The sequence below is a fragment of the Triturus cristatus genome, chromosome 1_1, assembly GCF_964204655.1.
Source record: "Triturus cristatus chromosome 1_1, aTriCri1.1, whole genome shotgun sequence".
Taxonomy (NCBI): domain Eukaryota; kingdom Metazoa; phylum Chordata; class Amphibia; order Caudata; family Salamandridae; genus Triturus; species Triturus cristatus.
The window spans coordinates 248,283,936-248,572,293 of NC_140579.1; the positions used below are offsets into that span (position 1 = coordinate 248,283,936).

At 46.1% G+C, this 288,358-nt stretch overlaps 2 long non-coding RNA genes across 2 annotated transcripts; one reads left to right on the top strand and one right to left on the bottom strand.

The window, feature by feature from the left end:
- Positions 1 to 5,323: 5,323 nt before the first annotated feature.
- Positions 5,324 to 184,649, bottom strand: LOC146870085 (uncharacterized). The gene is made up of 3 exons (XR_014969086.1): positions 184,433 to 184,649; positions 11,904 to 12,260; positions 5,324 to 6,263 (listed from the first exon to the last, which is right to left on the bottom strand). It is a non-coding gene; the product is annotated as an uncharacterized LOC146870085 (long non-coding RNA).
- Positions 184,650 to 189,929: 5,280 nt separating this feature from the next.
- Positions 189,930 to 213,279, top strand: LOC146870086 (uncharacterized). Its single transcript, XR_014958961.1, has 4 exons — positions 189,930 to 190,257; positions 201,169 to 201,746; positions 205,731 to 205,871; positions 212,898 to 213,279. It is a non-coding gene; the product is annotated as an uncharacterized LOC146870086 (long non-coding RNA).
- The last annotated feature ends 75,079 nt before the right edge of the window (positions 213,280 to 288,358 follow it).

A 288,358-nucleotide genomic window follows, 5' to 3' on the forward strand; every position in this document is an offset into this window, starting at 1 on the left:
AAAATCTCGTTTAAGAACAGATTGCCTTTGTGTAGTAAAAGAACCCTGTATAAGGGCCAGAGAGCCCTAATCTGGAGGCAGATTCTGTTGTAAAGACCAAGGGCACAAAGTCAGATTGTAAAAAAAGTCAGATATCTCTAACATGTAGCTGATCCTAATATGAATGACAGAAAACCCCAATCTGTGGAGAAGATTAGGGTTTCCTGGAAACAGCTAACCTTAGGTCAGACACTCATGCCAGACGCATAGTCCTCACATGGGAGCAGAGTGTATGTAATAAAAATGGCACTGAGAGCTGTAACCTGAGAAATAACCTAGAATAATAGGTAGAGGACCAGAACCAGGGACTGCAGCTGCTACAGGGAGATTAGAATAGATCACGATATGTGGGTCAGAAAACCCTAACCTGGAAGCTGATCTTAATATATAGGCCACCAAACCTGAAGGCGGAACCTATAATAATAGAAAGAAACTGCTAACACACAGTGAGATCCTGACGTGACATGAAGAGGGGCTTAATCTGGGAAGAGATCTCTTAACAGGGAACCTATAGCGGCAAATTTAATATGAAAGGCAGAATTTACCTTTTTTCAGGGTAGGGAACGTAGGTGCTGGTTTCTGATGTAAGGGCCAGGAAACCCTAGAAAAAGATAGTGCCTGATATAAGGGGCAGAAGTCGTTTACCATTGAATATATCCCTTACTGTGTGCAGAGAGTTGTAGGCTCGGGACAGACACTTTTTTAAGAATTAGAGATCCTTCCCTGAGGAGAATGTGCACCCTTATCAACCTTTTCCTAATGGAGAGGGGGGCTGGCCTATGAGGCAGATATGATGACCAAGGAGAGAGTTAAGGATTACAAAATATTATTTCTGATGAATACTTCTAACTGTAGATTCCTCCCTTTTGGAAGCACCAGACTGGATCCAGTAATGTTTTCAGCAGTTTTCAGCAGTTCTCCTGCAGGTTGCTATGTGGAACCGTGTGGCTCCGTGCTGACTTTGCCCTGCCCTAGGAAGTAAGGGAGCAGTGCCGCATATAAGTGCCACCCCTTGCTCCATACACCAACACATGCCCACGTCATTCACCCGTTCATTTGCTTTTCACTGCAAGCTCACTGTTCACTTGTCTGCTCTCATTTCTTATTCCTTGCTCGTCCACTCGTGTATTGACATACTCGCAAGTTTCTCTGCTTACTAACATAATCTCACACAGATTTACTAACTCCATTTCTTAATCTTCAATAAGTACTCACTCACTCATTGCTCCCTACTTACTCCTTTAACATACACACATTGCACCAGAGTTGTCAATTAGCTCCACATCACCATTCATTACTGGCAAGCCCTGCCTTTTTAGCTAACAGGAGTTTGGATTCTACCACCTTTGCTGTTGCTTTTCCAAATTATGATATATAGAACAAGAACTGAAATTCAAAATGGTACTGTATAAAACAACTCAAGTGTCTTTAGGTAACTGATCACCAAACTGTGAGAGGCAACGTTTCACCCCACCCCAGCCGCACAGCAAGATTTTGTAATTCCTCCGATATTCAGAAACATTTAATCCGTTTTTCTTCTTGTGCTAAAGTCTTTCCATTACTTTAACCTTTTTATCTGTTTTTCATCCACATGTAAGGAATCATGCTTTCTCCCAAATTATATGCTCACGATGTGCCCATCCAGGCCTCTGTCACGAACACAATGGACACGCATGATTGTTCATAGCAGTAATCCTTTATTGAAAACCCAATGCATTTTGAGCTATGCAAGCTCTTCTTCAGAAGTAACTGCAAATATTAAAAAACTCCATTACTGTATTGGTCTACATTAACCGTATATAACAATTCATGTTATTCATTCTATGTCAGTTAATCACAGATCTCATAGTCCCTCTATTATCAACTACATCCCCAAATACCCTAGTGATTTCATTCAACCCTTCTCACTCCCTTTGAAATTTCCCAAAATAAACCTCCCAATGTGTGCCCCCCCAAGATCCTACATACTTTTGAAAAAAAACTTTTCCTGCCCATACTGCGAATCAGTAATCCCCAAAATAATACCCCCCATTCCCACTACGTTCTCTCATTCTCCAGGTGAAGCATACTTTAAACTGACAACTTTCAAATCGCGCTCCCATTTCCTACTGTAGAGGTGGACCTCAGCAAGGCCTACCAGTGCTAGGGGTTCGCCCTTCTCTGCACAAAAGTCCTCAGACCAGAAAATAGAAGTTGGCACAGAAGCTGAAATAGTAAAAAGATATTTTATTAACCTCATGAGGTGGAACTACATTCACACAACACACTTCGGTAGTGTATGAAGTAGCACAAGGAGTAGAAGAACCATGGGTCTTTTATACCCACACAGGAGCTCAAAAGAAGGCGGTACAAGCACACATAAGAGAGTTACATGCATAAATGGTCATACAAAGAATGCACAGTCAACAGTAAAGGAGGAGCCAGCAGTTGCTGACTTTGGTCAAAATAACCTGACAGTTACAGACTAGAGCAGGTGCATGGGCAGCTACAGACTCTTCTGCACATGTGCAGAGTAGCAGAGGCTAAGTATAGCCAGTTCTTTGAGCAAAGCACAAGGGCAAGCAACAGTGAAGAAGGAAAAAGCACATGATTGACAAAATGGCTGCCGGAAACAAGATGGGTTCAGCTAAATGCTAACAGCGATCTCTGCCAAATTTCCACAGATGACCCTTTTAGCGTTAGCTGAAGACATCTAGAAGAGTCTAAGTATACATCATGTATGTTGATTCTCATTATTTCATCAATCTCTTTATCTAGTACACGCTGGGCATTCATTTGCTTAACATCACGTCTGGTAGGTGTACAAGCAGTGATACAGATGGAGCAAAGCATTGGACCACATTGTATACATAGGCAGCATGTTAGTAGAATTGCAAGTAATATGCACAGCACTGTTAATCAGCCCCAGGTAGAGACCAATGTCCAAAACCAACTGGCCAAAGTCCATGTGCCAGTATCAGGGTGAATCTCAGCAGCTATTCTGTGTAGCTTGGATATTGCATCAAAAACTGAAGGGTCGTGATCTGGAATGTACACGCAACAACTACTTCCGATGATGCGACATGCACCACCTCGATCAGCCAGAACCACGTCCAGGACCATACGGTTTTGGAGCACCACAATCCTCGCAATCTGTAGTTCATCTGTGATGTTTCCAAGTGCCATAGCTTTCTGGTTGGTCACAGCTTCCACGACACAAGTTAATCGTCTGATTTTCCTGCTGTTCAAGGCAACACCAACAAAAAAGAACAGCCCCAAATTAAAGTCAACATATTGCTGCAGTGCGGTGCCAGTCTGATCCACCTCATCATTACTTATTGTTCTTTTGTATCTGTTCTTAGAAATGTCATTAAACAGTCGATAGTCCTTGTGATATGATGCAGGTGCCAGAAACACAGGAGGTAGCAAAAAGGATACGTGACAGACTCCAGACCATCCAACAGGTAGATGGTAGTATCCCTTGTTTCCGCATATAAAGTATGTATTATGTGACGACGTAAAACTGCTGTTATTGGTACCATCAGTAGTCAAAACCTGAGTACATTCGCTTCTTCCCACTGGAAATTTCCTCACACTACTCACACAAAATCTGCTCGGGCTCTAGTGACAGCTATAACAAATGGTCCATTACCCTTAGCAGTTCGAGTATTTGGGTAAACATAATGTGCAGAAGCATTTCCTTGTCGGTACTCCTCCATCTCCCATTTAGTCCCTTTAGCTTGCGGATCACCTTCTTCATCAGGATAACATGCTTTATTAAGGTAGTAGTTTAATCTCCCTACACCCATATCAGTAATATTAGCCACTTGAGAAGCCAATAGAAGTGCAAACCAGGCTTGACAAGAGCCGTTGTGGGAAAAGGGAAGAGGAATGAAAGGTGCTCCTCCCTTTTTCTGATGAGCTGGCATCATTCCACATACCCAACAGTCAGTAATGTTCGTAGCATTGTGTGTGTGGTGCAACATCTGAATGAACGTGTTGTTCAGATAAGACTGTCTATGTTTTTGTAAATCTCACACAACAGAGAAAGACTTCACAGTACAAATAGAAATCCTATACAGTAGAGACAGGAAAATCAAAAAAATTCTTAATACTGCCCTCACACACTTGGTAGTGTCATGCTTCATCATTGGGCCGCATCATACACCCAGTTGCAGACCAACACACTGGGTGGAGCGCGATTTTTTTCAAAGAAAGAAGATGAAGAGCAGTGGTGAAGGTAGAGTGTAATAAAGAAAGACAAAAAGTGTCACTCAAATTATAAAGGGAAATAAGTTTTCTCCTAAAAAGAAAGGGGACCAAGAGAGGTGCAGATATACTTCTAAAACTACCTAGGGGTTAACCCGTACCTATTTATTCTGTGTCAACCTCTGGCAGAGTTAAAATTATCAATATGGGGTAATCGGGGAAGGTAACGGCCCTTCTATCCCCACTGCAATTACCAACATGTTTCTGCCAGCTTTTTATGCGCCAAACAAGGTCGCTCTGGCATTCGTCAGGGTGTTGGTCCCTATTTTTGCGGTCTGAACCCCTATTCGGGTATTTTTTACCTTATTACTCTGTAAACGTGGGCTTTTTCCCCAACGTCTATTTTCTCTGGAAAATACCAAGAGGAATCTCTATTAAGAGTTTACGGATTTATATTCTAAACCCGGGACGGTAGGGGAGGTGCTCTTGTCGTCACACTTACTCCGACGGAGGACGCGTGAGGGGCTACCAGAGGCAGTGCTTCTTTGGAGTAAGTGTGACGACAAGAGCACCTCCCCTACCGTCCCGGGTTTAGAATATAAATCCGTAAACTCTTAATAGAGATTCCTCTTGGTATTTTCCTGAGAAAATAGACGTTGGGAGAAAGCCCACGTTTACAGAGTAATAAGGTAAAAAATACCCGAATAGGGGTTCAGACCGCAAAAATAGGGACCAACACCCTGACGAATGCCAGAGCGACCTTGTTTGGCGCATAAAAAGCTGGCAGAAAAATGTTGGTAATTGCAGTGGGGATAGAAGGGTCGTTACCTTCCCCGATTACCCCATATTGATAATTTTAACTCTGCCAGAGGTTGACACAGAATAAATAGGTACGGGTTAACCCCTAGGTAGTTTTAGAAGTATATCTGCACCTCTCTTGGTCCCCTTTCTTTTTAGGAGAAAACTTATTTCCCTTTATAATTTGAGTGACACTTTTTGTGTTTTTGTCTTTCTTTATTACACTCTACCTTCACCACTGCTCTTCATCTTCTTTCTTTGAAAAAAATCGCGCTCCACCCAGTGTGTTTGTCTGCACCTGGGTGTATGATGCGGCCCAATGATGAAGCATGACACTACCAAGTGTGTGAGGGCAGTATTAAGAATTTTTTTGATTTTCCCGTCTCTACTGTATAGGATTTCTATTTGTACTGTGAAGTCTTTCTCTGTTGTGTGAGATTTACATATTGCTAAGGGAGTCAGAGAAGACTCAATCCCTTATCTCTTCTTTGTTGTGATATTTTTTGTCTATGTTTTTGCTCATGATAAGGGAGAGTAAAATAGTGGTGTTCAATGGGTGCTGGAGTAGTGACAGTCAGTATTTGTCGAGCAGGAGCCACTTCCTCTACAACCCAAGTTATCACTGCCATAGTGATCATAGTGACAGTGAACCCAACAACACATATAATCCTCTTGCCGCAAATCCTCGCAGCAGTTGATGCTTTCTCCATAGGCACATTCATCTTGTTGTTGAAGTAACAAAACCGTTGGAGCTCTAAAGTCCTGGGCGGCCATTGGTTTCTTATCTGAGTTTGAGACGGGTGTCACTAATAGATCCCCTCCCTTTGCAGCTCAGTTTTTCACTAACCCAGGGCGGTTGCTCAACCAGTCTCTTTCAGCAATGCAGTTTCTCGTAGCTGATATCGAGATGTACCAGGGATCGTGTGGTCCGGGAAGACTTCCTCAGATTCCTCAGGTGATATGGCTTGGCCTCTCTCTGTGTCCAGGATGTCTCGATGGTCGGCAAGTGCAGCAGGTTCCACCAAGGCAGATGGCACCTTTTTGCAGTGCGTGGAGTGCACCCAATTCTTCCGATTGGTCACTCGCACTGCAGTTCTCGTAGCGAGGAGGACTTGCTCCAGGCCGCGCCACCTAGGCTCCAAGCTGCTCGATCTCTGTAAGACCTTGACCATCACATGGTCACCGGGCTGCAGCTCGTGGCCTTCACCTTTCGACCTGTCAGGAAGAGCTTCTCGAACCTGTTGATGAATAGAAAGCAGACTATCAGTCAACTGCGATAGATAATCTTTCATCATAACACAAGGTACATCATGTATGGGGTGTGGCTTAGGAATCCCCCAAATATTCATAGGCCTACCGAATACCACCTCATACGGTGTGAGGTCAGATCGTGTATGCGGTACCTATCTAATGGACAGAAATGCCAAGGGTAGTGCATCAGGCCACTTCAGAGATGTGGAAGCCTGGATTTTAGCTAGTTTAAGCTTAAGAGTAGCATTATATCGTTCCACTAGTCCTGCTGATTGTGGGTGGAAGGCAGCATGAAACTTCTGCTTAATCCCCAATCCTTTCAAGACATACTCAACAACTTGCCCAATAAAATGGGGTCCGTTATCACTCCACAAAAGTTTGCAAACACCAAATCTAGGGAAGAATTCCTTTAGAAGCACCTTCGCTGTAGTAAGAGCTGTATTATCTTTCGTAGGGTATGCTTCCATCCACTTACTAAAAGCACATACCACTACTAGAACATACTTTAAATTATTACAGCGTTCAAGCTGGATGTAATCCATCTGCAAAACCTCAAATGGCGCAGTTGGTGTAGCAAACCCTCCTGCTGGAGTTTGTGTCCCTTTTCCAGGATTGTACTGGAAACAAATCAAGCAGGACTGCACTATCTTTTTAGCTGTGCCAGCAATTTCTGGATGATCCCAAACTTGCGTAAGCAACTTCGTTATTGAGGATGCTCCAACATGTGCTGGCCCATGTGCCATATGAATCATAGGATGTAAATAGGCTGTGGGCAGTCTCCATTTAGTCATGTCTTTATTCCTCCAACAGCACTCTTCATCCAATGTTCCCTCCTTAGACCATTGCTCAAGTTCTTCTGTAGAGGCAGATCGCTGCATATCAAGCACTTCCTACCTGGTATCATGCCAACGTTCAGCCTGTGACTTCACTACGTACACTGATGTAGTGCTTGACTGCATTGCAGTTTCGCGGGATGTGCGGTCTGCAAAGGCATTAACTTGCCCTATTTAATCTGTTACTTTCTTATGTGCATTACACTTAACAATCGCTATCTTCTTCGGATATGTCAAGGCAGTCAGGAAATTATGCACTAATTCTCCATGCACTATTTGCGTTCCATGTGATGTAAGGAAGCCTCTTTCCTTCCAGAGTAGCCCAAAGCCATGAGCCACTCCAAAAGCATAGCGGCTATCTGTATAGATATTAACAGACAAATCAGTACTAAGTTCACACGTTCTTGTTAGTGCTATCAGCTCAGCTGCCTGGGCTGACTTCTGTAGAATACGAGCTGTCTCAACTACTGTGTGAAGCGTTGTAATTGCATATGCAGCTGAGGTCGTACCATCTGGTAATCATAAACAGGACCCATCGACCCATAATTCACCATCAACCTTTGAAAGGGGCATGTCTTGTAGGTCTACGTGACCCTTTGTCTGTTCCTCAGTAAGGAATATACAATCATGAAACTCTTGTGGCTGGGATTGAGTAGCCGGATATGGCAACAGAGTAGCCGGGTTAAGGGTTGAACATCTTTTCAGAGTGATATGAGGGGCCAAAAGTGTCAGTTCATATCCTGTCAAACGAGCACTGGTTAAATGCTGCGTTTTAGTTTGGTTCAAAAGGGCATCAACTGCATGGGGTACTAGCACAAGCAATCTATGTGACAGGACTATCCCTTCACTCTGACATATGGACACAGCTGCCGCTGCAACAGAGTGAAAACACCCAGGCAACGCACGAGCGGCTGTTCAAGAACAGCTGAAAAATATGCACAAGGACGCTGCTTATCACCATGTGTCTGTACTAGAACTGAGAGTGCACAACCGTCCCTCTCGTGTACATAGAGTGTAAAAGCCTTAGTGTAGTCTGGAGTGCCTAATACTGGTGCAGAACATAAAGATTGACGCAACTGCTGAAAAGCATTCTGACATTCAGTAGTCCATGGGAGGGGCATTGGAGTGTCTTTAGTCAAGAGGGCCAACAAAGGTTTTACAATGTGTGAAAAGCCCAAAATCCATTGCCTACAAAATGAAGTAAGACCAATAAATGCACGAACATCTTTCTGGGTACGAGGCACAGGCGTGTCTAAAATAACTTGAATGCAATGCGGTCTGGTGTGAGTGCACGTCCCTCCTTAGACAGGAGGTGACCTAAATAGGTAACCTGCTGTCTACAATATTGCAATTTCTTTCGAGAAATCTTGTGATGGTGTGATGCAAGAAATGAAAGCAATAACAGTGTTCCTTCTTCACACTGTTCAGAGGTATCAGCTGCCAACAAGATCTCACCGACATATTGTATGAGAGCCACCCCTGTTGGTACAGGGAAAGAATCAAACTGTCGTTTTAAAGCTTGGCTGTAAATACTAGGACTCTCTGTATACCCCTGGGGAGCTCTACAGAATCTGAAGGATCAATTATTCAAAGTGAAACCGAACAAATATCGGCTATCAGGATGAATAGGAATCGAGAAGAAAGCATTCTTCAGATCAATCACAGAAAATGTAGTTGCAGTTGTAGGAACCATGGTAAGGAGTGTCGTGATGTCAGAGACTACCGGGGTTGGGGCACTACAATCTTATTAACCTCTTGCAAATCAATGATAAACCTGTAAAATTTAGTATCAGTATCTTTCTTCAAAATGGGAAGGATAGGACTATTGCAAATATTGTAAGGGACTTCTTCCACAACTCCTATTGCAATCAGATCTTGAACAATACGTATTAATGCTTCTTCGCCTTCTCGAGAAATTTTGTATTGAGGCAATCGAGGCAATGAAGCACCTTCCCTCACTTGAATATGGACTGTTGGGATAACCATGTGTCCCACATTGGTATCTGATGTCGCCCATAAAGTACTAGGGAGTGATGCCAAGGCAATATCTTCTCTAATGAGATAGGACTTCTCAACCATGGGATAGTTATCATTCAAAATAACACGCACGCCTTCTGGGGAACAACGTATCATAGCCCGGAAATGCTTGAGCATATCAAGACCCACAATATTGTCCGGCGTGTTAGGGGACAGCAAAAATGGACATGGAGCAGAAAATGTATCAACATGAAATGCAAGTGGTTGTGAGAGTGGGCTAAGGGAAGGAGTCCCATCGAAACCTATCGATGTGATTGTTAAGCCAGACAGGGGAGCCCTTGGAACCAATTGTTTAGACAGAGCGCTACGAGTAGCTCCTGTGTCAACCAAAAACCGATCAGTGGAACCTAAAATGTATGCAGTAAGATAAGGACCCTCCTGATCTACTGGGACTTCAACTGATTCCTTACCCCATCCTAGGCATTCCTATGCATAAGCAGAATCTTTCAAATCAGCAGTTGGATAAGCAGACATTTTATATTGATTACGCCTATCAAAAGTATTAGAAGAATTCTGAGTATGCTCCACAGCTTCAAACCTAGTGCGACTATCCATACCTCCCCTATATCCTGAATTCCCTGGACGGCCTCGCATTTGCCCTCGACCACGCTGATACTGCTGAGTACGCAATTGTGGACAGTCAGCAACCCAATGTCCAATCTCCTTACAATAAGCGCACTGATCAGAAGACAAAGTAACTCGGGGAAAAGAGGGTGCGCCAGGGTGGTACATCGCACGTCCGCCTCTGCCACCACCTCTATAGGATGGACCATAAACCTGAGCTAACATAACCTTCGTTTTTAAATCTTTAGTCTTTTTATCCTCGTTGCCCTTAGCTTCCAATTCCTGATGTTCATAATACTGAGCCATAGTCAAAAGAGAGACTGGAGAATATGTAGTCCATGAACTCTCGCTGGCCTTTAGGCGACTAGCTATTCCTGGAAGCATGTTTGCAACAAATTTATTGACAAACAGATGCCTGCCCGTGTCATCTGTCAATGACTGGCCACTAAAGTCGTGGAATGTCTCCTCAAAAAGTGTCAAAAAGACAGAGACCGATTCATCTGTCTTTTGTTTGCAGGATGCTAACATAGTCCAATCTATCTTTTTAGGAGGAATGAGAGTTTTCAATTTAACAATTATAGCTCTTGGAAGGTCTAAAATCACTTGTTGCGGTTTCTGTGCTGGTTCCCGTTCTCTATCTGTCCTCTCTAATTCCCTCCAAACATCTCCAAAAGCTGCCTGATCATCTACTTTACGAATAGATCTCCACATATCAGGGGGTAGGATAAGCCCAAAAAACATATCAATATCAGGCAAAGTCATAATACAAGAACCAATAGCTCCTTCAACTTCTTCGTAAAAAGCAGCCGGATTTTTCCGCGGGTCTGGCAAAGCAGTCTTAAGAGCCATAACATCTGCTCTACTCCAAGGAGTATAGACCCAATTATAAATAAAATATTCCTTTGCATCATCGGAAGTTTTATCGTCATCCTCTCACGTACCCTTAAGAGGGACATACAAAGGCGCAGCTTCACGCATTGGTTTCCCATGAACTACAATAGCCTTATCTGTCCCTGGGTTGCCATCCTGCGACACGGAGGGCTGATTTGTTTGTTCAGCTGCAGCGGCTGCCTTTTTCTCCTCCCGTAAACGGAATGCCTCAGCTCGCAGTTTAGCCAAGCGTCTAATTGTCAGCCACCTGAGAAGGGAGAAAAAGACCGCCACGCAATTGTTTACAATCGTTTGCTATATCAACAGGCTCTAACTCTGTGGAATGCTTTCTAAACCGTGCAATCACTTCTGTGGTAAATGTTTCTACAAAATATAACTGTTCCCTATCCTGCTATTGTTGTACATCAGCTACAAGATCTGAAGGAGAAATGTCATCACGAGCTTCTTTGCGAGCAGCTGATCTAAGAGCGGCTGCACGATCAGCTGGTAGAATTGAGCAAGTCTGATGCTGAGCATCGGATCCTAACTGATCCTGATCTGTAGGAGAAATATCATCATCAGAATCAATATTAGGGGCAGAGGGAAAAGTGTATGGAGGCAGGGAGCGATCTAACAAAATGGAATCGTCCTGTGGTTTATTAAGTAGAGGGTAAATGGGGCGCCGGACAGGGTATTGGCCATTTACCTGTAAACGACGCTCCCTATCCTCTCTCTCTTTTATCTCCTTCATTTCTTTATTTTTCAATTCCAGTGCTTTTGGATGGATATTTTTGCGTTGTTCTTTTTCTACCAAAGCTTGCTCTCTTCTCACACGTTCACGCGCTTCCTTCTCCCACATTTGTACACAATCAAACATATCCTGTCTACTTTTACGTTTAAACATACATTGCTCCACATACTGAATCTTTTTAGGATCAAATGACCCATTTATAGGCCATCCCAACTCAGGATCCTTACTAGTATATTTATTCCCTAATGTGCTGTACATTATAGAAGAAATACCATTTTTAATACACATATCCCTATTTGGTGTCCCCTCTGGGGGAGCCAGCTGATTCCGTTCAAGATCCATATTGGTACCTCCAAGAAAGCAACACATTCCGCGAAGTGTGCTTGAAACAGGCATGCCAAGAATATTGTAGTATATACAATATTATACGCAAAGTAGCACTTAACTCAAAGTGTGCCGTTCAAGTTTTTCAAAATTTTCTCATTACCTGCCTATATAAATTGCAATATATATATTTCTAAACAAGTCAAGTTTTTGGCCAAATATTAACAAACAAATGTTGACGACCTTACCTAGCACAAACCATCAGCTTTCAACTGCCAAGTTCTGAATCAACCAAATGGTCTCTGCGCGGCGAACACCAGAAGGAATCTCAGTCGAGGACCGGCACTGCCTGGTGGGTCAATATCAGGAGAAGTATAAGAAGTGCCGCGGCTGCGAAGACACGGGTCTCCTCACACAGTGATCACCCGTAGCGAGATTCCAATCCTCCGCCAAGACCGCTCCTTCGGGTATCCGAGTCGCCGATGAGCCCCACGTGACGGGCACCAATTTGTAGAGGTGGATCTCAGCAAGGCCTACCAGTGCTAGGGGTTCGCCCTTCTCTGCACAAAAGTCCTCAGACCAGAAAATAGAAGTTGGCACAGAAGCTGAAATAGTAAAAAGATTTTATTAACCTCATGAGTTGGAACCACATTCACACAACACCCTTCGGTAGTGTATGAAGTAGCACAAGGAGTAGAAGAACCATGGGTCTTTTATACCCACACAGAAGCTCAAAAGAAGGCGGTACAAGCACACATAGGAGAGTTACATACATAAATGATCATACAAAGAATGCACAGTCAACAGTAATGGGGGAGCCAGCAGTTGCTGACTTTGGTAAAAACAACCTGACAGTTACAGACTAGAGCAGGTGCATGGGCAGCTACAGACTCTTCTGCACATGTGCAGAGTAGCAGAGGCTAAGTATAGCCAGTTCTTTGAGCAAAGCACAAGGGCAAGCAACAGTGAAGAAGGAAAAAGCACATAATTGACAAAATGGCTGCCGGAAACAAGATGGCTTCAGCTAAATGCTAGCAGCAATCTCTCCCAAATTTCCACACTACGCTCCTAATCCTTTCCCCAACGGACCTTCTTGCTTCGACTATCCACACACTTTTTAAACTAACCTTTCAAATCTCGCTCTCCTTCCTTGCACTTCTAGTCCCTTCCCCCGCAGGCCTGTCTGCTTCAACTTTCCACACTCCTTCACTCTGAAATCACTCAACCATTAACACGTGTTTGGCGCATTACAGCCGTATCAGTCTTCACCCTTCGCTTTCCACACTCTTTCACTCTGAAATCACTAAACCATTAACACGTTCTTCGCGCAGTGCAACAGAGTCAGATTTCACGCTTCGCGTACCTGCTAAAACTGATTCACTGCCTTCCCGACATCCATTGTTTGGACGGGCTCCCTTTCCCCACTTAACCCTGCTTCTTTTAAAACAAAACCCCTCCCAGTGCATTCTCTCATTGGTGCTCATTAATTGAACTACCATCGACGCCATCAATAACTTCATTACCCATAAGCCACTTTCGTAACATTTCTAAACTCAGTGACTAAATTCCAACAACAAAAACCATTTCCTATGACTAACTTCATAAAGATGTTACCATATGTAAACCAAAACTATTGCAGGCACTTGACAAAAAATGCTTAGATTAGTTCTCAGTCTCATGTTGAACAACTGCTCAATGAAACAATGGTATCGCCGTGCATGTGGATTTGGCCAATTTCCAGTTAATCCTTTTTCTTCCGTTGGGTGAAAACCGTCTGAAGGGCAATAATACATTCAACATATCAGATAATGACGGGATGCACTCCCTTTTGCGCTGTTCATCTCCTTTTTTCAAAATCATCAAAAGTTGCGTGCATGCTAGGCATGTGCCTTGCCCCAATGGCACATAGACAAAATCACCAAACTGTGTGAGGCAACGTTTCACCCCACCCCAGTCGCTCAGCAAGTTTTTGGAATTCCTCCAAGGAGAGAACGTAGTGGGAATGGGGGTATTATTTTGGGAATTAGATTACCGATTCGCAGTTTGGGCAAGAAAAGGTTTTTTTCAAAAGTATGTAGAATCATGGGGGGGGCACACATTGGGAGGTTTATTTTGGGAAATTTCATAGGGAGTGAGAAGGGTTGAATGAAATCACTTGGGTATTTGGGGATATAGTTGATGATGGGGGGACTATGAGATCTGAGATTAACTGACATAGAATGAATAACATGAATTGTTATATACGGTTAATGTAGACCAATACAGTAATGGAGTTTTTTAATATTTGCAGTTACCCCTGACGAAGAGCTTGCAAAGCTCGAAATGCATTGGGTTTGTAATAAAGGATTACTGCTATGAACAATCATGCATGTCCATTGTGTTCGTGATAGAGGCCTGGATGGGCACATCGCGAGCATATAAGTTGGGAGAAAGCATGATTCCTTACATGTGGATGAAAAACAGATAAGAAGGTTAATGTAATGGAAAAAAGTTTGCATAAGAAGAAAAAATGATTAAATGTTTCTGAATATTGGAGGAATTCCAAAAACTTGCTGTGCGGCTAGGGTGGGGTGAAACTTTGCCTCACACAGTTTGGTGATTTTGTCTATGTGCCATTGGGGCAAAGCATATGCCCAGCATGCACGCACCTTTCGATGATTTTGAAAAAAGGAGAAGAACAGGGTAAAAGGGAGTGCATCCCGTCATTATCTGATGTGTTTTAGGTAACTGATGACATTGTGCTTATTGGTAATTCTGCTCCTCACATATCCATTAGCTCACTCCACAGTGACAATCTATTCTTATCCCTACTTAATACTCACAGCCTCATAAATCAGTCCTTAGTCAATCAAAATTTACACATGATGTACTTGCTCTTCACACATACAGCACACACCTCTGTCTCGCTTATTTCTTCCACATAATATCCTCTTTTGCTAACTTCTTACTCATTCATAGCTTCTCCCACTCATACATGTAGGAAAGTAGGACCTGCTTTTATGGTGACCCCCACTTTTTGCCTGATGTTATGCTGTTTCTGACTAGTCTGACTGGGATCCTGCTAATCAAGACCCCAGTCTCTGTGCTTTCTCCCCTAAATTGGAGATGGTGAGGATTTGGGTACATCCCAGATTGGCTACTGGTGTACACTTGTAAGTCCCTAATATATGGCACTGAGGTACCCAGGGCATAGGCACACTGGGGGTCTCCCATGGGCTGAAGCATGTATTATGCCACTCATGAGAGAAAACTCAAATTGTGACTGTATTTCCGCCTGTTTTGTGCCCTTGTATTTTGTATTCCCGCCCATCCTGCTCTCCCCTTCCCGCTGCTGCGTCTCCTGTGCCCCACCCCCGCTCGACCATTCGTCCCGCCTCCCAGCTGCTCCTCCCTCCCTCCCCCTCTCCTTAAGGGCGCCGCTGGTGCGCCAAAGGCAAGCCTGTCTGCGCCAGTCCGCGCATGGACCACACCCAGTGCCAGACCCACTGGCCCCCGCAAACACCACGACAACCGACACCACTACGACGCCAGCACCCTACACGCACTCAACGCTGGCCGATCGCACACCTGCTTCCTGGCCACCCCGAAGCGCACCCAAGGAACCTTTTCCTGCCGGAGCTGCAGCTTCACCAGCCTCCTAGCCACCAAATCGCCCACCGAGACAAGACGCAACCACCACAGATGCATACTTCTCAACACACGCCCTGCCCGCAAGCACGCCATTGAACTCTGGGACCCACTCGACGACTCCTCCCCGGATGTCGCCTTCCTGATGGAGACCTGAATGAACCTCTCCTCAGCACCCGACATCACCATAGCCATCCCGGACGGCTACAAGATCACCTGCAGGGACCGCACCAATGGAGCAGGAGGAGGAATCACCATCGTCCACAGAAATGCCCTCAGAATCTCGACCAGCACCGACAACACCCTCAGCGCTGCCGAACACCTGCACTTCCAGATCCACATCAACCCCAACACCACCCTCAGAGGAACCCTCATCTACAGACCCCACGGCCCCCGGCCACAGTTCAGCGACTCCATCGCCGACTTCGTCAGCACACACGCCCTTGCATCCACGGACTACATCCTCCTCGGAGACCTGAACTTCCACCTCGAGAACACCAGCGACAGCAACTCCACCACCCTGCTTGACAACCTCGCCAACCTCGGACTCAAACAGCTCGTCACGTCTCCCACCCACTCCACCGAACACACGCTCGACCCCATCTTCTACGCCAGCAACCACGTCACCTTCAGCCACACCACCGAACTCCACTGGACCGACCACCGCTGCATCCACTTCACCTTTGAGAAGCCCACCACACACAAAGGGCTCCCCGCCGCAACTGGAGCAAAGTCACCAAAGACCAGCTAATCACCACCCTCACCCAAAACCCACCAACTGACACCTTCACCCGCAACCTCAGGCAATGGATCAACGACTGCGCCCACACTCTCGCCCCGATCAAGAAACCCTCTAACAGATGCACCGACAGAAAAGCCACCTGGTTCACCGCCAACCTCCAGGCATCCAAGCAAGCCTGCCGTAGGCTCGAGAAGAAGTGGCACCACGAACACACACCGGACAGCAATGCAGCCTACAAGACCGCCATCCGCAGATACCACCAACTCATCCGCACCGCCAAAAGGATCTCCTTCAAAGAACGCATCGACAACAACGCACACAACAGCAAAGAGCTCTTCAACATCCCGAAGGAACTCTCCAATGAGATCCTGCCATCGTAAGACCTCTGCGACTTCCAAGCCACCTTCTTCCACCACAAGATCGCAGACCTCCACAACAGCTTCAACAACCAGGCCCCCCCAACAGCCACCGACACCTCAGACACACCGCCCCCCAGCCACACAGCTCCCCTGCTTTCCTGGACCCACGTCAACAACAACGACACCATCAAAATCATGAACACCATCCACTCCGGCTCACCATCAGACCCCTGCTCGCACCACATCTTCAACAAAGCAAGCTCCACCATCGCGCCCCATCTCCGCAAGATCATCAACAACTCCTTCGAAACCGCCACCTTCCCAGAGAGCTGGAAGCATGCCGAGATCAACGCCTTACTCAAGAAATCCAAGGCGGACCCCTAGGACCTCAAGATCTTCCGGCCCATCTCCGTACTCCCGTTCCCGGCTAAAGTAATCGAGAAGATTGTCAACAGGCAACTGACCTCCTTCCTCGAAGAGAACAACATCCTGGACCCGTCCCAATCTGGATTCCGCAGCAACCACAGCACCAAAACAGCCCTCATCGCCACAACCAACGACATCAGGGCCCTGCTGGACAATGGAGAAACTGCGGCCCTCATACTCCTGGACCTTTCGGCCGCCTTCGACACCGTCTGCCACCACACCCTACGCACATGCCTCCACAATGCAGGGATCCGCGGCAAAGCCCTGGATTGGATCACCTTCTCCCTCACCGGCAGAACTCAGAGTGTCCGTCTACCTCCATTCCGATCTAAACACACCAAAATCATCTGCGGCGTACCCCAAGGATTGTCCCTCAGTCCGACACACTTCAACATCTACATGGCACCGCTCGCCAACATCGTCCGATCGCACGACCTCAACATCATTTCATATGCCGATGACACCCAGCTGATCCTCTCCCTCACCAAGGCCCCTACCATCGCCAAAACCAACCTCCACGAAGGAATGAAGGCCTTCGCTGAATGGATGAAGAACAGCTGCCTGAAACTGAACTCGGAGAAGACGGAGGTCCTCATCATCGGATCCACCCTCTCTGCCTGGGACGACTCATGGTGGCCGGCCGCGCTGGGCGCTGCACCGACACCCACTGACCACGCACGCAACCTGGGGGTCATCCTGGACTCATCGCTGTCTATGACCCAGCAAGTCAACGCCGTCTCCTCCTCCTGCTTCAACACCCTCCGCATGCTCTGCAAGATCTACAGATGGATCCCCACTGGAACCAGAAGGACGGTCACCCAGGCCCTCCTCAGCAGCAGGCTGGACTACGGCAACACCCTCTACACGGGAACCTCAGCCAAACTCCAGAAACGACTACAACGCATACAGAACACCTCTGCACGCCTCATCCTCGTCATCCCCCGCCACAGCCACATCACAGCCCACCTGAAAGACCTGCACTGGCTCCCCGTTAACAAGAGGATCACCTTCAAGCTCCTCACCCACACTCACAAAGCACTCCACAACACCGGACCAGCATACCTCAACGAACGACTCACCTTCTACATCCCGAACCGCCAGCTTCGCTCCGCTGACCTCACCCTCGCCACCGTCCCCCGCATCCAACGAGCGACCGCTGGCCACAGATCATTTTCCCACCTCGACACCAAAACTTGGAACACCCTCCCCATCCACCTGCGACAGACCCAGGATCTGCTGACCTTCAGGAGACTTCTCAAGACCTGGCTGTTTGAGCAGTAGCAGCACCCCCACCTACTCCCCCCAGCGCCTTGAGACCCTCACGGGTGAGTAGTGTGCTCTACAAATCGATTGATTTGATTGACTGACTCTAGGCCTGCCAGTGCAGCCTGTGCTTCTCTATATCTGAGGTCACTGCACTTGAAACCGATAAGTCACTCCTAAGGCAGCCCTTTCAATCCCGAAGGCAGTGTGCTCGGTTCTAAGTATGAGGGTACCCCTGCATGAACAGGACACCCCTACAACCTTTGGAGTCCATTCTCTCGGGTTGTAAGTGCATCAGACATTACGATATATAGAGTGGCCATGCGTCATTATGCGATGACCATCTCTAAACTGGCCGGAACAAACCCTGCCGTGTTTGGTATCAAACATGTTAGAATCATACCCCCACACTGTTGGTGTGGGAGGTATGACTCCATGCACTGTGAAACTCCGCCGGTAGGCCCTCAGTGCTCCCGGTACTAGCGAAGCTCGAGCAGGGGAAGGCAGAACAATAGATATCCTATCACAGGGAGGTGTGACCACCTCCCAGACAGGGTGTAGTGTATTGGGGCAGGGTGGGGGCGCTTGCCAGTGCCACTAAGACTGTTTGAAGGGCACACTTGGTGCCCTCTTTGCATAGTCCAGTTCAAACCAGTTCAGGGAGCCGTTGGCCCCCACTCTGGCGTGAAACTACACAAAGGATATGGGAGTATCCTCCCCTTTGTCCAGCCCCTCCTCTGGGATGGACCCCTGAATCATCCCAACCCTTTCCTTAGGGTACTTAAGGGCTTACCCATGGGTGGATCCCTAGATTCGTCGTGGGACAAGATTCAGATCAGACACCACTTCATCTTTGACCGTCTGGGCACTCTGTACTTCGCTGGACGTTTGCTCTGGACATCGAGACTGCAACTGGGAAGACTCCTGCTGCTCCTGGTCTCGTTGTCCTGCTCATCCGCTGTAACGTCTGTGCCTGTGCTCCATACAGGAACCTTCCAAGGCCTGTGGACATCCAAGACACCTGAAGGAATATCCCTTGAAGTGAGAGTCACTTTCCTGCATCTGCAGTCACCGCAAACAATCTAACCGGTCTGCTGCTTCTGGGCTCCCATGGACTCCAGAAGGCTCAGCAACACAGGTGGTGGTTCTACAACTCCCTTGCCCTGTCTTCTCCACAAGTTTGAGGCCAGTATCCCTCGTCTGAAATGCAGGAACCAAACCCCTGTGCACCGCGTCGAATTGTCATTGCAAAGGCTTGTTACCTCATTTCCTCAGAGATCTTCGGACTCCAAGTAGCCTCAACCTCAAGTATCTCCTGTGACCGAGATCTTTGTTCTCACCGCATCTCTTGCACCGTGGGCCTGCATCTTTGGTAAGCTGCTCGAGGTCCTCTTGCGACTCCAGTGCCTCCAGCTGACTCCAGGAATCCTACAATAGGAGTCTCACACTGGTGCAATGACTTCTTCAATATAATAGGCTGACTGCAATCCTCAGTAAGTTTTTTTTTTTTATCATGTCACAGCAGAAATTAAACAACTCAGCATATAGGCCATGGTTATTTGGCAAACCAGATACCATAAGCAATCTTGCAGGCAGTAAAGCATCATCATATCATGCCAGTGCAAACTTGCCCTAGGGTTTTGAATCCATGCACACTTGAGGTAACATTACTGATTCAGTCATTATAGGCAGGATCCCCTACTCTCTCACTAGTGATAGTTGCCCAAAAATGTTGTACACCTTCTCTGGGGTGTATAACAAGATACGGTAAGGAAGCAATATGTACCAATTGTGCTGTTCCTATTGAGGTAGGGTCAAGATTGATTTGCATTTGGCTTGGTCCAAACTGAGGTAGCATGGTGGGCAAAATACCAATGGGTTGGAAAGCTACCCAGAACAATTGCCAGTGGTTAGATATATTGCAAGCATCCTCTCATCACCTTTTGTGAGTTTGTTGAAATGGTCTAAATGGCTATATGTATGCTCAGTCATTGGTCCTCTCTCATGGTGCACTGGAGTCAAGCTAAATCTGACTGAAGAGCCCCAAACAGGGTGAAACCAGTCTTGGGTTGCAAATGGCTGGGTCCAAACTGGGATGGCATTGTGGGCAAAAGTGGTTAGACAAAACATTATTTTCATCACCTTTTGTGCATTTCTGACCTCGGATGTTCATGTCCTCTTTGTTCTGGTTCCCCTGGTCATCTGGTCCTCTTTGCCTTGGTGTGAGACTTCCTCAGCCTGCTCCTCCTGGGCTTCGGAGTGCTAATCCTGGTCTCCTTTGTCCTGGTCCTCCTAATACTGGTCCTGTTCAAATGCCTATGCATGTAGGAATTAGAATCAAATTTGCGATTCCTTAACATTGACTAATGCGATTCAGAAGTTGCGAATAGCTATTAGCTAATGTGACTCCATTCATTTCTATGGGTCTGGAGGCCCATAGGAATGAATGGTAATGCATTCGCAAACTGCGATTACCAAATTGGTAATTGAAAATTGCAAATGCAAATCCAGGGGTGCCTGGGGGTCTAAGGCCCCCCTTGAAGGACCTCCCCAAAAAAGGTAAGTGTGCGCATGTGAAGCACAGTGCGCTACATGGCATGCTTTGAAAAATGCATTTTTGTGCATTTTTCAAAGCATGCACAAATTACTATCAACTTGAAGTTGATGGTAATTAGTGTTTCCTAATTGCACAGTTCGCATTTAGGAAAGGCTACATGCTTTGGCATTAGGGAATCACAGATTGCGATTGCCTAAATACATTCGCAATTTAGGTAAATGCAATCGCAATTTAGGAAATCGCAAAAAAATCCGATGACCTAAATTGCGAATGACAAAAGTTACATGCATCGGAAAAGGCCTTTTTCCATTCGCAAACGGGCCAATTCTATGAATCGACCAGTTTGCGAATGGAAAAAGGCACGATGCATGTCCCCCTAAGGGAATAAATTAAATGCAACTTTTAAATCTAGTACCATGTGCGTTAATTGAATTGCTTTCTGATAAGCATGACGTGAAAACTTCACTCCCTTCTTTTCAGTTGACCCGATTTGGGGCATGTGCTAAATTTACTAAAATCCTCTGTGACATGGGGTGGAAATCGTGACTCTCCTGGCAAATCCGGGACATCCTACTTATAAAGTACTGGGAAAATAAATACTAGACTTAAGCAAGCACATATGCAGTTTCCATCTTGCGAGTATATTACTGATGTAGCTGCCTTTTATTTATGTTAAAGTTGTTGAGAATAATGAGAAAATCAACAAAACAGATATTTTCCCCAATTCACTTTACATATCAAAAAACAAATACATGAAGAAAACTCTTCAAAATAATTTTAGAGCAATCTATTCCTAAATTATTACCAGCACACTCTGTGTTGCTAAGCTAACAAATTAACAGAAAATCATATTTAATTATCAGCTCCATGCCATACTAGAATCCGGCAACATGAATAAGAGAGCAATATTTTTCTTCTGGGACCTTATGATATTACTGATCAAAAATAGTGAAAACATGCAAAGCAGGTGTAGATGAATGCCACATTTAAAATAGTTTAGCTTAGCCACTTGCAAGGGAGGTACCTCACTGCTTTTTGGCTACATAAAACTCTTCCAGTCTAAGCAGATACACACTTTTAGGCCATTTTGTGTGTAGGTGTGCTCTAAAAAACAAAGATGCATTATGCTTTTGCCCCTTTTTAAGAGAAGCAATACATTAGCTGTAAACAAAGCTATAAACTTGTAGCCTTACATGTGTTATGTTAAAACACTTTACAGTTTACAGATTGGGACTGAAAATTCAAAAGATTTTTTTATTTTTTGTCACATTAGGTTTTTGGAAGCATCTAGTGCTGGATTTCAAGATAGCCGCCCCTTTTGTCCAGCAATGGTAGCCCTTTGGTAGTCCTTTCTCTATTTACTGACTAGTTGTGGAATTTTCCAGAAGCAGAAGACATTGAGTTGTTGTACTGACTTGTGAGAGATTCTACAGTTGTTACAGCTCCATTGTACAGTGAGTGCATGTTTCATTTTTATTTATGTGTCCTCAAAGATGGAAATCTTTATATATATTTGAAGAATACCTAGCTGAGTTTTTGATGCAGAGTGCAGGATTGTGATTTTTTGCAGTGGGTTCAGATTTGAGTACAGGTTTCAGTAGTGATTCTAGCCTGTGCTTTACGTTTTGAGGAAGCAGTTGAATTGATTTGTATTGCAAGTGCTGGAATTTAGAGACTGCAGCACAGCTGTTGAGGCACAACCTGGATTTAAGTTCATAGCATGATTTCAAGGTGCAAGTTGATAGTTGCAGTTTATGGTTGCAGAGACTCGTTGCAGAACTCAAGTGTAATTAATTTTCAAAGTAGTAAAATGTTTTGGAATTTACAATTCAGCCATGGGTGCAGAGGTCTCACACTAAGGTGACATGCAGTATTTATTCTCAATGGTACTACAAAGCAGTGCTATTTTGATTCAAACATATGATAGGCAAATTGTATTGGAATCTCTGGTTGCTTCTTTTGTACAGGTTACTTTACAAAAGACCTCCATATTATGCCATGCAAACCCGACACGCCTCACCCTTTTTAAAATAAATTAATACAATAAAATAATTTAAGGAATCATCCCAGATTCTCTGGACTGCCAAGTTTTTGACCTGCTTTTACAAAACATTTTTATGGCGCTAGTGGGCTTATCTTTTTATTCATGGGAAAATACGCTTGTAAACTCACACTCAAAGCTCATAAGTAAATGTCTACCATAAAATAGATCTGTCATCATTCGTCTGCAGTGCGTTTTATTTAAAATGTGTATTTCTGTGGGTTGTTGAGAGGACACCGCAACTGTTGTGAGTGGGGGGGCAGGGTGGGGGTTCAGTTCTAATTGAGGATTGTGTTTTTTTTGTTTGGGTAAAAAACTGTTCCCTCGCAAGGGGGGTACGTCTAAAGGAAATGGCATACAGGAGTAAAAACGATGGAGATATTTGGTGCCACAACGTCTGAATTCAGTGATGCCCAGCCTCCGGGATGTGGGATAAACTGAGAGGATGTGTTACTATTTGCAACTTGGCAGTGATCCTCAGCCAATCACAGCAGATGGAACATTCTGTGTTGATGCTCATGTGGTAGTACTGTTTAGCTGTCACTGACATAACCCATTCCTTAGCCCACAGTCAAATGATATATCGAACCTAAGCCTCCATTTTCAGAGAGATAATTTGGATGTCATTATTTAAACTTTGAGGTAAATCTATAATGAAAGGAATAATCAAGAACATTAAACTACAAAGTGCTTAATATGAGTAATCTGTCAACCTCTGTTACGTTTTTCATGAGGGCACTGAAATTCTGTGGCAGGGAGGGGCAAAATTATCTGGCATGGTTGGCTAAATTATGTGGCAAGAAAATACAAATTATGTGGATAGTATGGCACATTGTAAGGCAGTTTTATTTTGGCGTTTGTCATTTTTATAAATTTTAACAGTCTCTTACCGAAGTTTTCTCCTCAGAACTACCAATTTAATACTCAGAATCAGCAGTTAGCAACTGAATGGTGACCAGTCATTGCAACTTGCCTTCCAATGCGCAGAAGCATGTGTTTCCACACTTCGATTTTTTGTTAAAATCTGCAAACATGCAGCAGATAATGGATTATGTACAAATGCTACAAATCTATAACTATGCAGAAGATGCTGGAGCTTCAGACTCACATAATTCAAATGGCCTTGGTTTGAATAGGGCTGTTCACTTTTCATCTCATAAATGAGATTACATGTGTGTGCATTAGATTACAGATATTAGTATCCAATTCCCATCACATCCTTCAGTATTTCATATCTTATTCTGCAGCAATAGAGGTTGAGGGTACCACTATAACATTAATCATAAGGTTATTTATGTACAAGTTTCTAGAAAGGCATACCCTGAGGGCAAAATCTCGTTTAAGAACAGATTGCCTTGTGTAGTAAAATAATCCTGTATAAGGGCCAGAGAGCCCTAATCTGGAGGCAGATTCTGATGTAAAGACAAAGGGCACAAAACCAGATTCTAAAAAAAAGTCAGATATCTCTAACATGTAGCTGGTCCTAATATGAAGGACAGAAAAACCCAATCTGTGGAGAAGATTGGGGTTTCCTGGAAACACCTAACCTTAGGTAAGACACTCATGCCAGATGCATAGAGTCCTCACCTGGGAGCAGAGTGTATGTAACAAAAATGGCACTGAGAGCTGTAACCTGAGAAATAACCTGGAATAATAGGTAGAGGACCAGAACCAGGGACTGCAGCTGCTACAGGGAGATTAGAATAGATCACGATATGTGGGTCAGAAAACCCTAACCTGGAAGCTGATCTTAATATATAGGCCACCAAACCTGAAGGCGGAACCTAGAATAATGGAAAGAAACCGCTAACACACAGTGAGATCCTGACGTGGCATCAAGAGGGGCTTAACCTGGGAAGAGATCTTTTAACAGGGAACCTATAGGGACAGATCTTAAAATGAAAGGCAGAGATAACTTATTTGCAGGGTAGAGAATGTAGGTGCTAGATCCTGTTGTAGGGGGCAGGAAACCCTAGACAGAGGTAATGCCTGATATAAGGGGCAGAAGTCTTTTACCATTGAGTATATCCTTTGCTGTGTGCAGAGAGTTCTAACCTGGGGACAGACACTTTTTTTTAAGAACTAGAGATCCTTCCCTTAGGAGAATGTGCACCCTTATCAAACTTTTCCTAATGGATAGAGGAGCTGGCCTATGAGGCAGATATGATGACCAAGGAGAGAGTTAAGAAGTACAAAATAAAATATATATATATTTCTGATGGATACTTGTAACTGTCGATACCTCACTTTTGGAAGCACCAGTCTGGAGCCGGAAATGTTTTCAGGCTACTATGTGGAACATTGTGGCTCCGTGATGGATTTGCCCTGCCCCGGAAGTGAAGGAGTAGTGCCACACATCAGTGCTAGCCCTTGCCCCATACACCAACACATACCCACGTCATTCACTCACTCATTTTCTTTTCACTATAAGCTCACTATTCACTTGTCAGCTCTCAGGTCTTATTCCTTGTTCGTCCGCTCGAGTATTGACACACTCGCAAGTTTCTCTGCTCACTCACATAATCTCACACAGGTTTACTAACTCCATCTCTTAATCTTTAATAAGTACTTACTGATTCATTGCTTCCAACTCACTCTAGAACTTTCCATTTGTTGGACTGACTTGGTCAACACCTGATTGCATGACAGAACTCCTTAATTGTCTTTAGAATTCAGATTTTGTTGAATTGCCAATTCTTTTTCAAAATTACTAAAAGTCTTGTTAGGGCTTTGGTTAAGTTCCTTTAGAATGTTTTAGAAAAATAAAACTCACCTTATTTAGGGGTAAGAGGGTTTAGTTTTTTTCAGAATGTCTCTTAACAAGAACCTAATTGTTAGTGAAAACCTACCAAATGGCATAGAGAACATGGTTGAGGAGCTCGACCTCACCCTTTATCTCCACTTAGGCTTTAGGGAGTTATGATCTATATAAAAACTTAAAAACATTGTCACTGGGTCCCACCCCTCCAAACAAAACCTCAAGGAGCTGTTGGCAGTGTATGCTAAGGACCACCCCTCTGAGCAAGGTGAGGACCTCTCGGATGGGAAAGAAGATGTAGGGGATGAAGATAACTTCCAAACCCCTCACTTCCTAGGGAGGAGAGGGCCCCTGTGTCCCTCACTCCAAGAATACAACTCACTGCACCTAGATCCCACACAGGTGGGTCCGGTACTTCTGAGTCCATTTAGGACAGCCTCAATGAGGAGACCAACCTCTTAGTGAGGTTGGCCAAAATATTAGACCTAGAGACCAGACTCCTGGTTCTAGAAAATGAAGGAGCAGAGATGGCCCTAGCTCCCATCAATGATGGCAGGAACTTAATAAATAGGGTCAGAGAGCAAACTTAGGATCACAAAATCCTCAAAGGGATTGTCCCTAAATTTGAGGATGGTTATGATATCACCAAGTGGTTCACAGCCTTTGAGAGGGCTTGTTAAGCCAGAAAAGTGAAGAAAACTTACTGGGGAGTACTCCTTTGGGAATTGTTCTCTCGTTAGTGCAGAGACAGACCTTGGCCTTAAGTGAGGCAGAAGCAAAGTCCTATGAACTCATGAAGGTCACCTTGATTGAGGGATTGGACTTACTACTGAGAAGTATAGAATTGTATTCAACGGGGCTCAGAAAACCCAGAGTCAGCCCTGGGTGTAATTTGTAGACTACTCAATGAAAACACGAGGTGGCTGGTTAACTGGAAATAAAGTGCAACATTATGATGGTCTTTATAATTTGTTTATGAAAGAACACATTTTAAGTAATTGCATTGAGGAAATGTTGCATCAGTATCTGGTAGACCTAGGTCCAATTTCTCCCCAAGAATTGGGAAAGAAGGTGGATTACTGGGTCAAGACAAGTGTGACGAGGACGTCTACTGGGGTGACCAAAAGAAAGGAGTTTCAACACCTCCCCAGAGGAAAGATCCTAAAGTTAAAAGTAAGGAGTCCCAGGTAGCCCCCCAAAAACCTGCCCAGGAGGGTGGGCCCAAAGACACCTCACAACTTAAAACTGGTACCAAGGTAAGAGTTAGGATCTCAACAAGGTATGGTGTCAGAACTGTCAAAAGACAGGACACCACACCAAGGACCCTAGCTGTCCTACAAACAGAGCCCCTAGGGTAGCTCCACGGGGTTGCCGGTTTAGCCTTTGAGAGTGGTTCCTCAGATGAGGAAGTCCTCCTAGCCTTCAACTTTAAAAATGGGCCCAAAAGGTGAGTTGGAGATTCCAGAGGGGAGTAGACACTTCCACCACCTACTGGTGAATGGAATCCCAGCCACTGCCCTGAGAGATCCATGTGCCACCAGTCACACTGTGGTGCATGGCAGGTTGGTACTCTCAAACCAGTATGTCCCAGGGTAAACAAAAAGAGTAAGGGCTATTCCAAGGGGTGTCACTGTTAGGCCTGTGACTGTAGTGCCCCTAGAAATAGCTGGGTCCCTTAGTTGGAGGAAGGTGGTAGTCAATAATTGTCTCCTTGGGAATGACCACCCAGAGGTTGGTCTGAGTCAAAGAGAGGTTCTGGTCCAGTGCCAGACCTCATCCAAGGAACCTGGGGGAGGGGGGCTGAACCTGCAGAGAGTGCAGACAAGCCCCAGAAGAAAAAGAAGACATTATAGGGAAGGTGGACAACTGTTAGCCACAGTTCCTGTGGGCCAGGGAGATTCTTTCCCAGTAAGGGAGACCTCCAAATTCGGCACTGGTGAAGACCTCCCTATCCCACAAAAAGACCTGCCTAGTCAGGCAACTGTTCAGCCTGAGTTGGTGGCTCCTCAGCTGGAAGAACAGAGGTGGAAGAAGAGTGTTCATTACAAAGTGTAGTGGCCCCCTACCCTAAAACAGAAGACAGGCAACCAGAACTCAAAGAAGCCTGTAAGTTGGCCTCTGCTGGGTGTTAGCCTTCATGGCAGCACTGTCCTTGGCATGGTGGTCCAGTCCTCTGCCAAATAGCAAGTTACCCCCCTGGCCCTGTTGGTCATCGTGGGGTTACTCAAGCTGTGGGCAACCTCTGTGGGTACGCTGGGACTTGCCCTAGCTAAGTTAGAATTTGCAGAGGTAGGCACTTCTAAACCCAAACTAAAGAGATGAGATAAAGACACTAAAGAGCTAGGAAAAGAAAATTGCGATTTAGGCCTGGAAACTGTTGAGGTAGGCCAGCTCCACAAAGGGACTGACCTGGACAGAAGGATGTAAGGCAGAGTAGGCCCTGCAACTTTCAAACCACTTACTCTACTCTGCCTCACCTGAAAGACTAGGAAGACTCTCCCAGGTTTGGCTGAGTCTCCTGGGCTTTGGGCTGGGTGGGACTTGTGCAGGAAAGTGGGTTTCTGTTGCGGTAACCCTCCCCCTCACACTTTTTGCCAGACTTCTGATGCACTTTGACTTGATGTGCTTTGGGTCCCTACCAATTAGGTTCCCCGGCCTGTGTTCTTTACCAAACCTGTACCTTTGTACCCCCAATTGGCACATCTCTGGCCACAGGTAAGTCCCTTGTAAAAGGTACCATGGGTAGCAAGGGCACTGTGACCAGGTAAGGCGTCTAAGGGCTGCAGCACATATTGTGCCACCCTTAGAGGCCCTGTACCTTAACACACACACACTGCCATTGCAGGCTGCATGTTTTGCTGCAGAGAAAGGTGAAGAGTAGATATGGCACACATACTTGTGTGCCATGCCGGGCACCCACTGTCTATGGTGTATGTAAGACACCCCTCTAGCTGGGTGCACTATACCACTAGTGAGGGTACAGTTGCACGAGCACTGTAGCCCTACTGTGTCTAAGTCCATTCTTAGACAATGTAAGTGCAGTAAAGGCATAACAATTGTATAGTCAGGGAGTTTGTCATTACGAACTCCACAGCACCATAATGGCTTTACTGAATTCTGGGAAGTTTGTTAGCAAACCTCTCAGCATAATAAACCCAAACTGATGCCTTTGTGGGATTTATCATACCATGCACTGAGAGAGTATCTTAGAGATGCCCCCTGAAAATTAATCAGCCTCTGGTGGGTTCCTTGACTGGTATACACCAGCTTGCCGCCACGTGACTTGTTTCTGGCCCCCTGGGCCCAGAAACAAAGCCTTTCCTGGGCGGAGGTGGTCACACCTCCCAAGGCCAGGAAGAGCCATCTTTGGCAGGGGAGCTTCAAAGGCCTTGCCGTCTTTGTAACATGACTCCCAGCCTCTCCTCCTATCAGAAGCATGCCCCCTTCCTGTCTCACCCCGTTTTTGGTGGAAGGACAGGCGGAAAAAAATTAGAACAACCCAGAAGGTGTGCCCACGTATGCCAATCCCACCACTCAGGTGGGGAGGCGAGGTGAAGCCCACTCTTCAGTGCCCGCCATCTTACAATGGCAGGTGCTCTGAAATCAGTGTTAGGAATTGTGCCCACTTCTCCTCGTGTTCAGCACACCAAGGGTGTAGTCATCCTAAGGTCAGAATTGTATTGGTTACTGACCCTGAGACCCCTAAATCGCCCCCTAAACACAGTATTTAGGGGGCAGCCCTGAACCCAGAAGGCAGAATCCCGCAACCTATGATGAAGGATGAAAGAAGACGCCCAGCAGAGGAGACTGCAGAGAAGAACTGGATTGGCCCCAGCCCTACCAGCTTTTCTGCAGTTTCCTGAGATCCTGTGCCAAAAATGGCCTTGTCCTGAAGCCAGCGACCTCCAGAACCCCTGGGAGGACTGACTCCCTGCAACAAAGACTGAATCTCCTGTGAACAGCAGCTCTGTTCAAAAGAATCACCAAAGAAAGAATCCTAGCCTGGTGAGGACAAAGAAACCCGGCATCTGGAATCACCACTGCACCCGACGCCTGTCCCAGCGAGGTTCCCCAGAGCTCCAGAGTCAGAGTCCACCATGGTTTGTCCCTTCCAGGACTCCCCAACGTCGCCTTCAGCCTCTGCACAGATACCTCCCCTAACCATGAGTGAACCGGTAAGGGGAAATCCGGCCTCAAAAGGGCCCCCTGCGTCCGGCCACCCAGCACCCTGGAGAAGAGGCCCTGAGGTGCACCTACCTCCCTGAGCCCTCCAACTTACCTGCTTAGCTATTGGTTCTTCCCAGAAGACTTCCTGGACCGAGCCTGCAGTCAAAACCCCAAACCAGCAACACCCATTGAAAACAGGCACCTGACCCCAAACCAGCACCCTGCACCCGACCGCACCTGTTCCCCTGTGGGTGCACCTAGTGCGCTAAATCAAATCCCCCTTTGCCCTCAGCTAAACCCTAGGAGCTTTTATCTCACATCCAAGTGGCGTGCCCATGAGCAGCCACCAACCAGAGGCCCCTATCCCCCTTTGGATAACATTGAGCCTCAGCACTCTGCACCAACGCCCGCCCGAGTGCCGCTGAGGGTGTTCTTGAGTACATCCTTGACCCTGGGGGAACCCTGGTTCTAACCCCAGAACCCAACTACCACAACCAAGTACTTTCCTTTATTCAGTTTCTCCCATAGGATTGCAATGACTGCTGCTCTGCGAAAAGATTTTCAAGTGTGGAGTTGGAAATTGTATGAGAACCTAAGAAACTGTGTATTTACAAAAACCTAATTACTTACCTTTGATTTAGGAAATGTCAAATGTGTGATATCTAGGTATATCACACTGAGTAGAGAAAGTTATCTGAAAAGTAATTTCAACAGTTTCTGAACATCTGTATCTACGTTCAACTGCATTCGAAAGTACTATTTTTACTTACCTGCACCAAATCTGGCTTGGTTCTAAAAATATAATACAACAAAGAAATATTTTTATTCAAAATAATTGGTCAGAATTTAGTCTTTGAGTGGGTGAAATCATTGCTTGCCTGAGTGTGTACAATAAATGCTTAACACCACCCTCTGATAAAGCCTTACTGCTCGCCCACACTACCACAAATAGAGAGTTATCTACTTTTACCTCTGTAAGCCTTTGGGGATCCACTGGACTCTGTGCACACTATACCTTTTTTTTTTCCCCCAGAGTTTTATATAGCGCGAACTTGACCCGAATCCAATCAGGTATCAGAGGGCTTTACATGGCACCAGTTACATTACATGAGGACACACATTAATTTTTTTGTTAGGCACGGGGATATTAAGAGATTTGCCCAGAATCACAGGATGTTTTAGCGTCATTACCGAGACTCGAACCCAGTTCCCCAAGGTCCGAGGTCGAGCGCCCTAACTGTTAGGCCAACTCCTCTCCCCTTACTTAGTTTGGTATAGTATATACAGAGCCAGCTTCCTACATTGGTGGATAAGTGGTGGGGTCTAGAACTTTGCATTCGTTGGACTGTCTTTGTCAACAACTGATCACACAACAGAACTCCTTAATTGTCTTTAGAATTCTGATTTTTATGAATTGGCAATTGTTTTTGTAAATGGGGATAATTTCCGCCCCGTCCATGTATCTGGGATTGGAGCCCCTGCAGCTACTGCATTGCTCAGGCAGTTAACATATGGGGCCCAGACTAACAAATCATGACGCAGTAACTTGCCTGGGATTTTGTCTGCTCCTGGGGGCCTTGACCAGTTTAATTGCGGTGATAGCTATCATTGTTTCTTCCGGTGTGAAGAGAAGGTCTAAAGGACTGAAGTTTGGGAGTGGTGAGAGGCAAGCTGGTGCGATGAGGTTGTTTGCGGCTTGATCATATAACTTAGGGAAGTGGTCTACCTAAGCCCCAGGATTCAGGTGACAGTGTATTTGTAAGTTGAAACTCCTGCTCCCATGGGCAACTATTTTCCCAATTGGTGCTAGACCTTGTAGCCATTACAAGATCGCTCCAGCTGGCACCCTCCCACTTGGCCCTTTATCTTACTGTCTTCCTGTATAAGTCCCTGGCTAAGCGGACCTCAGGGAGATTGTTTTTTTTTTAGAGCATTCACCAGTACTTTTTTTGCCAATCGACAATCCTTTGCATTCCAAAGATGACTATCTTCATTACGCGCCCTTGCAGGGGTGTTCTTTTTTGGTGGTTGTGTCAAGATCAGTATTAAAGATGCTGCCAGCTTTGTGTGGATCAGTGATAAAATCTCAGGATTGTCAGGGCTATTTAACAGAGACCCCCAATTGAAAGCCACTTGAGGGCCTACGGTTGTTTCCCATTATTGGCATTATTTGTGGTGCTGCAGGGGCAGGGGCAGGTAGTTGTTGGAACTACAACCCACGAGGTTTAAGGTGTAAGGGGTAGTGGTCACTCTCCACTCTTTCATCCACTTCAGAGTTCTCCAGTCTTTCCCACCCGACAACCCGAGTCATGATGCAATCAATTTTTGATCTTTTAGAACCTTTCTTAAATGTCAGTGCCCCAGCTTGTCAGATACAGATCTGCCATTACATTAACTCAGCCTTTTAGAGTCATGAAGCGGACAACTTGCATGGCAGCCTCTGAGCACCAGATATAGGATCAAGAGCTGAGGGAAGGTATACCCTAGCTCTTGTCTTCTTCCTCCGCCACTAAATCATAGCTGTATATAAGTTTGAAGTCTATATTAAAATCTCCACTCATAATAACCATATCCTAGGAGTTGATCTGTCAAACAGAATGTTGCAAGATGTTTACACTAGACAATTCCACACTTCTGGGTCTACAGTAGACAGTAAACAAATACATACAAGTCTTCTCTGGGGAATACGTTATTAGCCCCAAAATATCTGACGAGTCAATGTTTTGATTCATAGATTTAAATCACTTTTGACCCAAGTCAAAAGGCCCCCTGATGCCACATCCTGCCTCGAACAGATGGCAGTGCTTTGACATAATATGTGGTGTAGCCAGATTTAAACCGAGGTTCAATTGTCCATGTCTCTTGGAGCTTACATACGTCAAATTGGTCTCTATATTCTGTCCAGTCTGGTGCGGCTCTTGGACTTAATACTGCAATTGTTCCATGAGAGAATTCGGATTGTCCCTGCTGAGTTGGAGCTTTGGCAAGGGTGAGGAGAATCGGAGATCAGAGATCCATGGGATGCACTTATTGGAGAGGACAGAGGTGCAAAACAGTTGTGTGTCCCCTTTGTTGGTGTCAAAATGGCAGTAGCTGTTATGGCATTATCAATGTAAGAATCAGGAACACTCTGCTGGCATCCTGTTTTTGGCGGTGCTCCAGATGCATCTAAAGCGCAATTTATGAAGGAAGGGGAATCCATTGCGTGCCAATGAGCCCCCTTTGGCGCTACTAGATTTAATGTACTGGCGAATCCAGAGTTATCCTGGTAGTTCCCCCCTCTAGGGGATGTGCTGATGCTCCAGAGTGACATTTTCACACATCGTCAATTTTGGGCATTCAAAAGTGAAAGGGGTTCAAAAGTGTTTTTTGTGGCTATATTGAAAATTATTTCGCCATGGTTACTGAAGGGTGTATCCCAATTAAAGGTGAGCGCAGCAACTGGTCTATAGAAATACTAAAGTGGAAGCACTTTAATAAGGAGAAGTCGTTGAACTTAATTGCCGTAGAAACAAATCTACCAATAATGGAGGCTTGAAGGTAACTAATACTCTGTCCCCAGAACAGTCATTGGGATGTTTGCCTAACCAAGGGGACCTAATTACACGTTTGACCTCTTGGGCTAATTCCTGGGACCATCTCACATTTGTTTTTATACAGTGAGCAGTTTTGTTTTTCAGGGGCAGGGAATCTTCGATTGCACCAGGGGGTATCTCGCAGACATTCTGGAGGACAGGTAGGGCGTGCACTCTGGGGGATATTTGGGGGGCAAACATTCACCCCCAGTCACAGATCTGGGTTTAATCCATAGTTTTTTTGCTCACGAAGCCACATCAGTTTGGACCCAGCCATATGCAAATCAGTCTTGACCCTGCCCCCCATGGAACAGTCCAGCCCAAATTTTCAGGTCACGTTCTGCCTGGACCGGAAACAAGCATCCTGGGACCAGTTTTGTGGTATCACCTCATATAAGCCAGGCTAGCTAGAATCCAGTGGGACAGTGAGCATGGGACCCACTCCTGGGCATACCCTTCCCACTTAGGGTGACGAAAGCAAAACAGCACATGGCGTTACAATGCGGTCGTTACAGCGACTGCGTTGTTAGTCCGCATACTGTTACAACGCAAGTCGGAACAACGACTTACGTTGTAAGGGGTGATGGATGTTGGAATAGTATAATTTACTATTCCAACTCCAGTCTGTGCGGATACTAGTGAAGGTGTTTTTAAATCCAACACCTTCTGCCCCGTATAACGCAAGTCGTTATTCCGACTAGCGTTGTAACGGTATGTGAACTAACAACGTGGACGTTGTAATGATAGCGCTGTAACGCCATGCGTTGTTTTGTATGTGTTGTTAACGCTGTTTACCGGGGTGACGTCGTGGTAAAAAAAACAATGGATTCAACCCAGACCTGTGACTGGGGGTAAATGTTTGCATTGTTCAGCCTTTCTCCCATCATCTGTTCCTTTGACTCTTCTTAAATGGCCATTTGTGCTGAACATGCCTTTTCTTTCCATCCACTGCGTCCTTATATGAGCCTGGGCTCGTCCCTCCGAATTACCCACTAAGCCTGCTGCACCCTGTCAAGTTGTAGATTCAAGCAGACGGGCCGTTTGCAAGAGTTGGGCCTTACATTCTCAGCTCCATGTAACAGCGCAATAGTGGGGGGAGATTTAATTCTTACCGCTGGGGGAGGAGGACTCCTAAGGGCCTCTATTTTGATGTCCAGAGCATCGAGGCGAACTACTAGGGGAACAAGCTCTGCCCTTAGAATATTCTCTTAATCTGTTTGTACAGTTTACTATTAGCATGGACATGTACTGGGATGGGGGGTCTTGAGGACCCTCGTTTTTCGCGGTCGAGTGACTGTGGGTGCAGGTCGCACTGCAAAGCTTTATCTGGTAAGCAACTTAATTGGTTAGAGGAAGCAGGGTTCGTGGCCTTAGTTCCATTGCTTGTTTGTTTTGGACCCTTTTGAATTTGGGGGGCAGGGGAGTGGTATGGGCAGGGGAATGGTTGTCATTCTCCACACTGGTGGCTCCTACCAGGGCCTGGAATTTGTGTTTTAATGTGAGACTCGGAAATAGGCCCTGGAATGGGGTGGCAGCTAGCTCAAGATCTGTATGAGCCTCTGTTGAGACACTGGAAGGGGGAGGAGAGCCTAGATTTAACGACATTCCCCTTTCTGAGAGGGTGATCTCGGTGCTCACTACCCCTATCACCCTTTTAAGCATGCAATCTGTAGAATTAAATTTCAGGGTAGTGGTAAGGGTGTGAGACAGGGCACCCTCTGCTGGGTTTTTCCTCCCAAGATATATACTACTAAGGTTGAATTAGGTTGGATTCCTCTGTAAAGATGGAGCCAAGGAAGGTACGCCCTGAGCTCTTCCTGGGTTGGTTGATAGGGGACGTAGTCCCACCCCAGCCTAAGCAAAGTTTAACTATACAATATAAATGACTTGACCATCATTGTCAAGGTTGGTAGGCTTCTCTGAGGTGACTAGGTGAGAGAGAGGGAGAGAGAATGTGAATGAAAGAGAATGTGAGTGAGTGAGAGAAAGAGAGAGATTAGGAGGGAATATGAGATATATTTACAGATATAAAGATATATACTGTTAGAGAGAGAAAAAATGGTAGGAGAGAGAGATATCCTGAACGGTTCAGCTAAGATGAAAACCAGGTGAAAACTCATCTTCGGCAAAACACATGCTATTTCTTAAGGAGCCATTTGAGTTGCATGTTTCTGAGTTTTTGATGAGTTTCCATCTCTACCTTCTCAAATTTGCTAGAGTTTTGGATTCTCTGATTTGTCAGTAACGTTTTCCAATGTGATCTGAATATTCCAAAAGCATTTTTCTAATGAGATTATCTCACAGTTTGATGAATACCACTCAGACTTTGTTCCTTAGAATTTATTTCCAGTATTGATTTTATTTTGAGTGCAAAATCTCTGCTAAAGAAAGCAAGTCAGCCCTTTGGATTGAATATAAACATAGAGTTCCAGCGTTTGCATGTTTATTTCTTTACCAAAGCATAACTTTTCTATTCAAAGTACAGCTGTGTTTTCCCTTGTCCTGTAGCTTGAGTGCCTCTGGTTGATGACCATCACCTTCATTGTGTTTTCCGGGGAGTAGGGCTACACCTAACCTCCTGCCTGCAGGCGTTGGTGACATGAAAACACTATTCTTGGTGCTTCCCAGCCCTTTTGCTTGAATTGAAACAGACTTTAGGGCACTCTGCATGATAGACTGCTCAAGCCACAATTGTTTTTAGTTATCTATAGTATCAATGATTTGTGGTAATAGCTCGCGTTAAAGTACTGTTTCAGTTAAGTCAAATCAACATCTTTGCCTATTTGTTGGTGTTTTGATTGTAAATCATAAGATGTGTAAGTTTGGTTTACCTCCTGTTGCAACCCATTCTCCACCTTCTCAGCACCAGTGTCCTTACCAACTGTGCTACACTCCTCACATATTACTTTAGTACATCTCATGTGGTAGTTATGACTATTATTTCACATCTTATCCCTGCTCTCAAAGTTATGATACAGTGCATCCTATTCTGTTGTGTAGGTGAGCTAGTTAAGACTCTGTTATTGTAACATCAAGACCACATTCGGCTTTAGGCTTCCCTCGTTGTTTCTGGGACCCTCCATGGGAACAGCCTCACCCTCATCGTGGTGGCACGGGCTGTTGTGCGTTTCTGTGATCCTCCATTCAGCTCATAATCTCCAGATTAGGACAAGGCCTTCCAGATGTGCACTTCTGTCCTAGGCGAAAGTTGTTTCTGGCTAAGCTGCAACCCACTCTGGCTGGGTCCATCCAATTGACAATCCCCAATAAAAACCCAGGCTGTTTTCTGGCCAGGAACTATCCATACTGGCAGCTTCAGGCATTTTCTCCTTAATGAATCAATTGGTGACTTCTGCTGCCCAAGTCGTTTGTAAGCAGCATTACATATTATCCCCACCCACCCCGTGGATCTGCTGAGGATTTCCCCTTCTGAGCTAGGGGCCCTGCTTCAGACGTCTTCCTTCAAGCTCCACAATTGGGTTGAGTTGGCTCTCTTCCTACTCATGATACTGCTACACTCAAGCTTGTGATTCCTCGGTTAGGTCCGCCCCTGAGCATCATGCTCAGGCTTACAACAGCATGGTCCAAAATAACAGTGACTCATGAGACAGAGCTACTGAGGTACTTTTCATCACCCTACATAACCAGATACCCAAGAACTCAGTTTGCCGCTGACTATGTGTGAAGTAGACACAACTGGCTAGCCTCTACAAGCTGGCCTCAGTCTAGTTCTCCTCTAATCATTGTTGCTGCAGAAGTAGATGTAAAAGCAATACATTGAAGCCTGTATCGTAGACCAAGCAAAGCATCCTGTTACAGGTCATAGAAGAGGGTCTAACTAGACCACTGTTATCCACTGTTCGGGAATGATCATCAATACATAGAGAATAGGCAAATATTGAGTGCTGTCTTTATCACACAGATACGCTCTACATTTTGGTAAAATGAACTCCAAGTGTCCCTGTGGATTCCCACCTTTGTGCGAGACAGCTCATGTCTATTCAGCATAAGCTTCAGGCACAAGCAGGCACTCCATCAGCACCAACTTAACCACTCAGAATGACAAATGTAAAATACCAGTCGACTGGTGTGCGAGTGCCCCTTGCACGCTTACAACCTCAAAAGGTTTTTCCCTGGATATTGTAATAAGTAGTTTGATTAAGGGAATGTTGTGGCTGCAGGTCAGTGTAGATGCAAGACAGGCTAAGGCCATTGCCTTACAGCAGCTTTCCAAAACAAAGTTGTCAGTGATACACCATTGTTGCTAAACAATATGTTGTATACCAGATCCATAATCCTTTTTACAGTTGTGGCCATTGGTGTCTGTTCTCATGCTAATTTTGTTGAGTTGTGAATGCCACTGTCACATGTGTTCCCCTTCTTAGAAGTGTTTTCCTTGTGAAACGGTGGTAGTTAAAAGCAAAGTTGGTGTCTTAACCCCTAAAAGTCTGGTCTCTTCAGTGTTCCCTGGCATTAAGACTTACAGAAACTTTGCATTTTGTTGTTGTTCTTGTTTCAGGTTTAGACAGGACATTCCCCATGTGTGAGAAGTTGGCCTGGTATATGATGCTCACTAGTTAAAGTGATCACCTTGTACCATGCCAAGCAACCCTTATGGTGTTGTTGTAAGTCAACCTTTTCGGACTAGCTGCCCTAGTGGTAGCGTAGGCTAAGCAGTCTTTGAGGCTAAACTCGTGAAGCGTGTTAAGCCAGCTGTTTTACCAAATGTAACCCCCTTTTATACCAATGAAAGGACACCACACAGATATATATTCAAAATATATATGTATTTATTTCTCAAAGTAACCCCATGTCTCTTTATGAGCACAGGAGCACAAATCGTCAAACAAGATTACAGTAGAATACACAGAAGTTGCACTTTATATGGATAGGCCCTGGTGGCCACTCAAACCATATACTAAAATAGTGGTATAAGTACCACGAACAGAAAAGGGAAAAGGCCTAGGGCCCCTAGAATCGCTGGGCCTACAAGGAGCTAACTTCAGTTAGTGACCAGGAGGTCCACGGGTGGCGTGTGCAGAGCAAATAGTCACACGCGTGCTCCCATAGGTTTCAATGGGTGCGTAAAAAGTACAAAGTTACTGCAAAGAGGATCTTCCGGATGGACTAGGAACTCAAGATTTGGAACACAGGCACTAGAGATGTAATACTACACTTGGGCACAGGTGTGCCAGCTTTACCTCACCCACAGGAAGCGGGTGCATAGGCCTCGAAGTGCGTCGGGTTTCTTCTATCTGTTCCGTGGAGCCTGAAGACAAAGATGCTGCAGGCGGTCGGTCCGGGAGAGATGCGGTGGATCCAAGAGTGGATCGGAGATGTTGAAGACCTGTAAGCAGAGGGGACAGTGTTCACAGTCACTAGCCAGTGACCAGCGTGGCACCAGGTGGGTACCAGGCAATGTCGGGTGCAAACAGGAAGAAAGGTGTAGCTTGTCTCTGCAGCCACGTGGTCCCTGGAGGTCGACGACGTCCAGGAGTCGGTTCACGAGCTGTCCCACGCAGGCTCTCGCTGTCGGCGGTGTCGGCGACTTGATCGAAGCAAACAAGCCTTGGCAAAAGCAATTGTTGTAGGAGATGAAATAAGCTGATGGTTCTGACCAGCAAGGTCAGAAGGTCTGCTCCTTTGGAGGGGAGCAAGGGCCAGTCTGGAGCAACCAGACCAGCAGTGTATTTCGTAGAGTTCGTCGCCAAGATGGCTACTAGCCAGCGGGCCAGCAACCGGTTAGGCGCGTCGAGTGGCAAAATGCAGAAGGGCCCCACGCAGATCGTGGAGATGCTGGAGGGCTCACCTTTGGTGCAGATGCTGCTCGGGGGTTGGGCTTCTCAGATCCCAAAGCACAACTTGGAGGGAGCCTCGGTTGTTGCACTTGTCAGCTTGTCGTGGTCGTTTCAAGATGGCTGGCTCCACGTGTCTCGGTGCCTCCACGGGTCTCTTCTTTTCAGGGACTGTGGATCGGGCGGTGAGAGGTCTGGAGGTCCAGGTCTTGTCAGTCTCTGGGCTCGGGCTCCGGCGGGAGGCGGCGGCAAAGCAGACGTTGATTCGCTGGATGGTGCTTGCGTTAGCAAGGTGGTCACTCCCTGACCACAGGGGAGATTGGCTTCAGTCCTCTGTGCAGCAGAGCGTCGAAGTTCCCGTCTTCTTCTTAGTGTTAAGTTGATTCCAGGATGTCTGAAGTCTTAGGACACAGCTCCTACCTTTAAGCGGATTCTAGGGGCCGGACTACCTGCTAGGTCCCTCCCTATGGGTGGGACCAGGAAGGGGGGTGGTTACACCCCCAATCCTTTGTCCAGCTCGCCCCAGGCCCGGGACTGGTGTGCCCCAGGACCGGTTTGAACTGGCATATGCACCGAGGCTCCTTGTGAGCCACAGGCATGTCTGGTTTCTTTCAAGCCCTACCTGACCAATACACAAAATCCTGTCTGGGGTGGTGCACGCACCTCCCCTGGCAGGAAACCCTTTGTCCACACCTCCCAAGCTGGAAGGACTCCCAGCAGCAGGAGGGCAGACTTGTGTCTGTGGTGGCAGCATCCATTTTGTGGAGCTGAGGCTATGTCTGATTTTACCCGGGTTTCAGGTACTGTACATGTCGTGTCCCTCTAGAAGGGTGGAATGCTAACCCCGTCGCCAGAATTGGCGAGGGGTTAGTATTCCAATTCGTATGACACCTTACTCGACATGTTTTGATAAAGCCAAACCAAAGATAGCATTTTACCGCGAGGTTCATAATGCACTTAAGAGTATATGGTATGACGGTATCTGGAAACAGTAGAAGGAAGTTGTTCCGACCACTGCAGACAGGCTCAGCTCATGCCAGAGCACCATCTCACATGGAACCAAGCACTCTGCCTTCAGGATTGTTAAGGCCTGCCATAGGAGTGACTTATAGGTTACCATGTGTCCCATTTAAGGTTAGGTATAGGTATACTACACCTAAGTAAGAGGTGATTACACCAACTTACCCCAGCTGAGTGATCAGCCAGTCGTGTCAAATTGTTAGGCCAAGCCTGGGGTGGCATAATACATGCTTCAGCCCTTGGCAGGCCTTGGGTACACCAATGCCCTGGGTACCTAGTGTACACTGGTACAGGGGCTGACAGGGTGATCCACTTCCAATTGGTTATGCACCTAGGGTGCATAGTTTTAATTTAGTAGAGAGAACAGCAGGCTGGGGGTCTGATTGGCAGGCCCACAGCCTCAATATGTCAAAAACCAGTGAAGCAAAAAGCAAAAATTTGGGGTGACCATAGGATAGCAGACCCTACTCTCCTACACCATGGTAATCTCTTCACTTTGTGCCAATTTTGTATGTTTTCCATTGTACCATTTACTCATTGTCTGGCAATGCACACACTTTATTGTTTTGTTCATGCCCTTTCTTTGTCTCAGTTGTAGTCATTTACCCGTTATGGTCTGCACTGCACATAGTGGTGCAATGTTCTTCATATGCAGTACATTTAAAAGTGTTGTGTCAGGCACTGCTACTATCCCATGGCCTTTTTTGCTCAGTTTTGTGTCTGGAAATATTTCTCTTAATTGCCAAGTTTCTTATTGCATCACACTGACGCAGATGTTGCCCATTTGCTTACACATTTACCAATTCTCTCACCCTCTTCTCTTGATAATCTCACCTGTTTACTGCCCATCCTTCTATTAAGCCTTATGTTGTTCCTTTTCTATTCATTCCTAAGTGGTTTACTATCCACACCCCCTTGTTGCATTCATTTGCCTTGCGCATTTATTTGCTATGCTGGTTCTCTGTGAGAGAAAGAGAGTGGCCTCAGTGAGATTTACCTCAGCACTGCGGCCATCTTGGACTGCCTCTGACTGCATTAAGTCTCAGTTCACGCAAAATGGAGGCAGTTATTTAGTGCACCCATATACAAATTTACAAACAGATGTGAGCTTCAATTCTTCTATTTTAGGCTAAAGAATAGTAAACAAAGGTTAGTGTTTTCAGTAAAAACACACTTTTATCTTTCACAAATGATAGCACAGCTGCTTCACATTTCCCTCACTAAACATTTGCTTTTTTTTAACAATATTTTTGTTGCCATCAAATACATAACATGATTTTCATAAAAACATTAATTTTAATTCATATTCTTTTAGGTATTGCTGTGACATCACACCTTTTATCCTCAGCATAGCGGGCAGTTTTTGTGGTTCTCACACAGGCGAAAACCAAAATGTATAGTTGTAAACATGCTTTTCATTTACAAATCCAGTCAGAAAAAACATGTGTTCCTTTGATTATATTAGATACAATTTATTAGACTGTGGTTTTCTCACTGTACTGCACTGTTGCACTGATCACCTGGCCAGCTTTGTATTACTTGGCCTTTCCTATTTAAGAAATGACTTCATACCAGATACAGCTATTGTTTGCCTACCCTGTATTGAGATAATGGGAGTCCACTTTTGTCTTTATTATGGTTCTGGGGAGTAGGGTTAAAGGCTTATGTTCTGATAAGTGCCCACCTATAAATGTGAACACTTAAAATCTCTTCAATGAGCATACATGCCAACATATCTGATTCAAGCTCGAGACTACCAATGTTTAAGCCAACATGGCTTTATCTGTTTCTGACCTGAAATTGCTTCTTCTTTAATGTATATCAATTGGCAAAATACATTCCCCCTAATTTGTTTTCAAAATATCCACTTTTAACATGTTGACATGTCTGAATGAGGCTGAACCGAATATATGACGTTAGAACGCAAACAATTACAATGCATGCCTTTACAACGCGGTTTTTACATCGCAGCATCCATTACAACGCACGATTTTACAACGCATGCCATCACAACGCATTTTTAGAAACTACCATTACAACGCATACCATTACAACGCATACCATTACAACGCATACTACTTTTAGGGCAAGAGTAGTGTAAGTGTTGGATAGTGTAGGAGTAAAAAATACTATTCCCACTCCAGTGAGTGCAACAGTAGGGAAAGTGTTGTATAGTGTAGGGGTAAAAATTACTATTCTCACTCCAGTGAGTGCAACAGTAGGGTACGTGTTGGATAGTGTAGGGGTAAAAATACTATACACATGTACCCCAAAACCCATACCCACCCTAAAACTAAAAAATCCCCATTACTTACCTTATAATGCGTTGTAATGGCATGTGTTGTAATGGTATTCGTTGTATTGGCATGTGTTGTAGTGACATGCGTTGTAGTGACATGCGTTGTAATGGCATGGGTTGTTAATGGCATGCGATGTAAGGGCAGCTGCGTTGTAATGACTGTGTTATGAAGGTAGTGCGTTGTGATGACTGCGTTGTAAAGGTTGTTTCCCGGCTGAACCAGTTGAAGACTGTAGAATTATTTTGCTTGTTAGGAGGGCCCCGTTATTGCCAAAACTTAATATGCAGTTTATCCAGCAGTCTGGCTGAAAGAGGGCACACACTTTCAGTGGTATCTCTATCAGCTGAGTTGAACTTTTCTGCCACCAAAACACAGGCTGACATGGGCATTCTGAGCGAACAATGCTCTGTGTCAGTATTCTGTTGCCAACATTCTAAAGCTTCCCTGCCCAGCCCCCACTTCAAGCATCCTTCCCAGAAAGGAACATGAAAAGTGACAGAAGCTTTAGATACAGAGATCGGTTCTGGCTCTGTCACTCTTGCTTTGGCCAAATGATTGAACCTTACAACAACCTCACCCAGCACTCTCCAGGTTATCCCTGTCCCTCACTTCACTCACTTCATATTCATTACATACACCAGGTATTGTTCATGCCTTTCTGAGAAAAACATACTGGGTATCTGTTCACTTTCAACATTCTGCAAAGGCCAGGACATGTTTCTTAAGTAGAAATGAAAATGAAAATATTTGTATTCTTTTTTTAACATTGCCTTTCTGTGTTTGTTTACTGTAGTTACCTGTCAGGGGTCATTAGGGCAGCTATAGAACACATATAAAGTGTTTTCTTCCTACATTTACTCTTTCAAGTATGTAGCGAGAGGGGGAATAAATACAGTCTTTAGGTGATTATTCTAATTTCTGTACCTGTCATGCTGCTATAAAAGTGGCCAGGTGGCACCAAAAGATACCTAGTATTTAATTTGCTCACTTGCTTTTCACTACGAATTCCCTGTTCTCTCATCTGTCCTCACTTCTTATTCATTGCTCGCTCCCTCACGTATTGACACACTCACAAGCATTGTTTCCTGTGCTAGTTTTCCTCTGTATGTGGACTGCAATGTTTGTGTGCACCTTTTTATCACTGTGTACACAGCAGTTTGTTGAGGTAAGCCTAGATGAGTATGATTATGAACACTCTTTTGTAGGAAAGTGGGTTTATGTTGCAGTAAAACCGCACCCCCCCGACCTTTTGCTAGACTTCTGATGCACTTTGACTTGATCTGCCCTGGGGCCCTGCCAATCAGGTTCCCAGGGCCTGTATTCTCTCCCAAAACTGTACCTTTGTACCCCCAATTGGCACCTCTCTGGCCACATGCAAGTCCCTTGTAAAAGGTACCATGAGTACCAAAGGCACTGTGACCAGGGAAGGCCTCTAAGGGCTGCCGCACATATTGTGCCACCCTTAGAGGTCCTGTACCTTTAACAGATACACACTGCCATTGCAGGCTGCATGTTTTGGTGCAGAGAAAAGTAAAAAGTCAACATGGCACATATACCTGTGCGCCATGCCTTCAACCCATTGCCTATTGTATAGATAAAACAACCCTCTAGCTGGGTGCACTATACCACTGGTGAGGGTACAGTTGCATGAGCTCTGTAGCCCTATAGTGTCTAAGTCCATTCTTAGACATTGTAAGAGCAGTAAAGCCATAAAGAGTATATGGTCTGGGAGTTTGTCATTACGTACTCCACAGCACCATAATGGCTTTACTGAATTCTGGGACGTTTAGTAGAAAAGAAGATGCCCAGCAGAGGAGACTGCAGAGAAGAACTGACTTCGCCCCAGCCCTACCGGCCCGTCCGTAGTTTCTGGAAATCCTGCACCAGAAATGGCCTTGTCCTGCAGCCAGCTACCTCCAGAACCCCTGGGTGGACTGACTGCCTTCAAGAAAGACCGGATCTCCTGTGAACAGCAGCTCTGTTCAAAAGAAACTCAAATGACAGACTCTGAGCCTGCTGAGGAGAAAGAAACTCCATGCCTGGAACCACCACTGCACCCAACGCCTACGGCCCGAGTCCAAGTTACCCACCGGTCCCAGCGAGGTCCACCAGTGCTCCAGAGTCCGAGTCCACCGTGGGTTGACCCCTCCAAGACTCATCGACGTCTCCTGCAGCCTCTGCATGGAGACCCCCCCAACCGTGAGTGACCTGGTAAGGTGGAATCTGACCTCAAAAGGGCCCCCTCCATCCGGCCGCCCTGCGTCCTGTAGAAGAGGACCTGAGGTGCACCTATGTCCCCGAGCCCTCCAACTTACTTGCTTAGCTGTTGGTTCCTCCCGGAAGACTTCCTGGACTGAGCATGCAGTCAAAGCCCAAAACCGGCAACATTCATTGAAAACAACGGGGCAGCCGACGCCAAACCAGCACCCTGCACCCGGCCGCCCCTGTGCTGCTTTGTGCACAATTCCTGATCCCACTTTGCCTTGAGTTGAACTCTAGGAGCCTGGCTTCCACAACCTTGTGGCCTGCCCGTGAGCAAACACCAACCGAAGGCCCCCAATCCCCAATGGATAACATTGGGCCTCAACACTCTGTACCCGGCCGCTCTAGTGCCGCTGAGGGTGTTCTGTGAGTGCATCCTTGATCTTGGGGGAACCCTGGTTCTAACTGAGAAACCCAACTCTCACAACCAAGTACTTACATTTATTTATTTCCTCCTATAGGATTGCATTGACTGCTTTTCTGTGAAAAAAGTTCTGTGGAGTTGGAAATGAAAGTTTCCTAGTTTACACGAAGGAAAGTTTCAATTCTATTAAGAACACGGAGGCGAGGATTATGCATTTCTTTCTTCACTCTTTATTGACAGCAACTTCAAAGAAACGTAAAAACAACACATCAAAACTACAACTCCCATGAACACCGGGAGTAACCATGGTCACCAAGTCCAAAAAATACATAGTCCGACAGTCCATATATTATAATCAGCTCCGTAGTCCTTCCTCTTTCTGCGCTGAAAGAAGTTAAGCCCGTTTGTAATCAATCCACTTTGGAGTCCGATCCTAGGACGAAAGTGTAAAATGTTACTACTTTTCCCCACACAAAACTCAGCGAAAGCCAAACGTTCAATATCAAAGGAATTGCATATGCACCTAATCATAGGCTATAAGGAATAATGAAAATATCAGCATATTGAAGTCCATATCAAGAACAAGAAACTACAGGAAACAGAAGACAACATCAGTATCCATACACTATCATGCAAAGCACAGAAGTACATGTGTGGCATGAATACAAATGCATTACTCCCTGATAAGCAGAAAATCTGGACCCGCCCTCCATAGTTAAGTAACAGTCAGAGTCCAAAACCCCGAGGGCGGGAGGCAACCGAAGAGTATGCCCGGGGGGGGGGGTGGGGGGGGGGGGGGGGGCGGGGGGGGGATAATCCTCGCCTCTGCGTCCTTAATAGAATTTAAACTTTCCTTTGTGTAAACTAGGACATTTTTCATTCTATGGCAGGACCGGAGGCGAGGATTATGCATTTTTAAAGCTTACTTACCACCAGAGCAGCGGCACCATGGATTGGCTTGAAATACAACTTTTTAAAAGTGGAATCAGAAGACCAATCCGCCGCATTCATTATATCTTCCAATCTGCCCCCTACCTGGATGGCCTTGGAGGCCATAGCCCCTCTGGCAGAGTGAGCCCCAATCTCGCTAGTACCGATGCCGGCCTCGGTCATAATCTATCTAACCCACCTAGCAATGGTCGGGGATGATACCGCCTTGAATGGCTTCTTAAGGGCAATCAGGAGTTGCTGTTCTCCCGGAGCCCGAACCTCCAAAGTCATGTCCTCATAGGCCTTTAGGCATCTGACCACACTCAATTTGAGACACTCAGGGAAAGCTGGATATGATACCGACCTGATACTAGTTTTTGACCTCCGTGAGATGTTGAATGTAAACCCTTCCGGGGTAAAGACCCTAGCCGAGATATCCAAGGCCCTCACGTCCGACGACCTCTTACATCAGATGAGGTAGAGAAGCATGGCAAGCTTTGCTGAAATCTCCTTCCTGGACAAATACTGGTTGTCTTGCCATGATAACAACAGATGTAGGACCAGATTGACATCCAACAGGCCAGCGTAGCGGGGCTCCGGGGGGCGAGAAATCCTGATGCCCTTGAGTAACTTACACACCCAGGGGTGCTCCCCCACAGGACTGTTATCCACCGGTGCATGGCCCGCCAAAATAGCTGATCTGAAGGAATTGATGGTACAATAGGACAACCCTTCTTGAAAAAGTTCCGCCAGGAAGTTCACTACATCTGTAACGCCGGCACCCATGGGATCCAGGTGTCACCCCACACAACAACCCATCTCCTCCAGGCCGATCTATATCTCTTAATGGTCCCTGGGGCCTAGGCTTGCTGGGTAAGGAATTCAGCCTCCTGCAAAAGACTGATGACCTGCCAACGTCGCCTGAAATCCTCCATGTCATGAGATGAAGATGGCCCTGGAGAACCAAAGGATGAAGTTGGCTTATAGGGTCCACCAGGATGGAAGGCGAAGCGGAGCATCCCAAGCTAGCTCTAGGAGCGAGGGGAACCACGGTTGAGACCGCCATATTGGCGTGACCAAGATGATCGAAGCTTTTTGGCGCGTAGCCTGCGCCGCCACCCTCTGTATGAAGAGGAAGGGAGGAAAGGCATACGCCAGAATCGTCAACCAGTCCTGAAGGAAGGCGTCCACGGTTTCCGCCCCCGGATCCGGTCTCCAACTGAAATAACGGGGCAACTGGGCGTTCCATCTGGATGCAAACAAATCCACTTGACACGAACCCCAAAGCGTCGTCAGTGCTTGGAAAACTGCCTGGTCGAGTCTCCAGTCGCTGGCATTCCTGAAGTTCCAGTCCGCTACCGAGTTCTGCGACCCGGGTAGATACTCCAGACGGTTGATGTATTGTACCGCCGTCGTGTTGTCCATCCGAAGGAGCACACAGCAAGAAACCCTGTCCTTCGTCAGGGACCGAATGGCAAAGGAGCCCGCCAGCAGCTCCAGACAGTTGATATGGAGAGACAGCTTCTCCTCTGTCCACCTGCCTTCCATAGTGATCGGCCCACACCTGGCACCCCAGCCCAGACGGCTGGCATCGGATTCGATCACTAGGCCCGGCTGAGACCCAAAGATCGCCCGAACGTTCCATGCCTCCATGTGATCGATCCACCACTGAAGCTCTGTCCTGGCTTCTAATGTCAGAGTCACTAGTTCTGAGTAAGTGAGAGCTCTCCGAAGATGGGAGGCTTTCAACCTCTGCAGTGCTCTGTAGTGCAATGGACCTGGAAAGATGGCTTGAATCGAAGATGACAACAAACCAACAATCCTGGCCAACTGCCGCAGAGATATTTTGTCCCGTCTGAGAACCTTCTGTAGCTCCTTCTTGATTTTGGAGATCTTCTGATCTGGAAGATTCAAGGTCACCGCGTTCGTGTCGATCCTGAAGCCCAGGAAGATCATGTTCTGCTGCGGAACCAACTCCGACTTCTCCTGGTTGATGGTGAACCCCAAACTCTGGAGCAGGGATATGGTGGTATCCAGGTGGGAGATCAAGCGTTCGAGACTGATCCATCAGCAAGATGTCGACTAAGTAAATAATCAATCTGATGCCCAAGGTGCGCAGGTGTTCCACTACCGGCTTGAGGAGCTTGGTAAGGCACCAGGGTGCTGACGAAAGGCCGAACGACAGAGTCCGGAATTCGAAGATCTGCCCCCTCCACTCGAATTGTAGGTATCTGTTGTGAGGGGGAAAGATGGGGACTGAAAGGTAAGCGTCTTTGAGATCTAGACGTGCCAACCAGTCGTTCTGCAGAAGGAGGTCTCGCAGGAGGTGAATCCCCTCCATCTTAAAGTGGCGATAAACTAGCCACTCGTTGAAAGACTTGAGGTTGATAACCAGCCTGAAGCCCTTTTCCTTTTTCTCCACCAAAAACAGATTGCTTACAAACCCCCTGGGGTGCAGCTCTGAGAGGGAAACTGCCCCCTAGTCTAGAAGGTCCTGGACCTCCTGATCTATAAGGGATTCGTCCTGAGCAGAGAAAACCAGAAGACGAGGTCTGACTCATTGTACCAGGGTTCCGTAAAATTCTATGTGAAACCCCCTTACCATCTCCAAAACCCAAGGGTCTGAGGAAATCTCTGCCCATCTGTGAAAAACATGCTAAATCTCCCTCCCAATTGACGAGGGGATAACAGACTGGTACTTACCACCAAATCCACCAGAGTTGTTGTGTGCGCCTCCGCGGCCCCGGTTGCTCTTGCCTCTGCCACCACGGGAGGGGTAGAATGTCCCTTGCCAGCCATCCTGCCAGCCGTTATTTCTTCTTGCTTGGGCTCTGTTAGGGCCTTAGTGGGACATGCGGCCGGAAGAGCGACCCCTGCCTCTTCCGGCCCCTCCAAAACCTTTCCAGGGAAAATAGCCCTCATCGACGCCTGCACCTTGTCAAGGGCTGAGAAAGTCGAAACAAACCTCCCCAGCTCCTTAACGAAGGGATCGCCGAAAAGTGTCCCTTGGGCCACCGAACCAGCCTCTGAAGAAGAGAGCTCCCCTAACTTAGGATCTATCTTCAGAAGAAGCGAGCGGCGACACTCAGCAGAGAGGGCGCAGTTAGCGTTGCCCAAAAGACACATCGCCCTCTGCGCCCATCCAGCCATGTCATCCGTGGGAAGGGGCTGACCTGACTCTCTGGACCGCTCCGCCAGCTCTATAATCTTAGTCAGCGGACCGACCACATCGAGGAGCTTATCTTGACAGGCCCTTCATGACCTATCTATCCCTTTCTTGGGATCCCTTACATATTTACTGAAAAAGGTGCACAACTTCGGGTCTATCTCTGGCGAAGCTGTGACCTTGTCGGGTAGAGAAGGATGGGGGCATTCGAATCTGAGGCGGGCCCTCACCTCCTGAGAAAGGGGTTGTCTGATCTTGTTAGCAACATAGTCGGCCACCTTCTTATCCGGGACCCATTCTGTCGAGCGTGGTCTGAAAATCCCCGTAGGGTCAAACATGTCAGAAGGGGCACCCTCTGCGTCCCCTGCCTCGGAGTAGGAGGACTGTGGGCGCCAAAACCGGCCAGAATCCTGAGCCTCCTCAGAGGAGCCCTCATCATCAAACTCGCCCTCCCCCATGTCGGGGAACCCCTCATCGAGGTCAAAAACCGTGGCGACCTAGTCGCTGGCAATTCCGGGTATCTCCTCCTCCCGGTAGGGTGCTTCCTTAAGCATTCGCGCACTCTTGAGAAAGACTTCAGTCAGTCGACTGAAGCCCTCAAGGTGCCCGCGTCGCGCTTAGGAGCCTTACGTGGGCGAGATGGAGTCACCCCAATAGGCCCAGCCCCCCGTCTCCCAGGATCCCCGTGCCCTTGAAGACAAGGGCAGACAACCTGTCAACGCTGTCCTGCAGGGGGGCCAAAGCCTGCGCAATAGCCTGAGAAAGCAGGTTGTCCACCCCTGCAGGAAGGCGCTGATGGGGGGCCTTATCTTGGTCCAAAGAGTGTGAGGGCGCATAATCATGGTCCTTCTGGGACTGCATGTCACTAGAGGGCGGGAGCACTGATTATAACAAAAACACGCCCGTAGATATCAAGGGCAGCCCCCTCGCCGGTGCTTCTATATCAGGCTCTGCACTGAGGACCACAGAAACAAGAAGGCACTTACACTGGCCAAATAGATAAAAATGTGACTGGCCAACCGATAAAACATGCAGGCCTGACTGACAGTGCTGGATCTAGGAATCAATATGGGCTATGCCAGTAGAACGTACCGCCACACGGTGTCAGGCGAGTTTTGGGGGAGAGGGGCATGAGCAGAAAACGCTCTCTCTCCTCAAGGGCACCGAAGCGCGAGAAGAATGAAAAGCGTGAAACAGCGCCACCTAGCGCACCCGCGCAGAATAAAGAAACTGACGCGCTCGGGCCAAAGCCTACCGCGCGTTGCACAAACACCGTTCCCTTGAAGAAACCTCCACGAAACAATGCGCAAATAAGCACCTCAGGCAAACACAGGCAACCTAAGTCAGAAAAGCCCAAAGTCTAACCTCCCAAGTTGAGAAAGAAGGCATGAAGTGACTTAACTGACGAGGCAGCAGTGAAGAAAGAGGAAGGACTGCATAATCCTCGCCTCCGGTCCTGCCATAGAATTGTATGAGAACCTAAGAAACTGTGTATTTACAAACATTGACTTACTTACCTTTGATTTAGGAAATGTCCCAGTGTGATATCTAGGCATATCACACTGAGTAGAAAAGGTAATCTGAAAACTAATCTAAAAAGTAATTGCAAAGTAACTGAAAAGTAATTTCAATTGTTTCTGAACATTTGGCCTACCTGTATCTACATTCAACTGCATTATTAGAAAGGTAATATTTTTACTTACCTGCACCAAGTCTGGCTGGGTCCTAAAAATAAAATACAACAAAGAAATATTTTTATACAAAACAATTGGTCGGAGTTCAGTCTTTGAGTGTATGAAATCATTTCTTGCCTGAGTGTGTACAATAAATCCTTAAAACTACCCTCTAATAAAGCCTTACTGGTCGCCCACACTACCACAAATAGAGAGTAAGTTGTTATCTACTTTTACCTCTGTAAGCCTTTGCTGGATCCACTGGACTCTGGACTCTGTGCACACTATACCTTCCTTTGGTATAGTACATACAGAGCCAGAACTTTGCATTTGTTGAACTGACTTGGTAAACACCTGATCACACAACAGAATTCCTAAATTGACTTTAGAATTCAGATTTTTTTTTAATTGGCAATTGTTTTTCCAAATTACTAAAAGTCTTGTTAGGGCCTTGGTTAACTCCCTTTAGAATGTTTTAGAAAAATAAAAACTCACCATATTTATGGGTAAGAGGGTTTAGGTTTTTTTCAGAATGTCTCTTAACAATAACTCAACTGTTAGTGAAAACCTACCAAGTCATATATAGAACATGGTTGAGGAGCTGGAGCTCAGCCCTTACCTCCATCTAGTATTTAGGCAGTTAAGGTCTCTATGCAAACTTAAAAACATTGTCACAGGATCCCAACCCTCCAAACAAAAGCTGCAGGAGCTGTTGGCAAGGTAAAGACCTCTCAAATAGGGAAGAAGATGTAGGGGACGAGGATGACTTCGAACCCCCTTTACTTCCTATGGAGGAGAGGGCCCCTGTGCCCCTGACTCCAAGAATACAACTCACAGCACCTACATCCCACACAGGTGGGTCAGGTGCTTCTGAGTCCATTGAGGACAGCCTCAATGAGGAGACCAACCTCTTAGTGAGGTTGGCCAAAAGATTAGACCTAGAGACCAGACTCCTGGCTCTAGAAAAGGAAAAAGCAGAGATGGGTCTAGCTCCCATCAATGGTGGCAGCAATTTAATAACTAGGGTCAGGGAGCAATCTTCGGATCCCAAAATCCACAAATCCCTAAATTTGAGGATGATGATGATATTGCCAGGTTGTTCACAGCCTATGAGAGGGCTTGTGTAGCCAGAAAAGTGAAGAAACCTCACTGGGGAGCACGCCTTTGGAAACTGTTCTCTGGTAAGTGCCCTTAGTGGGGCAGAAGCAGAGTCCTATGAGCTCATGAAGGTCACCCTGATTGAGGGATTTGGCCTCCCTACTGAGGAGTATAGAATTAGATTCAGGTGGTCTCAGAAAACCCAGAGTCAGCCATGCGTGGAATTTGTAGACTACTCAATGAAGACACTAGGTGACTGGTTGACTGGAAGTAAAGTGCAATATTATGATGGTCTTTATAATTTGTTTATGAAACAACACATATTAAGTAATTGCATTGATGAAAAGTTGCATCAGTATCTGGTAGGCATAGGTCCAATTTCTCCCTAGGAATTGGGAAAGAATGCAGACCACTGGGTCAGACAAGGGTGACCAGGACGTCCACTGGGGGTGACCAAACGAAAGTGGTTAAAAAAACCTCCCCAGAGGAAAGACATTGAGCCTCCTAAAGATAAAAGTAAGGCGTCCCAGGTAGCCCCCCAAAAACCTGTCCAGGAGGGTGGGCCCATAGATACCTCACAACCTACAACTGGATACCAAGGTAAGAGTCGGGATTCCAACAGGTATGGTGTCACAACTGTCAAAAGACAGGACACCACACCAAGGACCCTAGCTGTCCTAAAAGCAGAGCCCCTAGTGTAGCTCCAGGGGTTGCCATTGTAGTCTCTCAGGGTGGTTTCTCAGATGAGGAAGTCCTTCTAGCCTTCAACTGGAAAATGGGCACAAAAGGTGAGTTGGAGATTCCAGAGGGGAGTAGACACTTCCACTACCTACTGGTGAATGGAATCCCAGCCACTATCCAGAGAGATAATTGTGACAGTCACACAGTGGTGCATGACAGGTTGGTGCTCTCCAACCAGTATTTCCCAGGGAAAACAAAAAAGAGTAAGGGCTACCTCGGGGGAGGTCACTGTTAGGCCTGTGGCTGTAGTGCCCCAATAAATCGATGGGTCCTTTATTTAGAGAAAGGTGGTAGTCAACAAAGACCTCCCCCTTGATTGTCTCCTTGGGAATGACCACTCAGAGGTTGGTCGTAGCCACAGTGAGATACTGGTCCAGTGCCAGACCTCATCCAATGAACTCCGGGGGGGTGGGGGGGGGGGCTGAACCTGTAGTTAATGCAGATAAGCCCCAAAAGAAAAAGAAGACAGTGTAGGGAAGGTGGACAACTGTTAGTCACACTTCCAGTGGGCCAGGGAGATTCTATCCCAGTAAAGGAGACCTCCAAATTTGGCACTGGTGTAGTCCTCCCTAGCCCACAAAAAGACCTGACTAGTCAGGCAACTGTCCAGCCTGAGTTGGTGCTCCTCAGATAGAAGAACAGAGGGTGGAAGAAGGGTGTTCACTTCAAAGTGTAGTGGCCCCCTACCATAAAACAGCAGACCGGCCATCAGAACCCAAAGAAGCCTGTAAATTAGCCCCTTCACCTACCAGGGAAGAGCTAAAGGTGTGGTTCTGGGTACTGTCAGCTGTCAGTGGCCTCTGCTGTGTGTTAACCTTCATGGTAGCATTGTCCTTGGCATGGTGGTCTAACCCCCTGCCAAATAGCAAGTTAGGCACCCTGACCCTGTTGGTCATGGTGGGGTTACTCAAGCTGTAGGTAACCTCTGTGGGTAAGCTGGGACTTGCCCTAGCTAAGTTAGACTTTTGCAGAGGTAGGCACCTGTGAACCCAAACTAAAAAGATGGGGTAAAGAAACTAAAGAGCTAGGAAAAGAGCATTGGGAAGTAGGTCCCGACACTGTTGAGCTAGGCCAGCTCCCCAAAGGTACTGGTTTGGGAAGAAGGATGCACGGCAGAGTAGGCCCTGTAACTTTCAATCCACTTCCACTACACTTCCTCGCCTGAAAGACTAGGAAGACTCTCCCAGGTTTGGCCGAGTCTCCTGGCCTTTTGAGCTTTGGAAGGAAGGGGGGGTTATTGTGTAGGAAAGGGGGTTTCTGTTGCAGTACCCCCCCACACACAAACATTTTGCCAGACTTCTTGATGTGCCCTAGGTGCCGGCCAATCAGGTTCCCAGGGCCTGTGTTCTTTCCCCAAACTACCTTTGTACCCCCAATTGGACCTCTCTGGCAACATGTAAGTCCCTTGTAAAAGGTACCATGGGTACCAAGGGCACTGTTTATGATTATGTTTTATGGATTTGTAAAGCGCATAGCTGCCCGACGGTTTCCCAGCGCTGAGAGAGTTGGCAGAGGTCGCATAGAGGATTAAGGGAAGATCCAAGTTTTTAGCTTTTTTCTGAATGCCATTTCATCAGTTAGAATGCGTGTTTCCCTAGGCAGGGAATTCCCTAGTCCCGGAGCCAGCTGCGAGAAGGATCTACCTCCCCATCTGGCTCTCTTTATCCTATTCTGTTTCATGAGTAGATCTTTGGAGGATCTAAGGTGTCTACCTGGGATGTATGCTGTGACAAGTTTTTTAATTGTAGCCGGGCCTTTATCATTCATGGCTCTATGAGCGATGCAGAGTGATTTGAACTCTATTCTGGCCATTATTTGGAGCCAGTGTAGTGTCTTCAGTGCTGCCTTAGCTGACTGCTGTCTAGGGATGCGGAGTAGAATCCTAGCTTCTTCGTTTTGAGCCACTTGTAGTCTGTTTATGACGTATTTGGGTGCGCCAAGATACAGGGAGTTGCCATAATCCAGCCGTGACAGTACTAGGGCCTGTACAACGGTTCTCCGAGTGTTTTCAGGAATGAGCGGTAGGATCTTCCGAAGCATTCGCAGTGCTCCGAAGCATGAGCCTGATATTTTTCTGGCTTGAGTCTCCATGGACAGATTCTTGTCCAACCAAATTCCAAGATTCTTTACCTCTGTCTTTGGGACCGGGGGATCTCCTAGTTCAGGAGGCCAGCTAATCGTGTTTCTTGGGACCTCCTTGTTACCCAGGAACATGAGCTCTATTTTGCCTCCATTCAATTTTAAGCACCCCTTGTTCATCCAATCTGCAACTTGCATCATGCATGGTGCCAGGTTGTGGTGCCTCGATTGGGGACCCTCCGTCACAGATAAAATCAGCTGGGTGTCATCCGCTTATGACACTATTGACACTCCAAATTTCTGCACTATCTCTGCTAGTGGTAGCATATATAGGTTGAAAGGTGCCGGTCTTAGTGCGGAGCCCTGTGACCAGGGAAGGCCTCTAAGGGCTGCAGCACATATCTGCCACTCTTACAGGTCCTCTACCTTTAACAGACACACACTGCCATTGCAGGCTGCGTGTTTTGGTGCAGAGAAAAGTGAAGAGTCGACATCGCACACATTCCTGTGTGCCATGCGTGCAACACGCTGCCTATGGTATAGGCAAGACACCCCCTCTACCTGGGTGCACTATACCACTGGTGAGGGTACAGTTACAGGAGCACTGTAGCCCTACAGTGTCTAAGTCTATTTGTATACATTGTAACTGCAGTAAAGCCATATAGATTATATGGTCTGGGAGTGTGTCATTACAAAGTTCACAGCACCATAATGGCTTTACTGAATTCTGGGAAGTTTGATAGCAAACTTCTCAGCATAATAAACCCACACTGATGCCAATGTGAGATTTGCTATACCATGCCTCTTGTGCGTTCCCTGACTGGTAAACACCAGCCTGCCACCACGCAAGATGTTTCTGGCCACGTGGGGCGGGAGCATTCGCTCTCTGGTCCCAGAAACAAAGCCTTTCCTGGGTGGAGGTGGTCACACCTCCCCAGGTCAGGAAGAGGCATCTGTGGTAGTAAAGCTTCAAAGGCCTTGCTGCCTTTGTAACGCAGCCCCCAGCCTCTCCTGCTATCAAGTGCAGGCCCCCTTCCTGTCGCACCCCCTATTCGGCGGGAGGACAGTTGGGAAAAATCAGAACAGCCCAGAAGGTGTGCCCACCTCTGCCAACACCACCCCTCAGGTGGGGAGGGGGCGAGATGAAGCCCACTCTTCAGTGTCCGCCATCTTGCTCTGAAGGATCTCTTCTGATAAACTTTTTTATGGCGCAGAAAAAGCTTTGTAAGGCACCCAGCTTAGAGGTAACAAAGCTCATCAGTCTCTCTTCTCACTTGAATAACGTAATAATGTAGACTCACTAATGCCATCTCTTAAACTTCACTCACCCCTCACTCATTCATTGCTCCCTACTCACTCTTTTAGCATACACTCATGTTCCCAAAATTGTGCAGACATTCCATTTCATCTGAGTCACTTCGAGCAAGTCCTGGCTTTTCCGCTAGCAAGAATTTTGATTTTGATGCCTTTGCTGTTGCTTTTTCGAACATTAGTGTATATCACAACAACTATCATTCAAAATGGAATTGTTCAAAAATACTGGAATGTCTTTAGCAAACTGATGCATGGCACCAGTTGGTAATTCTGCTCCTCACGTGTCTATTCGCTCCCTTCACCGTGACAATCTATACTTATCCTTACTTGATACTCACTCACTCTTAAATCAGTCCCAGATAATTTACTTGCTCTCCACTTTCTTTTCACACATATAGCACACACTGCTGTCTTGCTTACTCCTTCTGGACAAACTTGTCTCTTGCTAACTCCTTCCTCATTCACAACTATTCTTCCTCCTATTGCATTCCCAGCTCATTCATTCACTTGCGTGTAGATTCTGTTTCATATTTTATTGTAGTCGAAGCTCTCTCTCACTCATTTATTACTTGCTCCTCAGTCACTCCTCATTCACTCGCTCCTTTACTAACTCCCTTACCCGGCATTCTTTGTTCATATGAGGTCATCAGGTTCAATACTCACTCTTCATTCATCTGTTACTCAGTACATAATGCAAAATAATCAATTACTTTTTAAGGCAGCCAGATTTGGCACCCTCCCAGGGTCTTCTGACACATCCCATCAATGTGTTATCAATCTTCCAAGACCCTATGCAAACAAAAGGGGGTGGAAGCACAGGGACGAGAATGACAACATGATGCAGATGTGCTGTTGACCCCGAAGGTTCAGTCTCTGAGCTGGTATCAGACTTACTTTGATTTTGTTACAAGAGCAAAGGGCATGTGCCCGGGGTAAAAGAGGTCACTCACTAAACATGGTTAGCTACTACACTCAAAGGCAGACAGCAGTTTAGAAGATAGCTGCTTATCCATCCAATCCGGGCAGCATCCTAACGTTTGAGGCAAATGACAATAATATAGACACATTACTTGATATAGAGGGCTGAGAGATGTATTGAGGGGAGGAGAATTCTGATGTGCAACCTAGAGGTCATAATCTGAGGGGAAGACTGATGAAGGATGAGAGTGTTCTAGTATGGTGGACATCGTGCAGTAAGAGGCAGAGGGCCATAGACTAGGGAAGAGCTTGATGTAGCAGCTTAGAGGTCTTTAAACCTGGGGATTTCTGATGCTCCTGGCAGAGGTCCCTATTTGGGGGGGGTTACTGGATGTAAGTGGCTGAGGGCTCTAAAACCGTGGGCAGAGACTAATAAGGAGAGCAGAGGTCCCCGAATTAATAGAGACCAATGTGTGGTCCACAGGACACCTTTCACAGGGCAAGTGGTCCTTATGGGCCAGAGGGACCAATTCTGGCAAGAGAAACCAATAAAAGGAGAATAAGGCCCTACCATGGGAAACCTTATGATGTGGAGGCTGATGACCCAGAAATGGAGGACCAGTGCTATGAGCAGAAGACCCAAATCTAGGAACTGTGAGATGTAAAGTCAGATGTCAATCCTATGTACAGTCTGGTGTAGTGAAAACAGAACTGTGATCAGCCATCGGGGCTGGGAACAGATTGATATACCAGTTAGAGTCTCCTAACTCAAAGACTGAATTCATGCTAAGCTGAGGACTTAGGGGCTGATTTAGAGCTCGCTGGACAGAGTACTCCATCGCAGTGGCAACTTAGAAGACTGTCTCCCAAACTTGTGCTTCACCCGCTCAATTTAGGGATGAGCAGACATCAGGTTTTCGTCTACAGCGTAAAATTTCCTCGATCAACAGAAACCTTCTTTCAGTGGAGAGGGCTGTGAGTGGAAAGCAATCCCAATGTCTGCCCTGCTTAGAGTGGATAGTGGAAAGAGGATTTTTTCTGCTGTCCCTCACTGCCATGAATATCCTTGCATTTCGTGGCTGAGAAGGACAGCAAAAAAGCAATGAAGCTCACACTGAGAGGGAAATGTCCCTTGGTGTCAAGGTCATTATTTTTTGCTTTTTAGAAACAAACTCCTGGAAATTAAACGGGCAACAAGAGGTCTTTTTCCGTGCCTTCTGAAAGTGTGGATATTGTTTTATGTGCCCGCAGTCATGTCACTAAGACGGTGTAGTGTTTCCGATGCAATAAATTTGTCAATTGGTGTGCAGACAGCTTTGTAAACTCTCTTCAGGCCCATCTGTCTAACATCTTACGGTTCACGCTCTTGTGTGCCCAGAAGCGTTGTGCAGTGGGCACTACTAAAAATACTTTTTTTTGCCTTTTCTTTGTTTACCTGGACATCACCATTAGTTATGAAGTTCTAAAAGGGACTAGCAAAGACGTTTCCACCAATCTTTTCAGGATGCCTCCATGGGAACCTCAACTTGGTTCTAACGATTCGTAAGTGTTCCCTTTTTGAGATATTACATAGCTGTCCTTTACGTTTACTCATGTTTAAGCCAGTCCCCCTGATTGCTAACACATCAGCTAGATGTGTTAGCAAGTTTCAATCTTTGTGTCAAACCTCTGTTCACCTCTTTTAGTCCTAACAAGTTGGTGTTAAGAGCCAGGGCTACTATCCTCCCAACGGTGGTTCCTCCCTGCTAGACCTGGCATTTCTTGGCGTGATTACCCCAGACTTTTTGCCTCTGCCTCCTCTATTTTTGATGCTGTGATGGATTTCGTTTTACTGGCTTAGATGCTTTGGGCACTTTGCCACTGCTGATCAGTGTCAAAGTGCAAGTGCTCACTGTATAAAGTGTAATGGTAATTGGTTGTCCATGATTGGTATGTTTGCCTTACTAGTAAAGTCCCTAGTAAAGTGCACTATGTGTGCCAGGGCTAGTAATGCAAATGCTACTAGTGGTCCTGCAGCACTAATTGTGCCACCCACACAAGTAACCCTAAAGAGAGAACTCAGGCCTGCCACTGCAGTGCCTGCGCGCAGTTGTTCAATCTGACCTGTTGACAAGTGCACCCATTTGCCAGGCCTTACTCTTCCCTTTTTATACACATCAGACACCCCTATGGTAGGCCCAATGTACCCCCTGGGCAGGGTGCAGTGTATGTACTGAGGTGTGTACCATGTGCTGACAGTGAAATACTCCCAATTTTGATTTTCACTGTTGAAAGGCCATCTTGCCCATAGGACAGAATGGGGAGGCTGTGTAATATGTTTCCAGCCTATCTTCCAATAGACTTGTATTTGTATTTTATTTTTGTATAGCGCATATACACCAACAGGTCTCTTAGCGCTTGACAGAGGAGAGGCAGCGTCCGGGCAGGGGGTCTCGAAGAGGTGTAGTTTAGTGTGCCTGAACTCACAATTTAATAACACATCTTTTTGTGAAGGTGGTTTTTGCATTGTGTATTTAGAAACTACTCTTTTAGAAGTCGCTGGGTTTTTGTGTTCTAACATTTCTGTGTGTCTCTGCCTGGTTGTGGATTGACTGTCTGGATTTGAATGCGATAGGCTCTAGGGAATGTCTTGACCCAGGGGAGGAGGTGAGACAGCAGCAGGCTGACCTGCATCTGGAGTGTAGGTAGGAGGAGGAGTAGCCTCTGGAGGTGAAGAGGCCTGGGCTGCTGCCATAAAACAATGGCTCCATCTACTGCTGAGTGATTGAGGAACCAGACCCCCCCTATCAAAGGAAGAAGGTGTCACTGGCAAGGAGACACCCAGAACTGGTTTGGACAGGGGTCAGTGCCCCCCTGAACATAAAGACTTCAAAGACATTTAGGGGTATACCTATGAGAGCTGAAACCCCTGAACGTTGGAATGGAACTGTTCAAGACTGTAAAGGATTAAAACTATTTATTGGTCAAGAGGAACCTCTGCCAAGGAAGAAACAGCTGAAGAGACTGAAGGAAAGGACTGACCCTTGCTGTGTGTTCTGGGGCTGACCTGCAGTTTGCTTATTTAACCAAGAAGAGGCTAAAGGGACTTTGCTGGGTGCTGTGTCCCCCTGCTTGAAAGGACTTTGCTGTGTCCTGTCTCCTAAAGTAACTTAACCCCAAGGGCCCGAGGAGACCTGGCTCCCTGTTGTGGAAACTTAGGAACACAAAAGTTTCCAGGTGTGTCTCAGCGACGCTGTGTGCATATGCTTTTTGCAGCCTGAGACCCTCGTAAGAATTACCCTGTGATAGTGGGCACCTGGTATCCAAGTGATTCTCAGCGACGCTCTGTGAGTGTACTTTGTGCAGCCTGAGACCTTCGCGAAGATTGTCCTGTAATTGTGTGCACCTGGAGTCCAAGTGAGTCTCAGCGACGCTCTGTGCGTGTGCTTTGTGCAGCCTTAGACCTTCGTGAGGACTGTCCTGTGATTGTGTGCACCCGGAATCCAAATGAGTCTCAGCGACGCTGTGCGCGTGTGCTTTGTGCAGCCTGAGACCTTCATGAGGATTGCCCTGTGACCGTGCACACCCAGAGCTCAAGTGAGTCTCAGCGACGCTGTGTGCATGTGCTTCGTGCAGCCTGAGACTTTCTTGAGGCTTGCCCTGTGACCGTGCACCCCCAGAGCTCAAGTGAGTCTCAGCAACGCTGTGTGCGTGTGCCCTGTTGCAGCCTGAGACCTTCGTCATTGCCATCGGACCAGACCGGCAACCGCAGAGGAGCTGTGCCGCCGGCCCGAACCTGCCGTTGCCAAGGAGGGACCTCGAACCATCCCCGTCGGGTCAGAGTTCCACTGCCCAAAATTACCGAAGTAGCATCGGAGGCCCAAGTCCAGCGGAGAGGAGAGTGAGGTCGCACCCCCCAGGTAATGCTCAGCGAGTGTGCGTGTGTCGCCGCCAGGGGCGTGGTGCGGGCTCCGAGAGAAACGCTCTTGGCCATCCCCATTCTCGCAGCGCGAGCCTCCGCTCAAGCTCGTATCGCGGCCCGTAGTTGCCGAGGAGTGGCAGTTCCGGGGCCGGAGTGTGCAGCTGCACTTTGTTTTCCACTATCCCCGGGTTGGAGGCAATTTTTGGTAGTAGCTGACCGCGGGTCAGTACGAGTGGCATAGAGACCGTCCAAAGCACCGTGATGGGTGCCGGAGTACATTATTGTTGGGATTAGGAACTGACTGATTGTTGCATTACGCATTGCATTATTTTAGCATTACAAAGTGCCTGATTGTTGCATTACGAACTGCATTATTTTGGCATTACGAACTGCCTGATTGTTGCATAACGAACTGCATTATTTTTACATTACGAAGTGCCGGATTCTTGCATTACGAACTGCATAGCATTGCATTAGGACTGCAGTGGATCATCTAGAATTGCTCATTAATACTGCAAGAACCTACAAGGGCTTGCTGGCCTAATAACCGGCCAGGTGAAATATTACAAATATGCATATGTTGAATTCTTATTGTGTGGTCTCATCGTATATCTTTTTTATAAACATATAATTGTTTTTTTATGAAACTCGTGTGTAGTCTATTTGTGGTGTCATCATTGGGTTTCTGAGAACGTGGTTGCAAATACTTTACACATTTGCCTTGGAGATAGTCATGGCTGCTCGTGCCAAGCTACCAGGAGGACGAGCAGGGGCTATCTGAGAAGGTGTCCTTCCTTTGCCTGACGTAGAAGCAAGGGTCTCTATTTGGACTAAGGTACCTACCTCAGTCAACTAGAGACCCCCAGTTCTAACACTCGCTTCCACCTAGGCCAATCCATCATACTCCCAACTTCCTTCCCACTTTCACACACAAACAAGAAAGAAGAGAGACTTCATCTTCTTGACCCTAATAGAGCAGTCAGCTTCTATGTGTACAGAACACGCGAGTTAAGACCAGCGATCAGCTCTTTGTGGGCTATGTGGGGAATGTGAAAGGCAAGGCAGTGCATGACAGGACATCATCAAAATAATCCTGTCCATCAAAATGTGATGTGGTCTGACGCACAAAGAACTACCAGAAGATGCTCAAGTTCATTCCACTATTTCTGCGCTGGCGAGAGGAGTTCTGGTAGCAGGCATCTATAAAGAGGTGACCCGCGCATCCCTCTATACTTTTGCGAATCATTACTGTTTAGACTCAGAAGTGAGGAGGGAATGTCACTTTGCAAGCTATGTCCTTCAGCATTTTTTTTAGTACAACTAGCCATGCACCCACACCCAAGCAGGGGCCTACTCAGGGAATCTATTAAAAAGGTGAGCAATCTACAGGTAGGAGTATCCATCAGAAGAAAAAGTTATTTACCTTCATTAACACTCTTTCTGGTGGATAATCTATCTAACTGTAAATTCCGTACCAACCTTTCCTCGTACCCATTGCATGGCTGATTGCACCATGGGCCCGGCTCATCACAAAACGGTGCACGTCTTCTTGGTGTTAATTTCAACCATCTTCACCAAAGTTGCATAGCAAATAGATGGAAACTAACATCAGCATGCCAATGGGGTTGCTATGGCTCCAGTGACATCACGGATTCGCTGCATACGGTGCTGAAGTGGGTCTTACACCCCCTACGGAGTGGTAGAGCAATTGAATAGTTTCCAGATCCTGACTGGCCCCTGGAATATTTAATAGGTAAGGAATATGCAGGTAGATATTCCCAGAAATAGCATCACCGAAGGTAAGTAATGTTCTCATTTATTTACTAATCACCGCTTTCTAAATTTCTACTCGTTCATTCTTCATGCACATCCTATGTGATCTCTCACTTTTCCCTAGTACACTTTCACTATACAAGTAAGTAAATGTTTATTTCGGAAAAGTCTCATTCCATTACACATACTCATAATAAACCATTTCATTTCATAAAATAGTCCAACTTGTGGATGGTACACTTGAGCTCTAAATCCAAACAGAGAGTGCAATGTGCATAATAACAGTTACAGCATTTCATGTCCATTCTACACTTATCTTTCAATGGATGGAAATAATAAGTTACATTGCATAGACCTTAAAAAATCAAATAAAACATAGGATAAAAGCGGATATAAACTATTTATTACCATAATGCTATACAGCTGCTATAAAACAAGCCTACAGGGTGGTTGTAGATGATTACGAAAGACTGGAAACAAAAACCCAATAAATATTGGGAAATGGAGAAAGTGCATCAGTCCCTAGCACGTTTTCTGAATAACTTTATTTTTCATCCTTTTCTTAATTGACCAATCAATTGGAGAGGGGAATGGATATGCTTGATATAGCCCAGCATGCTTTACCAATCAGCCTGCTCAACAGGCCTAAAATATTTGGCATTTTTTGTTCCTTATCAACCCTAATAAAAATAGGTATTTACTTAGGGTAGCCACTGTGCAAATAGATGTGTCACCCTTTAGCACCCTAAAGGGCTCAATGTGCCTCCTAATGGCTAGATGGCTACAAAGTGGGCGAATCCATGTTTCTCGGCTTTTTGTTTGTAGAGCAGAAAAACAAGACATGACTTGCACTTTCTTTTGCGGTCGAGGGGCACATTCTAGAGAGGTCATTAAGGTCAGTGCTCCTGCCAGCATTCCACGTGAATGTAAAGGACCCTATCTCAACTCTGCCATAGTGGAACTTCAAATATAAAGTTTTTGCGAGCTGCTGTTGGGGAATATCTAAGAATTCTTTAAGAAGGAGAATCTGATTTAACAATCTCCCTTGGCTGGAGGGAAGGAAGAGATTAGCTTGGATATTGGCCAATAGCAGCCTTTTGGCTGTTCCTTTGAGGCAGGAGTCATTGATGTAGGGTCCGACCAAAAAGATCCAAGGCTCAGTTTTTCATATCAGGATTGAACATGCCTAAACCATGGGAAAGTTAGACCTGTATCGACTGACAACTGTTCCTTTAATGTGTTACGTTATAGCTTAAGCTCCTCTGTAGTCCAGATCCTTACCCAGTACATAAGGGGCCTTAGCTGGAAATATCTCCCACATGTTTGGGAGCCACGTCACGAAACATAGGTATTAAGGGGTGATAATGAAGCATTCACAGGAATTTATTTTCGCTAAGAGTGAGAGAGTCTGTATTCAAGTGGCCCCAAAGTTTGACGCCATATAAGGCAGCTGAATAGACTTTTAGTCTGTGTAACTCCATTGCCGGTAGTAGTGCCCTTGAGAATGTCCCAGGATGTTTTATTTTTAAGATAATTGATGCCTGACGTTGGAGCACCGCCCTTCTGTTCTGGGTGTGAGGGGACCATGAAACCCTACTATCTAGCATAATGCTCAAATATTTGAATCTAAACACCTGTTCCAGTTTCTCATTACCTAAGGATATGGTGTTTTTAAATGATCTGTTGGGTCTGACTACCATAAATTTGTTTTTTGAAATGTTAATCTCAAGACCCCTAGTCACACAGGAAAAATTACAATTGTCCAAAAATTGCTGTAATCCCATAGGTGTGTGTGAGATTAGGAGAGTGTTGTCGGCCAATAGTAAAGCAAGCATGCTATCCCCTTCAAATTTGGGGGTGTCTATATTTCCTTTTTGGAGGACCTCAATATCCTCATTAATGAATAAGGAAAAAAGGGTGGAGGACAGCACACATCCTTGTCTAACCCATCTGTGTATTGGGATCCGGTCTGTTAGTTAACCCTGAGGACCCCATCGCACTTGGGCATAATTATCTTGATGAAGTTTTACTAGTTGGCCAAGCAGGGCATCCAGATACCTCTAGGATTTTTAGTGACGCCCATAGGAGCTCCCGGGGGACTTAGTCAAAGGCTGCTTTGAGGTCAACAAAGGCTATGTACAAATGACCTTCCTTGAGACTTGTATACTTCCAAATTATAAGGAGCAGAATCAGTACTTGGTCTGTAGTGCTGACTTTAGGTTTGAATCCAGCTTGTTAGGGGGTTAGGATATCTTCACCCTCAATCCAGACATTTAATTTGTTTAGGAAGTGCCTCGCATAAAACTTTTGGAGAATGTCGAAAAGGCTTATTGGCCTATAATTAGCAGGACTACCCGATCACCCTATTTGTAAATAGGGATAATCTTCGCCCCCTTCCATGTATCTGGGATTGGAGCCCCTGCAGCTATTGCAGGCAGTTAAAATATGGGGCCCAGACTAACATGGGATTTTGTCTGCTCCTGGTGTCTTGCCCAATTTAATTGCAGTGATAGCTATCATGGTTTCTTCTCGTGTGAAGTGAAGGTCTAATGGACTGAAGTTTGGGGAGCGGCGGGAGGCAAGTTGGTGCAAAAAGGTCGATTGCGGCGTGATCGTATAACTTAGTGAAATGGTCTACCTAAGCCTCAGGATTCAGGCGACAGTCTACTTGTAAGTTGGAACTCCTGCTCCCATGGGCAACTATTTTCCAAAATGACAATTGACGCTAGACCTTGCAGCCATTACCAGATCGCTCCAGCTGGCATCCTCCACTTGGCCCTTGCACTTCTTAGTGTCTTCTTGTATAAGTCCGTGGCTATGCGAACCTCAGGTAGATTTTTATTTCTTAGAGCATTCCCCAGTACTTGTTTTGCCAACCTATGGTCCTTTGAGTACCATAGATCACTATCTACATAACGTGCCCTGGTAGGGGGCTTCTTTTTTGGTGGTTGTGTCAAGATCAGTATTAAAGATGCTACCAGCTTTGTGTGGATCAGTGATAAAAATCTCTGGATTTTGCAGGCTATTTAGCCAAGACTGGACCCTCGCAAAAACGTTATACATCTCTGTCATGGTCTCTGCATTCCTCACAATTGAGAACAACTTGGTGGACCTATGGTTGTTTCCCCATTATTGGCATTATTTGTGGTGCTGCAGGGGCGGGTAGTTGGAGCTATAACCCAGGACGTTAAGGTGTAAGGGGTAGTGGTAACTCTCCTCTCTTTTATCCCCTTCAGAGTCCACCAATCTTTCCCACATGACAACCCTGGTCATGATGTAATCAATTTTTGATCTTATAGAACCTTTCTTAAATGTGCCCCAGCTTGTCAGATACAGATCTCCATTACATGCCCTTAGCCCATTTAGTGTTGTGAAGCGGACAACATGCATGGCAACCACTGAGCTCGAGATATAGGATCTTGAGCTGAGGTAAGGGAAGGGATACCCCAGCTCTCGTCCTCTTCCTCCGCCACTAAATCATAGCCGTATATGGTTTCAAAGTCTATATTAAAATCTCCACCTATAATGACCATATCCTTGGAGTTGATCTGCCCAACAGAATGTTGCAAGATGTTTACAGTAGACAGTTTCACACTTCTGGGTCTACAGTAGAAAATTTAAAAAAATACATCAAGTCTTCTCTGGAGAATATATTTTTAGCCCCAATATATCTGACGAGTCAATGTTTTGATTCGTAGGTTTAAATCCATTTTACCCAAGTGAAAAGGCCCCCTAATGCCCTGCCTCGAACAGATGGCAGTGCTTTGACATAATATGTGGTGTAGCCAGATTTAAACCGAGGTTCAATTGCCCATGTCTCTTTGAGCTTACATACGTCAAATTGCTCTCTATATTCTGTCCAGTCTGGTGCGGCTCTTTGGAGTTAATTCCAGCAACGTTCCACAAGAGAATTCTGATTGTCCCTACTGAGTTGGAGCTTTGGCTAGGGTGAGGAGAATCAGAGATGCCTGTCTATGGGATGCACTTATTGGAGAGGACAGAGGTACAAAATCCTTGTGTGTCCCCTTTCTTGGTGTCAAATTGGCAGTAGCTGTTATGTCATTAACAGGGTCAGAATCATAATCAGGAACACTCAGCTGGCGTCCTGTTTTTGATGGTGCTCTAGATGCATCTATAGCGCAATTCATGGAGGAAGGGGAATCCACTGCGTGGCAATGAGCCCCCATTTGACACTACTAGATTTAATGTACTGGCGAATCCAAAGTTATCCTGGTAGTTCCCCCCTGTAGGGGATGTGCTGATGCCCCTAAGTAACATTTTCACACATCGTCAATCTTGGGCATTCAAAAGTGAAAGGGGTTTAAAAGTGTTTATTGTGACCATATTGCCAATTATGTGCCCATGGTTACTGATGGGTGTATCCCAATTAGAGGTGAGTGCAGCAGCTGGTCTTTAGAAATACCCTAGTGGAAGCACTTTAATTTGGCCTTGAGGAGAAGTCATTGAGCTTTAATCGCCGTAGAAGCAATTCTACCAATAATGGAGGCTTGAAGGTAGCTAATACTCTGTCCCCACAACAGTCATTGGGATGTTTGTCTAACCAAGTGGCTCTTGTTACACATTTGACCTCTTGGGCTAATTCCTGGGACCATCTCGCATTTGTTTTATCCAGTGTGCAGCTTTGTTTTTCAGGGGCAGGGAATCTTCGCTTGCACCAGGGGGTATCTCAGAAACATTCTGTAGGACAATCAGGTAGGGCGTGCACTCTGGGGACAATTGGGGGGGTTCAAACATTCGCCCCCGGTCACAGATCAGGGTTCAATCCATAGTTTTTTATGCTCATCATGCCACAACATTTGGTACCCAGCCATATGCAAATCAGTCTTAATCCTGCCTCCCATGGAATAGTCCAACCCAAATTGTCAGGCCACGCCCTCTCTGGACTAGAAACGAGCATCCTGGGACCAGTTCCGTGGTATCACCCCACATCAGCCAGGCTAGATTGAATCCAGTGGCACAGTGAGCCCGGGACCCACTCCTGGGCATACCCTTCCCACTTAGGGTGACTATAGCAACACAGAAAGATGACGGACGGAATGTGAACATTGTCAAACATTCACCATGGTTGGATACAGACTGGGGTGGCATGGTGAGCAAAAAAACAATGGATTGAACCCAGACCTGTGACTGGGAGTGAGTGTTTGCATTGTTCAGCATTCCGCACATCATCTGTTCTTTTTACTCTTCCTAAATGGCCATTTGTGTTGGACATGCCTTTTCTTTCCATCCACTGCATCTTTGTTAGCCTGGGCTCATCCCTCTGGATTACCCACTAAGCCTGCTGCGCCCTGTCAAGTTGTAGATTCAAGCAGACAGGGCGTTTGCAATAGAGGGAACGGGTTGGGCCTTCCCTGCTCAGCTTGATGTAACAGCACAATAGTGGGGGGAGATTTAATTCCTACCGCTGGGGGAGGAGGACTCCTGGAGGCCTCTATTTTGATGTCCAGAGCATCTAGGCGAGCTACTAGGGGAACAAGCTCTGCCCTTTGAATAATCTCTTAATCTTTTTGTACAGCTTACTATTAGCATGGACATGTACTGGAATGTGGGTTCTTGAGGACCCTTGTTTTTCGCGGTCAGGAGTGACTGAGGGTACAAGTCGCACTGCAAAGCTTTATCTGGTAAGCAACTGGATTTGTTAGAGGAAGCAGGGTTTGTGGCCTTAGCTCCCTTGCTTGTTTGTTTTGGGCTTGTCATCCTTTTGGATTTGGCAGGGGCAAGGAAGTGGTATGGTCAGGGGAATGGTTGTCATTCTCCACACTGGTGGCTCCTACCAGGGCCAGGGATTGTGGTTTCAATGTGAGACTGAGAAATAGGACCTGGGATGGGGTGGCAGGTAGGTCAAGACCTGTATGAGCCTCTGTTGGAGAGCCTAGATTTAACAACATCCTCCTTTCTGAGAGTGTGATCTCGATGCTCACTTTTCCTATCGCCCTTTCGAGCATACGATCGATAGAATGAAATTTCAGGGAAGTGGTAAGGGTGGGAGACAGGGCCCCCTTCTACTGGCTTTTACTCCCCATTCTATATACTACTCAGGTCTCTAGCAGGAATTTGGTTGAGTTAGGTTGGGTTCCTCTGTAAAGGTGGAGCCAAGGAAGGTGGCCGAGCACATCTTCTTTCAGACTATGACGAAGTAAGACGGGCCCAGTCTCTTCTGGGTTGCCGTGAGCTTAAGAATGTACGATCCTGAGCTCTTCCTGGGTTGGTTGCTAAGGGACGTAGTCCCACCCCAGCCTAAGCTAAGTTTCATTATACAATATAAATGACCTGACCATCATTGTCAAGGTTGTTAGGCTGCCCTGAGGTGACTAGGTGACAGAAAGGCAGAGAGAATGGGAATGAGAGTGATAGAGAATAAGGAGAGAGAGAAAGAGAGCGAGGGATTACCAGGGAACATGATATATATATAGGTGTTTATATATAAAGATAAATACTATTAGAGAGAGAAAAAAAAGGTAGGAGAGATAGATATCCTCACCAGTTCAGGTGAGATGGAAATCAGGTGGAATTTCACCTTAGGCATCTGAGTTGCATGTTTTGGAAATTTTGATGAGTTTCCATCGCTAATTTCTCAGATTTGCTAGAGTTTTGGGTTCTCTTATTTGTCAGTAACATTTTCCAATGTGTTTTGAATATGCCAAGAGTATTTTTCTAATGAGATTATCTCGCAGTGTGATGAATACAACTCAGACTTTGTTCCTTAGAACTACTTTCCAGTCTTGATTTTATTTGGAGTGCAAAAACTCTGCTAAATAAAGCAAGTCAGCTCTTTGGATTTATTATAAACATAGAGTTCCAGCGTTTGCATGTTTATTTCTTTACCAAAGCATATTTTTTCTAATCAAAGTGCAGCTGTGTTTTCCCTCGTCCTGTAGCTTGAATGTCTCTGGTTGATGACCATTACCGTCACTAAGTTTTCTGGAGAGTAGCGCTACACCTAACCTCTTGCCTGCAGGCGTTGGTGGCATGAAAGCACTATTCTTGGTGCTTCCCAGCCCTTTTGCTTGAAACAGACTTTAGGGCACGCTAAACGATAGACTGCTAAAGCCACATTTGTTTTAGTTATCTATAGTGTCAATGATTTGTGGCAATAGCTCGCATTAAAGTACTGTTTTAATTAAGTCAAATCAACAACTTTGCCTATTTGTTGGCGTTTTGATGGTAAATCATAAGGTGTGTCCTTGCCAACTGAGCTACCCTCCTCACACATTACTTTAGTATATCTCATGTCTTAGTTTTGACTATTATTTCACATCTTATCCCTGCTCCCAAAGTTATGATACAGTGTATCCTATTCTGTTGTGTAGGTTTGTTAGTTGAGCCTCCTTTACTGTAACATTAACAGGCTGACTGTCAAGACCACATTCGCCTTTAGGCTTCCCTCAAAGTTTGTGGGACCCTCCATGGGAACTTCCTCATCCTCATCGTGGTGGCTCGAGCTGTTGTGCATTTCTGTGATCCTCCCTTCAGCACACAATCTCCAGATTAGGACAAGGCCTGCCAGGTTTGCACTTCTGTCCTAGGGAAAAGTGGTTTCTGGCTAAGCTGCCACCCACTCTGGCTGGGTCAATCCAATGGACAATCCCCAATAAAAACACAGGCTGTTTTCTGGCTAAGACCGAGCAGAACTAGCAGCTTCAGTCATTTGTTCCTTAATGAATCAATTGGTGACTTCTGCTGCCCATGTTTTTTGTAAGCAGCATTACACATTATCCCCTCCCATCCCGTGGATCTGTGAGGATTTCCCCTTCTGAGCTACGGGCTCTGCCTCAGACATCCTCCTTCAAGCTTCGCAATCGGGTTGAGATGGTTCTCGTCCACCTTGTGATACTGCTACACTCATGCTTGTGATTCCTCGGCTTGATCCGACCCATGGACATCATGCTCACACTTACAATGGGCTGGTCTCAAATCACAGTGACTCAGGAGAGAGACAGAGCTACTGAGGCCCTTTGTATAACCATACAGAGCCAGACACCTAAATACAACTTTAGAACTCAGTTTACCGCTGACTATAGGTGAAGTAGGCACAACTGGTTGGCCTCTACAAACTGGCCTCAGGCTAGTTGTCCTTCAATCATAGTTGCTGCAGAAGTAGATGTAAAAGCAGTACATTGAAGTAAATTTTGTGACCTAACAAAGCATTCTGTTACAGGTCATACAAGAGGGTCTAACTAGGCCCCTGTTATGCACTGTTCTGTAATGATTATCAATACATAGACAATAGGCAAATATTGATTACTGTCTCTATCACACAGATAAGCCCTACTTTTTGGTAAATGAACTCCAAGTGTTCCTGAACATTCCCAACTTTGTGCAAGACAGCTCATGTCTATTCAGCATAACCTTCAGGCACAAGCAGGCGTACCATCAGCAACAACTTAACCACTCATAATGAGAAATGTAAAATACCAGTCGATTTGTGTGCGAGTGCCCCTTGCACGCTTACAACCCCAAAAGGTTTTTCCCTGGATATTGTAATAAGTAGTTTGATAAAGGGAATGTTGTGGCTGCAGGTCAGAGTAGATGCAAGACAGGCTAAGGCCATTGCGTTAGAGCAGCTTTCCAAAACAAAGTTGTCAGTGATACACCATTGTTGCTAAATAATATGTTGTTTACCAGATCCATAATCCTTTTTACGGTTGTGGCCATTGGTGTCTGTGCTCGTTCTAATTTTGTTGAGTTCGGAATGCCACTGTCACATCTGTTCCCCTTATTAGAAGTGTTTTCCTTGTGTAACGGTGGTAGTTAAAAGCAAAGTTGGTGTCTTAACCCGTAAAAGTCTGGTCTCTTCAGTGTTCCCTGGCATTAAGACTTACAGAAACTATGCATTTTGTTGTCGTTCTTGTTTCAGGTTTAGACGGGACTTCCCCATGGTAATCTCTTCACTTTGTGCCAATTTTGACTGTTTTCCGTTTTACTATTTTGCACACATTTTATTGTTTTGTTCATGCCCTTTCTTTGTCTCAGTTGTAGTCATTTACCCGTTAAGATCTGCACTGCACATAGTGGTGCAATGCTCTTCATATGCAGTACATTTAAAAGTGTTGTGTCAGGCACTGCTACTATCCCATGGCCTTTTTTGCTCAGTTTGGTGTCTGGAAATGTTTCTCTTAATTGCCTAGTTCCTTATTGCATCACACTGACTCAGTTTTTGCCCATTTGCTTACATATTTACCAATTCTCTCATCCTCTCCTTTTGATAATATCTCCTGTTTACTGCCCATCCTTCTATTAAGCCTTATTTTGTTCCCTTTTCTATTCATTCCTAAATGGTTTACTATCCACACCCCCTTGTTGCATTCATTTGCCTTGCACATTTATTTGCTTTGCTGGTTCTTTGCGAGAGAAAGAGAGTGGCCTCAGTGAGATTTCCCTCAGCACTGCGGCCATCTTGGACTGCCTCTGACTGCATTAAGTCTCAGTTTACACAAAATGGAGGTAGTTATTCAGTGCACGCGTATACAAATTTACAAACAGATGTGAGCTTCAATTCTTCAATTTTAGGCTAAAGAATAGTAAACAAAGGTTAGTGTTTTCAGTGAAAACACACTTTTATCTTTCACAAATGATAGCACAGCTGATTCACATTTCCCTCACTAAACATTTGCTTTTTTTAACAAAATTGTTGTTGCCATCAAATCCATAACATGATTTTCATAAAAACATTAATTTTAATTCATATTCTTTTAGGTATTGCTGTGACATCACACCTTTTATCCTCAGCATAGCAGGCAGTTTTTGTGGTTCTCACACAGGCGAAAACCAAAATGTATAGTTGTAAACATGTTTTTCATTTACAAATTCAGTCAGAAAAAACATGTGTTCCTTTGGTTATATTAGATACAAATTATTGGACTGCGGTTTTCTCACTGTACTGCACTGTTGAACTGATCACCTGGCCAGCTTTGTATTACTTGGCCTTTCTGTTGGAAAGAAGCAGCAGACTCATGTGAGAAGAGAAGCTGTTTAATGAACCAGATCGTCAGGCACCAGCTGACAACTGACGCTCACCAACATTCTAAGGTGAGCTTCACTCTCAACATTCTAAAGAGGGGACATACCAAGGTAGAGGGAAAGGAGGGGTGGAAGGGACGGGAGATACCATCTATATAACAGGTAGAACAACATGTAAAATACAGGCATAAATTACAACACACCTCCCTTTGAATAGGGAAGCGAACAATGCATTATAAAAGCTTGTAAAGATGAACCCTCAATAAACAGAAGAGGGAGAAGTATCACATTTCATAGTCCTCTTGCCATTGTGGGGGTTGACGTGTCCTGACTTCCTTGGGCTGTTGCATGTTGGAGAATGAGTCATCCTGACATTCTTCCCTATTAGGCCTTGGAATACACACTTTGGGGCAGTGAGCTATATTGTCCATGCTCCAACTGCTACCAACTTCCAAAACTACCGAATTGTTGTTTACACGTTGGATTCTTAGAGGTTTGGAGAATGCAGATACTTTGGAATGGCCTACCTGGGGTCTTTTGACAATAACCCATTGGCCAACATCCCAATCCTTCCTGATGGTTCCCCACTTGGTGTCATATTTGGCTTTGTAATTATCTTGATGCTGGCCCACTTTCTCCATGACAGCTTCCCGATCTACCCAGACGGGGCTTCTGCCATTTAGCCAATTTGGAGTGAGTTTAGAACCTGGATTCCTCCCTTTAAGAGACACAAAAGGTGAAACCCCTGAAATGGCATTGGGAGTTGAATGATATGACCATAGCATCTGTCTCAGGGCTTCGTCTATGGGTTCATGCGATGTGAGCACCAACTGAACAGTGTTCTTTATCATTCTATTGGCCCTTTCCACCAGCCCATTAGCCTTTCGACAATACAAAGGAGTTTTCACATGTGAGATGGCTAAATTGGATAAGAATAGTCTAATTTCGTCTGACTTGAATTGAACACCATCGTCGGTGACCAGGGTACTGGGTATTCCTTCTTTAGAGAATATGTCTTTCAAAAATTCAATTAGGTATGATGTGGTGATGGAGGAAACCATTTTTGTAGCGATCCAATGTGAATGATAATCAATGAGTACAAACATGAATCTTTAAGAAACATTTAGTAGGATTACAGGACCGATAAGGTCTAAACCCAGTTTGTCCCAAGGTTTGGAAGGGACAGACACAGGAATGAGGGAGCTTTCCGAGTGACTTTTGATTTGTCACACAATCCACAGTCTAGGCAATCGTTTACTTTTCTTTCCACCATGCAGTCCATGTTGGGGAACCAATAACTTAGTCTAATTTTACTTTGGGTCATACTCCTTCCTGGATGTCCCTCATGTGCTACTTCAATGATGCGTTCTAGCATGTTGGTCGGTGGAACAATCCTGTTGCCCCTGTAGATCTGATCCCCAATTATAGATACTTCATCTCTCACCAACCAGTAGGACTTGAGATTCTCAGGAAGATCTTTAATGGTACTGGGCCAACCTTTGCAGATAATGTTTTTCAAATCTTTTATAACTTCCTGGATGACCCAGTCCAGAGCTGAATAGACCCTGGCTGCATATAGAGTGGTGTGAGGAGATTTACCCTGCACCTGAATGGGGCCTGTCTCTCTTGCACAATGCTGTCTCCACCTCCTGTGGTCAAGTTGCACCAGTGAAGGCAGAACTGATTTGGACTGGGCTCAGAGCCCCTTGCACAAAGGGATCAAAGATATTTTGGGGTACAAGTATTAGACCTAAAGCCCCTCAACTTTAGACTACTTCTGGAATCAAGAGGAACCTTTGCTGAGGAGAAGAGCTGAAGAAACTGAGGAGAAGTACTGCCCTTGCTGTGTGTCTGGGGTTGGCCGACAGTTGCTGTTTCTGCCAAAAAGGAAGAAGGACTTTGCTGTGTGCTGTGTCCCCTGCTTGAGGAACGTCTCCAAGGGCTCAAAGAAGAGCTTGCCTCCTGTTGTTGAAGTCTCAAGGACAAAAATACTTCTCCCCCCAGCTCCCCTGAACTTCCTTGCTGGGAGTTCTGACCTGCCAGGGGGTGCCTGTAAGGTTGTTTCTGCTGTTGGAAGCTGGAAGAAATCCAAGAGAAGTAAGAATATCTGCTTCCAACGCCGTCAACACCATGGCTGTGACGCCGTGACCTGCACCGAGGCCCGGGGAGCCGCTCGTGAAGTGAACGACGCAATGCCCGGCCTGCTTCGCAGCTCCGATGCCGTACAACGCCCGCCAACGCCGGCAGTGATCACCCGTGCCAGAGGCCAGGGCTTGCATCGACTCCGTCTTTGCCAGTGCCTACATCTTGTTATCGCGGCGCCGATAAACACCGAGAGTGACTCGAGAAACTTGCCGACGTTGCATCATCACCCGAGCCGACATTGGCCATCTTCGATGCCGGGAATCGTCACCGACATTGTTTTCAAGGTACTGTTTGTTTGGGGGTCTGTGTGACTCCGCGCCCAATGCTGCGATCCTCGCGGGTGGCACCATACCGTTGGATTTTGTACTGTCCAGGCATCGTGATAGCCCCAGTTGGTGCTATTTTATTTCTACAAGCTTATTTTTGCAATATCCTTTTTAAAACACTTTTCTATATGTTGGCTTTTTGTTGTTTTGGTCTTGTTTAGTTTAGATAAAGATACTTTATTTTTCTAAACTGGTGTGGCGTCCATTTGTGGTGTTTTCACTGTGTTACTGTGAGTGTTGGTACCAATACTTTACACATTGCCTTTGGGATAAGCCGGTCTGCTTGTGCCAATCTACCAAGGAGGTGAGCAGGGGTTATCTAGAGTGTGTTTCCCCCTTACCCTGACTAGAAGCAAGGTTCCCTATTTGGACAAAGGTACCTACCTCTGCCAACTAAAGACCCCCATTTCTAACAGATGGTATGCCAGCACATCACAAATTCTCTGTAATGAATTACAAATGAAGAGATACACCATCATGCAGTTTTAGTGCACTGTATGATATTGCCCTCCTGGTGATGGTTAAAGTATGAAATTCCTTGAACAACACTGTATGAAATTGTCCTAGGTGATAAATAGATACTGTCTCATATTAAGAACAGACAGCAGGATGAGCTCCTTGTGTAAGTGTAACACAATCGTAGTGATCACTGCACTTAATAAAACCAAATTAATTTGTAACATACAATGTAATATAAATAGAAAATGAAAAATGGGGGTGCACGAATAAGATAGTCCAATGAGTAAAAAAATTCTTTTAACTAAATGTCCTCTTTAATTTTCATTTAAATTTTGTAGGTAAAAAGATTGGTCAGCCAACGCGTTTCATTCCCTCAAGGGGAACTTCATCAGGGCTGTAACATGATAAAACAACATAAATATTACAAATAAATCATAAAACACAGGACTTACAACATGAACAGATGACCATATAGTATGTAAATCATACAGACAAAACAAATTTTCAACAACATTTAAAAGTGCCCATGAAATTACACAAATCGACATCCGAGACATTTACATCACGATAAAAACATATGTACAAACAAATGTTTGGGGAACGACAATTTTTTGTCGTTTTTTTCTTAGTCTTTTAGAGAATTGTCAACCTGTTAGGTATTTGTAAACACCTATTAAATGAACCTCAACAGGTATTTTGAACACCAAAAAGAAGTCCGAAAATATTTGTAAATAATAATAGAAAATAAGAAAGAAAAAGAAAAGAAAAGAGAAAAAAGAAGAGAAGGAAGAAAGAAAAAAGAGAGAAAAAAGATATGTGCAAAGTAACGTGAATATTTAAAAAAGAGGAAGTGCAGTCCAATCCAAAAGGTAAACATACCTTGAATCAGTATGCAATGTCATGTGAAAAGACAAGTCTTATAATTTCCACGAAGTCAAGTACTTCAAGTTTCTGTGAAGAAGCATAATGACCCAATTCTTGATAAATGGTAATCCATGCCAGAGTAATATTACTAATATAACTATAAATTATCTACATACAATCTCTCTAAATTATCTACATACAATCTCTCTAAATGCGTTCACTATTTAGCGGCAATGTAGCAACATAAAAGTATGTCAAACAATGGCTCCAAAGCGTATAAACCGGTGGAAAACGAGAACTGTAACGTGCGCACAACAGCGCTAAAAACAATCCAAACCGGTAGGCACTGGAGTAGGCAGGGCGCGCACCAACCAACCAGTTGCACACACGAGAAACAAGTGAAGCGCCCTCATTGATAATCATCATCAATACTAAGTCTAAATCAAATCTTGCCATGTCGCACACAAAGTGCCCATACCCACACAAAGTAACACCAAACACATATACATAAAAACATATCCCAAAGGTGAGCTATAGAATCGGCATCCTGGTGGCAATTGCTACAAAACCGAAACTATAAAGGCAGTACATGCGATAACCAACAGCTACGAGCATAAGCTACAGTACGTTCCCACGGGCATAAGCACATTCCTACAAATGAATCCAAATCTAAGTCAGTGTCCATTAATAAGTAGTTAGAAAAGTACCAACATAATTATGTTAACGGTATTTAGTCTGAAAAGAATATCCAAGGAACATATTAAATTTGAAAATTGTTGTCTTCCGAAATTTTAGAAGTCTGTGGATAGTTGTGAAAACGTACGGTATTAGCGGTACGTCACTCCCTTTAATGGACACTGACTTAGATTTGGATTCAATGGACCATTACCCTGGGTCAACATTCACACCGATTGGCTGTTCTCAGCTGAGGGGGCGGAGTCACGTATATTTATCTATCATGGCGGGCTGTTTACTCTGCAACGAGGAACACGCCGTCGCATCTATAACTCTGTCCAGGCTATTGCCGGTAAATTTACACGTGTAGGAATGTGCTTATGCCCGTGGGAACGTACTGTAGCTTATGCTCGTAGCTGTTGGTTATCGCATGTACTGCCTTTATAGTTTCGGTTTTGTAGCAATTGCCACCAGGATGCCGATTCTATAGCTCACCTTTGGGATATGTCAAAAGTATGTCAAACAATGGCTCCAAAGCGTATAAACCGGTGGAAAACAAGAACTGTAACGTGCGCACAACAGCGCTAAAAACAATCCAAACCGGTAGGCACTGGATTAGGCAGGGCGCGCACCAACCAACCAGTTGCACACACGAGAAACAAGTGAAGCGCCCTCATTGATAATCATCATCAATACTAAGTCTAAATCAAATCTTGCCATGTCGCACACAAAGTGCCCATACCCACACAAAGTAACACCAAACACATATACATAAAAACATATCCCAAAGGTGAGCTATAGAATCGGCATCCTGGTGGCAATTGCTACAAAACCAAAACTATAAAGGCAGTACATGCGATAACCAACAGCTACGAGCATAAGCTACAGTACGTTCCCACGGGCATAAGCACATTCCTACACGTGTAAATTTACCGGCAATAGCCTGGACAGAGTTATAGATGCGACGGCGTGTTCCTCGTTGCAGAGTAAACAGCCCGCCATGATAGATAAATATACGTGACTCCGCCCCCTCAGCTGAGAACAGCCAATCGGTGTGAATGTTGACCCAGGGTAATGGTCCATTGAATCCAAATCTAAGTCAGTGTCCATTAAAGGGAGTGACGTACCGCTAATACCGTACGTTTTCACAACTATCCACAGACTTCTAAAATTTCGGAAGACAACAATTTTCAAATTTAATATGTTCCTTGGATATTCTTTTCAGACTAAATACCGTTAACATAATTATGTTGGTACTTTTCTAACTACTTATTAATGGACACTGACTTAGATTTGGATTCATTTGTAGGAATGTGCTTATGCCCGTGGGAACGTACTGTAGCTTATGCTCGTAGCTGTTGGTTATCGCATGTACTGCCTTTATAGTTGCGGTTTTGTAGCAATTGCCACCAGGATGCCGATTCTATAGCTCACCTTTGGGATATGTTTTTATGTATATGTGTTTGGTGTTACTTTGTGTGGGTATGGGCACTTTGTGTGCGACATGGCAAGATTTGATTTAGACTTAGTATTGATGATGATTATCAATGAGGGCGCTTCACTTGTTTCTCGTGTGTGCAACTGGTTGGTTGGTGCGCGCTCTGCCTACTCCAGTGCCTACCGGTTTGGATTGTTTTTAGCGCTGTTGTGCGCACGTTACAGTTCTCGTTTTCCACCGGTTTATACGCTTTGGAGCCATTGTTTGACATACTTTCATGTTGCTACATTGCCGCTAAATAGTGAACACATTTAGAGAGATTGTATGTAGATAATTTAGAGAGATTGTATGTAGATAATTTATAGTTATATTAGTAATATTACTCTGGCATGGATTACCATTTATCAAGAATTGGGTCATTATGCTTCTTCACAGAAACTTGAAGTACTTGACTTCGTGGAAATTATAAGACTTGTCTTTTCACATGAAATTACATACTGATTCAAGGTATGTTTACCTTTTGAATTGGACTGCACTTCCTCTTTTTTAAATATTCACGTTACTTTGCACATATCTTTTTTCTCTCTTTTTTCTTTCTTCCTTCTCTTCTTTTTTCTCTTTTCTTTTCTTTTTCTTTCCTATTTTCTATTATTATTTACAAATATTTTCGGACTTCTTTTTGGTGTTCAAAATACCTGTTGAGGTTCATTTAATAGGTGTTTACAAATACCTAACAGGTTGACAATTCTCTAAAAGACTAAGAAAAAAACGACAAAAAATTGTCGTTACCCAAACATTTGTTTGTACATATGTTTTTATCGTGATGTAAATGTCTCAGATGTCGATTTGTGTAATTTCATGGGCACTTTTAAATGTTGTTGAAAATTTGTTTTGTCTGTATGATTTACATACTATATGGTCATCTGTTCATGTTGTAAGTCCTGTGTTTTATGATTTAGTTGTAATATTTATGTTGTTTTATCATGTTACAGCCCTGATGAAGTTCCCCTTGAGGGAATGAAACGCGTTGGCTGACCAATCTTTTTACCTACAAAATTTAAATGAAAATTAAAGAGGACATTTAGTTAAAAGAATTTTTTGACTCATTGGACTATCTTATTCGTGCACCCCCATTTTTCATTTTCTATTGACGTTTGATCTGGAGCACAGTAGCGCCATTCAGCGGTTGGCGTTTGGGGTGGATTGCACGACAATCATCACATTTATCTCAAGAACTGGTGTGAGGTGCGGCAAGAAGGGCCCGCCGTTGTTGCAGTTGAAATACAATGTAATATAATCCTATATGTGATGGAAAGAAGTTAATTCTTGGTAACAGTAGTTTCGGTAATAGGAAAACTTTGCAACAGACCTAGTGGTGGGTTCATCACAGTGTTAGCAAAAAGCTCAGATGTCTAACACACAATATCATACGGTCCTCGTTGTGATGGATAAAAACAAATAATTACAATGCACACCATGACTTGATTCAAAGTATAATAGTAGCTCACATATATAAGACACCAAAACTACTGTAACGTTCAAAGCTATGTTCATTGTGCAGGGTATGAGCAAACCACTAGAAACATTGTGATTGTGACCCTGCTGTGACTCATATAGACGAACACCTTTATACCCCCTTCATCCTTGGCTCAATTCACAACACCAAGTGCTTCATTTATTAGCATGATTTTGGATTACAGAGCAAGTTGCTTTTTAATTCACATAGGTTGTCTTGAGGACTGTTAGATTACGCCGACAGAGGATGTATTTTAAGGAGTAGTCTTCATTTTAATTTGAGAATTCCATTTTCCCTTGAACAAGTTTACATGCTTACATTTTTGGAAATATTACAAACCAAGTAGAAGTAATAACATTTGAAAAACATTTTCCCCTGTTGAGTAATCCCTTCATCTACGCCATCTCCAGTTTTTAGTCTGATTCCTTACACTTCCAATCCAAGAAACAGATTTAATCCGGCACTTGTTAGAAGTGAATCTCAGATTGTTCCCTGGGTGGGAATGGGCTGAAGAAATGTTTGTGGACAGTTACAAAGTAACACAGTTGCAGGCACACAAATACTTTGCAGAGCAACAAAGCCCTGTGAAGATCACCATCAATACACACGAAAATATTTACTCACATACAATAGTCATCTTTTTCAAAATGTACATGTATACTTGTGCACATTAGCCCTTGCTATTCAGTACTGGAGATAAATGCTTTTCTATGGACCAGGCCTATATATAGCCGTCATTGTGATGGATAAGTGTCCACATTTCCAAGATACAATACAATGTACTTTTAATTAGTTCCACAGGATCATTCACAATGCTAATATACAGCATAATGTTATAGGAGGTTTCTGTTAAAAGAATAAGTGATAATACTAAATCACATTAATGTGGTACTTTTAATGATGCCTTAATTAACTTGAACTTGTTCAGTACATCATGATTTTACTCTGTGATAGAAGAAGCCCACATGTCTAAAGTGCCCCAAACTGTGGTCCTCATTGCGTTGGATAATAACACACAATTGTGACACACATCTTGATATGGTCCTTGTTGGACCTGGCCCTGCTTGCAGGGTCATCCCGAACTTTTTCGCCTTCCCCCTAGCCTTTTTGCTGTTGTGGAATGAGTGGTTGTAGGACGTTGGACACTTTGGCGCTGGTTAGCAGTGCCAAGTGTGTGTGCTTTCTGCCTTACATAGGCTTATATTAGGACCCCCCCCTTTAGGGGACATCTCCCCCATGGTAGGAAATGTATATGCCATGTGTGGTGTGAGAGGGAAATAATAAATGTGGTGCAATGGTGTACGCCCCTTTATTTTCACCCTTGCAGAAACTTCACTTCTAAAATGGACGCCAATACTGTGTGGTTGTGCCGCCTGCCTGAGGTGGGTTGCTAGTCTAGTTGTCTATCTCCCAGCCCCCAGCTCTTGGCGGGAAGTCTGGCAGACAGAGTGCTGTCCACCTCCCCAAAGACCAGTTGGGACCGGTTTCCTCAAGGAACCTTCTGGAAGCTTCTAGCCCTTTCTGGTAGGTGGGGTGAGGGGGGTATATATAGGGGGGGCTGTGCCTCCATGTGGTCAGACTTAACCGAGTGGGGACACTCTGCCAGGAGGTACCGCCTCAAGGGCCTGCATGCTGGCCCCTGTGCCCATTTGTACCCCTCTACTGTCCACAGGGCTAGTGAGAGACTCTGCTGGAGTGGAGACTGCTGCGCTAGCAGGATTGCCATCGTAATGGAGGATGACTGTTATTAGGAACTGCTGCTTCAGGTCTGGTGAGCTGCCCTACTGCCTGCTGATCTCGCCCTGCATTAACTGTCTCCTGGCCCCTAGCGCCCCGTGAGCACTAGATCTCCAGTGACTATACTTGCCTGCCTCCCTAGCACCTTGTGAGGGTGGCAGCTTTATTTGGTGGGATACAGCACCTGGGAAGCGCTACAACTTTATTCCAGCAGTGACTGTGCCCTTCCTGCTGTCTAGCGCCTCGTGAGCACTGCCTCCAGCACCTGCGCAGGAGAAGGTGCGTGGGTCCTGCAGCGCATGCTGCCAGGGAGAGCTGGTCATTTTAAAGGCACAGCGGGAGCCTACCCCGCATTTGTGGTCTGTCGCGGGTGCCCACCCCGCGTTTATGCCGCACTTGCCGCTTTGGAAATAGCGGGAGCCCACCCCGCATCATTGCCGCATTTTTGCATATTTCAATAGCGGGTGCCCACCCCGCGTTACTGCCGCCGCTTGATAAAGATTATAGTAGCGGGTGCCCACCCCGCGTGGTATTTCTACTTAGGAGGGAGCCTACCCCTCATTGCAGCGCAGAGAAACCGCCAAAATCACCGCTGTGACCCGGAAGCCCAAGCCTGGTTGGGGGCAGGGCCAGAGGGAGCGCGAAGTCTGGAGCCTCGCGGGCTCCGCAGCGAAGGCCCTGGTGAAGCCAAGTGAGCTGCAACCGCACAAGGAGGGCAGGAGCCTACCCCACCTCCACGGGCTGCAGGACAGGTCTGGCGGGGCTCCCATGCTCAAGGGAGAGCCCAGCGACATCGGACGAGGTGCCCGGTGCAGCGAGAGAAGAAGAGTCCGGTGAGAGGTTGTCGACACTGGAGCGAGACATAGGGGTACTTGAGGCCCGTCAGTTGGAGGGAGCTGGCGAGGACGTTGACAGCGAACTGAAGGACTTATTACAGGACTATCAGGAAACAGCAGATAGGGAGGTGAAGCATATGGGTAAGTACGCCACAGCGCGTATTTATGGTGAGGGAGAACGGCCAGGATCGGTCCTGGCGCGCATGTTAAAAGCTAAACGTAGTAAAGCACGGATTTCTGCAAGCCGATCAGAAGGGGGCGACTTACTTACAGAGGAAGAGGACATTGCAAATATATTTAAACAATACTACTCGGACCTGTATACTACCCGCTCGTCTGATATGGAAGACGAAATTACTGACTACTTAGAACACATTAAACTTCAATTTTTATCTAACGCGCGCAGGGAATTCCTAATGTTACCCATCGAAAAGGATGAAATAATGGAGGCATTGATGGGGATGCGGTCAGCTAGTGCTCTGGGTACGGACGGTCTCACGGTCAAATTTTCTAAGTCCTTTATTGATATATTGCTCCCGCACATTTCCACGTTATTCGATGATGTGTGTGACGGGCGCGATGCCACAGTCCATGAGGGAAGCAATGTTATTCGCCATTCCCAAACCCGGTAAACCCCTTGAGGAATGCGGCTCGTACCGGCCGCTCTCCCTCCTAAATGTGGACGCCAAGCTTTAAGCCAAAGTCTTTGCCAACCGCCTGACTCTGCTGGCTCCAGAGCTGGTGGCCACTGAGCAGGCGGGGTTCATACTGGATAGGAACCTCACTTATAACTTACGTACAGTATTTGGAGCTATGCAACATGTTAGACAGGACACGAAAACTATGGCGGTGTTTTTAGATATGGAAAAGGCGTTTGACTCGGTAGAGTGGCCCTATATGAGACATGTGCTTACGAGAAGGGGGCTTGGCCTGGTCTTTTTGCAATTGATTGGAGTGCTGTACAAAGCCCCATCAGCTCGTATACGGCTGGGGAATCTAGTTACAGACGCCATAGCTATTTCCAGAGGAACCCGACAGGGATGCTCCTTGTCACCGACACTATACGCCCTTATTGCTGAACCCTTGGCGTGTGCCCTTCGAGAATATCATAATCACAGAGGCGTGCAATTCCCTGCTTATAGTATCGTGATCTCAACGTATGCGGACGACACTCTACTCTATGTTAGAGACCCAGAAAACAACCTTTCGCCGGTCCTCAGAGAAGTGGTGCGCTTTGGGGCATTGTCTGGACTGCAAGTCAACTGGTCGAAATCCATTGCCTTCCCACTCACGCCGGCCACCAAGAACTTTGAGATGGAATACCCCCTGCAATGGACTGATGACTCGGTCAGATACCTTGGCATTAAGTTGCATACAGACTCGGAAATAGTGTTTCATGAAAACTATGGTACGGCTGTCACCAGACTAGAGGAAGACATTGGAACATGGATTAGACTACCACTGTCTCTACTGGGTAGAATTTCCATAATGAAAATGGTGGTGTTGCCTAGGTTTCTATTCCTATTTGTAAATATTCCAATAGTGCTACCTCGCACCTTTTTTACTAGATTGACAACGTTATTAATAAAATTGGCTTGGGCTGGTAAGCAGGCCCGAGTACAGTGGAGAGTGCTTACACTGCCATATCAATTGGGGGGCTTGGGTGCTCCGGACCTTGAGTTCTACTATAGAGTGGCACAGGGAGCGCAGGAGCACTGTTGGATACACGGCGAAGAAGATATACCGTTCCTTAAGCTTGAAAAGTTATTTGCCGAGCCCGTCCCGCTTCCAGCAGTTATCATTGAGCCGGTAGATCGCAGGACAGGAATATTAGATTCCCTCAACTCGCCACGGCATGCCTGGCACTGCTTACTACAGCAGCAAGCGGGGGCACGGTTATATTCTCCAGAAATGCCAATTGATTGGTTGGTCTGGCTGGCTCCTTGTAGAGATGGTGGGGTGCTGCAAGCATTGCAAGCGCTCGCCCTGAACAAAGCAGGAGATTTGTTCTCGGGAGGGGTAGCTAAGAAGTGGGAGGAGGTCACGGTTACTGCAGAATCCCCCATGGTATTGCAGAGATTCCAGTTCCACAGACTGCGTAGGGCACTACACCAACAACTGGGGAGGATATGATCGAGCCCCCGGAAATAAAGGAATTGACATATATAATCAAAACCAAGTCCCCCCGGAAAATCGTCTCCAATATATATCGGATGGCTATGTCCCACAGGGCCAACCAGTACACGAAGGCCAGGCTTGCCTGGCAACGCGACCTGGACATGCTGATAGATGATGCCATGTGGTATTATTGTCGCAATAACACAAAACGGATATCCTTACATGGTAAACACAGACTTATACACTTCAAATACATCAATAGAGTGTATTACACGCCGGAGAGGCTACCCAGATATGGGCTTAGAGAAGAGGCATTATGTGATAGATGTCATCACCCGAGTGCGGATTTCATGCATCTGGCGTGGCACTGTTCGGGCGTAGCCCGGTACTGGGGAAAGATATTCCTGGAATTAAGTAATATAGTAGAACTGGAGATTCCTCCTGACCCAGCCTTGGCATTGCTGGGCCATTCCAAACCATTACCGAAAGCTATCCGCCGACTAGTGGACATGGGTTTATTAATGGCTAAACGCAGAGTAACAATGTGCTGGATGAGGGGCCCCCTGCCCACAGTGTCACAGTGGTCGCATGATGTACTTTACTGTTATACACAATCGGAGAACTTTAGCGAGTGGCTCCCCCCTAGAAGTAGACCGAAGAACTTCTGGGGGATTATACACTACATACATAAATAATAAAGGTAAGGACTCGACAGCGTCCGCACCGATAGTACCTGAAGTGGCTCCTGACTCTCCGGCCCAGTAGTGGGGAAGGATCGGCTCTGCCCTGGGAAGTGGGTGGCCTAGGGGGTAGGGAAAGGTGACTGGATGGATAGAAGGTACTGACGGTCGGGATGGATGGTTAGATGTCCCCTGGGATGATAAGTTGGTTAAAAAATGGCACTGCTCAGTAGCGGGAGGGATGTCTTACGTTCTAAGCCTTGTGATATGACCATAATTCTTCCATAGGCGGGGTTCCCGATAGTGTAGTGTGGTGCTGACATCTCGTTGTTTGTTGTAGGGTAAGAAGTAGATTGTTTAAACGCAGTTGCGCAGCATACGCGTAGTGCAGGATGTGGACAGTTATAAATACTTATGATGACGCTGCTCAGCCTCCGGGATGTGGGCTATAAAGCTGTGTAGTACACAGAATAAGACTGAGCTGCCTGCCCCAGGGTTGTAGGCGTATAGCTGTGTATCCCAGTGATGGTTTTCTACTAAGATTTTAAAAAGAAAGAAAGAAAGAAAAAAAAGAAGAGTCCAGTGAGTCCGCTGGGTGCAGCGGGAGCGCGACGCATGCAGGGCTCCGTGTGGTGAGAGAGCCCTTCAGCCACCGAAGGAGCGGGAGCAGCGCATGCTCCAGTCCAGCCACCCCATCGCATACCCGGAGGGCGCGAATGCCACAAGAGGAGCCCGGTGAGTGGGGCTCAGTCATCCCGTGGTTGGGGGGGGTGTGTCGGGGCACATTGCCAGTGCCCGCCCCCAGGGCCAGTATTCTTCTGTGGGCCCTATCATTCTTGTTGATTTCCAGAGTCCAGAAGAGGGACTCCAACGACCCAGTGTTCTTTTGGGGGCAGTTTTGAAGTTAGTAGCCACGGAGTGGGGCTCCCAGGACACGGTGGGCCAATTCTCCTGGTACACAACACAGCTGCGCCGCAGAAGAGAGGGCGGCTGCACAACAGAGGGCATCTTTAATCTTAGGGTCCCGGAAGAGGGGTTCCATTTCCCCCAGGCGCGGTGGCGCCAAAGGCTAACCTGCAAGGCTGATGGCACTTATAATGGTGTGCCACTTTCCCTCAATGACTGCATTGCTGTTAATGTTTTATGTCCCCTCCTAATGTGACTTATGCTGATGTGGTATGCCTAATGTCACGCTTGTAGGCGAATGTTGATGCTTATTGATAATGCCTCATGCATTAAGCCCCATTGTAATATGACTATGCCTGATGCCTTACACTGATGGTTTTTGTGCATAATATGCCTCTGTGCCCACCTGGTTATGTGTCAGGTTCTTGCTTCGCAGAATCCAGATGCAGCAAGCAATGGTCCACCTCCTGATATCACCAACACCCCAAGATATACATATAGGTACAGGGTGTTCGAGGGATCAGGCGAGGGAAGGGTAAAAGGGAAGGAACAGCGTGGGATTTGAAAGGACCTGCAACAACAAAGAACACAGATATAAATAATGCATACAATTATCTACTCTCATTAAGTCTCGCTAGGTGGCTCTATACCTTTCTTGGCTATGAGAACTCCTCAAGCATTCCCAGGCCTTCTGTAGTTCATGGCAGCCATCTAGAACACAGAACTCGTTAATGTACTGCTCACCCTATGATGCAAGTCATACACATAAGCACTCACCCCCGCGTCATACATACCAAGGGTTCCAGCAACCACAAGCTTTGACTGGTTTGAACAAGGTGATAACCAAAAGACCACCAGTAGAGCTCCTCCCTAATACCCTAAAACAAAGGATGACCAAGTCTGTGACAAAAATGAAGGCTGAAACAGGTTCCAGCAGTAAGTAGGATAGCAGGATGTTAGATCTCACATCCACTTTCCTTTGCCTATCTTTCATTCACTGTAGTTATTTCCCCAGCAAGTGTTTAGCCAAGTGCGGCGACGCGTGGTTTTCATCACCACTGCGCTCCGCCAGTAGAAAAGAATAATTTCTAGCCATACACGGCAACGCGTGGTTATGGTCACCACTGCGCTCCGCTATGGACTGTCCTCCCGTAGTTCAGTACCTGGCAACGCGTGGTTCGAGCACCACCGCGCTCCGCGATGTAAAACCTAAAGTCCGAAGCTTGTTACTAACACGAGTAGCGAACTCAACGCCCTACTCCTGAAACGGTAATGCGCGGCTCCAACACTTACACCGCTGCATTCTGCTCAGGGATTCTAGAAAACCTACTTCGCTCTTGGTCCGCGTTCATTACCTTACTGCCACCGAGTCCAGCCAGCAGAATCCAGCACTAAGGAAGAGGAACGCTCGTCGGCCGTAATCCAGGGCGGGGAAAACAAAAACGGCTCCAGGCTCGCCGCGGGAAACCCTCTCACTCAGCCGAGCGAACAGGATTACGCACACTGATGACCGCGCTATGGCGTCTGAAGTACTTCCTCCCACCGGCGGCCTTCTGGGAATTGTAGTTCAGGGGCAATGTAGGCGCCGTTGTGCTGGAATCCTGACATTATGCAGTTAAGAAGCGGATGGTCAGGCCTGCTGTTCGGCCAGGCTGTTTAAGGTTTATGCCTGCCCTACTGTGCTCTTATGCCTGAGCCGACGCCTTTGTGCTGTTAATGTTTTCAGGCTAAGGAGGTTCGCCCTTCTGATTTGAGGCCTAATGCATTTCTACGCGCACTGTAATACTGCCATGATGTTCATGCTTTTAGGCTAATGAGAAATGCCCTAATGATGCCTAATGCCATGATGTATGCCTAACGTGTCTTTACACTGATGATATTGCATTTATGCCTCATCTGTTCTACTGCATAAGGTGGCTGCAGGCTAATGCTATGTTTAATGTGTTTCAAAACCTATGGAGATGCCCCATGCAAGTATGGCTCATGTCATGGGATTCATGCGTCCTTCTAATGTGATGACATTTATGTTTAGGCCTAATGCTTTCATGCCTAATGGGTTCATGCTAACCAGGTGCCACATGCTAATGTGTTATATGCTTAATACTAATGTGGTGATGCTTTATGTTCACGCCTAATGCGTATTGCAATGTTACTACGTGCATGGTCTACCAGTAGTTACTGGCTGATATACATTTATTATTGCTGGTCTTGCATTTACCCTAATTGTACTGGTGATGGTTCTGGCAGCGGCCCAATTGGCCCTGCCCTGTAAATAAGTCCACTGGATACTGCTACCCGGTGCCAGTTGACACAGTGTTACAACTGTGATTGCCTTATGACATGTTCTGCATAATACATATGCTGTTTTTTTCACCTAACCTGGTGTGGTCTCTTTTTGTAGTGCGCTTAGTGTGTTGCCTGCAAGTGTGCTGCGCAGATGCTTTACACAAAGCCTCCGAGTTTGGCCTACCCGCTCCGCACCACGCTACCCCGTTTCTAACAGTCCTCATTATGATGGATAAAAACACCAACCTCAGTAATACGCAGCATATTTCCTCTGGCAGATAAAGGCACACAAACCTGTCTTACACAATTTAATATGGTCCTCAGTTTAACCTATAAAGTGCACATAGGAGCATAAGTCACATTTATATAGGAGCAATTGTAAAGCATAAATGAGCTCAATGTTGTGACACACAATATAAAGTTGTTTACAGTGTCCTGAACAGACATACATATATAAAGTTGTGGCAACGTCGATTATATGTTAAAATCTCACCACAATTCTGTAACGTGCGCCATGATGTGCCCTTTTTTTGCAATACATAAAAGCTCACATGCTATACTCATGGTCACAGGAATTGCCTACCACGATGTAGTCCTCATTCTGATCGATAAAAACATTCCAGTGATTTTTCTTTCAGAGTGCATTGTAACAGCACACAGAGTTAAAACATGCAGTGTGATGCTGTAATGAGTTTGATGGAATAAAATGTATAAACAATTCATATTGACTGACACCAGAGGGGACCAGTCTCTCACTGGAATGCAGTCTTAATGAGGAACAGGTCTGTTTGTATAAGTATCCTAAGGCAGCCTTATGTTGGTATGCCTGCACATCACTAATTCTCTGCAATGAATTGCAAATGAAGAGATAAACCATCATGCAGTTTTAGTGCACTGCATAATATTGCCCTCTTGGTAATGGTTAAAGCATGCATATCTGTGTAAAACAGTGCAGTAGATTGTCCTCGGTTATATATAATCCTATATGTGATGGAAAGAAGTTCATTCTTGGTAACAGTAGTTTAGATAATAGCACAACACTGCAACAGGCCTAGTGGTGTTGTCCAAACAGTGCTAGGAAAAAGCTCAGATGTGTAACACACAACATCATACGGTCCTCGTTGTGATGGATAAAAACAAACAATTGTGATGCACACCAAGACTTGATTCAAAGTATAATAGTAGCTTACTTGTATAACACCCCAAAACACCTGTAACCCTCTAAGCTATGGTCCTTGTGCAGGGTATGAGCACACCACTGGAAAGATTGGGATTGTGACCCTGCTGTGATTTATGTAGGCAAACACCTTTATACCCCTTCATCACTGGCTGAATTCACAACACCAAGTGCTTTGTTTATTATCATCATTTTGGATAACAGATCAAGCTGCTTTTTAATTCACAAAGGTTGTCTTGTGGACTGTTAGCTTATAGCTACAGAGGATGTATTTCAAGGAGTAGTCTTCAATTTCTTATGAGAATTCCATTTTCCCTTGAACAAGTTTAAATGCTTAGATTTTTGGAAATATTCTAAAACAAGTAGAAGTAATAACATGTGAGAAACATTTTCCCCTGTTGAGTAATCCCTTCATCTATGCCGTCTCCAATTTTTAGTCTGATTCCTTCCACTTCTCACTCTGGAAAACGATTTAATCCAGTACTTGTTAGATTGTTCCCTGGGTGGGAATGGGCTGAAGAAATGTTTGTGGACAGTTACAACGTAACACATTTGCAAGCACACAAATACTTTGCAGAGCAACAAAGCTCTGTGAAGGTCACTATCCACACACACAAATATTTACTCATGTTCAATAGTCATCTTTTTCCAAGTGTACATATATACTTGTTCACATTAGCCTCTGTGCTTGTTTGTGATGGATGATTGGATGGATGATGCATGTCCTATGGACCAGGCCTGTATAGAGCCGTCATTGTGATGGATGAGTGCACACATTTCCAAGATACAATACAATATAGTTTTTTTTAGTTACTTAAGATCATAAACATTACTAATACACAGCATAATGTCATAGGAGCTTTCTGTTAAAGGAATATGTGATAACACTAATTTACATTAATGTCGTACTTTTAATGATGGCTAAATTAACATGAACTTGTTCAATTCAACATGATGTGACTGTGTGATAAACGAAGCACACTTGTCTAAAATGCACCAAAATGTGTCATCATTGTGTTGGATAAAAACACTTTACTAATACACAACGTAATGTTAAAGAAGCTTACTGTTAATGGGGCTTGCTGTTAAAGGAATATGCAATAACACTAAATCACATTAATATAGTACTTTTAATGAAGCTACATTAACATAAACATGTTCAATGCAACATGATGTGACTGATAGCAGAAGCACACGTCTAAAATGCACCAAAGTGTGGTCCTCATTGTGTTGGATAAAAACACACAATTGTGACACACGTCTTGATATAGTCTTCATTGTAATAGATAAAAACACCAACCTCTGTAATAGGCACCATAATATTTCTTGTGGCAGATAAAGGCACACAAACCTGTCTCACACAATTTAACATGGGCCTCAGTTTTAACTATACAGTCCACAAAGGAGCATAAGCCACATTTATATAGGAGCAATTGTAAAGCATAAAAGAGCACATTCTTGTGACACACAATATGAAGTGGTTTTCAGTGTCCAGAAGAAAGGTTCATATGCTTGATACACATGTAAAGTTGTGGCAGTGTCTATTACATGTTAGAAACACAAAAGAAAAATGTAACATGTGCTTTGCTATGCCCCTTTTTGCAATGTATAAAAGCTCACAAGCTATACACATGGTCATCTGAATTGCATACCACAATGTAGTCCTCATTTTGATGGATAAAAACATTCCTGTGGTATTTGTAAGAGTGCAGTGTAATAGCACACAGAGTTAAAACATGCAGTGTGATGTTGTAATGAGTTTGATGGACTAAAATTCTTAAACAATTCATATTTATTGACACCAGAGGGGACCAATCTCACATGAATACAGTCGTAATAAGGAATTGGCCTATCTCTATTAAGAAGCTTACAGTAGCCTTATTATTGTATGCCAGCACTTCACAAAGTCTCTGCAATGAATTACAAATGAAGAGATAAACCAACATGCAGAGGTAGTGCACTGCATGATATTGCCCCCCTGGTGATATTTAAAACATGCAAATCCATGTAAAACACTATATGAAATTGCCTTCGATGATAAATAGACAATCTCTCATGTTATAACAGATAGCATGATGTGCTCCTTAATGTGATGTATCAAAGCAAGCGATCTTGAAAGACGGCATGGCATCTAGTGTTCATTGCACTTGATAAACCCAAATTAATTTGTTACATACAATGTGATATAATCCTATTTGTTATGGAAAGAAGTTAATTCTTGGTTACAGTACTTTAGGTAATGGCACAACTTTGCAACAGACCTAGTGGTGTGGTCATCACAGTGATAGTAAAAAGCTCAGATGTGTAACACACAACATCATGCGGTAATCATTGTGATGGATAAAATCAAACTGCTGTGATGCACACCATGACTTGATCCAAAGTATGATAATAGTAGCTCACATATATAACATACCAAAACTAACCCTAGGCGGACAACTACGCTACGCTCGCATAGTTTGCGTAGTTTGAGCTACTTCGCAGTACGCAGATTGCACGTAGCACAGTGCAAAAACGCGTAGCGTAGTTGGCATTTTTTGCTCGCTCACAGTCCTCAACGTCAAGTTGGTGACCGCGAGCGAGCAAAATAACATCCCGGCGAGACATTTTTCTCGTTCGCGATCAGCAACATCAAGTTGCCGATTGCGAGCATGGAAAATAAACTTGCGTCCGCTCGCGATAGGAAACTACCAGTCCGCATTAAGAATTGCGTAAAAATCTACTCGAGCGGCAGAAAAAGACAGCTCGCACTGTGCAAGATGCCGTTTTCAATGATTGCACAGTGCGGACAAGCCGCACTGTGCAATCATCGCGAACAGCGCACTACGCAGTTCGCCTGTAACACTGAAAGCTATGGTCATTTTACAGAGCAGGAGCAAACCACTGGCAAGATTGTGACCCTGTTATTATTATTTTTTTTTAAGGCTTCCAATGAACGTTTTATTCGGCTGACGCGTTTCGACCAAACTGGTCTTTCTCAAAGCCAATACATAAGTGGTGATCGTGCCCTATCACCTATAAACACCAAGCTCACACATGAGTAAACATAGTGAAAAGACTTTGTTAGACCTTGTACGATGCCCAGAACCTTGGAAGAAAGACTGGCATTAATAGGTCTAGGCAACGTAAATAAATTAACACAAGGGCATGATTTACCTTATGCGTTCACATGTTCACAAAATATATATGGTCATCAAAAAATATATAAAAATATTTATCTTAATAACAGATAAACATTTAAGTTCTACTAAGTTTCTAAACTTGCATAATTAATGAAAAGCACACACTCGACACGGGTACATCGAGAAACGCCACCCGAAAATAACAAATCCAATGCCTGTCATCCCAGCACACCATGCGCATTCATGATTCTTTTTCAATAAAGGATTTAATAGCGCACAAAGTTGCAATATGAAATGTGATATAATCATTTTAATGGTCTAAACTATCAAAAACAACTCCTGCTTATCAGCACCTAAGGGGAACAATCTCTGTCAGGAGTGCACTCAGAATGGGGTACAGTTCTGCCTCCATCAAGCATCTTAAGGCAGCCTTATGGCCTTTTTGTGCAGTGTAATGCCGGCGGTGGGGAACGAGAGTCTTTCAATGAAGGGCTCAGCTCCTTGAATTATGGAGCAGTACCCGATCGCGTTCCTCCTCTGCTGCCTCGTCTTTCCCTGGTATGCCAACAATGCGGAAGTCATTGAAAGACTCGCGTTCCCCACCGCCGGCATTACACTGCACAAAAATGTCAATACATCACACGTTCTGCCAGAAATCATGCGCTTCACATGGGATGTACATCGTACATGAGAAGAACCATGTGAGGGCCCCACGAGAACCATTCAAAAAGCTACGGCTTGAAAGCCATTTACAAGTCCCCCTGTCATCACCTAATTATTTTGAAGCGTGAATATCATATTGAAGCACCAGCAACCACCGCAGGCTTTTCTGGACACAACAAGAGAAAAAGGACCATACCCCTTGAGTTCATAAGACATCACCCCTGAGAACTCCCTCACCTCAAATGTGAATGACCAAGTCCTGGTCCTGAGGAGAACCCTGAAATCAAATAAGGTTCTGAAACGCGTCGACCCCACCCAGCCAGCAGTAATTACCACCAATCAACCGACCAATACTGAGTACAAACAGGACATTTAAGCTTGGTGTACCACATAACTGAATTGTACCGCCATTGTTCTTTATGTTAAAATAAGGACTGGTCTATTGTTTTGTCATGTTTGGTAATTTACTAAGTATTTGTTATATGTCCAAAGTACTGTTACCATTGTGTTGTTGATATATGTTTGTACTATTTGTTCTTCTTTAAGACATGAAATAAATGTCCATCTTGTTTGTTCCACAAATAAATGAAAAAATAGCAAGTGTAATGAAAACACTATAACTACTTGAGAATCTAAGGTGGTTATTTATGAATGTATTTATTCAAAAACGTACGTCCAGACCTTTTTCTTGTTTCCAACTTTCTAAAAGTGGCAATTTTAAAATTGAGGCTTGAAATATGAATTTACCATTCAAGAGAGTTTTAAATTCCTCTGATACCATTCATGACCTTCCTACCTGCTCCCAATCAAAAATTAACACTTATTAAATGTAATAAGGTACCCAATGGTATGCTATGAAAGAGGCAGGACTTGCAATAGTGACTACCAGGACATGTTACATTGAAAACTATATGTCCAACTTTTTTAAATAAACTGCACCCTGCCCGATGTGCTTTTGAGGGCCTACCCTAGAGGTGACTTATATGTACTCAAAAGAATGGTTTAGGCTTGGTAAAAGGTTTATTGTGACAGGTGGAAATGGCAGTTTACAACTGCACCCACAAGCTACAATGGCAGACCAGGGACAGGTTCAAAAAAGGCTACTTAAGTGGATGGCTCAATAAGTGCTGCAGGGACACCAATAGCATTTAATTTACAGGCCCTGGGTACATGCAGTATCACTTTACTAGGTACTTGCAAATAAATCAAATGTGACAATTGAATGTGTAGCCCAATTTAATCATGTTTTAGGGAATGTGAAGAAAAACTTTTGCACTGGTTAGCAGTCCTAAGGCCAACAAAAGCACATTCAGAAATATAGTGGGGGTGAAGGCAAAAAGCTTGGGGGACGACCACCCTAAGGCTGACTGATCTAACAAGCATTGACTTGTAACACACTCTGTGATATTTTTCTCCTGGTGATGTTTAAAGCATGCACAACCCTGCAACACACAGTATGAAAATGTCCTCTGTGATGAATAGGCCCTCGCTCATATTACTAACAAACACCATAATGTGGCCCTCAATGTGATGTATCAAAGAACAAAATCTTGTAACATGCCATATTACCTGTTTCTCAGTGTGAATGGTAAAACCACATGCAATTGTAATATACTAGGTGATATAGTCCTTATTGAATAGAAAAAAATGTCATGCTTGATAACAGTAGCATTGATAACAGCACAAATTTGCATCAGACCTAATGGTGAGGTCATTGGTATGATAGGAGAAAAGGTCAGATGTTTAACACACACTATCATATGGTCCTCGTTGTGATGGATAACAGATCACACTTTTTTGACACACACTAAGATATGATCCATAGGATGGTAATAGAAGCACAGACATATCGGGCACCTAAACATGTGTAAAACTCATAGATCCAGAAAGACAAACACCTATGTATCCCCATTTTAAAGGTCAAAATAGGTTCAGCTCTACTCTTGCCTGCCAGGTCTTATCTGAGCGACCTCAAGTTCTTATTTTGAATTTGACGTTTAACCAGCTTTTCACAATTTATTAACAGAATTTACTTACAAATTGTCAAATGCCATAATTAGATTTGGATGAATGGGATACTCAATCACAAACGAGATGGAGAGCCCGTCTGCAGTTTTACAAGTGCTACAATGCCTAATCCGGGCCCTAAATTTTTACCACCTTAAGAATAAACTGAATAGCAGCTCTTCACTTCGTAAATGTCCAAAATACCAACTGAATTGAGGATGCAGAACTACACAAATTCAAAGGGAAACACAGTGAAAAGATGGATATTTTAGCAGTTAGGAACAATTTTTTTAAGGTATTGCCTAAAAAATACACTATTTTAAATCCAGTATGGTCAGTTAAATATACGCTGGATGAAATAAGTGTTTGCTAAATTCATATGTATTCTGTAATAAATTGTCAGTCACATACGAAAGGGATCCAAAGGCTGTTTTTTTTACAAAAATATACTGTACCAAATAGGAAGACACTATATGCAAAATATAATCTGGTCCTCATAAACAGACATGTATAAAAAAACACACCGGTCCTCGTAAAGACGTTTGCTGTCTTTATGTAGTGTGTAAAAATGGTCTTCATAACTCTTGGATACTGGAAATATGCGGTCCTCATAAGCGGGTTTTGTCAGTAAGTCTCAAAACTATTCCCATAATGTTTATTGAAAATCTGATATAACTTTCATACTGTCATTAAAGTATAAACATAAAATCTATGATCATTTTGATTCTCTGATGATCAGAAAGGGTGGCCCTCATAATGTAGGTTTTTTTTCCACTGGTCTTCATAGAGTGATATAAACGTGTGTGTGTGATATTATATATATATATATATATATATATATATATATATAACAACCTGATCGTCTTTCCACAAACAGGCACCAACACCGTGAAATATTTTGGCACAGAAGGCGATTTATTTCAAACCCAGGTCAGACGCGTTTCGGCAGTAAAACCGCCTTGCTCACTGCATGAAATGTTCTGTCAGTGTCAGCCATACAAATACCTCCACCATTTACCTTTGGTTGCCATGGCAACCAACAATGTCATAGACATAGAAGTTTTCACCGTGACTTTGCAAAATACAATTGTATGTGAAAAAATGCGAAAACATACATCGATAGCTAAACAATAATAGCTATCAACATAAGGCGAATACATTCCTAAAATGAAAATTGAGTTAGAAAGTCAATCTAAAAATAGGAAACATAAGTAATTAGGAATACCGCTGGGATAGAGATGGGACATCCAGACTCAGTGTATCCCAAGTAATGTGCTCTATGCCAAGGTGAATGTATTAACGTACAGAGGGGGGTGTGGTATGCAATCATCAAATAGCAATATTTGTAAACTCCACCGGCCTAATAATAAGCATCGTAAAAAATCTCCGCTAGTGTGTACAATCTCATATTACAAGAGAGGAATGGAAATCATAGTGCAAAGTAAAGAAACTGGAGACTGCCACTCTAAGTATTTCCTTGCACCCAAATGATGGGACCAGCATAGATGGCAAGTGCCTCTATCTGTAGAATTAAAAAGGAAAAAGTAGGTTGTGTGTCACCATACTGAGCCCCTAATGCTAAGCAATAGTGCCTAATTAAAGAGGGGAAATATAAACACAAACATAAGCAGATCTCCCGCCCAAGTGGGCAAAAGAAAACTTATACGATCTGTAATGGCTGGCTGGAAAAAGAAAATGTATTGCATTGTACCCTCCTACTGTACCTGAACAAAGAATAACTTGGAATATAAACACATGTAAAGTGGGGCGGTATTCCAGGTAAATGTGCAGTGGGATAACATAATGTCAGAGTTGGAACACACATGCTACGAGGAAAGATTTCAGACGGAGTGGCCAATCTCCTCAAATAAAGAGTCAGAGATGGACATTAAGCGCTTCATCGGCATTCATCCCATGTGGGATTTTGGAATTAAGGAGAATGATATATCTTGATTCCAATCTCCGTAATGCCAGTTGCCTGTTACCTCCCCTAGGATTTTTAGGGACACTGTCGATCACAAAATAGGAGAGGTCCTGGGTCTTGCTTCCGTGGCACAAGTTGATATGACGTGCCACTGGGTATGTTTGGTCATCATTCGCAATTGCTCTCAGGTGTTGCAAAATGCGAACGTGAACCTGGTGGATCGTGCTGCCAACATACATTTTCGGGCAAGTGCATTGTAACACGTACACGGCGAAGTCCGTTTTGCAATTAAAGCTGCCACGGATAAGGTATGGTGAATGTCTGAAAGGCATGGTAACAGACTTGGTATTGGTGCCGTGTCTACAGGCTTTGCATCTACTACACCTAATGAAGCCTTTGGGTGATTGTAGCCAAGTTTGACTTTTCGCTACAGAAGGTGAATTGCGTACCAATTCCTGGCGCATAGATTTAGCTTTTCTGAAGCTAATGGCCGGGGTTTTAGGGCATTTAAGCCCCAAAACCGGGTCACTGCGGACTGTCTGCCAATGTTTGTGCAGGATTTTTCTAAGTGTAGTGTGGTATGCATTAAATCCTGTGATCAATCTCGGGATGCCAGCCTCTTTACTTGCACTATGTTCTTGTTTCTTGAACAAAAGATCTTCCCTTGTTCGCAGCTCACTTCTGTTTCTGGCTTTATCTGGGGTTTCTAATTTGTATCCTCTGCTCTGTAGTCTACTAAACAGTTCGTTAGTAGATTTCTTGAGACCCTCTTCCGTACTGCAGTTGCGTCTCATTCTGAGACATTCTGCATAAGGGATACCTTCCTTAACGCTGTTATGATGAAAACTATCTGCGTGAAGGATGGCATTCCCTGCGGTGTCTTTCCTATATGTTCTGGTCTGTAGGCAGTTGTTTTCAATATATACTTCAATGTCAAGAAACTGAATGCAGTTTTTGCTGGTGTGACTAGTAAATGATAAGTTAAGACTGTTGTTGTTCAATTCATTTGCAAAGACTTTGGCACTTTCCTCAGTTCCCTGCCACAGTATGAATATATCATCGATGTAACGTACATAGATGTTCACATTTTCAGTCATGGCAGTTTTGTGTCCCTTCATGAGTACTTGCTCCTCCCACCAGCCCATATGCAAATTAGCATAGCTGGGGGCGAAGCAAGTACCCATGGCAGTGACCTGTAGTTGTTTATAAAACAATTTATCAAAAATAAACACATTGTTTTCCAGGCACCATTCTGCCATACATAGCAGCATAAGGGAATGTTCTTGCATGTGTATTGGTCTAGTGTTTAAATAGTGCTTCAAAGCATTAAGGCCATCCTTATGTCTGATGCTCGTATGTAACGAGTTAACATCAAGTGTCATCAAAACATAGTCCTCCTTCCAATTGCCATCGAATATCTTGCTTAGGAAATCGCCAGTGTCTTTAATGTGAGATGGTAATTCACAGACCAGTGGTTGTAAAAAGAAGTCGATAAACCGAGAAGTGTTTTCAAATAAACTCCCAATTGCTGCAATGATTGGCCTGCCAGGTGGGTTGATTCCGTTTTTGTGAATCTTGGGAATTAGATACAGTTACTACTGGATAGTATATATATATCAAAATTATTTTCTAAACTCCATTACGAAAATAAAAAATGGCACTCGAGCTTAAGGAAAGCAAGCCTGTTTATTGGGTTAAGCTACCCTAGATGCAGGAACATAGAGACACGTTTCGGCAGTACAACTGCCTTTTTCAATCTGCAAATCCACCATCTTGATGCTCCATTTAAAGATGGTAAAAAAAATAATAAACAGACAAAATAGTATACACTTTGATAGCAATTGTAAAAGGGCTTGTATAGCAATGTGCGATATTTAAATGAATGCAGCACGTTTCTTTTGCTTCTCAAAATTATTTCACTTTAAGCTCATTAGTGAGTCATTTTAAAAAGGAAGTAATTTCAATACCTAATTCGTATAATGGAGAGCAATTCCCGTGGCAAGTATCAATATACAATCACACACTGAAGTGTTAAATTCAAAACCCGGACTGGAGTTATTATGAAGTCCTTTGCTACTGTTGAAATCGAGCATCCAAAACATATGCTTTTAAACCTGCATGCTGCGTTATATTCTTAAGAAACTGATGAATAGTCATTCATAACCCCAATAGGAATAATGCCCCTCTTCACCGGATAAAATTCAAGCATTAACCTTAAAAGTCTTGTTGCACAAATGTCCAGCTGGAATACTCACCGCAGAGGCAGCATGGTGACATAAACTCATGCATCCAGTTTAACAGAAATCCTTCAATCAGTGTTTGGATCCCAGAGATCTCTGTGTTTCTGCATCTGGCTTGCTTCCCTTGAGCACGAGTGCCAGTTTTCATTTTTGTTATGGAGTTTGGAAAATAATTTTGATATATTCGCGCAGGCGGCAGTGCTGTTTCTGAGCACCACCGGTGATTAGGCAGCACGCCAGCATTGCTGCACCTTTTGGTTTCTGGAATATTTATATATATATCCAGTCGAAGGCGTCAGCCAAAACGCGCCACTCACTTTATTTTTAATTATTCAGTGCTTTTGTGAATATCTTGGCGTTTGCGCATGAAAAATAAATAAAGAGAAACTTATAACAATACCTCTCAGATGCCGGTATTTCATGCTGTGCTGCTGTTTATGGTGCTGTGAAGGAGTATATATATATATGTATATATATGTGTGTGTGTATATATATGTGTGTGTGTATATAAAAGTGTGTGTATATATAAATATATATATATATATATATCTCTATCGAGAGAGAGAGATGATTGGTAGAAGTAGTTGAATTATTCAAGAAATATATGGCTTTAAAATTGTTATACCTGTTGGGCTTTATTCTCAAGCCCTCTTTGATCCACAGTGAGCAGAAAGTATACCCTTGGGTGGAACCTCCACCCTTCCCTAAAGTATTAGCAACCTTGTCAAGAAAGTGTCCTGGCATTTCAGGACACTGTTCCCCCTTTGCCAGATTTTTCATGGCATCTTGGTTTCATCTACTATAATCTAGTTTTTGTTTTTTTCACAGTTTTTATATAGCGCAAACTTGACCCGAAGGTATCGGGTATCAGAGCGCTTTACAACATTCTATTTGGAATAACTTTGGCGCCGGTTGACGAATCCTTGCGAAATTTTCAAAATAGGTGGGGCGCTCCGCTCCGCTCCTACCCTGAAAGTCTCGCGGGGATTCGTCAAGCGGGGGCTGAGAAAAAAGGGAGGTCCCAAAACGCATTTTCCCCATGCAATTTTCCATAGGGACCTTTAGTCCAAGGTACAGCCCGAACGGCTGAACAGAATTACTTGAAATTTGGCAGAGAGGTAGTCCTCAGCTCAGGGAAGTGCCTTTTGTAGGTCTGGTGTCAATCTGTTCAGTAGTTCCTGAGAAAATCAAAAGTAAAATCTTATATATGTGGGCGGAGCCTAACCACACATCTCATCCTGAGATCTGATTGGCTGTCAGCACTTCATCCAAGAAGTGTTGGCAGCCATCTTGGGACCAATATACATGATAGCACCTCATTAAAAAGCATTGCAGTTAACAGAAGGTTTTAAGACTTTAGTTACATTATAAATCATTTGTTGATGGTATAATACTCATTTTAGGAATTGTGGTATGTTCTAAGGTGATTTCACCATGTGAAAAAGCCTTCTGCTGGGATATCATGATTGAGAGAAAAATATTTTCTCATGCTTTTCCCATAGAGGTTTGGAAGGTGATCTATAAGCTAAACTGAGAGCTTATTTTCTCTAAATTCACATTATCTTTCTCAGTCATGTGAGAATGAAGTCTGACATTCTCAGTAAAACATGTACATCCAACAAGGGCAGAGACTGTCAGTTGATTCCTTTGTGTTCTACTGCAGCTTCCCAGAGTGTTCCAAAGAACAACTAGAGCGCTAACAGTCCTACTTATGATAAACGTATGGCACACCTGAAGCCATCTTGCTTGGATTAAAGTGGTAACTCTAAAAACATTTAATTTAAAAAGGAACAAAATGAGGGGGTTCATTTTTCCATAACAAGTATGATTAGTGCTGCAGAAAGAAAAACTAGGGCACATTTTGACTTCTGAAATCCTCTTTTATTTCATTAAAAAATTCTGACATGCAGACTGAAACATGCACTTTCAATACCAGCAGCAGTTTTCCCTGGTGAGCAGTAGCTTTACTACAGTGATCTAATGAGCAAAAAGAGTGCTAACATTCTGAATTTATGGCAAATGTGTGACACATCTGAATGCCTTCTTGATGGAATCAAAGTAAAAAACTGAAAGTATTTCCTACTGAGGAGACTGCAGTAAATGAGGAAATTAGGAAACTTCATAACAAATAAGTCTCCCAAGATGGCCACCAGAGACAAAAGAGCCCAAATGAAGCCCAAATATCACCCAGATGTAGCCCAAGTATAGCCCAATGACAGAATGTCCCAGAGTGTTCTTAAAAACAACTAGAGCGCTTACTGTCTTCATTATGACAAAAGTATGGCACACCTGAAGCCATCTTGATTGGAATAAACTGGTAACACTTAAAACATTTAATTTAAAAAGGAACACAATGAGGGGGTTCATTTTGCCATAGAAATTATGATTAATGCTGAAGAAAGAAAATGAGGGCACATTTTGAGTGACTTCTCAAATCCTCTTCTATTTCATTAAAACATTCTGACATGCAGACTGAAACATGCACTTTTAATACCAGGAGCAGACTTCCATGGTGAACAGTAGTTTTACTACAGTGATCTAATGAGCAACTAGAGTGCTAACTTTCAGAATTTATGGCAAATGTGTGACATATCTGAATACCTTCATGATGGAATCAAAGTAAAAAACTGAAAGCATTTCCTACTGAGGAGACTGCAGTACATGAGGAAATTAGGAAACTTCATAACAAATAAATCTCCCAAGATGGCCACCGGAGACAAAAGAGCCCAAATGTAGCCCAAAATCACCCAGATGTAGCCCAAATATAGCCCAATGACAGAAGTGTGCAAAACACTTATTATTTTGTGTTTTTGCAGGGTTATATAGTGCCGACTTGTCAGGTATTGGAGTGCTTTACATGAGCATTGGTTACATCACACAAAAACAAATTCATTTTGGTTGTAGACATGGGGAGACTAAGTGATTTGACCAGAATCACAGAATGTCGAGCTGAAACAGAAACTCCAACCTGGTTCCCCAGTTGCAAAGTCTGCAGTTCTGGAAGTAACACCACATCCTCTCCCCTACGTGCAACATTTAATCAAGTGGTCAACTGGATAAAAAAACATAAAGATAACAAATAATTTAAAAGTGCTTTGTCGCTATTTAAAAACTCAGAAAATATGTCCTTATTTTAGTCTTTTAGAGCACTAACCATAATTTTGATGCCAATAAGACCCTCTCATATATGTAATTTCTAAAGGAAATGCTCTAGGTATTACAGTTTTGATTACATCAAGATGACGTCAGGCGTTCCACACTTTTGTAATAAATATAGAATGTTAGCAATCTAGTTGTTCATTAGGATACTGTTGAGAGGCAGAGGCCAGGGGCACGGACTCTGTAAATTGAAGGCAGGTAGGAGGGTGCAAAGGCAACAATTTAACCACACTGAGCAGGCAGGAAGGGCCGTGGCAGCACAACAGACTATGGAGGGCAGTGGAAAGGGGGGCAGGGGCAACAAACCAACAATACAGGACTTGCAAGAGAGGCTGTGGCAATGTAATAGACCATTGTGGGCAGAAGGAAGAGGCAATGGTAGTACAACCATACATGCCAACAGACCCGATTCAGCCAGGAAACGTCCAATGTTTTTAAGCTCAAATGGGCTTTATTTGATCTGTCTCCTGTCTACAATCTCCTCTTTTTCAATGTAACTCAAAGGGGAAAATCAAGACCCCAGTTTTTTTTCAAAATCTCCCTCTTACCAAGTTCAAAATGTTCACAAGTATGGTACATTGGATCATGGAAGGAAATGGGGTAGGGACATGGACTTGGATAACAGAGGACAGGAGGGAAATGGAGAGGTGCACCAAACTGACCCTGCAGGGCAGGCATCAGGGTTTGCAGCAGCACAATACACCACACAGGGCATGCGGGACGGGAGTGCAGCACAACAATCCATAGAAAGCAAGAGGGAGGGGACAGGACCATGCATATGGACGACAGAGAACAGAGGGGCAAGAGGCAATGGTAGCTAGCTGACCATAATGGACAGACAGGAGAGAAAGCTGCAGCATAACAGACCATAAAGGGCAGGAGGGACGGATCAGGGGCATTACAATGGAACAGACAAGCCAGGAGGGAGGGAGTAGGGGTCTGCACATGTAAACAGAGGGCTGGGGGCAAGGGGGCAGGGCAGGAGCAGCAAGATAGCCATGGAGGTCAGGCAGGATGGGCACTAGAAGCAAGACACACCATGAAGAGCAACAGTGAGACTGTGATGGCATACACACAGACCATGGAGGGAAGGTGGGAGGGGGTCAGGGGCAGCTAACTGACCACACAGGGAAGGTGGGAGGGGCCATGGCAGCACAGAAGACCATGCATGGCAAGTGGGAGGGTTAGTGGTAGCACAATGGCTATGATGGGCAAGAAGGAGGGTGCAGGGGCGTGCACAAAGGACGATGGAGGATAGAAGGGAGTGTCAGGACCTGTGCACAGACAAGAAAGTTCAGGGGAAGGGGCCTCACAACAGACCGCACGGGGCAGGCAGGAGGAGCAGTTGCAGCACAACAGACCAGGGAGGGCAGAAGGGTGTGGCAGTACAATGGACCATGTAGGACAGGAGGAAGAGGATAGGGGCATGGCATGTGGACAGGCAGGGTGGAGGTGGCAGGGACAGGTTACAGTCATCTGACAATGCTAGGCAGGTGGGAGGGGAGTGGCAGCTCAACAGAACACTCAGAGTAGATAGGAGTGGCAGGTCCATGAAACATGGTGGGCAAAAAGGATGGAGCAGGGTCATGCACAAAGACATCGGAGGGCAGGGGGAAGGAGAATAGGAGCAGCAAGCTAAGCACAGAGTTTAAGCAGGAGGTCAATGATGGGGCATAGAATTGGGCAATGGAGGGCAGGAGGAGGGGGCTGGTACATCATACTAAATTGAGGGCAGTGGCAGCACATCAGACCATGCATGGCAGGAGGGAGGAGGCTAGTCCATGGATTCACACAACAGAGGATAGGGAGGAGGGGGATGGGGCAGCAAGCTAACTGTTCAGAGAAGGCGGGTATTAGGAACTTTATTGTTTTTAAAACGTGTGTCTGTGCGAACTACTTAAAATATGAACAAGTATGCAGCATAATCTCACTTTTATTCAGGAAGAAGAGGACGTTTGTGACTGTGACTCTGGGCTCACTTGGCAGAAACACCCCCTGACCCTCCACCCCCTATCGCAAAATGTAATGCCCGTGAAAAGGGTAGGTGAACACAGTGTTATATAGAACATAGTACTGAGAGCACGATTGAAAATGAAAACTAGATATAGTGTATGGTATAAACTATGCACCAAAAAGTGTGATATAAGATGAACCGGGCGTGAAATATAATATGCAATACATTGTGCGCAATGACAGATTCATTGGAGAGCGCGAGATAGCACAGGCACTAGCGCGTGCTATGCGATGTGCGCCTTGGAGTGTAATATGCACAGGGCAGTGTTGTGTAACCTAACTAGTCTCTAAAGTTGTAATATAAAATATGTGCTGGGGAGTGTAACGTTGCATATGCACTGTGACAAAGATATGGATCCCAGATTGTAATATGTATGGCATAGCACTGTGCGTTATAACATAGGCATCGAGGAAGGCACGTTAGATGGGGCAATATAACCCGTGCGAAGACAAGTGTGGCATGACATATTCACGGGGTGGTGTTACAGTGCACATGGGCTAGAGCGTGTCATAGCATATGCACTAGCTGGTGGAATACAACACAGAGGTGTGTGGCACTCGGCAGGCAATGGTGAGTGTAACACAGCATTAGGCTCTGCCAGGAGCGCGCTGTGACTCTCAAGTGATGTTCGTCCCCTTTCCAGAGAGTAAAATAAAAAGTATTACACATCCGGCAGTGGATGTGTGTTTTATTAACCGTGAGGGGGGTTTCTTACATAGTTTTGGTCGAATTTTTGTCGCATCCCCTTTGAATGGCTTGGTGTGCATGTGTATTAAATATGCCCGTCAATAGCTACCCATGCTTGTATAAATAAACGACAAGGGTGTCTACCGGGATTAGGCACGGTAGGGCATCAGACATGTCAGAGCTTCACTAGTGGTGTAAATACATTCCACTTGGATTCATTGTATGCATAGTCACCTTTTAATGAATATCACTCAAATCGTCATGGTGATAGGTACGTACGGTTTATCCAGCATGTCCTAGGTGTGTCTATAAATATATATTTTTTTAAAATAATAAAAAACAGTGGCCGGCCCTGGGGTCAAAAAAATATAATTAGGAGACAGGCCCTGGGGGATGGGGTCATCAGGGCCAATAAATTAGAATAAGAAGGGGAACCACACAGCCACCCTTCTTAAATATTTAAAATAAATAAAAGACTGGCATCGTGCCGGAGGCCACGCCCCCACCTTGCAGCAGTCTGCAAACGCGCCCCCTGGCGAGTTGTAAGTTGAGGAATTAATTCCTCTTCAATACTGAGGGTCCCTGAGGGCCAACTAGCCCAACAGGCATCTCCAGTATGCGCCAGGGAGCTGCGCTGCAGACAGGTGTTCTGAGGCAAAGCCCCTTTTTACACCTCTCTGCAACGCAGCTCTGTGGCGCTTACTGGAGGTACCTAGTGGTCTAGTTTGACCCTAGGGACCCTTAGGATTCAAGGGGACTTAATCTCTCAACTTAGAACAGCCACAGGGCGCGTTTACCCAGTGGTGAAGGGAGGGGACGGGGCCTGAGGTGACGTGTGCAAACACGCACTATGGCACGTTTTAAATTGGGGATATAATTTCCCTTCAATACTGAGGGCCCCTGGGGGCTAACTAGCCCACCAAGTGCTTCCAGTAAGCGCCACTGAGCTGCATTGCAGAGAGGTGGTCCAGGCTGTGCCACTTTTTACACCTCTCTGCAACGCAGCTCTGTGGCACTTACTGGAGGTACCTAGTGGGCTAGTTGGACCCTAGGGACCCTCAGGATTTAAATGAACTTAATCTCCCAACTAAAAACGGACACAGGGCGTGTTTACACAGTGGTGAAGGGAGGGGACGGGGCCTGAGTTAAAGTGTGCAAAAACGCCCTGTTGCCTGTTTTAAGAGGTAGTTTTAATGCCCCTGCCCTATTATATACTAGGGGCTTACAGAGGAGGTCATGCTAATCACAGGGGGACCCCAACGCATAATGTTCCCTAGTGTATGTAGGTGTTTTCACTGTATTCTAAGTGTCTTTTAACATAGCACTGGCTCTAGGACTGGTTAGTCAGACTCAGTTACCACCAGTATCCGTCTGAAAAAGTTGAGGGTACAGGATGATTTTGAAACAAGGATTCTTTCTGCTCTTCTTTTTGTTCTTTCTGCATGTTATCCTTCTTCCTGCACTTTTCTTCGTCTTTGAGGACTTCTGTTGCTTCTTTCTGCACTTCTTTTTTTTCTTTCTGTGCATTTTTTCTTCTTTCTTCAAATGTCCTGTCTCTGTAGGCATAGTTAGAAATTAGCATTTAAAAAACCTTTGAAATTCACTGAAAAAACCATAGGTTTCAGGGGTGGTATAGTTAGCTGGACTTTTCACTTGTACAAAACCATTGAAATTCCCCCGTTATAGTTAGTTCAGCTAACTATAACTCGCGCGCCCGCAATGCACTGCTGATGACGTCACATATTACATCACTCATGACATGGTCAGTGACATCACTCATGACATCACTGATGACATCACTGATGACATCTCAAATGACATCACTGATGACATCATCCTTGTGATAGAGTGGCAGACCTACTCTCACCCTAATATAACCTTTGATACACACATTCAAAAATAGAGACTAAAATTTTCAAAACAATGGACATACCAATACCAGTTACAACAACCTCTTCAGTAATTCTAAGATCCACATACACATCCACTCATTCACCAACAGTCCTATACAGTCACTCATACATGTACTCACTCATCATATGTACTCATACACCTATACATCCTGTTACACAATGCCACTCATCCATGGAGTTACTCACACACATAGTCACTCATGCTAATAAAGAATCAAACATACATTTACTTGCATATACAGTTATACACACACCACCACACTTACTTCTACGGAAACTTACACATACTTTGTCTTTTAAACAAACACTTATAGAAACACATACTTATTCATACAGGAACTCTTTCAATCTCTCACTCTCACATATACTCACTTATATACACCAATAGTCACATATACTAGTTTAAAACATATGTAGTTACTCATAAAAACACTATTGAGACAGTCATTCACTCACTAACACACCCATACACACACTCATCCACCCATACAGTCCTGCACACATGCTATCTTCAACACATACAAACAGTGAGTCACTCATTCATGCACCTATGCACTACGTAATACCCCCCACCGAACCATGCAGACACTCAGACCGATACTCAAAAAACCAACTAATAACCTATATAGACACTCATGTAGCTACTCACCAACCCATGCAGCCACTTATACACAAAGTGAGAGACTGATACAGATATTTACATATTTAAACATTACTCACTAAGCCATGTATTCACTATGATACACTTAATCAGTCAGTTACACAATCAATTTTTCAAAAACAAATCATCCATTTAGACACTTATATACCCATTTATTCTTCCATCGACCTTGAGATATACATATATAAAACATATTTAATTTTCAGAAAAACACACATTCACTGGATGATGTCATCAGTGATGTCATTTGAGATGTCATCAGTGATATCATGAGTGATGTCATCAGTGATATCATGAGTGATGTCACTGACCATGTCATGAGTGATGTAATATGTGACATCATCAGCAGTGCATTGCGGGCGCGCGAGTTATAGTTAGCTGAACTAACTATAACGGGGGAATTTCAATGGTTTTGTACAAGTGAAAAGTCCAGCTAACTATAACACCCCTGAAACTTATTGTTTTTTCAGTGAATTTCTGGAGGTTTTTTAAATGCTAATTCCTAACTATAACGTGCCTGAAACCTATGGTTTTTTCTGTGAATATATATATATATATATATATATATACATACATATATTCACTGAAAAAACCATAGGTTTCAGGCACGTTATAGTTAGGAATCAGCATTTAAAAAACCTTAGAAATTCACTGAAGAAACCATAGGTTTCAGGGGCGTTATAGTTAGCTGGACTTTTCACTTGTACAAAACCATTGAAATTCCCCCGTTATAGTTAGTTCAGCTAACTATAACTCGCGCGCCCGCAATGCACTGCTGATGACGTCACATATTACATCCCTCATGACATGGTCAGTGACATCACTCATGACATCACAGATGACATCTCAAATGACATCGCTGATGACGCTGATGACATCACTGATGACATCATCCAGTGAATGTGTGTTTTTCTGAAAATTACATATGTTTTATATATGTATATCTCAAGGCCGATGGAAGAATAAATGGGTATATAAGTGTCTAAATGGATGATTTGTTTTTGAAAAATTGATTGTATAACTGACTGATTAAGTGTATCTTAGTGAATACATGGCTTAGTGAGTAATGTTTAAATATGTAAATATCTGTATCAGTCTCTCACTTTGTGTATAAGTGGCTGCATAGGTTGGTGAGTAGCTACATGATTGTCTACATAGGTTATTAGTTGGTTTTTTGAGTATCAGTATGAGTGTCTGAGGGTCTGTATGGTCCGGTGGGGGGTATTATATAGTGTATAGTTACATGAATGAGTGACTCACTGTTTGTATGTGTTGAAGACAGCATGTGTGCAGGACTGTATGGGTGGATAAGTGTGTGCATGGGTGTGTTAGTGAGTGAATGACTGTCTCAATAGTGTCTTTATGAGTAACTACATATGTTTTAAACTAGTATATGTGACTATTGGTGTATATAAGTGAGTATATGTGAGAGTGAGACATTGAAAGAGTTCCTGTATGAATAAGTATGTGTTTCTATAAGTGATTGTTTAAAAGACTAAGTATGTGTAAGTTTCCGTAGAAGTAAGTGTGGTGGTGTGTGTATAACTGTATATGCACGTAAATGGATGTTTGATTCTTTATTAGCATGAGTGACTATGTGTGTGAGTAACTCTATGGATGAGTGGCGTTGTGTAACAGGATGTATAGGTGTATGAGTACATATGATGAGTGAGTACATGTATGAGTGACTGTATAGGACTGTTGGTGAATGAGTGGATGTGTATGTGGATCTTAGAATTACTGAATAGGTTCTTGTAACTGATATTGGTATGTCCATTGTTTTGAAAATTTTAGTTTCAATTTTTGAATGTGTGTATCAAAGGTTATATTAGGGGGAGAGGAGGTCTGCCACTCTATCACAAGGATGATGTCATCAGTGATGTCATTTGAGATGTCACTGACCATGTAATGAGTGATGTAATATGTGACGTCATCAGCAGTGCATTGCGGGCGCGCAAGTTATTGTTAGCTGAACTAACTATAACGGGGAAATTTCAATGGTTTTATACGAGTGAAAAGTCGAGCTAACTATAACGCCCCTGAAACCTATGGTTTCTTCAGTGAATTTCAAAGGTTTTTTAAATGCTAATTTCTAACTATGCCTACAGAGATAGGACATGTGAAGAAAGAAAAAAAAACGCACTGAAAGAAAAAAAAGAAATGCAGAAAGAAGCAACAGAAGTCCTCAAAGACGAAGTAGGATAACGTGCAGAAAGAACAAACAGAAGAGCAGAAAGAAGCCTTGTTGCAAAATCATCCTGTACCCTCAACTTTTTCAGACGGATACTGGTGGTAACTGAGTCTGACTAACCAGTCCTAGAGCCAGTGCTATGTTAAAAGACACTCAGAATACAGTGAAAACACCTACATACACTAGGGAACACTATGGGTTGGGGTCCCCCTGTGATCAGCATGACCTCCTCTGTAAACCCCTAGTATATAATAGGGCAGGGGATTAAAACTACCTCTTAAAACGTGCCACAGGGCGTGTTTGCACACGTCACCTCAGGCCCCGTCCCCTCACTTCCCCACTGTGTAAACACGCCCTGTGGCCGTTTTAAGTTGGGAGATTAAGTCCCCTTGAATCCTGAGGATCCCTAGGGTCCAACTAGCCCACTAGGTACCTCCAGTAAGCGCCACAGAGCTGCGTTGCAGAGAGGTGTAAAAAGTGGCACGGCCTGGATCACCTCTCTGCAATGCAGCTCAGTGGCGCTTACTGGAAGCAGCTGGTGGGCTAGTTAGCCCCCAGGGGCCCTCAGGATTGAAGGGGAATTATTTCCCCAACTTAAAACGCACCATAGGGCGTGTTTGCACATGTCACCTCAGGTCCCGTACCCTCCCTTCCCCAGTGTGTAAACACGCCCTGTGGCCGTTTTTTAAGTTGGGAGATTAAGTCCCCTTGAATCCTGAGGATCCCTAGGGGCAAAATAGCCCACTAGGTACGTCCAGTAAGCGCCATTGCAGAGAGGAGTAAAAAGGGGCACGGCCTGCACCACCTCTCTGCAACACAGAGCAGTGGCGCTTACTGGAAGCACCTGGTGGGCTAGTTGGCCCCCAGGGTCCCTCAGGATTGAAAGGGAATTATTTCCCCAACTTAAAACGCGCCACAGGGCATGTTTGCACACATCACCTCAGGCCCCGTCCCCTCCCTTCACCACTGTGTAAACGCGCCCTGTGGCCGTTCTAAGTTGAGAGATTAAGTCCCCTTCAATCCTAAGGGTCCCTAGGGTCAAACTAGCCCATAGGTACCTCCAGTAAGCGCCACAGAGCTGCGTTGCATAGAGGTGTAAAAAGGGGCATGGCCTAAGAACACCTGTCTGCAACGCAGCACCCTGGCGCATACTGGAGATACCTGTTGGGCTAGTTGGCCCTCAGGGACCCTCAGTATTGAAGGGGAATAAATTCCCCAACTTACAACTGGCCAGGGGGCGTGTTTGCAGAGTGCTGCAAGGAGGGGGCGTGGCCTCCGGCCCCCCTTCTTTTTATAATTTACTGGCCCTGGGGACCCCATCCCCCGGGGCCTGCACCCTAATTTTTTTAATGAAAAAAATAAATTTGGCCCTCCCAAGGCCTTAATCGGCCCCGGGGACCCCAATCCCCGGGTCATGGCCTTTTTTTATTCTTTAGGAGGGGGCATGCGTTGCCCTCCTCCTCAGGCCACTTATGGCCCCGGGGACCCCATCCCCCGGGGCCGGCCTCTGCTTTTTGTTATTTAAAAAATATATATATTTATAGAAACACCTAAGACATGCTGGACAAACTGTATGTACCTATCACCATGACGATTTGCGTGATATTCATTAAAAGGCGACTATGCATAGAATGAATCCACATGGAATGTATTTACACCGCTAGTGAAGCTCTGACGTGTCTGACGCCCTACCGTGCCTAATCCCGGCGCCCCCGCCGGTGGGTACTCTCCAAGTAGACACCCTTGTCGTTTATTTATACAAACAGGGGTAGCTATTGACGAGCACATTTAATATACACGCACACCAAGCCATTCAAAGGGGATTCGACAAAAATTCGACCAAACTATGCAAGAAACCCCCCTCACGGTTAATAAAATACACATCCACCGCCGGATGTGTAATACTTTTTATTTTACTCTCTGGAAAGGAGACGAACCTCACTTGAGAGTCACAGCGTGCTCCGGGCTGAGCCCAATGCTGTGTTACACCCACCAGTGCCCGCCGAGTGCCTCACACCTCTGTGTTGTATTCCACCAGCTAGTGCATATGCTATGACACTCTCTAGCCCATGTGCACTGTAACACCACCCCGTAAATATGTCATGCTACACTTGCCTTCGCACGGGTTATATTGCCCCATCTAACGTGCCTTCCTCGATGCCTATGTTATAACGCACAGCGCTATGCCATACATATTACAATCTGGGATCCATATCTTTGTCACAGTGCATATGCAACGTTACACTCCCCAGCACATATTTTATATTACAACTTTAGAGACTAGTTAGGTTACACAACACTGCCCTGTGCATATTACACTCCAAGGCGCATATCGCATAGCACGCGCTAGTGCCTGTGCTATCTCGCGCTCTCCAATGAATCTGTCATTGCGCACAATGTATTGCATATTATATTTCATCACCCGGTTCATCTTATATCACACTTTTTGGAGCATAGTTTATACCATATACTATATCTAGTTTTCTTTTTCAATCGTGCTCTCAGGACTATGTTCTATATAACACTGCGTCCACCTACCCTTTTCACGGGCATTACATTTTGCGATGGGTGTGGAGGGTCAGGGGGTGTTTCTGCCAAGTGAGCCCTGAGTCGCAGTCACAAACGTCCTCTTCTAAAAGTGAGATTATGCTGCATACTTGTTCATATTTTAAGTAGTTCGCACAGACACACATTTTAAAAACAATAAAGTTCCTAATACCCACCTTCTCTGAACAGTTAGCTTGCTGCCCCATCCACCTCCTCCCTATCCTCTGTTGTCTGAATCCATGGACTAGCCTCCTCCCTCCTGCCATGCATGGTCTGATGTGTTGCCACTGCCCTCCATTTAGCATGATGTACAAGTCCACTCCTCCTGCCCTCCATTGCCCAATTCTATGGTCCATCATTGACCTCCTGCTTAGCCTCTGTGCTTAGCTTGCTGCCCCTATTCTCCTTCCCCCTGCCCTCCGATGTCTTTGTGCATGCCCCTGCTCCATCCTTTTTGCCCACCATGTTCCATGGACCTGCCACTCCTATCTACTCTGAGTGTTCTGTTGAGCTGCCACTCCCCTCCCACCTGCCTAGCATTGTCAGATGACTGTAACCTGTCCCTGCCACCTCCAGCCTGCCTGTCCACATGCCATGCCCCTATCCCCTTCCTCCTGTCCTCCATGGTCCATTTTACTGCCACACCCTTCTGCCCTCCCTGGTCTGTGGTGCTGCAACTTCTCCTTTTGCCTGCCCCGCGCGGTCTGTTGTGAGGCCCCAGCTGCCCGCTACCATCTTCCCTCCATGGTCTGTGTGTATGCCATCATAGTCTCATTGTTGCTCTCCATGGTGTGTCTTGTTTCTAGTGCCCATCCTGCCTGACCTCCATGGTCATCTTGATGCTCCTGCCCTGCCCCCTTGCCCCCAGCCCTCTGTTTCCATGTGCAGACCGCTATTCCCTCCCTCCTGGCTTGTTTGTTCCATTGTAATGCCCCTGATCCGTCCCTCCTGCCCTTTATGGTCTGTTATGCTGCAGCTTTCTCTCCTGTCTGTCCATTATGGTCAGCTAGCTACCATTGCCTCTTTCCCCTCTGTTCTCTGTTGTACATGTGCATGATCCTGTCCCCTCCCTATTGCTTTCTATGGATTGTTGTGCTGCACTCCCGTCCCGCATGCGCTGTGTGGTGTATTGTGCTGCTGAAAACCCTGATGCCTGCCCTCTAGGGTCAGTTTGGTGCACCTCTCCATGTCCCTCCTGTCCTCTGTTATCCGAGTCCATGTCCCTACCCCAATTCCTCCTGCCTACCATGATCCAATGTACCATACTTGCGAACATTTTGAACTTGGTAAGAGGGAGATTTTGAAAACAAACTGGGGTATTGATTTTCCCCTTTGAGTTACATTGAAAAAGAGGAGATTGTAGACAGGAGACAGATCAAATAAAGCCCATTTGAGCTTAAAAACATTGGACGTTTCCTGGCTGAAACGGGTCTGTTGGCATGTATGGTTGTACTACCACTGCCTCTTCCTTCTGCCCACAATGGTCTGTTATATTGCCACAGCCTCTCTTGCCAGTCCTGTATTGTTGGTTTGTTGCCCCTGACCCCCTTTCCACTGCCCTCCATAGTCTGTTGTGCTGCCACTGCCCTTCCTGCCTGCCCAGTGTGGTAAAGTTGTTGCCTCTGCACTCTCCTACCTGCCTTCAATTTTCAGAGTCCGTGCCCCTGGCCTCTGCCTCTCAACAGTATCCCAATGAACAACTAGATTGCTAACATTCTATATTTATTACAAAAGTGTGGAACGTCTGACGTCATCTTGATGTAATCAAAACTGTAATACCTAGAGTATTTGCTTTAGAAATTACATATATGAGAGGGTCTTATTTGCATCAAAATTATGGTTAGTGCTCTAAAAAACTAAAATGAGGACATATTTTCTGAGTTTTCAAATAGCGACAAAGAACTTCTAAATTATTTGTGATCTTTATGTTTTTTTATCCAGTTGACAACTTGATTAAATGTTGCACCTAGGGGAGAGGATGTGGTGTTACTTCCAGAGCTGCAGACTTTGCAACTGGGGAACCAGGTTGGAGTTTCTGCTTCAGCTCAACATTCTGTGATTCTGGTCAAATCACTTAATCTCCCCATGTCTACAACCAAAATGAATTTGATCTTGTGTGATGTGACCAATGCTCATGTAAAGCACTCCAATACCTGACAAGTCTGCACTATATAAAACTGCAAATACACAAAAAATTAGTGTTTTGCACACTTCTGTCATTGGGCTACATGTGGGCTACATCTGGGTGATATTTGTGCTGCATTTGGGCTCTTTTGTCTCTGGTGGCCATCTTGGGAGATTTATTTGTTATGAAGTTTCCTAATTTCCTCATGTACTGCAGTCTCCTCAGTAGGAAATGCTTTCAGTTTTTTACTTTGATTCCATCAAGAAGGTATTCAGATATGTCACACATTTGCCATAAATTCTGAATGTTAGCACTCTAGTTGCTCATTAGATCACTGTAGTAAAGCTACTGCTCACCACGGAAGTCTGCTGCTGGTATTAAAAGTGCATGTTTTAGTCTGCATATCAGAATTTTTTAATGAAATAGAAGAGGATTTGAGAAGTCACTCAAAATGTGCCCTCATTTTTCTTTCTTCAGCACTAATCATAATTTCTATGGCAAAATGAATCCCCCCAAATTGTGTTCCTTTTTAAATTAAATGTTTTAAGTGTTACCAGTTTATTCCAATCAAGATGGCTTCAGGTGTGCCATACTTTTGTCATAAGTCAGACAGTAAGTGCTCTAGTTGTTCTTAAGAACACTCTGGTACATTCTGTCATTGGGCTATACTTGGGCTACATCTGGGTTTTATTTGGGCTACATTTGGGCTCTTTTGTCTCTGGTGGCCATCTTGGGAGATTTGTTATGAAGTTTCCTAATTTCCTCATTTACTGCAGTCTCCTCAGTGGGAATACTTTCAGTTTTTAATTTGGGTTCCATCAAGAAGGCATTCAGATGTGTCACACATTTGCCATAAATTCTGAAAGTTAGCACTCTAGTTGCTCATTAGATCACTGATGTAAAACTACTGCTCACCAGGGAAGTCTGCTGCTGGTATTCAAAGTGCATGTTTCAGTCTGCATGTCAGAATTTTTTTATGAAATAGAAGAGGATTTGAGAAGTCACTCAAAATGTGCCCTAATTTTTCTTTCTGCAGCACTAATCATACTTTCTATGGCAAAATGAACCCCCTCATTTTGTTCCTTTTTAAATTAAATGTTTTAAGAGTTACCACTTTATTCCAACCAAGATGGCTTCAGGGGTGCCATACGTTTGTCATAAGTAGGACTGTTAGCGCTCTAGTTGATCTTTAGAACACTCTGGGAAGCTGCAGTAGAACACAAAGGAATCAACTGACAGTCTCTGCCCTTGTTGGATGTACATGTTTTACTGAGAATGTCAGACTTCATTCTCACATGACTGGGAAAGATAATGTGAATTTACATAAAATATGCTCTCAGTTTAGCTTATAGATCACCTTCCAAACCTCTGTGGGAAAAGCATGAGAAAATAGTTTTCTCTCAAACAGGATTCATGATATCACAGCAGAAGGCTTTTTCACATGGTAAAATCACCTTAGTACACACCACAATTCCTAAAATGAGTATGATACCATCAACAAATGATTTATAATGTAACTAAAGTCTTAAAACCTTCTATTAACTGCAATGACTTTTAATGAGGTGCTATCATGTATATTGGTCCCAAGATGGCTGCCAACACTTCTTGGATGAAGTGCTGACAGCCAATCAGATCTCACGATGAGATGTGTGGTTAGGCTCCGCCCAGATATATATGTGATTTTACTTTTGATTTTCTCAGGAACTACTGAACAGATTTACACCATTTAAGCAAAAGGCACCAGTCTGAACTGAGGACTACCTCTTTGCCAAATTTCAAGTAATTCTGTTCAGCTGTTCGGGCTGTACCTTCGACTAAAGGTCCTATGGGAAAATGCATGTGGAAAACGCGTTTTGGGACCCCCTTTTTTCTCAGCCTCCGCTTGACGAATCACCCCGAGACTTTCAGGGTAGGAGCTGAGCGGAGCGCCCCATTAGTTTTGAAAAATTCACGAAGATAAGTCAACCGGCGCCAAAGTTATTCAAAATAGAATTTTCAGATTTCCTATGGGAACTCGGTCCTAACTATAACTATCTACTGGTGACCGCCAGTAGATAATATCTCCAAGTAAGAAAGATCCCTTGCACTCAAAGGAGAGGTGACCTTAAATCTTTATTGTATGCCGTATATATGTATATAGTTATTTAACTTAAATAACAAATTATCTTCTATTTCAGTATTGCACACCTCTGTGTACCTGTCTTTTACTAGCTCGACTGCGAGGCACGTTGGAGGCTTTTGTCAACTCGGTTTATGCATAGCATCCACTACCATACTTGTGGCACTTTATATACTTAAAAAACAAAAGTGACTTTTCTTTAGTTCTAATGAATACTTCTCGCCACAGATTCCTCACCTTGTGAATTTTTCACAGGCATCAATCACACTGGATCTGAAATACTCGACGGCATCTTGTCAACACCATTCCAATCTAGAAATAACGAAAAGAGCCACATCATGCCTCCTGTGCCCTGACGTCAATTAATTTTTTTCCCACTCCTTTCCTTTTTTCCCCCACTCCTTGCTTCAAACATTTTGAGTATTAAAGGGATATCACCACCTAAAGTGACAAGATTCAAACTTTTTAGAGCCTGTTGCAAACAAAGTTCTGAGTCAGATCCCATGAGCTCTCTCGTGTTTAGGTTCTTCATACTACTCCAATGATTGCAAATGTTGTGCTCAGATGAACCCTAAGGCCATGTGTGAGCATGTGGCAAAGCTCTGTCTGGCAAAACACCAGAAGGCTTTGCACCAGCCCTGCCAAAACCTGAAGTCTAAGGTGAAGACCTGAGCCTGAATTAGTTCCTGAAGCAGATCTTCCTTACGATCAAAGCCGTTGTGACAGTCAAAAAAGAAACCCAACATGTGCAAGCGGGACTCTGCCCCTTCCCACCACTCTCCGTCACAGAGGAGCAGATTCCAATTCTGGTCCCGATGCACCCAGAGTTCCCAAGTCCATCGGAGACGTTGCAGCCCGTAAGGTCCATTAATGAGACGATGCTGTGCACCTTTAGCACGCTTCTGATCCTTAAGGCACCAAGGATCTGTGTAGACTCCCAGTCTGGTTAGTGCTGGTGAGTTCGCTCTCGGATTTTGGATGCTGTGCCAGTGCTCAAATCTTTTACATCTCCTCAAGCGTAGACCCAGACGCCACTGGCGCTGGAGGAAGACCCGCAAACCATGTGGTGTCTGATTCCCAACCACTGTTGTCTTGACCTCGACAACATTCAGATTTTGACGTGCTGTCTGCTGAGCCCATCTTTGATGCAATTCTCCAGCTATGCAGTGGTGCGCAGACATTGCACTAGCCCATCACCAGTGGGCTGTATACCTCACCCAATACTGGTCGGGAGGGAATGGTTGTGGGTGGGGGAGAATGTGTTCTCCCCAGTTGTGGAAAGCATTACATTTGCTACAGTAATAAAGAGGGCTACTGAAGTCTTTTCCTTTTACCTCTCTACTGTGGAGGTAAAATCGTGTTGACAGAGGTCCTACAGCCACGCCAGGCCCCAACCGAACTTATGTTGTTCTTTAATTAAGCGCTCACTGATATACTGTTGGACACTTTGGCTAACCCATGTCTGGCGCACTATCTCCTCCCCCTTCACCCTCAAGGTCATCCGCCACCATAGGCCTTCTCCAGGAGACCCGAGCGATCGCAGACAACACCAAACATCTGAAAGTCTGGTGGTCCCCGACAGTCAAAACTAGTGGACACAGTCTGAAAATGTTGATGTTCTTTTCAGCCAGCCTATCCTTGAGGTTGGTCAACGCAAGCGGTGTATTAGGCTGCAGCTCCCACACAGTGAGATTTGGCCATTGAGATCTTGATCGCAGCCCTCCTTACTTGCTACTTTAACCGAAACTATTCAGGATGTGGCCCAATCTGTCATTCGCTTGAACCTGGACACCATGGACTGTCTAGGTAGTCATATGAGAAGCTGCATGGAGCCTCGACACCACATCTGGATGAGGTCCATAGGCATCTCTGGAGACATCTGGGTATCCAAGATGGACATGCCTTTTGAAAGTTCATGCCCGTTGAATGCGAGGGACCTGGCGTATTGGCAATGTCACGCACCTCAGGCTGCAAAACAGACCTCCCATCCCTTATGAGCTCGGGCCATGGGCCAAAGAGACAATGACGTGGCCGCATTCTTCCCAATTTTCTGCCTCTCCGGTCACAACCTCGAAGTACATTTTACCATTTAGGATCACCCACCTCATTCAGGGATGGCAACAAATCACATTCAACAAATAGGTCTTGCAGATTGTCAAACAGGGGTATGTGTTCCCATTCCTTTTAGGCTGACCACACCTGCTGCTTACTTCTCAAAGGACCTCATGTCCGTTTTATACTAGGATGTGTAGGATGTTTTTTCCAAAGTGGACCATCGAGAAAATGGTGGTATCAAACCTGCTGGACCATTATTTTAACTTCCCTGGCCAGCAGGCCCACAGACGCTACCTGTGGCATACAGTGGGCCACAGGCACTATCAGTTTGCCATGCTCCTTTTTGGCTTCACCAGTGTCCTTTGGGTGTACACACATGTGATGGCAGTAGTCAGTGTCAGTCTTCGGTGGTGGAGGGTACCAACTTCCATTTACCATGCCGTCTGTTTTTGAAGGCGGGCTTGCCAAAGTCGGTCGCAGATGACTGCCAACCTCCTTACATCTTTGGGGTTCTCAGTTAACCTGTCAAAGTCACACCAGACTCCTTCACATAAACTCTCTGTCTTTGGGTGCCTTCCTGGATATGATGAACTTTTGAGCCTTTCCTACAGACCAACAGGTCGAGAACTTACAGGCTATGATCCCGATGTTTCAACCTCTGCCCTGGGTCTCAGTGAGGCTATCTCTGAGACTTCTTGGTATGCTTGCCAATTATGCCTGGTGTCATATGCAAGCTCTGCAGTGGGAGCTGAAGTCACAGGGGGCCCAGCACCAGGAGAATCTGCCAGATTTCCTCCAGGTGTCAGAAGAGACTGCAAGAGTTCTATGGCAGCTCTACTGCAACTGGACCAGCTGCTGACCCCTCTCCATACCCCACCCAGAATTGTCAGTGGTGACGATTGCATCACTACTGGGTTGGGGAGGCAGACTTCAGAACTCAGGCCTACTCCGATAAATCTGTTGCAGGAGCGGGTGATTCCCGTGCTATTGAAGGCCTTTCTACTGACCATCAAAGGCAGGCTGGTTTAGGTTCTTATGTATGACACCACTGCCATGCGATGCTATCACACGCAGGATGTCTAGAGTCCTGTGCCAGGAGGCTCTGTGCCTTAAGAGCTGGCTGAATCATTAAAGGATCTCTCTGGTGGTACACTACCTGGAAGATCTTTAAACAGCAGGCCAGACAAACTCAGCTGGTGACGCCGAGCGGATCATGAATGTCAGTTACACCTGGAGGTGACACAGTGCATCTTCCATCAGTGGGGAAAAGCCTGGCTCGATCCCTTTGCCACTGCTGAGGACATGCATTTTCAGCCCTTTCGAAGATCAGGAACGACCAGGCACAAGTAATTCTTGTGGCTCCAGATTGGGCCAGGAGCGTGTAGTACCTGGAACTTCTGGGCTTAAGGCTAACACTTTGGGATGACTTCATATCGCAACAGGACAGGATCCTGCACCCAAGTCTGCACAACCTGCACCTCCAAGTGTGGAGATCAGCGGTGATAGAAGATCCTCCTTTGACCCTTTCACCAATGTAGTTATCTTTGCAGCCAGGCATCCTTGGAAGAAATTTGTATTCTGGATGCTGTGACACATTTGTGGCTTAATGATGTGCCCGTCAATGGGACTTGTAACAAGCAAAACTGTTAGATGTGTTTGCTTTATTTTTAGTCCGGCATAGACTTGACCTAGGAACTAAGGTGATTTAAGGGCAAGTAAAGGCAAAACTAACCATCTCTCGGTGGATTGTCCTCAGCCTTAAGATCTGCTACTATCACTACATTGGCATGCGGAGTGCCTGTCGTGGGTATTTTGTCAGGCAGCTACGTAGGCATTCGTGCATACTGTCACAAAGTGTTACTGCTTCATCAGTCAGGTCTTTCTGCATTTTACCTGCTCTGTCATGCACAGCTGTTTAGTTTGAATCATTCAACAGTCGAACAACCTTGGGAGGAACTGCTTTTCTATCTACTCTCACTATGAGGATCCAGTAGTTAGAAGTATCCTTCAGAAGAACAAGTTATTAACCTTTGGTAATGTTTGTTCGAGGCATGTGTGGCTGTAGTTATATGTGCTGTGCTGTGCATACTTATGCATTCTAGTTTTGGGCCTGGATGTGTGCATGTTCTTCTTCAAAGAAGTCTTCTCAAGTCACGAGGTAAAGTGACTCCAGCCTCTGCTTGTAATGCGCATGAGCATTGGCTCCTTTGTGTGATTTGTTCCTCTCTGCTGTCAGGTTTGTACGTGTTCTTGAGCTCGATCAACTCAGTTGCGGTGATCTCTTCAGCCCTTCTTTGGACCTCTTCCTTTCATCGGTGTTGTTATCAATCATGGTATCCTTTCTAGAATTGACTTGACGCATGTTGTCTTGACGGGAATTAGGACAACTTTGATGGAGCATTAAGAGCCTTGCTCTTCAGGTTCTCCCCCATTGTTACTCCACGACGAGCATGTTGCACCTGTGGTGGAACAAACACTGTATTGTCCTTGGTGTCTTGCCAAATACCCCTGTGCCAATCACCACCAGGTCTGCAACCTCTGCTCCTCTCTCGAGCATGAGGCTTCCTGCAACGCCTGCCACTACTTCCTCTTGAAGAAAACTCTTCAATACCGTCTGGCTCAAAGTCTCAATGTTGTGGAGAAGTGATGAGAACCCGGACACATTCAGCACCCATGACCTCAAGGGCGGCCCCACCTGGAACACCAAGGAAGAGGCCTTCTTGCCAGAACACAGCTCAGTTTCCAGCTTGGAAATTGAGGACTCCCAGCAGGCCATGAGTACAACCCCCCCCCCCTCCCCCACCACTCCAAGCAGCCCACTTCAAAGGGCCACGTGCCCAGCCTCAAGGCCCACTAGCAGACTTCTGGTTCGCCACTGGCTCTCAACCATGGTTGACACTGAGCACACACTTCATACACCACCACGCCCAGCCTCTGCACCGAATAAGATCCTAAAGCCAACCCAGTCAGTGCCGACTACACCTTCCAGACCAACCGCTGCTTGCAGCTAAAATCAGCAACGTCTAAGCTTCACTCTGTGTCGACGAAACACATGCCGGCACCTAAGTCCTCATTGTCGAGATCTTCTTCCGCTTGTTCAGTTGAACCTGTTCTCCAGCGGCTGCAGGGCGAACTCTGCCTATCAGTCCTATCTTCATTCATCCTCTCTGATCGCATCCTCGCCCAGCCACTGACCAAGGATGGCTCCAAGCTCAGCTTTGAGAAAGCACTCAACTTGCCACTACTATCCAATAGTAGGAAGAGACATGACAAGACAACTAGACCTGCGCCATTGCCCTGCCCACCTGCCCTCCGTCTCTCCTCCCCCTCTCCACCCCCTCTTCTTTCTACCACACCCACCCTCACCCCTGCCCCCATGTCTGCTGACCCCTTTCCTTCACTCATCAGGCACTAGACTCGGTCTTTGGGGGCCATAGTCCAGGGGATCCTTATGACCTGCATCCACAGGAAGATTCCTGATCTTTACACCGCCCGTCCCTCCACGCCAGATGGCACCACCTCTTACCATGAGGTCCTCTGCAGGGTGGGCTCTTTCCATAAAGTGGATTTGCACAAGAATGCCATTAAGGAGCATTTCCTATTGGAAACCCTTACTTCCTCCCAGCGTTCCATGCAGTACTTTCCAATGTTGAACGGGATGCTGAAACCAGCTTCTGATATTTTTTCAACGAGCTATTTAAAGCCCGGGTGGAAACCCCTAGGGTGGACAAAAAAAGTTTCCCTTCAGAACCAGTCTACATTAGAGATCAACTCCCCACAACTCATTGGTGGTCCCCACTGCCTGCAAAAAGGCCAGCGCGCAGGGCACCGGCGATGCACCGCCACTGGACAAAGAAAGTAAAAAGATTGATGCGGCTGCCAAATGTGTTGCTGTGCAATCCGCCAACCTGATTTCATAGGTTTAATTTCCCGGTATGACAGGGCTCGCTGGAATGAAATGGAGGAGCTCTTCCAGAATCTCCCAAATCAGTATCGCAAATGGAGCCAATGGTTAGTCTCTGAAGGCACACTCCTCTTGATTACCACCATAAGATATGTCCTTGATGCTTCCGAAACTGCAGATTGTAGCATCCATTCCAGCACACCCATCTGCAGGCACGCCTGGCTCCGTGTCTCTTGTTTAAAGCCAGAAGTTAAACAGCCCTTCATCAGGGATCACCTCTTTGGGCCACAGGTTGATGAGATGCTGGAGAAGATCAAGAAAGAAACAAGGACCGCCAAGGCCATAAGCGCCCTTCAAAATCCCTCCTCTCTGGATCCTTTCAGCGTTCTGCCTATAGGGGTGCCTCTAAGGTTACTTCTCAGACGACTCCACCTCTTATTAACGTCAGCAGCCTCAACAACCCCCTACAAAGGGTTATTTTGGCAGTTCCTACTGAGGCAACAATTCCAAATGAAGAGTAAAGTGAGGGATCTGCCCCCGCTAAGCAGTGGCTTGCCCCTCCTTCCCCCATAATCACACAATATCTGTTTGGCCTCAACTCCAAGGGTTCTTCCCCACATGGCAGCATATCACCTACAACCAGTGGGTGCTAGACATCACACACCATGGTTACTGTTTGGAACTCTCTTCCACCCCTCCCAACATCCCACCCGAAGACCCATCCTCTCCCCTAAACACCAATGCCTGCTTCGGTAAGAGGTAAACGCCCCCCTGCTCAAGAGTCAGAGCCACCACAACTACAAGGTACAAGGGTGTATTCCCTGTCATTTCTCATTCCCAAGAATGACGGGTCCCTCAGGCCTATCCTAGACCCCATGTCCCTGAATGAGTACATCGGTCAGAACATTTCCACATGGTCACTCTGCAGGGTGTCAATCCTCTTCTACAACAAGGCGTTTTCATGACTGCCCTCGACCTCAGAGACACCTATTTCCACATCCTAATTCATCCAGCTCAACGGCTCTACCTCCAGTTTGTGGTAAGTAGCAAACATTACGTGTTCAAGGTGTTGCAGTTCAGGTAACTACTGCCCCTAGATTTTTAGCAGTGGTAGCGGCACTTCTGCGGCGCTAGGGCATCAACTTGCTCCCTTACCTGTACGACTGGCTGATCAAGAGTGTAACTTACCAGCAATGCCTCACACATACAGGCCACCATATACCTCTTACACAACCTAGGGTTCCCTATCAATGGCACAAAGACCAACCTTCAGCGCCTCCAAATTCATCCCATCTAGTGACAGTCCTCAACTCTGTCATGGGAAGGCCAATCTGAGGCCGGCTAGGGTGCAGGCCTTCCAGGTGTTTCTACCTATTTTTCAGTCAGATGACCAGGTTGCAATCAGAACAGTGATGTGCCTTCTGGGACTGATTGCCTCCTGAATTGCCATAGTCCTCCTTCCAGGTTAAACACATGCCTGTGGCAAGAGTGCTTAGCGCAACAGTGGTCTCAAGTGGAGGGTCAGAGGGAAGATCTACTGTTGATTGGGAGCCGCACTTACCGATCTCTGCAGTGGCGGAACACCAACAACCTGTTGCTGGGGCAGCCCTTTTTCAACCCTATCCAGCAGATCACAGCCACAACAGACGCTTCCCTTATACATTTACAGGACATCACTGTCCACGGCCAGTAGACACCCTACCATCAGAGTCTCTACATAAGTTACCTCGAGCTGTTGGCTTTTCAGCTAGCCCATTGTCACATTGTGAACAAGGTGGTCCTCATTTGTACAGTCAGCATGACCACCATGTACTTGCTGCAGAAGAAAGACTGCACTCTGTCTCTCCACCTGTGGGTATTAGCCCAGAGCATTTGGCGTTGGGTGCTCCACCACAAAGTCCATCTGCTGGCAGGGTACCTGCTGGGTGTGCACACTAAAGATGCATACCACCTCAACAACAAGTCCACGAGTGGGAAATCAACCTGCAGGTCCTCCTTCAGGACTTTCGCAAGTTGAGGTGCCACAACATCGACCTCTTTGCGATGCCGGAAACGCAAAATGCCCAAACTTTGCCTCCAAGTACCCACAGTCCAAGGGCAACTCACTATTAATGAACTGGCCAGGGATATTTGCCTATGCTTTTCTGCCTCTCCATCTTCTTCCGTTTGTGGTTCAGAGGCTTCGGCAGAAATCTCACTCCAATCCTGGTAGCTCCCACTTAAGCCAGGCAGTCTTGGTTTGTCACACTCCTTGCACTTGTGATGGTGCCGCACGAGAGGCTCCCCAACAGACTGGACTTTCTCACGCAGAGCCATGGAGAAACCAGGCACACTGAACCCAAGTTGCTAAACATTGTGATTTGGACCTTGAGGTCTTGTAGTTTGGTTATCTAAACCTTTCATCAAGAATGCTTGGACATTCTTAAGGAAGCACGCAGGCCCACTACCTGCACCTGCTATGCGGCGAAGTGGAAACGATTTACCCACTAGTGCTTATCACAACACATTGACCCTTTGGCAGCAACTGTTCAGGACATTGTCTGCTACCTTCTCGGCTTACAGACCTGCCGCCTGGCCAATTCGGTTCCACTTAGCTGCAGTGGCTGTCTACCTGCAGAATATGGAACACCTAGCTATTTTCGGGATCCCTATTATCACCGCTTTAGTGAAAGGTCCGAAAAGAGCCATTCCTCCATGTGTCCCCTCTGCCCTTGTATGTAACGTTGTTCTTACTAGACTCATGAGTTCACTCTTCAAACCTCTACATTCTTGCCCTCTTCAGTTCCTCTCCTGGAAAGTGGCCTTCCTGATCACAGTCACCTGACAGATGTGTCAGTGAGCTCCAGGCATTAACACTAAAAGATTCCTTCTTTCAGGTTCACAGAGATAAGGTTGTCCACCGTACTTACCCTAAGTTCCTTCCTAAGGGGGTTTCTCCTTTATGGATAGTTGAATGCATTCAACATGCTATGCAAAACCAAGAGACCTTTGCCTTACCCTCCCAGAGCCCATTCTACCTGTAAAGAAAGGGACCTCTATGGCATTTATCAGGAAGATTCCTATAGCTGATATCTGCAAAGCAGCTACCTGGTCCATACCACACGCTTTCATTAAACACTGTTGTGTAGACATATTGACATGCCAACAAGCTGAAATTGGTATGCTTTTTCAATCCTCTGCAATATCTTCAGGCTAGCCACCATTTAGATGAGGACTGCTTTAAAGTCTATGCGCAGCATATGTATCTACAGCCACACATGCCTAGAACACACAATGTTAATTACCCTGTAATCATCTGTATGTGGCATGTAGTGCTGTATATTCACCTGTATGTGACCTTTCCTATGTATGGTCATCTTTCTGTGTATCTATGCTCCATCTATGTCCTCACTCTGCATGTGGAAAAAAAGAATCGAACAATGGAGCCAATGTCGATGCGCATTACCAGCTGTAGGTGGTGTTCCTCATGACTCGAGAAGACTTCTTTGAAGAAAAACAACTTGCACACACCCGGGCCCAATACTAGATGACAGGAGTATTCACAGCAGATGAATCTATAGCACTACATGTTGGGAATAGATGCTTACAGGTTAAGTAACATTTTCCTTCTAGTTGATGCTCTACATAACCACAGGTACCTCACCACCCGCCCACCTTCCTGTTCTATAGTATGGGCTCTTCTATCTAAAAAGATCCAAATCTAAGGAATCTGCACACTGGTTTGTTGCAGCAGCTGAAGGGCTTCGTGTCAAAGGGTGCAGAAGAATTCATGAACGAACTGATATCAGTGCACTTGGGTGAATATTATATGCGTCTGTTTGTGATTCCCGAAACAGAATGGCGTTGATGCGGAGTTTCACAGCGGCACCTTCTGGTGCATGGGAGCATTCCATTAGAGTTGTTTTAGTCTGGTGCCTGTGGGAAATTCATTAGCTGAGTGTCCACCAGAAAGTGTGCTACCGAAGGGAAATAACTTTTTCTATTTTGTCCTTGCATAATTACATTTCTAACTGTTGTATTTGCATATCTGCTGAAGTGGCACAGTGCAAAACAACGAAGCAACTTCTCTCAAATATTTTGCTTCCACTGCAGTTTAACTAGCGTCAGCGAAGCAGAGGATTGCATTTGTTCTTGTTGGTTGTATTTTGTTAAGGGCCAACTTGTGAGAAGTTGGCCTGGTATATGCTGGTCACTAGTTAAAGTGGCCACCTTGCACCAGTACAATTCGACTCTTATGGTAGATAGGTTTAAGACAACCTTTTAAAGAAAGCTATCCTAGTGGTAGCTGTGGAGAGCAGCCTTCAGGCTAAGTCTCAGAGGAATGTAAAGCAGCTTGTTTTACCTTATAATCTCTTGAATCACTAAATGAAAGGACACCACACAGGTGTATATATATAAAATATATATGTATTTATTACTAGACACACTCTACTAATCTCTTTATGAGATTAGAAGTCAAGGACATATGCACAAATCAACATTTCATAACAAATTAAGCACTTATATGGCTGGGGCCCTAGGGGCGTACCAGACCATATACTAAAAAAGAGGTATAAGAAGAACCACTTGAGAAGGGAGAAGGCCTATGGTCTTCAGAAGTGCTGGGGCCTCACTAATCCACCCAAGGCAGGTAAGTAAAGGACCCGCGGGAGACGCATTGTTAGAAATGGGGGTCTCTAGTTGGCAATGGCTGGCCACTGTCCAAGAATATAAAAATAACCTTCACTAAAAGATGTATTTTAATATTCTGAGCTCAGGCATACTAAATTAGTTTTTCTACCATGTTCTGTGGGTCAGTTAGGACTATAGAATGTAATAGCCCAGACCTCCCATTCTGGTCTATGGAGAACAGGTAGCCTTGCAGTAGTGAAAAACGAAATTGGGTGTAATTCACTACTAGGACATGCTACATACAACAGGGCATGTCCTACCTTACACATACAATGCGCCCTATCATAAGGGGGGCTTACAGGATGCCAAGGGAAGGTTTAGGGGCTGGGAAGTGGGTGCACTTCACAGCCAAGATGGCAGTTCTGGACTGCACGCAGACACTGCAGTGGCAGGTCTGAGACGCACTTTCCAAGCTGCTTCTGTGGGTGGCACAAACCAGTGCTGCAGGCCCACCAGCAGCATTCGGTTTACCAGCCCTGGGCACACACAGGCCACGCTACTAGGGACTAACAGGTAAACCAAATAAGCCAATCATGGATGTACCAATTCATGTGTCATCTTTACAAAGGGAGCATTCGCGCTGTGGCACTGAATGGCAGTGGCACAGCGCCCAGAGCATCTATAACCAGCAAAAACAGAGGAGACAGCAAAAAAAGGAAGGGAGACTCACGCCAATGGTGCCAGGTCTAACACACGTCCCCTCCAGCTGAAATGTGGGGAGAACTACCCATCCCCTGGGAGGTTCTCATCACTAAGGCGGAAAAATCTGGTCAGACCATCAGCATTGGCGTGTTCTGTACCAGGGCGATGTTCCACCGTAAAGTCCATACCCTGTAGGGAAATGGACCACCTTAACAACTTGGGATTCTCACCCCTCATCTGCATCAACCACCTGAGGGGCCTGTGGTCGGTCTGAACCCGGAAGTGAGTCCCAAACAGGTATGGTCTCAGCTTCTTCAGTGCCCAGACCACAGCAAATGCCTCTCGCTCAATCGCACTCCACCTCTGTTCCTCCTACTGATGAAGGCTACAGGTTGGTCTAGTCCCTCCTCATTCATCTGTGACAGAACAGCCCCCACCCCATGCTCTGAAGCGTCTGTCTGGACAATAAATTCCTTAGCAAAGTTGGGCGCCTGGAGTACGGGTGCTGTACACATGGCAGTCTTGAAGGCATCAAAAGCTTGCTGACAGGTGTCAGTCCAGTTCACAATCTTTGGCTGCTTCTTGGAAGTCAGCTCCGTCAAGGGGGCAACGATGCTGCCATATCCCTTGACAAACCTCCTGTAATAACCCGTGAGTCCTAAGAAGGCCCTCACCTGGGTCTGGGTCCTTGGGGGCTCCCAAGCCAGGATGGTTGCAATCTTGGGTTGTAGAGGTGCCACCTTGCCACTCCCTACCTGGTGTCCTAAGTACACCACAGAACCCTGCCCAATCTGGCACTTACTGGCCTTGATTGTGAGGCCTGCTCTGCGCAGCGCCATCAACACTTCCCAGAGGTGGTGTAAGTGGTCCTCCCACGAGGAACTAAATACGGCAATGTCGTCCAGGTAGGCGGCACTGAAATCCTCCAGCCCAGCCAACACCTGGTTGACCAACCTCTGAAAGGTGGCAGGGGCATTCTTCATTCCAAAGCGCATCACACGGAACTGGTAGTGCCCATCGGGGGTGGAGAATGATGACCTCTCCTTTGCCCCATCAGTTAAGGCGATCTGCCAGTACCCAGACGTTAGATCAAACGTACTGAGGTACCGGGCAGCCCCTAAACGATCTATGAGCTCATCAGCTCTGGGGATGGGGTGCGCGTCGGTCCTCGTGACCGAATTGAGACCTCGGTAGTCCACACAGAACCTAAGTTCTGGGGTGTCACCAGGCGCGGCAGCCTTTGGTACCAAGACCACGGGGCTGGACCAAGGGCTGCTAGAGGACTCAATTACCCCCAGGGCAAACATTTTGGAGACCTCCTCCTTAATGCAGGCCCTTACCCGGTCAGTCACTCTGTAAGCCTTGTGCTTGACAGGAGGACTGTCCCCGGTGTCTACCTCATGGACGCACCAGTCAGTGACACCAGGTACCAGGGAAAATAAATCTGGAAATTGCCCCAACAGCTAGTGGCAATCTCTCTGCTGTTCTGGGGTCAGTGTGGTGGAGAGGACCACACCCTCCACTGGCCCATCCTTCTCTCCTGCACACAGGAGGTCAGGAAGAGGCTCACTCTCCTCCTCCATCCCTGCATCTGTGGCAAGAAGCATGCCCACTTCAGACCTCTCAAAGTGGGGCTTTAGGCGATTCACATGCAGGACCCGCAGGGGGTTCCAGGGAGATTTAAAGTCCACCAAATAGGTAACTTGACTTTTTCGCTCCACCACCTCAAATGGACCGGTCCACTTATCTTGGAGCGCACAGGGCTCCACTGGGGCCAGTACCCAAACCTTTTGACCAGGTTGAAACTCGACCAGAGTGGCATTCTGGTCGTGCCAACGTTTCATCTCCTCCTGGCTGGCTTCCAGATTTGCCTCAGCAATGTTTCTGAAACGCCGAGTTTGGTTCCTGAAGGCCAGGATGTAGCTAAACACATCCTAGGGAGGTTTCCTGGGAGATTGCTCCCAGCCTTCCTTGACCAAACTCAGAGGCCCTCTTACCGGATGGCCATAGAGCAGTTCAAAGGGACTGAACCCTAAGGACTTCTGTGGCACTTCACGGTATGCAAACAACAGGCATGGCAAGAGAACGTCTCACTTACGCCTCAGGGGCTCTACTAGGCCCATGATCATGCCCTTCAAGGTCCGGTTGAATCTCTCAACCAGACCGTTACCCTGGGGGTGGTAAGGAGTGGTGAACTTGTAAGTCACCCCACACTCCTTCCACAGAGACTTCATATACTGGGAGATGAAGTTGGTCCCCCTGTCGCTCACCACCTCTCTGGGGAACCCCACACAGGAGAAGATCCCCATCAGTGCACGTCCCACCACGGGGGCCGTCACTGTCCTGAGCGGGATGGCTTCAGGGTACCGGGTGGCATGGTCCACCAAGACCAGGATGTACCTGTTGCCCATGGCTGTCTTGGGGTCCAGAGGCCCCACAATGTCAATGCCCACTCACTCGAATGGGGTGCTAACAACTGGGAAGGGTTGGAGTGGGGCTTTGATCTTCCCCCCCACTCTTCCCACTTGCCTGGCAAGTCTCACAGGTCCTACAATACGTATCTGAACTCTTGCGCATCTGGGGCCAATAAAAGTGGGTGACCAGCCTTTCAAAGGTCTTGGTCTGCCCCAGATGTCCTGCCAATGGAATGTCATGAGCCAACCCCAGTAGGAAGGTTCTGAAGCACTCGGGTACCACCAGCACACGGGCTGACCCCGGCTCAGCAACCTTAGGCTCGCTATACAGGAGACTGTTCTCCCAATAAATCAGATGTGAACCGGACATATCACCTGCTGCCTGGGCTGCAGCCTGTTGCCGCATACCCTCAAGAGAGGGGCAAGTTCTCTGCTGTTAACAAAACTCCTCCCTGGTGGGCCCCCCTTCCTGCTGCCACTGGGTCAGCTCAGGTAGGTCCCCCAGGTCGGTACTCTGCTCCCCGGTAGGCTCCAGGGCATCCCCCTCATGGTCTGCTCCCTCCTGGGCCGTGGGAACCAAGGGGGACGGTTTCCCGCGCCCCCCTGCCCCCTCCCTCTAAGGCAGGGACCTGGGCCATATTCTCAGGCTCCAGGTCTTTTTCAACACTCTCTTTGGCTGCCATGGACCGAGTGGTAGCACATGCCCACTCAGGCAGTCCCAACATTTGCAAGTGAGCTCTCCTCTCCACTGTAGCCCACGGTGAGTTCTCTAAATCATTGCCCAACAGACAGTCCACAGGCATGGCGGGCCTCACAGCCACCTGAAGAGTTCCTGAGACCCCCCCCCCCACTCAAAGGGAACCTGAGCCACCTCACATTGGCTCTCTGTGTTGTCTGCAGATACTACTGGGTAGAATGCATAGGGCACAACCTGCTCTTTGGACACCAAGCGGGAGCTGACAGCAGTTACACTGGCTCCTGTGTCCCTCAGAGCCTCCACTCTATGGCCATTGATGGTTACCCACTGCCTGTATTTTTTAGTGTTATCAGGCAGTGCAGGCTTAGGAACCATTTCAAAGTCTCCTAGTGAGACAAGGGTCAATTCTACGGGATCCCACCCACCTTGGGCAACCATCTCCTCTTCCCCCAGGGCTACACTAGCAAGTGGCGGGGTGGTGCACGGGGTGGTGCAGGAGTATCCCTTTGGGGACACTGGGGATCAAAGTACCTGTGGCCCACCTGGCCACACTTAAAACAAGTAGGGGGCCTACCTGTTGGGGGCATTGGCTTCTTATCTTGGGGAGGCTGGGACACCACTGCCTGGTTCCCTTGGGAATTATCTTGGGGCCCTCGGTGGAACTCCCTTGGTTTACCCCTGTCCCCCCCACCTCTCTGCTGGGGACCCTGCCCACCTTTGGCAAAGTCTCCCACTGGACCCTTGCGAACCCGGGTGCTCACCCAGCGGTCCGCCTCCACAGCAAGCTTCCTAGGGTTAGTCAGCTTGCAATCTATCAGATGCTGGCGTAGCTCAGGAAAACAGTTACTAGAAAAATGCTCCCATGCAATCAAGTCATACAGTTGCTCAAAAGTTTCTACTTTGCTGCCTTTTACCCAGCGCACCATTGCTCTGCCAAAAAAAGACACATATTCAACCCACGTGGTACCCTCTATCTTCTTGCAGGTTCTAAATCTCTGCCTGTACATTTCAGGGGCCAAACCATAGCGGGTAATCAAAGCTTCCTTCATGTGGGCATAAATCATCCTACTTTCTGGGGGTAGGTCCAACAAGGTATCCCTCCCCTCACTCACAAAGCGTCCCCACAACACCGCTCCCCAATCCTTCTCAGGGACCCGGTGGAACACCATGGCTAATTCATAAGCGGCAAACCATTGCCCAATATCCTCACTTTTATGAAAATCCTTAATAACCTCTTTAGGTATATACACTCTACTCTCAGTATGCACTACTGGTATGCTGCCACCAGAGGGGGAGATCAATACTCTTGGCCTTAATCTCCAACTCCCTCAAAATTCTCTCATGTTCAAATTTCATCTTCATTATCTCAACTTCCAACTTCTTATTCTCTAGGTCTCTCTGACCATCCAATTTAAGCTTAGCCATCTCCATATTATGCCGCCTATCTCTCTCCCTGTCCTCCATCTCTTCTGGAGTCAGGCCCCTTGAGGACACACTAGTGCCCGGGCTGGAAACTGCTTTATCCCCTACCAAATCTACAATTTCGTCCTGCTGCTCTCCCGCATTCTCTCCCCCCTCCACAGGCCCTTCCTCATTCCTAGGGGCATCCCTGGCTTCTAACCAGGCCTTCAGCGCCTTGTAATACTCTTCCCTTCTAGTGAGACCTGTGATAGGGACTGTGAAGCGTTTGCAAAAAAATGCTTGCCCATTGTAGCAATAACTGGCAATAACGATCAAAAATAGAATCAAAAAATCTCAAAAACGTACGTGGTTATGTTATGGTCTGCACTCACTAGTAGTGTACACTATAATTACTGTATGCAATCATAAATGCAAGTCCAGATCCTCACCGCTGACCACCAATGTTAGAAATGGGGGTCTCTAGTTGGCAATGGCTGGCCACTGTCCAAGTGGGGACCCTTCTTCCTAAGTCAGAGTAAGCAGCCTACACCCTTTGACAACCCCTGCTCAACCCTGTGGTAACGTAGCACGAGCAGCTAGGCTTATCTCAGAGGCAGTGTGTGAAGCATTTATGACCATACACAGTAATATAATGAGGAACACTACAAATGGACACCACTCAAGTAGTTATGAAAAATAGGTATTTTTATATAGACTTAATCACAAGACCAATAACCGTAAAAAATCCACAATACTATAAAAATATAATTACTTTAGAAATGCTGCAAGGAAAAATAGTTCAGGATGCACAAAATGATGTCTAGTTCAAGGCAGGGGTCTCTGCGACCCTTTTACTCACAAAGTATCTGATTCCTGGAGCAAAGCAACAAAAATGTCGCTAAGGAGTTGTAGCGATAAATGTCCTCACGCTAACCAGCGATGCGTTGAATCCTTACCGCAAGGGAGGATGATGCGCTGGGTTGCGGGCAGGACAAAGCGACAAACTTCCTCACGCTAAGCCGGTGATGCGTTGAAATCCTTGCCGCGAAGGGAGGATGATGCACCGAGCCTGTTGCGTGTGCGATTCTGCTGCGTTGAATAAAATGGCGCTACGCGAGGGAGCGACGATCTGGATACGATGCGGGGAAAATGGCGAACGCTCGGCGTCCGCGCTGCGATGAGCTTGATGCGATGATTTGGGGTTAGCGAGCGCTTTGGGGCCCGCTAACAAACAATGCGACAATCCTCGGATAGCGGGCGTTTTCAGGCCCGCAGACAGGTGCTGCAACGTTCTTCGGATAGCGGGCGTTTTCAGGCCCGCAGACAGGTGTTGCGACGATCTTCGGGGTTAGCGAGCACTCGGCGACAGCGGAGCGGCGATTTTCCTCACGCTCACCAGCTGCAGCGGCTCACTAACGGGGGTTAGCGTCGATTTTCAGCGCTCTCTTCTCAACAGTAAACTAGAGGCCCTGGAACTCACAGGAGCCTCACCTGCCGATAGAAATCCTCGCTGGGAGGAAACAGGAGGCTGATGGTGGAGTCTGATGTGCCTGAGACTCCAGCAGGAGGCTAGCTCTCTTTTAGCCCTTGGGTAGTTGCTGTAGCGAAAATAAAAGTTCAATCCAAGTTTCTTTCCTCTTCTCTTGAGCCCAGTAGTAACAACTGCAGGCCAGTCCCAGAAACAGCACACAAGCACAAGGACAGTCCTTCTCCTGCAGATTCCTGTAGTCACACGGACAGAGGTTCTTCTTGTAGTCCAGGAGCAATACAAGTTGTAGGGGTTTGTGCACAAATATTTATACCCCCAAAGTCTTTGTTCTTAGGGGTCCCAAGTCTCTGAACCCAGCAGAACCAGTTCTGCCCAGCCCTGGAGCACTTTGTTGATCAGGCTGCATCCTTCCTTTCAGAAAGAGGGGGTCTGCCTCAGACGCACAGTGGGAGGTGGAGCCAGCATTCACCTTGCCAGGCACAGCCCTATTCAAGTGCAGGAGCTACACCTCCCCTCACACCAAGGCAGGTCGCTCAATTCAACCCAGGTCTGACTCAGCCTGCCCTGTCCCTCCAAAAGCAGACAGCCAATACACATAATAGCAGAGCAAATTGGAAGGCTTAGGCAAGAAAGTACCTATACTCTAAAAGTGGTAGTTTCAAACACAGAATATAAAAATAACCTTCACTAAAAGATGTATTTTAATATTCTGAGCTCAGGCATACTAAATTCGTTTTTCTACCATGTTCTGTGGGTCAGTTAGGACTATAGAATGTAATAGCCCAGACCTCCCATTCTGGCCTATGGAGAACAGGTAGCCTTGCAGTAGTGAAAAACGAAATTGGGTGTAATTCACTACTAGGACATGCTACATACAACAGGGCATGTCCTACCTTACACATACAATGCGCCCCATCATAAGGGGGGCTTACAGGATGCCAAGGGAAGGTTTAGGGGCTGGGAAGTGGGTGCACTTCACAGCCAAGATGGCAGTTCTGGACTGCACGCAGACACTGCAGTGGCAGGTCTGAGACGCACTTTACAAGCTGCTTCTGTGGGTGGCACAAACCAGTGCTGCAGGCCCACCAGCAGCATTCGGTTTACCAGCCCTGGGCACACACAGGCCACGCTACTAGGGACTAACAGGTAAACCAAATAAGCCAATCATAGATGTACCAATTCATGTGTCATCTTTACAAAGGGAGCATTCGCGCTGTGGCACTGAATGGCAGTGGCACAGCGCCCAGAGCATCTATAACCAGCAAAAACAGAGGAGACACAGCGAAAAAAGGAAGGGAGACTCACGCCCATGGTGCCAGGTCTAACACGCATGCAGTGTGAGAACACAGCCGAAGATCCCAATAGACTTCAATGGAGCAAGTCGCGGTTGGAATTTTAAAGTTTTAGGATACTTCGGGAGAGTCTACAAGCAAGTCACTTACAGGGAAGTAGTTCTAGAGCCAACACACGCAGGAGCACCGGAGTACTCGAGTTACCTCACCCAGGGAAGCCGGGTGAATAGGTGTCTTTTGGTGTCGGGTTGCGGCGGCGTTTTCAATGGGAGCCAAAGAAGACTTACTGCTTGTGAAGACAGGAGAAGTGTCCGGTGGAATCCAAGGCTGGATTCGGAAGAAAGAAGACCTGAAAGCAGAGGAGTCAGTCTTCAAAGTCACTTGCCAGTGACCCGGGCCAGGAAGCTGGATGCCCACAGATGTCAGGTGATTTCAGGTGAGCACGGGTGTCTTGACTCTTCAGCCACGAGGTCCAGGAGGCATCGACGACGACCAGGAGCTGGATTCGGAGTGTCCCACGAAGTCTGCAGCTCACTGAGGTGTCGGCAACCGGATTGGAGCCAACAAGCCTTGGCAACAGCAAGTCTCGTGGAAAGTGAAGAAAGTCAGCGGTGCAGACCAGCAAGGTCTGAGGGACTCACCCAGCGAGGGTAAGTCAGGGCAGGCCTGGAGCAACCAGGGGAGCCCTTTGGTTCTGTAGAAAAGTCTTCCGGGGACCCACAAGCCAACCGGCAAGGGATCGCAAAGACGCCTCGTGAGGATTCACTTCACAGGAGCCCACTGTCACTTGGAAAGAGGTAGGCCTCTGATTTGAGGGAAATCCTGCTGGAGGCTTGGACCACATGTGGTCCAACGCACAAGTTCGTAGAAGGGGTTGCACTCGACAATAGTGCACGGTACCCAGGTATTGCTGTTCCTCGTCACTCGTGGGGTCCACTCGCCTCATCTTTGCTGGGGACTCACAATGGCCGTCGAGAAGTCAGGAAATCCACTTCCGGGGCTGATGGGACTTCGGACTCCGGCGGGAGCGGGAAAGTTTGCTACCATTGATGCACATTTTTTGGTGCCTGCCAAGCGGGGGGAGTCACTCCTTGACTCCAAGGGAGATTCTTCAGTCTTCCAAAGATAGTGGAACGTCAAAGGTCCAGGATTCTTCTTCAGAGCGTCATCCAGGGATATCTAGTTGGCAATGGCAAGGGTTCCCTAACTTATACTATAAGGAAGGGAGGGACTAGCTCTATGACCCCACCTTTGGGAGAGTCAGGGGAGTGGGTGGCTAATCACTAGTGCACCTAATATACTCCAAGTTGTTTAGAGAGAACAGAGAGGCTGGGGCCCTGATTAGCAAGGACCCAGCCAGACTATAGCCAGAAACCAGTGTACACATCAGGAAAAAAGTGGGGACAACAAAAGTACAGATTCTACTCTCCTACACAACTGGACTGAGCTGGTGCGTTTCTTTTAATGTGTATTGTGCATGGTTACGGAATGAGAAGCAACTTTTTAAGGAAAGTGAAGCAGTCATGGGGCAGAGAGGAAGACTGTTTTCTAGTATGTTACCGGAGTTCTCGTTTAATTGTATCCTGTTTAAATAATGCCACCCACCTGAAGAGCCCAGAATTTTTCTGTCACTCTCCAGTGAAGCCCACTGTTGATTAGCCAAGGGGAAATTGTCTCATATGGGAAGGAGAAGCCGATCAAGATTAAGTGCAAGAAGTTATAGGACAATGAATGTTGAATGGATTACCTTTGTTTCTTATAATACCTTTTCCTGTTTCTAGGAGCACGCCCTGAGCGGCTGCCCGTGTTTGACGAGGAATGCTGGCAGCTCATGGAAGCCTGCTGGAACGGGGAACCTTCCAAACGGCCCATCCTTGGCATCGTAGAACCAATGCTTCAGGTCATCATGACCCGGCTCTGCTGTCCAAACTCTGAGAGCTTGAGCAGGACCCTTGAGGATTCCACATGAACCAGAAGCGTTGCAGCATCTCCTTTCTATCTTGCTCAACTCTGCGCTCGAACTATTTGTTGACTGTTTCAATCTCGTGGGGAATGTTGCAACATTCACACTAATGGCTTTTCGGGCATGAGTTCCCTGTGAGTGTTCATTTGCATGTCGTCTGCTGAATTTTTCCAGCCAAACAGAATTCCAACTGGCTACAATGAGTTTTTAGAAATGACACTCCATGTGGAGGTCTTCAATGGTGGGGTGCGTTCTGAATTTCGTGGGGTCTACAGCAATGCCTCTAGCCGTTGCAATATTCCCACTGACGAAGGCATGTATTTATTATGGACCTCGATTTCTTCTGTCATAATTGCCTTCCGAAAGAGCACTCCTAGCCAGGGCCATCTGGACTGGAAGTCCATAGTCCAGCTTCTTTCCTACTCCATTGATGTGCAATACTTCTTTCCTTGGCCACCGTGGAGGTGTTCATGGAGCTATGCAGAGGCTAGCGCTATGAGAACATAAGCTATTGAGTATTTGTATTACTGGATATACGTACATATTTTAACTGCAAACCAAACCAACCCTGATATGCATAGGACACCCATAGTTCAGATGATAGTCCCTCATGACTTCATATCCACTTAGACAATCACGTTTTGGTTCAGATGAAACTTGGAGCTTCACTTGTTCAAGGACTGTGAATGCAGTCAGTGGTGACATATTAGACCATGAGCTGTGCCCTTGTATGGTGGATGAAAATGAAACTTCTCTCCTCTGTGTTTTTTACCAAAACCCTAACTTTGAAATGTACTGGTTTTAAACTCTGCTTATACAGATTGGTTTTAAAATAAGTTCCATCAGTATCTTTTTCTTTTCTTTTAATAATTGGCAGAGGGTTACGTCCAATGCATCCAAGTCATTGGCTAGTCTGCATATATACCATGGGTTTGGAGTATCTGACCTCCGTTTTGCCCATTCCTTCAGTCACTTAGCAAAGCATCTTCACATCAGTGCTTCCTCTCTGAAACATTGTGGTTTTTAGTTTTGCCATACTTCCATATTCTGTCCCTCTCTCCTCGATTTCAATTTAGGAGTATTCTTGGTCTGGTAGGGGCATCAAGCGATACTGCAGAAAAAATCTTGGGTCATTCCAAGAGCATCTGTCTATTTTTTTTTTAAATTATGTTCTGATAGTGTTTTGTTTTCACTTGGAGAATGGGTGGATGGTTGGCTTTCATTGGTATGGCTGAGACATTCCTGGCCAAAATCACCTATATGCTGTAACTTTTTGCTTAATATTTTTTTGGGGTTTATAGTCCTGATGCAATAATTTTCCACGTTTTTGCAAGGTTGTTTCCCACTTGTTTTGAAATGGACTTTAAGTTTGGTGCGCAGAAGCTGTGTTTGAATGTTTTATCACATTTGCAACATTTCCTTTTAGTAGCTCTGAATGCCTGCATCTACATGTAAATTATATGTGAGGGGTGTCCTGTCGTGGACTAACTAAAGGCTGCTCATATGGCCCGTCTGGGTCAGTATATGCCTTGCTATGAGATGTCTTGTTTGCTTTCTAGGGCGTATGCTTTGTTAATTCTTTATGTATTTTTCAGAATGTGGGCCTTGTTTAACCGTGCAGCTCAGAACAATCCATACGAACTGCACTGAAACGATTATCAGCTTTCTCTGTATGTACTCCCAATACAGTGCAGTGTTGCTGTGTGTAAGGATTGAGGTCCAGAGCAGTAGAATGCATTGTCATCCTTTGAGTATTAGGACGATGACAGCAGAGGCGATAGGGAGATGGAGCAGGGTGTGTCAGTGCACCGCTGTATTGGTCCTCTTCCTGCTTCCGATGCCGGGTGAGCATTATGTCTCTAGGACCATCAGCATCATTGCTCCTGCTACCTGTAGCCATTTACCCTAACCTCCTTTCGAGGGGAGACAAATCGTATATCCGCAGTGAGGTCGTCTTTGATACAATTGTTTTTGAATTTTACTTTCTCATTAGTGAGTCTTGTGTTTCCCCTTAACCCTCTTTACCTTCAGCGTAGGGTAAGCGATGCTGGACTTCCCCTTTTAATGTATGTTCACAGTGTAGGTGGTCTGTGCCTTTGTTTTTCTCTTCCTTTTTATTAGCTCAATGTCGTTGTCCTCTGTTCTCCCTACTTTAAGAGCAAGGCGTGTGCATCTAGGTCTGTATACTTTAATTTCGAGTTTGTGCTCCGAGTTATCACTCGTCTTTCTTTAGTCGATAGTCTGTATTGCGATGCCCTCCTCATTTAGTAATTGTTCACATCCCATGTAATCCCCTAATGGCCCTACAATTGCTTCTTTTTAGGTCGTGCCTACTAGTCACTTCAAGCTGTGTGCGAAAAGATCTATTGTCCTCTTACCGTGAGCTTAGAGCTCGCCATTGCTTACCCACGGTTTGCTTTTTTGGCCTCACTCTCATTTGTTTACTTTGAATTCATTAGCTTGTGTTGACTTGCCTTCTGTTCTTCGCCCAACCCTGGATCATGTCCTCATTTCTCGTGTCCTTTCACTGTTAAATTTTCAGGCACTAATTTTTTCTTTCTGTACAAGTCTTCAATGACAGTGCAAGTGTTTTCCAGCTGTCTCCCTCATGTTCTTCTCTAGCTCTCTGTGCTCCGTAATGCTCTCACTCGGCTCTTGTATGTGTACTTTTCTCCCACCCCCTATGTATTGCACTCACCCTCATGTGTTAATGCCCCTTCTTTGTTTTGTCGCCCTGCTCTTTAGCCTGTGTGGTACTTTTCTCTTCATGCTGCCCATGTTGTATACTTTTTCCCGCTCTCCGTGTTGCTTCCGCTCTTGCCCCCTGTGTTGCTTCCGCTCTTGCCTCTTGTGTTGCTATCTGTGTACCTCATCCTCCATGTTGCTATTCATGTTCCCCACCCTCCATGCTGCTTCCGCTCTACCTACCTTCGGTGTTGCTTCCGCCCTACCTACCTTCGGTGTTGCATCATTCAACCCGGCATTCTAGGTTGCTTTCCGTGCCATATTTTTTGCTTCCCACCGCCTTTCCGTATTGCTGTCCGCAACCTTTCTGTGTTGCTTCACCTTGCCTGGCCCAGAAAGAAACAAGCATTTGCAATGCAATAGGTCTCGCATTACTGAAAGTTTGAGCTAGTGGCGTTGCTTTATTACTTGCAACACCAATAGCTCAAACTTCAAGTAATGCGAGACCTATTGCATTGCAAATGCTTGTTACAAGTGAGCACCCCGTAACAGGGTGATACCTTGTGGTGTTGTGTAGCCTTGCTGTATCGAAGCGGAGGCCAGTATTTCAAAATTATACAAAGAAATACACTTTATGTACAAATATATGTATATTCACTTATAGTAAACTGAAGCTTTCTATTGTGAATTCTCACTTTGTATGTTTGTTCTTGCATTTCTTCTTTGGGTGTTTATGATGTTTGTTTCTTAATCTCGTTTCTCGAAATACTAATATCTCTTTCCCACTTCAGACAGTGTGTTGGTTGAGTCCGCAAAAAGAATTCATGCAAGTGATCTGTCTTGTACTCCATTCACCACATGTTGAGATTAAAAAAAAAAAAAAAAAAAAATGGAAGAACCTCACCGAAGGATACTTAAGATGTTCTATCCTGTAAGACAAACGGTCAAATGGGTTCCAATGATCTAGTAACTAATTTTCTCATCATTGAAGATTCCTTATAGACTTTCTCACAAGTTGCCTGCTAATTGAGGACATGGCCCTTGTTGTTTTTTGTTGAATGCAATGTGCTATTTTCTCAGCATGTGGCCATTGAGTGCTATCATTGCAATTTAGAGTTTCAACTAGAAAAATTATCAGGCACTTTGGTGGCGCACAGTTCGAGCCAAAGCATACCTAGAACGAAAACGGACGTGAGGGTAAATTGGCTTTGTTGTGTAGTCCAAGAAAGTAACATACATCTTGCCTTTCTAAAGTAAAATTCAACTTGTGTTTTTTGTTGAAGCTTCGCACATAAAATGGTAACCTGCTCTCCGACAGACTTTGCATGAAGTGTCACACTTGCACAACTTTGAGTGATCAATTGGCGTAAAAAAATTAATGATGCTAGCTGCAGGGAAACATACCACTAGTAAGTACAGTACTGCCAGTTTAGAACGTTCCTCCCCAATAAGGTAGTGAAGAGGTCTCCTCGGTGTGGGAGAGTAGGTGCCCTCATTAGGTAGCCATGAGACACGATTTGCAAAAAACACAGCTAGAGATAAGTTCTCGTCCTAGCGAATCTGTAAAGCCTGTGAGCATTGGGATAACATGTTGGAAATAAATTAGCAGAACATTTTGATTAAAGAGTGGGATTTAAAACCATTAATGGACTTATTTCTTGTAGCAAAGACTGCAAGGATATTTGCTCTGACTATTCCTTCACCCCCCTTTCCAAATGTCCTGAGGTGCACTTTTAATGTCTCTTCTTAATATGTAGCCATGTGGAATACTTGATACAGCAGCAATATACAAGAGTTATTGCAGTTCAGTAACTTCTCAGAGCGCCCCCAAATAACTCTGATAGCTATGCTTCAAGTCACATGCAACTTTAGAGGAAGAGTTATGTACCTGGAGGCTGAAGTAACAATGAAAAGGGACATGGGTAAACATTTATGTTAGTATGAGTTCACAGAGCAAAGTACAGGCATGTTTTGCAATAAATACAGTTACCTTGATAATGTTAATCCCTATCATAATCATGGTGTAAAACCTGCAGGAGTTTGTGCATAAGACTTTGTTTTCCTTTGTACACCAGGAAAAATCTGCCCATATAAAACTGTGTAAGAAGTACCAGAAAGCTTTAACTGCCCTGCATCTTTTTTTTTCTACATTTGTGTATCTAGGTTGCCTGTAGTCTTTGCTTATTAAGCAGAGAAGGCTGTGCAGTGCTTTGGGAGCACTTTGACTCTGGTTTGCTAACACTTAGTAAGAGGAGCACTTTCTAACTCATAATGCTTCATTGTAATGAGAACGTTTTTTGAACATTTGTATTTTTAAAATGTCTGAGTGCACCAAATGTTTTGAGTAAAATAAAGATCTCTGCAACCTGATTATACTGTTTACTTATGGATCTCTGTCAAAGATTTTTGCAGCGTGAATCTTTTCTGGATTCACATGCTGTGCATTATTCTGCGATCTAGTGGTTGGGTCCGGAATTCTTTTTGTTCTTCTACTATGTTTTTTTTTTTTTGGTGGGTGGCAACCAACCTCTATTTGGTGTTCCCATGTGATGGCGTCATTCTTCCTCCAGAAGCTCCCACCTTTGAACACCTTCTTCAGTTTCTGTTTTTTCCACCATTGAGTCTAGATTTATGCTGAAGGAGCTCTAACACTTTTGAGAAAAAATTCTCCCCCAAAAAATCAAAAGTAAACTGGAAAGAAGGAAGCATCAGAAAGTACTCGGAAGTTCTAGTGGAGAAGTGAGTACCTCTAAGACTACTACAGAGAATGAAGTGCAGGAGCCTCCCTGTACATGGTGATTGACAATACACCATTCAAGTTCTGCAGAAATTGGCATAACAAGTTCACCTAGAAGGACCAATATTCGGGTTGCAACCTCTGCCTGCCGGTAGACCACTGAAGTGAAGACTGCAACACGTGCTCGGTGTTCACCCCGAAGATTGAGGGAGAGAGGCAATGAAAAGCCAACTACAACATGCACTGCCATCCTACACCACAGTCCCTACAAGATCTGGGCCTCTCAAGTGACAAGGAGAAGAACGTCTCAGAAGGACTAGAAGGAGAGACTGAGACCTACATCCAGGTAGTGGAAGTCGAAACACAGGTGGGCAAGAAAACTTCGAGAGGTAAGAGAACTATTGTCCTCTAAAAAATTAAATGAGTCTGGAAAGACAGACTTTAAGCCTTGCAAGGGAACCGCGGCATCAAAAAACACTCGACGTCCACAAACTCTCCCAAGACAAAAATACCCTCAAATCCTTAAAAAGGACTCAGCAGCAGGAAAGACCCCGGAAAAATCCAAGACGTTCAAGGACGGTCGAGGAAAAGACGTAGCGTCAAAACCAGAGCGATCGAAATCTGAAAGACACGGTTTGCCGTCGACACAGTCTACAAAAGATCCTTCGACATCCAAGAGAAAATCTGAAACTCTTGACGTCGAAACTCAAGCATCAGAGAAGAAGGCTCGAGCCCGAAATGGCTAGTATTTTACAAAGAAAAAATGGACTTGGATGAAAGTCAAAAGCAATTTCAAATCCCTACTAAGAGCTCGATGATAATGGAGCAAGGCGAAAAAAGCACTAAAGACATAGAGCCACCCTTAACTCCTGAACCTCAGGAGGAACAGGAAGAGGAAATCTTCTACAAAGCGGTAAAATAACTAATGTACAATGGTTCTGAGGCTTCAGCATATCGAGAAACACAAGTCAGGATCTCAAAACAGGTTCCCCCAGAAGAGGCTGTCCACACCTATCCTCCGAGGCTGTCACCACCAAATGACATTGGGGTGTATAATCCGGTCATTAATGAGGCAGCAGATAGATATGAAGTTAAACTTGAGGAGGAAAAACCCTAATTATGCTTTTTTTTTTATGAGAGACTTTCCTGCCTACACAATCTAGAAACCAATTTCTCCCTATGTTACCAAGTGTGTTATATCAAGATAAAGAAGCTTTTAAGGTACCTGCCACATGCCGGCAGTTGCATCTTGTGCAGAGAAAAAGTACAAATACTCTTCAAAGGACCCAAAAGACATCAAGGGGCTAGCCTTAGCAGATTCTATTATAACGTCCACCTCTAGGAAAAGATCAAATGTACCAAGCACAACAGGCCCTAACCCAGATAAGGAGAGTAAGAGGATGGACCTTATGGGCCGAGAGGTCGATAGAAGTGTGGCGAACCAGTGGCGCATTTCACATTTGAATGCTTTGCTCAACCGCCACACATCAACTATTGGGAAGAGATGAGAGAGTTAAATACCTGCAATGCACAGTATTAGAACAGAGCAGTACATCTGGTAAAATATTAGAAAAATATTGCTAACACGTACCTAAAATCGGCCCTAAATGCTGTGTAGATATCAAGCAGACAAATTATTGGCATCACAGAAAGAAGACATGCATGGCTATGCATTTCAGGGTTCAAACCAGAAGTGCAAAACATCTTAAATGCACCATTCAAAGGGTGAACAACTCTTTTGAAGGGCAGTAGATGACACCCTAAATCAATTAAAAAAGGTCATTAGATTGCAAGACCAATAGGGGCTTTGCAATTCAGAGGTAGCATGCACAGAGAAACCACCCCTTTAAGAAGATCTTCCGGAAGGGACAATTTACATCCAGCAACCTCCCAGCAAACATTTTTTTTTAAAATTCTTTTTATTGAAGTTTTAAAGTCAAGTACACAGAGAGAACAAATTTCAGTGCAGATTGTGTTTTAGAGGCCATACACTGAGTAGTTAGTACAATAAACTTTATTACATAGCTAGTTGCCTCACAGCACAAATGAGTTCAACAGAAGCCATTATACGGTGCATCAATCAGCAAAAACTCAGATGTAATTACCGAGTGAAAATCGGGATGGTGGGGTAAGTTCCACATGGAGAGCAGAACAATTTTTTTTTCCACCTATCATTTAATCAGCGGACATTCCAAGTTATATATGTCAATGGCACCATGGCAGAGTTGCGAGAACACGCTACTGTATTGACCAAGGCCGTCATAAGGCTCTAGAGCCCAGCAACTGAGCCGTATGCCATGTAAGACAGGAAGGGAATTGGGAGGGTGGGGGAAAAGCGACATTGTAAACTATTAAAAGGAGCTACCCCAAAAGGTTACCCACACCACTCTCACTACACTCCACCAATCTGGATGAATATAGCTAATGCATCCCAACCTTTGCCTCAAGTGTCCAACAACAAACAAGTAGGGGATCATTTCACAAGGGGCATGCCAGCGTCCCAGCTCTCTCCCAGGAAGAGGGAAGCTGAGTGCCTAGAGGGGGACAGCTGTTTGGTGGCCAGCGCTCGCCGAGTGGATAGAGACCCAGAGTAACATCTGCGTGTCCATTTGAAGTAAGAGGCCCGGGTAGCAGGGTATTCAGTCGCAATCCCATGGTCAGGGAAGTTCACGGCCTGTAGGCAGCCGCCCGCTGTCATCCATGTAGCAGGTGTCTGCGTGTCTAATCATTGTAACTGATATTGCAAGAGTCGGTGGTCTTGGGATCAGCCCGCAACCCAGCTGTTGACAACGGGAAACCCTTGTCGAATCTAGTAGCCTCCTTGGGGTAAGTAAAGTATATAGTCGTTCCTGCATGAATCATTCGCAACCTGGCTGGGTACAGGAGTATTTTGCGTCTGTTTTGAGGCGGGAGCGCTTTACGGACAGAAAGTCTCTTCTGACAGCCTGGACTGCTAACGTAAAGTCAGTAAAAAATTATATGATGGTTCCTGGATAGTTGTGCATATGCCAATCTCTGCCAGGCTGTAATACCATATCTTTGTCCCTATAATTCAAGAGACTGGCTATTCTGGGGCCAGCCAGTGTCCCTGGCGGAGGTCTTGGGCCCAATGATCATTGTGTACGTTTTACAATACACACAGTGGACAGCGCTTCACAGAAGCGGGACTGCAGCATCTTTTCCACATAGTCCTCCATGCAGTTCATGGAGGTATACTTCTGCACCCCAAGTATACTCAGATTATTCCGTCTGGATCTACCCTCCAAATCTTTGTTTATATTGCCACTTACTTCCAGTTCCTTTTCCATTTGTAGTAGCTTTTCACTTGCTGTTATGCTGTTGTCCTCTGTCGTGTAGTTCCTAGAAATCTATATATGATCTGCACTTTTAGAGAACGTAAACTATGGGATTGGTGTCCATACTGATTCCAGACATCCCCAAAGGATCTGTTTGCCAGTAGATCAGCTAGCTCACAGTGCCACCATAAGCCCCCTAACCTTACCAAGGGGCAAATAGTTTCTGACAACTATTGAACATGACAATCCTTGATCCTTCAGGGATCGTGGAAACAGTACAGTATTTTTCGCTCAGTCACTTGTGCTCACTTGGTCTCAGAGAGTTACACAGAATAAACGACTGGGACGTTTTCAATAAGCATTTATTGAACCAGCGTCATTCTTGTATAAAACATGTTTGCTGAGACAATCATTAGATTGAAAGATGTACAAGATTACAAGCACCAACAGAGTAAATAAAAGGTAGAATTCTACCATGGTGCTAAATCAGTGAATATATGGAGGCATATAGGCACATACCAGTGATCAAGCGGTCCCTATCGAAGTGTACCTAGCATGTATGTGGGTGTAAAGCCAAGAATCCCCTAGGAAAGAGCCAACCCCATTACCTGATGGGAGAGAACGGAGGACCCAGCCTTGATCTCTAGTTTGACACCCCGCAAGGGATGTCAGACCACTGCATGCTGGAGTTTCTGCATGCAGGAATCTCAGCGTCTGGTGTCAGCATGGAAGCTTCTTCTCTAACCATCTAATATTCGGTATGGGTCTTTTATACCTTATAGATAGCTTCGGGTTCCTTACACAATCGATATGATGTTTCAACGATTATGAAACTGAGCCTAGAACAATACCTGCAATTATGCAAAGCAGTTCTTTCACCCTAGGATGAAGATGGCCATGACCTTTTCGGACAGTATGTTCATGCTGTGTTGTACATCATGTGCAGGGGACTTTACTAAGAATCAGCATGCCTAATAAATGAGGCAACTTTCCAAGAAACTGATCGACATTTATTCACCGCATAACTGGGTAAAAAGACAGAGCTAGAACTGTTATGCAGAGCAAGGTAGGACAAATTAATGCAAAAGATTGTGCAGCTACCTAGGCCTAGATTGGGGTTCATAACACCCACTCCTTATCCGAAGGTCGACAATGACTACTAATGCTAAAATATGCCTGTTAAAAGCATAAAAACATTGTCTTAAAAACCAGCGTCTAAAAAACATGGCGTATGTAAAAAATGAGGCAAAAAACTAAAAAAGCTCTACAAGTCCGCTAAATAGTCAACAGTTATAGCAGTAGTAAATATCTTTATTTAATTTATACAAAAAACCATAAAAACTCGTCACAATCCCAATCCTATATAATAAATTACTATTGTTCATTCATTCGTAACAACATGTAAAAGCCTATACTTTAAGAATGTTATAAAATAATGAGCCTGTAGAATATACAATCTTAATCGATAAAACCCAAAAGATGGACTAAAAAAAAGTTATCTAATTCGTATCCACAACAGTTGGTAGCTAACCTCATAGGTGCTTATATTTATCTTAATGAACTGACACATACCAAATATCCTGGCATAAGATATGAGATTACGTTGGTGTACATAGTATAAACCACCACCTGCCGGTACAGTGTATGGTCATTGTTTTTTGAGGGATTTCATCTTCCCGGCCCATAGTCTCCATGCATACAACAGGTATCTGGACAGGGTAAAAACGAACCATTTAGTGCGATCCGTTCTAAGAATTCGAATGGTATCTTTTAAACGATTTGTCGATAAAATGCGACAAATGGGAAATAGCCAAGTTGTCTGATCACAGTATATTCAGGACAAACTAACAAGAAGTGTACTTCATTCTCTTGGGCTGCCAAGCAGACAGGAGAAATCGGCAAGATATTAGCTTCAGTCCAGTAGCTGCAAAATTTATTGACTGGCAAAATCTATCTAAATTTTAAAAACAATGATTTCGCTAGCAGAGGTTCTTTGGTATTTAAAAACTCCTCTTGGCACATATAATTTTTAAAATCCCGCAACCTCCTTGTTAGATCCCCAATTATCCATAAATTATTCATATGATCCCAATATTTCTTTTTTAAATTCGTCAGATCTTTTCTCAATGCTCTCCGGGTTGGTCCAGAGGTCGCTCAAACCCAGTTTAAGCATCCAGCTCTTAATATACTGTAGCCACGGGATATTCCCTTTTGTGTCTAATGCCAACACATCAAGCAGTGACTCTCGCAGGGCAGTGGGGAATTGTTTGACCAAACTCTGATCCAAAAGGCTAATGGCCTAAAGCCTATCACCTGGACTACATTTTTGAGTCCCAGATCGAGACGCATGGAAATCAGAGGGGCATGCCGTGGAAGTTCCACAGCTGATCTCATAAAAACATTCTCAGTTTTTTCGATCACCCTGCATTATTGTGACCCCCATAGCTCCGTACCATATGCCGCAGCTCATACGCCCTTACCTTGATAAACTTTAATAACTGAGGCAGCAGGCCTGTAGGCTGACATTTTCATTTTTTTTATTAGTGCAGAACCCACATGTTGCAGTATTAAATGGCTTTTTGCAACTTGCAGGCCCATATTAATGAGTACATTAACCTGACCACCAGATAGTCAAATTGCACCACCCACTCTAGTGGAGTTTCCCCCATTTTAACCATCCCCCTAAATGACTTTTGAGGATTGAAGGCCATATATTTGGTTTTTGTTAACGTTAATTTCCAAGCCAAATTTCCCACACGCTTCTAAGAAACGATCCAGTAAATTTTGAGCCCCATTGACGTCCTAGAAATAAGTAGGGTATCATCAGCAAAAAGCAGAGATGGCACTGCTTGGCCAGCTATTTTAGGAGGATCCCCTCTGCAGTCCGACATCGTTTCAATTAATCCATTAATATGTAGGGTGTACAGAATGGGTGCCAATACACATCCTTGTCGCACTTCACTGTTCACCCTTATCTTGTTGGTCAGTTCACCATTCTTCCCCCATATCACTTTGGTGTAATTATCCCTGTGTAGTCTAATGGTAATCTCTAGTAAATAACGCGAGACTCCTGTTTTATGTAAGACTTCCCACAGTTTTTCCCAGGGGATTAGATCAAAAGCAGCTTTCAAGTCCACGAACATAACATATACTTGTACCTTCTTAATGGTCCCATATTTCCACAGAATCAAAAACCTAAACAGTTGATCTACAGTGCACGTGTTTTCTCTAAAACGAATAGTTTCTTACCTGGCGGTGTATTTTTGCAGCTTGAAGACTTTCTGGATTCACTATGCTGTGCATTATTCCGCGGTCTAGTGTTTGGGTCTGGAATCGTAGTCTCTTTTCTTTTTTTTTTTTCGTGTAGCCCAGGTGGGCGTCGACGCCCCACCATTAGGTGTCCTCCCGTGACGTTGGCGCGCTTCCTCCGGAAGCTCCCACCTTTGGACGCCATCTTTGGATTCTTTTTTTTGGTTTGTGCTTGTGTTGTTAATCCCTTTACCCTTTTGAAGGTGTTTTCCATTTGTTAGTCCCATCTTCCTCCTGTCTCATCTTCCTGGCGGAGGCGGGTGGGTTCACTAGTGAATCCAGAAAGTCTTCAAGCTGCAAAACTACACCGACAGGTAAGAAACTATTCGTTTTACAGCGTGTATCTGGATTTACTATGCTGTGCATAGACTTTGTAGCGGTATGCTATGTTTGTGGCGGCTGGGTGGAAGATGAACGTTGGTTGTTGAAAATATGTTGAAGCACTATTTGACCAACTTGTGCTTCCTTGTATATCCACGCAGTAGTGCTTAGTGAACGTGTGCACTGAAGCCCATGTTGCCGCCAGGCAAATGTCTTGGATAGGCGCGTTTGCTAGGAAGGCGATTGTTGCTCCCTTTTTCCTGGTCGAGTGTGCCTGAGCTGCTCCCTGTAGATCTTGCCCTGCCTGTTTGTGGCAGTATTGAATTGTTTGTGCGATCCATCGTGCAATGGTATTCTTAGTCACTGGTCTGCCCAGGAAACTGCTTGCGAAGGACACAAAGAACTGCTTTGTCTTTCTACAATCCTTAGTCCTTTCGATGTAATGCATTACTGCTCTTCTGGCGTCCAGTGTGCAGTGCCCTTTCCGCGCTGGTGGATGGTTTCTGAAAGAAACTGTGAATTTGTATTGTTTGGTTTATATGGAACCTGGACACCACCTTTGGCATGAAGTGTGGGTCCGTCCTCATTACCACCCTGTCATTGTGAATCTGAATGTAGGGTTCTTGTAGTGTGAGTGCCTGCAACTCACTCACCCTACATAGCGAGGTAATCGCTACCAGAAAGGCAGTCTTTATTGTGAGCATATGTAGCGATGCCTTGTGAATGGGTTCGAACGGTGCTTTCATAAGCTGTGTTAGAACTACATTGAGGTTCCATGCCGGCGGTGGCATCCTCTTTGGTGGTGCTATTCTTTTGGCTCCTTCCAGGAATCTTTTTACTACTTGAGATGTAAAGAAGCTTTTCCCCGTTTCTCCTCTTGTATAGGCTACTATTGCTGCCAGGTGCACTCTTAGCGAAGTGCAGCCTAGGTAACTCTTTAGTAAGTGTGTTAAGTATTTTAGCACAGTTGATTCTCTAGTGATTCTCCTGTGGAGTTTTTTGTTGATGCCCCATTCAGTGAATCTCTTCTATTTTGCTGCATAGCATTTCTGTGTGGTGCGCCTTCTCGCCTCTCGCAGTACTGCCAGCGTGCTTTGTGGAAGCTTAAGGTGAGCGAACTCTAATTCTTCAGGAGCCACGCTGCCAGGCTGAGGCTCTCTGGTTCTGGATGGAGTAAATGTAAATGTAAATGTAAATGTATGTGTCTTGTAAAGCGCACTGCTGCCCTGAGGCGTCCTGGCGCTGTAGACCGCTGGGGAACCCGTCCTGGCTATCCCTGTGAGATGGTACCTCCAGGGTATCTCCAAGGTGAAACCAGGCATCCCCGGCGAATGTGGGGGGCCGTTGTGGAGATGAGGCAAGCTAATGCCCAGAGTACCCTTCCGTTTTGCAGCAAGAGCAGGTCTTTCCTTTTTGGGAACCTGTGCGGTGGTCCCTGTGCCATTTCCACGATCTGTGAGAACCAGGGCTGCCTGGCCCACTGTGGTCCTATCAGAATTAGCGTCATGTTGCTTGTTCTGCACTTGCTGAGCACCTTGTTTATCAGCGATATCGGTGGAAAGGCGTAGGCAAATGTCTTTGACCCGCTCAGCCATAGGGCATTTCCTTGGGATTGATGGCCTGGCTGCGAAGTATTGGCATTTTTGCATTCTGATGTGTTGCAAACAGGTCTAGTTGTGGGGTCCCCCACTTCTTGAATAGTCTTTGCGTCTCCTGCGGGTTGAGCTCCCACTCGTGTGAGATTGACGTCTGTCTGCTCAGTCTGTCTGCTTCCACATTGTCCTTCCCTGGCAGATGTATTGCCAGGAGGTCTATTTGTAATGGAATTGCCCATTTCCATATCTGTTGCGCTAGCTCTGACAGCGCCACTGACTGTGTTCCTCCCTGCTTGTTGATGTAGAGCATCGTTGTGGTGTTGTCTGTTTGTACTAACACCCTTTATCCGTACAGCTACTTCTGGAAGGCTTTTAGCGCTAGGAACACGGTCTTTAGTTCTAGGTAGTTGATGTGTTTAACGGCATCTGTTTGTGTCCATAAACCCCTTATCTTGAGCCGGTCCATGTGCGCTCCCCACCCCATTTGGGATGCATCTGTTGTGATGGTCACTGTCGGAGTTGGTGGTGTGAATGGCTTTCCCCTTGTTATGTTGTCCTTGTTCCACCATGCTATCTCTTCCTGCAATGCATGCGCTACAACCACTAGATCTTCCCAACTTCCTGTAGCCTGTGACCACTGCTGTTGCAGCCATTCCCGGAATGGTCTCATGTGTAGCAAAATATTGGGGACTAGGTGTATGCAGGACGCCATCATCCCCATGAGCTTGCTCACTGCCCTCACTGTCAGACGTTGCCCCTTCTGGTATTGGCGAGTCTCCATCAGTGCGAAGGTCCTCTTTTCGCTGGGGAACACTCTGCCCTGAATGGTGTCGATTTTTGCACCCAGGAAGATCTTCACTAGCTCTGGTTCTAGCAACGACTTCCCGCTGTGTATGGAGAAGCCTAGTTTTGTCAGCGATTGCGTGACCTGCTGAGCATGTCGTTTGCATTGCTTGTAGGAGTTCGCCTTCACCAACCAGTCGTCTAGGTAGGGGTATACATGTATTCCCTCCCTCCGCAGATGTGCTGCTACGGCAGCTAGGCATTTTGTGAAGACCCTTGGCGCGGATTTTAGGCCGAAGGCTAGGGACGTGAACTGGTAGTGCGTCTTGCTGATGGTAAATCTCAGTAGATGTTTGTGTTTTCGGTTCATGGGAATGTGTAGGTAGGCATCTTTGAGGTCTATTGTGGACATAAAATCCCTGTGCCTCATCTGAGGTATAACCTCTTGTAAGGACGTCATTTTGAACTTTTGAGTCTTTAAGTATTTGTTCAGGAACCGTAGGTCCAGTATGGGCCTCAACATTTCGTCTATTTTTGGTATGAGGAAGTAGTTGGAGTACACTCCCGTGTTTCTTTCCTTGTATGGTACGCGTTCTATAGCCTGTTTGTGGAGAAGTTCTTGTGCTTCCTGCCACAGCAGTGATAGCTCTTCTGCTGAGCGTGTCTTGTTGGTTGGCCTCCTGTTTGGTGGCTTTTTTACCAGTTCTATGCAGTAGCAAAACTGTATGATGTTGAGTATCCATTTGTCCGTTGTTATCTTCTCCCACTCCTGGAAGAAGTGTTTTAGTCTGCCTCCTACGGGTGTCACATGATCGTTGATTTATACTTGTTGTTCGCGTCTTTTGTTGTGCCGCGCCACTAGGGATGTTGCGAGTACGGGCACATTCCGTACTGTGGAGTCACTTTGGGGCGGGTTGCTAGCCACCTCTCCTTGTCTGTCCTCGTCCGTTTGGTCGGCTTCGAAAGGACTGGCCCCTCTGTTGGTTCTGCCAGCCTTGTTGCTGCTGACCCTGTTGCGCCTGGCTGCTTCCCTGAAATGTTTGCTGGAAGGCCTGGTGCGATGTTCCCAGCTGGTTCCCTCCTCTGCCATTTGGTCTTCGTGAGGGGGTGCCCCTTCTCATCCCCCTGAACTGCAGTGCTCCCATGGACCTTGCAGTTTCGTTATCTTTTTTGAGCTGTGTCAGCGTCTCGTCCATGGGCGTGCCAAACAGCTTTTCCCTGTTGAAGGGTAAGTTCAGGATGTTGTTCTGTACTTCCGGCTTGAAACCAGAGATCCTCAGCCAGGCATGTCTCCTCTCCGTTACTCCGATCATCATCAGCCTGCTTGCTGTGTCTGCTGCATCCAAGGCTGACTTCAGGCAGGTGTTGGCCATATTCTTGCCCTCCTCCACCAGGTGCGCCGCTCTTTGCTGGTGTTCAGTCGGGAGCAACTGTCCCACTTCTTCCCAATGCTGGTAGGCATGCCTGTTTATAAGGGCATTGGAGTTGGCAATGCGCCAATGGATTGCCGCATTCCTCTCAATTTTCCTCCCTGTGAGGTCTATTCTTTTGCTCTCCTTATCTGGAGGCGGTCCGGAGTTTGAGGGAACGTTGGCCCTCTTCCTGGCTTTTGCAGTTATGATTGAATCAGCCGGCACCGATCCCTGGATATATGGTGGATCTTTAGAAGAGCGTTTGTATTTTTTCTCTGTCCTGGGGGTGACAGATCTGCAGGTAGATGGCTCCCTGAAAGCCTCCCTGACTTGGTCTAGTACGCCTGGGAGCATAGGAAGGAATTGGCTCCTAGTTTGCGTCGGCAGCAGTGTCTCCAGGAGAAAACAGGCCTTTACTTCCTCAATTTCCACCCTATAGGTTGCTGCTGCGTTCCTGACGACCATGTTGTATATACCAATGTCGTCCGGTGGCGAAGGCCTCGACGGATACGTCTCCACTGCCTCTTCTGGGTTTTCGGTGTCAAAACCCTGCCAATCAAGGTCCTGAACCTCTGAGGGTGTCGAGCCAAAGTGCGTCTGCTGGTCGTCGTTGCCCTCAGTGTAATAATACAGGCCCTCTTCGTCCTGTTGCTCTGACGGATCTGGAGTTTTCGGCGGATTGGTGGCGTTGAACTCCTCCTGGGCTTCTGCCTCGACAACCGTCGAGGGCTTCGAAGGGATGGTGTATCTACTCATCCGTTCGTCGAAATCCTTCTTCCTTTGGAGGATACTGGTCATTTCGGCCTCGAGCCTTCTTTTCTTCCTCTCCATCTCTGCCGCTTGTTCGGCGTCGAGAGTTTCGGCAGTTCTCTTCGAGGTTGTGGATGCGGACATCGAAGTTGCAGTCTGCTCTTTCCCCTTCTGCATCGAGTGCGGCTTTTCGGCACCGTGCTTCAGCGACCTGGGTGTCTCTAGAGCTTTCGCCGACCGGGAGTCCTTCTCGAAGGATCCGCTGGGCTGTTTGTCCGTGGATGCAGCTGTGGTCGTCGATTGCTTCGACGCCAGTGCTCCTTTCGAGGACTTTTGCTCTGATTTTTGAGAGTCTGTCGGGGTTTTAGGGGGCGACATTTGTCTTACCTCCTTCCTTGGTCTGTTATCGGTCTCTACGACCGTGCAGTCCTCTGGTCCCTCAGCGATGTTGTCCTCTTCCCCGCTGGAGAGGCCCCGGTCCCACAGCGACGGAGGTTGTCCTTGCTCCTGCATGCTGTAGTATGCTCTCCTCTGTCTGTCCCTCACCCTGAGGGTCCTGGGGGCGAATGCCGAGCAGGCGTTGCAGTCGTTACTTTGATGGTCGATCGGTAGGCAGAGGTTACAGACTGGATCCTGGCCCTTCTGCGCGAACTTGTGGTGGCAGTTCTGGCAAAATTTGAATGGTGTCTTGTCCATTCCCGCGCTCAGGGAGCCCCCTGTGTGCGCATTCTCCGTTGGATGTCGAAGTTGTCTCTACTTCTCCGCTACTTCGTCGTCCTGGTTGAATGTTCTTTGTCTTGTGATGAAGAAACTCCAATTTTCTCGGTTCTCTCTGCTTTTCATTCTTCTTTTCTCATCTTCCAACTGTGGAGCTCTTCACGACGATCCAGACCCAACGGCGGAAAAAAGAATCTGAAAATGGCGCCCAAGGGTGGGAGCTTCCGGAGGAAGCGCGCCAACGTCATGGGAGGACACCAAATGGTGGGGCGTCGACGCCCACCTGGGATACACGAAAAAAGAAAAGAGACTACGATTCCGGACCCAACCACTAGACCGCGGAATAATGCACAGCATAGTGAATCCAGAAAGATTCACGCTGCAAAACCAGCTTGTAGGAGAGACAGTATTTGCCTTACCTTATCCAGTCTTGGAGCCTCTAAAGTAAGTGCCTACAGAATAATTTCTGTGCTGTGCCAATCAGGCTACTAGGCCTATAGTTTGCTGGTTCACTTTTATTCCCTTTTTGAAATATTGGTATGACTTCCATCCCCATCCAGGAATCTACGATAACTGCACCCTTTAAGATCGCATTAAAACTAAGATTAAGAATCACGCTCCAAATCTTAGGTTCGGAGAGATACAAGTAGGCTGGAATTTTATCTAACCCTGCAGCTTTACCCTTCTTCATTTTAGCAAGTGCCATCTGAGTTTCTTCCAGGGTAAAATCAATCATGTGCATCCCTTGCAGGCCCGAAGGCCATACTTGATAGTAAAAGAGGCTACTTGGGAAGCTGCCTTCAGGTTCTTGGCCAGTCTGCTTTGTCTTAGGCTCAAGGCACCCCTCTCAGCATCCTCCTCGTCTCTGACGTTCAAAGTTGTCACTAGGGGTTTGTAAGTAATGTTCATATCCCCGGCAAGCACTAGATTATTAAATATCTCTTCTCTTTCTAGGAATTCGTCAAGTGTTACTACATAGGTGAATCCTGATGTGAAGAAACTCTATTATAAATATTAACCAAGAAGACAGAGTAGTTAGTAATTGTACTTTTAAGAGCCAAAGCTAGGAGATCAAAAGATTTTGTCAAGCCTTTTGATGGTACATTGTAAATGGGTCTTAATTCAGATAAGGCTCCGACCTGGACGGCCCTTAGGTGACGGTACAGCTTCTAAACTGTAGCTAGTGAAGCCCACACTATACATTTTAGCTGTGGCCCATGTCTCCTGGAAAAGGCATATATCATAGTTGTCAACAAACCTCCCCCACTCTTCACAGTTGAGTTTAGACTTGAGGCCGGCTACGTTCCAAGATAGTAACTTTAAGTTCCTAATATATTATGCGTTTAGACCGGATTGCCTTCCCACAACTCCAGTTCCTTCTATCATGATGGGTTGCACTATATCTATGGGTACGCTGGAATAGGAATCTCCCTCCATCAGGGTGCTATGAGCACTTCCGGGTGGCAACCCCTTTACCCATCATATGCTATCATCTCTGGCCTCTTGTGCAATCTGACCTTTATTGATAACATTTTCTCCAATGGCGGATTGATAGGCCCTAGGCCTCACGGTCTCTGGGTCAAATATGGATGTTTTTATGAGGGGGAATGTATATTTAAACTGGATTAAGGATTCTTTTGGTGCTAGAGTACGAAGGTCCAAGTTGACCAATCCTTCCCCCAATGTCCTAGCTAAATCCAACACAATGTAATCATGCTCATTCATCATAGTACAGCGCTCTACCGCTACTATATCAGATCTTATTATTGAGTGGCATTGCCTGACGTGTCTTATCTGGTGGATTACTTTGTTTATTAAGAATTCACTTGTTTATTCTACATCTGTCAATTTGAGGACATTTACCATAAAATATATGAGTAGTGATGTTGGTGTTGTCCCCCCAGCTCTCCCCAACATCAGGCTTCTTCCTGTGTTTCCCTCTGGAATCAATGGGCTAGTATAAGGGATGGTGTGCGATGGGGCCCATATCACTATTCTCCTAGAATTGGGTATAGACTCCTCCCTGTTAAAGTGTTGCATCGGGTCATAATGAGCTGTAGGGGCCTCAGAGGATGCCATACCCAGGGATACTGGATCGATGAATGGATTGGTATTTGTAGGTCCTATTGCAAGCATTACTCTGTAAGGATATTGAGAATCTGTAGCTTCTGCAATGTCACTGCCCTCTAGGTGAATAGCTCCTATCAAGATCCTTGATGAGTATGCCCACAGTGGCTCTCAAGTTTGACACCTCAGCTACTAATTGTGTAACAATCAATTTGAGCTCTGATAGTTCACCTAGACAGACATACTTAAACCATGTTTGTTGTGCAACCCTCATGCCCTACTTCGCAGACCCAGGAATACATCTTTCAGCAATAACATCACTGCCAGGATTCTCAATTTCAGTAATCAAATGGGCAAGAGCTCGTATTGATTGGAACCTTCAGTGACACAGGCCCCCAGTTGGACAGCCGGTACATTTGCAAGACTAGGCCTTGAGTCTTGTATTCCCTGCCGTGCTAATGAAGAATTGTACACACCCGGTTTGTCATTGGCAGTGACTCGACTTAATATTAGACACCATCTGGGATAGAGTGGTAGTCAGAGGTAACACAGGTGTAAGTTTCCCAGATGATTTCTTCTTTGAAAAAATGTTGGCCACTCTCCGTTCTGTATTGGGCAATTTGTTGTGAGTGCCAGTCCATTTGTTTCGTCCATTCAGTAAGGACTGTACTTCAAATAATGTGTTAATATTGTTGACTACACAGTTCTCCGCTGCACTTGACAGTCCATTTGGCCGTTTTGGTGACACCAAAAGAGCTCCCTTTGGCTTTCCTCTTACCCATATTAAAAGCCTTATCAAGTAGGCCCAAAGATGATGGTACTTATGACGTTGAGGGAGAAAGAGTAGTACCCAGAAATAAAACAAAAATCAGCACTGCCACACTTCACCGTGCATCAATAGCAATTACAGACAATGGAGCCCTTATCCAACATAAGCAACGGCTACTGGAGCCAAGTAAAAACCTCACACTACCTTGCACGAAGTAGAGTGATGTTCTTGGTTGATCTCAGGTGAAAATCGCCAAAACCAAGGGCAGTGGCCCAGCACAGCCTCCTTTGGGCCCCGACAAATGGCCAAAACTAAGGGGGGGGGCGTGGCCCAGCCTCCTTCTGGCTCCGACGGGCACGGCCGGTGCGCGTCCCGTGCCGTGGGGGTAGAGGCAGCTCCTTTATGCGCGTTGGTAATGCATCTCACCTCAGCAGCTGCGGCAAGACAGCAAACAAACAGGTGCACCCTGGGACCGAGAGTCAGGGGGTAGAGCTTCTCGCAAGTCGACTAGTCAATATCCTGTTAGACCAACTGAGCACATCGAAAGCCATGGTGCTCAGTGAGAGCAAAAGAAAAAATAAAAGCAAACTATGTTTAGCATCCCAATTTGACTTGCTTTGGAAAAAGGGCTGAATTGTTCCCATCACGAGGAAAGCCAATATGTTTGTGTCTTGTGTAGGAGACACAACATCACTGTCACTCACATTCGCAGACGACTGTCCCTGTAACACCTCGTTTCAGGTCAAGGGAGCAAATGTGATAATTTTCAGTTCCCACAGCAGCCGCTGGGGAAACACTTGTATATGCGGGTCCATTGTAGAGTCAGTGTACGTTCCGACAAGAGCAGAAACATCCTGTGGAGGCTCTAAGAATGCCGTCATCAACATGGGAATATGCTGAGGACACTGTAATATGTGGGCCTTTAACGGGTCCAGTAGTACATCTAAATCTGGTGGCGCATCCGATGGAAGGGTCAGACATATGTCCAACTCACATTTGTATCCGCAGAATAGGCAGCGGAACACAGACAAGATGCAGTCAACTCAGACTGGTCTAAACGACAGGAACCAATGCTTGCTTAGCTCCTGAAGCCGAGTTGTACCATGCATTCACCACAATTTCGCACCAGGAGCGCTTTTTCCATCTCTTTGGAAACTGGGCCATCCATTGCGTAGCAAGAAAATTAAAACCAGGGTACCCACTACAAGTAGGACCAGCGAAAGCCCTCCAAAAAAGCTTCCAATATGGAGTGTATAAATGCTGTGAGCGAGCTCCTCTGATCGAGTCCCAATCCTGCAATAATCCTTTGTATATAACCCAAATATTTCTCATAAAACGGTTCATCTGAACAGCTGACAGCGGAATCCTACAAGTGGATAACTTTCTGCCGTCATCTCTCACCCGTAACTCAGTGAAAATCGCAGCCGAACATTTGACCGGAGAGCGTACTGATCATCGAGGATTTGCGCGCCCGGATTCAGCCCCGCTGCAAGTCCCGTGCGCAGCCGCCGAAGCAGAGGCCTGTAGGCCGCAACAGTGACGAGCAGCCTGGCTGTCGATAAGCGTTGGGAGACCCCCGCTGCTGGGAGCCAGCATCCTCCTAGTCAGCCCAGAAGGTGAGAAGGGACGATATCTAGATCCCTGGGCGGAGCGGGTGGCATGACTGGACGTGGCTGCTGACGGGCGTGATCGAGGGGCCTAATAGCACGCAGTGGTGTGGGATCCGAAATTAATAAGTCCAGACCCATACCTCGGCTGTTGAGCTACTCGGCGTGGCTCCTGACACTATAACGAGCCGTATTTTCCCCCTAACGGCAGTGACGAGTGCTGAGACTCGTGTGGCGGAGCTGGGGCCTACGCTGAGCGTGTGCAGAAATCACGGCGCACAAGATCCAAACAAGAAGCGATATACTGCTTAGTGGGCCGACATCACAGGCTTAACACTACGGAAGCACACGCCAGGTGTGCGACATCTAAGCGACAATAATAAAACATAAATAGTGCAAAATCTCACGAGGTGCAGACACCATACCCATACATTCATCCCTGCCATTTTTGCCTGAACAGTCCCAACGGCTGCAGCGGTCAATGCTGTAGAAGTGCAGGCCCAGGGTCGCAGTCACTGCAGAGCAAGTAAAGGACACCACGCACGTTATACTTTGCTGGGCTACACCATAGAGACCACGTGCGGTCTCGCCCGCCTTTATTTATCCCCTCGGGCGAGCCCGCCCCAGGGGTGTGTGAATGCATGTGTGATGTTGACACAAAGTAGTGGAGAGCCCGAGTGGCTCTCTACATCACTCCTTTGTTTTAGCTATACAGCCCACACACCATCCGTGATTTGGGAACAAGTCTATACATAGTCCCTTAGTCTCTGGCTAGGCGCCGGATTGGGGCGCAGCCCGTACCTCGGGCATCTGGAGTAAGACTCAGGTAATCTGTCCTGCGCAAAAGTCTCAGACTCACCCGACCCCTTGTCCTGACTCCCGGACCCCTGGTCAACCTCCTCACCTGACTCGGACGATCGTGCACCGGCCACAGGTGAAGCTGTTGGAGTGAGAGATGTTGGATCTCTGACCAGGGCTCCGCCCTGAGCCAGATCAGGATCTTCGACCTCGCGGCCCGTCTCCGGCACCACCTTAAAGCTGGACACATTTCTCGTGATGGCCTGCTGGCCACGACGGGCCGTGACCATGGTCCCTTGCACCCCCGTCACTGTCCATCTCTCGGGTTCATAGGGTGTTCGGAACTTCCAACCCGGGTGCCGGTCCTTGATGACCACGCTGTCTCCGACCTTGAGCCCGGTGTCCTGGGCTCGGCGTGCCTCACTCGCCTTTTGATTGGTCACCTCTCTCCTGGCCTGAATGGCGACATCTCGCTCTGCGGGGGTCCATGCGGGATCCGTCGGGATGCTGTCTCTCGGGGCTCTCTTGAACAAGAGATGCGCGGGTGCACATTTGGTGGTGCTGTGGGGGGTCTGACGGTATACTCCCAGGAACTGGCTTAGGGCTGCCTCCGGATCATCCCCGGCTTCCACGGCGATCCGCAGTGCCCGGTTGAGTGTCCTCATCAGCCGTTCCACCTCCCCGTTGGCCTGTGGCCACAGGGGTGTGATTTTCCGGTGCCGGATAGCTTGACTCGCCAGGTATTCATGAAACTCCCGCCCCTGGAACGGGGGCCCGTTGTCCGGCTTGATCTCCTCGGGTAGTCCCAGGGTTGCGAACACGCGATCCAGGGCCCTCTTGACGTGGGGGAACGCGGTGGATGCAATGACTTCCACTACCGGGAACTTAGAGAAGGAGTCGACCAGAACCATCATATGCCGGCCGTCCGGAAAGCTTCCAAAGTCTATGCTGAGATGCGTCCATGGCGACGCGCTCGCTTCCTCAGTGATCACCGGGGCGGGTGCTGGATCCCCTCCAGTGATGGTGCAGGCATGACACTGTCTGACCATTTCATCGACTTTGGTGTCCATCGCTGGGAACCATACCTTGTCTCGGAGGCGTGCTTTGGTCTTGGCCGTGCCTTGGTGGCCCATGTGGGCAAGGGCTAGAACCTTCTGCTGGAGGCTCTCGGGGACTACTATCAGCCGCCCCCTCAGGATGACATCTTTGTCCCCTACGCTGAGCTCACTCCGGACATGTCACAGCTGCTGACGAGCATGACTGACCTCCGGCCACAGGGCCCGAATCCCGTCGAGGAAGTGAGTCCAACCTTCATGATCTAGCGCCCTGCGGACTCTGGTCAGAGTGGGGTCTTCCCGTGTGGCAAGGCAGATTTCATCCAGGGTCATGGCTTTCGGACAGGCGACTTGGGACACCATCTTCACGAACGCCTCCGTGTTGCCGGTGTCTTCCTGTACTCCGGCCTCGAGACTTGGCTTCGGATGTCTGGACAGGTAATCCGCGGGGTTGTGAGCCCCTGGCCGGTATACCACCTTGAACCGGTACCCTTGCAGCTGGACGGCCCACCTTTCGATTCGGGGCGGGGCGAGCCTCGTCGATCCCGTGAACAGGGCGATGAGAGGCTTGTGATCAGTGACCACGGTGAAATCCTGTCCGCAGAGATACAAATGAAAATGCTGGCACGCCCATTTGATTGCCAGAGCCTCCCGCTCGATCTGGGCGTACCTCGTCTCCGTGTCCGTCAGCACCTTGCTGGCATATGCCACCGGTTTCCACACTTCTGAGCTGTGCTCCTGCAGGAGGACGGCCCACCGGGCTGGCGTCCACCACCAGTTCCGTCTTCCGTCGCGGGTGGTAGTATGCCATGATGGTCTTATCGAGGAGCCCTTCCTTGATTTCCTGGAACGCTTTGTGGGCTTCCGGGGTCCAATCCCACGGGCGGTCTTGGCGCGTGAGGGCGCGCAGCGGTTCCGCCAGCGCGGCCAGTCGGGGAATGAACCGTCCGCAGTACGTCACCATTCCCAGGAAGCTGCGAACCTCTGTCGGGCTCCGCGGTGTGGGCGCTGCGCGGATGGCTTCCGCTTTCTTCGAATCTACCAGCAGCCCGTCACGCGTGAAGGTGTACCCGAAGAAGTCCACCCGGTCTTGGTAGAACGAGCATTTTGCTTTGTGCAGGGTCAACCCGCACTCCTCCAGCCGTCGAAGCGTGGCCCTCAGGTGAGCATGGTGCTCCTCCAGGGTGGTGGAGTAGACCAGGATGTCGTCACTGAGGTTGATCACCCCTTGCAGTCCTGACAGTGACTCTCGAATAGCGTTCTGGAACACTTCGGCCGCAGAGGAGACGCCGAAGCTTAGCCGCTTGTATCTGCGGAGACCAACGTGGGTGGAAAAAGTCGTTATGTAGCGGCTGCCCGGGTCCAGTTCCAGCTGGTGGTATCCTGCATTGAGATCCAGCTTCGAGAACCACTTGGCCCCGTTGAGATCAGCCACTATATCGTCCATTGTGGGGGTGATGTGCCTTTCCCTCTTCACCGCGGTGTTGGGCAACCGCATGTCGACACACAGCCGAATGGCTCCGGGTTGCTTCGGCTTGGGCGCCACGACCAGCGGGGACACCCAGGGCGTGGGGCCGGACACCTTCTCGATCACGTCCAGTTCCTCGAGTTTCCTCAGCTCCTCTTCCACCTGCGGGCGCAGGCTGAATGGTACCCTCCGGTGTCTCAATGCTACTGGCCTCACGTTGGAGTCTATATGCAGTTTGAACCTTTTGCCTTTCAGTTTGCCCAGGCCGGTGAAGAGAGCCGGAAACTCTTGAAGGATGGCCTCTGCGTGGGAGTCATGAACGTGATTTGCAAAGAAGACCAGGCCCAGGTCCTCGGCGGTGTGGCAGCTGAGCAGCGTTCCCTTCTTGCCCTCCGTGACATAGAACTGCGTCTGCGTGGAGTATCCTCCGCTGGCGACAGTGGTGGTGATAACGCCAAGGAGCGGAAGTGGATCCATCCCGCCGTATGTGTATATTCTTGCTTTCGACGATGCCAGCGGGGGCTTTGGAGATAGCTGGTCATACTGGTCCGAGTCCATGACGTTCACGGACGCACCGGTGTCGATGAGGGCCTGGATCTCTGCACGGCCCACGGAGACTGAGCACATGGGCGGCGGCCGCTGCCGAGAGCTTATCCTAACGACGAACGATACTACGAATACCTCGTCATCTTCGTCCTCATACACCGGGTCGTGCGCCTGGCGGTAGGATCGGTCGGTTGGCGGAGGATCCTCGTGTTCGATCTGGCGCACCTGTTGTTGTCCAGACTTCGGCCTCGCAGACTGCTGCCGGAAGCGTCCGCCGCGGCACACCCGGGCGTAGTGGTTCATCCTCCCACAGCGAGAGCACGTCTTGCCTTTTGCTCCGCAGATCGCCGTCGCCGGGTGGTCCTCCCCACAGTAGCCACACAGGCCCGACGTTACGGGTTTGGGCGTCACGCGGGGCCGCAGGAGGCCGCCGTAGTATCGCTTCGACCCTTTCCTCCTTGATAGGCACGCTCTTGAGCCCTGGTCCCGCCGCCACGGGCGTGTGGAGGGCGGCTTCCATTTCTTCCGCCCGGGCATCGGAAAGTTCGTGACACCGGGCCAGAATGAGGATGTCATCTAGCGAGATTCCTGGTTGCCGGAGGATCAGCTTCCGGAGTAGCTTGGAACGACACCCTAGAATGATTTGATCCCTGATCTCCGCTCTTTGATCGGCGAATGGGCACGTGCTGGCCAGCCGGCGCAGCCGCGCGTAGAACATGTCCACCGACTCAGCGTCTGTTTGACACGCCCTCCTGAACTTGAATTTTTCGAAATCCGGGTTCAGTTGGGGATCGAAGTGCTTGTTCAGCGCCGCAACGGCGGCGTCGTAGTCGTCATCCTCCCCGGTGTTCGGGAGCGTGTCAAATAGCTCGTAGATTTCCGCCCCTCCGCAGTAAATGAGTAGCGATCTCTTCACTGCTCCATCCGTCTCACGGGTCCCTCGGAAGTAGTGGTTCAACCGACCCACCCATGCCTTCCAGCGTGGGGCGGCGGTAGCAGGGTCCGATGCTTCACTGAAGGGGGGTAACGGTGCTACAGCAGTGTGGGTGACCACCGGAGGCGGCGGCGGATGGTTGACCGCCACCGCGGCGGGTCCGCTCCCCTGCGACGTGCCAGCACCGGTAACAGGCGGTGTGGACATGGTGGGGCGTGGGGCAGCTTAAGGAACGCTAGTGCCAGAGCGCAAATCCTGCCGGGGTGTGAGTATTCCCCTCACTTGGCCCACGGGAGCAGAGGGATACGATGAGGTATTCACAGGCCTGGTTTTGCCACCGCCAATGATTGTTTGATTGTTGGCCTCCCAGTCCTGGAGATGCAGCAGCCAATGGTGGTGAGCCGGAGGCTGGGCGTCTTCCCCTCGCGCTCACAATCGTCTTCCTCCCCCCCGGGAGACACCACTCAGGATCGAGTAACCAGACGATCAAATTACAGGCAGGCAGTGCGAAGGGCAGCCTGCCAAGGCCCCTTCGTTGTAAACAGTCCGCCGGGAAGCGCGCGAAGCCTGCCACTCACCCGGCCTCTCAGACGATGACAGCAGCGGCTCCAGGCGAGCGGGAAGCAGGAAGCGGGTGGGCTCCGCCGACGGCAGGCCGCAGGCAGACGCGGGCAGCGCAGGCAGCGAGAGCGAAGAGCAGGGAGCACCACGAGCAGCGCAGGAGAGCTCCGCTCGCACTGCAGGCACCCGCAGCAGCGTCGCACGCACAGGTACGTCGCCAGTGTAGAAGTGCAGGCCCAGGGTCGCAGTCACTGCAGAGCAAGTAAAGGACACCACGCACGTTATACTTTGCTGGGCTACACCATAGAGACCATGTGCGGTCTCGCCCGCCTTTATTTATCCCCTCGGGCGAGCCCGCCCCAGGGGTGTGTGAATGCGTGTGTGATGTTGACACAAAGTAGTGGAGAGCCCGAGTGGCTCTCTACAAATGCCTCCGATATTGCTGTGACGCCCCAATCCCCTGGAAGCTGCGCTGCACGGTGTAATTCCCGATACTACGATAGGCCACATCAAGCCTGTTAACACTTATAGCCAGCACCGGCCTTCATGAGTGGATAGTGGGTCCTGCGCTGGGTGCAGCTGGCGAGGATGCGGAGCTGAGCTACAAGTCGATTGGCGAATCTATGACGCAGGCACAAAACCACTAAAGCATATTACTCCAGGCAGAAAATACACAACATATAAGAGGAAAACCACCTGCTGGGAATTACTATATCACGGTTCCCATGTAATCCACATTGAATTCACACCGCAAAGTACAAGAAGGTAGGGGCCCTATGCAGCACGCGCTTCAGCTCACGAGTCCCGGTGGATTTAGAGAGACTAATTGGATTGTGCTACAGTAGCAACCAATGCTGTGAATTCCTATAATTATATGCCGGCACTCACCGAAAATCGCTACCAATAAACTCGAGAAGAACGAGGCGAGCTACATACCAAATTATCAAGGTAATATAGTCCACACCTTTACTCCTGGATAACCTGATAACAACGAGACCTCTAGGCATAGATGTGCAACGATTAAGCGCTGTGTCCCTACCTGAACTGCGGCTACTGCTAGGAGACAAGGTCCAAAGACATTAAACTCATCACTGTGAGTGCATCGAGAAGACCACTATAAAGTGCGCACGGGCATTATCGCAATACACATTTATATCTACAACCATGGGAAAGCCAGACAAAAATCAACCAAAATTACAATTTGAGAACTCTAAAAAACCAACTCAACACAGCACTGATAGCCTCCCGAGTAATCAGGCAAACGCAACCAACTCTGATGCGACAGTGGACTTCCAATCTATGTTCAATACAATTCAGTTAACACTATAAAGCGTTGATGGTAAAATAGACTCCCTGACATACCGAGGTGACCGCATGTCTGAAAGGTTAGACAAACACACGGAACGTATTGATATGGCAGAACGCCGTATATCCGACATGGAAGATGCCCAAAACCAATTTGAACTGAAACAGACAAAAACAGACAAGGCCGTGTCAGCCATGATAGCGAAGTCAGAAGATTTAGAAGCGCGATCCTGCCGAAACAACCTACGCTTGATGGGAGTGGCGGAATCAACACAAACAGGAAACATGGAACGCTACATTGAGACTCTACTGACTGAGCTCCTTGGAAGAGAAACTCTCTCAGAAATATTTATTGTAGAGAGGGCACATAGATCGCTGGCACCACCTGCGCCGCCTGGGGGAAGACCATGCCCTATAATTGCCAAAATACTAAACTCTAGGGACAGAGATGCGGCTCTCCGCAGAGCCCGAGAGTTGGGAACACTACATCATGAAGGAATGACTATCTCCATATACCTGGATTTTACATCACAAGTTCAAGAAGCGTGGTAGAAATTTCTGGATGCTAAAAAGAAATTGCGCAAGCACAATATCACCTATGCTATGATATACACGGCTTGCATAAGAATCACGGATGATGGGAAGAGCAAAATCTTTAATGAGCCAAAGGGGGTCTTTAAGTATCTCCAGCTCAAGCACCCACAATCTGTTAGACGAAAATCTCCACGAGGAACTCATGCTGAACAGGAGAATACCTCCGATGTGGAATGAATATTGACTTCACTGAAAGATTATGCAATGTTATAAATGAACATACTACAGATCTTTGCAGAGGATGTCTGGGGACTCAGATAAGTTTTGTATGATAGTGTTAAATGCATAGCACGAAATACATTGCTCACAGTAATACCATGTAGTTAAATACAAAAACTGCCTCCGATATTTATATCAGATTACCCTTACCTAGGCCAAATGGGTAACTTAATTCTGGTATAAGGTTATGAACGATAACAGATCCTTACCGAATGGTATGCAAATGAAGACTCAATCCCCCATATGCTAGTCATTGGGGTTTACGGCTGGCAACTCCCGCCACCTCTGTGTACACCACAACCTTACTTCTCTTGATAGGGATATAAGTTGGGAGCGGGTAACTGTTAATGGTAAATTAGGGTGGTCTTTTCTATGATTGGGATAGCGAAGTGGGTGGGGGGAGGGCACAAATGGAGTTTGGTAATATTAGTAATTATATACATGTTGGTTTCATGTCATTACATATATACATGGAATGCGTTCCTGGCAGCAGCACGACAAGACATTCTGAATACTGTAGGAAATGACAATATTGTGCACTATGATGGGTACATTTACAGATTTATAGCTATAAGCTATGAGTAAAACAACACCTTTGAAATTTATAAGCTGGAATGTAAGAAGTCTTAACAACCCCAGAAAAATCAGGCAGGTTTTCGCATATCTAGATAGGAATCACATAGACAAAGCATTACTCCAGGAGACGCACTTAATCACTCAGAAAGCAGAGAAAATTGTCAAACGGTGGGCCGAACTAGTGCTGTCATCGTCATATTCCTCCTATGGCCGCGGGGTAACTACTCTCATTAGAAAAGGAACTGGTTTCATATTAAACCAAACGATCACAGACTCACAAGGTAGATACGTGATTATAACAGGTATACTACGAGGCCCTAAAATAGGGCTTATTAATGCATATTGTCCAAACGTGGACGATCCCGATTTTATTGTTAATCTATGGTCCAAACTTCGTGACCTACCCACTATGGAGTTACTATGGAGAGGGGATTTAAACATGGCACTCATCGATGTACAAGACAGATCTCAAAATACAACAGAACACCATCACCGTGCTGTCTCGGCCCTCCTACATGGAATGGCTGAATTTTGTATGCATGACATATGGCGAATGCGCAATCCCACTATACAAGAAAGCACTCACTCATCACCAGTATTTAATATTTGGTCAAGGCTAGATTACTGGCACATGGACTCAACATATCCGCCATCGGACCATAAACCTGTTCTATTAACACTGCAAATCCCAACATACACCCCCCACCATTTATCTGGCGTTTCAATGCCACAGCGTTACTAGATCCACTCTATAAAGACACAATTCACTCAGAAAAAAGTGGATTTCTTAACTATCAACAAAGGATCAGTAGACAGCGCGGGTACCCTTTGGGAAACTTTTAAAACAACCCTAATAGGCATCTGTATTAGTACAACTGCTGGAATACTGAAAGATATTCGTACGCAATTGCAACGAAGCGAAGCGCGTATTAAGACACTAGAAGCAGACTACGACACCACTCACAGTGCACAAACCCTAAGTGATATAAGGGTCGAAGTGGACCATTACAATGCTCTAGCAGATGATGAAAAAGAATACATATCACGACGCCACACAGCACCTAGGATAGACGAAGGAGGTAGGCCGGGTCGGATGTTAGCGCAAAATATACGTACAGAGCATAAACAACACACCGTCTTACAACTGGTGCATATAAAGCACAAGATACAGCACCTGCTTCTGAAATTTTACGCTAAGTTGAAGACATAGCGTTAATATGGTTTTCAGACGACCAGCGTGAATATTTAGCACAGCCTATAACTGAAGAAGAAATACAATTGGCCATTAAATCACTACCCAATGGTAAATCGCCCGGCCCGGATGGCTACACAGGGGTATTCTATAAAACATACTCTGAATTGCGAAACCCATATCTTATTGAACTGTACGATGAAGCTTATAATAATAATCTTCTCCCTCCAATACTACGTGAAGCGCTTATAGTGGGCTTACTAAAACCAGATAAAAACCCCGAAAAAGCTGAATCCTATAGACCCCTCTCATTAATAAATACAGATGTTAGGATTTTAGCAAAGATTATTGCCACTAGATTGCACCCGCTCATGTCAACTATAATCTTACCGGACCAATCAGGGTTTATTCCAGCCCGCTCAACTGCACACAATATCCATACCATCTTCGCTCTCTTACATCACCTAAATCCGGAGCTACGGGCAGTGGCGGTGTTGCTAGATGCGGCCAAAGCCTTTGATTCCATTGAATTGACGTACATGTTCACAATACTGCAGAGGATTGGGCTACCACCTATGTTTATTATTTGGATTGGGCTACCACCTATGTTTATTATTTGGATTAAACTACTTTATAACAAACCCACGGCCCGTATAAAAGTCAATAGGCACATATCTGAGAGTATACCAATACAAAGGGGCACCAGACAGGGGTGCCCACTGTCTCCCCTATTATTCTCTATAGCCTTAGAACTGCTTGCCTGTATAATTAGTCAAAAATACACGCATACGGCATTAAGCTTCCGAATGAGACCCATTGGCATCGCGCTGTATGCCGACGATATGGTGCTGTACCTTAGAGACCCAGAAGCGAATCTATCACCACTACTTACAATACTTAGAGAATATATACAATTCAGACGCCAATCGGGTCTTCAGATAAACTGGACCAAACCAGCGATAATACCATTAACAACAAATACACAATTACCGCAAATAGAATTTTCCTTACTTTAGCAGGACGATCCAATCAAATACCTTGGAATCTGGATTCACAGCGACCCCGAATGAGTAATTGGATATAATTATGGTACCACGATTGATAAGATAGAAACACAAATCACCAGGTGGATAACACTACCCCTCTCCTTAGCGGATAGAATATCGCTAGTAAAAATGGTAATATTACCCAAATTACTTTATCTTTTCACAAATATCCCGATACACCCTCCAACCACAATTTTTAAACGAATACGCACAAACCTTATTGAATTAATATGGGCTGGTAAACAAGCAAGGATAAATCTCAATACATTAACACTCCCATATGCATAAGGTGGTTTTACAGTTCCGGATATGTATCTATATTATTTATGTGCCCAAGCACAATACACGCACTATTGGTATCATCCAGTGCAGTATATGCCACATCTTGCAGTAGAAGATGGCGATGCCCATCCTGTTGCCCTACCGAGTATACTACTACACAATCGACCACATTTATCTAAATGCAAAATAAATACAATACTGACAACATCCACAGCGTGGCACCAAATTAGTCAATTATCTAAGAAGGATTCCATTTATGCTCCAAATCTACCCATGGCACAGCACCCGAACTGGTCAGTGACGCAGGAAAAAAAGTCTTTCAATCATAGCACAAGTGGGTATAATAACAATGGGAAACCTTTACCCCAATCGCACCTTTATAACTCCAGATGACCTAACATATATAAGTAACCAAACAATGCTATTTAGATTTGCTTATCATAGGTTACGAGCAGCTGCGAGGGTCCACTATCCCACCTATCCAGTTGATCCCCCATATTAGAATCACTACAAACATTAATTGCAACTCCAAGTCACACTAATATAGTAGCACAACTCTACAAAAAGATACAGATGGAAATTGGTATGAACACAAACAAAGCCCGAGAAAAATGGAATGTACTATCGGAGACCCCACTAAACGACGACGATTGGAAATCGTGCTGTGCACTCACTGCACTATTAACACCCAATGGGAATCTCCGTATTATCCATTATAAATACCTACACCAAGCCTATCATACTCCACTTAAACTATATAAATATGGGTTACGTGACAATGCACACTTCAAAAAATGCGGGCTAGATCAGGCTGACTTTGCACACTTAGCTTGGAACTGTGTTAAAATCAGACAATATTGGGGCAAAGTGGTCGGTTTATTAGAAGAAATATTTATGTGCAAATTAAAATGTACACCGCAATTGTGTTTATTGGGCCACCAAATACCTCTGAAATCCATTAAGAAAAAACTAACTGCGATAATGCTACTATTGGTAAAACGAAGAGTAGCAATGCACTGGGACAGTAAACAAACACCTACTGCAGAGCGATGGATAAAAGATGCTGTCTATTGTAGAGATAACTTTTTGCTATATGCTAAGGAACTGCCTATGGCTGCCAAACCATCTAACTTTTGGGAACCTCTAACTATCTATCTGCGAGAAAATCCTGATTAACTTAAAAAGTGTCCTTAATGTATGAAACTGTACTGTCATTAATACACTATTATGATGTACAGAAGATCTATGGGTTTACCCTAGCCATCATATTGAATGTAACAATGATGGTAATTTACCCGACATGTGTATTATATAATGTTATGAATGCATTGCACCAACTTAGAAAGAAAAAAAAAATAATAACTTCGAAGATTGTCGGAAAGGTGCTTAATTCCCCAGATCCTTTGTCTTAAATAGGTGATCTGAAAGAGACACTTTAGTGATAGATTTCTTACCTTAGAATATCCCCAGGCGTCAACCTGGATCCAGAAAGGTTTTCGTCAGCAGAACCCATGCGCGTCGGAAGGTGGCGTTGTGCGGCTCCGCCTCCGTCGCTGGCGTCGTAGGCGCCGAGATGACGTCACGGAGACTACTTAGGCACCACCAATGTGTGCTAACGTCAGTTCTTTCTTTTTCCGCACCAGCAAGCGCAGATCTGGTTAGATCGCACATCGCTACCATACATTTCTCTCATACAGAAAATGTCCCTAATGGTAACACACGACGATGTTACCGAATCGAACCCAGACAATGCGTCGTGCAACTCCAATCGTCACACGTTTTCCCCATGTACCTACAGTGCAACAACAATTCCGTCTTTCCCGAGAGCAGCGCTTACCTCTGCTCTACTACGGAACTGTTACAAACTTCCGACTTCCTACATCCCAGAAGCCGTCAAACACAGAACTCGACGCGACCCAACATAGTGTTAATACATAAACCAATTTTTATCCACAATCAATAAGCAATGGTAACCAAACCAAAACAATAAAAACCATCATAACATTTACCGATGCCCTCCCTGTGTCGCAGACCTGACGTCACACTAGCTCAATCACACACACAATCATTGGTGGGGCCCATAACACCAACACTCATATGTCTCTCTCACGAGTCTGCACACACAGGAGGGATGAGTAATTCAAGCGCTGGACATGTGGGGAGAAATACCTTATATAACCTATAGGGAGAGAAAAATTATTTTACAAAATATACATTAATATCCTTCACCTATAGATCCCTAGTCTCAAACATCAAGGCACTCCACTCACCTGATCAATGGACCATTTTAGTTGGATTGGTTGATGGCGATTTAGAACCAGCTAAAACACAATTTGAGACTCAGAATCCTTATTTCCCTCAATTAAACCACAAACTCATATTTTTGTTAATCAATATTTCTTTATCTAAATTTTCATAATGATTATTATTTGCATTTTTCTCGTCAAAGTTTAGGGTTTTAGATCAATTCAAATAAATCGCAGAACATCATATTTACCTAAATTTGGCTATCTGAAGTCCTCTAATTCATTGGCTCTGCACAACCAAAATTTGTCGTAAATTGTCCGAAAAGCAGGCCAAAGCTCAAAGTCCTCTGCTTAGCACGCTATAGTCCCAATTTATCAAAGGACCAGAAATCGGGCAAGCATATATCATGGCCCGTGGATTTTTAGAAAAAGTTTGCAGTCATCAAGCGGTCGCGCAGCATCTGGATCTTCAGAAAAGGAGTCACAACGAACGTGGAAAAATTATGAATGAAAGAAAGATCATCATCCGCTGCTGTACCCTCCCTATTCTACTAGCCGTTTTATAATAAAACAAGTCACAGAAGATACAAATTTAAACTTTAGAGCCGTCGTGATTGGCTGGTTGAGATCGTACGACCAATATTTCACGATTTTCAGTACAGTTCGAGGGGTGAGGTCATTGGTTAGCGAAGTATCGACTTGTTCCGGTTTACTGTAAGGTTGATTGTTCCCGTGTCTTGGCGAGTGTCCCATTTCGTCTCCTTGACCGGGGACAGTTTGTGCAAAGGTCGCTACGAGGTTTAGGAGATCTCTTGCACATGCGCAGCTCACTTCGCGCCTCATGAGACAGTGGCCACTTCTGCGTGTGTCGACAGCGGCCATATTGGATTTAGGCCCAAACGCCAACTTAAGCTAAACAAACACAAAATAATAATTAATTCATGGAAATGGTGATCCTAATGTTAACTCCTTGCTAATCCCCCTATGTGCTTGTATTTATCTAGCATATAGCGACATTTAAAGCAATTATATTCACCTTTTTCGATCCTCCCCAAGGGTGCAACATCACAAAGCAACGTATATCATGCAGTATTCTATTACTACATATACTATTGTTAATATGCGTACAGATTTTAGTTATAAGAGTTATTTAGCCATGCAATTAGCAAATCCCATGTGTATTTTAGTATTAATAATGTTGATTATTATACATGCAACACTCGTTTAATAATATTATAATTAATCGATTATATAATTAGTATTTCCATGCAAAAATAGAGGAGGTATACAACATTTTGCACTACCTGCTCCATCACAACGTACCTTTTTGACTAAACTTTTAAGACTTTTTGTCTTCCATTTTTGAGTCTTTGACTCCTGGTGCAACGTAGGGATGCCTGAATTTAAATCCTGTGGGGCCTGTCGCTGTATGATGTCAGTGGCCGACCTCCATGGCGTCTGTCTCTACTGCCTGGAGCGCGACCATGACTCCTGGTCATGTTCCGACTGTCTGGCCATGGCTTTGAAGGCCTTGCGTGAGCAGTCCCGCAAGCTGCTGGAGGCCCGGCAGTCGTCCCTGTGCCGTTCGAGGTCTAGGGATCGTTCAAAGGACCGCGCGCGGAGCCATCACCATCGCTCCTCCGGGTCGAAGTCTTCACACTCTGAATCGGGTAAGGGACGTCATAAGAAGTCAAAGAAGCGTTTCCGCTCTCCGACGTCCCCCCGTCGGTCTCCGGACGTGGATGTGGGGGCCGGGGGGCCCACCCCACGGCTCCTTTGGAGCCTGTGAGTCCCGCGGCCTACCCACCTTATCCGGGTCCGTCCGGCGGCAAGATTTTCTTGCTGCCATGGATCGCCTTTTCAGGCCTCGGGCTCCCACCAGCGCGCCTTCGGGTCCCGCGGTCCCAGCTGAGGGCCCTCCCTTGCCTCCGGCTCCACTTCCGGCGCAAGGTCCTCCGCCAGCAGCTCCCGCCCCGGCACCGCCCTCTGCTCCGCTCCCGGCGCCGCAGTGGGTTCCGTTCATTCCACCACCGCCCTTGCCTGGGTTCCCGGACAATATTGTTCCTGGTTGGGACCCTAATTGGGACACTGAGCCGGACCGGCGCCATTCGACCCTTTCTATTCCCCTGTTCCTCCCCCACCGCCGCAGCCTGTTCCACGGGCAGTGTCCCCATTCCTGCATCTAAATCTGTATGGCAAATCCCAAGACTCATGTATTTATACCAGTTCCAACGCTTCATACTTGCCTAGCTAGGTTTACTGTAGACAGTTTTGAAATTAGAATGTCGTGACTGGCAGTGTAATATGGCCATGGATTAACCATTCTGTGGAAGGTGAATCAGCCACAGTAAAAGGTAATTGGTCCAATTTTTCAATGTGCAGCATTGTAAATGTTGCATCTCTGTGTGCCCTTATGGTCTGTCTTTGTTAGATTGTATGCAGAAAACAGTCTAACTGCTGATATATCGCCAGGGCACGTGACCAGAGCGCAACGAGTAGCGTCGAGCTCTTCAATAATAGAATGGATCGCAATTGCGATTGTCCATATTGTAATGTAGACAAATCCTGTTCAATTATCTATTGCAGAAGACACAATGTTGCCCAATGAATGAATCCTGGACGATAGTATGGTCATACCATTGTTGACCACTGCCAAAGCCTTTTCTAGGTCAAACTTGTCACTCAGTCAATCCCTCAGCAGCCTCCTGCTGGGATATTTTTCATACCTCATTGTAAACCGCATACAAGAAGCGCTTTTGACGTGGCTTCTGGGACCTAAAAAAATCCATGTAATCTGATAGTAAGGACAAGGGTTGTTTTACCTTGGAGTGTGTTAAGGTTTTTAGCCACTCTAGGCATAACTTCCCAACCCTGTAAGATGTCACCACCCGTGTATTCTTGTTGTACGTACTGTTGGTCAGATCTATGGATACTAAACCCTTTGGTGGCAACCTTGAATCTTGACTGACACCTATTTGTCTAGATAGGCCAAACCAACCATCCCTTCCAATTGGGGTCTGATAAATTATAAGAACCATTGTGCATTACGACATCCAGTGTATCCTCACTATGTGGTGTGTAGTTTTGCCAACCCTCAAAGTGTGTAAGTAATGGAATCCAAGGTGTGTTCAAATCCTTGATCTTGGCTAGCCCTAGACAGGAAGTCTGTTGCACTGTATCGTTCAGGAAGATTATCTGATGTGGTATTAGGCACGCTCTAAATAAGGCTTCAGTTCCCTGAACTTGCCAATCTTTAGTCCCCCAGACCGATTTGGTCTCTGTAGTGTCCCTCCAAAAGCAGAAACCCTGTAAAGACAGTTGGGGGAAAAAAAGAAGCAGAGTACATCAGCTTAGTTTTAGTGAGCATATTTTGTTTGCAGGTGTAGGTGCAACCTTATAATAATAATAATAATAATAATAATAAGAGGTTGGGTCTGAAGTGTAAAACCCAGAAAAATAAGCAAACTTCTGTGCAAACGTTTGTGAACTACCTTTCGGTGGTGTTTGGCAATGTTCCCATTCATGGTAAGTGAAAACATTACATGGGATACTTGCTTTGTGCAAGAAATGGTGACCATAGTAATGGTAAGAAAGCATGGTATCATCGTTAGATGTACCATCATACAATGAATCACTTGAAAATGCAGCGGATTGTTCTAAATCAGACAATATAGTATTTACAGCTTCAAAGTCGCAATCATCAAAGAAAGTACTGTATGTGATGATATCGCTTTAAGAAATTTTAATAAGCGTGATATTTCTAAAAGTTCAGTAGAACCATATACATCATATGAAACTGTCCCATACTATTCATTCAGGAACCAGAACTGCCGTAATGTTTACTAAGGACAGGTCTCTTTGTTCATGCCGTGATGATGCATGCAGTTTCAGAACCAAGTTCACATGTTGTACTTCTGTGCGTTCTGGGAGATAATGTCCATTCAGGAGCAAGAAAAAGACAGTCACTACACCTATCCAAAGGACTAGGAACAGTAGACCAATAGAAATCCAGAGCTATAGCCAGGGAGGAATAAGAGAAGTTTTTTTCAGCCAAAGGTAGAAATCACAAATTTGTTGTTTGTGGGAAACAGGTGGTGGCAGTAACTCGGGTTCACATGGATCCAATGAGAAAGTATCAAAATAGCCAGACGCAGTTCGATCTATCTTTAGTAGCTCAGCAGGTTCTGTAGAACTGGCAGATGACTCGTTTCGAGACAGATTTACATCGATGTCGGTATTAGGCCAAATTGAGATCTGTGTTTCATTTGTACTTTGTTGCTGCTCTATTTCAACTGGTACGAGTTCCATTCCATTGTTGGTAACTCCTTCACTTCGTAGAGTAGAATCTTCAAAGGTTATTAATCTTTCTGTTTGAACTTCCTGTATGGTAGCGAGAGGAGAACTGGTGCTACCCAGGAGCCTACGCGGCCTACTATTGAGTATCAGCCACATAGTGTGGATTGATCCGATCAATTGAGATGAATCTCTTTTCTTTCTTGCCAGCAAGAGGTGGAAGAAGTACTGTTGTTGTTCCTTCGATAGCCAGGACAGGTACAGGCACTCTGTAAGATGGCCGAAATTCTTTTTTTCCTCGACAATCTTTTCTCTGACCAGGTCCCCAATCTTCGGGACCCAGGCAGGTCCTGCAGGAAGAGCTTTCACTTCCTCAGTGGTGGTGCATTTTTCTTGGACGTTGCTTAGTAATGCCCGGAATTCATTGACGTGCCTGTAAAACAGCCAAATGATCATTGATGACAAATGGTTTTTCATCCGCCACTGTGCTATAAAGCCTGTATGACACTCAGAAAGGTACGGGACAGAGGGGTCCGACAGCGCTGGGAGGAGGATCTGGGGCATTCCCTGACAGACAAGGAATGGACATTCTGTCTTGGCCAAATCCAGAAAATATCCCTGAATCATAAGCATACGCTCCTTCACCTTAAATGTATCCATAGGATCTAAATCACTCCCCGCCAAGAAGCCAGGTTTGACCCTTCCAAGCCATCTAACTGCCCCAAATGCAACATGCAAGACGCTGACTGTGCCCATATGACCTGGTCCTGTCCTCAGGTACAACCGTATTGGATGGAAATTTTCCAAACAATAGCGAAAATTATTGATGCCCCTCTTATCCCCTCTCCGCAATTAGGACTACTGGGGTTGGTAAACCGTGTTAAGCTCTGTTACCGGAGGTTCGTAGCTATTGCCCTAATGCTTGCAAAGAGAGAGATAGCTGTACATTGGGGGGCAAAAACTATGCCCAAAAAAACAGCATGGGCACACAGTATGGCCTATTGCAGTCGGCAAACTGAGATCTATGCCACACTCCAGCCTACAACCTCAAGACCTCGAGATATATGGTGTGTATATCGCACCTACCTACAACAAACACTCAACGCTTCCCAGGCCCGCCCACCCACCGAATCCACAGGCAACCCCCGAGAGTGAAGAGACCGGGTTGGCTCATAACACTGGTTGAATTTCTGGTGTAGTGTGTCTCCTTCCACTACCAAACACATCACCACGGCAAATGCCCGAGCAAACACACTCTAATGTGTCATGTGCCCTGCCAGTTAGAGCAACGCGCAGTAAACCTGAAGCAAGGAACCCCTCAACCCTTCTCTCCCTTTTTTCCAGATGTTCTTTTTATGATTATTGTGTTTTATTTTTTCATAGGTTTTAATGGACGATTGATTTGTGTATTTGTCCCGCCAATGGTATTGTTTGATTGAAAATTGGATTGTAATGTCTTTATCTCAATAAAACCTTTTAAAAAAGGAAGTCGTCATATCAAAAGGCGCATCATGTTTTCCAGAAAAGTTCTTCCCTTCTCCATCAGCAAGGTTAAGTGTTAAAAAGAACGAGTAAACATCGACCCCCCAGTTCGACTCATTCATTACCTACGAGTGACCATTTTCTGTTCAGGTGAAACAACTAAACTCCTGGAATAAGTAGCCCAGTAGCTCGTCTTTGTTTTTTTTCTTATTAACTCCATGGATGTCTGCGTGCCTAAGACACATTGTAACTCGCCACGTATGCTGCAGGATGGGCTGAGGCATCACTGATAAGAATTCGGTGCCATTTGGACGGGCACAATAACTCAGTATCACTGTAAATGGTCCCTTGGTCATTTCTGCAAAGACAAAAATCTCTTCTGCGATGTTAATTTGTGAGTAACTGACCTCTTTTCGGTCTGTAATAACACATGCTTCCCTGATGAGATGAGGAGCCAACATGGGTCTCGGCTTTCAACCTAAACCTCTTGGAACTTTGTGCAGTTGACCTAGTGCTGAAGTAACTTCAGATTAATTTTATTTGTGTGATTAATTAAAATATTTGAAAAAAGAAAACAAAACAAAGTTGAAAATCATTGTCCAAAAGCTTATACAGTCATAAACTCACAGTAGGTCATAAATGTTCACAGACTAAAACGCTGCTAAAAGTTTGTGCCATTAGAAGTTGTGATAAAATGCATTCTGTCCAGTTAATCGGGGTTCAGGAGTAAAATGCATCTATACTGTACTATGCTCTTTTTTAGTTTTAACTATATTTTATTTGTTTCAAAATATAAAAAGACAGACAAAACTGTTATCTCACCTACATCCAACAGCCGGTGAGGGGTAATAAATATGGCACAGGTATGTGAACTTAGGGAGGACGGAGTGGGTGTTGGGAGGGAGTGGAAGGCTGCGCTCAAGTGTCCAATGGTAGGGAAGGGAAAGAAGAAAAGGAAGCAGGGAAGAGAAAGGGGCTAAAGCTCGTCGATCACTGCCATCTCCAGAGGCAATCAAGTAGCATAGTACAGAGCAGGGGACGCATGAGTCCATGTTGTGTGTCACAGCTGTGAGACGAAGTGTTCGTAGGTACGCAGGACATGTTAACTCCCTGAAGTTCTGCACCACAAATTTTGCCAAAGTATGGGAGCCTGTATTTCACAGATGCAGTCAGTTTTTCCTTGCCAAGAAGTTCTCAGTTTATAGAGCCAGTCGGTATGAGTTGGCGCTGTCTCTGTTCCCCATTTCGACAGGAAGACTTGCTTGGCGGCACACACAGCTAGTGATGCCCTTCCCCTTTGCCAAAGGAAGGGGATACGTCATAGCATTGGGAAGTCCTAGCAGGTCATAACTGTGAAATCGAGGTGTATTGGTATCATACAGTCTATCAATGTCTGCCAACATGTCAGCCCAGTAGCGGTGCTGTTTGGCGCAGTGCCAAAGGTGAGTAAGTGTGCCTGTCTGTCCACATTTGCGCCAGCATTCATCATCGACACCTAGTTTCCATTTGACAGCACTAGCTGACGTGTAATACCAATAATGTGTTATTTTGAGTACGGTCTCCTTCCTGAAAGCGCTGCTCGCCGAGCCGTGGGACTCGTGCAAAATGTCTGACCATTCTTTGTCTGCGAAGGAATGCTCGCATTCTAATTCCCATCTCCTTTGAGCTAGGGATTTGCTGGAGTTTGGTAGGGTGTTGAGAAAGGTATAAATGTTGGAGAGGAGGTATTTATCATGGAGGGTAAGAGGCCAGGGCCGGACTGGGAACTGAAAGAAGCCCTGGCAAATTTTGCCCGATCAGCACCTGTCCGGCGCGTAGCGAGCGAGCGCAGCGAGCATGGCCGACAACTACTAGGGGGGTTTGGGAGGGTTCTAACCCCCAAGAAAATTTTGGAAAAAGACAGACCAATATGGTGAATTTTACAGCATATTTTTCATTACATATTCAATTGTATCAACTTTCAAAGCACAGTAAATAGTAGATGATGACCTTAAAGAGCACCAGGTTACCCACCCAGTCATATGTACCCATAGACATTCTTATAGAGAGCACCAAAAATACACAAGTAGTGAATCAGAAAGAACAAAGTAAGTGAGACCAGCCCCCATATGGTGTGTAGTGAGCAAGCGCAGTGAGCAACCACTACTAGGGGGAGTTTGGGGGGTTGTCCCCCCAAGAAAATTCTGTAGACAGAAAGGCCAAAACAAAGCATTTTTCAACACATTTTTCATTACATATTAGTTTGTATTAACTTTTAAAGCATAGTAAATGATTACCTTATGGAGCACCAGGATACCCAGTCATAAATCACAGACATTCCTACAGAGAACACTAAAAAATGAAGTGTCGAGCATGAAACATGAATTTAAATATAACCAATGTATTCTTCTTATAAAATAGTATGAAGACATTTAAAAATGCACTTAAAACAATTGTGCAAAGGTTGTCACACATTAAGCACTGACGTGATGTCACACATGAGCAAACAGGCCACTGAGGCCAGAAGATGTGGAAATGTCACACATAAGCACCTAGGCACTGAGGGCAGACACTGTGAAAATGTCACACATAAGCATCTGATAACAAGCACCTAGGGCATAGAGGCCAGAAACTATGGAAACGTCACACCCAGGCCTGGTCACACCAGGCCAGAAAGCATGGAAACGTCACACATAAGCACCCAGGCCAGTAAGCATGGAAATGTTGCACATGATCCTCCAGGTCACTGAGGCCAGAAACTATGGAAATAGCACAAATAAGCACCGAGGTCAGGAAGCATGGAAACATCACACATAAGCACCCAGGCAGCCAGAAAGCATGGAAATGTCTCACATGACACCCTGGCCAAAAAGCATGAAAAATTCACACAAAAGCACCCAAGCCAGTGGCACTGTAACACTTTTACGAGTGTGGGTGCTGCCATCAATGTTGCCTGTACATCACTAAAGTCAACTCAGGGGATTGTGAAAAATTCAAGAATCACACAAAGAACAAGGGTAGCAATTGAGCCTCGCCTATTCCTGGACATATAAAACTTAAAAATATATGCCAAACCATTTAAATGCACTGCACCCTGCCTTATGGACAGGGCTTGCGCTAGTGGTGACATCCTGGTGACATATGTAGTAAAAGGGAACATTTTTAGGCCTGGCAAAAGGTTGCCAGGTCAAAATGTCAGTTTTACAACTGCACAGGCAATGGCAGGCCCTGGCCGGGACACATGTTTAAATAGGCTACTTAAGTGGGTGGCACAATAAGTGTTGCAGGCACAGTAGCAGCATTTAATTTGCAGTCCCTGGGTACACGCAGAACCACATTTCTAGGGACATACAAGTAAATTAAATTTTCCAATTCGGTGTAAGCCGATTTTACCATTAAGAACGTTTTTAAATCTAATTTATGGACGTTTGATATTTGTATTTTTTCTTTGTTATATGCTTTATCTGTTCTCTTTTATGGCCGGAATTGGACCAAAAAATACATATTTGAATACAATAATCTTTAGGGTAAGTAGATGATGTAAAGGTAAAAATAATAACATTTTCCATGATGATGCAACGGCAGGCGATGTACTGGATGTGCTGCTATAATTGTAGCCCAGTCCAATTGTACTCGGCATAATGCCATCCAATCATAGACACTTCGGACCAGAAAAAGAAAGGCCCGGCAAAACATCTTGTTTGGTTGGTATAAAGCACTGCCCTAGGTTCAAAATAGAATGAAGAGTAATCACTGATGAAAGTGAGGGCAGGGCGGCTAGCAGCCTCCCCGACTCCTTCATATGCTTTGGAATGAAGCTGTTTAGTAAAAAGAGGATTTTATTGGCAAAGTATGAGTTTTGAACAGCAGTGTTTGTCTGCATGACTGTAACTGAAAACTACAAACTAATAACGCATATGCACTTTAGAGCTAAGAGAGTCTAGTCTTTCGTGGACAGAATGAGCTAAAAGTAGCATCAAGTGCTAAGCCGTCACTTTTATTGCCTACTACGTACCAAGTGATAAGGGAAGAAGACAGTGACACCAAATAACACCCCTCCCTGAAATGTGTCAGGGCCACAGTAGCGAGTACCAGTTACATAAGTAGGAGAACGAAGCAGCCTGCATTTACCTTCGTTCTCCATCTACTTGAATCGCGGCCTGGCTGCCCGCACTATGAAGTTGCGCTCCGCGCACCAAATCAAAAGTTGTAAACATGATGCTGACGGTGACAATCATCATGATTAAAATTTCTGATTTATTGCCTTCAGCCAGCCACGGGCAGCCTCAACGGTGCGCAACTCATGTCACCTGACCTCGCTCCGCTGCTCACAATCAAATCCCCAATCCACTGCGCAGATTAGAACCGGGCCAGCCTCCGGGCCTGCGCCTATAATACCTTTTGCTTTGTTTTAATCCCGTTCCCGGCCCTGTCACGACGCCCGTCCACTGCCAGTGCCCACTGCCCTGATTCACCTGCTGCGGGCGGCAGTAAGCCAGGGGGGCTAGAAATAACTAAATTATGTCCGCAATGGTGGTGCCCCTGTCTCTGTCGTCTTTGGGATGCCTCAGCAGTCACGCGCACTTTTAATTGCGCGAGCCCCAATGCGCATGCTGCATGACCCACCAGCCCCACCCTAAGGGTGAACTGAAGAGTGGCGCGCAGACGCGGCGGCCGAGACATCTGCGCGCTGTCGCACCTCCTCCTGATTATAAAATTTACCTGGCTGCACCGGTCACGGACAGTGCACCACTGCAGTTGGGCTTTTTCCCCGCACCACGGAGCGGAGACAAGGAGTAGTAGTCTGTTTGAACTCCGCTGCTCTGCAGCGGAGGTCAGACAGATAGTCGGACTGGTCTGTGACTCTCTCTGACTCACGTCACCATAGCTGCCAAGGTTTCAGATTCCCACGTGTGAAATTTTCATAATTTCAGTATAATTATGAGTGACATTTTAACGACGAGTAACACTTTCTCACGAGCAAAATCAAGCAATGAAGACGAGGGAAACATATAAAGTTCAGAAATGACACCCATTGGAACTCCAAGAAGATCTTAATACTGCAGCACATCACAAAAAATCATTGCCAGTCTTTGGCCCCGCCTGCCAGCATTCAATCAGGAGAGCATCAGGACTCCAGGGCCTATGTCTGTCCACATGAGGTAGGAACCTCAGCCCAACAGGAGGGATGTTTGAGGACCCAACATGAAAAGGACAATTTACACACAGGTCCAGGCATCTCAGCTGACTGACACTCAGCTGCCTGTCACAGATTGTCAGTCAGCTGACTGGCGCGGGGACAGGCTGAGCACCATTTTGCATTATCCCCGCAGCCTAAGGCAGGCGCAATAATCTCCCCTACAACATAGCAAAGCCTGTCAGAAACCTGTTAAAATTACCCCCCACCCCTCAGCCCCGGCAGTTTTGAGAAATAAACTGCAAACTTAAGGTGGCCAGAATTTAAATACACGCTCGCCACAGCCAGGGCCACAGCCGGCAGCCATGCCAGAGGACAATGCAGAACTTCTGAATGAGTCTAATACATTACGACCGGACCCGCACCCTACTGACTGCAGGCAGCTGCCGATCACGTGTCTGCGATATGGCGAGTAAATGAATATATGATGTCCCGGGGCCGTGAAAAAATGGTAGAAATGCAAACAGGCGACACTTCAGCAAGCAAGAAAGCCTGTTTGTTATCATAGTAACAAAGTAACATGCAACATGAGTACAATCTAATTAGCACAGTCCCCTCTGTACACCCTAGTGGCTGATTTAATGCAAAATAGTTTTTTTTACGTGCTGCAGGCAGCGAGAAATGTGTAAAATAAACTGCCTCCTTTCTTAGGTTATTGAAACAACTGCATTTGTTTGCACATTTATCTCCTACTTAATTCCAACAAACAACTTTTTAAACAGATCCGCATACAAGCATATGGCGATTGTTGTTCTCGAATATGTATTTTCCGAAGAGATATTTACCAATGCGCTTAAAAGCATCAAAGTGAGGGATTCAGGATATCGATGCTACGACTAATTCAAACCTTATTTTTCATATTTACATTTAATCACGGTTTTATAGGGGTGCTGTGCGAAGACAATCCACTTTCAAGACTGGACAGCAGACTCTATCCCTGTTTCCCAGCACTGGTCTTTTACAGGCCGGCGCAAGACCGAAGTGTTCCTACATTGGGCCGTCACAAGACATGATCAGGTCGATATTAAACTCCACTGACTCGATCTCTGTGAGTGTGACTTACCAACTTGCAGAAGGACTCACTCCCTTCCGTGGTAATTTAATCGGCGCGGCCATGGGTCAAATTTAGTGCAGCTGCTCAGACAGCTGAGACTTGCAGCAGCAGGGGCGGCCAGAGGTGCGAGAAGACAGCGCTGCCTGCGAGCTGGGATCATGATTTATTTGAATTTTCCGCAAAGAAGCCCAGCGCCTCAGCCTCCTGCCTCCCACAAGTGAACTCTGGCAGCAGCCAGCAGGACGTGACGTCAGGTCCCCGCCGAGCCTAAATCAGTGTTGTTACACAACCTGAGTGGCTGCGTCATGTCTCGGTAGCAGCCATTGGGCACTACCTCGACCTGACGTCATCAGACATTAGGCAGCAGAGCGAGTGCCCTGGCCCCCAAGCCTGCCGGAGCAGCACACACACAGCGCGCGCCACTGCCAGCTGCCCAGTAAGACTCCACAGTTTAAACTTGGCAGCCGAGCGCTTAATAAAACAGCATGTCTTCGTGATACTTGGCATGACTGCATCACGGACCAAAACAAAACTGGCCCCCTGTCAAACAAGCATTTGCAATGCAACAGGTCTCGCATTTAAGCAAGTTCGAGCTATGGGCATTGTAAATGACAATGTCTTTTATTTATGTATGGGTTTTTGAAACATAAATAAAACGCACTGTCATTTACAATGCCAACAGCTTAAACTTGTGTAAATGCAAGACCTATTGCATTAAAATGCTTGTTTTATTAGCGATGCAGGGTGAAAGTTAAATACATTGTGTTTGCATGGAGTGGAATGGCATTGTGTGGTGTGGAGTGACGTGGCAATGTGTTGTGTCAAGTGGAGTGGCATTGTACGGTGTTGAGTGGAGTGGCATTGTGTGAGTGGAGTGGCATTCTGTGGCGTGGAGTTGCATTGTGTGGCATGGAGTTGAGTGGAATTGTGTTGAGTGGAGTGCCATTATTTAGTGTGGAGTGAAACTGTGTGGTTTGATATTGTGTGGAGTGGAGTGGCATTGTGTGAGTTGAGTGGAGTGGCATTTTGTGGTGTGGTGTGGAGTGACATTGTGTGATGTGGATTAGCATTGTGTGGAGTTTAGTGGTATTGTGTACTGTGGCGTAGAGTGCCATTGCGTAGTGTGGACTGGAGTGACATTATGCGGTGTGGAGTGAAAATAGCCCATTTGACTGCTGCTGGGGTAGTCGAATACAGCAATTATTAGGGTTCAATGGGTCCCTCATGGATTTGGGCCCTGGTGCAACTGCACCTACTGCACCAGTGGTAGCTACGCCTCTGATTAGCTGAGTCCTTCTTTATAATAGGAGCTGAGCGTTGAAGTTTTTCCAAGATCGGCCTCATAGGATAGCATTAGCTTTAGTGCCGATGTGGCTAAGAATCTGTGACCACTGTGTAAACACTATAAATGTTTGGGATCGTATTGTGTCCCTAACGCTGCTATCACCTACTGCTTATCACTGTGTGCTATGGGGCGTGAAATGGTGGGACGCTGCTAAATACGAGACAGGGCAGGGGGCACGAGGAAGAGGAAGAAAGGCCGGGGCAGATCGTTGGGCGTTGGAAGGGCAGTGCAGGGGTCATAAGGTGTAAAGAAGGGAACTTAACCTAAATAGTATCCTCCCTTATAAACCAATGTGATAAGGAGAAAAAAGATACACCTATACTCCACCGCACTTAGAGGTGGAAAAGGAAAGGGGTGGCAACACTTTTTTTTATATATAATATAATATTTAAAAAATCATCCTTTTCCCACCTCTAAGTGCGGTGGAGTATAGTTGTATCGTTTTCTCCTCATCACATTGGTTTATAAGGGAGGATACTATTTAGGTTAAGGTCATTGCACTGGGAGTATGTATCCCCTTTCTTTTCAGCCTTGAAAGGATCGCTCTAACCTCTTTGGGGTCTGGAGTTGCGCTCCAGATCCCACTTGGTAAAGGTAAAGGAAAGACCCAAACTCTTCTTAAAGCTCAGTCGTGATAAAAACCAAATTCCTTGTGAAGTGCACAGAAAGGGCCATAGGGTGGTTAAGAGATGTGCAGAGGGCATGGAGCGAAGGGGGGTGGCATCAGATGGAGTTTCAATGTGTTACACCCCCCAATGCATTTTCTGGAAAACAGTTGGGTACAGATGCTTTAATTCAGGTATGTTGAGGTGTCTGATGGATTTCACAAGGAATTACATACAACAGACAAAAAGGCACACACACTCTTTACCTCCCTGCTTTGAAAGTCTTCAAAAATGTTGGTTATTTAACAAAATATTGTGTTTTCTCTCACTTAGTACCCCTACCAATCCGCAATTGCTTCCCTTTCCACTGCCTCTTTAGCCCCTCTCATGTGCACTGCTTGTTGTATAATGCATTTTGACATTACATGCCAGTCTGATTGTTGGAAAATCTGAAGCTTGTACCCCCCTAATGTTACTGACCAAGCTACGCCCCTGATGAAGCAAAGCAGAGTTGCCACGTTTCACAGGTCTATGCCTGACTATTTAGGCCTGTCCAGGTTTTTTCTCAGAATTCTGAGACTTGTAGTTCAGTTTAACCCAGTCTAAAACAAGGACTACCAGTCCCAGAGCTGTAAGATAAAACAAGGCCTGATGTACCTAGTCGCGCACGGACCTGGAAACTTGGCAGTTATGGAGGTGCGGAGTGGTGCAGTAGAGATAGGAACAGCAAGGGCGATTTGAGGGGCAGTATCTGAAAGGGCAGAACAAGGAGTTAGGGGGTGGGCAGATGTATGAAGTGCTGGTGCTAGCGTAAATGCTATGAATCAGTAGTCATAGAAACAGAGATGTTTTAAGGCCTGGGCCAAGTGGGCTCTGTCCCATGGGCCCCAGCCTATCAGACGGGCCCTGTGATAGATCCGGCTCTGTTCCCCACACAGCTCTGCCCTGATGACCTTGAATAATTCCTAAACATAGATTGCTGTAAATACCATTTTCCTTTAATTTATTTCTAATGTGGGACATGTGTGAAGGCATATTACAGACACTTTGGAGAGAAGGGTTGTGTTTATGTTTTTCAACACCAAGCAAAATCCATTAAAAAGTTATTTTTAAATCACAGCAGGACCTCACACCTGAGAAATGGCAGTGGGTCAAAGAGATTATTTGCAATAATGTCAGTCGGCTGCTGCTATATTACAATATTGAGAACACACACCACTATCCCCGAATATTAGATGAAAACCCATTTAGGGTTTGGACCAGGGTGCCTGTGCAGTGTCAGTGACCTGACCAAAGAGGCATGGATCATAAATTCAAAGCTGTTCCACAGGGGCCCCCAAAATATGTTTGGTCCAGGGCCCTCAAAATCCTTTAGATGTCCTTCAGTTTTATGTAGTGCAAACTCGATCCAAAGGTATCAGAGCGCTTTACATGAGCAACAGTTGCATTACAGACGGACACATTCATTCTTGTTTATTTAAGGCACGGGGAGATTAAGTGAATCGCGCAGAATCACAGGATGTCTTTGAGCCTCCCGCCAGACTTGAACCTGGTTCCCGAGCTTAGAAGTCGGCCGCTGTAGCCGTTAAGCCACATCCTGTGAAGCAGTTCTAAGTTTTCTTTCCATTTTCAATCTGGTAGTTGTAGTTTTGTGTGCTCTGACGTAACTTTAGGACTACAAGTGCTAGAATGCATTGAAAAAAATAAACAGATGTTCCTCGGCCGTGGGTCATGGAAAGTGAAAGTTCTGGGTGACAGTGTTACAGCCCACAGGTCCATTTTGACGTCCCTGGGCGTGGGTTGCGGTTAGGAGGCGTCTCATCACTGACGCCGTTCGGGTGCCCCTCGGGAGCTGCTGACTTGATTTGCATGGTGAGCAGTAAGGCATAGCTATACCCAGGGCTCGAGTCGGGGTACCACGCGGGTGGACGGCGTCCCCCCACTTATTTTACTGGGTTGTTACCGGGTGGACGCCGTCCCCCCTGCCCAAAAGATGTAGCCGGTATCCGAGTCTGCACCTGCGTGCGAATGAATGCCTTTCAAATGCACCCGAGGCTCAGAATAATCTCCCCTTCCACCTCGCGCCCTCCCCTTGCCAGCCTTTCTCAGAGCCAAGCCGAGGCGCCAAGGTTTCAAGGAGCTGCGCTATCAACACGCCGAGCATGTCACTTCTAGGGACCCCGACAGATGCCCGTACTGCCTACGGCCCGAGTCTGTAATAACCGTGTAATCCGAGGAATGGGTCCTGTGTATAGTGTGTTCTTGTGTTTTGAGTGACTGCCACTTATTGAAGTATTATACCTCTACTTGTATCTTGTATGTATTCACGCATTTCAGACGGAGACCAGCAAATTTCGTGACAATTCCTGTTGTGACGTCACTTCCGTTGACACAACCTAACTCGAGCGTCCCCCCACTTCTTTTTTAGGACTTGTGCCCTGGCTATACCCCCCCCCCCTCCCCCCCGTTATTCATTGGGCTGTAGCACGGGCCAACTTTGTCTCGGGCCGCCTGTGGGTAAGGGGAGGGGGGGTTTGGGCAGCTCCGTTTTCTCTGGGGCGTCTCCGCCGGGCTGCCCACCCCGTCAGCTGTGCCCGACACCGAGTCCCCCACTTTCAAATACGACGAATGAGCAGAGCAAGTAGCTGGGCACATTGGACCGGTCATTGAGACCGGAAGGGATTGCTTGTCCAGCCTGTTGATTCACTCAGGGGTGTGAATCGCAGCTTTCCGGATTCTTTTCAGTTACATAGAATGACAAATTAAATGCTCTTTGTCATAAACGAGCTGTGAAAGTGCTCAACATAAACCCTGGCGAGGCACAAAAAAAACAACAACAAAAACGGAAGTGAAAGGGGGTGAAGGTCCATCACAGTTAGTGTTAGTGGGGTGTTCTGGGAATTAGTTGCTTGACAGCAGATAAAAAAGAGCAACACTTTTAAGGGTTGATGCTTTATGCCTGAGATTTGTAACCGTGTAAATCACGGAAGGGTGTGCGCGAGCCTGTGATGCCTAAATGACCCCCGCAGAGAGCGAAGGGGGTGAGACTATGGCCGGTTTGTGTGGAGAGGAGGACGAGGCGGAGAGAGGACGTGAAGGGTTAAAACGTGTTCTAATAGAGCATGCGTCGTGGCACTGAGCTCCGCTCTAGATGGTGCAACTGAGGGGCAAAGGCGGGGAAAACAATCGCCATTCCTGAGCGTGTTGGGGAGTCACGTAAATGGATGCGTCCTCTAATAAACGTGTAATGACACGTTTAGGTAATAGTTAAAACGAAGGTGTCTCGAAGAATGTCATTCGCGCATCATAGGTCATAATAAATACTCACAAATGTTTTTTTTAACGTGTATTTGATTTTGTCACAGTAGAATATTTACTTAATCATGCAACATTCCTTACAACTTTGCGTTTCGGAACATGAAATTGGAAACATTTATGAACTCAACATGATGCACTAATCCAACCTAGAGTCATCTTTTGTAAGTTATCGCCTGTTGTGAAGGAAAGAGCACGTACACACAGTAGACGGTCATTCTGCTCAGTTCAGAGAGCAGAACCTGAGACTGTTATGGTCGTGGGCTCGAGCCCCACACTGAACGCAAGAACTTTTTTGCTCCTGTCCAGCGTTATTCCGACACCTTGTGCATTGTCCAGTGTCCGGCAGCGCTTCCCGCCCCCTCCTCTAGCTTGGGGCAAGCTTTGTCTGGGTCCCTGGTCCCGGAAACAAAGGGGGAAAATTAATGTCCCGGGGGGAAGCTTACCAGGCTCTTCCGCGGCCCACGCGAGGTGTCAGAAACTTGTCACTTCCGTCCTGTAGCGGATTTGGCCCCATGGCCAGAGTGTAACGATGGATCGTATCCAAATCAAGCAGAAAGAAGGTAGCGGTGAGTAGACTTCAATCCAGAAGAAGTTTATTACAATCCCAGCAAAACACGGGAGTACTGCTGCTCTCGACAAGGTACAACTGTTGAATGCCTTAACTAACTGTCGAGCCTTTACCGAGCAGACGCAGCACGAGAGATGCACCCTCAAACATAAACATGTTTGAAGATACACTCACGAGCAGCGTCTGCACGAGTGTGGAATACATAGCATGTCACAGGAATAAACATGAAGGAAATACCAAAGTAAACGACGTGAATAAACAATGAAACAATACCTTTACACAGAGTCACCATAGTGGGTCCTCAGGAGCTGAGGGACCGGGTTCGGGTCTCGGGCATCAGCTTCGTTCGATGACTCGGGGCGAACCACAAGTTATATCTTTCATCGCACAGCTCCGGTAAACCCCTGCTGCATGTGCGGCCTAGCGGGCGCCCGAGGCCCTTGTGCCTCTGGGTCTGCCCTTTACTCCCGGGTAAGCGCGGCCTGGGATGCGCGCCTGCCCCTGAATATCCAGCGTTTTAGGATCAGAGATCGCAGTGGAATTCGGCAGTGGCCGTCCCTGTTGCTGACTCAGTCAATTGACCTTCCCTCATAATCTATTTGGGTGGCATGGGCCTAGCAGTGATTAATGTCCCCTCTTGAATTCGCATTGTAGCAAGGATAGACAAAGATCCATGTTTGCGTCGCCGTTTTTTCGCAGCGCTTAAGTTGGGCCGATGGTTTCTAGCAATTGGCAACGTGCACCTGCGCCTATGACTGTTGCCACGGGGTGGCACTGTTTGCGTGGTTGTTTGTGTACTTGAAGTCTCTCTGACTTTGCTGTCACCACATTTGGTATTCAAGTACTTGGGCCTAAGCTTGTAGCCTGTGACTGACGCTCACAATTTCTTCTATTTTCCACAGTCCGACAGATTTTGGTGGGCTTAAGTAAGTGATTGGCCCCACAGATCCTGTGAGCAGCATGCATTAGGGATCCTAACCTCTGAAAGGAGACCGCAACAAATAAAGCAAAAGAAAGCCGAAACGCTGTACACAATCGGCAACAGGCAGTGGTCAGGGGCCTGGCCTTGCACCAGGGCACGTCCATGTGGTTGGTTATCGGCAATTTTATAATGCTCAGATTTGACCCATTGGCATCAGTGTTGCAGTATTTTATCAAAGCTGCGTGCTTGTTTGTTGAGTTAGGTATGATGTTAAGTTATCGTAGTGCAGCAAATGCTGAGGGTCGGCTGGCGATGCAGAGGTGACTGGTGTTGCCTGGGTGCACATTGATTAATACCTCCTCTGTTGGCAATTCACAGCCATCTTCAGGATGCTTGGGGGGCTCTGGCGCATTTTAACACTACATTTGGGAAGGTTGAGGTCAGGAGTGCATACTAGTGCACAACAGCACATGCGGGAGTATTATCAGTTGCCCTTGGTAGAAACTTATTTGGGGGCCCCTGTTTGGAACAGCTTTGAACTTTATACAGTCCAGCTCTTTCATGCCCACTTTGGGAAGAGTTACTGACAGTGCACGGTCATACCCTTCAATTTCTCAATGTGTTTCCACACAATATTCGGGGATGGTGACATGTTTGCAATTCGGTAACACAGCAGCAGCTCACTCATAGTAATGAAAGTAATAGGTGACTCTACCAACTAGCATATAGGAGGTTCTGTTTTGATCTAAAAGAAGCCTTTTAGTGATGTTGTGACGGTGGAACACATGGCCCAAGCGGCGCATGGTGAAGCTTTGCAGGGAGGCATACTGGGCTCGGTAATCAGCGCTGTGGGTCGGTAGTGCGACCGTTGGTGTTAGTTTTGCTCTCACAGGTTGAGAAGAATAAAAAGAGACTTGTACTTGGTTGGCGCCAATTTGATAAGGGACTGTGTTCTTCGCAAGCACATGCACCACCTGTCCAGAATCGTTGCATTTTCAGTATACTACTACACCAAAGCCATATTGGGGCTGTTCGCCTGGTTGGTGTCCTGTGCTCGAGAGGGGCAGGTTTGGGCCTCCCGTCCCCGGGTAGGGGAGGGCAGTGCTCTCTCTAGGTGCAGCTGCTGCTTGGGGGGGCCTTTGGGGTGCAGCTTGATGATGGCACCATGGGTCAGTGAGTGGTGTGCTCAGTATGAGGCGAAGCCGTCACGAGCCGGTTTCCCCCTCAGCGCAAGGTGTGTACATCGCGCAAGGATTGTAGTTTAGATGCGCCCATCTCCTGTACTTACTGCGCCAGGCTGTTCAGACTGACTGTGTATATTTGTGATACTCTGCTCCATATGAGCTACGTCAGTCTCATACCACACCAGGCACTTTGACTCCCAAAGTATCGTATATATGTTACTGTCTCACACATGCACACACCAAGCTTGGGAATATCTCTCAAAAGCAGCCTTAAACCCTGGTCTTCCTAGAGTTTCTTGTTGGTCAAATGGGTGTAATTACTGATATCAGTATGTCTCCCTCATCTTCATTGTTTGATTGCTAGCAGGTAAGTGTCATTCATAGTCTTTTAAATGGCACTCATAGTGCACTGAAATGATGGAAATGTCACACATAGCAGTTGAAACCTTGGCAGCCATGGATGGGGCGGCTAGCTCTCGGTTGGCTAGGCAAGAAAGCTATAATTGTGACTTGTTTATCTTATGCAACTAAGAAGCATTGACTAAGCCAACAGATGGGCTTGTTGTAGGTGTAGTGCTCCTGTTGTAGTAAATATAGAGAGGCAATGACATAGCAGCTAAATACCAGGCAATATTCAGCACATTGCCTTAGCAAGCTGGTTAGCCCTGCAGATTAGTTGGGCCTGCACAAGCCACACGTATACCGCCTACATTCTGGCCCAGGCAGAGACATTTACATAAGTGGTATCACAGCATCGCCAGTTTCTTATACTCGGGCCCGTTGGCACTATGGTGATGCAGTATCAATTTGCACAGATTTTGGCCCTGCATTAGACACACATACCTCCTCCAGTCTGACCCCACTCGGGTCAGGCTGATACAATAAAGCGTCTAACTGGTTTAACCTCATTGGATACATGTTGGCACGTTAATAGCCATGTAGGCGACTGATTGGCGGGTTTTACTTGAAGGGTCCGGATGTGGGGAGGTAAAATCAACAGTCGAAAACTCAACAACAGGGGTTGACACACAGTGGAGGGCCCTTGGCTAGGTGCACTGATAAGCTTTTACCTAGACAGTATTAATTTACTGGCTATTCAGGTACTAAAGCAGAGATACCTTTTGCAGTAGTCACATGCCGGGAAGTACGTAGTGAGGAAGTAATAGTTCCCCTAGTTGCGCAACATGTATATACATTTGTATAGGGTGCTTGTTAAAAGCTTCCTTGGGTCCAACGAGTGCCAGGCAAATAGGGACGACTTGTACAAGAGATAAACATGAGTAGTTACTCAACACGGTGTGTTAGAAGGGATGTTGCCTAAGCAGAACTCAAACTGGCCTTAAACGCATGATGGAGACAATTTGTGACATGCCTAAAGAGGAAAACCTATGTTAAAGGGATGGTATGCCAAGGGAGATAGCTTACACATCTCACGGAATTCCATCAATCCAACATGCCTAAAGTAAGCGAGGAATGCCAGAGTGATGGGTTGGACCAGTTATTAGTTTTATTAAACGCACCTAGTAATGCGAAGTAGTGACATTTGAACTCATATCAATGGTACTTCCAGGACACATCTCCTTCAGTACACACACCGCCAGTCAGGGCTCCTCTCCCCTGGAGTAAAGGGAAGCTAAACACCATAGACGGCATAACGCCAACGTTGGCAACGTGAGCTATGCTTGCGGCCAGGCAGTGGGCTTGTCCAACTTATGTGATAATGCTAAGGGTTGCAAGCATGCACCAAGAGATGGATCCTCGAGACCATCCAGGACAGACAATAAGACCCGCTCTATAGCCAGGGAGCCAGGCATTTGCGGAAGCTGCCAGCTAACTAGTGGGTTGCGGTGCAATAAGCTGAGAGGAACATGGGGTCAGAGCATAATTTGGCTACAATGATTGAAGAATGATTGTTTTGGCGTTCACACTGCTCAAGAAGGGGCAAGTATTCGTTCATGTTGTTCACCCTCTTACACGGCAGATACACAAGGACACCCGTGCTTATGTCGCATACCCCATGGCAGGATAGTCACCAAAAGGGGGGAATGGCCATTGACATGCCTTGCCAGGACAGGGATAGCCACTCACACTAACTGGCGCCTCTAGGAAGATAAATGTTAGAAGCACAGACTGGGTGTGCTGGGCCCAAAACCCTTCACCAAAGCTGCAGGGGGCATCAGGCTGTCAGGGTCTTTGAGGAACGGGCAAAGGCATTAAAGGGCCGTAGTGCGTGACACAGCATTTGCAGGGATACAGAAGGGTTCCAGCGGATCCACCAAAGGGACTACAGCGAAACATGCGACACAGAATCTGGTAGTTCGACACCATTGCTGGTTTAAGTATCAAGGGTCACAGGTGCATAGCAGGGACCGGGCATCTGTGAACAGTCGAAGGTTCAGCAAGCAGGGTAGGCTGCGTAAGTTGTCACTTCACAAAAGGGTGCAGTGTCTAATAACAGGCACCATACACTTATTCCCTCTAACCTGTTGTGACACCATTACTATGTTCAAATAAGCGTATCCTGAAGATAGGAGACGTCCCCCTGCGCACAGCTCAAAGCCCCTAGGAACAGGGGTTGGTGAGGTTTCAACACTCAGTGTTCATAAGTTTAGAAAGAATGAGATACAGCAAACTTTGATTGGATGTTTCAGTCGATATTTAGTGAATCATATCAGTGAATAATCATCCATTTGAATCCAAATGTTAATCATTACAGAGATTGGCCCAATGCATTTCGGTCCCGAACGGACCTTCGTCAGGGGACCTATCTATAAAGTATGATAAAACGCAAGAGTCAGGAAGTAAACTGACGAGAATATAGCTGTCATTACATTAATAAGTTGAAGGTGATGAGGTGTTCAAATGTGTGGCTTAATGGTATTAATCAAACATGCACGGTGAGAAATAACAAAGCGTCTGTGGATCAAAACTGTGAGGTCCGGTTAGTCCGTAGATATAGCGGTGTGAAAACTAAACCGAATGTAACGACGTGATCGGGTGAAATCATAAGTCGTAATAGGTGAAGGAGTGACTCTATGGAATATAATCGTGATCGTGAGTTTGTTAATGGTGGTCGGTACATACAAGATTCTAAACAAAATCGTGTGCAAACGGGCTGTGCCGGTTCGAGTGTACTGGATGAAAGCTGTGGTGCTCGAGCACAAAATATACCAGTGCGCTGCTGCGTTAAGAATAACGTGGTTTAGAAAAAAAATATAACGGCTGAAATAAGGAGGTGAAGAAAAACTTACGAAACGCAGTGCGCTTCCATGGTGCTCCGGCTATCTCGTGGTTAACATTAACGCGAACGCAGAAACGCGCTTCCGAGGTGATTTTAGTAACGTGCCAAATAAACAAAGAAAGAGGACTACTCTAGACGGATCGGTGCGGGCGCCATATTGAGATGACGGAAATAACAGGGAAGAGTAACAAGAACAGTGTGCTTGAGGTGATGATAAATGTAGTTGAATAAAAACGATGAGAGAAAAATAGAAGTAGAACAGTGAAGAGAGATAAAAAAGGATGGGTAGATGAGTGAACAGTAAAAATAGGATGAAAACAGTTAAGACTGGAATAACAGAGCCTAAAACAATGGAATAACATAAGAAGCTGAGGTGAAGAGATCACAGGTAACACAAGAATTCCATGCGGTCATTGAGTCCGTTCGGCTTCATTGAGTTCAACAGTTTGATCCAATGATTTTCCCTACGGAAAAGCAGATTGTGGATGTCTCTTCCTTCTTTGGGTTCCACAGTTTCAAGTACCATGAATTTAAGTTGACTGATGTTGTGATGGAATTCAGTATAGTGTGCGGCTATGGTGGATTTTGTGTTGTTGGTACGGATGTTGCTCTTATGTTCTAGAATCCTAGTCTTCACTTTTCTTTCAGTTTTGCCAACATACACAAATCCGCAGGGACATTTGAGAAAGTAGATAACGTTCATGGTGTTGCATGTAGCATTAACTTTGAGGTTGATTTTGTGACCCTTCATAGGATGGTTGATGAAGGGACCGGTAATCACGTTGTTGCAGTTGCTACAATTGTAGCAGGGTCTGATTCCTTTGTATGTCGTAGATGAGGATATGTCGATGGGTTGAGTGAGGATTTCTTTGAGATTTTTACCTCTTCTGAATGCAAAAATGGGTTTGTCTTTGAATAGCCCTCTGAAATCCGGTTCTATGGCCAGTATTGGCCAATGCCTTAGAATTAATCTTTTGTAATGATTACTCATGGTAGAAAATTTTGATACCACAACTGCTCGTTGGCTGATGGGTTTGACCGATTTGGTTAAGAGTTGATTTCTGGAGATTGTGGAACAACGTTGTGTGGCTTGTGTTAAAACTTGTTGTGGATATCCTCTTTGGGAAAACTTGTTGAGCATCTTTTCCATTTCTTGGGTGCAAGTGTCGGGCTGTGAGACAATCCGTTTTACACGTAGTAGTTATGAATATGGTAGGTGGTTTTTGAGTGCTGATTGATGAAAGCTGTTGAAGTGTAACAGGTTGTTAAGGTCAGTTTTTTTGCGGTGTATAGTAGTTTCTAGCTTGTTATGAATACGACTGATTTTAACGTCAAGAAATGTGGCAGAATACTCTTGCATTTCGAAGGTGAATTGAATTCTTTCGTTGATGGTGTTCAAGGTGTTGAGTGCTGACATGAGTTCAGAGTGTGCTCCTTTCCAAATGAAGAAGATATCGTCAATGTATCTGAGAAAAATGATGACATGATTTTGCCATGTGTTGTTATTCAGTATATTTTCAGTTTCAAATTTTTCCATGAAGATATTGGCATATGCCGGTGCGGCACAATTGCCCATCGATGTACCAGTGAGCTGTAAATACCATTGGTCTTGCCATTTGAAGTAGCTATGATAAAGGGTGTAGTATAGTAGTTCTAAAAGAAACAATTGTAGTTGAGGATCCAAGTTTGAATGTACAAGCGTGTGTTCGATGGCGGAGATGCCTACATCGTGTGGAATGGAAGTGTACAGAGATGTCACATCGACAGTGCATAGCCAGTATTCGTTGTTGTCATCCAAGGTGATGGTATTAATTTTGTTGATGAAGTCTGTGGTGTCTCTGACATAGCTACTCATGTTTAATACAAAAGGTTGTAGGTATCTATCCAACAGTTTGCAGATGGGTTCGTGTAAACTACCTCTGGTGGAAACGATAGGTCGAAAAGGAGGTTTTTCGATGTTTTTATGTATCTTTGGTAGCATGTATAAGGAGGGTGACCGGGGATGGCTTTTCAACAAAAATTTGTATGCCTTCTCTGGAATCACGCCATCATTGAGAGCTTTCAGTAGAATTTCTTGGAGAATAGATGTGAATTGTTCTGTGGGGTTGTGAGTTAACTTCATATATGTGTTAGTGTCAGATATGTGATTTAGTGCTTGTTGTGTATAGAACTCCGTATCCATGATAACTAGTGCTCCTCCCTTGTCGGCGTTCTGACATGTTATATTGGGGTTGTTGGCTAGTTTTAGGAGGATGTTGTGCTCTTTGACCGAAAGGTTTCGATGTTTAGATTTCTTAGTGAAAGGTAGCGATTGTAAGTCCTTTTTCACCAATGTCTCAAAGGTGTCCAAGCTTTTATTGCTAACGGGAGCCATGTAGGTACTGGGTGATTTGAGACCTTTTAAGAAATCACTTTTCTGAGGTTCATCAATTTGAGTGACATTTTCAAAGAAATTTTGAAGTCGTAGGTTGCGCATCAGTTTGAAAAAACTGATTTCCAATTCCAAGGTGTTGGTATGGCAGGTGGGTACAAAGGATGTACCTTTTTGTAGGGTTTTAAGTTCCATGGAGTTCAATGAGTAAGAGGAAATGTTGATAACCAGGTTGTTGTCATCTAGGGTCTCCTGCCCCCTCTCTGACGTTTGCTGGTAACCGGAATGGTCTTCGGTTCCAGTGGTTCCTTGTCTTTTTCTTTGGCTCCTCCTGGGTCGTCTTTGTCCCCGGTGTCTTCTAAAAAAGAAGCCGAAGTGCCGGGAGTTGGTGCATCCGGGTGAATTATTGACGAAGGCGGTCGCATGGGTGGTTGATTAGATGGTCTGGTTCTGGTTTCGCTTCCAGATGAAGAAGTATCTGTATCAATGTTGTGAGATGGTCGATTCTGTCTGCGTCTTGCGTATACTTCGGCCCATGTGTAGACCTCTCCCAATTTGTAATCAATTGTATCGCGTTTATATTTGCGAATTTCATTTCAGCCGTTATATTTTATTTCTAAACCACGTTATTCTTAACGCAGCAGCGCACTGGTATATTTTGTGCTCGAGCACCACAGCTTTCATCCAGTACACTCGAACCGGCACAGCCCGTTTGCACACGATTTTGTTTAGAATCTTGTCTGTACCGACCACCATTAACAAACTCACGATCACGATTATATTCCATAGAGTCACTCCTTCACCTATTACGACTTATGATTTCACCCGATCACGTCGTTACATTCGGTTTAGTTTTCACACCGTTATATCTACGGACTAACCGGACCTCACAGTTTTGATCCACAGACGCTTTGTTATTTCTCACCGTGCATGTTTGATTAATACCATTAAGCCACACATTTGAACACCTCATCACCTTCAACTTATTAATGTAATGACAGCTATATTCTCGTCAGTTTACTTCCTGACTCTTGCGTTTTATCATACTTTATAGATAGGTCCCCTGACGAAGGTCCGTTCGGGACCGAAATGCATTGGGCCAATCTCTGTAATGATGAACATTTGGATTCAAATGGATGATTATTCACTGATATGATTCACTAAATATCGACTGAAACATCCAATCAAAGTTTGCTGTATCTCATTCTTTCTAAACTTATGAACACTGAGTGTTGAAACCTCACCAACCCCTGTTCCTAGGGGCTTTGAGCTGTGCGCAGGGGGACGTCTCCTATCTTCAGGATACGCTTATTTGGTTATTTGCTTCGACACTCTGGATCAGAGAGTGATACCCCAGCAGCACGCCACAACCTTACAAACTGTTACAATTTTATGTTGTGCGCTTATCCATATCTTGCTACCATTACTATGTTCCCCAGAGATCAATCGAAAAGAACTATGAAATCGTCTGGTCAATGTGGCGAAGTAATGCACCCTAGAATAAGACCACAAGGTGCAAATTAGCATCCAGTTGAGGACAGGTGAACTTTAGTGGTCTGCATTCACCCCCCGGCTCCTGTGGCATGGAGCTCAGTTGGGGGAGGCGATGGAGCCTGCGCACAAGAGATTAATCTGCGCTATGTGTAAATTCACTGAGCAGAGGGGATTTGGCTTCATTAGACATTGGGGCTACATGCCAAATTCACAGGGTGCTTTGAGGACGATGGGGTACATCTGTCCAGTATAAGCATGGACCTGTTCTTGCTGGATAAGGCCCTATAAATAGCAAAAGATAAGGCCGCTACTATTGGGCAAAAGAACACTGCTTCAAAACATGAAGGCCACAATTTGCAATTTAAGCAACCAGTTAGGGACATGTGAACCATGGTGGTCCGAGATCACTCGCCGGCTCCTGTGGCAGGGAGCCCGATCAGGGGAAGCAATGCAGGCTGCACGCAGGAGAGTCAATAGCGCGATGCATAAATTCACCGAACAAATGGGGTTTGGATTCATAAGACATGGTTTGCTTCATGCTAAATCCACAGGGTGTTTCGAGGACGATGGGATACATCTCTCCAGGATAGGCATGGACTTGTTCCTCCTGGACCTAGGGGAGGCCCTGGAAATAGCGGGATGTAAGTAGGAGCTCCAGCCTTGGTGGGGGGCCCTGGCTGCGACGGTCGCCACACCCAGGGCTGTGGCGGAGTTACATGGCGATCCAGAGGCGGAAAGGTACTCAAGGGTACCCTCTTCAGGAGCACAAAGGGTGCTGAGGCCGAATATCCCCAGAAAGTCTGTGCGGTGGACCCTGGGGTGCGACGGCGCCCCATCTGTCCTACGGGCGGTTGGAAACCTGTACAACCTGGGGTCGCTTGGACGCTCCGCCCCTCGTAGGGGGGGTCGTGAGTTATATGGTGGACCAATGTTTCACCGGAAGTGGGAGGGGCTATCCCCTCACCACAACCGCTAAGCACTGATTGGCTAAGACCACGATGCAAGTTGGTCCATCAGGTGGTAGGCCGCGAGGGGCGGCTTGCCTTTGGATCGCCTGTAAGATAACCCACCATGTTGGCATTATTTGGTATGCTAATAAACCTGCAGCAATTTTCTCTACCAAAAAGTTGTCTTGTCTGCTTATTTATGCTACCAGTATGTTGCTGCGGGAGGGCTGGTGAGTGTGGCCGATATTGGCACTAAGCACGATGAATGCTGGGATTGCGTGCTGCTATGTGCACTATGTCAAAGGCGAAAGGACAAGTCCCAGAATGCCTCGTCCCGGTTGCTTAAAGGACAGGCCAGCTGTGGTGGTGCTGGAGCAGGGTTTTCTATTTAAACTCAAACTTCAGTTTATATTTTCGTATGTCATAAATAAAATTACTAATGTTTAATTATTAAGTACTAAAGTTTTGTTAAGTTTTTTATTAATCAACCTTACTAATGAAAGAATTACACGTGGAAATGCAATTGCATGGCTTAATTAATAAGTGAACTAAGTTGGTGAGCAAATTAATTAAATAAGTGTAGCTAATGTGCTATTTGTTATGTATTTGCGTTTTAAAATAATATGCTTTAATGCTTCTTTATGTCGTAAATGGCTAGATAAATACATACACATAAGGGTATTAGTGGGAATTAACACTGTATAATCAATACAATGTAGTAACGTTGTTTTGTGTTTCTTTTTAATTAAGTTATCCATTTTGGCCTGTTGAGAAAATGGCCGACATCTACAGCCTGCATTTGAGTAGTTGAAATATGAAGAGAGGCCTCGCTGAATATGGTTGAACATGACCTCGGCCTCTGTCTGAGCTAAAAGTTATGAAAAGATGACAACTCTGGGATGGTCGCCAGATATCCTTGGAGGAGAACATTTGTCACAAATGAACATTTTTGATAAACTTGCGGTGGCTTCATTGCAAATGATATAATTCCGGAGAAGAGCATCCATGTATGTTGCAAATTTAGTTGCGACTTCCTTTTTTCCGTGTTTTTATTTTTGAGATATCCGAGAGTGAAGATTTTTCTAAATGTTGCAAGTTAACATCCTTTCCTGCTCGCTCTGCTCAACGGACGTTTTGGAGCTTGTTTGTAACTTTTAATATGTAAGTTTTGGTATAAATATGACTAGACTAGAGAGGGTCTAAGGCCACTTCTTCCTGAACTTATGCTCAAGAGGATCGATGCTGACTGAGAGGACGGCGACTCGAGAGACTTTGATTCTTTACTGAGAGACCTGTCCTGACTAGAATACGACATTTAGCTAGAATAGGTAAATATGAGAATAATGATTTTGCAATTGAATAACTTTCCTTATGAATTAATTTAGATAAAGTAATTTCTGTTTGAATTACAGTGTCGGGTGGTTATTTCTTTGTCATTTTATTGAGATCTCAGATGTGTTTAAACTGTTTAAATCATGACTCGAGACAATTCAATTTGGTTGCATTGACCTCAAATTAGATGCAGATTGATTTAGGAGATCTCTCTTATATTCAGTGTGGATAGAGTAATGGAATGTATGTTGGTGTAATGGGCCCCACCAGCGTATGATGAGTGTATGTGCGCATGACTGTGAAATTACTCTGTCCGAGGAAGTAGGGAGAATTTATAAGCTCTGATCTGCAGCAGTTTCCTGGTAGCAGTATGATGGTTTTGATTATTGTCTTGATCTGATAGATTGCTTGTACATAGGCTTTGGATTCATTGATTTATTGATTGATGTTGATACATGTACTAACACTAAATGTTGAAGTCGTCGTATTGAGTTATATGTAGTGTGTACGGCTTCTGGGACGTAGGGAGTCGGTGACGGTTCTGTAGTAGGGCAGAGGGAAGTGAGTGCTGCTCTCGGGAAAGACGGGATTGTTGGCCCTGTACGAATGCAGGGAAAAGCGTGTGACAATTGAAGTTGCGCGTCGCATTGTCTGAGTTCGATTCAGTGACATCGTCGTGTGTTACTACTAGAGACATATTTTCGGTATAAGAGAAGTGTGTATGGTAGCAAAGGTTATCTGTGAAACTCTGGTCTTAAGTCCCAGGGATCCGTAAGGTTCGCCGTTAAAGCTTACCGCTGGAGAAGTAATAGGTATTCACTGAGCTTGTTTGAAGGACTGGGCAGAGGTAAGCGCTGCTTGGTTAACGTATGTTATAATTTTGTAGTAGGACAGATTGTTCGCTGTTCTCGGGAAAGGCAGGATTCTGTGTAAATGTGCTACATTTTCTGGTGTGAAAGTGCGTGAATGTATGAGCATTTAGTTGATTGTGAAACTCTTAGGAGCATTCCGGGAGGAAACAGTTAATGAATGCATGTTAGAAGGGCAGAGTAGAGGGATGTGCTACTGTGTCAACGAAAGTAATAATTCCGTAGTGGAGCAGAGGTAAGCGCTGTTCTAGAGAGAAGCGGGATTCTTGTGGGAAAGGTCTTTACTATTCTGTGGTTAGCGAAGCAGACAATGGAGATGTTTATATGTTGTAACTAATAGATTTGTAGAATTTGAAACAGAGTCTACTGAGAAGGTTTTGTAAAGGAGGGGTAGACGAGTGACAAGAGACAGGAGTAGAAGCGACTGCTGACGTCAGAAAGACCGCGCTGTGATTGGACAGTGGGTTAGAACAGCGAAAGCGCTGTGATTGGTGCGTTGGTGTGAGCCGCGCAGGGATTGGAAGAAGCACAGGGTGACGTAGACGCTCCGGGATTGGTGCGTTAGTGTGAGTCGCGCTGTTATTGGACAAAAGATCGTACAGTTGTAGAAAAGACTAGAGGGTTGTGGTAGACGCAAAAATGTATTACCAAACCGAGGAAAAGAAAAAGAAATCCTTGTTCAGTAAAATTAAAAAATGGTTTGACAAGGATAAGGACATAATAACTAGAGAGGATGAGTTACTACCTCCGACAAGGACCCCTGCATCCTTCATGGTTGCGAAATATGGGTATCATACCTGTATTTGGTTAGACAATTGGGCTAAGTACACTAAAGAAGATGGTGTTTTAGCATTCCCGGAACATGGTTCATTTAATCTGGCCGTGTTGAGAAATTTACGGGAGAAGATGATGTGTCTAGAGCCGAGACCAAGGCCGACACAGTTCGAGGCATTGGTAGAATGGGAAGATGAGGTGCATGAGCGGGAAAAGCAGAGGAGTGGAGGTAATTATAGGTATATGTTCGGGAGGAAATATGATCGTGAAACTCATCATGATCGGATGAGGAGATGGTGTGATGCTAGTATGTCAGAGGGACTATATCCTATGAGAACTGTTGAAGAAACGGAAGGGAGGAAAGGTACGGAAAAGGTACAGGATGCAGAATTGAGAAGGTATGGGGCTAATGAATATGAGGATGAAGTCTTGGATGACATGATCTATAAGAGACCACCTCCATATAGACCAGAACCAGAAGTGAGAACACCAGTTGCTACACCAATGAGAGATACTTTGAAAATCATTAAAACAGAAGTTGTGACCCCTGATCTGAAAAGAGGTAGCTCTTTCACGGAAAGGGAGAGAGAGAGAGAAAGAGAGAGAATCAAATCGGGGATGAAAAAACAAGAGAATTAGCAAGAACCACATCTGAGTTGACAGAGAAAATTAGAGAATTGACCAAGAATCTAGAAGCTGTTACAGTGCCTGTAACAATTGGTCCAGTTATGCCTATTTTTGAAAAGCAAAGAATGGGTGAAAATGGTTTGACAGTTCCATATGTAGGAAATGGACTAGTTGGTTCTCCGGGAGAGTCAGGAATGAGGACGGGAGAAAATCATTTGAGACAGTTGAGACATGACACATGTGGTGAAGAGTCAGATGTACAGCCTAATTCAGGATTGAATACTGGTTGTGCAGAGAGAAATGTTATGATGGAAGGATCAATTTTGGAACCACAGAGGATGGCAGAGCAAGTGAGTACAGGGAAAAGGTCTACAGAAATAACGGCTGAGGATTTGAATGATTGGTTGAAAGTTCTTCAAAAGAAGGATAAAGATTCTCAGGCAATTGATGTAGCCAGGTTGCGCATAGAACTGGAGGAGCTTATAGCAGGAACAATTCCTACAGAAATGTTGAAAAATCATCATGATGGAGAGTTGTTATTCATGTGCAAGAGTATCACATGGAGGGCTAAGAATACACATGAAAGGTTAAAAGGAATAGCGAGTGAAATGGGAATTGACATGGATAAGGTGAAAGCTTTACAGAAGCCTTATAGAGTGGACTTTTCGGATAAAGACATTGAGAATTTAAATGATGTTGGCAGAACAGGGCAGATTAAGGAAATGATTTCCTTATTGCGAAAATGGGGTGATGTGGAAAAGTGGAAGGATAGATGGTACAAAAAAAGAGAAGATACAGTGGACAGGACTTACTCAGCATTTCCTATGAGAGAAAAGGAAAAAACAGTGGATGCCTATCCTATGAGAGAGATTCCTGGAGGAGGATATGTACATGTCCCATGGACTAGACAGGATATTTTGTCATTTACGAATGATTTCCCTCGACTGAGAGAAAAGCCTGTCGAGTGGTATAGGCAGGTAGATAGGTTTGTGAAATTGTCAAAAGTGCTGTGGATTGACCTGAATAGTCTGTTTGATATAATTGTTCCAGCAGACTTGTGGGCAGAGTGTAAAATAGTTGTAGATTGGCCTGCTAAAGAATACCCAAGAGATCAAAAGACAGGACCCAGAGGTTATGAGAAAATATGAGCAGGTTATTGTGTTCCTGAAGAATAAGGTACCCCCTAAAGAGACAGATTGGGTTAAGATAGATCGAACACATCAGGAAGCAAAAGAATCAGTTCATGCTTTTTATGAAAGGTTGATACTGGCTTTCAAACAGTTCAGTGGAGATGAACATCTGGGTGATAAGGATTTGAGTCATTTTGTATACAGATTTGTATATGGCTTGAGACCTGAAATCAGTGAAATGATTCGTGAGCACACAGTTGATTGGCAGAGTAAGAAAATTGATGAAATCTTGAGACATGCAAAGTACTTCAGTGATGAAATTGAGGCGAAGCAAAGAAAGCTGAAGGAAAAAGCAATGTGGGCACAGGTGAAGGTTGCAGAAAGACAAGGAGCGCAGCTGGTTGAACAAGCAAATAATGCAGGAAATAGGCCCAGATATGGTACAGGAAAAGGAAAGGGGAACATCGAAGAGGCGAAGAAAAAATTTCCATGCCACAACTGCGGAAAATTAGGGCACTGGAGATCCGAGTGTACGAATCCACCATTAGTGAATAATGAAAATCAATCTTTGAATCAACAGGTGCAGAACGAGGGGTGTAATAATCAGCAGCAACAGCAGAAGGTTGTCAAGCAGCAGAATCAAGAGCCAAAACCGCCCTTGCCGCAGAACAGAGGATCCCAGAAATACAATCAAGACTCGGGATTCTACAATGATGAACAGGTAAACAAACCGAGACGTACGAATCCAGTACAATAATACTGGTTAAAGAATGAGGGGCGTGAGTCTGAAGGGGACTACTGACGGTGCCGAAGAGAGGAGGAAGAGTGCATACTTGGAGCAACGCTAGAATTAACCCAGGCAGGACCATTTGTAGATGGGAAAATAAATGGGGAAAGTGTTACTTTTTTAGTAGACACAGGAGCGACAAGATCGACTGTCAGGTCAGCAGATATAAGAAATCTTCCTCTCTCGGACGAAGCAATCCAAGTGGTTGGTGTGTCTAATACGCAGATTAAGACTCGTCTTACTGAACCAGTAAGGGTAAGGATAGGGAAATTTTCAGATATGCACAGGTTTGTAGTGTGCGACACTAGTCCAGTGAACTTGTTAGGTAGGGACTTCTTGTGTAAAATGAATTGCACAATTTTTTGTACTCCGGATGGAATAGCCTTTGAGACACCGGATGAGGATGTCTTATACAGGATGACTCTAGATAATAGAGAAAATGAGATTGTTGGAACATATGCTGTATTTAATCCAGAGGATTTGCCTCAAGAGTTGAGACACACAGTGAAAGCAGCAGTTTGGGATTTTACTGGAGAGGATGTGGGATTGATGAATAATGTAGATCCAGTAAAGATTACAGTGAAAGAGGGAATCTCTTATCCTAATATCCCACAATACAGATTGACACCGGAGATAATTGAAGGAATAACACCTATAATTGATAAAATGATTCAGCAAGGTGTTTTGAGAGAGTTACTGAGTAGGCCATGTAATTCACCAATAATGGGGCTGAAGAAGCCTAATGGGAAGTTCAGAATAGTACAAGATTTGAGAAAAGTTAACAAAATTGTGGTATCATGATGTCCCATTGTGCCAAATCCATCAGTGATTTTGTATCAGATTCCTCATGATGCTGAATGGTACACGGTAATTGATTTGTGTCATGCTTTCTTTTCAATTCCATTGCATCATGACAGCCAACCGATTTTTGCATTTCGGTTTGGACAGCGTATTTTGGCATGGTGCCGCATCCCACAGGGGTATACAGAGAGTCCTTCAATATTCAATCAGCTGCTGAAGAAGTCTTTGGAGAGTCTGACTATGCCTCAAAGCTCAGTACTAGTACAGTATATCGATGACCTACTGGTGGCATCGAAGACACGTGAAGCCTGTGAAGTAGATACCATAGCTTTACTGAATCATCTGGCAGATGGAGGATTAAAGGTATCTCCAGCCAAATTGCAATTTTGCAAGAAAGAAGTACATTATCTTGGACACAATATTGAGAAAGGTCTAAGAAAAGTGACCATTGACAGGATCAAAATTATCAGAGGAATGAGAGCCCCAATGACCCAGAGAGAAGTAAGAATGTTTCTGGGAATGGTGGGTTATTGTCGTCAGTGGATAAGTAACTTTTCCCTGATAGCAAAGCCACTGATTAAATTGACTGAAAGCGAAGTAAAAGACCCATTGGAATTGAATGCAGAACAAATGGCAGCATTCGAAGAATTAAAGAGCAGATTATGTGAAGCTCCTGCTCTAGGAATGCCAGACTATGAGAAGGAGTTCGAGCTGTACTGTAGTGAGAGGAATGGATGTGCACTTTCAGTGTTAATCCAGAAACATGGACGTCTGAGGAGGCCAATTGCGTACTTCTCATCTACACTTGACCCAGTAGCTGTGGGTTTACCAGGTTGCCTGAAAGCAGTAGCTGCTACATGCAGAAGCTTGGAACAGAGTAAGGGTATAATAATGGGATATCCTGTAAGGGTGTTCGTACCTCATGATGTGGCAATTCTTTTGACAAGAAGCAGAACTCAATATATGTCACATAGTCGGCTGACTAAATATGAGAAAATCATTCTGGGAGCATCAAATGTGACTCTTGAGAGATGTGTGAATGTAAATCCAGCGACACTTTTGCCAGATGCTGAAAATGTGAGTGTGAGAGATGATGTTGATCATGATTGCTTGGATGTGCTTGATTACTGTACAAAACCGAGACCAGACATAAGAGATCTGCCACTGCCTGAGAGCGATCATGTGTTGTTTGTGGATGGATCATGTCTGAGAACAGAAGAAGGTGTGCTGAGTGCAGCATATGCGGTGTGTAAAGTTTCAGAAGTTATGGAAGCTTCACCTTTGAAAGGAGTTAAATCTGCTCAAGTAGCGGAATTGGTGGCACTGACAAAAGCTTGCAAGATTGGAAGAAATGTGAGAGTGACTGTAATGACTGATAGTCAGTACGGATTTGGAGTTGTTCACGATTTTGGCCAGCTTTGGCTACAGAGAAGTTTCCTGACCTCGAGTGGAACTCCTATGAAGAATGCTGAAGTGATTGGGAAATTGCTTGAGGCGATACAGCTGCCTAAAGAACTAGCGGTTGTAAAATGTGCTGCTCATGGACAGGGAAAAGATTTTGTTACTCTTGGTAATCGGTTTGCAAATGACATAGCACAGTATTGTGCAAAGAACAATCATTCTATTAACAGGGGAAAGGAGAAGGAAATGTCTTTTTGTTCTGTGATGTTTACTAATGTACTGGAAACATGGGATGAGGTGAGGCAGTTGCAGGATGAAGCAGGAGATGAGGAGATGAGGAAATGAGAGATTGGATCAAAGCAGGTTGTGAACCAAGAGAGAAAGATCATGTTTGGATCTATAGGGATGGAAGACCAGTCATGCCAAATTCTATGTTGTCAACAATGGCAAGAATGTATCATGGTCAGGGACACCTGGGGAGGGATGCTATGATTAGGTCCTTCAAGCAGACCTGGTACAATGCAAAGTTCAGGCTGATTGCAGAGAGCATCTGTCAAAGATGTTTGATTTGTCAGCAATTCAATACTGGAAAGAAAACAGTGGTGAGCCTAGGAACAATAGGTAGAGAAGGAGGTCCTTTTACCAGAATGCAAATTGATTTCATTGAAATGCCCCAAGTCAATAGATTGAGGTATGTTCTAGTGGTAGTCTGTTTGTTCTCAAGGTGGGTGGAAGCATATCCGACTAGGAGAAATGATGGGATAACAGTGGCCAAGTTGCTGTTAAGAGAGTTGATTCCTAGGTACGGGTTCCCAGTGACAATTGAGTCAGACAGAGGAGGACACTTCTACAATGAGCTCATGAGTTTAATTTGTGAAGCATTGAGCATACAGCAGAAGCTACATTGTGCATACAGGCCAGAGGCTTCTGGCGTTGTTGAGCAGATGAATGGCACAATCAAAAACAGAATTGGCAAGATGTGCTTAGCTACTGGAATGAAATGGCCTGATGTCTTGCCTCTAGTGCTAATGACTATTAGATCTACTCCAGACAGAACTACGGGGTTGAGTCCACATGAAATATTAATGGGACGTGCAATGAGACATGCATTCGTGCCTGTCAACAAGCTGATGACTATAACTGATGACATGATTTTGAATTACTGTAAAGGCCTGGCTGACGCAGTTCATTCTGTGTTTCACCAGGTTGGAGAAGACGCCACTACACTTGAAAAGAAGCAAGCCCATGATCTGAGCCCAGGGGACTGGGTGAGAATAAAAGTGCACAGAAGAAGAAATTGCTTGGTTCCAAGGTGGGGAAGGCCAAGACAAGTCATTCTGACTGCTGTGAAGTGTGCTGGAGTGAAGAACTGGATTCATGCAAGTCATACTCTGAGAGTTCCAAATCCAAAGGATGGGACTGGAAAAGAGTACTTTGAAGAGTCAGATTCCATTGATGATGCAGACACTGAAACAGTGAGAAGAAAAAAGAATCCTGAAAGGGGGGAAAGAGAGTCAGAAAGAGAGTCAGGTGATTCTTTTTTCTTACCAAGAGAGGCTTCAAGAGGAACATTGCGAACCTCAGAAGAGAGCTCAGATTCTGGGAAAGTGCCTGAAGTTCTAACGAGCAGTGGAGAAAATAAAGAGAAAGAAGGAAAAGAAAAGAGCGATTCCACAGAGACTATACCTGAGTCAAATGAAGAGATTGAGAGGAATCCACCTGAGTTAACTTCTGAAGAAGTAGGGTCAGAAGAAGATAGAGAGGGACAGATTGCGGAAGACCCCCGAGGAGGTGTAGGGAACATTCCTGATAAGCTAGGTGAAGGGACAAGTAGACAGCAAGAAGATTGCGTGTCGGAGACCCGAGGAGGGACAGTAGTAGGGAAATCTCAATCGGTGGAAAAGAAGACTGTGGAAAAGGAGAGAATTGTTGATGAACAAGAGGCAAATGAGACAGAATCAGATGAGAGTGAGAATGAGATACCAGAGGGTCGAGTTCTGAGAAAGAGAGCTTGGATTGGAGAAAGAAACAATAGAGAAGTGAAACAGAAAAGAAGTGTAAAAGGGGATCTTTGGCCTAACAAGATAAAGAGGCTGAGATATCGATTGACACGAGTAAATTCATCGAAAGCTGAACAGGTGAACGAGGTGTCAAGTCAAAATCAAGCAAAAGAAGAAGAACGAAAGGAATCAAAGGAACCAGAGGAGATCAAAAGAATCAGAAAACCCAACCAGAAGTATAGGTCACAGGAATGGACGTATGTGGCACTGTCTGAAGAAGAAGAAGAGACAGAAGGTCAAGGAAATCCAGAGGGGACCTTACGGAGAGTGGTTGAGGAGGAGAAAGCTGTTGGAATCCTGAAAGTTATCTTGTCTGACATTGGAGAAGAGACAGATGTTCAGGATTTGATACAATTTGATGTTGCTGAAGAAGAACTGAAAAGTGATGAAAATCCAAATTGAGTGAACTAAAGGAGTTACTCGGAGAAGAGTGAAGAAGAAGAAATCTAAAAATTAACAGATTGTAATAATCTAGTGTTCTAGAGATTCAGTAGTGGAGTAGTAGAGGCTAAGTCAAAAGACACTGCCAAAGTAATAAGATGGCTAACACAGAAAATAATCAAAGTAGATGTACTTTCTTGAAAAGATGGTGCAGAATGTGCTGCTGCTGTACAGGACTATTGATGCTATTATGGAGTGTGCTTGCTTTATTAGTTACTTTTAGAGTTACAATAGACACTTTGGGAATACATACTGAGAATATGACTAATCTAGGGAAGAGTTCACAGAAAGTAGTACCAACTAGGATTAGTGATATATACATACACAAAGATAGGTCAATTAATGATTTTTCTAGCAATGATTTTCTAAATTGTTGTACGAATACGTGAAGACAATGGAAGTAAGGGATTGCTACGTCTGTATGCAGTTACCTGCATCCGTTTCAGAGGGAGTTACTTATCATCATCTTCCAGCTACGTATGGGATTTCATGTAGTGTGTTAAGTAGTATTTTTTATTTGTTAGGGAAAATAGATTATGAGATGTCTAATAAGGATAACATTTTTGGGCAATTGCCTATGAATAAAAAACTGAATCCTGCTAAAGAAGCTAACATTTTTGGTGAGATTTTTATTGAAACCGAAGAATTAATATTAGATTACATTTTTAGAAGAAGAAGAAAAAGCTTTTCTAGTCATGGTAGAGAAAAGGAGAATGAGCATGCATGAAAAGGCAGGAGGATATAAAATGAGTGAGACAGTGTGGGACATTGAGATGGGAAAGGAGTTGAAGAATGGGGCCAGTCCAACTTTGGCTTTAGATGCACCACAGAAGGGTAAACTATGCATTACCAGAAGGAAATCCCAATATGATAATTATTTTGTTGGGACTAGTGAGTGCCATGATACATACTTTATTGCAACAGGATGGGGATTCAAAGGAGGAGAAGATCCAGTTTTCCCGGGAGTGTATTATATTTGTGGGAATAAGGCTTATTACAAGTTGCCTGACCATTGGTATGGCACATGTTATGTTGGTCTGGTCTTTCCAAAGATTTTTCATATGGATAGAATAGAAGATGCAGAACAAATTAATTTACTAACACGCTTTAAAAGAGAAACTTGGTCAGAAATTGTAGGAGATATTTTTGGAGCTTTGATTCCAGCAGTGGGAATTTCATTAAATGCATATGGAATTCGGAAGCTGTCAACAGTGGTGGATCGCTTATCGACAAGCACCGCTGGAGGATTTTTATTGGTAAATACAGAGATGGTTGCCTTACGCGCCATGTCTATGCAAAATCGACTTGCCCTTGATATTCTATTGGCAAAAGAGGGTGGAGTCTGTGGGATGCTGAAAGTTCAACATTGTTGCACTTACATTCCTGATGAAAGCAAAGATCTAAAGGTCTATATCAAAAATATTACTGATTTGCATGAAGAATTAGTACCACTGGAAGCTGAAAGTATCTGGACTAAAATGGCTAATAAGATGATTGCTGTTAAGAATTTTATTGCTAAGATAGGTAGTACCATTTTTGGTAAGATATTATTTCCATTGACATGTGTGATTGTTGCTTTATTGATTCTTAGATTAGGGTGTTTATGCTGTAAATATAGGAGGAATAAAAAGAAAATAGTAAAAGAAAATACTGAAAAGAGACAAAAGAGGTCTAAAAAGAGACCCACAAGAAATTGAATTAGAAGAATTTAGAGAGAGCATGTACTTAGAAACAAAAAGAGATGATGAAAGAGAAACTGGAGTTTAATGTGTTTAATGTAAAAGCAAAAAGACATTTGATTTTCTCCTAAGAAAAGGGGACTACATTTTTTGGGTTGGATTTTTGTGGTGATGATATATCACCAAAGGGGGGATTGCTGGAGCAGGGTTTTCTATTTAAACTCAAACTTCAGTTTATATTTTCGTATGTCATAAATAAAATTACTAATGTTTAATTATTAAGTACTAAAGTTTTGTTAAGTTTTTTATTAATCAACCTTACTAATGAAAGAATTACACGTGGAAATGCAATTGCATGGCTTAATTAATAAGTGAACTAAGTTGGTGAGCAAATTAATTAAATAAGTGTAGCTAATGTGCTATTTGTTATGTATTTGCGTTTTAAAATAATATGCTTTAATGCTTCTTTATGTCGTAAATGGCTAGATAAATACATACACATAAGGGTATTAGTGGGAATTAACACTGTATAATCAATACAATGTAGTAACGTTGTTTTGTGTTTCTTTTTAATTAAGTTATCCATTTTGGCCTGTTGAGAAAATGGCCGACATCTACAGCCTGCATTTGAGTAGTTGAAATATGAAGAGAGGCCTCGCTGAATATGGTTGAACATGACCTCGGCCTCTGTCTGAGCTAAAAGTTATGAAAAGACGACAACTCTGGGATGGTCGCCAGATATCCTTGGAGGAGAACATTTGTCACAAATGAACATTTTTGATAAACTTGCGGTGGCTTCATTGCAAATGATATAATTCCGGAGAAGAGCATCCATGGATGTTGCAAATTTAGTTGTGACTTCCTTTTTTCCGTGTTTTTATTTTTGAGATATCCGAGAGTGAAGATTTTTCTAAATGTTGCAAGTTAACATCCTTTCCTGCTCGCTCTTCTCAACGGACGTTTTGGAGCTTGTTTGAAACTTTTAATATGTAAGTTTTGGTATAAATATGACTAGACTAGAGAGGGTCTAAGGCCACTTCTTCCTGAACTTATGCTCAAGAGGATCGATGCTGACTGAGAGGACGGCGACTCGAGAGACTTTGATTCTTTACTGAGAGACCTGTCCTGACTAGAATACGACATTTAGCTAGAATAGGTAAATATGAGAATAATGATTTTGCAATTGAATAACTTTCCTTATGAATTAATTTAGATAAAGTAATTTCTGTTTGAATTACAGTGTCGGGTGGTTATTTCTTTGTCATTTTATTGAGATCTCAGATGTGTTTAAACTGTTTAAATCATGACTCGAGACAATTCAATTTGGTTGCATTGACCTCAAATTAGATGCAGATTGATTTAGGAGATCTCTCTTATATTCAGTGTGGATAGAGTAATGGAATGTATGTTGGTGTAATGGGCCCCACCAGCGTATGATGAGTGTATGTGCGCATGACTGTGAAATTACTCTGTCCGTGGAAGTAGGGAGAATTTATAAGCTCTGATCTGCAGCAGTGGCACGCATGGCATGGGGAACTTGACATCTGGGACAAGGAGCAGAGGTGTGCTGGAGGTGGGCCGAGGATGGGGGCGGGACCCTGGGGAGGGGCAGGAGGACTGTGCCCAGCACAGCTGGGAGGTCGCGGGGCGGTGCTGCCCAGCCCCGGAGTCCCACAGGCAGCAGAGAGTTGGATCCGAGAACGGGAGAGAGGGAGCCGGGCAGAGAGCGGCCGGGAGGTGGGGACAGGGAGCCCGGGGAAGGAGGAGAACCGCTGCTCCCGGAGCGAGAGGCTGGGCCTGGGCAGGACAGGAGCTGCAGCCGTCGGAGAGGGAGCCTGAGCCGGCGAGAGAGACAGGCTGAGCTCGGTCAGAGGGAGCCAGACAGCACCGGTAACAGAGAGGTGCCCGAGACCCGGGAGAAGCACCGGGAGCCAGGGGTAGAGCCAGGACCCTCCCGGGCAGCATCACACCGGGCCAGGAGAGCACCGAGCCGGGCGCACAGCTCAACATGTCCGGGGACGGGATGGAGCCACGGGCGCTGCAGTATCAGCAGACCCTGGTAAGTGATAAGAGACCCCCAGCGCGGCACCCCTAAAACCAGCGCTGCTCGCACTTCTGCTGTTTGGGGTCCCCAAATGAGCACTTCGCACACGTCTACTGGCAGAACCCAAAAATTATTAGCACCTGGTGCAGGTCCGCAGTCAAGAGAGCCTTGCAGCGGGCACAGCAGTCTCTCACTGTCAGCCTCCTCCACACCGGACCCTGGGGTCAAGATACCACTTAGCAGCACCATAGAATCAGCACTTAACACACATCCCTTGTCAAGAGACCCCTAGCAGCAGGCACCACACCAGCTACTCTCACCCATCCACCTGTACACAGGACCCTGGGGTCAAGAGACCCCCAGCAGCTCCCACCTGCACACAGGAAACCGAGTGCCAAGGGGCCTATAGCACCCCCCCCCCCCAAAAAAAAAATCTGCACTTTAACAATCTTCCATTGTCAGGAGACCCTAGCAGCAAGCATCACACCAGCCTCTCTCACCCAGTCTCCTGCACTCTAGACCGTGAGATCAAGACAGCCCCCCATCAGCAGCCACCAGACCAGGCTCCCTCACCCAGCCCCCTGCACACCGGACCCTGGGGTCAAGGGGCGCCATAGCAACTTCTCAAAATAAGCACTTCACAAACATCCATTGTCAAGATACCCTAGCAGCACCATCACACCATCCTCCAGCACACAAAACCCTAGTGTGAAGAAGTACTTAGAATGCACGACGCCAGCCTCTCAGACCTAGCCTACTACACACAGGCCCCTAGAGTCAAAAGACCACAAGGCAGCACTTAACACATGTCCCTTGTCAAGAGACCCCTAGCAGCACTTAACACATTTCCGTTGTCAAGTGACCCCTGGCAGCCACCAGAGCATCCTCTCACACCCAGCCTCCTGTACACCTTGATGTCAAGGGACGCCATAACAGCACCCCAATATCAACACTTCACACAAACTCTATGAAGGCACCACTAGCCGCAGATCACTTGCAGCACCACAAAATCCCTTTACTCCCTAAACCCAACACCAAATCAAACAAGCAGTGCGGCACCGACGCTTTACTTTTAATGTTAAAAGTAAAGCGCTGGTGCCACGATTATACCAAAAGTAAAGAAATATATGTTTTTTTCTATTTCTTTACTTTTGGTATAATCGCGGCACCCGCGCTTTACTTATAACATTAAAAGTAAAGCGCGGGTGCCGCGATTATACCAAAAGTAAAGAAATAGAAAAAATAATCTATTTCTTTACTTTTGCTATAATCGCGGCACCCGCGCTTTACTTTTAATGTGATAAGTAAAGCGCGGGTGCCGCGATTATAGCAAAAGTAAAGAAATAGATGTTTTTTTCTATTTCTTTACTTTTGGTATAATCGCGGCACCCGCGCTTTACTTAGAACATCAAAAGGAAAGCTTATAACATCAAAAGTAAAGCGCGGGTGCCGCGATTATACCAAAAGTAAAAGAAAACAAGTGGCACTGAAAGCGATCGCTCTTGTCAACAACTAGTGGTGCGTGCGCACCACAGAGGAGGGGTGGAGGGAGCGCGGCAGCGACAGCAAGGTGAACGCGCCCTGCTGGCCACCGTCGGGAATGGGCGTTTCTGTCCCGCCATTGCCTAATCGCGTCCCGTTTTTTTTTTTTAAAAAGCACGCGCAAGCCAATGCCAGACGGGGAAAGCAAAACCACACGCACGAGCGTGTGGGTAGCTTTCTAAAACCCGTACAAGAGATCTCGCGCTGCACGAGCAGTGCGGCGCACTGCAACGCTAGGCGCGAGACCTAAAAACTGGCCCCCACCCCATCCAGCCTACCGGGGGATTGCCCGGTGCCCGGAATTACCAGTCAGGCCCTGGCCATGGCTCAAACTTCGTAAGTAGTCTGCTTGCGAAGGAGTATACTAGAGGATGTCACCCAGTGTTTGATAGCAATATAATGGCAGTTTTCGGTGTTCGGGTAGTCCATAATCATAATTAAGTTGTGTAAAGTCAAGCAGGCCTTGTTGATCAAATAGGTCTCTTGCCAGGGGAAGAATGTTGTACCATACATTGCTGGTGGGAAATCTGGGTTTCCGATAATGGGTGCAAGTGGTGAGATAGGTGTGGAGTTTCCTTGCCCCTTTAATCCTGTCCCTGGTCTCAATAGTTGCCCTCACAACTGGGGATATATAACACCCCTCCCCCCAGTAGGCAGTATTTTTGGGCTAGCCAGGATATTTTCCAGATATGGATACCTACAAACGATTGGTCTGTAAAACAGCAGTGCTTTTTTGTGCTCAGCCTATTCCATTCCACCATATACCTTATCTGCGGCACCTGATAGCTCATCTAGTGGGGAATTCCCAAACCTCCCTCCTCATCGGGCAGATAAGTACTTCTCCTGGCCATATAACCTGCTTGCCATCCCAGATGTAAGTGTCAATCAGCTGTTGGTGTTTCTCTAGGGTATGTGGGGGGGCTGCAGGGGAAGAGTTTGCATTAGATAGGGAATCTTTGGTAGAAGGGTCATCTTGATTGGCGCTATCCTACCTAGCCTCGATATAGTAGCACCCGCCAGGATTGTATATTGGAGTGGGCATTTGCCAACAAGGTTGTGTAATTATGCTCTGCCATCTTTTCGATGGTAGGGTAAATTTGAAGACCCAAATATTGGACCGCTTAAGTCACCCATGGAAATGGGAAGAGGCTCTCCAGCTGGATTCCCTCGGCCTGGGGAATGGTGAGGTTGAGGGCCTGGGACTTCTTTATTTTAACCTTAAAACTGGAGCCTCTACCAAAGGTCTCTAGTTCTTGCAGTAGTGGAGGAAATGAATAGCAGGGTTGTGTAATTGCAATTACGAAATCAACCGCATACAGGGCGATTTTATGTACCTGGTGTCCTATAGTTACCCCCTTAATCAGGGGGTTCACATGTATTAATTCTGCTAGGGGCTCCATGTAGAGAGCAAAATAAAATGTGGACGAAGTGGAATCCCTGTTGCATCCCTCTTGCTATAATAAAGGGTCTGGACAATAGCCGTGACCCACACTGAGGCTCTGGGGCCTGCATAGCTGGATCAGATCCATTGGGGAAAGCTGGTGCCTATGCCCGCCCTAGCAAGGACTAGCTGGAGAAAGGGCCAGAGCACTCGGTCAAACAGATATTCGGCGTTGATCGATAGCAGCAAGACATGGCCTCAGGAGCGGGTTGTTTTATCTATGAGGTGTAGAAGTTGTTTGGTGATGTCACTACAGTTTCTCTCATGAATTAACCCAGCTTGGCTTGGGTGTATCAGCCCCTGCATGTAAGGCCCCAGTCGAACAACTAGTATGCTTGTAAAATGTTTAGCATCCACATTAAGAAGGGGATTGGGTCTGTAAGTTGAGCAGAGGGTGGGGACTTTCCTGGGTTTGGGTATAACTGTGATAATAGCAAACTTTGTTGTTTTGGTAAGAGTACCCTGCACTCCAAATGAATTATAGAGGTGGGTTAGGATGGGCTCCAGCTGTGCAGCAAATGTTTTATAGAAAGTAAAGGCGAGTCCGTCTTACCTTGGTGCCTAATCTAGTTGGAGTTTCGCTATGGCCTCGAGGACTTTCTCCTTCATGGCCTATTCCAGCCGCAGTGCATCAACCAACAGGCAGGCATGCTAGAGGTGCCTGCGCTACGTAATCAGCAGCATCTGTTTGACTATTCTGCTGAGTATAGGAAACCGTAAAAGTGTTCAAACTTGACTGCTATTTCTTCATCTTGGCAGGTACTTGGCACGTACGGGGTTATGCTGTCTGTACATCTCTACAACTCTATTGCTGGGTTTGGGCCCTATGGCGATAGTCAAGTAGTTGCCCACCTTATTGACTCCTGCATAGTACTTTTGTTTAGTACAGAGGAGGGCATATTCCGCTTTGTCCATATCTAGGGCTTTAGGTTGCTTCCCGGCAAGAGCTAGTTGGCGCCTCACCCTGTGGGAATCTGACTGTTTGTGACTATTTTCTAAAGTTTTCACCTGATTCTCCATTGCAGTGCATTTGTCTCACCTATCTTTGTTGAGTCATGCAGATATAGCTATAAAGGCACCTGTCACCACTGCCTTAAGTGTGTCCCAAAGTAGTGCTACAGGGGTGCCTGGGGTTTCATTGGTGCTGACAGAAGTGTGTATATTGTCCCTGACTTCTGTTAAGTTGGACTCGTACGCTAATAAATTATGGCTGAGACGCCACAGGCATGGAGGGGGGCATGGAACTGGTGTATGCAGTGTAATCAAGACTGATGAACAATCTAAAAGTTATGCCACCCCAATTTATATGTGCCTAGTCTCTGTCATGAGGCAGGGAATTGCTAGAAGGTAATCTATTTTGGCATATGTTTGACGTGCCGCTGAGAAAATTGTAATCCTTTGTAGTGGGATTCGTGAGTCTCCATACATCCGCCAATCTGGACTCCTTCAGCCATTGCAGTCTTTTTGTTGTGTAAGCCCCTGCTTGGCCTGTTATATGGACCGATCTGTCTGGAAGTGCATCTTGGACCAAGTTAAGTCTCCTCTGATAAGGATATCCGCATCAGGAGCAGTCAATTTATGCCCAATCGCCGTTCTTGTTAAATCTTGTTGGTGCTCGTAAGGAGCATAGATGTTAGCCCCAGTGAAGGCATGTGCATGCAAGCAGAGTCTCAAGGATATGAGCCTATCTGCCAGCTCCTAATGCATTTGGAGCATCTGGCCTTGGAGATGCGTCGCCAGAAGAATTGCCACTTCTACCTTTTTCCCTGTCCTGAGGAAAAATGCTGCCTGTCAAACCATTAGGGCTTCATACGACCCAAGTCATGTTGAAGAAGTTAAGTTTCCTGCAGGAAACATACATCGCAATTAGAGTCTTTTAGCATGGGAAGAAGTGCGAGTCGTGTCACTGGGGCATGAGCCCACGGACGTTCAGGCTGAGAATCCTTGCCATGGAGTCATATTGTATAGTACGCAAGTAACAGAGGGACACAGGTGGCAACATACAGGGAGATCCTCTCAACCTGTTGAGCAGTCCATTCCTTTGTAGAGAGGGCGGCGGTGCAGTCGTTGAGCATATCTGAACAAAACTGGGGAAAGCAATTGCTCTGTTCGCTGGAGCCGAATAAGTTGTGTGATCAGTGTTCATGTCTCAGGCTTCGGAACACAAGTAGGTGGGCAGCGGGGTGTCAAGAGTTCCACCACATCCAAGCTGGATAATTATTCAAGAGGGCGGCAGAGCAGGTGTGCCCCGTCTGATTTCTCAGTGACATAGGGAAAGAATGTGCCATGCGCCAATCATGGCAGGCAGTCTTAATTGCAATTCATTCTGTAATGGCTGCAGTTATGATTTTGTCGTTTTAGTCATTGTCTTGGTCCAGAGAGGCACCCTGCTGGTGGAGTTGCTGTAGCAGGGCTAACCTGTCTGCGGCTTTCAGCTGTTGAAAGTTTGCTATTTCTCCTACCATGTTTTGTGCCTGGCACGCCCATCTGCACCGGCGGTCAGAGTGGGGTCTGCCTCTTCTCTGGTTGCAGGGTACACTCGTGCGGTCTCAAACCACAGGATCGGTCGAACTTCCTCCAGGTTGCACACCACATGCGTCTCGTTATTCCAGATGGAAATAAGTCAGAACAGGTGTCCCCATTGTATCTGAACTCCTTCTCACAAAGAAACATTGTGGCTAGTTTCAGTGCTCTGCAACATTGCAGGGTGATGATTGAGGGATCCTGATAAAGCCAGACATTTGTCCCCTTGCAGGTGACCGAGTCCCGGTATCTCAATGCTGACATTATAGCTTCTTTCTGATGGTAGTGATGCAGGCCGGTCAGTAGATCTTTGGGGGCGGGGAGGGGGGCTGGGGTAGTTGCCTACTCTGTGTGTGCAGTCAAGAATGATTTCTTTCTTGGCGAGCTCCGGTACTGTGTGACAGAATAAGTGAATTACATAATCCTCCAGCATGCCAGAATCTGCCTGGAGTGGGACCACTTTGATTCGAATGTTGGACCGGCGGGATTTATTCTACAGGTCCTCCAGATAGAATTGAAGTTCCGCAATCTTATTGTGCAATTCAGTCAGCTCCTGCCACTGTACATAGAGTTCCTCCTCTTTCACGTTGCTGCTTTGCTTCAGGATGGGGATCCGGTGTTCCATTTCTCCCATCTGACTTCTTTAATTTCCATCGCCACTTCTTGTTTTCAGGGCCACTATGTCTCACACAGTTTGTGGAAGAGGACGCACGTGTAACCAGGGCTTCATCCTACAGCCGGCTCTCTGTTTCTTGGGGGAGGCAAGGTTTCTCGGGCCTGGCCTTGGTGGTGGATTTGGAGAGCATGTCTTTAAGGGTAGTGATTTTTTTTGCCCCGGTGTGTAGCCATAATGGCGTCCTGCCGATGCCTAAAAGGGTTGCTCCTCGAGTGGGGGGCAGATCGCGCCTCGAGCCGGGAGGGTTCTGCCGTCCTATGGGCCCGTAGTCTGGACACTACAGGCAGGTCCGCACATCTTGGAGCAGACTGAAGTCTTATTCTGTCCCTGCAACTTGAGCTACTCAGCTGCTCCTCCTCACTGGCCCACCTCTACACTGCAGGTCTGTACTTCTCTGGCTTCCATTGGACCCAGCCGATATCTCTGCCGCCCCACTCTGTCCTCAGCTGTACCTGCTGCTGCTTGTAGTATCTGTACACTATACTTTAAGCCACTGTAAGGTATTGGAGTAGAGTGCTCTGTATGCATAATTCTAAGTGACATAATGATAGTGTTCATGCTTCGTGTTCAGAATGTTGACATTCAAGATAAAGCTGTTGAATGGACTGGAGCTGTGTTAGCAGGTTGAGGTGTAAAGGATCATCTTAATAAACCTTATTTGAGGCGACCCGTTTCCTATTGGATCAATCTTTACAATGGCGACTAGCTGAAAGAACCCAGATGGCCATTATCTACACTTCAACTCTACCAAGTTTCCCCAGCATCTGCAGTATCCTCAACACCTAATACCATCGTCTGGTATCGTATTACTAGAACTATTCGTTGTTTCTCTTTGATGTAGAGCATACCCTTGCCTACCAACGATTACCCGCTATTCAAAAGTAAATTTCTTCATCGCTAATTCCACTCTCTATTCAAATGGATACTTTACTTTATCTTGCTATCGGTATTTTGGAAGCAACGCTTTTAAAATAGCAAAGAGAACAGTGATTTCACGTTCAATAGTGTTGCATGCCTACAAAAACCGCTTTAACAAAAGGGAAATGACTTGTCTCATGTCGCTGAACTGCGCATTTTGAAAACATGAGTCACGTCTTGCATGCCTACGGAAATACTTTAACGGAAAGAAACCACATGTTTTCGTTTGTCTGTGAACAGCGCATTTCAAAACCACGAGTTTATTCTGTTGATTATTTTACGGAACAATTATTAAGTTGCCTACTGACCATTTAAAAAAAAAAAAAATTATCTGTTGTTTAACGAATATACGCCAGTTACTTTTACAGTGCAAACTATCTTAACAATTGTCGTTTCCGTTCGACACATCACTAAGCATATGTGGTTTCTGTTTAACTTGAGCGCTTTTGTGGCCGTTCAGAACTTATCGAATTCTGTATCTTTCATACCGGTTTATCATCTTTAGAATGTAGTTAAAACGGTGTCCTCGCTCCAACGCCCATGAGAGACATGCATCCATGCGCCATTGTCCTCAAGTGTTTAATCTAATCTGACGACCCTCTTCCTCATGCTGTGACGAAAACAGACACGCCTTCTCTTTGAGAACTAGAGCGCTAACCTTCTTTACACTGTTCCTGTTTAGAACTCGCTCTTACCTTTTGACAACTAGAACGCTAATCTTCTTTGAAACTGTGAACAGACGTTCTACTCCTTTGTCAACCACAAAGAAACAATATTTCTACATTCTTTGACAGCTTTATTCATTGTCTCAAACATAGGGGCAGATTCCGATCCTGGAGAAACCGGGTACCAACCGTCGGACGGAGCACTTTCTCCGTCCGACTCGTACCCGGTTAAAAAATATTACAAAAATGCAAGTACGATTCGTATGGAAACACTATTTCCGTACGAATCGTACAAAACACCGACCAACGAAAATATACATACAAATCGGGAAAGCGCCGACGTGACGTCGGGACGCATTCAGGCTGCGTTTCACGAACCAGGAAGTACGATCCGTACCGACGTCACCCCGCACGGATTATATTTTCCGGCTGCCAAAAACTGCCGGGAAATCAGGACGACGCGCACAAGGAGCACCTGTACGCGACGGACAGCCATGGACCCGAACCTACGTGTCATCCCAGCCCTCATAGCAGTCCACCTGCTCTACAGGAACCAACGCAGACGCCGCAGAAGGTCAGAACTACACCCAGGGGCAAAGGGGGGGCAGGGGCAGGACACATAACCCCCACCCAAGTCACAAATCATACATGCCCTGGACATACCTGACCTTCAGGGCCTGGTCACTTCGAGGGGTTGGGGGCGTGTCCAGCAACGCATGCGTCCGCCACAACGGAAGTGGATGTTGACGCGAACCGGCAACACAACAATTCTGGTACATACCGTACCCACGCCTTAAGAGCGTGGGTACGGGTCGTACCACGCCCACCCCTACGTCACCCCAACAATGGCGGTACGGCCCGTACCCACGTTCTAAAGGCCTGGGTACGGGCCGTACCAGCATTGTTCGGGTGATGTAGGGGTACGCGTGGTACGACCCGTACCCACGCTCTGAAGGGCTGGGTACGGTGTGTACCCCTACGGCACCCCATTGGGGGTCCGCACCGTACCCAGGCCTTAAGAGCGTGGGTACGGGCCGTACCCCCATTGTTGGAGTGACGTAGGGGTACGCGTGGTACGACCCGTACCCACGCTCTGAAGGCCTGGGTACGATGCGGACCCCTACGGCACCCCAACAATGGGGGTACGCACCGTACCCACGTTCCAAAGGCATGGGTATGGGTCGTACCCAGGCCTGCAGAGCGTGGGTACGGGTATGTACGGAGTGTACCCCCACCCGTGTATGTATGGAGCGTACCCACACCCCACCAGTGTATGTTCGAAGCGTACCCCCACCCGTGTATGTCCCGAGCGTACATGGCCAGACATAGGAGGGGTGGGTGAAGAGTCCTCCCAGCAGTGCCCAGACACAGGAGGGGTGGGTGCCTATCACTCCCAGCAGTGCCCAGACATAGGAGGGGTGGGTGCAGAGTCCCCCCAGCAGTGCCCAGACACAGGAGGGGTGGGTGCAGAGTCCCCCCAGCAGTGCCCAGACATAGGAGGGGTGGGTGCCTATCACTCCCAGCAGTGCCCAGACATAGGAGGGGTGGGTGCAGAGTCCTCCCAGCAGTGCCCAGACATAGGAGGGGTGGGTGCAGAGTCCTCCCAGCAGTGCCCAGACACAGGAGGGGTGGGTGCCTATCACTCCCAGCAGTGCCCAGACATAGGAGGGGTGGGTACAGAGTCCCCCCAGCAGTGCCCAGACATAGGAGGGGTGGGTGCCTATCACTCCCAGCAGTGCCCAGACATAGGAGGGGTGGGTGCAGAGTCCTCCCAGCAGTGCCCAGACATAGGAGGGGTGGGTGCAGAGTCCTCCCAGCAGTGCCCAGTCACAGGAGGGGTGGGTGCCTATCACTCCCAGCAGTGCCCAGACATAGGAAGGGTGGGTGCAGTGTCCCCCCAGCAGTGCCCAGACACAGGAGGGGTGGGTGCGGAGTCCCCCCAGCAGTGCCCAGACATAGGAGGGGTGGGTGCCTATGACTCCCAGCAGTGCCCAGACATAGGAGGGGTGTGTTCAGAGTCCTCCCAGCAGTGCACAGACATAGGAGGGGTGGGTGCAGAGTCCTCCCAGCAGTGCCCAGACACAGGAGGGGTGGGTGCCTATCACTCCCAGCAGTGCCCAGACATAGGAGGGGTGGGTGCCTATCACTCCCAGCAGTGCCCAGACATAGGAGGGGTGGGTGCCTATCACTCCCAGCAGTGCCCAGACATAGGAGGAGTGGGTGCAGAGTCCTCCCAGCAGTGCCCAGACATAGGAGGGGTGGGTGCAGAGTCACAGTGCCCAGACATAGGAGGGGTGGGTGCCTATCACTCCCAGTAGTGCCCAGACATAGGAGGGGTGGGTGCAGAGTCCTCCCAGCAGTGCCCAGACATAGGAGGGGTGGGTGTAGAGTCCTCCCAGCAGTGCCCAGACACAGGAGGGGTGGGTGCAGAGTCCCCCCAGCAGTGCCCAGACACAGGAGGGGTGGGTGCCTATCACTCCCAGCAGTGCCCAGACATAGGAGGGGTGGGTGCATATTCCCCCCAGCAATGCCCAGACATAGGAGGGGTGGGTGCAGAGTCCCCCCAGCAGTGCCCAGACATAGGAGGGGTGGGTGCCTATCACTCCCAGCAGTGCCCAGACATAGGAGGGGTGGGTGCCTATCACTCCCAGCAGTGCCCAGACATAGGAGGGGTGGGTGCAGAGTCCTCCCAGCAGTGCCCAGGCATAGGAGGGGTGGGTGCAGAGTCCTCCCAGCAGTGCCCAGACACAGGAGGGGTGGGTGCCTATCACTCCCAGCAGTGCCCAGACACAGGAGGGGTGGGTGCCTATCACTCCCAGCAGTGCCCAGACATAGGAGGGGTGGGTGCCATTCACTCCCAGCAGTGCCCAGACATAGGAGGGGTGGGTGCAGAGTCCTCCCAGCAGTGCCCAGACATAGGAGGGGTGGGTGCAGAGTCACAGTGCCCTGACATAGGAGGGGTGGGTGCCTATCACTCCCAGCAGTGCCCAGACATAGGAGGGGTGGGTGCAGAGTCCTCCCAGCAGTGCCCAGACATAGGAGGGGTGGGTGTAGAGTCCTCCCAGCAGTGCCCAGACACAGGAGGGGTGGGTGCAGAGTCCCCCCAGCAGTGCCCAGACACAGGAGGGGTGGGTGCAGAGTCCCCCCAGCAGTGCCCAGACATAGGAGGGGTGGGTGCAGAGTCCTCCCAGCAGTGCCCAGACACAGGAGGGGTGGGTGCCTATCACTCCCAGCAGTGCCCAGACACAGGAGGGGTGGGTGCAGAGTCCCCCCAGCAGTGCCCAGACACATGAGGGGTGGGTGCAGAGTCCCCCCAACAGTGCCCATGGAAAGAAAAGGGTACAGTACCCACAGATACAATGCCCACAATTGTCAGTCAGGTGCTCAAAGACCCTGCAGAACACGTAACACATGTGTGCGAGGCTGGGAGTACACACATGCATAGCGTGTAAAAGGGAACATGTCCACATGAAGTCATGTCAATATACTCCATACACAAGTACAGTGACCACCAAGGATGCCACTAATGATGCAGGTGGAGACATTGCCCAGCATGCATGGGCAAAGTTGAACGGATCCGTCGCACACCAAGGAAATGTAGACACAGCTCAGCACAACATTTAGGAAACACCCTGCAGGGAAGATATCAGGGTCCACAGAGGAAGGAACACACCTTGGGACAATGTCACCATGCAGTAAGAGCTTACTTGAACAAAGATATTTTGCAAATACCTTGTGATGGCACACAGATACCAGGGTCCACCCCATGAGCAGCACACTACTACATTTCCCAGACACCTAACACATTATCACCACCCCAAATCATGGAGCAGCACCACCAACAGCAATACCAGAAAAGCAGTAGTGTTCAAAGGCAAAAAAAACATTGCTTTATTCAGCATGAAAAAAAATTGGTTAATAAAAGTTCAATATGTACAAGGCCCATAGGGCAGTCCATAGTCCAATTCCTGGTGGGGGACACATAGGGACGCATGTCCCCTAGCTTGCCTGCACATTTCATACCTCCTTTGCTTCCACAGGGGGGGGGGCATCATGTGGGGAGGAAGGACCAGGCACCGCAGGGACAGGAGGGGCAAGGGTAGGTGTTGTGGGTGCAGGGACGGAGGACTCCACCACAGGGGGTGGGGCAGCGCCAAAGGTGGTGGTGAGAATGGCGCTGCACACGGTTGCAAGGTCCCCCAGTGTCTCCCCTGCACCCGAAGGAACCACAGGCCCCAAGGAGGGGGGGGGGGGGTCGGAGGGATGGGTCGCAGCGCTACTGGGGGAGGGTGTGGACAGGGGGGGGACTCAACTACCCTGACCGGGGACTCCTTTGACCGCTTGCGGGGTGGTGACACACTGGGGCTCAGGGACAGAGCGGCCATGAAGGAATCTTTGTTTGAATCTTGGCCAGGAGAGCTGAGGGGAGTGGATTTGGAGGAAGTGGGTTGTGAGGAATGTGGACTCCCACTGTGGCTGCGTGTCTTCCGTTTGCCCCCCGACCCAGTGGGTGTGCCTACTTCACCCTGTGTGTGCGTGACAGGAGGTGTGCGCTTGGCCTTCCCTGGTGGTGTGGTGCCTGTGTCTGGTGGGGTGCGTGCATGGGTACGTCTGGGTGTGCTTGGGACAGGCATGGGAGTGGGAAGTGTGGATGGTGCAGGGGTAGGGGGGGGACGCACCGCTGCAGGAGACCCACTGCTGCAGTCAGTGTCGAGTCTATGGACCTCAGCAACTGGCGTTGGTCAGACTGCGCAGCTGAGATGCCCTCCATATATGACTCCATCTGGGTGAGCACTCGGGTGTGGCCATGGAGGACATTAGGCATCGCAGTCTGACCAACCTGCAACTGGCGCAGGATGTCCACAGACTCGGCATTCACGGCAGCAGTGGAGACAGGGGCAGGGGGTGCGGTTCCTGGCAAGAAGGAGACACGTGGTGACCTAGAACGGCGGGAAGGGACCCGAGCAAGTGGGAGGCCGGTGATGGGAATGGAGGGAGCGGGTAGAGATGGAGTGCTGCTTTCAGCTGTGGGAGCAGCCTCCGCCCCCTCTGGGAGCTCAGCCTCGGACCCGTCAGCGTCATAGTCGGTGGTAGGACTGGACAGGTCCTCCGCCTCACTCCCCTCGGCCTCCGTGCCACTCGATGCGCCAGACAAGACAGCACTGCTGGCACTGCTGCTCGCTCCCTCCTCACGGTCCGTGCCAGTGTCTCCCTCGGAGTCCCCCGACGATGCTGTGGGCCAGGTGAAGAGACAGGAAATAATCAGACACCTGTATACATATGTCACATGAGTCAAATCTACATAGGTCACAGGTCATAGCCTGAAAAGCAACATGAGTAACATCTACAATACAAGGTACATATGTAGGCCCTGCAACACACAGTTGGTTGACCCACCATGCCACTGAGAAACAATGGCGAGCATGACACAACAGCAAATTACTTGATATCAAATTGGACAGAGGAGCTAGGCTCTGGGGACAATCGTGCACAGCATCTGCACCACACAGCGTTGCCAAAAAAGGGATGAGCAGGAACCATGTCTATTAACTTTTTGCACATGCAGCAAAGCTAATACATTAAACCATGCCCAACATGACTGGGTCACTGCACCTTGAGTGTATGTGCAGACAAACATCACACACAGGCCAGACCTAGCAAGGAGACTTCATATTTTGACATGTAGGCCTTGCCCGCACAAACCACCCTCTACCTGAGACAATGTGATTGAGACAGAGGAAGTACTTACACCTCTTACTCTGGGATGAAAACACATGGCCTGCACTAAATCCTGATTGTACACAAACTACCCCTGGTGCGCCTGTCCACATATATCATTGACAATCAACCATCATCAGATTGTCGTACCAAGAAACACAGGCACTGCCCACTGTGAGTATGCACAAGCACAATTGGGTCACACTGTACAGTGGACACATGTAGCACAGTTTACGTAAATACAGATGAGGCCAGGGTACAATGCCACAGAGCCCAACCTATGCCGAAGACACAGAGAATGTCCACATTGTTGGATGACACACATGATACCTAGGAAAAGGTGCCCCAGGGCACGGTAGTGGCCACACTCCTCCATGGTCCTGGATGGATATAACTGCAACTGAAGCAACCGTCCCTGCACTATGCATTACTCCCACTCATGCACATCATGTCAGAGGGCACAACATTGGACATGCATGCTGTAAGGCAGTACACTTTTAAGACACACTCCTATGTCGGGACTCGCCATCAGTGCCAACTGACATGGACCCCACAATGACTGAACTGGCCAGGGCACAGGCAAGGTCCCAAAACCTGTTACACACCACCCCCACACATGATGCTGCAAGCATCGGGCACTTGGATTAACTGCCAGCCTAGATAACCTTGTGCAAGAGTGACTACACACAGACCAGGGAACACATGGCAAGGAGGGGAAGGGAGGAAGAACAGCACCGGTTTACTTTGGGGAACAGGTTATGCACTGCACATTTAAACCCTGGCAGGGTATCCATGCAACTGCGCCCTTCCAAAAGCTGGTGACACACAACAAACACACATGTACCTACCCCTTTCCTGCTGCTGCTTCTCCGCCAGGCGCCTATCCAAGTCGGGGAAGACCACCGCCAGCACACGCTTATGGATGTGGGTCAGACGCCGGCGCCCACTGTTCTTGTGGCTCTCAGGTGAGTCCCCCAGCAGGACCCGTGCGATCCTCCTCGTCCAGCACCGGATATCCTGCCAGCGTTTCCTCACCTGGGCTAGGCGCCGCTTCCGACCCTCCGTCTTCCTCACAGCACTGACGGCTTGCTTCCATATCTCCCCCTTGGCATGGACGCCTACCTGTGAGGATGCAAAAGTGAGAATACTTTAATACACCTGAGCAATGACACAGAGACACACATATTAATAATTTGTCTTGTTTGAACAGGCCATGGTATGCAGGCAACTCATTGCACCTTTGTCATAGGGACAATATCCTCTGGGGAAGGCCAAATGCACTACGTGGCATTGAAGTACACAGGTGGCATGAGGGGTGCCACACAATCAATGATCCTGGATCACACTGTGCATCACAAGCTACACCAGGATTATGTACAGCACCTCAAAGCAGTCACATGCCCCAGCCCACTGACGCAACCTCAGCAGAGTACACAGACACACACAGGCACAGGACAATCACCTGCCATTGCCAACTGCGGGTACAAACCTCACTCTGCCCATGTGCCACTAGACTGGGGGTGTCACAGGTGTGGGGCTGGCTCAGCACGGCAGTCACACAGCACTGCTCCCTGCTCACATCAGATGGGCAGGGTATATCCATCCTTCATGCAGCTGGTGTGCAACACTCCCCATATGCACTCACCCACATGACAGGGGACTTACACACACACACCAATGTCCAGGGGACGAACACATCATTTGGACACTCACAGCACAGGTACACTAAACAAACACACATCCATGGGTACTGTCACCTGTCACACTGGGGGGACCACAGAATCACATCAGGACTGTAGAAACAACATTCCCAGGAGGAGTAGCCAGGCAGAATGTGGCATGCACCATGCATTGATTGTCACAGTAAGCACTATGCAAGTGAGGAGTGCACACAGGAACTACAGCATGCTCTGCATGGGAGACATGAGGCATTCCCCACCCTGGGACCCACTCTAAACAACATTGCATGTCTGTCACACATGGACACAATGCCAGAAGTCACAGTCACAAAAAAGGGGCACAGTCTAAGCTAGTGGAGTCAGCACTCACCTGCTCCCCTGGTCGACCATACAGCAAGGTGTACTGTGGGAGGATCACATCCACCAACGCCATATTCTCCTCCTTGGTGAATGGCTGGGCCCTCTCCACAGACCTGGACATGGTGCTAGAGGAATCACGAGCAGCAGCAGTGTTGTGGAATGAAAGGATGTGCAGGCAAGTGCTCTCTCATGGGACCTGGCTGCCTTATATCTGCCTTGCTGGCCTGTTTCATCTACAGGAGTACAGAGTGATTGGTCAGTCACATTAGCATCCTACGTTTCCTCCAATCCCTTTAAACCTACCCCAGTGAGTGGCTTTGCAAGGTTTAAAAATTGAGCATGATGTCAAGTCAACAACCACTTTGCAACAAAGTATATTGTTTCCAACCAACTTCTGCTGGCCACCTGATGCAAAAATTCAAACTTTAAACTCGGTCTCCATGACAACCAGCATGCATTTAGGCCCTTATACTTGTCCCTCATGTGTCCCCTATGTTATTTCAATTTTTACACACAGGTACGGTGCGTTCCACGGCCCTAGGGCACCCCAAATGCAGTGAAACGGACCGTACAGGCGTGTGTACGGTCCCTATCACTATGGGATTGCTGGCGTATGTGTACGCCATAGTAATACGGACCGTACACACGCGTGTACGAGTCGTATTACTATGGCGTACGCATACGTCAGCACTCCCATAGTGATAGGGAGCCTACACACGTGTGTACGGTCCGTATTACTATGGCGTACGCATATGCCAGCACTCCCATAGTGATAGGGAGCCTACACACGCGTGTACGGTCCGTATTACTATGGCGTACACATACGCCTGCACTCCCATAGTGATAGGGAGCCTACACACGCATGTACGGTCCGTATTACTATGGCGTACGCATACGCCAGCACTCCCATTGTGATAGGGACCCTACACACGCCCTCAGAGCGTATGTACGGTGCGTTTCACACCTGACAGTTGTGACAGGCGGCGCACAAACAGGAATAGAGCTGTCATACTTGGCCAAGGCTGGACATCAAGGCATTGTCTGTGCAGTACTACATGTGTCGGGCACAGGTGTGTCAGGCTGTGATGTGGCACATTACTCCTGAGGTGTGAAGCAAATAAATGTATGATGAGCTGTGTACACATGTCATGTGTGATGGTGCACTATGTGCCACACATCCCCTTCACTCCTTTGACATGTGTGCATGTAGTACAGACTTGTTGAGCCATGCGTCACTGGCATGGCACAGTCACCGACACCCGCAACTGTCCCCTGATGCCAGGTACACGGAATATTACACCTGACATGTGAATGCCCGCGTTGCACGCTGTAACTATGTCATGTGTGGGTCATGTGTTCCCATAGGTTTGCTGTAGGTGTTTGGTCAAATGCATCTGCAGTTGCTGCAACCAACATGTGTCTGTGTGTAGATGGGCATGGCACACTGTTACGCACACCAGCCCACATGTGTAATCCGACGTAAGGTGTGTATGTATGCATCGACACGGAGTTTCAAAACAAGGACATATCTGCATTTTCTCAATGTATGTGTGATCAGTCATGACATGTACTGCTTCATGGCAAGGTGTGTGGTCTGTCCTTTTTCTACGACATGTGACCTGTGCATCTAGTGTTCCGCAACCTGTCTGTACGATAAACATCCTTCTTTTGCACATATGTGGATGTCTGTAACTCCTGTGATGCGTCTGCCTGTTCACTTACACTGGCCCACAGCTAGTTTCATGGCATGGCATATTGAGGTTGAGAATCGACGTTTGTAGCTGGCTCTTGGTAGGAGTGTCACCTGCCTAGCATGCGTGTCCAGGGCATATTGCACAGACCTGACTCTGTATGTAGCATATGTGTATTGCCTGTTGAACATGTGCTCAGTACATTAACATTGGTGGTGTACTGTACTCACTCTTCGTTGTCCCTTCAAATTTACTGGAGGGCTCCGCCTCTCCCTCGCCCAATTCCGGACTTGGCTGACCTGAGGGAACATGACTGTATACGCCGCTACTGCTTCCCCCAACAGTTGATTGAGGACTTGACGACACGGCTGGCACCACACCTCCAACCGCTACACAGGTATCCTACTGCACTGACACCCAAGATGAAGGTGATGGCAGCCCTACATTTCTTTGCCACGGGTACCTTTCAAAATACCATTGCTCATGTTGGTGGCATGTCCCAAACCATGTTCAGCCGTGTTCTGCATGATTTTTTAGAGGCCATGTTGGATCACCTGGATGAGTTCATTAAATTCCCAACTCCTGAGCAGTTGACAGGTGTCAAGCGTGAGTTCTATGCCCTGGGAGGGATGCCCCATGTCATTGGGTTCATAGATGGAACACATGTGGCTTTGGTACCACCACAGGCACAGGAGGTAGCGTATAGGAACCGCAAGCATTACCACTCCATTAATGCCCTTGTGGTATGTCTTGCCAACATGGTGATTTCACATGTCTGTGCTCGTTTTCCAGGATCAGCACACGATGCCTACATCATGAGGCGTAGCAGGGTGCCTGAAATGATGCTGCAGCTGCGCAACGAACGTGCATGTATTGTTGGTGGGTATACTCTGGCAGTCCTGTATTTAGCGTCATCTTCCTGTCTTACTGCTTCTCCTGACCCACTTTTGTCCATGATGTTTCCATGTAGGGGACGCTGGCTATCCCAACATGCCATGGCTGATCACGCCTCTCCGCAACCCCAGCACGGCGGCCGAGCACCGCTACAACAACGCCCATGGGCGGACCAGGCGAGTGATAGAGAGGATGTTTGGCCTCCTGAAGAGCCGATTCCATATGCACCGGTGAAGGTCTGCAAGATCTTCCTCGTGTGCTGCATGCTGCACAACATGGCAGTGGAGAAAGCTGTACCACTCATCCTGGATCCGGATGAGCAGGACCATCCACCCGTGGAGGATGAAGGGCTTGGTGACGAGGCAAGTGATGTGGAGGAGGTGGTAGAGGACATCCGGAGTCGGCTCATACGCGACTTCTTTGCTTAATGGTGAGTTCCAGTGTCTGAGTGTGCACGCATTGGGCCGTGTGTGGCATGTGTTGCAATGTGTGTGTCCATCTGCATGTCTGCCAAGTGAGTCAGAGGTGTGTTTGGATGTGTCACTCGAGTGATGGTGCAATAGAAGAATGTTTTTCCAGAGTCATCATTGTCACCTAGCATGTTGACAACCTTATACGTGTCGAGTACATGCACATGCATGTGGATGTGCTTCTTTTGGCTGACTTCTTGTGTGTCTCTCATCCACAGGTACTTGCGCATGCTGTCTGCTGGTGGCATTGTTGTGCTCCTGCTATTCCTCATGAACACAGCAACATGTGCTGAATCAGCGTTACATGCACGGACAAGTTTGATAATCTCCTTAGGGTAAGGGATGCAGCACGGATTTTTGGGTGTGGTATTTGTTTTGAATGTGTGTGCACTGCTCCTGTTCATCTTTGGTTACTTTGCATACATGTAGAATCACCATGGGGCACATGACATGGAGCTGAATTCACCTGAAATGATGGTCAGACTTGGTGACAGTCATCTGTAATGGGATTGTGGATTGTGATGAAGCCATCAATGTGTGTAACACTGCCCTCGGAAAAATACGGGTTGCACCGGGTTGACATGGTGTGTGAATTCCTCATTAGAGGCTCAATGGTGTATAGCAGCCTCTCTGTGAGCAGCAGGGGGTGTTTAGCTGTAACCCGTCACTTGTGTGCCAGTTCTATGGATTTCCAGCATCTGTGGTGCAAAGGGGGGTGCCAGTGTCGGTCCCACATGTTCATCCACATGACCTGTGTATGTGTTGACAGAGTTGCATTAGCATTCCGACACACATGACTAATAAAGGTGTCCCTCTGCTTCCAAGGTGCCTCATCTCTGTCAATGGTGGTCTGTTGCCACTGTGCATGCGGCATGTCTGGTATAGTTATCAGAGATAGTGCATATGAGTCTATGTGTAGAGTAGCAAGATGCAAGCTGTTTGTCAGGGATTAGAATCTGTATTCTGCATGATGTCCATGGCTGTGTAGGTATTGTGGCATGTCAGTCTCCACGACGGCCACTGTGCTGCATGTGCATCCGTTGTGTGTGTGTGTGCCATGTTGAACCAGACATTCCTTCCTTGACATACACCTTTTGCATAGTTCCTTCCTGAGATCCTTGTCTTTGTGTGCAACTTGTGGCATTGTTTTCTTGACATGGCGCATGCTGCTGCAGGCCCTGCAGCAAGGGCACCCAGTGTCCACGCAAACAAGCTGGTGTACCTCATGGATTGCTTGCTGACATGTGCTATGCTGATCAGCAGCCTCTGTGCCTCATGCAGCAGCAAACTCTGCATTATGCACAAGATCCCCAGTTCCATCCACCTCAAGGCAAGAGAGACCATCCCCCAGGTCAACTACAACATCCGTGTCTAATCCTACCCTGCACTCTACGGACATGTGCGTTACAACTCCCATGATACTTGTCCACATCCAGGGTGCATCTGCACAGCTCTGCTTCTACATCCGGCGACCAAGCCACATCAACGTCCAACAGAGATGGGGGAATGGATCACTGCCAGCTGCAGGATGACCTTCTCAATCCACGCACACACTCAGGATGCAGCCCACAACCCCAACACAACCTTGTGGCACTGTGATCCAAGACCCCATTGTGCCATCTCCATGCATCCAACCTTGGCCGGCCCACCATTCTCCACATCCACCTGACTCAAGCATGCAGGACATGGTTCTGCCACCTGTCTACACATACCTGGGAGTAGCACCCCAGGACACTCCACATGATCCCTGACCTCTGCGCATGACTGTTGCTCTTCTAAATAGGTCTGTAGGCACAGTTGTGCGGGCACCCCCTCAGCTGGTTGGGCCCATCACGGGTGAGTATGGTGCTCCATGTCTGTATTGGATGATACATTGTGACCCATGTGTGTCCTGTGCCAGACTCAGACCCCAGGGTATGGATGGTTGGAGTTACTTCTAAAATCAGGCATGGTTTGACTTTACAACACACACATGTAGTGGAATAATGCAAAATGACGGCATCATCTCGTGATTGTGATGATTTTTATTTGTGGTGGGGTACGTGTTTGGGGGGATGACAAGAGGTGCTTGGCGGGAGTGTAGAATCCAAAGTTCACTGGGGGAGTTGGTATCCTTGCCATTGGAAGTCATCAGAGTCTATGCCACAGTCTTTGTCAACATTGGTCAGACAGTGACCAGCAAGTCCATGTGCCAGAGAATGTCATTTGATGATGTGCTGCTGTTGGGCCAGAGGGCCAGGTGCCAGGCCAGGTGACCTGGGAGATGGTGATGTTCCGCTGACTCTCACGGTCTTTTGCGTGGACGACCCACCTTCCTGCGGGGACCCTCAGAAGCAGGCCGTGACGATGCTTGTGATGCTCCGTCGGATGAATCCTCCTCCTCCTGATCCCTCCCTGTGGCTGGTGATGTTCTTCGCCTGGTGGCACAGGGAGGGTTGCCCATGTTTTCGGCAATCCGACGGAGTACACGGGTCATGTCCGTTTGCACCGCCACGAGCTCAGCCTGTCTTGCCTCCATCCGTCCTTGGTGTCGCTGTTGACAGGCATATTGCTCGGCCTGCAGGGTCTTCATCTCCTCGAGGGTCCCCTTGATGTCTGTGAGGGAGCCTGGCCCATGCCCCTGGTGTCACGCCGGTATGTGTCCAGGATGTTGGTGACGTGTGACATTACCGGTTCCTGAGCCAACTGGTCAGGTTCGCGCCTCCGCCGTCCTCCACTCCCACCACCCCTGCCCACTTGCACCTGGCCTGCCGTTGTGGGCACATCGGGTCTCCGGGACCCCTGAGGGATGGCATTTGCGGTGTCGTCTGCCTCCTCCTGGGTGCCCGGAGAACCTTGTCCCTCCTGGTCAGCCTGGCTGTGTTGTCGTGTGCGGGCAGGGCTCCTGGGTGTCTCCTGGGGTGTGGCAGGAATGGGGTGGTGGTTGGCACAGTTGTACCTGACGCAGGCCCTGCAGGTGGTTGGACACCAGAGGGGTCAGGTTGGTCTGGGTCATCCACGGAGTGATGAGAGTCGTCGCTGCCGGTGGGGTCCTCTTCACGCAGAGCCTGGTCCTGTGAGTCTTCCCCCTCAGTGTTGGGGAGAGATCGACGACGTTGACCTGTGTGTGAGAGAGACAATGTTAATTGTGTTACATGCGACATCCATGTTTCATTCATTTTTGAGTTGGCACAGTTCCTCTGGGTAGTTGGATATGTCTTGCATTCCTCTCACAGTGCACTTGTGCATGGGTATGTCCCTTGGCCACAGCTTTCAGCACTTTACCTATGTGTGACACAATCTTAGTTGATGCATCTTTTTGGAACGCAGTCAGCAGTGTAGTGAGCGGGCGTAGCGAGCCATGCAGAGCCGCCTTACGCGTAGCACTGTACGTGGCCAAATGGTGTTTTTTCCATGCTATTTGAGAATGCAGGTAGGTAACTTAAGCATTTGTAACAGGGTTCTAACAAACACAGAGGGTGGGTATACTGGGTGTAAGGTTAGGTTTGTGCCTGCAGCACGGATGTACTTGTGCACAGATTGACACATGGCCCAGTGTTTATCAAAGGAAAAAGGGGGGTTAAGGCACTGCCAAACCTTGTCTACATGCACACAGTCCACCTGCTGACGAGCGGACATGGCCACACCACCCAAGGGTGATTTGGTCTCCCTCTGTCTCCCTTTCTCCCTCCCTCTGTCAGCCTCCTCCCTCTGTCCGTCTCCCTCTGTCTCCCTTTCTACCTCCCTCTGTCAGCCTCCTCCCTCTGTCCGTCTCCCTCTGTCTCCCTTTCTCCCTCCCTCTGTCACCCTCCTCCCTCTGTCCGTCTCCCTCTGTCTCCCTTTCTCCCTCCCTCTGTCAGCCTCCTCCCTCTGTCCGTCTCCCTTTCTACCTCCCTCTGGCAGCCTCCTCCCTCTGTCCGTCTCTCTCTGTCTCCCTTTCTCCCTCCCTCTATCACCCTCCTCCCTCTGTCCGTCTCCCTCTGTCTCCCTTTCTCCCTCCCTCTGTCAGCCTCCTCCCTCTGTCCGTCTCCCTCTGTCTCCCTTTCTCCCTCCCTCTGTCAGCCTCCTCCCTCTGTACGTCTCCCTCTGTCTCCCTTTCTCCCTCCCTCTTTCACCCTCTTCCCTCTGTCCGTCTCACTCTGTCTCCCTTTCTCCCTCCCTCTGTCACCCTCCTCCCTCTGTCCGTCTCCCTCTGTCTCCCTTTCTCCCTCCCTCTGTCAGCCTCCTCCCTCTGTCCGTCTCCCTCTGTCTCCCTTTCTCCCTCCCTCTGTCACCCTCCTCCCTCTGTCCTCTCCCTCTGTCTCCCTTTCTCCCTCCCTCTGTCAGCCTCCTCCCTCTGTCCGTCTCCCTCTGTCTCCCTTTCTCCCTCCCTCTGTCAGCCTCCTCCCTCTGTCCGTCTCCCTCTGTCTCCCTTTCTCCCTCCCTCTGTCACCCTCCTCCCTCTGCCCGTCTCCCTCTGTCTCCCTTTCTCCCTCCCTCTGTCAGCCTCCTCCCTCTGTCCGTCTCCCTCTGTCTCCCTTTCTCCCTCCCTCTGTCACCCTCCTCCCTCTGTCCGTCTCCCTCTGTCTTCCTTTCTCCCTCCCTCTGTCACCCTCCTCCCTCCCTCTGTCTGTCTCCCTGTGTCCCCCTCTGTCTCCCTCCCTCTCTCTCCCCCTCTCCCTCCCTCTGTGTGTCACCCTCTGTCACCTCATCCCAGCTTCCTGGGCACACACAGTTTGCAGGTCTTTCAAAGGCCATTGGCTTGTTCATGTGGGTTTGTTTCTAATCTCCGGGCACCCATTGGGCGGAGTGTCTGAGTCTGCGCTGCTGCTGTGGCGATGTGTGCTGACACTCTTTCAGAGTGATGCGTCTTCATTAGCTGCTGTTATGTGCAAATTGTGCCTTCATACCCATGTCATCCTGCAACGCGGCCACCATTTGCAGGCAACACAGTACTGTGTGGGGACACACTGTTTGTATGGCTGTGCCCTAGGCCATATGGGCTGAGGGCATTGTTGTGTGCTTCTGAGTTGCTCAATGTTGGTTTTGAGGCCCACCCTCCCGGCATCGGGGACATCCCGTCTTGTGTTGGTGTTTTTTGTGGCCTGTGACTTGGCATGGCCTTGCTTGGGGCATGGAGGCGCTAGTTGCATGTGTATGTTTGTGGAGTGTGGTTGTGTCCGGTGCTGGCTTTGGGGGGGTTGCGTGCATGATTGGGATTTTGGTTGTGTATGGCGTTCCCCCCATGTGAGGTGAGTTGTTTGTGTACTCACCAGGGTCTCGGACTCCTTCTAGTCTGTGTACTCCCACCGGCGGCAGCGTGGCCATCACCTTCTCCTCCCAGGGATGGTATTGTACCCGTCTGCGGGGCAGCCCTCCTCCAGTGATGTTCCCCTGGTTGTGATCGTCCGTCATTTTGCGGCAGACCGTCCTCCGCAGATCGTACCACCTGGCTTGGCACTCATGCCTGGTCCTTCTGGTGGCCCCAACAGCATTCACAGAATTGACAATCCTCTGCCACATGGCTGATTTTGCTGCTATGCTGGTCTGTCTGACCAATGTTCCAAAGAGCTGTGGCTCGACTCTGATGATTTCGTCGACAAGGATCTCCAGCTCATCCTTTGTGAACTTTGGATTCTTGTTAGTGGGCATGGTGTGGGGTGTGGGTGTGGATGGTTGTGGGGGTGTGGGTGTGGATGGTTGTGGGTGTGTGAGTGTGGTTGTGAAGGTGTGTGTGTGTGAATGTGATGAGGGGGTGTTTGTGATGGTGGTTGTGTGAAGGAGTGCAAGTGTAAGGTGTATTGATGGATGTAGTATGGTGCAGTGCGTTGTCTCTGTGGTCTGGCAGTAGTGGATCTGTTGCAAAGGATCATGGTTTGTGTGTGTTGGGCCTTTTTATTGGTCCATTTGTGGGTGTGGCTGTGTTTGAACTTTGGGTGGGTGTGTTATAAGGAGTGGTTGTGTTTTGTGCCTCTGTTTAGCTGTTTGGCAGTTGCAGGTCAGTGTATAGGATGTATTTGGGCATGTTTTGTGGTGTTGTGCGAATCGAATTGACTCTCCTTGTGCTGTTTTGCTTTGTCCTGGTTCAGTACGAGTGTTTTTGGCGTCTGTACGGTGCGTATATCGGCCATGTTATTGTACAGTGCTGACCTTTGCTATGGCTTAGTACGACTCGTACATGCGCGATGTTGGGTGAGGGTGCTGGTGTAGGGGCCTGGGGTAGGGTGCGTACAGACAAGGGCAGGGTGTTGGTCCGCACCATCCATAGGTGGAGGTGTTTCGCACCGTACATACAGGGGGGGCTGGGTGTACGCTCCGTACATACACGGGTGGGGGTACGCTCCATACATACACAGGTGGGGGTACGCTCCGTACATACACGGGTGGGGGTACGCTCCGTACATACACGGGTGGGGGTACGCTCCGTACATACACGGGTGGGGGTACGCTCCGTACATACACGGGTGGGGGTACGCTCCATACATACACGGTGGGGGTACGCTCCTTACATACACGGGTGAGGGTACGCTCCATACATACACGGTGGGGGTACGCTCCGTACATACACGGGTGGGGGTACGCTCCGTACATAAACGGTGGGGGTATGCTCCGTACATACACGGGTGGGGGTACGCTCCATACATACACGGTGGGGGTACGCTCCGTACATACACGGGTGGGGGTACGCTCCGTACATACACGGGTGGGGGTACGCTCCATACATACACGGGTGGGGGTACGCTCCATACATACATGGGTGGGGGTACGCTCCGTACATACACGGGTGGGGGTATGCTCCGTACATACACGGTGGGGGTACGCTCCATACATACACGGGTGGGGGTATGCTCCATACATACACGGTGGGGGTACACTCCGTACATACACGGGTGGGGGTACGCTCCATACATACACGGGTGTGGGTACGCTCCATACATACACGGGTGGGGGTACGCTCCGTACATACACTGGTGGGGTGTGGGTACGCTCCATTCATACACGGGTGGAGGTACGCTCCGTACATACACGGGTGGGGGTATGCTTCGTACATAAACGGGTGGGGGTTCGGCGCGTACATCCGCGGCCGGGGGGGCGTTCGGCGTGTACATACGGGGGCTGGGGGGGGTGTTCGGCGCGTACATACGAGGGATGGGGGGGTGTTCTGCGCATACATACGGGGTCTGGGGTGGGGTGTTCGGCGCGTATGCGGGCACATGTCTCCATGGTTGCTATAGGAGTTCGGTCCGTACGGTGTTTTTTCCATACGGTTGTAAAATCAGAAGGACGGGACGGATCGTACTTGCGCGGTCGGACTTCATTTTTCCGATTCGTACGTTAAATCGTCCGGGGGGAAATTTTCCCAATGCGATTCGTATGGACTTTTTCCCATACGAATCGTACTTGGCAGTTTGTACGCTACTTGTACGATTCGTACGGACAAAAATCCGAATACGATTCGTACGGGGAAAATTTTTAACGGATCGGAATCGGCACCTTAATTGGAAGAAAAGAAGAAACTTTATTAAACTCTACACAGGAACACTCAGTGACAAGCACACTTTTAGGCGCTTGTCAACAGTTAAAGTTGTGTCATTATTTATGTTAATTACTTTTACAGGTATCTTTGTTCATAATCTTACACTGATTTTTTTTTTTAAAAAGGGAACTTTTTCTTCATTCTTTACACAAAGAGAACACCACAAAGAAAACGGCACTCAGTGACAAACTCACCATTTCATTTGTTCAGATATAGAACACTCAAATTTATGCATTTCATTGCTTAAGTTTCCTTCACAGGTATACTCTCGGGTATTCATCGTATACTGGCATTAAATGTTATTTTCTTATTTTAAAAAAATATATGTCTTACGTTATTTTCCTTACAACTGCATTTATTACTAATTTTGTAAACCATGCAAAATGTACCTCCTCCTCCATTCTACTTGTCATCTCCTGGTGATCCTCCCATTCCCTGAAAAAAATGGAAAAATGTTTTTTCCACATTATTCTCGTGTATGTGGTGTCTCTCAGTGCAGAGAGGAAAATGTCACTTCTTGTACACTGTTTACGTTCAGAAGGACAAGAAATTTTCAATATCTTCCTGATCTTTCTTCACAAGAAGTAGACAATTTAAAAGATTATGAAATTTGTCTTAAAAACTTGATTTACATTTCTTACCTAAAATATCTACTGTACTAGAAAGACATTATTTTGGCAAACGTATGCAAAGGTTGGGTGAAAATGCAGAAGAATATGTTACTGAATTGAGGAAATTAGCCTCCGCATGTAATTTCAGATCTAATTACGAGGAGAGATTTAGAGACCAATTTATGTTGGGTTGTACCTTAGATAAAGTTAAAGAGGCATGCTGGGAGAAAGTCAAGTCAAGTCAAGTCAAATAATGCTTTATTCGAGTTAGCACTCATAAAAGCAGAACATACACCAATTAAAAAACAATTAAACTAAACAGTCAGAATAAAGCAAACAATTCACAGATGTCTCAAGTAATAAAATTAATTACAATAATCCTTCTCTTTCTGATGTCATCTCCATTGCTAAATCGTGTGAACATACCAAAGCATGTGTAGAAGAATTAAAGAAAAAAGATGATGAAATAGGTAAAGAAAGTAATATACAAATAGTTAACAAATTTAAGGACAAACAAAGTAACGCAAATTCTTTTCAACAGAACAAAAGTGGTAAAAGTAATTCACAACAAATCAAAGGAGGTGCTAATAACAAAAATGAATTTTCCTCCAGAAAATTCCAAGTAACTTGTTATAGATGTGGTGAACATGGACATGTAGCAAGTTTTAAAGATTATATTGGTTGGAAAGCCACATGTAAGAATTATAGAAAAAAGGGTCAGTCTGAAAGTGTTGTCTCAGTGGCAATATTAGGAAGAAAGTTCAAGAAGTATCGTGTGATGAAGAGTGTGATGAAGAAGAAATTATTATGAGAATTTGTGAGGGAGAAAAAAGTGGTCCTTTTGATCAAGTATTCATTGAGAAAATTCCAGTATGCATGCTATTTGACTCTGGAGCGAAAATCACTCTAATTCCAAGAGAAATTTATGATAAGCATTTAATAAGCAAAGTAGTATTACATAAGCCCGACATCGAAGTGAAAGGTTATAGTGGTGAACCCATCAAGTTGTCAGGTTTTTTTAATGGTAATGTCAGTTTTAAATCTAGGGTAGCCACCGGAAAAATCTATGTCTCTGAAAGAGGTGATTCCCTAGTAAGTTGGTCACTTCAAAAGGATCTCAAAGTGATCATAGATCGCAATGAAACTCCGGCGGTAAGGTTAAAACAAGATGAATTGTGTTGTGTACAAATAAGTGACAAGCAAATCTTGAAGTGTGAACAACATAATTTACTACAGTCTGACATCTTCTCTTTTCAAAGTGATTTCCCAGAGGTGTTTAATGAACAATTGGGCTGCTTAAAAAGGATTTTCACTCAAGATAATGCTAGAAAAGTAATTCGGTACCAGTTATTAGTAAAGTCAGAGGTGTCCTTACTAAAGTAAAAGAAAAAATGAAAGTAGACCTTGACAAACTCTTGAAAGGTGACATCATCACTGAGGTTGAAGCTTCTGAGTGGTTAGCTCCCGTAGTTATGGCACTTAAAACCAATGGCGAGTCTAGGCTCTGTATAGACTTAAGAGAGCTCAATAAGTGTGTCATAGTAGATCACTACCCGTTACCTAATATTTCAGAGATGTTGTCACTGTTGGAAGGAGACAAGTTTTTCTCCTCCATTGATCTATCATCAGCTTATCCTCAAGTGAAGCTACATACAGATTCTCAAGACCTAACGGCATCCATAACACCGTTTGGAACTTTTAGGTTCCTTAGAATGCCGTTTGGTCTAATTTCAGCAGCTGCAGTTTTTCAGAGAATGATCGAACACATTTTTAAAAATGTCAATGGGATAAAAATGTATCAAGATTATATACTTGTTATCGGAAAGACTAAACAAGAACATGACGACAGAGTCGGGATGGAGTTGAGTAAACTAAAAGATAATGGGTTAACACTTAAAGCAAAGAAATGCAAATTTAATCTCACTGATACTGATTATTTAGGTCACAAAATTACAAGCTCAGGCATTGAACAAAAAAAGAATTGGTAGACACAATTAACAAGATGGCCAACCCTATTAGCAAAGAAGAGGTAGTAACATTTTAGGAATGTCGGAGTATTATGCTAAATTCATACCCAACTTTGCTGACAAAACACACAATATGAGACTTTTATTTAAAAAGGTGTGAGCTTTGCATGGAATTCTGAGTGAAAAAGAGTTCATTTTGGTTAAGCAGTTATTATCTAGAGCTACCTCATTGAAGAGTTTTGAACTTGGTCAAGAAATTGTTGTCATGACTGACACAAGTGCCACAGGTTTAGGTGCTGTTATGATGCAAGAACATGATGATGTAGAATGAACTATCTTACTTTTATCTAGGAGATTGAGAGGAGAAGCAGCAAATTACTCTGTAGTAGAGAAAGAGGCTTTAGGCATATTCTGGGCAGTGAGGAAACTTTGAAAATTCTTGTGGGGAAGCAATTTTACAGTTAAAACTGATCATAAGCCATTGAGAGAAATTTTTGAGAAGAAAGTATTAGATAATATATCCGCTAGGATACGTAAATGGGTTGTCACACTCCAAGAGTTTGATTTTGTGTAGAATATATCCCAGGGGTGAAAACAACATAGCTGATTGCTGCTCAAGTTTGATCAAAAAAGAAAACACAGAGGAAGAAGTGTGTGAGGAAGAATTCAGGGAATTTGATGATTATCCAGTTTTTATTATCAATGAAAGTGCAGTTTTTATTATCAATGAAAGTGTAATAAAGGAAGATGTATGGGTCAGTGAACTGGAGAAAGACAAAACTCTTCAATCTGTTTTGAGTTGTATTGAAAGCGATTGGAGCAAGCATTCCAAAGTGAATGAATCGCTTAGTGTTTTTTTCTGTGTAAGGAATGAACTAGCTTGCCATAACGGTCTCTTGATGAGAGGTACCAGACTTGTTCCCCCAACTAGTTGAAGGATGCAATTGATTGAGTTTGCTCATGAAAGCCATCCCGGTATTTCTAAGACCAAAGAAATCTTGAGACAAGCGTACTGGTGGCATGGGATGCACATTTTTGTTGAGAGAATGCGTGGAATGTGGCAAAAGTGATAAGATTCTGAAACTTAGAGTTCAACCCATCACTTTTAGAAAGATTCCCAAAATGGCTTGGGAAGAAGTAGCAATAGACATTTTGGGTCCCATCAGACATACCAGCATAGACAAGTACTTAGGGACGTGTACTCAAGAAGGCCTGAGGTTAAAATTACCAATTCTGTAGAAAACAGAGATGTAATGAAATTCTTGGATGATATTTTTGTAAAAGAAGGGTTTCCGTCAATTTTGCTAGCAGATAACGGGGGTTCAATTTACCTCAAAGGAAATGAACAAGTATTTGATGATAGAGGTATTTGTCACAAAAAGTCCGCTATATATCACCCGGAAACTGATGGAATCTTTGAAAGGTTCAACAGAGTGCTCAAAGAGACTATTCAGCGGGCAATATCTAATCAAAATTCTTGGCAAACTGAAATCCTAAACAAATTTAAAAGTTACAAATTCTCTCCACATTCCATGATGGGTAGTACCCCTTTTGAATTGTTTCGCAAGAGGAAGGCATGTACTATGTTGTGTCCCTCTTGGATGTTAAACAAATAACAAGATCTAGAACATGTAGAAGATGACAATAATAGGTTTGAGAAGGAATTGAAGATGTGTGAGAATAAAAAGAAATTTGATGTTAGGAAAGCAGTAAACAAAACTACCATCAAAGTAGGTGATATGAATAAGATCAAAAATCCCCGCAAAGGGATAATTACTCATGGGTCAAAGTATTTTTTTGCCATTGAAAGTTATCAAGGTTTTTAAAAATGCTGTCAGAACAGAGGACCACAGAGAGTGGAATCTAAACAGAGTTGCAAAACTCCCTGACCATATTTCTAATGTTTGTAAAGAAAGAAACGGTGAAAGGCCTGTAACAAAAACATTTGATGGTAATACAAGTAACACTAGGCTCCGTGTTAAACCAAAGTATTTATATGACTACATATTGAAATAAGAATTTGTAGGAGAGTAGGATCTGCACTTATGTTGCCCCCACTTTTTTTCTGATGTTAACACTGGTTTCTGGCTATAGTCTGGCTGGGTCCCTGTTAATCAGGGCTCCAGTCTCTCTGCTCTCTCTAAACGACTTGGAGTGCATATTAGAAGCACCAGTGATTGGTTACTGTGGTGCCTTATGAACCCCTAGAATATGATACCTTGGGTACCAAGGGCATAGGTACTTTACAGGCCTACCAGGGGCTGAAGCATGTATTATGCCACCCCTGGGAAGCAGACTAAATCTGACACCTCAGGCCTGCTACTGCAGCCTGGGTGAGGTAGTGTTAGCACTCCTCACAGAGGTATAGGTTCCTATATCTCACAATACACACACATATAAACCTATCAGTCACCCCTAAGGCAGGCCCTATTAATCCTGAGGGCAGGGTGCTTGGTTTACAATGTGAGGGGGTGCCTCTGCCTGAGCAGGGCCCCTCTGCAGCTGGCAGGGTATATTCCCTGTGGCTGTTTGTGGATGCGATTAAACCATATACTCTTAAGTGAATTATAACCTCCCGGTAAATGCTAACTTTGGAATGACGGCATCAAAACATGTCGTGTTTGATGTCAAACAACTTGGAATCATACCCCCACACCAGTAACTGGTGGGGGAGTATGATCCCACCCTTCTAGAGGGGACGACATGTACCCACTGTGGAAACACGGTAGAAATCTGAAAGAGCCCTGGCATCACAAAATGGATGCCACCAGCACAGATACTGGGCTGCCCTCCTGCTACTGACCAAAACTCGCAGTGGAGGAGGCCCAACAATAGGCATCCTGTCACAGGGAGGTGTCACCACCTTCCAGACAGGATTTAGTGTATTGGAGCTGGGTGGGTGCACTCTTAGAGTGCTTTGAAGTCCTGCACTGGGCGAGCAGTAGGTTCCTCTGTGCATATGCCAGCTCAAACCGGTTCAGGGGCTACCAGCCCCTGCTCTGGCTCGAAACTGGACAAAGGGAAGTGGGTGTAACCACCCACCCCCCTGCCCTCCTAGAGGAGTGGTCATAGAGCTAGTCCCTCCCTTTCTTTTCCTTTAAGATAGGTACACCATGCCATTGCAAGTTAGATAACCCTGGACGACGCTTTACAAGAAGAATCCTGGTCCTTCGACGTTCCACTACCTTTGGAAGACGGAAGAATCTCCCTTGCAGTCAAGGAGTGACTCCCCTGCTTGGCAGGCACCAAAAACTTGAATCAACGGTCGCAAACTTTCCCGCTCCCGCCGGAGTCCGAAGTCCCTGCTGCCCCAGAAGTAGATTTCCTGAATTTTCGACGGCCATTGTGAGTCCCAAGCAGAGCTGAGGCGAGTGGACCCCACGAGTGACGAGGAACTGCAATACCTGGGAACCATGCACTATTGTCGAGTGTAACCCCTTTACGACGTTCTACGAACTTGTGCTTTGGACCCTTTGTGGCCCAAGCCTCCAGCAGGTTGTGCTCTGAAAATCAGAGGCCTACCCCGTCCCGAGTGACCGTGGGCTCCTGTAAGGCATTTCCTCACGAGGCATCTTTGCGATCCCTTGCCCGTTGGCTTGTGGGTCCCCTGAAGACTTTACTATCAAACCAAAGGGCTTCCCTGGTTGCTCCAGGCCTGCCCTCACTCACCCTCGCTGGGTGAGTCCCTCAGACTTTGCTGGTCTGCACCATTGACTTTATTCACTTTTCACGAGACTTCCTGTTGCCAAGGCTTGTTGGCTCCAATCCGGTTGCCGACACCGCAGTCAGCTGCAGACGTTGTGGGACACTCCGAATCCAGCTGCTGGTAATCGTCGATCTCTCCTGGACCTCGTGGGCGAAGAATCAAAATACCCTCAAGCACCTGAAATCACCCGACATCCGTGGGAATCCATCTTCCTGGCCCCGGGTCACTGGCAAGTGACTGTGAACACTGTCCCTTCTGCTTTCAGGTCTTCTTCATCTTGAATCCAGCCTTGGATTCCACCGGACTCTTCATCAGTCTTCGCAAGCAGCAAATCTTCTTTGGCTTCCATAGAAAACAGCGACACGACCCGACACCAAAAGACACCTATGCACCAGGCTTCCCTGGGTGAGGTAACTCGTGCACTGCGGTGCTCTAGTGTGTGTTGGCCCTCGAATTACTTACCTTGTAAGTGGCTTGCTTGTAGACTTCCTCGAAGTACCTTAAAACGTTAAAAATCCAACCGCGACTTGCTCCATTGTAATCAATAGGGAACCCGCGGCTGTGTTCTCACACTGCACGCGTCTCCCGTGGGTCTTTTACTTACCTGCCTTGGGTGGATTAGTGAAGCCCCAGCGATTCTACAGGCCCTAGGCCTTGTCCTCTTGCAAGTCGAGTTTCCTAAACCTCTCTTTTAGTATATGGTCTGGTACACCCCTAGGGCCCCAGCCATATTTGTGCTTAACTTATTGTGAAACGTTGATATTTGAATGTGTTCCTGGCTTCTAATCTCATAAAGAGATTAGTAGAGTGTGTCAAGAAATAAATACATATATATTTGATATATATACCTGCGTGGTGTCCTTTCATTTGGTAATTCAAGAGATTATAAGCTAAAACAAGCTACTTTACATTCCTCTGAGAGTTAGCCTGAAGGCTGCTCTCCACAGCTACCACTAGGATAGCTTTCTTAAAAAGGTTGTCTTAAACCTATCTACCATAAGAGTCAAATTTGACTGGTGCAAGGTGGCCACTATAACTAGTGACCAGCATATGCCAGGCCAACTTCTCACAATGGTGGGCAGCGTGTGGGATTTCCAGCCATTGTTTTACCAGAAAATCTCTATTTGAATTACTAACTGAAAACCACTTAAGGTACTTAAGGTACATATAAAGTCAAGCTTAGTATCAATAAGTTCTACTGAACTTAGAGCTGTTTGTGAAGGGATAGTACACCGTTGCTATAGCTCAAGCCAGGATCAGTAGGCCACAAACTAGTGTAGGTAGTACAACACTGCACAACACTAGAATGTCCTCAAGGGATGGAGCCAGTGGGTCCACCCGACCTCAGTATAAGGACATGACCTTCTTTGACTTGAAGGCCATGTGTGTTGCAAGACACCTGAAGCTAGGACAGAGTCCCTCCACACAACACCTGATAAATTTGCTAACAGCAGATGATTTTAGACAAGCTCTAGGAGCTAGTGGATCTGGATCAGGGGGTGGGTCAGCCATAGTCTCTGGGTCAGATGATGAAAATCAAGATGACCTGGAGTCTGTGATTGAAGGGCCAGACCCACAAGGGTCTGAAAAGGACAGAGGAATTCTCCCTAGGAGAGCTGACAGAAGTGAAGAGAGGCCTAGGTCCCCTTCAAGGAAATCTAACCACTCGTATCACTCTGACAGAGAATCTGTCCACCAGAGGAACTCATACTCTAATAGAAGAGAGACCTCCTCTGAAAGAAGGTACAAGATGCCCCAGTATAAGGAAGCAAAACCTGCCCTCAGAACCAAGCAATTGGCCTTAGATAGAGAAGCCTTTGAGCTCCAGAGAGCTTCTAAGAAAGAGGGGTTAGAACCCCCTGGTGGCAGCAACAGTGTCCCTAGAGGCAGAGATTACATTTCAGACCATAGGAACCTGTCCAAGGTTGTTCCTCCCTACCAGAGTGGGGATGATATCCACAAGTGGATAACTGCTATGGAGAGAGCCTGTAAAATACAACAGGTACCCCAGAAACAGTGGGCAGCAATCTTGTGGCTCTCCTTTTCTGATAAAGGTAGAGACAAGCTCCTCACTGTTAGAGAAGAGGATGCTGATGATTATGAAGTCCTGAAGAGTGCACTGATAGATGGGTTTGGCTTAACCACTGAACAGTACAGGTTGAAGTTCAGAGATACCCAGAAAGCACAGACTCAGGACTGGACTGACTTTGTTGATTGTGCAACCAAGGCTCTGGAGGGTTGGCTGGATGGTAGTAGAGTTACTGATTTTAAGGGATTGTATAATCTTATAATGAGAGAACAGATCCTTAATAATTGTCAAAACCAGTTGTTGCATCAGTACCTCATGAACTCTGATCTGACCTCTCCCCAAGAATTGGGAAAGAAGGCAGACAAATGTGTCAGAACCAAGGTGAGGCAGAAAACCCAGAACCAAGGGGGTGACACCAAGAAGCAAGATCCTAAAGGCTCAGAGAAAGGTGGGGATAAGTCAAAAGACCAGAAGTCTTCACAAGGGCCCCAAAAATCTGCATCTGGTGGGGATTCACAGTCTACAAAGGGAAAAGGCCAAAAGAAGCCCTGGTGCAAATTCTGTAAACAGAAAGGGTACTGGACTTCTGATTGTACCAAGTCCAAAGACCAAACCACCACCACTCTTGCCCCTAAGGCAACTGTTCCCCCTAGTGCAGCTACTGGTGGAGGTGGTATTCAGAATAAGGGTGTAGTAGGGTTGACCCTGGGTTCTGAAGTGGACTCTGGTCTAGTCAGAGTACCCACTCAGGCACTGCTGGTTTGTGAGGGAGACATTGATATGTCCTTCCTAGTGAGCCCCAGTAATCTGGGCAAGTTCAAACAGCAGCCTGTAATAAATGGCAAACAGGCAATGGCATTCAGGGACACCGGTGCTAGTGTCACCATGGTGGCAGAGGATCTGGTGGACCCTGCACAGATCATCCTGGGTGAAATGTACCAGGTTACCAAGGCAAACAATGTCGGGACCAACCATAGTCTGGCAGTTGTGAATTTCTCCTGGGGAGGGGTAACTGGCCTCAAGAAGGTAGTAGTCGGTGCAGACCTCCCTGTCGAATGTCTATTGGGCAATGATCTGGAGACTTCAGCCTGGTCTGAAGTAGAGTTATGGACTCATGCTGAGATGTTGGGCATACCTGCAGAGGTATTTGTTGTGACCAGGTCACAGGCCAAGATGCATAAAGCTGAACCAGCTCTGGATCCTGAAACTATGGACCAGATGCTACCCAAGAGGAGGAGCAGTAGGGTTAAGGCTGTGCCTTCCCCTCTGTCTCAGATCTCAGATTTCCCTCCTGAGTGAGGAGAAGCAGATCCTGAATAAGGAACTGCCCCAGAGGGACTTGAGCCTGATCAGGTTGAGTTCTTGGGGGCAGGGGGACCTTCCAGGGAAGATCTGAGTAGGAAGCAACAGTGCTGTCCCTCTCATGAACCCCTCAGACAGCAGGCTGCTGCTGAGGCTGCTGGGAGTGCTAGTGGGTCCCATAGGGTTTATTGGGATGAGGGACTCCTATATTCTGAGGCTAGAGATCCTACCCCTGGAGCCAGCAGGAGGTTGGTAATACCTCAGAAGTGTAGGGGGTTCCTCTTGACCCTAGCACATGATATCCCTTTGGCAGGACACTTGGGCCAAAACAAGACCTGGGACAGGCTTGTTCCACATTTTCATTGGCCACATATGTCAGAGGACACCAAGGAGTTTTGTCGCTCCTGTGTCACTTGCCAAGCCAGTGGCAAGTCAGTTGGCACAACAAATGCCCCCTGATACCACTACCTGTGGTGGGGGTACCCTTTGAAAGGGTAGGGATTGACATTGTTGGTCCCCTTGACCCTCCAACAGCATCTGGGCACAGGTTTATCCTGGTGGTAGTGGATCATGCCATCAGGTACCCAGAAGCAATTCCCCTCAGGACCACCACTGCCCCTGTGGTGGCAAGAGCCCTCATTGGAGTTTTCTCCAGAGTGGGTTTCCCTAAGGAGGTTACATCTGACAGAGATACAAACTTTGTCAGGGTATCTGGAAGCAATGTGGAAGGAGTGTGGTGTCAATTACAAATTCACTACTCCCTATCACCCATAATGCAATGGGTTAGTTGAAAGGTTCAACAAAACCCTAAAGGCAATGATTAAAGGCCTCCCAGAAAAGCTTAGGCGAAAATGGGACCTTTTACTTCCCTGCCTTCTGTTTGCATACAGGGAAGTCACACAGAAGGGGGTTGGCTACAGCCTTTTTGAACTTCTGTTTGGGCACCCTGTCAGAGGTCCATTATGTTTGGTGAAGGAGGGATGGAAGTTACCTCTCAAACCTCCCAAACAGAATGTGATGGACTATTTACTTGGTCTCCGCTCCCGGATGGCTGAATACATGAAGAAGGCAACCAGAAACCTGGAGGCAAGCCAAGAACTGCAAAAAGCTTGGCATGACCAAAAGGCTGTGCTGACTGTATACCAGCCAGGACAGAAAGTGTGGGTGTTGGAGCCTGTGGCCCCCAGACAAATGGAGTGGCCCCCATACAATTGTTGAGAAAAAGGGAGAGGTCACCTACTTGGTGGATCTGGGAACTCCCAGGAGCCCCCTTAGGGTGCTCCATGTCAACAGATTGAAACCATATGTTGACAGGGCTGACATGGGCCTGCTCATGGCAACTGATGAGGAACAGGAGGAGGAGAGTGACCCTCTCCCTGACCTGCTCTCACAGAACCCTGATGATGGGTCAGTAGATGGTGTTGCTTTGGCAAGCAGCCTCACTGACCATCAGCAAACTGAATGCAGATAAGTTCTGCAGAAGTACAGACATATGTTTAGCCTGACCCCTAGTCAGACTTCCTGGTGCACCCATGAGATGGACACTGGAGACAGTCTGCCTGTCAAGAGTAAAATCTACAGGCAACTGACCATGTCAGGGACTGTATCAGGACTGAAGTCCAGAAAATGTTGGAACTAGGAGTGATTGAGCCTTCAGATAGTCCTTGGGCTAGTCCAATAGTCCTTGTGCCTAAACCTTATACCCAGGGTGGTAAGAAAGAAATTAGGTTTTCTGTAAACTACAGAGGCCTCAATGCAGTCACCAGGACTGACGCCTATCCAATTCCCAGGGCAGATGAGCTCATTGATACTTTGGCCTCAGCCAAATATCTGAGTACATTTGACCTAACAGCTGGCTACTGGCAAATCAAGTTAGCTGATGATGCCAAGGCCTAAACAGCATTTTCAACCCCTGGTGGGCACTATCACTTTGTGGTAATGCCCTTTGGTTTGAAGAATGTACCTGCTACTTTTCAGAGGTTGGTGAACTAAGTTCTGACAGGTATGGAAACTTATTGCTCAGCTTATCTAGATGATAATGCTGTCTTTAGTTCCACCTGGCAGGATCACCTGGTCCACCTCAGAAATGTTTTGGAGGCACTGCAAAAAGCAGGCCTCACTATCACGGCCACTAAGTGCCAGATAGGGCTGAGTCAGGTTGTGTACCTGGGCCACCTTGTAAGTGGAGGCCAGGTTCAACCATTGCAGAGCACAATCCAAACCATCATGGAATGGGTAGCTCCAACCACCCAGACACAGGTGAGAGCCTTTTTAGGCCTGACTGGGTACTATAGGAGGTTTGTTAAGGGATATGGATCTATAGTGACCCTCTTAAATGATCTTACCTCTAAGAAAATGCCAAAAAAGGTTCAGTGGACAGCTAGCTGTCAAAAGGCATTTGATGACCTGAAGCAGGCCATGTGCACTGCCCCCATCTTACAGAGTCCAGACTACACAAAAAAGTTGATTGTCCAAACAGATGCTTCTGAGCTGGGTGTGGGAGCTGTGCTGTCTCAACTGTATGATGAAGGTCAAGACCAGCCTGTAGCTTTTATAAGCAGAAGGCTGCCCCCTAAAGAGAAACGTTGGTCAGCTATAGAGAGGGAGGCCTTTGATGTGGTGTGGGCCCTGAAGAAGCTGAGGCCACACTTGTTTGGCACTCACTTCATAGTTCCGACTGACCACAAGCCCCTCCTATGGCTCAAACAGATGAAAGGTGAAAATCCTAAAATGCTAAGGTGGTTCATTTCCCTACAGGGGATGGACTATACAGTGGAACATAGACCTGGGACCCAACATGCCAATGCATGCATGGGTAGTTGGATATGTCTTGCATTCCTCTCACAGTGCACTTGTGCATGGGTATGTCCCTTGGCCACAGCTTTCAGCACTTTACCTATGTGTGACACAATCTTAGTTGATGCATCTTTTTAAAACGCAGTCAGCAGTGTAGTGAGCGGGCGTAGCGAGCCATGCAGAGCCGCCTTACGCGTAGCACTGTACGTGGCCAAATGGTGTTTTTTCCATGCTATTTGAGAATGCAGGTAGGTAACTTAAGCATTTGTAACAGGGTTCTAACAAACACAGAGGGTGGGTATACTGGGTGTAAGGTTAGGTTTGTGCCTGCAGCACGGATGTACTTGTGCACAGATTGACACATGGCCCAGTGTTTATCAAAGGAAAAAGGGGGGTTAAGGCACTGCCAAACCTTGTCTACATGCACACAGTCCACCTGCTGACGAGCGGACATGGCCACACCACCCAAGGGTGATTTGGTCTCCCTCTGTCTCCCTTTCTCCCTCCCTCTGTCAGCCTCCTCCCTCTGTCCGTCTCCCTCTGTCTCCCTTTCTACCTCCCTCTGTCAGCCTCCTCCCTCTGTCCGTCTCCCTCTGTCTCCCTTTCTCCCTCCCTCTGTCACCCTCCTCCCTCTGTCCGTCTCCCTCTGTCTCCCTTTCTCCCTCCCTCTGTCAGCCTCCTCCCTCTGTCCGTCTCCCTTTCTACCTCCCTCTGGCAGCCTCCTCCCTCTGTCCGTCTCTCTCTGTCTCCCTTTCTCCCTCCCTCTATCACCCTCCTCCCTCTGTCCGTCTCCCTCTGTCTCCCTTTCTCCCTCCCTCTGTCAGCCTCCTCCCTCTGTCCGTCTCCCTCTGTCTCCCTTTCTCCCTCCCTCTGTCAGCCTCCTCCCTCTGTACGTCTCCCTCTGTCTCCCTTTCTCCCTCCCTCTGTCACCCTCTTCCCTCTGTCCGTCTCACTCTGTCTCCCTTTCTCCCTCCCTCTGTCACCCTCCTCCCTCTGTCCGTCTCCCTCTGTCTCCCTTTCTCCCTCCCTCTGTCAGCCTCCTCCCTCTGTCCGTCTCCCTCTGTCTCCCTTTCTCCCTCCCTCTGTCAGCCTCCTCCCTCTGTCCGTCTCCCTCTGTCTCCCTTTCTCCCTCCCTCTGTCACCCTCCTCCCTCTGTCCTCTCCCTCTGTCTCCCTTTCTCCCTCCCTCTGTCAGCCTCCTCCCTCTGTCCGTCTCCCTCTGTCTCCCTTTCTCCCTCCCTCTGTCACCCTCCTCCCTCTGCCCGTCTCCCTCTGTCTCCCTTTCTCCCTCCCTCTGTCAGCCTCCTCCCTCAGTCCGTCTCCCTCTGTCTCCCTTTCTCCCTCCCTCTGTCACCCTCCTCCCTCTGTCCGTCTCCCTCTGTCTTCCTTTCTCCCTCCCTCTGTCACCCTCCTCCCTCCCTCTGTCTGTCTCCCTGTGTCCCCCTCTGTCTCCCTCCCTCTCTCTCCCCCTCTCCCTCCCTCTGTGTGTCACCCTCTGTCACCTCATCCCAGCTTCCTGGGCACACACAGTTTGCAGGTCTTTCAAAGGCCATTGGCTTGTTCAGGTGGGTTTGTTTCTAATCTCCGGGCACCCATTGGGCGGAGTGTCTGAGTCTGCGCTGCTGCTGTGGCGATGTGTGCTGACACTCTTTCAGAGTGATGCGTCTTCATTAGCTGCTGTTATGTGCAAATTGTGCTTTCATACCCATGTCATCCTGCTGTGGTAAATAATTTAATTACCGGGACTTAATTTGATACAGAAACATAATAAAAATAGCTCAATAAATAAGAGGCAGAATCCGTGGTATTAGAGGTTCGGAATGGGCTTTATTCCAATGGACGATTCGAATCGGTTGCTCCAAGTTCCATCACCACGAAGGTTCAGGAAGTGAAGTACATACATTATTGATAATTAATCACTTTTATACAATAGGCATTACAGTGAAGCAAATGCGAGAGGCGTAACAATTGATAGTGTAGATAAGACATACATACGTAGCAAAAGTAGGTGGAACTGGGTGTGGCTAAAGAACGTCATCAGGTGTGATGTCATAATAGGGTGGTTCCATGAAAGAATTTCGCAATGTCAGCAGAAATACTTGGCAGAAATGCGCGCACAGCAGCATGACGTGTGATTGACGTGCAACTAGGGGGTGAAGGGGACTTGACATTTAGCTCTACATGTGGCGACAGAAGTCTGGAGGGTCAAGTCAACCTAATCCCAAATCATATCTAACATCCTATGTTTAAAGAACTATGTTATCCAAAAGAGAGGTCTCTTAGAGTAGAATCTTATTCTATACTGACTATACTGACTGTTAGTGCGTGTACAAGCGTCTAAGTGTCTACACTAGATGCGAGGGCAGAAGTCTTCCATAATAATAAGGCTATGAATTACTTGCATAAAGACAGAGAAGCCGGGCCTTTGCTCGGTAGCTGGAAGAATGTTTACTTAAACTACTAGACAGGAATGCATTGGGCAGGGAGCGGAGCAGATAATTTCGAAGGTGAAATACAGTTTTTGGCAGGCAACAGGCTGATGTCAGGCTTCGTGAGCCGCGCAGGGAATGAGACAAAGTTCATGGTCACAGATGCAGGCTCAGACTGGAGCTTCAGAGGCAGAAAGAAAGAAAAGCTTGATGACAGAATCAGGGCCTACTTGCCTGGACTGTAAAATGGCATAAGTGAACCATATAAAGTCGGTGGCCTTTCGTACTTAGGAATGGAATATCCGGCCCATTCATGGCTGATCTGAAAGAGGACATGTTGACGGTGGACGCACATGTGTTTGCGTCTTCATAACTGGAACTGGAGGGAACATACATGTACTTGTGATTCATACATGAAACCGTTGGGGTCCAAGATAGGGGACATAACTGATCAGAAAAATCCATATTTCCACATTCCCTCCTTGTCCCCTACTTGCCCGTCAAGAGATATCAATCTTCATCAATCCATTGATCTGTTCATATAGCATCATTTGTTCTTCTTTTTTCTTCTGGGACGAATGAAATCTTGGTGATGGAATACACGATGTGGCACACAGACCACAAATCGCTGGTCCACATTGTAGGCATAGACAGCAACTGAATAGTATGAGAAAGCCAATACCTAGGAAGGATAGGACCTTCCATCCAAAGGTAGATAATACACTCCAAAACCAACCGGACCAAGTCCAGGTGCCTGGATTCTGGTGTATCTGGCTTACAATCTTATGAAGGCGAGTTATGGCTTTATATACAGATGGCGAATTTTCTGGTATGAAAATGCAACAACTTGATCCGATGACCCTACAAGCTCCGCCCCTATCGGCCAGGATGACGTCAAGGACAAGACGATTTTGAAGCACAACAATCCGCATAGCAGACTGTTCTTCTGTTAAATTGCCTAAGGCGGAAATAGTTTCGTTCACTACTGCTTCAAGGGTTCTAGTTAATCTACGTATCAGCTTACTATTAGTAACGGTACCTATATAGGGAAAGAGACCTTTATTGAAATCTGTGTATTTTTCCCATGCTGTTTCAGTGTAATCGACAATTGGGAGATCTCTCCTTTCTCTATTGTGTACTAAATGAGTATTTCTGTGATAATCGGGAGGAGCTAGGAAAACAGGTGGCAAAAGGAATCCAATGTAGCAGGTACCATCCCAATCTAGAGGCAAACGTACATATGCCGTCTGACCACATATAAAATAGGAATGGCGGGAAGCTCTAAATGTCGACTTGCCTTGATCACTGAATTCTATTACAGTGGTGCATCTACTATGGCCCATATGTATGGAACCATTCTTTCTTACACATAATTCACCTTTTACTGGAAATACTGACATGGCGGGCAAAATTGGAGTAGCTTCGGATTCGACATTTAGGATCATAAGATTAAGCGTAAAATTACCTAATCCATATACTTCATTTTCTAGATCAGTTCCTGTTCTCTTGGGAAGTCCCTCCTTGTTAGGGTAGCAGACTTTAAGTAAAACTAAGTTTAAATTTCCCCATACCCAGTTGTCTTGATAAACTGCAGAATTTGAATCTAGGGGATTAATTAAACTAAACCATGCTCCACAGGAGCCATTGTGTGTGAATGGGTATGGAAAGAGAGGTAGAATTCCTTTATAATTCTGATAGGGAGGGAGTCGGCCACATATCCAACAATTTGTAGCATTGCTAACCTGATGGGAATGATGTAACATACTAATAAACGTGTTATTGCGCAGCGCAAATCTATAAGACAACTCATGCGGAGGTAATTCACTAAAAGAATGTTCAGCAGTAACATTATAAACATGTCTAGAAATAGGATAATATATGTGCAACAATATACTTGCAGTAATTATTAAAAGACTTAAGAAAAACAAAATTAATAACGTCACTGTGTAATGACTACGCAGTGATTTACAGTATGCATGTCGTTTCAACATTTTTCGGGTGTTTTCTCTATTCAGATCTAAGGGATACATGTCAGAGACAAATTCAACCGCTTCACCTTGGAGAGGACTTAAACAATCAAATTTCCCGACTGGTTAGATCTGAGTTTTAGTTTATATTGTTCGTGACTACTTGATTCAACAAAACGGAGTTTTGAGTCAATGGGTGAAGACACACGAGGTGTGGTATTTACATCCGATGGTAGTCCATGAAATTTCTTGATATGACTTGAATGTATCCAGCCTTTTCTGCCTTCGATCTTCACGGCTGTCCTTGTGGTGAGCAAGACCAGTTGCGGTGACTTCCACCTAGGATCCAGCTGAGTCTTTCGATCAAAGTTCCTCACGAGGACCAGGTCCCCCGGAATTATATCATGGGGTTTCACCTCAGTGTTATCGGGAAAGGCTGCAGCTACCTGTGAACGACAAGATTGTAGTGCAGACATCAAGGAAGCCAAATAATCTGTCAGCATATTACAGTCAATATCAGTTATTTTTCGTGGTATAGGCGTCCCCCACATATTTGGTGGTCTGCCAAAGATCACCTCATACGGGGATAGCCCTGTTCGAGAGTGTGCTACCATTCTCATGTAAAAGAGTGCAACTGGTAACGCTACTACCCAGTCGACACCTTTCTCTCTGCATATTTTGGACAGTCTGATTTTCAGGATCTGATTATGTCTTTCTACGAGACCTGCTGCCTCGGGGTGTCGGACACAGTGGAATTTCCACTGATAGCCTAACAAAAGTGAAACGTGTTTCATTAGTTCGGATGAGAACGGCTGGCCGTTATCTGAGTAGACAACACGTGGTAAACCGTATCGTGGGAAGAATTCTCGAACTAACTGTTTGGCAGTAGTCGGGGCAGTGTAATCTGAAACCGGGTATGCCTCTGTCCAACGGGAAAGAGCACAGACAACTACGAGAACATATTTGAATCCTCGACATCGTTCCATCTGGATATAATCCATCTGGAGCACTTCAAAAGGGTGATCAGGAGGCTGAAATCCACCCTGTTCTACGGGAACGCTTTTTCCTGGGTTGAACTGACAACAGATCATACAGGTACGAACTTTTTGCTTGGCTGCTGCTCGTAAATGTTTATTGAACCAAATGTGTTGGATGCTGTCTAGCATAGCTTTTTCTCCTAGATGCGCTGGACTATGTATAGTGTTAATAATAACTTGGACCATTGAATCAGGAAGGAACCACACAGATTTTTCCTTCGTCATCCATCCTTGATCCGTTTGGATCCCTCCTAATTCAGTCCATTTCTTTATTTCGTCTGGTGTAGCATGCGTCTGTATGTCAATTACGTCAAGAGCGGGATCTTTAATCGTCATACAATGTGTTGGCGTCGGGACTTTTGTCTTTGTCATGTCGGATGTTTGAGTTTGAGCAGTCTGTTTAGCTGTTCTATCAGCTAGATCATTGCCTTGAGAAATGATATCAATAACTTTCGTATGAGCTTTACATTTCATAATTGATATTGCAGTGGGTAGATGTATTGCATCTAATAAGGCATGAATGAGGGGTCCGTGCTGAATGTGGGCACCGTGAGAAGTTAAATAACCTCTCTCTCGCCACAGCACGCCGAAGTCATGTACAACTCCGAATGCATAACGTGAATCAGTGTATATGTTGACTTTTTTATTTGTGCCCTGAATACAGGCTTGTGTCAGAGCGATGAGCTCTGCGGCTTGAGCTGACAAGGTATTTATGCAATTTGTTTCGATGACTTCAGTGTCTGTTGTGACTGCGTAAGCGGCCACTAACTCTCCTGTACTTGTTCTCATACATGAACCATCTACATACAACGTTAGGTCTGGGTCTGACAATGGGACATCTGTCAAGTCTTGTCTGGGTTTCGTCGTGATTGTAATAACATCAATACAATCATGAGCTAGTGGGTCTGTTCCGATTACGGGTAAAAGTGTGGCAGGATTCAATGTGTTACAACGTCTGATTTCTATATGTGGCTGAAACAATGTTAATTCATACCCTGTAAGTCGCGCTATAGTCAAGTGCTGTGTTTGCGTTCTATTCACAAGAACTTCTACTGCATGTGGTACTTGAACTGTCAATGGATGTCCTAACACTATGGCATCGCTTTGTCTTATTGCTAAAGCTGTTGCTGCCACCGATTTCAGGCATGCAGGCAAAGCCTGAGCTACGGGATCTAATGTACTAGAAAAATAAGCACATGGTTTGTGGGATCCTGCCTGTTCCTGTGTGAGTACTGACAAGGCAGTACCTTCGCGTTCTGTAACAAAGAGTGTAAACTGTTTATTGTAACATGGTGTTGCTAAAACCGGTGCTTGGCATAAGGCTTTCTTTAGGTTTTCAAAAGCTTGTGTATGTTCCTGAGTCCAAGGGAGAACAGTCGATGTGGCTGCCTCCTGTGTTGTCAATTGAATGAGTGGTTTTGCTAGAAATGCATACTGAGGGATCCACTGCCTACAATATGAAGTGAGGCCTATAAAAGCCCGCACCTCCTTTTGTGTCTTGGGTATTGGCATGTTAGCTATTAACTGAATGCGGTCGGGTGTAAGCTGCCTTCCCTCCTTGGACAGCGAGTGTCCAAGATAAACAACTCGCTGGACACAGAATTGCAGCTTAGAAGGGGACACCTTGTGCCCTTTTTCGGCTAGAAATTGTAAAACTGTCAGTGATGCTTTCTCACATTCGTGTTCGCTTCTAGCGGTGATCAGCAGATCATCGACATATTGAAGCAGGGCAGTGTTTACTGGCATGTGGATACTGTCGAGTTCTCGTTTCAGTGCTTGGCTATAGATGCTGGGGCTTTCTGTAAATCCTTGAGGTGCGCGTGAGAATTTAAAGCTACGTCCATTTAAACTAAATCCGAACAAGTATTGGCTTTCCGGATCTATAGGGACGCTGAAAAAGGCATTCTTGAGATCAATTACAGTAAAGAATGTTGCTTCAGAATCAATAGCTGTCAGTAATGACGAGATATCTGGGACCACAGGGAATTGTGGCACAATGCACTTGTTTAATTCGCGCAGATCAATAACCAATCGATATACTGGCGGGGCCTTCGGATCTGTTCGTTTAAGAATCGGAATTATCGGTGAATTACATACATTGGAGTCAGTTTCCACAACCACTCCTTGGGCAATGAGCTCGTCAATGATTTGCCGTAAAGCCACTACAGCATCTGGTGGTAACTTGTATTGTCGCATTCGTGGTAGTACCACTCCTGCCTTTAGTGTAACTCGATATGGTGTAATATTCATGCAACCAACATCAGTAGGGCCTTGTGCCCATAGATGTGTAGGTAAAGTCTGCAGTCGGGGATCCATGTCTCGGGACACATAGTGACCTTTGAAATCACGTAAAAACAATCTTACTCCTTCCGGAGAACAACATATTATAGCTCCTAGAGCTTTCAGTGTTTTTATACCTAACAAGTTTTCTGGACATGATTTAGTAAGCAATAAATCTGTAGTTCGGGTCAAAGGTCCTATCGTAAGTGGGAGAGGCTGTGATACTTCATTAACAATAGGTTTTCCTGAAAAACCAAGGGAAATATTCTGTGAGCCTGAGAGGGGTGCCCCTGGAACTTCACTACGTTTTATGGTTGTTCGACTTGCCCCTGTATCAAGTAAAAATTTTCTATCTTGGCCTAATAATTCACTATGTACATAAGGTCCTTCTTGGTCTACTGGGACCTCGATAAGGGGTAAGTCAACTTCCCTCTCTAGGCTGGTTCATGCGTATCGTTGATAATCAGGATAGTCGTACTGTGCGGTCTGGTACAGCTGTCGTGTCGTGGTTTGTGTGGCAGCAACAGGCAGCGCTGGTGCAGCTGGCACAAACTGTATAGACTGTTGTGGAGCTGGCATGGACTGTGCATGCTGCGGGGCTCCTTGTTCATTCTGATCCTGTCTAAGTGGCCGTGGTCTTTCTTTTGTAATACCTGTGGCGATATTACGCTTCAGGACTGGGCAATCGTGTATATAATGACCTGGTTGTTTACAATAGTTGCATGTCCCTTTTACAGGTCCTGCTGAATCACCGGAATGTGTCGTACCCTTTTTATGACCTTCAGCTGGAACTGTCTGGGAGACTAGCATTTTCATTTTCGTGTCTTTCATGCGTCTTTGTTCATGTTCTTGTTCCTCTCTAATTCTATTGTAATGGTACTGTAACATTTGTAACATTTGTGATGGGGTATTACCTTGCCAGGTACTCTCGAATTTTAATACTCTATTCTTCACTTGGGGCAAGGAATTTTCAACTAATTTTGTCACAAACAGATGTGGGTATGATTCGCTACTTGCTTTTATGCCACTATTTATACCAAAACATTTTTCAAATCGTGCATAGAAATCACTAGTGTCTTCATCTTGCTTTTGTTTACAGGCTGAAATTGCACCCCAGTCTTCCTTTTTCGTGGTTAATAAACGTGGCAGTACCTGTACTAGTAAACCTGGTAGTGCTTTAGTTTTGTCCCCAAGCCCTGAACCTGGACCTCGGGCCTTTTCTTCATTTTCTAATGCTGTCCAGTCTATCTTTTGGTCTCCCACCTCCCACTCTTTTTCCTTGAGTTTTTCATAAATGCCAGCAGGCATCAATACCTTTAATATTGTCATAATGTCGGGATAGGTATATTCTCCCATGAGTAACATGTCTTTAATTTCTCGGTGGAAACCCGCTGGGTCTTTGTCATGACTGGGTACCACTTTCTTCATTTCTAACAATTCTATTTTCGATATGGGCGTATATACAAATACACGTTTAAACTGATTGTCCTCGCCCTTTATTGGGTGTACTTCTCGTAAGGGATTCTGTCTGTCCATGTAATACATCGGTCTTTCCTTGATGGGCAGTGAGACATGTTCTGGGCATACAAAAAGAATGTACTGCTTTCTTGATTCTAGTATTTCTTTAATTAGCTTAGTACCTGAACCTCTCCATCTATTCGTGAGTAATTCAGTCAATATATCAGGTAAAGGACCAGGATCTGAATGTTGGCTTTTATATAGTATAAGAAGTTGTTGAATCATATAAATCCCAGCTAAACGCTGTTCATCTGGGGTGAGGTTCAAAAATGTGTGTGCTACTGTATCATCACCATATTTTCCGGGACTGTCAACCCAATGAACGGCTGACCTGGCTAATTCTTGTTCATCCATAGAATCGAGTAAATGATAACCCCTTCGTTCTCGCAGTAATTTGTCAGCGGCTTGGAACGAATGCTCGGGGGACCTTATATTTATTATAGGTGTTTGGAAATTCCTGTTATTATCTGGACATATCGGACGTATCGGGTCAGTAAAACATCTAGTACTATTACAAGATCTTCCTCTACCTACATAGGCTATGGTGTCTGACTGTCCTGTGGGCAGTCCTGATCCTTCCTCCTCGCTTTGTTCGAACTGGTCTACCGCTAATCTCTCTTCGTGTAGGCGTTCTATTTCTTTACGGATCTTTCGGCACATGGCTATTATACAGTTTTGCTTATCATGTCTCCCTTCTGATATATTCTGGCTCCATCTGGTAAGAATTTGCATTGCTTCCGGGTCTACCCCCGGTCGGTCTTGATTTCTGATCACACAATTTATAAGGAAACGTAACAGTTCCCCTTGTATCTCCACTTTCTGGTATTCCATAGCTCTGTTAATACATTCAGAATCTCGCCCTGTTTGGACAAAATGGTATATATTATCTAGATGCACAGTCATTCCTGGTAACTTCCCTAAATACACCGCGGCTCGTCTGATACGTAATGATGCCATGATCATTTCGTCCTCTTTGCCGGGCACAGGGTCATATCTACAATCTATAAGAAGTTCCTTAAGCGTACGGGCATTTATGAGTTTGGGGGTACGTGGATGTGCTGATTCTTGAAAGGTAAGTTTATTTACTCTGGGTGGCGTAGAAAAAATATTGGTAGCACCTCCGGTAGCCCCGTCTGGGGTATCGGGCGTGAAAGGATTCGTTGAACGCGATACAGCAACTATAGGTGTGGACACAGCTATAGAAGTAGCTGTAGGAACAGATGTGGAAACAGATGTGCTTGCCGGAACTTGTGTCAGGATTTGTTGTTGTAGAGATACAGATACAGGATCTTGGCGTTGAACCTCCCCGGCCGACGGTCTATGTGGGGCGGGGTTAGCATACTCGGGAGCTGCGTCATCTAAATATGAGGAAAGAAAAACATCTTCTGCGGTTCTAGGATGCCCCTTAGGATGTACTTTTATTGGAAATAATGGGGGTGGCAAGTCTTTTGGTATCTCCGGAGTAGCCTTAGGTAATCCCTCGGCCAGAAGGGGATACATACCATTCATAAGGGCATTTCTTTGTCTGTCTACTTGTTCTGATTTCACTCGTGTACCTTCTTCAATTAATAGATTTTCTCGGACTCTATTTGAATTCTCCTTATTTTTCTCTTCCTGTCGGAGTGCTTTTTCTGTACGTCTATGAGATTCTTTACGCCATAACTCAACGGCGTCTTTCTGTGACTGTCTGACTTTCCTTTTCCATAACTCTTCCTCTACTTTCATGATGCACTCTGCATCCCAGGTCCCAGCTGCGGGCCACCTCTGACTTTCTGGTAATTCCTTGGTGTAGTCTACCCATAAATCAAGAAATAATATAGCGTCTAAGCCGTGTTTATGATACATGAAGTACCCTGGAGTGTCCCTAGGAGGAATAGGAACAGCTTCTTCGAGTACCCCTTTTCTAGTTGTGATCTGTCTTAATTTCGAAAAGAGCGGCATATTGAGAACTGATCTGATACTTGATCTTGAACAAACTTAATACAATAAACACGATAATGAACAGTCATTCATACCACAATATGCAGAACGTATTAACACATTTAACATTTAACATTTAAATGAGCAAACAATGATGATGACGATCTAAGGAAAACTTAATCACTAAACATAATACTCGGCATTATCTGGATTATTCTGAATTTATATACTTGATATACTAGATATACTGCTAAACAGTACAGATACACTGCTGAAACAGTGCAGACCGGATTTGTGTACCCAAACCCGTCTTGACCGGCACAACCTATGTGCACGTCAGAACGCCTCCCCAGTAATGGTACTCACCGGGTAGCTCGGAACGGAAGGCCTCGGAACGGAACTGAACTGGACCGGACTGGACTCGACTCGAAAACTTCGGACACTTCTGAGCTTCGGAAACCTGGTGGGCCTCTGTATACCTCGGATCTTGCTCTCTCAGCTAGGCTCTGGTCGGGATACTTCGCACTTCTCACCGCCTCGTCTGGGTGTTGATCGCAGCCTCAGTCGCCCCCGCTTGACCGGAGGGAGATACAGGAAATCCTGCTGGTACGCGTTGTTGTCCGTCCAGCTGTGGCAGGAGACCGGGCCTGCAACGCACCGCCGGCGCGTGAGATGAGAAAGTGTCCCTATTCGGGCGCCATTCCTGTGGTAAATAATTTAATTACCGGGACTTAATTTGATACAGAAACATAATAAAAATAGCTCAATAAATAAGAGGCAGAATCCGTGGTATTAGAGGTTCGGAATGGGCTTTATTCCAATGGACGATTCGAATCGGTTGCTCCAAGTTCCATCACCACGAAGGTTCAGGAAGTGAAGTACATACATTATTGATAATTAATCACTTTTATACAATAGGCATTACAGTGAAGCAAATGCGAGAGGCGTAACAATTGATAGTGTAGATAAGACATACATACGTAGCAAAAGTAGGTGGAACTGGGTGTGGCTAAAGAACGTCATCAGGTGTGATGTCATAATAGGGTGGTTCCATGAAAGAATTTCGCAATGTCAGCAGAAATACTTGGCAGAAATGCGCGCACAGCAGCATGACGTGTGATTGACGTGCAACTAGGGGGTGAAGGGGACTTGACATTTAGCTCTACATGTGGCGACAGAAGTCTGGAGGGTCAAGTCAACCTAATCCCAAATCATATCTAACATCCTATGTTTAAAGAACTATGTTATCCAAAAGAGAGGTCTCTTAGAGTAGAATCTTATTCTATACTGACTATACTGACTGTTAGTGCGTGTACAAGCGTCTAAGTGTCTACACTAGATGCGAGGGCAGAAGTCTTCCATAATAATAAGGCTATGAATTACTTGCATAAAGACAGAGAAGCCGGGCCTTTGCTCGGTAGCTGGAAGAATGTTTACTTAAACTACTAGACAGGAATGCATTGGGCAGGGAGCGGAGCAGATAATTTCGAAGGTGAAATACAGTTTTTGGCAGGCAACAGGCTGATGTCAGGCTTCGTGAGCCGCGCAGGGAATGAGACAAAGTTCATGGTCACAGATGCAGGCTCAGACTGGAGCTTCAGAGGCAGAAAGAAAGAAAAGCTTGATGACAGAATCAGGGCCTACTTGCCTGGACTGTAAAATGGCATAAGTGAACCATATAAAGTCGGTGGCCTTTCGTACTTAGGAATGGAATATCCGGCCCATTCATGGCTGATCTGAAAGAGGACATGTTGACGGTGGACGCACATGTGTTTGCGTCTTCATAACTGGAACTGGAGGGAACATACATGTACTTGTGATTCATACATGAAACCGTTGGGGTCCAAGATAGGGGACATAACTGATCAGAAAAATCCATATTTCCACGCGGCCACCATTTGCAGGCAACACAGTACTGTGTGGGGACACACTGTTTGTATGGCTGTGCCCTAGGCCATATGGGCTGAGGGCATTGTTGTGTGCTTCTGAGTTGCTCAATGTTGGTTTTGAGGCCCACCCTCCCGGCATCGGGGACATCCTGTCTTGTGTTGGTGTTTTGTGTGGCCTGTGACTTGGCATGGCCTTGCTTGGGGCATGGAGGCGCTAGTTGCATGTGTATGTTTTTGGAGTGTGGTTGTGTCCGGTGCTGGCTTTGGGGGGGTTGCGTGCATGATTGGGATTTTGGTTGTGTATGGCGTTCCCCCCATGTGAGGTGAGTTGTTTGTGTATTCACCAGGGTCTCGGACTCCTTCTAGTCTGTGTACTCCCACCGGCGGCAGCGTGGCCATCACCTTCTCCTCCCAGGGATGGTATTGTACCCGTCTGCGGGGCAGCCCTCCTCCAGTGATGTTTCCCTGGTTGTGATCGTCCGTCATTTTGCGGCAGACCGTCCTCCGCAGATCGTACCACCTGGCTTGGCACTCATGCCTGGTCCTTCTGGTGGCCCCAACAGCATTCACAGAATTGACAATCCTCTGCCACATGGCTGATTTTGCTGCTATGCTGGTCTGTCTGACCAATGTTCCAAAGAGCTGTGGCTCGACTCTGAGGATTTCGTCGACAAGGATCTCCAGCTCATCCTTTGTGAACTTTGGATTCTTGTTAGTGGGCATGGTGTGGGGTGTGGGTGTGGATGGTTGTGTGGGTGTGGATGGTTGTGGGTGTGTGAGTGTGGTTGTGAAGGTGTGTGTGTGTGAATGTGATGAGGGGGTGTTTGTGATGGTGGTTGTGTGAAGGAGTGCAAGTGTAAGGTGTATTGATGGATGTAGTATGGTGCAGTGCGTTGTCTCTGTGGTCTGGCAGTAGTGGATCTGTTGCAAAGGATCATGGTTTGTGTGTGTTGGGCCTTTTTATTGGTCCATTTGTGGGTGTGGCTGTGTTTGAACTTTGGGTGGGTGTGTTATAAGGAGTGGTTGTGTTTTGTGCCTCTGTTTAGCTGTTTGGCAGTTGCAGGTCAGTGTATAGGATGTATTTGGGCATGTTTTGTGGTGTTGTGCGAATCGAATTGACTCTCCTTGTGTTGTTTTGCTTTGTCCTGGTTCAGTACGAGTGTTTTTGGCGTCTGTACGGTGCGTATATCGGCCATGTTATTGTACAGTGCTGACCTTTGCTATGGCTTAGTACGACTCGTACATGCGCGATGTTGGGTGAGGGTGCTGGTGTAGGGGCCTGGGGTAGGGTGCGTACAGACACGGGCAGGGTGTTGGTCCGCACCATCCATAGGTGGAGGTGTTTCGCACCGTACATACAGGGGGGGCTGGGTGTATGCTCCGTACATACACGGGTGGGGGTACGCTATATACATACACGGGTGGGGGTACGCTCCGTACATACACGGGTGGGGGTACGCTCCATACATACACGGTGGGGGTACGCTCCGTACATACACGGGTGGGGGTACGCTCCATACATACACGGTGGGGGTACGCTCCGTACATACACGGGTGGGGGTACGCTCCGTACATAAACGGTGGGGGTATGCTCCGTACATACACGGGTGGGGGTACGCTCCATACATACACGGTGGGGGTACGCTCCGTACATACACGGGTGGGGGTACGCTCCGTACATACACGGGTGGGGGTACGCTCCGTACATACACGGGTGGGGGTACGCTCCGTACATACACGGGTGGGGGTACGCTCCGTACATACACGGGTGGGGGTATGCTCCGTACATACACGGTGGGGGTACGCTCCATACATACACGGGTGGGGGTATGCTCCATACATACACGGGTGGGGGTACGCTCCGTACATACACTGGTGGGGTGTGGGTACGCTCCATTCATACACGGGTGGAGGTACGCTCCGTACATACACGGGTGGGGGTATGCTTCGTACATACACGGGTGGGGGTTCGGCGCGTACATCCGCGGCCGGGGGGGCGTTTGGCGCGTACATACGGGGGCTGGGGGGGTGTTCGGCGCGTACATACGAGGGATGGGGGGGTGTTCTGCGCGTACATACGGGGTCTGGGGTGGGGTGTTCGGCGCGTATGCGGGCACATGTCTCCATGGTTGCTATAGGAGTTCGGTCCGTACGGTGTTTTTTCCATACGGTTGTAAAATCGGAAGAACGGGACGGATCGTACTTGCGCGGTCGGACTTCATTTTTCCGATTCGTACGTTAAATCGTCCGGGGGGAAATTTTCCCAATGCGATTCGTATGGACTTTTTCCCATACGAATCGTACTTGGCAGTTTGTACGCTACTTGTACGATTCGTACGGACAAAAATCCGGATACGATTCGTACGGGGAAAATTTTTAACGGATCGGAATCGGCACCTTAATTGGAAGAAAAGAAGAAACTTTATTAAACTCTACACAGGAACACTCAGTGACAAGCACACTTTTAGGCGCTTGTCAACAGTTAAAGTTGTGTCATTATTTATGTTAATTACTTTTACAGGTATCTTTGTTCATAATCTTACACTGATTTTTTTTTTTTAAAAAGGGAACTTTTTCTTCATTCTTTACACAAAGAGAACACCACAAAGAAAACGGCACTCAGTGACAAACTCACCATTTCATTTGTTCAGATATAGAACACTCAAATTTATGCATTTCATTGCTTAAGTTTCCTTCACAGGTATACTCTCGGGTATTCATCGTATACTGGCATTAAATGTTATTTTTTTATTTTAAAAAAATATATGTCTTACGTTATTTTCCTTACAACTGCATTTATTACTAATTTTGTACACCATGCAAAATGTACCTCCTCCTCCATTCTACTTGTCATCTCCTGGTGATCCTCCCATTCCCTGTAAAAAATGGAAAAATGTTTTTTCCACATTATTCTCGTGTATGTGGTGTCTCTCAGTGCAGAGAGGAAAATGTCACTTCATGTACACTGTTTACGTTCAGAAGGACAAGAAATTTTCAATATCTTCCTGATCTTTCTTCACAAGAAGTAGACAATTTAAAAGATTATGAAATTTGTCTTAAAAACTTGATTTACATTTCTTACCTAAAATATCTACTGTACTAGAAAGACATTATTTTGGCAAACGTATGCAAAGGTTGGGTGAAAATGCAGAAGAATATGTTACTGAATTGAGGAAATTAGCCTCTGCATGTAATTTCAGATCTAATTACGAGGAGAGATTTAGAGACCAATTTATGTTGGGTTGTACCTTAGATAAAGTTAAAGAGGCATGCTGGGAGAAAGTCAAGTCAAGTCAAGTCAAATAATGCTTTATTCGAGTTAGCACTCATAAAAGCAGAACATACACCAATTAAAAAACAATTAAACTAAACAGTCAGAATAAAGCAAACAATTCACAGATGTCTCAAGTAATAAAATTAATTACAATAATCCTTCTCTTTCTGATGTCATCTCCATTGCTAAATCGTGTGAAGATACCAAAGCATGTGTAGAAGAATTAAAGAAAAAAGATGATGAAATAGGTAAAGAAAGTAATATACAAATAGTTAACAAATTTAAGGACAAACAAAGTAACGCAAATTCTTTTCAACAGAACAAAAGTGGTAAAAGTAATTCACAACAAATCAAAGGAGGTGCTAATAACAAAAATGAATTTTCCTCCAGAAAATTCCAAGTAACTTGTTATAGATGTGGTGAACATGGACATGTAGCAAGTTTTAAAGATTATATTGGTTGGAAAGCCACATGTAAGAATTATAGAAAAAAGGGTCAGTCTGAAAGTGTTGTCTCAGTGGCAATATTAGGAAGAAAGTTCAAGAAGTATCGTGTGATGAAGAGTGTGATGAAGAAGAAATTATTATGAGAATTTGTGAGGGAGAAAAAAGTGGTCCTTTTGATCAAGTATTCATTGAGAAAATTCCAGTATGCATGCTATTTGACTCTGGAGCGAAAATCACTCTAATTCCAAGAGAAATGTATGATAAGAATTTAATAAGCAAAGTAGTATTACATAAGCCAGACATCGAAGTGAAAGGTTATAGTGGTGTACCCATCAAGTTGTCAGGTTTTTTTAATGGTAATGTCAGTTTTAAATCTAGGGTAGCCACCGGAAAAATCTATGTCTCTGAAAGAGGTGATTCCCTAGTAAGTTGGTCACTTCAAAAGGATCTCAAAGTGATCATAGATCGCAATGAAACTCCGGCGGTAAGGTTAAAACAAGATGAATTGTGTTGTGTACAAATAAGTGACAAGCAAATCTTGAAGTGTGAACAACATAATTTACTACAGTCTGACATCTTCTCTTTTGAAAGTGATTTCCCAGAGGTGTTTAATGAACAATTGGGCTGCTTAAAAAGGATTTTCACTCAAGATAATGCTAGAAAAGTAATTCGGTACCAGTTATTAGTAAAGTCAGAGGTGTCCTTACTAAAGTAAAAGAAAAAATGAAAGTAGACCTTGACAAACTCTTGAAAGGTGACATCATCACTGAGGTTGAAGCTTCTGAGTGGTTAGCTCCCGTAGTTATGGCACTTAAAACCAATGGCGAGTCTAGGCTCTGTATAGACTTAAGAGAGCTCAATAAGTGTGTCATAGTAGATCACTACCCGTTACCTAATATTTCAGAGATGTTGTCACTGTTGGAAGGAGGCAAGTTTTTCTCCTCCATTGATCTAGCCTCAGCTTATCCTCAAGTGAAGCTACATACAGATTCTCAAGACCTAACGGCATCCATAACACCGTTTGGAACTTTTAGGTTCCTTAGAATGCCGTTTGGTCTAATTTCAGCAGCTGCAGTTTTTCAGAGAATGATCGAACACATTTTTAAAAATGTCAATGGGATAAAAATGTATCAAGATTATATACTTGTTATCGGAAAGACTAAACAAGAACATGACGACAGAGTCGGGATGGAGTTGAGTAAACTAAAAGATAATGGGTTAACACTTAAAGCAAAGAAATGCAAATTTAATCTCACTGATACTGATTATTTAGGTCACAAAATTACAAGCTCAGGCATTGAACAAAAAAAGAATTGGTAGACACAATTAACAAGATGGCCAACCCTATTAGCAAAGAAGAGGTAGTAACATTTTAGGAATGTCGGAGTATTATCATACCCAACTTTGCTGACAAAACACACAATATGAGACTTTTATTTTAAAAGGTGTGAGCTTTGCATGGAATTCTGAGTGAAAAAGAGTTCATTTTGGTTAAGCAGTTATTATCTAGAGCTACCTCATTGAAGAGTTTTGAACTTGGTCAAGAAATTGTTGTCATGACTGACACAAGTGCCACAGGTTTAGGTGCTGTTTTGATGCAAGAACATGATGATGTAGAATGAACTATCTTACTTTTATCTAGGAGATTGAGAGGAGAAGCAGCAAATTACTCTGTAGTAGAGAAAGAGGCTTTAGGCATATTCTGGGCAGTGAGGAAACTTTGAAAATTCTTGTGGGGAAGCAATTTTACAGTTAAAACTGATCATAAGCCATTGAGAGAAATTTTTGAGAAGAAAGTATTAGATAATATATCCGCTAGGATACGTAAATGGGTTGTCACACTCCAAGAGTTTGATTTTGTGTAGAATATATCCCAGGGGTGAAAACAACATAGCTGATTGCTGCTCAAGTTTGATCAAAAAAGAAAACACAGAGGAAGAAGTGTGTGAGGAAGAATTCAGGGAATTTGATGATTATCCAGTTTTTATTATCAATGAAAGTGCAGTTTTTATTATCAATGAAAGTGTAATAAAGGAAGATGTATGGGTCAGTGAACTGGAGAAAGACAAAACTCTTCAATCTGTTTTGAGTTGTATTGAAAGCGATTGGAGCAAGCATTCCAAAGTGAATGAATCGCTTAGTGTTTTTTTCTGTGTAAGGAATGAACTAGCTTGCCATAACGGTCTCTTGATGAGAGGTACCAGACTTGTTCCCCCAACTAGTTGAAGGATGCAATTGATTGAGTTTGCTCATGAAAGCCATCCCGGTATTTCTAAGACCAAAGAAATCTTGAGACAAGCGTACTGGTGGCATGGGATGCACATTTTTGTTGAGAGAATGCGTGGAATGTGGCAAAAGTGATAAGATTCTGAAACTTAGAGTTCAACCCATCACTTTTAGAAAGATTCCCAAAATGGCTTGGGAAGAAGTAGCAATAGACATTTTGGGTCCCATCAGACATACCAGCATAGACAAGTACTTAGGGACGTGTACTCAAGAAGGCCTGAGGTTAAAATTACCAATTCTGTAGAAAACAGAGATGTAATGAAATTCTTGGATGATATTTTTGTAAAAGAAGGGTTTCCGTCAATTTTGCTAGCAGATAACGGGGGTTCAATTTACCTCAAAGGAAATGAACAAGTATTTGATGATAGAGGTATTTGTCACAAAAAGTCCGCTATATATCACCCGGAAACTAATGGAATCTTTGAAAGGTTCAACAGAGTGCTCAAAGAGACTATTCAGCGGGCAATATCTAATCAAAATTCTTGGCAAACTGAAATCCTAAACAAATTTAAAAGTTACAAATTCTCTCCACATTCCATGATGGGTAGTACCCCTTTTGAATTGTTTCGCAAGAGGAAGGCATGTACTATGTTGTGTCCCTCTTGGATGTTAAACAAATAACAAGATCTAGAACATGTAGAAGATGACAATAATAGGTTTGAGAAGGAATTGAAGATGTGTGAGAATAAAAAGAAATTTGATGTTAGGAAAGCAGTAAACGAAACTACCATCAAAGTAGGTGATATGAATAAGATCAAAAATCCCCGCAAAGGGATAATTACTCATGGGTCAAAGTATTTTTTTGCCATTGAAAGTTATCAAGGTTTTTAAAAATGCTGTCAGAACAGAGGACCACAGAGAGTGGAATCTAAACAGAGTTGCAAAACTCCCTGACCATATTTCTAATGTTTGTAAAGAAAGAAACGGTGAAAGGCCTGTAACAAAAACATTTGATGGTAATACAAGTAACACTAGGCTCCGTGTTAAACCAAAGTATTTATATGACTACACATTGAAATAAGAATTTGTAGGAGAGTAGGATCTGCACTTATGTTGCCCCCACTTTTTTCTGATGTTAACACTGGTTTCTGGCTATAGTCTGGCTGGGTCCCTGTTAATCAGGGCTCCAGTCTCTCTGCTCTCTCTAAACGACTTGGAGTGCATATTAGAAGCACTAGTGATTGGTTACTGTGGTGCCTTATGAGCCCCTAGAATATGATACCTTGGGTACCAAGGGCATAGGTACTTTACAGGCCTACCAGGGGCTGAAGCATGTATTATGCCACCCCTGGGAAGCAGACTAAATCTGACACCTCAGGCCTGCTACTGCAGCCTGGGTGAGGTAGTGTTAGCACTCCTCACAGAGGTATAGGTTCCTATATCTCACAATACACACACATATAAACCTATCAGTCACCCCTAAGGCAGGCCCTATTAATCCTGAGGGCAGGGTGCTTGGTTTACAATGTGAGGGGGTGCCTCTGCCTGAGCAGGGCCCCTCTGCAGCTGGCAGGGTATATTCCCTGTGGCTGTTTGTGGATGCGGTTAAACCATATACTCTTAAGTGCATTATAACCTCCCGGTAAATGCTAACTTTGGAATGACGGCATCAAAACATGTCGTGTTTGATGTCAAACAACTTGGAATCATACCCCCACACCAGTAACTGGTGGGGGAGTATGATCCCACCCTTCTAGAGGGGACGACATGTACCCACTGTGGAAACACGGTAGAAATCTGAAAGAGCCCTGGCATCACAAAATGGATGCCACCAGCACAGATACTGGGCTGCCCTCCTGCTACTGACCAAAACTCGCAGTGGAGGAGGCCCAACAATAGGCATCCTGTCACAGGGAGGTGTCACCACCTTCCAGACAGGATTTAGTGTATTGGAGCTGGGTGGGTGCACTCTTAGAGTGCTTTGAAGTCCTGCACTGGGCGAGCAGTAGGTTCCTCTGTGCATATGCCAGCTCAAACCGGTTCAGGGGCTACCAGCCCCTGCTCTGGCTCGAAACTGGACAAAGGGAAGTGGGTGTAACCACCCACCCCCCTGCCCTCCTAGAGGAGTGGTCATAGAGCTAGTCCCTCCCTTTCTTTTCCTTTAAGATAGGTACACCATGCCATTGCAAGTTAGATAACCCTGGACGACGCTTTACAAGAAGAATCCTGGTCCTTCGACGTTCCACTACCTTTGGAAGACGGAAGAATCTCCCTTGCAGTCAAGGAGTGACTCCCCTGCTTGGCAGGCACCAAAAACTTGAATCAACGGTCGCAAACTTTCCCGCTCCCGCCGGAGTCCGAAGTCCCTGCTGCCCCAGAAGTAGATTTCCTGAATTCTCGACGGCCATTGTGAGTCCCAAGCAGAGCTGAGGCGAGTGGACCCCACGAGTGACGAGGAACTGCAATACCTGGGAACCATGCACTATTGTCGAGTGCAACCCCTTTACGACGTTCTACGAACTTGTGCTTTGGACCCTTTGTGGCCCAAGCCTCCAGCAGGTTGTGCTCTGAAAATCAGAGGCCTACCCCGTCCCGAGTGACCGTGGGCTCCTGTAAGGCATTTCCTCACGAGGCATCTTTGCGATCCCTTGCCCGTTGGCTTGTGGGTCCCCTGAAGACTTTACTATCAAACCAAAGGGCTTCCCTGGTTGCTCCAGGCCTGCCCTCACTCACCCTCGCTGGGTGAGTCCCTCAGACTTTGCTGGTCTGCACCATTGACTTTATTCACTTTTCACGAGGCTTCCTGTTGCCAAGGCTTGTTGGCTCCAATCCGGTTGCCGACACCGCAGTCAGCTGCAGACGTTGTGGGACACTCCGAATCCAGCTGCTGGTAATCGTCGATCTCTCCTGGACCTCGTGGGCGAAGAATCAAAATACCCTCAAGCACCTGAAATCACCCGACATCCGTGGGAATCCATCTTCCTGGCCCCGGGTCACTGGCAAGTGACTGTGAACACTGTCCCTTCTGCTTTCAGGTCTTCTTCATCTTGAATCCAGCCTTGGATTCCACCGGACTCTTCATCAGTCTTCGCAAGCAGCAAATCTTCTTTGGCTTCCATAGAAAACAGCGACACGACCCGACACCAAAAGACACCTATGCACCAGGCTTCCCTGGGTGAGGTAACTCGTGCACTGCGGTGCTCTAGTGTGTGTTGGCCCTCGAATTACTTACCTTGTAAGTGGCTTGCTTGTAGACTTCCTCGAAGTACCCTAAAACGTTAAAAATCCAACCGCGACTTCCTCTATTGTAATCAATAGGGAACCCGCGGCTGTGTTCTCACACTGCACGCGTCTCCCGTGGGTCTTTTACTTACCTGCCTTGGGTGGATTAGTGAAGCCCCAGCGATTCTACAGGCCCTAGGCCTTGTCCTCTTGCAAGTCGAGTTTCCTAAACCTCTCTTTTAGTATATGGTCTGGTACACCCCTAGGGCCCCAGCCATATTTGTGCTTAACTTATTGTGAAACGTTGATATTTGAATGTGTTCCTGGCTTCTAATCTCATAAAGAGATTAGTAGAGTGTGTCAAGAAATAAATACATATATATTTGATATATATACCTGCGTGGTGTCCTTTCATTTGGTAATTCAAGAGATTATAAGCTAAAACAAGCTATTTTACATTCCTCTGAGAGTTAGCCTGAAGGCTGCTCTCCACAGCTACCACTAGGATAGCTTTCTTAAAAAGGTTGTCTTAAACCTATCTACCATAAGAGTCAAATTTGACTGGTGCAAGGTGGCCACTATAACTAGTGACCAGCATATGCCAGGCCAACTTCTCACAATGGTGGGCAGCGTGTGGGATTTCCAGCCATTGTTTTACCAGAAAATCTCTATTTGAATTACTAACTGAAAACCACTTAAGGTACTTAAGGTACATATAAAGTCAAGCTTAGTATCAATAAGTTCTACTGAACTTAGAGCTGTTTGTGAAGGGATAGTACACCGTTGCTATAGCTCAAGCCAGGATCAGTAGGCCACAAACTAGTGTAGGTAGTACAACACTGCACAACACTAGAATGTCCTCAAGGGATGGAGCCAGTGGGTCCACCCGACCTCAGTATAAGGACATGACCTTCTTTGACTTGAAGGCCATGTGTGTTGCAAGACACCTGAAGCTAGGACAAAGTCCCTCCACACAACACCTGATAAATTTGCTAACAGCAGATGATTTTAGACAAGCTCTAGGAGCTAGTGGATCTGGATCAGGGGGTGGGTCAGCCATAGTCTCTGGGTCAGATGATGAAAATCAAGATGACCTGGAGTCTGTGATTGAAGGGCCAGACCCACAAGGGTCTGAAAAGGACAGAGGAATTCTCCCTAGGAGAGCTGACAGAAGTGAAGAGAGGCCTAGGTCCCCTTCAAGGAAATCTAACCACTCGTATCACTCTGACAGAGAATCTGTCCACCAGAGGAACTCATACTCTAATAGAAGAGAGACCTCCTCTGAAAGAAGGTACAAGATGCCCCAGTATAAGGAAGCAAAACCTGCCCTCAGAACCAAGCAATTGGCCTTAGATAGAGAAGCCTTTGAGCTCCAGAGAGCTTCTAAGAAAGAGGGGCTAGAACCCCCTGGTGGCAGCAACAGTGTCCCTAGAGGCAGAGATTACATTTCAGACCATAGGAACCTGTCCAAGGTTGTTCCTCCCTACCAGAGTGGGGATGATATCCACAAGTGGATAACTGCTATGGAGAGAGCCTGTAAAATACAACAGGTACCCCAGAAACAGTGGGCAGCAATCTTGTGGCTCTCCTTTTCTGATAAAGGTAGAGACAAGCTCCTCACTGTTAGAGAAGAGGATGCTGATGATTATGAAGTCCTGAAGAGTGCACTGATAGATGGGTTTGGCTTAACCACTGAACAGTACAGGTTGAAGTTCAGAGATACCCAGAAAGCACAGACTCAGGACTGGACTGACTTTGTTGATTGTGCAACCAAGGCTCTGGAGGGTTGGCTGGATGGTAGTAGAGTTACTGATTTTAAGGGATTGTATAATCTTATAATGAGAGAACAGATCCTTAATAATTGTCAAAACCAGTTGTTGCATCAGTACCTCATGGACTCTGATCTGACCTCTCCCCAAGAATTGGGAAAGAAGGCAGACAAATGTGTCAGAACCAGGGTGAGGCAGAAAACCCAGAACCAAGGGGGTGACACCAAGAAGCAAGATCCTAAAGGCTCAGAGAAAGGTGGGGATAAGTCAAAAGACCAGAAGTCTTCACAAGGGCCCCAAAAATCTGCATCTGGTGGGGATTCACAGTCTACAAAGGGAAAAGGCCAAAAGAAGCCCTGGTGCAAATTCTGTAAACAGAAAGGGTACTGGACTTCTGATTGTACCAAGTCCAAAGACCAAACCACCACCACTCTTGCCCCTAAGGCAACTGTTCCCCCTAGTGCAGCTACTGGTGGAGGTGGTATTCAGAATAAGGGTGTAGTAGGGTTGACCCTGGGTTCTGAAGTGGACTCTGGTCTAGTCAGAGTACCCACTCAGGCACTGCTGGTTTGTGAGGGAGACATTGATATGTCCTTCCTAGTGAGCCCCAGTAATCTGGGCAAGTTCAAACAGCAGCCTGTAATAAATGGCAAACAGGCAATGGCATTCAGGGACACCGGTGCTAGTGTCACCATGGTGGCAGAGGATCTGGTGGACCCTGCACAGATCATCCTGGGTGAAATGTACCAGGTTACCAAGGCAAACAATGTCGGGACCAACCATAGTCTGGCAGTTGTGAATTTCTCCTGGGGAGGGGTAACTGGCCTCAAGAAGGTAGTAGTCGGTGCAGACCTCCCTGTCGAATGTCTATTGGGCAATGATCTGGAGACTTCAGCCTGGTCTGAAGTAGAGTTATGGACTCATGCTGAGATGTTGGGCATACCTGCAGAGGTATTTGCTGTGACCAGGTCACAGGCCAAGATGCATAAAGCTGAACCAGCTCTGGATCCTGAAACTATGGACCAGATGCTACCCAAGAGGAGGAGCAGTAGGGTTAAGGCTGTGCCTTCCCCTCTGTCTCAGATCTCAGATTTCCCTCCTGAGTGAGGAGAAGCAGATCCTGAAGAAGGAACTGCCCCAGAGGGACTTGAGCCTGATCAGGTTGAGTTCTTGGGGGCAGGGGGACCTTCCAGGGAAGATCTGAGTAGGAAGCAACAGTGCTGTCCCTCTCATGAACCCCTCAGACAGCAGGCTGCTGCTGAGGCTGCTGGGAGTGCTAGTGGGTCCCATAGGGTTTATTGGGATGAGGGACTCCTATATTCTGAGGCTAGAGATCCTACCCCTGGAGCCAGCAGGAGGTTGGTAATACCTCAGAAGTTTAGGGGGTTCCTCTTGACCCTAGCACATGATATCCCTTTGGCAGGACACTTGGGCCAAAACAAGACCTGGGACAGGCTTGTTCCACATTTTCATTGGCCACATATGTCAGAGGACACCAAGGAGTTTTGTCGCTCCTGTGTCACTTGCCAAGCCAGTGGCAAGTCAGTTGGCACAACAAATGCCCCCTGATACCACTACCTGTGGTGGGGGTACCCTTTGAAAGGGTAGGGATTGACATTGTTGGTCCCCTTGACCCTCCAACAGCATCTGGGCACAGGTTTATCCTGGTGGTAGTGGATCATGCCATCAGGTACCCAGAAGCAATTCCCCTCAGGACCACCACTGCCCCTGTGGTGGCAAGAGCCCTCATTGGAGTTTTCTCCAGAGTGGGTTTCCCTAAGGAGGTTATATCTGACAGAGATACAAACTTTGTCAGGGTATCTGGAAGCAATGTGGAAGGAGTGTGGTGTCAATTACAAATTCACTACTCCCTATCACCCACAATGCAATGGGTTAGTTGAAAGGTTCAACAAAACCCTAAAGGCAATGATTAAAGGCCTCCCAGAAAAGCTTAGGCGAAAATGGGACCTTTTACTTCCCTGCCTTCTGTTTGCATACAGGGAAGTCACACAGAAGGGGGTTGGCTACAGCCTTTTTGAACTTCTGTTTGGGCACCCTGTCAGAGGTCCATTATGTTTGGTGAAGGAGGGATGGAAGTTACCTCTCAAACCTCCCAAACAGAATGTGATGGACTATTTACTTGGTCTCCGCTCCCGGATGGCTGAATACATGAAGAAGGCAACCAGAAACCTGGAGGCAAGCCAAGAACTGCAAAAAGCTTGGCATGACCAAAAGGCTGTGCTGACTGTATACCAGCCAGGACAGAAAGTGTGGGTGTTGGAGCCTGTGGCCCCCAGACAAATGGAGTGGCCCCCATACAATTGTTGAGAAAAAGGGAGAGGTCACCTACTTGGTGGATCTGGGAACTCCCAGGAGCCCCCTTAGGGTGCTCCATGTCAACAGATTGAAACCATATGTTGACAGGGCTGACATGGGCCTGCTCATGGCAACTGATGAGGAACAGGAGGAGGAGAGTGACCCTCTCCCTGACCTGCTCTCACAGAACCCTGATGATGGGTCAGTAGATGGTGTTGCTTTGGCAAGCAGCCTCACTGACCATCAGCAAACTGAATGCAGATAAGTTCTGCAGCAGTACAGACATATGTTTAGCCTGACCCCTAGTCAGACTTCCTGGTGCACCCATGAGATGGACACTGGAGACAGTCTGCCTGTCAAGAGTAAAATCTACAGGCAACTGACCATGTCAGGGACTGTATCAGGACTGAAGTCCAGAAAATGTTGGAACTAGGAGTGATTGAGCCTTCAGATAGTCCTTGGGCTAGTCCAATAGTCCTTGTGCCTAAACCTTATACCCAGGGTGGTAAGAAAGAAATGAGGTTTTCTGTAAACTACAGAGGCCTCAATGCAGTCACCAGGACTGACGCCTATCCAATTCCCAGGGCAGATGAGCTCATAGATATTTGGCTGAGGCCAAAGTATCAGAGTACATTTGACCTAACAGCTGGCTACTGGCAAATCAAGTTAGCTGATGATGCCAAGGCCTAAACAGCATTTTCAACCCCTGGTGGGCACTATCACTTTGTGGTAATGCCCTTTGGTTTGAAGAATGCACCTGCTACTTTTCAGAGGTTGGTGAACTAAGTTCTGACAGGTATGGAAACTTATTGCTCAGCTTATCTAGATGATAATGCTGTCTTTAGTTCCACCTGGCAGGATCACCTGGTCCACCTCAGAAATGTTTTGGAGGCACTGCAAAAAGCAGGCCTCACTATCACGGCCACTAAGTGCCAGATAGGGCTGAGTCAGGTTGTGTACCTGGGCCACCTTGTAAGTGGAGGCCAGGTTCAACCATTGCAGAGCACAATCCAAACCATCATGGAATGGGTAGCTCCAACCACCCAGACACAGGTGAGAGCCTTTTTAGGCCTGACTGGGTACTATAGGAGGTTTGTTAAGGGATATGGATCTATAGTGACCCTCTTAAATGATCTTACCTCTAAGAAAATGCCAAAAAAGGTTCAGTGGACAGCTAGCTGTCAAAAGGCATTTGATGACCTGAAGCAGGCCATGTGCACTGCCCCCATCTTACAGAGTCCAGACTACACAAAAAAGTTGATTGTCCAAACAGATGCTTCTGAGCTGGGTGTGGGAGCTGTGCTGTCTCAACTAAATGATGAAGGTCAAGACCAGCCTGTAGCTTTTATAAGCAGAAGGCTGACCCCTAAAGAGAAACGTTGGTCTGCTATAGAGAGGGAGGCCTTTGATGTGGTGTGGGCCCTGAAGAAGCTGAGGCCACACTTGTTTGGCACTCACTTCATAGTTCCGACTGACCACAAGCCCCTCCTATGGCTCAAACAGATGAAAGGTGAAAATCCTAAAATGCTAAAGGTGGTTCATTTCCCTACAGGGGATGGACTATACAGTGGAACATAGACCTGGGACCCAACATGCCAATGCAGATGGACTCTCTAGGTATTTCCACTTAGAACACGAAGACTCAACTGGTCAAGGTTAGTTTAGTGTTCCTGCGTTTGGAGGGGGGTTGTGTAGGAGAGTAGGATCTGCACTTATGTTGCCCTCACTTTTTCTGATGTTAACACTGGTTTCTGGCTATAGTCTGGCTGGGTCCCTGCTAATCAGTGCCCCAGTCTCTCTGTTCTCTCTAAACGACTTGGAGTGCATATTAGATGCACTAGTGATTGGTTACTGTGGTGCCTTATGATCCCCTAGTATATGGTACCTTAGGTACCAAGGGCATAGGTACTTTACAGGCCTACCAGGGGATGAAGAATGTATTATGCCACCCCGGGGAAGCAGACTAAATCTGACACCTCAGGCCTGCTACTGCAGCCTGGGTGAGGTAGTGTTAGCACTCCTCACAGAGGTATAGGTTCCTATATCTCACCATACACACACATATAAACCTATCAGTCACCACTAAGGCAGGCCCATCAATCCTGAGGGCAGGGTGCTTGGTTTACAATGTGAGGGGGTGCCTCTGCCTGCGCCTCCCGGGGGCTTCATCACCGCAGAAGCTGCAGGAGCATTGGAGACAGACATACGACATGTATAACGTTTTTGTTTCCTTATTACATAGTCTGTGGCCCACATGTGCCACTTTGGCAAATAGTCCAGGGTTAGGAGGCTCCCTAGCCGGTACATCTTAAACTTCTATGTAGCTTACTTTGGATAATTTGTATCCATACACTCCTGTTAACCTATCTTATTATACATGTTTATCACCATCCAGGCATAGCTTCGCCGTGCTAACACGTTTTTATCCTGTGATCTGTTAAGCATTTTGAAGCCGATTGTAATGAGCTTTTTAAACACTGCATGAGCTAAATGCTTGTTCTCCAATTCACTTGCTTGGAGCGTGTCTAAAGCCTTTTCGAAGAAACGATTGTGAGAAACTAATTTATTCTATCAATCAAAAAGGATCCTGCACTGATTCAAATCGATAATACAGCCACAATGCAGTGGCCAAGCACATATAGTAGAAGGCCTTCAAGAAAACTGTATAGAAGTTTGAGTCGTATTGAAGTCGCTGTTAGCCAGAATCCTCCTAATAACAGTGGCCCATCTACCTGAAGTGAAAGTGGACCCTCTGCAGGTAGTTGAAAGAAATTCAGGGATGGTTAATAAACTGCAAAGTGTTTTACATCACCCTTCCCACTTAGGATTCCTGCAATTAGATCCGCTAGCTAGGGCACAAAACAATACATGCCAAATCTTCACCTCCAGATTCTACCAACCAGACACCAAGGGAAATGTCATTTTCATCAGTTGGTCATGGACATTTTTCTACACCTTTTGAACTATTATACTAATCTTCACTGTTCTCCTCAAGCTGGCCTACTCAAAGTCCATAATTATTCTACTTTCTCTGGAGCAGTGGTGGTACAAGAGCCCCCTATACATGTTGGAAACACCATAAACTAGCCGTTGGTAGCCTGGACCTTTTATCAAGACTTAAGTGACAGACCCTGTATCTTAGCCTAGCCCAGGAGCTTGGCTCCTGAATGCACCCAATGTAGACCTCTAGTCTTCCTAAAAAATACATGGATGTCCTCAAAGAAGCAAAGGCATCTTCCACCAGAGCCTCTAACGCATTTTTAAGGAAAGGGGGAGTACAAAAATTACTTGGATTTAAGTGATACCACAGGTGGTCCTGCTGTGCGTAGCTGGGAGTATGTTAAGATCAGGTTAAAGTACATCCTGCAGCTGTTATGCCTTACAGTCCTTGACATATTTATAAGAATTTCTCAGAAGGCCTTAAAAACTTTTCTCCGACCAGAAGGCCGGCAACATAGTGACAACTCAATACCCTTAATTCAAAGCTCTTGGATCCCCAATCTGTGCCTAAAGTTAGTTTCCTTAACATCTTTCTTTTAGGACAGCCTTCCTGTTAGCTAGCTCTTAGTTTGCTTGATCATAACATAGGAACAGGGGACACATCTGTCCTGTTTACCCAAAGTAATCATGTACATACAAAGTAATAATTTCTTTTACCTACCTTCTTTCATCTATGATCTTTGCACACACTTGAGTCAAGTCATCTTGTGTTTCTACCTTGATGGAATAAAAAACTTGAAAGTCTAGGCAGATTTCATCAAGTGAGTTTGATGGATAATCCCACGTTACTTAATATTAACATATCCCTTCCATGGGACCAAAAGCTCCCTATAGAAAAGGAAAAGCATCCATTACAGCCCATTTTAGACAATACTCAATTGTGGAAACTTGTATTGCTGCTACATAGAGATCTACATACATTACAGTACTTTGCCTTGATTAAAATTCCAGGTGGGTACAAAATTAGGGCAAGCCTCCTCATGGAGCCTTTTTAAATAAAATGTCTCTTCTGTGGTCCTATCATTCTGATGTTCTTTTCGTCATTGACTATTATGGGGATGGTCTTGCTAATCCGTTCAATAAATGTCATTAAGTGAAGATCCTATGAAGGAGGTGGGAAGGATTCTGCGGTCCTATTAAATTGAACTTGAAGTAACTCCCCGAGGCAGTGTATAATGGGATACAGGTGCTGCAGGTTCCCTGTAAGGAGCAGTGTCTGTTTTTCAGCCTCACGACTTGAGGCTGACTACTATCTACCTTGACCTTGTTGTATTCCCTTTGAAGAAGGCTTGTGAAAGAAGGTACATATTGATATATTATGCACTAGATACTTTCAGATGTAATTGAGTGTTTTCCCCAAAAAATGTGTGTGGGAATTCTATACATTTCTCACACACAGGAAGGTGATGCGCAGGAGCAGGAATCGTTCAGGGGGGGGGGGGGGGGAGTCTGCCACAATCAGCCCACAAACAGAAGCCCAATGATAGAGATAAACAATATAAGAATAAACACCACAACTCCAGTGTCGTCACGTGTCCACAGTAGGTGCATAAACAGCCCACAAACAGAAGCTCAATGATAGAGATAAAAAATATAAGAATAGACAACACAACTCCAGCGTCGTCACGTGTCCACAGTAGGTGCGGGTGAGAACTACAGCAATAAAAATAATCATTACATTTTCATATGTGGGGTCTGAGCAGGAGGGGGGAAAAGAGCAGAGAGGCAGGCGCATCCACGTAAAGGGCGGGGGGGGGGGGGAAGAGGGGAATACACACCAAACCATTCAACTTCTGAACTTACAATAGTTGCAGAGGTCATGTGTCTCGTACCTTAGTGTCCCCTACCTGGTCCTCTCAGTCATGAACGACTGCGGGGCAAGATTATGTGCCAGTGGTTCCCGTGAGCTGGTTAGGGGTCAGCTGGGCTGCAGCCAGCATGGGTAGGTCATCAGGTCCTCCCTCCGTTGACCTATCACTGAAGACGTCTTCCCGTCATTATCATGGCTGCGCAGTTTTGTAAACGTACTGCCCCAGATCTTAAGGCCCCGCTCTGCGTTACCATCTGTACGGACTCTCCGGAGCCTACATTTCTCAGCTACCGCCCACTCCACGAGATCTGATACCCATTCAGTCCATATCTGAGGAATCTGGCTTGCCCAGTGTAAAGCTATGCTTCTCCGGGCTAACATAAACCCCAACTGGGCAAATTTGTACTGCATTTTTTCCCCTTCTTGGGGAGAGGCAACAACCCCAACAGACAGTGACTGCTCATAAGGTCCGCAGTCAGATGTGTTCCTTCACCCAGTACTGCTTCCCAGGATGGGCAGAGCAGGGGACAGATCCATGTGACATGTCTGAAATCCGCTGGTATTACATTACAGTGAAGGCATCCCGCTGGTCTCTCTGGGTAGATCCTGTCCAGGCGTTGCAGTGTCAGGTAGGCTTTATTTATAAAATAGAATTCCGTCAGCTTAAACCTGGCATTTCTAGCCACCTCATGTACCTGTGCCAAGGTCATCCTCTAATCAGTGTCCGTAAGCAGTGACTGCAAATCCTTGTCCCAAGCGGCACGCTTTAGAACTAAGCTAATATGTCGGTCAACCTGCAGGGCTGCATTCAGCTGAGATATAATACCTTTTGTGGATCCAGGGTCCAGTATCACCTGCAATACCTGGGTTTCTCCTGGCTCCTCCAGAAACGTAGTCCAGATGTCTCGGGTTGTGCATGAAATACCGGTGTACTGTAAGAATTTTCCCTCACCAATTCCAAAATGCTTACCCATTTCCTCCTGGAACATAAAGACTCCGTGCAAGACGAGGTCTCCCAGTCTCTTGCAGCCCCTGGTCAACCACCTCAATACATCAACTGAGACCCGTATGTGCACGAAAGGACATAACCTCCAGATTGGAAGGAGCTTGGCATATGGCACCCAACCTATCACCTGTTTGACAACCCTTCTCCCATGCAAACGCCACCTGTGTAATAAAAATGGAGTACCCACCAGAAGCGCATGGCCACTCATGAGTCCCAGGGATGTCTGCCAACTCAACGGTGCCCAGTTGTGGCCTTCTTTGCACCACAAAGCAGCGTATTGCAATAAGCCAGCAAGATAGTATAGTTTGAAGTCTGGTAGGCCATGACTTCCCTGTCTGGGATCTAATTTAAGGATCTCAAGGCGGACTCTTCTTCTCATACCTGCCCATACAAGGGTCACCAGTAAGCTATCAATACTCCGAAACAGCGAGGGCGGCAATGCACAGGATGAATTCTGCAAGGTATATAGATAGTGGGCAGTGAGGCCATTTTGCTCCGTGCCACCCTGCCCATTACTGACAGCAGCAGGGTGGTCCAAAAGCATACTGAGGCCTTGAGTCCGGCCATCACTCTGCCGATATTCATATCGCATTGCCACTGCTGGTCATGAGCTACCTGCACTCCCAAATAACGGAAGCTCACCGTCTCTCACTGCAATTCCACCAGAGGTAGTTCACTAGCGCTGATGGCAGACAATGCCACCAGGGGGAACAATATTGTCTTCTGTTGGTTAACACGAAGCCCCAAACCATCTCCTTAGTGTGACATCAGCTGAAGGAGGCGAGGCACTGATTGTTCCGTTTCTATCACGTAGACTAACATGTCGTCAGCGTATAGAGACACAACATGCACCATGTCCATCTCCCACTCGCACACCCCAATCTCTCACTTCAGCTCTAAGGTTAATTGACTATGCTGAATGAAAGAAATTACATTTGGTCAATTTAGTCAGAAAATAGGCTGCTAAAGACTAAAACATAGATATCTATCTATCTATATAATATTATATTATATTCACTGATGGACGTTGTAGTTAGGAATTAGTATTTAAAAAACCTTAGAAATTCACAGGAAAAAAACTAAGATTACAGGGAGTTATAGTTAGGCCTACATTTCACTCATTAGAAAACCAGTGAGATTCGGTAGTTATAGTTACATGAGCTAACTATAACTCACACACCTGTAATGCACTGCTTATGACCTCACACATTACATCACTCATGACATGGTCAGTGACATCACTCATGACATCTCAAATTACATGACTGATGATATCATCCATTAAACCACTCACACACCACCTTACAACTCTTGTACGCCCACTCCCACAAAACCACTCACATATCCATTCACAAACTCATAACAGTACTCCCACACCCACTCACTCCTCTATAGAGGCATTCATACACCCACTCACACATATAGCCACTGACACAACCATTCACTCGCCCATACAACCAGTCACACAACTGGTCACTCACCCCATACAGCCACTCATATTCCCACTAACTCACCCATACAGCCTCTGAACACAGCCACTCACTCACTCACCCACCCACCCACACAAGCAATTGCACACTAACTCACACACCCACTTACATGCTCATTCACAGACTGACTGATGGACTGACTGACTGATATATTTATAAAGCGCACTATTGCCGAGGCGTCGTGGCCCTAAGGTGAGTGAAAACCAGGCATACGCTGACATATCTAGAGCTTGGCGAAGAGCCATGTTTTTATCATTTTCCTGAAAAGAGTCCTGTTGGACCCATATAATCACTCACACACGCACTTGGTGATCCATAGAACCACTCATTATTATTATTATAAAGTTTTATAAAGCACGAACATAATATCAGAGCGCTGTACACACGGCGCAAGCATGAATAAACTCCCTACAATAGAGGTCAGCACAGTGACACCACAAGGAGTATACAATCAAGATCAGGGACCTGGTAGTGGGTCACCCTAGATCCATTTCTCCTCGGGTGTCCTGTAACATTCAGCAAAACAAGCAAGAGTGCCCTTGACACAACATAGTAAAATAATTGACAACACTGTAGGGTGAGGACCCTCAGGTAAAATAACAATTAACCATCAAACATGAAATAAATGGAGAACGCTAAGTTGGGAAAAATGTCAGGACTGTGAACAAGGTTACATGCAAAAGAGAAACGATGATGCAGTTAATGATCATTCATAAAAATCAATTTGGCCTGTTTCTTGAAATAGGCAGTGGAAGGATTGGCTCGAATCTCAGTAGGAAGAGCGTTCCAAATTCTAGGTGCAAGGCCAGAGAAAGCATGTTTGTACGTACTTTTCTTCTTAAATTTTGGAAGTTGCAAGAGAAGTGAGGACGTTCTTCTAAAGTTCTGAGTCGAGCTAGAGAGAACGAGCTTGTTCGCCAGATAGGCCGGAGCGTTATAATGCAAGGCTTTATGCGTGAGGCAAGCTATTTTAAAACGAATCCTCGCTTCAAAAGACAGCCAGTTAAGCTGCACGAGGTCTGGTGTAATGTGATCTTGTTTTTTGGAGCCTGTGATGAGCCTGGCCAATGCGTTGAGAGTGGCTCTGAGGGGGCCAAGCTCGCTTTAGGCAGTCCCGCAAGGGTCACCAGCCCATATTCAAGACATGAGATCACCAGGGATTGTACTGCCGGATGTATGTCTTCGGTCGGAAGGAAAGGTTTGATTTTCTTGAGAGTGTTAAGATGAAAGTTGGCACCCCTTATAGTGGCACTGATGTGAGCTTGCATATTAACTAGTTTGTCCAAGGTAATGCCTAGCGATTTAGCGGAGTCAACCACGTGTGGGGTGCAGTTAAGGGCTGTGAGTTGCTTTAGCCAGTCCAGGGTAGGTGCAGAGTGAATGTGGGGGGCAATCAGCAGGAATTCAGTTTTAAGGGTATTCAATAAAAGATGGTTCTGGGCTAACCATTGTTGAGTTTGCGAAAGAGCCTCATTTAAAGTTTTGATGTCATCTAGAAAGGAGATCTTCAAGTAAAGTTGCGTGTCATTCGCATACATGTGGTAATGAATGTTAGACTGGTTTAGAATGACAGTGTGTGGCTCCATAAAAAGGTTGAAGAGCGTTGGCGAGAGCGCGGATCCTTGTGGAACTCCAATCTTGACTTGGGTACTGGGAGGAAGGGACTGGTTGAGTTTAACCCTTTGAGTGCGGTTGTGTAAGAAAGAGGTAAACCGCTTTAGGACTGGTCCGTTAAACCCATCCTCGGTTGTATAAGATTAATCAAGGTGTCATGTTTGATGGTGTTGAAAGCAGAAGACAGGTCCAGAAGGATCAGAAGACAAGGGACATTATGATCAAGGGATTTTAGAGCATCATCCACAATGTGCGTTAGTGCAGTTTCGGTATTATGCCCTGCTCTGAAACCGGATTGAT